Source organism: Capra hircus, chromosome 14, assembly GCF_001704415.2.
Source record: "Capra hircus breed San Clemente chromosome 14, ASM170441v1, whole genome shotgun sequence".
Taxonomy (NCBI): Eukaryota; Metazoa; Chordata; class Mammalia; order Artiodactyla; family Bovidae; genus Capra; species Capra hircus.
The window spans coordinates 58298691-58577745 of NC_030821.1; the positions used below are offsets into that span (position 1 = coordinate 58298691).

Here is a 279055-nt window from a genome sequence, read left to right on the forward strand (position 1 = left end):
GGTGACTGGCTTTTTTCACTTCAGCATTATATCTTCAAGGTTCATCTATGCTGTATCACACGTCAAAGTTTCATTTCTTTTTAAGCCTGAATGATATTCTGTTGTATGTATTTACCATATTTTGTTTATCCATTCATCCATCGATAGATAATTGGTTGTTTTCACTTTTTCGGCTATTGTGAGTAATGCTGCTTTTCTAACATTAAATTATCCTTCCACTTCTAGAATGAACTATATGATTTATATCACAAGCAGGGAGAGACTGGGACAGCAGGGAGAGATTCCTGACAGTCCCTTGGTCAGCAGGGAGATCAAACCAGTCAATTATAAAGGAAATCAACCCTGAATATTCATTGGAAAGATTGATGCTGAGGCTCCAATATTTTGGCCACCTGGTGCGAAGAGCCAACTCACTGGAAAAGATTGGAGATGAGGGTGACAGGATGAAATGGTTGGATGACATCACCGACTCAATGGAAATGAGTTTGAGCAAACTCCGGGAGATAGTATAGGACAGGGAAGCCTGGCATGTTACAGTTCATGGAATCACAAAGAGTCAGACATGACTGAGTGACTGAACAAAAACAAGGAGAGTCGAACAAACAAGAAGAAAAATGATTGACAGATCTTCACCTCTTTGAGATTTATTCTTAGTCCAGGCCTTTCTGTCTAGCACTGGTGAATACAGAGGTAATGCATGGTCAGCAGAGCACAAGATCTTCTGGCAGGTTGGCACATGAATGTGTGTGTCTTCCTGTTCAAAGACTCTGCTTTATTGCAAACCTAAAAGTTTTATCCTTGTCTTTCCCCATCTCAGCATGCACATGGAAAATAAAATTCTTGATTGCTACCAAGACTTGGAAAAGAAAGAAAGTGAAAGTGTTAGGGGAAGCACACTGGTTGAAACCGCCCACCCTGGCCAGGCACCATAGTAACCATTTGCATGAGTTGTTTTATGACAGGAGATCCTGATAAGGAATACAAAACTAATAAGCCACTACCAACCAGAAGAGTTTGGGAAAGGTCGAAAGGAGACACCATGTGTCCGTCCACTTCCCAGAATCCCTTTTGCTAGCATCCATCTTGGCTGAGCGATGCGTGTGCCACCAGGAAAGACTCTGAATTAGAGTGATTGGCCAAAGACCACCCAGAAACTAATCCCATCACCATAAAACCTGAGACTGCGAGGCACGTGGCAGAGCTGTTCTCCTGGGTTCCCTAACCCTACTGCTCTCCACCTGCGTGCCCTTTCCCCAAAAAATCTCTTGCTTTGTCAGCACATGTGTCTCCTCGGACAATTCATTTCCAAGTGTTAGACAAGAGCCCAGTTTCAGGCCCTGGAAGGGGTCCCACTTCCTGCAACAAAAGCGTTAGTTGCTCAGTTGTGTCCGACTCTCTGCTACCCCATGGACTGTAGCCCACCAGGCTCCTCTGTCCATGGAATTTTCCAGGCAAGACTACTGGAGTGAGTTGCCATTTCCTCCTGCAGGGGATCGTCTTGACCCAGGGATCAAACCCATGTCTCCTGCATTTCAGGTAGAGTCTTTACCATCTAAGCCACCAGGGAAAACTTGGAAACAGAATTGCAAATGTCAATAGTTTCTCCTGGCAAATTGGTTTTGCCAACTTCTAAAATGCAGTCAACTTAAATAAGTTGAAAAATTAATTTATTCTTTCCCAAAACTAGAAAGCTGGAACTGCACAATTTGTAAAAAAGACACAAAAGTCCTTTATGTTTTTATGAAAGAAGAAAGTATACTCATAAGCTTGCATTTAGTTACTTTAAAAATATCTGGGTGCTTAGCATGTTTCAGGAATTTTATCAGGCATCTGGCATATTCACCATGACACTTCCTAATGAGAGTTAATAAAGCAGGATAAATGAGTACCGATACTCTGTGTGAAGTCATTAACTTTGCTGACAGTGAATGCAATTCTGAAACTAGAAAACAAAGCGATGCCTTTCACTTTCATTTATATTCATGGAAGAACCAGTCTTTTTCAAATGACTATCACTTGAAATCACATAGAAAACAAAGGCAAGAATACCCAGAAGCATATTCAAATGATACAGTGATTTTGCAATTTCCATATGTTTGTACATAGGCATGAATATTTGTTAGTAATAGCTCCTGCGTCTGATTCAGAATTCCTGGGGTAGATTTTTAAAGTGCATTTTAATTAGTTTTCTTTTACTTTGCCCACACATCATATTCATCATTTATAATAAATTAGCTTTTATGGTTGTAAAATACTCTATTTTGTATAGTAATTTCCTCTGCATGCCTCTTATACACTCATATTTAGTAGTATTTATTTTAAATGACTCCAGGAAGCTAAAGTGCTTGAGAGTAAAATAATTATTTTGAAAATAAAGAACCAGGAAGTGTGATTTAAATTCATAAAATCCAATATTAATAAGCAATGCACGCAAGTAGTAAGAAAAATATTCAGTGCCCTTTTCAGCAAAGATGAATTTCACCCTTTAAAAATATTATTGTAAGAACACTGGGTTAGGAAATGCTTCCAGTGAAGCTTTAAAATGAAAAAGAATGCATCTAGGTTTTCACATGTCCTATTTGCATAAAGCATTTCTTCTGCTAACCTTGACTCACCAAAGCATGAATTCCTTCTAACATAGAAGATATTAGGTGGCCTCATCTTGTTCAATGTCGAAAGGCCAGATTTCTAGTTAATGTGAAAAACAGTAGGAGTAGAACAACAGAGCCATAAAACTGCTCTTGCAGCAAATGGGAGAGACTACATATGATCAGAGCAACTCAGACTGCCCCACATCTCTGGGGGCTGCATTACTTTGCTTGTTGCTGGAAGGATTTTAAGAGATTATTCACTGACATCTTGTTTTAACTATGACTCAGGCTTTCTCTTTTAATTTTTTTCCTACAAGATATCAGGATTCTGATTCTCTCTGAATTTATTATCCAGCTATGAGAGCCGATGGTTTTTCCAGTAGTCATGTATGGATGTGAGAGTTGGGATGAGCGCCGAAGAATTGATGCTTTTGAACTGCGGTGTTGGAGAAGACTTTTGAGAGCCCCTTGGACTGCAAGGAGGTCCAACCAGTCCATCCTGAGGGAAATCTGTCCTGAGTGTTCATTGGAAGGAATGATGTTGAAGCTGAAACGCCAATATTTTGGCCACCTAATGAGAAGGGCTGATTCATTTGAAAAGACCCTGATGCTGGGAAAGATTGAGGGTGAGAGGAGAAGGGGATGACAGAGGATGAGATGGTTGGATGGCATCACTGACTCAATGGACATGAGTTTGAGTGAATTCCGGGAGTTGGTGATGGACAGGGAGGCCGGGTGTGCTGAGGTTTATGGGGTCGCAAAGAGTCGGACATGACTGAGCGACTGAACTGACTGACTGATGAGAGTCTGGGGTAACGTGTGCAGTGTACTTCATTGCTCAATCGTGTCTGACTCTTTACAACCACATGTACTGTAGCCCACCAGGCTCCTCTGTCCATGGCATTCTCCAGGCAAGAGTATTGGAGTGGGTTGGCATGCCCTCCTCCAGGGTATCTTCTCAACCCAGGGATCAAACCCAGGTCTCCCACATCACAGGTGGATTCTTTACCATCTGAGCCACCAGGGAAGCCCAATGAATCCTAAGGTCTGAGAAAAGTAGCCTTATGTTTTCCTGGTACTCCATTCCTATGGAATCCTTCGTTTCTGAATAAGGCTTGACAAAGTGGGTGCTAGGATGCCCTTGATGGAATCTGTGATGATGGGTGCCTCCCGGGTGTCCCTTAGGGCCCAGAGAGTCCTACTGTGTCTCAAACTATGGTCATGGAAATGACTCTAAGAACTGTTTCCTAGTTTTCTTAAACAAAAGATAGTTTCACATTTTTCAGATTCAGCAGTGATTTTTTAAAAAGGCCTTATTGCCACAAATAGAAAGAAAAAAAAGCTACATCACCCCCCGAAGTTTCCTTATGCCTTTTATAATCCTACCCTATAATACCCTTTCTGCCTCTCCCAAGACACTCTGCTTTTTCCCCCCTTAGCATAATGGTTTTGAGACTCATTCATGTTGTTGCATCCATTAGTAGTTTATCACTTTGAATTACTAAATAATATTTCATTGTATTGATTTCTCCTACAAATGAAAAATTCTCCTATAAATGAAATATGTTTGCATTTCCCTTGGGTAAACACCTAGGAGTCAAATGCCTGGATCATACCATAGGTATATGATGGACTGCCGAACTGTTTTCCAAAATGCACGTCTTACATTCCCACCAGCATCCTATGAGAGTTCTTGTGCCTCGACAACCTCAACCGTAATTATTCATTTTAGTCATTCTAATCAAAGTGTGGTGTGTTTAATTGTGACTTTAATTTGCTTTTCCTTGATGACTAATACTGTTTAGCATCTTTTCAAGTTTTCATTTGCAGCCTTCTTTGTTGGATTATATCATCTCCATTAATGCATTTGTTCAAATATTTTGGCCCTTTTTTATTGGGCTGTTTGCTTTGAATTATGAAGTTTTAGAGTTCTTTATGTGCTGTACACAAACTTCTATCACATACATAACTTGCAAATGACGTCTCCCAGTCTGCGTCTGCTTTTCCATTATCTTAGCAGTATTTATTTTGAGGCATACAAGCTCTTAAATTTGATGATGTTCAGTTAATCAACTTACTCTTTCATGTTTCACACTTATAATATTATATCCATGAAATATTTTCTCAAAGTAACAAAAGATTTATTTTTATTTTGTTCTAGAATTTTATCGCTTTAGGTTTACACTTAGATTTATGGTCCATTTTTATAAATTTTTTAAGTGGTATGAGGTATGATTTCAAGTTTTTTCTTTTCTTCATGAAAATGTCTTTGTTAAAAACATTATCATTTCTTCACTCAATTGCATTGTCACTTTTGTCAAAAATCAGCCATCAACCTGTGTATAGATTTAGTTCTGGGCTCCCTATTTTATTCCACTGAGCTATCAAGCCATCGTCTACCTGAATGTTAGTACCCCATGGTCTTGATTACCATAGCTTATAGTATATCTTGAAAGTAGACAGTGTCAATCTTCCAAATTTGTTCTTTTTCAAAATTATTTTGTCTTAGGTCTTCTCATTTTCTTATCAATTTTAGATTCAGCTTATTTTCTACAAAACATTGGCTGTTATTTAACTGGGATTGAACTGAACCTCCAAATCAATTTAGGGAGTATTGACATCTTACAACTGCTGAGTCTTCAGGTACATGACCACAGTATGCATCGCCATTTATTTAGATTTTCTTTAGTTTCTCTCAGCAACATTTTGCATTTAAAAAGTACAGGTCTTGTCCATATTTTGTCAGATTTATCACTAAGCATTACATATTTCATGATATTGCAGTATTTTTTTTCAATGTCCAAATGGCCATTCTTAGTATAAAAATTGCAATTTACTATCCTTGTATCCTTCAACTTTACTAAACCTACTTATTAGTTCTAGAAGCTTCTTTGTAGATTCCATCATGTTTTCTACATACACAATCAATCTTCAAATAAAGATAATTTTACTTCTTCCTCTCTGATACGGATGCTCAATATAATACTGTCTTAAATATTCTTTCTGATTCCATTGTACCTCCTTTTCTGATTCATTAGTTACAAGGTCACATTGTTATCTTGGTGGTTGCATTTAGCATTTCTGTTACACAGCAAGGGTTGGCAGTACTTTTCTGAAAAGGCCCAAATAATAAATATTTTAGACTTGTGGGTTGCATATGGTCTTTGTTACATATTCAATTTTCTGTAATTAAAAAAAAAATGTAAAATCATTCCTAGCTTACACAGCATGCAAAAACAGGCTGTAAGCCAGGTTGATCTGTGAAATGTAGTTCACCAGCTGGTGGTACACATTTGATCGGTTTCCTTCAGGTAACAGTGTACCATTTCATTGTACAAGGTGCTTTTGAAAGTATACTTCCATTTCTTCCTTTCTGGCTTTTGTGCTATTGTAATCCTACATTTTACTGCCATGTGTATTATGAGCCCCACAATTCACGATTGCTTTTATTTAAATAATTATCTTTGAAATAGATTGAAAGTATAGGAAAACACGAACTTCCCTGGTGGCTCAGGGGTAAAGAACCTGCCTGCTGATACAGGAGATGCAGGTTCGATCTCTGAACTGGAAAGATCCCGTGGAGGAAGAAATAGTAACCCACTCCAGTATTCTTGCCTGGAAAATCCCATGGACAGAGGAGGCTGGCAGGCTACAGTCCATGGGGTTGCAAAGAGTCAGACAGGACTTAGCAACTAAAAACAAATAGGAGAAAACCTTTGATACTCAATGTAGTTGCCATTCCCTGTGCTGTTCATTCTTGTGTGAGCATCCAGATTGCTGTCTGGTATTACTAATATTTTCTTTCTACCTGAAAGATTTCTGTTAATATATTTTTAATTTATTTTTTATTGAAGGATAATTGCTTTACAGAATTTTGTTGTTTTCTGTCAAACCTCAACATGAATCAGCCATAGGTATACATATATCCCCTCCCTTTTGAACCTCCCTCCCGTCTCCCTCCCCATCCCACCCATCTAGGTTAATTCAGAGTTCTGTTTGAGTTTGCTGAGCCATATTGCAAATTCTTAATGGCTATCTATTTTACATATGGTAATGTAAGTTTCCATGTTACTCTTTCCATACATCTCACCCTCTCCTCCCCTCTCCATATGTCCATAAGTCTATTCTCTATGTCTGTTTCTCCATTGCTGCCTTGTAAATAAATTCTTCAGTACCATTTTTATAGATTCTATATATGCATGTTAGAATATTTATCTTTCCCTTTCCAATTCACTTTTCTCTGTATAATAGGTTCTAGGTTCATCCACCTCATCAGAACTAACTCAAATGTGTTCCCTTTTATGGCTGAGTAATATTCCTTTGTGTATATAAACCACAACTTCTTTATCCATTCATCGGTCAATGGACATCTAGGTTGCTTCCATGTTCTCAGTTCAGTTGCTCAGTCATGTCCGACTCTGTGACAAAACAACTGACAAAATAAACAACCCAATCATAAAGTGGGGGAAAGACCTAAACAGACACTTCTCCAAAGAAGACATACAGATGGCTAACAAACACATGAAAAGATGCTCAACAGCACTCATTATCAGAGAAATGCAAATCAAAACCACAATGAGATATCACCTCACACCGGTCAGAATGGCCAGCATCAAAAAGTCTATAAACAATAAATGCTGGAGAGGGTGTGGAGAAAAGAGAATGCTCTTGAACTGTTGGTGGGAATGTAAATTGATACAGCCACTATGGAAGACAATATGGAGATTCCTTTAAAAACTAGGAAGAAAATCACCATATGACCCAGCAATCCCACTCCTAGGCATATACCCTGAGGAAACCATGGTTGAAAAAGACACATGTATCCCATTGTTCATTGCAGCACTATGCATTCCATGTTCTAGCTATTGTAAATAGTGGTAGGCTACAGTCTATGGGGTCACAAAGAGTTAGACACGACCGAGTGACTTCACTTCTTCTTCTTGTCTGGTTTTGGTATCAGGGCGATGGTAGCCTTGTAAAATGAGTTTGAAACTGTTCCTTCCTCTGCAATTTTTTGAAAGAGTTTAGAAGGATAGGCATTAGCTCTTCTCTTAAATGTTTGACAGAATTCTCCTGTGAAGCCATCTGGTCCTAGGCTTTTGTTTTTTGGGAGACTTTTGATCACAGCTTCAATTTCAGTGCTTGTAATTGGGTTGTTCATTATTTCTATTTTTTCCTGGTTCAGTCTTGGAAGATTGAGCTTTTCTAAGAACCTGTCCATTTCTTCCAGGTTATCCATTTTATTGCTATATAGTTGTTCATAATAGTTTCTTCTAATCCTTTGTATTTCTGCATTGTCTGTTGTAACCTCTCCTTTTTCATTTCTAATTTTGTTGATCTGATTTTTCTGTTTTTTCTTGATGAGTCTGGCTAAAGGTTTGTCAATTTTGTTTATCTTCTCAAAGAACCAGCTTCTGGTTTTATTAATCTTTACTATTGTTTTTTTCATTTCTTTTTCATCTATTTCTGCTTGGATCTTTATGATTTCTTTCCTTCTACTAATTTTGGGGGGTTTTTTTGTTCTTCTTTTTCCAGTTGTTTTAGGTGTAAAGTTATGTTATCTATTCGATGTCTTTCTTGTTTCTTGAGGTAGGATTGTATTGCTATAAACTTCCCTCTTAGTACTGCTTTTGCTCCATCCCATAGGTTTTGGGTTGCTGTGTTTTCATTGTCATTTGTTTCTAGAAATTTTTTGATTTCCATTTTGATTTCTTCAGTAACCTATTGGTTATTTAGAACCAACTTTGTGTTGTTTAATTTCCATGTGCTTGTGTTTCTTACTGTTTTTATCTTGTAATTGATACACAGTCTCATAGTGTTGACTAGACAGACCTTAGTTGGCAAAGTAATGTCTCTGCTTTTGAATATGCTATTTAGGTTGATCATAACTTTTCTTCCAAGGAGTAAGCGTCTTTTAATTTCGTGGCTGCAGTCACCATCTGCAGTGATTCTGGAGCCCAAAAAATAAAGTCTGACACTGTTTCCACTGTTTTTCCATCTGTGAGTCTGGGTGAACTCCGGGAGATGGCGATGGACAGGGAGGCCTGGTGTGCTGCGATTCATGGGGTCGCAAAGAGTAGGACACGACTGAGCGACTGAACTGAACTGAACTGAACTCATAGTGTTGTGGTCAGAGAGGATGTTTGATATGATTGCAATTTTCTTAAATTTACTGAGGTTTGATTTGTGACCCAAGATGTGGTCTATCCTAGAGAATGTTCCATGTGCACTTGAGAAGAGGTGTATTCTTCTGCATTTGGATGTAATGTCCTGAAGATATCAATGAGATTCATCTCATCTAATGTGAGACTTGTAGTAAGGCTTGTGTTTCCTTATTAATTTTCTGTTTTGATGATCTGTCCATTGATGTGAGTGGGATGTTAAAATCTCCTACTATAATTGTGTTACTGTCAGTTTCTCCTTTTATGTCTTTTAGTGTCTGTCTTATGTATTGAGGTGCTCCTATGTTGGGTGCATAGATATTTACAACTGTTATGTCTTCCTCTTGGATAGATCCCTTGATCACTAAGTAGTGTCCTTCCTTATCTCTTGTTATCTTCTTTATTTTAAGGTCTGTTTTGTCTGATATGAGGATTGCTACTCCAGCTTTTTTTTTACTTCCCATTTCCATGGAATATATTTTTCCATCCTCTCATTTTCAGTCTATATGTGTCTGGAGGCCTGAAGTGGGTTTCTTGTAGACAGCATATATATGGGTCCTATTTTTGTATCCATTCAGTCTATGTCTTTTGGTTGGAGCATTTCATCCATTTACATTTAAAGTAATTATTGATATATATGCTCCTATTGCTATTTTCTTAATTGTTTGGGGTTGATTTTGTAGATCTTTTTTCTTCTCTTGTATTTCTTGACTATGTAAGTCCCTTTAACATTTGTTGTAAAGCTGGCTTGGTGGTGCTGAATTCTCTTAACTTTTGCTTGTCTGAAAAACTTTTTATTTCTCCATCAATTTTGAATGAGATCCTTGCCAGGTACAGTAATCCTGGTTGTAGATGTTTTCCTTTCAGTACTTTAAATATATCTTGCCATTCCCTTCTGACCTGCAGAGTTTCTGCTGAAAGATCTGCTGTTAAGTATATGGGGTTTCCCTTGTATGTTACTTGTTGCTTCTCCCTTGCTGCTTTTAATATTCTTTCTTTGTGTTTGGTCTTTGTTAGTTTGATTAGTATATGTCTACTTGGGTTTCTCCTGTATGGGAGGGACTCTTTGTGCCTCTTGGACTTGACTGACTTTCCTTTTCCTTGTTGCGGAAATTTTCAACTATAATCTCTTCAAAAATTTTCTCATAGCCTTTCTGTTTCTCTTCTCCTTCTGGGACCCCTATAATTTGAATGTTGATGCATTTGATATTGTCCGAGAGGTCTCTGAGACTATCCTCCATTCTTTTCATTCTTTTTATTTTATTCTGCTCTTCAGAAGTCATTTTCAATATTTTATCTTCCAGCTCACTGATTTGTTCTTCTGTTTCAGATATTCTGCTATTGATTCCTTCTAGCATATTTTTAATTTCAGTAATTGTGTTGTTTGTCACTGCATGTTTATTCTTTAATTTTTCTGGGTCTTTGTTAATTGATTCTTGCATCTTCTCCATTTTGATTTCAAGGTTTTTATCATCTTTGCTATTATTATTCTGAATTCTTTATCAGGTAGTTTGGCTATTTCCTCTTCATTTATTTGAACTTCTGTGTTTCTAGTTTGTTTCATTTGTGTATTATTTCTCTGCCATTTTGCTATTTTTTTTTAACTTATTGTGTTTGGGGTTTCCCTTTCCCAGGCTTCAAGGTTGAATTCTTTCTTCCTTTTGGTTTCTGCCTTCCTAAGGTTGGTCCAGCAGTTTGTGTAAGTTTCTTATAGGGTGAGATTTGTGCTGAGTTTTTGTTTGTTTGTTTGTTTTTCTTCTGATGAGCAAGGCTGAGTGAGGTGGTAACCCTGTATGCTAATGACTGAGTTTGTATTTTTGTTTTGTTTGTTATTTAGATTAGGCATCCTGCACAAGGTGCTATTGGTGGTTGGGTGATGCCAGATCTTGTATTACAGTGGTTTCCTTTGTGTGAGTTCTCACTGTTTGATACCTCCTAAGGTTAGTTCTCTGGTAGTCTAGGGTCTTGGAGTCAGTGCTCCCACTCCAAAGGCTCAGAGCTTGATTGCTAGTCAGGAATGAAGATTCCACAAGTGGTATTTTATGGCATTAAGTGAGATTAAAATAAATATCCAAAAAACTAGAAGCCAAAGATGAACTCCAGACAAATGGCAGTTACAAAATCAGGCAAATAATAATTAAAATAATGGAATATACACATTACATATACACCCATGAGCAAAGTCAAAACAGACCAACAAAAATAAAGTACAATAGATTGAACAGATGAACGAAGGAAATAAAAAATTGTATTTACCACCTAAGAACAAAACTAAGTAAAGCACAAACAGGAAAACAAAACTAAAGCAAGGTGCCAAGTGGGGAATAAAGCAATGGAAACAAAACTAACAAATATGTTGAGAGGAAAGGAAAGAAAGAATAGGTATGCAAAGTTAAACAGAGGTAGATGAATAAGATTTATATACATTAAAAATTAACTGCAAGGGGAAAAGAGCAGTAGGAAAGGAATAAATGTAGAAAAATATACTAGGTTTAAAAAAATTAAGTTAAAATTATAAAGAAGAGAAAAGGGAAAAAAATGGAAGAAGAAAGCAAAAAGAAAAAAAGGAAAACTCCACAGAACTGCAAAAGCCCAATGTAGATGCAGAGGTTTATAAGAAAAATAAAAAGTGTGGCTGAATATGCACATATATATATACACCCATAACCAAAATCAAAACAGTCCAACAAAAATACAGTACAATAGATTGACCTGGTGAACAAACAAAACCAAAAATTATATTTGCCAGAACAAAACTGACTAAAGCACAAACTGGAAACAAACTGAAGTAAGGTGCCAACTGGGTAATAAAGCAATGAAAACAAAACTAACAAATATATTGAGAGGAAAGGAAAGAAAGAATAGATATGCAAAGTTAAATACAGGTAGATGAAGAAGGTTTATATACACTGAAGATTAACTGCAAGGGGGGAAATACAGTAGGAAAAGCAAACAAAGGAATAAATGTAGAAAAAATATAATAGATTAAAAAAAATTAAAAGTTAAAATTATAAAAATGAGAAAAGGAATAAAAGAAGAAGAAGAAAGAGAAAAGGAGAAAAACAAAAACTCCTCAGAACTGCAAAGGCCCAATGTAGAGGCGGAGGTTTATAACAACAATAAAAAGTGTGACTGAACATATACATATACATATATACCCATAAGCAAAATCAAATCAATCCAACAAAAATAAAGTACAATAGATTGACCTGGCAAACAAAAAAAAAACAAAAAAAACAAAAATTATGTCTACGAGAATAAAACTAGCTAAAGCACAAAAACTGGAAAACAAAACTAATGCAAGGTGCCAATTGGAGAATAAAGCAATGAAAATAAAACTAACAAATATGTTGAGACTAAAGGAAAGAAAAGAATAGATAGCAAAGTTACACAGAGGTAGATAAAGAAGATTTATATACATTAAAGATTAACTGCAAGAAAAAAGAACAGTAGCAAAAGCAAAGGAAGGAATAAATGTAGAAAAGCTAATAATAGGTTTAAAAATTAAAATTAAAAAAAAGAGAGAGAGAAAATAAAAACAAGAACAACAAACTCCTCAGAACTGCAAAACCCCAACATAGAGGCAGAGGTTTATAACAACAAGAAAAAATGTGACTGAGAAAAAAACAGGAAAAAAAAAAAGCTCAAAAGCTTAATTAGATTTCATAGTGCCAATAAAATTGACAGCTACAACAAAGAGGGGGAAGGGGGGAGAAAAAGAAAAAAAATCCAAAGAATCTACAGAACAAGTCAAAACATAAGAATAATAAATGTTTTTCTTGAGTCACTGCTGTCAGAGTCCTTTCCCTTGCTGGGGAGCTACAGTCCACTTCACCTCCCTAGGAGGCCCTCCATCACTGTGCTGATCTCTGGACCTGCTGTGGGGGCAGCTCGGATTCTAATCTGGACCTACTCTGTGTTCTTGCCTCCAATGTCCACAGCTATCAGAACTAGCACATTTTCTTTTGTGGGAGCTCTCAATGACATTTTACATATTCCACACAGAGTCTGCCTTAGTTGATCATGTGGATTTAACCTGAAGCTTGTACAGCTGGTGGGAGGGTTTTGGGTCTTCTCCTTAATCACACTGTTCCTGGGTTTCAATTGTGGTTTTACTTCCACCTCTGCATGTGGCTCGTCGTCCACTGGGGTTTGCTCCTGAGGCTGCCCTGAACAACTTGGGTTTGCCCCTGTGAGGGCCAGGTGTGGAGGTGATGCAGCTTCTTGGGTCGCAGGGGTTCTGGCAGCACCAGGTACTCAGGGGAGTTGGCGGCTAGGGCAGCAGGAAATATAGTGCTCTAGAAGGATATGGCAACCAGTATTGGCCAATACGCTCCAGTATTCTTGCCTGGAGAACCCCCTCCCTGACAGAGTAGCAGTGACCTGGCAGGCCACAGTCTACAGGGTTGCATAGAGTCAGACACTACCGAAGTGACCCTGTGTGCATAGGCACAAGACTCTTTTTGCCTGTGGCAGCTCTGACCCAGTGAGCGCTGAGCATAAAGGTGATGCAACTGCTTGGCTTGTGGGGACCCTGGCTGCAACAAGTGTGCAGGGACACGGACTGCCTCTGCCCCAGGAGTTATGGCCCTATGGTCTTTTTATGAGCCTCTTGTAGCTGGTGATCAGAAGGCCTCTTTGGCTAGTCTTTCTCCGTAGGTCCCCCCATTCAGATACTTAGAGGACTTCCTTGCCTGGGGTCCTTCTCTGTTGTTCAGCGCATCAGGCACATAGAAGCCCCCGGCTGGGGTCCTACTCCATAGTTCAGTGTGTCAGGCATTTGATGGGCCAGACTCTCTATTGTTCAGCTGCCAATGCTGGCATGTGGAGGGGGAGAGGCTATGGTGATGGCTGCACCCCCTATCATGACTCAGCAGTATTGCCTTGCTTCTGTGGCTACCCAGCTTTCCTCCACAGGCATTTGCCACCACAATCTCCTCCCTCACACCCTCTTGATCTGTTTATCCACAGTCAACAGCAGCCCTCGCCCGGGGATTGCTCCACAATCCCTAAACTCCAGCTCCCAGCCACTGCGTCATCTGGGATATGTATGGCTGCTGCAAGGACTGGTTGATTCTTATTCCATTTAGACTGCCACAGATCAGCTATTTCCCTTTCAGCCTTAAATGTTTCCTCTGACTCAGACAATTGTCCCCAGTGTGGGGATCGGACCCCTGCTTCAGTTCCCCCACCCACCGAGGGCAGGTCCAGTCCTACTAACATTCCTATTTTCCCCGCTAGTTCCTTCCTCCTGCCGAGTTTTGCATGGGTCTGTATATTCTTTTCTGCTGGTCAGGTACTCCTTTCTGCTCTCAGCTGGTGTTCTGCATGCACTTCAGTGTCTGAAGGTGTATTCCTGATGTACCATGGAGAGAGATGTACTCCAGTCCACCTACTCCTCCACCATCTTGTTCCTCTTTTAATATCTTTTGTATTGCAGTTTGTATTATGTTGCTGGTGTTAAATTCTTTCTTGTATCACAATCATCCTGTTGATGATTTCTTTCGGTTTTTGTAGATCTGAAATGTCTCTATTTTGCCTTTTCTTTTTAAATATAATTCTGCCAAGTTCAGATTCTAGGTTGGCAGCTTTTAGTGTTTTCGTTTATGTTTTGTGGGCCCTTTACAGAATGCATATTCTGCTGCTGTTCTATAAATGTTCAGGTTCTGTTGTTGGAGGGTGTTGTTGAGTTCTGTCTCCCTGCTGCTTTTATGTCTGACTACTCCTTTTGTTGCTGAAAGAGGGGTGTTGGAGTTTCTGTAACTGTTTTCTTTTTCTTATTTCTCCTGTTGTTTTTTTTCAGCCTGCGCTTCACATATCTTGCAGCTCTGTTGTTGGAATGCACAGATCTGTGGGACTGCAAAGTCTCTGCGGTGGGTTGGCATTTTTATCGTTATATAATGTCCCCTCCGTCCCTGGCAGTTTTCTTGCTCTAATGTCTATAAATGGGATGTGATATTAATATAGCTCCTAGGATTTCTTTTTAAATTATTGCTTGCTTGATAAGCTTTTTTCCATCTTTTTACTTTCAGCCTAGAATTCTATTCGAAATGACTTTCTTGTAGACAGCGTTGAGTTGGGTCATGTTCTTTTTACCCACTTTGACAATATCTCTCTTTTAATTGGTCCATTTAGGCCGTTTTTTATTTCATGTAATTATTGAAATGTTAAGGGCTAAGTCTACCATTTTACTTTTTGCTTTCTGTTTCCTCTCTGTGTTTCTGCTTTCTCTGTTTTATTTCCATTTTTTTTCTTGAGTTGCATAAACAGTTTTTCTGCTTATGTATTCCATCTTATTTATAGTGCTTTTGAATATATCTCGTCCAAGAGATCTTTTGGCAGTTTCTCCAGGGCATCTTCCTGACCCAGGGATCTAACTAATGACTCCTGCATCTCCTGCATTGCAGGTGGAGTCTTTATCACTTCACTGCCTGGGAAACCCTTCCTTAGGTATACATGATAAATATTCATAACATCAAAACTTTTCGTTGTTGATATTTTACCCATTTGAATAAGGCATAGAAACCTTACCTTCATTTATGTCCCCTTCCCACTTATATTTCTTGTATATACATATATTGAGAGCTACATTAGTGTTACAATTTGGCTAAAACTGTCAAACACAATTAGAAAATTCAAAAGAACTCTATTTACTCTTATTTTTCTCTCTTTCCAGATTTTCATCCTTCTTGACTCAAAATTTCTTCTTTTATCATTTCATCTCTTTTTTTAGAGACATTCCTCAACCATTCTTTTAGTGTGAGAATACCAGCAATCACTTCCTCTGAAAATATCTTGAAAGTGGAAGTGTTAGTTGCTCAGTCCAGCCCAGCTCTTTGTGACCCACTGGACTGTAGCCTGCCAAGCTCCTCATTCCATGGAACTCTCCAGGCAAGAATACTGGAGCGGATTGCCATTTCCTTCTCCAGTGGATCTTCCCCACCCAGGGACTGAACCCAAGTCACAGGCAGACTCTTAACCATCTGAGCCATCAGGAACTTTCTATTTTTGATGACGGCAAATTATATTCTAGATCAGTTAATTACATCAGGGTCATATAGTCTATTAACTGTAAGATTTAACCCCTAAAGTCTCCAGAAACACAGTCTCAATACTTTCTGAGCAGGATTTTAGGCCTTTAGGGAAAAACAAAACAAAACATGAAATGAAGATTTGTCCATTCTCTCTGACCAGGAATTAGGATAAGAATTAGAAGAGGGGATAATAAACAAGGATAACAAATAGCTCTTAAAGAAAAAATCCTTGGAGTGGCATAGAGATGTATATCTGGAACTTAATCAACAATAAACTATTCTATTGAACAGGTTCAATCCCTGCTATAACCAAACCATTATTGTGGTTTAATTTATGGGTCCTGTTGCTGCTCCTAATGAAACTGTCTTAAAGTATACCCAAGTTATTTTGGGAGAATTATTTCACTAAAGATGCCTTCTTTTAAAGAAGAAAGTAAGTGGAAATCGTTGAAATAAATTTTCATTGAAATAAGATTTTAATTTGCTTCAACATTATAAGCAGACATTTTCCCCAACTGTGTTTATATAAAGTAGAATGATTTGACTTAAATCTATTATACTCACAAGGAGTCTCCAAGCCAATGATATGTAGGTAAATGGTTAGCCACTGACTCTTGGGATGGAGACTGATTTTTAGTTTTTACCTTTTGTGTGTGTGTGTGTGTGTGTGTAAATATTCCCACCATGGTCAATCTTCAAGCTACTGACCCAACACCAGTTGGTTCAAGAAATTCTTGAAAATTTAACAGTCAGCTCTCATAGAGCTATGAACCAGCCCCTTTCCTATCTATCCTAAAGGAAGGGAAAAGCTCCTCTGACTCAAGACACATTCTCTTTAAGAAAATTTCACTGGTCATTTTGCAGGCACCTGGACATAAACTAGTATAAGATGAGACTCATGTCCTACAAAGGCTTAAAATCTAACTGGGAAGCAAGACTGTCAATGTCTGATGCAGGATACAGCATGCTTGGAGCTGGTGCATGGGGATGACCCAGAGAGATGTTATGGGGAGGGAGGTGGGAGGGGGGTTCATGTTTGGGAATGCATGTAAGAATTAAAAAAAACAATATGTCCACAATTTTAAAAAAAAATACAAATCACATGAAGCAAACAATTTCCAAATTGCTTGTACTGGAAACAAAAGTTAAGAGATTCCAGCTAGATTCCACATAACCAACAATTTGTAAGTTAAAATGTGATTGCGTTCCCTAGACTTCTGGCATAATATCACCTTTGTTTGATTTTTAGAGTGTTGAACGTTTGGTCAAAAAAAAAAAAAATATTGAGAGAAGAGCCAGAATCAAAGACCCAGCACAGCAATAAATAAATACATACACAAATAAACATTTTTAAAAGGTCTAATTCCAATTAAAAAAATTGAAATGTGAGATTGAGAACATCGATGATCCTGTGTTCCTTGACTGGCCTGGCCTCAAGTTTAGGACAACACATACACATCTTTAGGGTCTCCTTTGCCATATTAATTAATCCACTAATTAATTTTTCTACTTTTATGTCACAAACATGTTTGTTGTTTTTCAACGTTCAGTCAGTAAGTTGTGTCTGACTCTGTGACCCAATGGACTGCACCCCACCAGGCTCCTGCACCCCACCAGTCCATGGGATTTCCCAGGCAAGAATACTGGAGTGGGTTGCCATTTCCTCCTTCAGGGGATCTTCCTGACTCAGGGGTAGAACTTAGTGGCTCAAAACAACAGGGATTTACTGTCTAACAGACCTTGAGGGCAGAAGCCTGAAACGTCTCACTGAGTTCAAGTTGAGGAGTCAGCAGGACTGCACTCCTTCTTAGAAGCTCTGGAGAGAAGCCCTTTCCTTGTCTTTTCCTTGCCTATTCTGTCTATCAAAAGTCCTTAACTTAGGGGAAGTCAAAGTGTAACTCTTTAAAAAATATATACTTTACTTATTTACTGGCTGTGTTGCAGCACTCAGGATCTTCAGTCTTTGTTGCAGCATGGGGGATCTTTAGTTGCGGCATTGTGGGGTCTAATTTCCTGACCCATGGATCAAAACTTGGACCCCCTGTATTGGGAGCTCCGAGTCTTAGCCACTGGACCACCAGGGAAGTCCCGGTAACTCCTTTTAAATACATATTGAGTTTTATGCTTCTCATAAACTCAATATTGCAGCACTGTTTATAACAGCCAGGACATGGAAGCAACCTAGATGTCCATCAGCAGATGAATGGATAAGAAAGCTGTGGTACATATACACAATGGAGTATTAATCAGCCATTAAAAAGGAATACATACATTTGAATCAGTTCTAATGAGGTGGATGAAACTGGAGCCTATTATACAGAGTGAAGTAAGCCAGAAAGAAAAACACCAATACAGTATACTAACAGATATATATGGAATTTAGAAAGATGGTAACGATAACCCTGTATGTGAGACAGCAAAAGAGACATAGATGTATAGAACAGTCTTTTGGACTCTGTGGGAGAGGGAGAGGGTGGGATGATTTGGGGGAGTGTCATGGAAACATGTATAATATTATATAAGAAACAAATCACCACTCCAGGCTCGATACAGGATGCTTGGGGCTGGTGCACTGGGATGACCCAGAGGGATGATACAGGGAGGGAAGTGGGAGGGGGTGTTCAGGATAGGGAACACGTGTACACCCGTGGTGGATTCATGTTGACGTATGGCAAAACCAATACAATATTGTAAAGTAATTAGCCTCCAATTTAAATAAATTTAAATTTTAAAAAATAAATAAATATCGAGTTTTATGCTTCTGAAGTCTTCTTATATGTCAGCAAAAGATTAATATCCTCTGATAAGCTATAGGGTAAAAAAATATGTATATTATCTGTAGGGGAAATTAAAGGGCAACTTTGATTTCTTGCAAAGATGATAACAGCTATTATCTTGGGACAAGAACATACATCAGAGAGCCTCCATACTCACATTTTGTAGCCACTGGACCATCAGGAATGTCCCAAAGTGTTACTTTTCTGAATCAGATACATAAACATCCTCCTCATCCCTAAGAGTTGGTGATCCCTTGAGATCCCCTCCACCCATCCACTCACCCATGAATGGTCTCAGCTGCTTTCTCTCTGTGAGCAGCTCCTAATTCTATGTAGACTTTTTCCCTATTGAACACAGCATCTCATAGATAATTACCCCACTCATATACCGTCTATATCATGAACACACTGACAGCATTTTCCTCCTAAGCCTGCTCCTTCCATGTTCTCTAGTTCAGTCATCACCACCTTTCCACGTGGTGCGATGGTAAAGAGTCCTCTTGCCAACTCAGGAGATGCAGGAGACATGGGTTTGATCTTTGGGTTGGGAAGATCCCCTGGAGGAGGAAATGGCTACTCTGTATTCTTGCCTGGAAATCCTATGGACAGAGGAGCCCGATGGGCTACAGTCCATGGGGCCACAAAGAGTCAGACATGACTGAGCAGGCATGAAAGCACCACCAGGCAAGTTGGGGGAGTTCAGGGGTGGGGATAGTCAGCCTCAGTTCCTCCTTTCTCATTGCCCATCCTAAATAAACCTCTAACCCAAACTCTTTTATCTCTACTACTTCTCAAATTAGCTGATTTTCTACAGCCTTCACAGTGCAATGTGTTAAGGGCAAGGTCAACCTCTTTGGCTTCCCTCCCAAGCATGGTGCAGCTTTATGCCCTGTGCCTTTGTTCGAGTAGCCTGTGGTATCAGAGTGCTTCTCCCACCTTGGCCTGACTGGCCCTGACTCATCCTCCAGACTGGGCTAGGTTTCTGCCTCAGAGCTCCCAAAATACTCCATGACTATGCCATTGCAAATATCTCCTTGTCCTATGGTGACTGCATTGATTACTCCCTCTTGCAAACCATGAGAAGTGCCTCAAAAAGAGGAACTGACTCAGTTATCACTTTTCCCCTTACTCCAGCACAAGATTAGGGTATAACAGACCCTCAACACACATCCATTCTAAAAATATTAAATAGATGAATAGCTGATGTCTGGGAGGCTTATAGAACTTAGAATTCTTTTGTATTTAGATGCTGCAAGTATTTAGTATTTCCAAACTCATAAAGCATTTGAACTCACTGGTAATAGTAGAGAACTTTAAAGTGCTAGTAATAATAAATGAAAGGTTAAAAAAAGGTTGAACACAAAAGAATTGATGCTTTCGAATTGTGATGCTGGAGAAGCCTCTTGGGATTCTCTTGGACTGCAAGATCAAGCCAATTGTAAGGAAGTCAGTCAATCTTAAAGGAAATCAACCCTGAATATTCACTGGAAGGACTGATGCAGAAGCTGAAGCTCCAAAACTTTGGCCACCTCCCCCCATCCCATTCCTAAAGGTCATCACAGAGCATTGTAGTTCTATCTTAAAATGTTATACACATGGACTATCATACGGTGCAAAAAAGCAAAATGGCTGTCTGGGAAAGCCTTACAAATAGCTGTGAAAAGAAGAGAAGTGAAAAGCCAAGGAGAAAAGGAAAGATATAAGCATCTGAATGCAGAGTTCCAAAGAATAGCAAGAAGAGATAAGAAAGCCTTCTTCAGTGATCCATGCAAAGAAATAGAGGAAAACAACAGAACAGGAAAGACTAGAGATCTCTTCAAGAAAATTAGAGATAACAAGAGAACATTTCATGCAAAGATGGGCTCGATAAAGGACAGAAATTGTATGGACCTAATAGAAGCAGAAGATATTAAGAAAAGATGGAAAGAATACACAGAAGAACTGTACAAAAAGGATCTTCACAAGCTGGATAATCACGATGGTGTGATCACTCATTTAGAGCCAGACATCTTGGAATGTGAAGTCAAGTGGGCCTTAGAAAGCATCACTACAAACAAAGCTAGTGGAGGTGATGGAATTCCAGTTGAGCTGTTTCAAATCCTGAAAGATGATGCTGTGAAAGTGCTGCACTCAATATGCCAGCAAATTTGGAAAACTGTGCAGTGGCCACAGGACTGGAAAAGGTCCGTCTTCATTCCAATCCCAAAGAAAGGCAATGCCAAAGAATGCTCAAACTACCACACAATTGCACTCATCTCACACGCTAGTAAAGTAATGCTCAAAATTCTCCAAGCCAAGCTTCAGCAATACGTGAACTGTGAACTTCCTGATATTCAAGCTGGTCTTAGAAAAGGCAGAGGAACCAGAGATCAAATTGCCAACATCCGCTGGATCATGGAAAAAGCAAGAGAGTTCCAGAAAAACATCTATTTCTGCTTTATTGACTATGCCAAAGCCTTTGACTGTGTGGATCACAATAAACTGTGGACAATTCTGAAAGAGATGGGAATACCAGACCAGCTAACCTGCCTCTTGAGAAATCTGTATGCAGGCCAGGAATGGAACAACAGAGTGGTTTCAAATATGAAAAGGAGTATGTGAAGGCTGTATATTGTCACCCTGCTTATTTAACTTCTATGCAGAGTACATCATGAGAAACGCTGGACTGGAAGAAACACAAGCTGGAATCAAGACTGCGAGGAGAAGTATCAATAACCTCAGATATGCAGATGACACCACCCTTATGGCAGAAAGTGAAGAGGAACTTAAGAGCCTCTTGAAGGAAGTGAAGAGGAGAGTGAAAAGTTGGCTTAAAGCTCAGCATTCAGAAAATGAAGATCATGGCATCCGGTCCCATCACTCCACGGGAAATAGATGGGGAAACAGTGGAAACTGTGTCAGACTTTATTTTTGGGGGCTCCAAAATCACTGCAGATGGTGATTGCAGCCATGAAATTAAAAGATGCTTACTCCTTGAAAGAAAAGTTATGAGAAACCTAGATAGCATATTGAAAAGCAGAGATATTACGTTGCCGACTAAGGTCTGTCTAGTCAAGGCTATGGTTTTTGCAGTGGTCATGTATGGATATGAGAGTTGGACTGTGAAGAAGGCTGAGCGCCAAAGAATTGATGCTTTTGAACTGTGGTGTTGGAGAAGACTCTTGAGAATCCCTTGGACTGCAAGGAGATCCAACCAGTCCATTCTGAAGGAAATCAGTCCTGGTTGTTCTTTGGAAGGAATAATGCTAAAGCTGAAACTCCAGTACTTTGGCCACCTCATGCAAAGAGTTGATCATCGGAAAAGACCCTGATGCTGGTAGGGATTGGGGGCAGGAGAAGAAGGGGACGACAGAGGATGAGATGGCTGCATGGCATCACTGACTCAATGAACGTGAGTCTGAGTGAACTCCGGGAGTTGGTGATGGACAGGGAGGCTTGGCGTGCTGCGATTCATGGGGTCGCAAAGAGTTGGACACGACTGAGCGACTAACTGAACTGACCACGTGGTGAGCAATTAGCTTTCCAATATCATTCATCAGACTCAGATTATTGTTAAATAGACAAAATAAGGTGTACTAGCTAAGCTAAGTGACACAACAGTTACTAAATAAATGCTCAAATAGATGACCAAATAAGTTATTTAAATATATAATTAATAATGTTTCTCAATGACATATCTTGTTCTTTAATATTTAGATAAAAGGCCAGATTACACTGAACATAAATCAAATTGCAAGTGTCTTTATGAGTTTGTTAACATTTTCTTAGAATGGCCAGATTTCTGCTGGAAAACAGTTGCTTGAGAAATAGTACTATTCTCAGATGAGGATTATGGCCATGACTCAGGATGCAGACTGTCCTGGGAAACAGCAAGAGTCAGCCTTTCATGCGAAGGTGCCAACTGAGAGAATTAGTAAGAACTTACTGTTAACCTGACATTGAACACGTGTGTAGTCACTGTTTCAACCAACTGGGGATTGACTAAGAAGCAGATGTGCTTTGAGTAGAGCTGAAAAATAGACTGCAATTTAAATTGCTCATTTTTATTTTATTTTCTCTGCTGTGTTGTGTTCAGTTCTCAAAGGCATATTTTATGAAGGTTATAGGCAAACAAAGATGTGCCCAAAGGCAGATGGCAGAAGCCTGAATCATGTCACAAAGAATGTGAGATCTCCCTGGGTTTGTCTAGCCTAAGGATGAGAAAAGAAGAGAAAACAAATCATCCATGTCCAAATATTTGAAGAATGTTTCATTCAGTTTTGAGTAACTCCAAGAAACAAATCAAGGTATAGGGAATGTGAGAAGTGTTAACAAATGTTGCCAGCAATTGAGCCATCCAAGGAAAATGGTAGTGAGTTTCCTGTCATTGAAAATGATGAAATTTTTGTCCTATTGCCAACTTTCAACAAATTACTTATTAATACCTAATCTGTAAAGTGAGGATCATGGCATTTATCCCTGCTCCAGTAGATCTTCCTGACCAGGAATCAAACCAGGGTCTCCTGCATTGCAGGCAGATTCTTTACCAGCTGAGCTACCAGGGAAGCCCCTATTTATTAATTCACACACAGTAATGATTGAATACTTCAGCCACCTGATGCGAAGAACTGACTCATTGGAAAAGACCCTGATGCTCGGAAATATTGAAGACAGGAGGAGAAGGGGACAACAGAGGATGAGATGGTTGGATGGCATCACCAACTCTATGGAAATGAGTTTGAGTAAGCTCTCGGAGTTGGTGATGGACAGGGAAGCCTGGTGTGCTGCAGTCCATGGGGTTACAAAGAGTTGGACACGACTGAGCGACTGAACTGAACTAATTGAATGATTGATTGGATAAAGTAAAAATTAGGGGAAGACACTGCATAAATTCAGGTGACATAACACTTTTCTCCACTCATTGTTTCGCTAAAATGTCCACACAGGTTAATCACCAATAGAACTTTGGCTCCTTATGATGTAACAACTATTTTGAAACACCACAAATAGCCAGTTAATAGGTATCAAATCATCCATCCAGCTCTCAAGGCCCTTGGCATGTCACTCTTTTCCCTTCTCCATGTCCTTGAGAACAAACACAGTAGGCTCAACGCCATGGTCAGTACAGGTTGTAACTGGTGTCTGGCTAGCTTCACAATGAACATTTTTTGAATAATCCTTTATATTTTTGAAATTAGAACATAAAGAGACTGCACTTGATAATCATAAAAACTCAATAGAGCCTGAAGTATTTGACTAAACAGTTGAGAGAAAAGTTAGTGATCACTTTCCTTTTGTAAACTTAGATATGTGCGATGGAATGAATCTGTAATCAGCCTGCTCAGCCTCTTTGTGGAAGTGAGTTTATCTAAGATGACACATCTAACTCGGATATCTTGTGTGATGGGTGATAACTGTCTTTATGTCCTTAATTTGGGGGCAATGAACATCAGATATGGAAGCAGAATCTTTAGATCTTGATACCTCAAAACAACGTTCTTTGTTTATGAATGTAACAAGGAGTTTTCCAATTTGGTAGACCTACAGGTGTCAAAAGTTGATATCAACATGGACTAGAGTGTGGTCTGGTCTGAGAGTCCATGAAAGCTGTTGTCCATTTGAAAACTTTGCAATCCTGCCCTCACTCAAGCCCCTCCTGAATCAGTACACAGTCTTGGACCTGCCTGCCTCCTTAGTCCTGCCCAAATCAGCTCCAGCCCTGGTGCATAAGTGACTATGTTACAACCACAAAAATATAACCATGTTATTTCTCAGCTTTAAACTAACATCTCACAGTGCTTTCTGGCTGAAGTCCTAATTTATTAGCACGGCATCAGCCCTTCATGTTTTAGTCCTTTCTTTGCCCTCCAATCTCACTTCTTACCACCCAACATGTCATATCTCCATATATCCAGCCCACCATGCACTAGACATGCTGATCTGCACCTATTGTTTCCTCTGCCTAAATCTCCACTCCCATCCTTTCTCTGCCTCAGCCAGACCAACTCCTAATCACTCTTCAGAGCATACTCTGCTATTCTCTTCCAGAAGACACCTTATTTGCTTTAAATCCTTAGTTGTGTAACTTTCCATGTGTCTGTACCCTTTAACTTTCCTCTTTCCAAAAAAGAGACCCTTAAAGATAAAACACACAAACCAAAAAACTTTACCCACTTACTATATAAAATTTAATGTGGTGTTGGAGAAGACTCTTGAGAGTCCTTTGGACTGCAAGGAGATCCAAACAGTCCATCCTAAAGGAGATCAGTCCTGGGTGTTCATTGGAAGGACTGATGCTGAAGCTAAAACTCCAATACTTTGGCCACCTCATGTGAAGAGTTGATCATTGGAAAAGACCCTGATGCTGGAGAGGGGTTGAGGGCAGGAGGAGAAGGGGATGACGGAGGATGAGATGGCTGGATGGCCTCACCGACTCAACGGACATGAGTTTGGGTATACTCCGGGAGTTGGTGATGGACAGGGAGGACTGGCATGCTGTGATTCATGGGGTCACAAAGAGTTGGACATGACTGAGACACTGAACTGAACTGAACTGAACTGAACTGAATGCTTTCACAGAGTGGGGCAACTATCATGAGCCCAAAAGAAGACCGCATACCCAATGACCATTACCCCTCTGCCCCTACCCTGCCTAGCCCTAAGCAACCACTTCCTGTCCCAATTTATTAGTTTATTCTGAACATTTTATAAAAATGGATTATAATGTACATGGCCACCGGTGAGAGGTTGAGGATGGAGTGAGAAGAAGACAGAGGAAAACTTGACTTTTCTATTTTTGATAGTTCTCTGTTATTTAGATCTTTTCAATGAGACACATTCACTTCCAGGAGTAGAAGTGAATAAGATAAAGTAGTAGTCAATAGTCTTCCTCAGATAAGACACAGTCAATATTCTTGAGTCTTCTCAGGGAAAATGGGTAAAGCAGAGTTTCCAAGCATTGATGAATAATAAAGAGGTTGGACGTTGTAGAATTTTCAGGTGGTAAAGCTTGACATTTCATGTATTGAGAAATGCTTGTCAAAAGTCAAACTACTAGCTGGTTTTCATTGTGTCCTACAATATACTGTTTTGATTTGGTATGCATATATTATAACTAATACTTCAAATGTAAGCAGCCATAATCAGTATATATGTCAACCCTCTGCAAGTAAATCCAGCCAGTTAATTGGAAGTGTTCATGAAATGAGAATCAGAACCACCACTCCCAAAGACATGTTCCTAAAGGATGTGATGATCTGTTGTTTTATTGGCTCTCAGTAGTCAGCATCTTCAAGTTTGTCGAGTAGAACCTCAAAGAAAATATATGCTTTGTTTAGTCCAGCACATTCTTGACTGAAACAAACTAAGTGTTCTCTCAGTGATCATAATTTTAAGGACAAAGATTAATTTGACATACAAGGAAGAAGATATACTACAGCTTGAAAAGGAGAAAATGGAATTCATTTTAGCTAAGGAAGAAAGTTCAGGCTGAACACTGGTCTCATAACTCATTTAAGGCAAGTCTTTTTCCTCAAGTGTTTTCTTATAAATTAGAAAAGAACACAATGTTTTCACTAAGTGCTTCTAAAAGAAAAATCGTGTTCCTTAAACCAGTGCTGAGAGACTTAAAAAATAGAGGATGGAAATTAGGAACAAGGAACATGGTGATTAAAATCCCTTCAAATCCAAGCCCAGACTGGAGTGAGAGAATGTTATCATCAAGCTCTTTCAAGTTTTAAGTTACAGTGCTTCTGTGCATTTCTCCCATGAGTTGAAGAAACTAAGGATTTGGTAAATAAAATACCTTGGCACAGCCATCTGGCTGTCTGGTGGTCAGCACTCATCATGAATGCTCAATCGTGTCCGACTATTTGTGACCACATGAACTGTAGCCCACCAGGCTCCTTTGTTCATGGGATTTCCCAGGCAAGAATACTGGAGTGGGTTGCCATTTCCTTCTCCAGGGTATCTTCCCAACCCAGGGATGGAACCTGCATCTCTTGCATCTCCTGCATTGTAGGTGGGTTCTTTACCACTAGCATCACCTGGGAAGCCCCAGTGGGCTGAGTGCTGGTCCCCGAAAGATATGTCCAACCAGACATGCAGCCTCAAGTGAAGGAACACCTGCATCCCCAGAAGCTGGAAGAGAAAAGGAAGGAGTCCCCTTGGAGCCCTCCTAGGGACCATGGCCCTACTCCATCTTGTTCCAGACCTATGGCTTCCATAATTGTGAGAGAATTAATTTTTGTTGCTTTAAGCCAAGTTTATAGCAATTTGTTATGTCAGTCCCAGAAGACTACTATACATGAGAATGTGTAATATACGAAATACAACTCCATGTAAAATATGGAAGTTATGAAAGAGTACCTAACGTTAAATACCATTTCTGTGGAAAGTACAATATCCACATAAACAAATCCTGCAGGGGGAAAAAAATCATACATTTTAAAAGTTAATGGAGAGAAGCGGAGTGTAGAGCCAGGCCTCACACTGTTAGTCAATGCAGTGTGGAGTCCACACGGTGGCAGGACCTAATCAGGCCTTGCGCATGGCTCAGGGCCTCTCCGGCTCTGCAGTCCAGAGGGCACCATGGACAACAAGGAGTTAATTGAATACTTTAAGTCTCAGATCAAAGAAGATCCTGACATGGCCTCAGCAGTAGCTGCCATCCAGACTTTGCTGGAGTACTTGAGAAGAGATACAGGGGAGACAACCCAGGGCCTGAGGGCGAATCTCACCAGGGCCACAGAAACCCAGTGGCATGGACTCTTCAGTGGCCATGTTGTCAGGTGGTGAGCTCTTCCTGTGCTTCATCAGCCGTACTTCCCTGGAATACTCTGATTACTCCAAATGTAAAAAGATCGTGATGAGCGGGGAGAGATTTTCCTCAGGAGAATATCACTGTCGAGAAATAAAATTGCAGATCTGTGCCATACTTTGATCAAAGATGGGGCAAGAGTATTAATGCGCACCTAGCCCAGAGTGGTGCTGAGAGTCTTGGAAGCTGCCCTGGCACCAAGAAGCATTTCACTGTGTACATTACAGAGTCACAGCCTGTCTTATCAGGTAAGAAGATGGTCAAAGCCCTCTGCTCACTCAGTGTCCCCTTCACTGTGGTCCCTGATGCTGCAGTTGGCTACATCATGGAGAAAGTGGATCTTGTCATAGTTGGTGCTGAAGGAGTTGTTGAAAACAGAGGAACCATTAACAAGGTAGGAGCATCAGTTTTCCACAGGTCCTTGCTCACAGTATGGAGCTCCACTGATGACCTCAGACACCCAACCATATTGTGTATTATGGTTCATTCCTCTAATCCTGTTTAGCTGCAGAACTCTACCATCACAACCAGTGGTTTCCCAGTTCCCCTGAGCCACTGCAGTGGGGTCAGTCAAATTCTGGTCAGATTTCTTTCTGCTTTGGAAACTGATCTGTGTAGACTCAGTTCAATTCAGTCGTTCAGTCATGTCCAACTCTTTGCGACTCCATGGACTGCCGCACACCAGGCCTCCCTGTCCATCACCAATTTTACAGTCCAATTCTCACATCCATACATGACTGTTGGAAAAACCACAGCCTTGACGAGACGGACCTTTGTTGATGAAGTGATGTCTCTGCTTTTTAATATGCTGTCTAGGTTGGTCATAACTTTCCTTCCAAGGAGTCAGTGTCTTTTTATTTCATGGCTGCAGTCACCATCTGCAGTGATTTTGGAGCCCCCAAAATAAAGTTAGCCATTGTTTCCACTGTTTCCCCATTTATTTGCCATGAAGTGATGAGACCAGATACCATGATGTTAGTTTTCTGAATGTTGAGCTTTAAGCCAACTTTCTCACTCTCCTCTTCACTTCCTTCAAGAGGCTCTTTAGTTCTTCTTCACTTTCTTCCATAAAGGTGGTGTCATTTTCATATCTAAGGTTATTGATATTTCTCCCACCAATCTTGATTCCAGCTTGTGCTTCTTCCAGCTCAGCATTTCTCATGATGTACTCTGCATAGAAGTTAAATAAGCAGGGTGACAATATACAGCCTTGACGTACTCCTTTTCCTATTTGGAACCAGTCTGTTGTTCCATGTCCAGTTCTAACTGTTGCTTCCTGACCTGCATACAGGTTTCTCAAGAGGCAGGTCAAGTGGTCTGGTATTCCTATCTCTTTCAGAATTTTCCACAGTTTATTGTGATCCACACAGTCAAAGGCTTTGGCATAGTCAATAAAGCAGAAATATATGTTTTTCTGGAACACTTTTGCTTTTTCGATGATCCAGCGGATATTGGCAATTTGATCTCTGGTTCCTCTGCCTTTTCTAAAACCAGCTTGAACATCTGGAAGTTCACAGTTCATGTATTGCTGAAGCCTGGCTTGGAGAATTTTGAGCATTACTTTACTAGCCTGTGAGATGAGTGCAATTGTGTGGTAGTTTGAGCATTCTTTGGCATCACCTTTCTTTGGGATTGGAATGAAAACGGACCTTTTCCAGTCCTGTGGCCACTGCTGAGTTTTCCAAATTTGCTGCCATATTGAGTGCAGCACTTTCACAGCATCATCTTTTAGGATTTGAAATAGCTCAGCTGGAATTCCATCACCTTGACTAGCTTTGTTCGTAGTGATTAAACTGTGTTTCCTAAGGCCCACTTGACTTCACATTCCAGGATGTGGCTCTAGGTTAGTGATCACACCATCATGATTATCCTGGTCATGAAGATCTTTCTTGTACAGTTCTCCTGTGTATTCTTGCCACCTCTTCTTAATATCTTCTGCTTCTGTTAGGTCCATGCCATTTCTGTCCTTTATCAAGCCCATCTTTGCATGAAATGTTCCCTTGATATCTCTAATTTTCTTGAAGAGGTCTTGTCTTTCTCATTTTGTTATTTTCCTTTATTTCTTTGCACTGATCACTGAGGAAGTCTTTCTTATCTCTCCTTGCTATTCTTTGGAACCCTGCATTCAAATGGGTATATCTTTCCTTTCCTCCTTTGCTTTTCACTTCCCTTCTTTTCACTGCTATTTGTAAGGCCTCCTCAAACAGCCATTTTGCTTTTTTGCATGTCTTTTTCTTAGGGATGGTCTTGCTCCCTGTACAATGTCATGAACCTCCATCCATAGTTCATCAGGCACTCTATCAGATCTAGTCCCTTAAATCTATTTTTCACTTCCACTGTATAATCATAAGGGATTTGATTTAGGTCATACCTGAATGGTCTAGTGGTTTTCCCTACTTTCTTCAGTTTAAGTCTAAATTTGGCAATAAGGAGTTCATGATCTGAGCAACAGTCAGCTCCCAATCTTGTTTTTGCTGACTACATAGGGATTCTCCATCTTTGGCTGCAAAGAATATAATCAGTCGGAGAACGTATTTATACTTACTCAAAACATGCTTTACTTGGAATTGGGTTTTTTTCTTTTTAATGGAGCATATTTGACATCAATATAGTGTTTAAAATTTATCTATTGTGTCACATGGAAAGATTTCATGATAGTTTATTGTGTTTGGTAAAATATGTATAATGTAAACTTTGCCATCATAATCATTTTTAAGTGTACAGTTCAGTGGCATTAATTCCGCTCTCACATTGTTGTGCAGCCATAAACACTGTCTGTCTTCAAAACTTTTCCATCACCCAAAGAACTGTCAACTTTAAGCAAAACTCCTTGCTTTTCTCTCCCCCATTCCCTAAGCTATTTTCTGTCTCCATGATTTTTTCCCATCCTAGGTACCTTATGTAAGTGGAATTACACAGTATCTGTTTCTTTTTTTGAGTCTGGCTTATTTAACTTGGCATGATGTTTTCAAAGCTCACCTGTACTGTACACATGTCAGTGCTTCATTCCTTTTTCTGGCTGCATAATATACCATTGTATGGTTGGACCACGTGTGTCTATTCATCTGTGAATGAGTACCTTTTGACTATTATGACTAATGCTGCTAATACCATAGGTGTACAATTAACTTATTTGAGTTTCTGTTTTTGATTCATTGGTGTATATACCTAAGAGTAGGGAAAAAACAAGGTAAATGGATACTACTTGCTCTTGAAAATTCTGGAAAACTCCCATGAGTTGTTGAAAGGAACTTTCATGGTTTAAGGGAGAAAAATAATTGCAAGTAAGTTTCAAAGAGAAAAAGAATCTGAGGACCATAATGTACCAAACGTTAAACTGTTGGTAAAATGCATGATCATTTTCTTGTTGACATAGAGACTAATAACTCAGGAATCAACTTTGATAGTTTATGGAAATTAAGTTGCTTTGTCCCTACATTAAACACTTCAATAGTTGTACCCACTGCTAAAACATTGCTTTCTTATCCAGACAGAATTAAATATGACTTTACCTCTTAAAATTCTAAAAAAGTGCTATAAATCCAAGAACTGCTCTGACCACTACTCATGTTTTGCTTTTCTATTTGAGACAGCATGCAGAGTTCCTCCAGTTTTAGTGCTAGGTACTGGTGGCTCAGTGGTAAAGAATAAGCCTGCCGTGCAGGAGACACGAGTTTGATCCCTGGATCAGAAAGATCCCCTGGAGGAGGGAATGGCTACCCACTCCAGTAATCTTGCCTGGAGAATCCCATGGACAGAGGAGCCTGGCGGGTCATAGTCCACAGGGTCGCACAAAGTCAGACACAACTGAAGCGACTCAGCATGCATGCACTATGTTCTAGGCTTTGTGCTAAGCATTTTGAACATATTGTTTCATTGAATCCTTACAACATCTCAGCAAAGTAGGTAAAAGATCTGTAGGAAAACTGTAAAAGTGTACATGTGCATAATGAGAATACCTTAAGAAAAAAAGAGAAAGAAATAAAAGTAATATTTGAAGCAATAATGACTGAGAATTTTCCAAAATAAACCTCAGACACCAAACTACAGAACAAGATAAGAGAATAGAAAAAAGGATAAATGCAAATAAAACTACAGTGGAAGCTATCGTATTCAAACTGCAGAGAATCAAAGATGAAGTACCAAATCTTGAAAGAAGCCTGAGGAAAAAAAATCACATTGCGTATAGAGGACCAAAGATAAAAATTATGGTATCAACAGCTTCTCTTTAGAAACCATCAAGCCAGAAAAGAGTGACTGAAATAAGTGTAGAGAAAAAAATCCCCACTAACCTAAAATTCTGTACTTTTGAAATTATCCTTCAGAAGTGAAGAAGAAATAAGATTTTTCAGGTAAACAAACATTGAAGAAATCCATAACCAAGAGACCTGCCTTGCAAGAAATGTTTTAAAAGATTCTTTAGAGAGAAAGAAAATGATGTAGGTCAGAAATTCAGATCCACCTAAAGGAAGAGAATCAAAGAAGGAATACGTTGAGGTAAATAAAAAGTTTTATTTTCCCTATTATAGATTGACCTGTTTGTTCAAAATAGTACTATGCATTTGATTATGTATACATACATCAGTTCAGTTCAGTTCAGTCGCTCAGTCGTGTCTAACTCTTTGCAACCCCATGAATCACAGCATACCAGGCCTCCCTGTCCATCAACAACTCTCGGAGTTCACTCAAATTCATGTCCATTAAGTCGGTGATGCCATCCAGTCATCTCATCATCCGTCGTCCCCTCTCCTTCTGCCCCCAATCCCTCTCAGCATCAGGGTCTTTTCCAATGAGTCAACTCTGCATGAGGTGGCCAAAGTATTAGAGTTTCAGCTTCAGCATCAGTCCCTCCAATGAACACCCAGGACTGATCTCCTTTAAGATAGACTGGTTGGATCTCCTTGCAGTCCAAGGGACTCTCAAGAATCTTCTCCAACACCACAGTTCAAAAGCATCAAGTCTTTGGTCCACAGCTTTCTTTATAGTCCAACTCTCACATCCATACATGACCACTGGAAAAACCATAGCCTTGACTAGATGGACCTTTGTTGGCAAAGTAATGTTTCTGCTTTTCAATATGCTATCTAGGTTGGTCAAAACTTTCCTTCCAAGGAGTAAGCATCTTTTAATTTCATGGCTGCAATCACCATCTGCAGTGATTTTGGAGCCCTCAAAAATAAAGTCTGACACTGTTTCCACTGTTTCCCCATCTATCTGCCATGAAGTGATGGGAGCAGATGCTATGATCTTAGTTTTCTGAATGTTGAGCTTTAAGCCAACTTATTCACTCTCCTCTTTTACTTTCATCAAGATGCTTTTGAGTTCCTCTTCACTTTCTGCCATAAGGGTGGTGTCATCTGCATATCAGAGGTTATTGATATTTCTCCTGGCAATCTTGATTCCAGCTTGTACTTCTTCCATCCCAGCATTTCTCATGATGTACTCTGCACAGAAGTTAAATAAGCAGGGTGACAATATATAGCCTTGACATACTCCTTTTCCTATTTGGAACATATATACATTAATATGTGTATATATATTGAATGGTTGGATGGCATCACTGACTCAATGGACATGAGTTTGAGCAAACTCCTAGAGATAGTAAAGGACAGAGGATTCGGCATGCTGCTGTTCATGGAGTTGCACAAAATCGGACACGACTTAGTGACAATAACAATATGTATACACACATATTTGTAAGTCCCTTATTGCAGTAACATGGCTTTAAATCACATATGACAAACATCCTCATGAAAGAGGGAAATTTGGACGCCGGCACACATGGAGAGCAGATTGCCACGTGCATCTACAGAGTGAGGCACATAGAAGCCAAGACACACAAGCACTGCCAGAGACGCTGGGAGGGAAGATGGAACAGCTTCTCCCAGAAGCCCCGGGAAGGTATCAACCCTGCCTTGTTTTCAGATTCCTGGCCTCCAGAACTGTGAGACAGTAACCTTGTTAAGCCACCCAGCTTGTTGTACTTTGTTACAGCAGTCCTAGGTAACTAATAAAATCTCTAACTTGAGTTTTACAAAAACACTCAAACCTGCCTGTGGAATTCTCCTTCTCATTCCGTTTAATTAAAATTGGAAGAACTCATGGCAAGGTGTGCCCACACACGGCTGCTCCTGGCGTGTGCATTCACCTTCCACCCTACTCTCCCATCTCCACCATTTAACTTGCTGGGGGCACAATTCCCTGGGATTTCAGACAGCCTGGTGGCTCAGACGGTAAAAAATCTTTCTGCAATGCAGGAGACCCGGTTTCGATCTCTGGAATGGGAAGATCCCTTGGAGAAGGGAATGGCAACCCACTCCAGTATTCTTGCTGGAGAATCTCATGGACAGAGGATCCTTGTGGGGAAAAAGCCCATGGGGTCGCAAGGAGTCAGACACGACTGAGCAACATTTAGAGCTTAGACTTCAGACAGCCAGGGATGTGTGTGTGTATGTGCACGCACGTGCGTGCACTAAAACTCTCATCCATCTCAAGGTGGGAGGTTAGAGCTTGTTCTGGAATTAAACTTGGACAAAGGAAGCTCCCTGGTAGTTCACAGAAAAAGGACTTGCATTATGTTGAAGCCACCTCTTTGCTAACATCTGAGAGACACTAATTTTTTGTTTGTTTTGTTTTCTCTTAACTGAACCAATTACCGAATGGTGATCTCACCAGCACAGGAGACCTACATGCAATGGCACTCTTTTTGCTGACCATGATCCTGAAGAACTTAAGCATTTAAAGCCCAGAGGCTCCGGACACTGCAGAACAGGAAGCTCTTGGCAGGAGCACAGGGCTGGTGCTCCATCTGTCCAGGAGGAGATTGCAGGAGAGTTGGTTCATGATGACACAACTCAGGGATCTTCTGCTCCCATCTGAGGGAAAGTGCTCCAGCATGTAGGTCAGAAGAAATGTTTTCAAGGAAATTTTGGAAAGAGCAGTTTATGAGTCAAGACACAATCTCAAAACAATCAAAACCATTTGTTTTGCATTTTTTCAACCTGAAAATATGTGACACTGACACTAGAAGAGCTGGAAAATCTCCCGCAAGCATCCTGCAGAACTTGGGAGAGCTGTACTTATGAAATGATGATTCTGGGAAATCAAGGAAAGATGTGCACTCTTACATTTAGAAGGTAGAATAATTACTCCATTAGTGTTATTCATATAACAATGCTCCAGGGAGAAATCTCAATTAACATAAATAGTAAATGCTATCGTATTTACTATTACTCATCAAATAATAAATATGATATCATTTACTATCAGATAATTAAGAGATTTTGGGAATGGATGGCACATTTTTCTTTGGGTATTTTCTCAACAACTTCACGTGGGAGAGAGGGAACAGGGAGAGACTCTTTGAGTATTTTTCATCATTACTTATAGATATTTCAAATCTGTGGTGAAATAAGGGCAAAGAAGGAAGGAAAGATGGGAAGGAGGAGGAATGGTAGGAGGGAGAGAAAGAGGGAAAAAAGAAATTACTCAGCAAATAAAAAGTGTGCATATATGCTAAGTAGCTTCAGTCATGTCTGACTTTGCAACTCCATGGCCTGTAGCCTTCCAGGCTCCTCTGTCCTTGGGATTCTCCAGGCAAGGGTACTGGAGTGGATTGTCATGCCCTCCTCCAGGAGATCTTCCTGACCCCAGATCGAACCTGCGTCTCTTACATCTCCTGCATTGGTAGGCATGTTCTTTACCACTAGTACCACCTGGGAAGCAAGTGAAAGGTACTAGAAACCAAACGTTGGTAGACTATGAAGCCCACATCAGAAGCAGTTGGTCTTCTACGAAAACAGAAAAACAAAGCCACTTGCTGTTTTGATTACTAAAAGATGGGCTCCCGGAGAAAATGAACACCTTTCATCATGACCACATTTTTTAAAGTAAAATTTTCAAATTATTTTTTGTCTGAAAGTAAATGAGCTAATGTTGATCAAGGAGATTAAAAAAAAATCAGCAAACTAAATAGAAATATCCGGTAAAGACTAATGATGTAAGTTACAAAAATAGTAGCAAGGAGTATAATGTAGAGATTAAGAATTGTTTTGTTTGTTTGTTGTTCTCTGATTCATAAGGTTGTGTGTGTTGGGGTGTGTAATACACACAAATGCATATGGGCAGAATCCACAGTAGATGCTGGAGGCTCAAGACTTATTTATTCAGGCTCACAAGAACACTGCTGGGGCTCTGCATGAGAACACTGGAGGAAAATCTTTCACTCACAGGGCAAGAGGAACTGACAGGTCCCTAATGGTGTTATTTTACGTGAAAAACATAATCAGAAGTAGCATTAGAACCACAGCTGATGACGGACGATGGATAACGTGATTCTAGTCCTTACTCAACACCTGTTCCCCACAGGCTACCCTGTCTCCTGGGGACCAGCAGTACCTACAGGTGCATCAACAACCACAGGAATTCTGTGAGAGATCTAAAATGTGAGGAACAAAATGTTCTTAATTTCTCAAGAACACAAATAAACAATAGAGTTTATTCACTCCCTTTAGGTGCCTGAAAGACATTCTGTTATTGTTAAATAACCTGACAAATTGTGTGTGTGTGTGTAATATTTATTGAATGTGATATGCAGTGGCTAAAAAAAAAAAAAAAAAAGGCAAACAAACCAAACAATGATTCCATTTAGCTTGTTTGCATTGCAGCTTTGTGAGAAATCCAGTGTTAAATAGAAAGCATAACATCCCTCTTTCATTCACGTTCTCCATTTAATTTTATTTGATTGAAAATGTTGAAGCAATCCATTTCTCTACTGTCTATGTTTTGAAAACACATAACAGACGCATTTAATTTTTTATTTTTTTTAGTTCTTAATTGGAGGGTAATACCTTTACAATGTTGTGTTAATTTCTGCAGTACAATACAGTGTACATGTATACGTATATCCCCTCCCTCTTGAACCTTCCTCCCAGCCCCCATCCCACCCCTTTAGGTCATCACAGAGCACCAGGCTGAGCTCCCTATGCTATCCAACAGCTTCTCAGTAGCTATCTATTTTCCACATGGTAACGTATATATTTCAATGCTACTCTCTCAGTTCGTCCCACCCTCTCTATTCCCAGCTGTGTCCACCAGGCTCTTCTCTATGTCTGTGTCTCTGTTCTTGCCCTGCACATAGGCTCATCTGTACCATTCTTCTAGGTTTCACATATATGCTTTGATATACGATATTTGTTTTTTCTTTTTCTGACTTATGTTACTCTGTATGACATAAGACCTCATTCTCTCTTTCTAGACCTAGAGTCTGCAAGATCTTTTTAAAAACTAATTAAATGTTTTCTACTCTCTGTCACGTTTCCATAAAGAAAAAGATGAGGCCTGGTGACACCTCTAATGTCACCACGAGTAGCCTAGAGGAAATGGACTCGCAATAAAAAAAAAAAAAATTATAAGAGAACAAACTATTGTGAGCATCTGCAGTGCCTCTGGATATTCTGTTGCTACATTTAAGAACATCCTTTACTTGTTCTTCCCTATTTGCCCCGTGTAGCTCACCAAGATTAGTCAAATGACTTCTCCTAGACATTATGGACCTTTCTTGCAAATCCATAAAGTTCAGAAAGCTGCACGTGTGACTCCTCAGGAATGTGGGAAACTGGGAGCCAAACAGGTCTAGTTATACATCCTCCAAGAAATGGAAAATACCCTCGACTATGACAAAAAAAATTTTCCGTTTAAGACTTTCCTCTTCATTTTGAGGGGTGATGTTGCTAAATTTCACATACCCATCACTATAATATGTGTGCAGCACTTATATTTAAATTTCCATTCCACTCCCTTATTTCCCTTTCAAATTAGCTCCAAATTATGAATAATGAGGATGGAAGGATTTCTGTGTTTAAAGTCCTAGAAGTAAAGGTTTCAATAGTCAATGTTCTAAAATGCAGTTGACTTCTCTACATTCTGAGCAAGATTCAGTGACAACTGGTTGGTAGCCAGGTGGGCTAAAAGAGATGTTTAAAATATCATGGGAATGGAATGAATGTGGTCTCTGTTAATCAGGTTTCTCCTTAGACAATTGGAAGATACTAGCTTGTCTTAGACACTGCTCTTGAGTGGGAAAAAAAACGTACTCCAATGGATAGCTTTCTAACAGGATCAGAAAGTCCCAACTTGACCCAGTAGCCTCTCGGAGACTGGTCACCTGACAGCCACCTGAATGGACCAATGCACAGGCAGCATTCTGAAGTCAAATGGTACCTAGCAAGTCCACCTAGGGTCCACTGAAGCTAACATCGTCAATACATTTTCCAAGAAGTTGTGAGTTCAGGGAAAAAAAGAACTGAAGAGAAAAAGAAATACAAACTATTTTGCAGATATGAAAGAGCAAAAATATAAATACATATATTTTGAATAATGCTTTCTAATAATATCCATGCAAGTCATCCCATCCTCCTTGTGTTTGGGGAAGACTCTGGTTCTAGTGACATAAAAACAGGAATGGAAGAATGTTTCAAATACAATTATAAAGTAATCTTCAGCTCTAGAATTAAATCACCTCTTTTAAACACTGCTATTGTTAGTCACTAAGTCATGTCTGACTCTTTTGTGACCCCAAGGGCTGTAACCTGCCAGGCTCCTCTATCCATGGGATCTCTCAGGCAAGAATACTGTAGTGGGTTGTCATGTCCTTCTCCAGGGGATCTTCCCAGCCCAGGAAATGAACTTACGTCTCCTGCATCGGCTGGAGGAGTCTAAGAAGCCCCTCCTAAAGGGCAAAACAGTTGCTAATCAAGAGAGGAGAATCCAGGAAACCACCCAAGTTAAGATTAAAGAGACAAGAGAGACTCATCAAAATTAGGAGACCAGACCACCTGAGATCCTGCACAAACCCTAATCCTTATCAGCAACCCCATACTTGAGCCATTGCTGTAAAACTCTTCACCAAGTCTTTCTGGGTTGGGACACACAATGTTGAGAGGCACAAGCCTGCCGTGGCCTCCTTTGTTAGGCAAAGCAGTAAAGTTATCCTTTCTACCTCACCCAAAGACAAATTCATTTTTACTGCAGCTGATATACAATAAGGAAAGAGGAGAAATCTGGATACCTAGCAAAATCAATCTCATATATCTTTGCAATATCAACTCACTTTGACTCTCACAGCCAAATTTATAATAGGCAACATTAAACACACTTTGCTTATATTCTCTGCTTTCATGTAACACCTTGAAAGCTGGGTTCATTGCCCCGATTCCCCTTTAGAACTATCTCCTGTAGTTTTTTCAAGAAAGTTGCAATCCTCTGTGTTTTTGACATGACATGTATTGATGTCCGTAGTGCTGGTGAATATCCAAAAGTGTTTCAATTTATGTTAAAAAAAAAAAAAAAAAAAAAAGGGCTTCCCTGGTGGCTTAGCCGGTAAAGAATCCGCTTGCAATGAGGGAGACCTGGGTTCGATCCCTGGGTTGGGAAGATCCCCTGGAGAAGGGAACAGCTACTCACTCCAGTATTCTGGCCATGGACTGTATAGTCCATGGGGTCACAAAAAAGTCGGACATGATTGAGTGACTTTCACTTTCATGTTAAAAACTCAGAGAAGGCAGACTCAGAATCAGTGAAGTGTTTTCAAACAAAATATGATTTAAAACTAACAAATTTATGAAAGTTATTATAAAACATAAACAGGAAGAAAAATAATTGATGTTGCTGGTATATGATACACTTGAAAGTTACCCCACAGTGCATATGCCTCTCTCAAAGCAATTTTTCCAATTGATTCTGTTCTTGTTTTGAAAAGGAAATACTACCCTTGAGTATAACACATTAGCTGTAGGGTGTTTTCCCCTTTTTACATAAAGTGAAAGAGTTAGTCACTCAGTTGTGTCTGACTCTTTGTGAACCCATGAACTGTAGCTCACCAGATTGTTGCTCACCAGGCTCCTCTGTCCATGGAATTTCCCAGGCAAGAATTCTGGAGTGGGTTACCATTCCCTTCTCCAAAGGATCTTTCTGACCCAGGGATTGAACCCAGGTCTTCCCTCATCACAGGCATATTCATTACTCTCTACCATCTGAGCCACCAGGGAAGCCCTTTCACATAACCCAAACCCTAACTACAACAAACAGTTTGTCTCTGATACTACAATTAATTCTAAAGTCACTAACATCTTTGTTTTCTTTTTGATTCAGATTTAATCCATCAGAAAGCTAAGACTCTCTCTAATCTCACGTCCATGGGCCAATGTATATTAAGTTCAGTTCAGTTTGGTCACTCCTCATGTCCGACTCTTTGCGATGCCATGGACTGCAGCACACCAGGCCTCCATGTCCATCACCAACTCCTAGAGCTTGCTCAAACTCATGTCAATCGAGTCGGTGATACCATCCAACCGTCTTATCCGCTGTCATCCCCTTCTCTTCCTGCCTTCAATCTTTCCCAGTATCAGGGTCTCTTCCAATGAGTCAGTTCTTCGCATCAGGTGGCAAAAGTATTGGAGTTTCCACTTCAGCATCAGTCTTTCCAATGAACACCCAAGACTGATCTCCTTTAGGATGGACTGTTTGGATCTCCTTGCAGTCCAAGGGACTCTCAGGTCTTTTCCAACACCACAGTTCAAAAGCATCAATTCCTTGGCACTCAGCTTCTTTATGATCCAATTCTCACATTCATACATGACTACTGGAAAAACCATGACTTTGAATAGATGGACCTTTGTTTCCAAAGTAATATCTCTGCTTTTTAATATGCTGTCTAGGTTGGTCATAACTTTTCTTCCAAGGAGTAAGCGTCCTTTAATTTCATGGCTGCAGTCACCATCTGCAGTGATTTTGGATCCCCCAAAACTAAAGTCTGTGCCTGTTTCCATTATTTCCCCATCTATTTCCCAATCTATGAAGTGATGGGACTGGATGCAATGTTCTTAGTTTTCTGAATGTTGAGTTTTAAGACAACTTTTTCACTCTCCTCTTTCACTTTCATCAAGAGACTCTTTAGTTCTTCTTAACTTTCTGCCATAAGGGTGGTGTCATCTGTGCATCTGAGGTTATTGATATTTCTCCTAGCAATCTTGATTCCAGCTTGTGCTTCATCCAGCCCAGCATTTCTCATGGTGTACTCTGCATATAAGTTAAATAAGCAGGGTGACAATATACAGCCTTGACGTACTCCTTTCCTGATTTGGAACCAGTCTGTTGTTTCATGTCCAGTTCTAACTATTGCTTCCTGACCTGCATACAGATTTCTCAAGAGGCAGGCCAGGTGCTCTGGTATTCCCATCTCTTGAAGAATAGTCTACACTTTATTGTGATCTGCACAGTCACAGGCTTTGGTGTAGTCAATAAAGCAAAAGTAAATGTTTTTTCTGAAACTCCCTAGCTTTTTTGATGATCCAACAGATGTTAGCAATTTGATCTCTTGTTCCTCTGCCTTTTCTATATCCAGCTTGAACTCCTGGAAGTTCATGGTTCATGTATTGTTAAAACCTGACTTGGAGAATTTTGAGCATTGCTTTGCTAGTGTATGAGATGAGTGCAATTGTGTGGTAGTTTGAACATTCTTTGGCGTTGCCTTTCTTTGGGATTGGAATGAAAACTGACCTTTTCCAGTCCTGTGGCCACTGCTGAGTTTTCCAAATTTGCTGGCATATTGAGTGCAGCACTTTCACAGCATCATCTTTTACGACTTTAAATAACTCAGCTGAAATTCCATCACCTCCACTAGCTTTGTTCACAGTGATGCTTCCTAAGGCCCACTTGACTTCTCATTTCAGGATGTCTGGCTCTAGGTGAGTGATCACACCATTATGGTTATCTGGGTCATGAAGATCTTTTTTGTATAGTTCTTCTGTGTATTCTTGCCACTTCTTCTTAATATCTTCGGCTTCTGTTAAGTCCATACCATTTCTGTCCTTTATTGTGCCCATCTTTGCATGAAATATTCCCTTGGGATCCCTAATTTTCTTGAAGAGATCTCTAGTCTTTCCCATTCTATTGTTTTCCTCTATTTCTTTTTTTTTTTTTTAATTTTTACTTTATTTTACTTTACAATACTGTATTGGTTTTGCCATACATTGACATGAATCCACCATGGGTGCATTGACCACTGAGGAAGGCTTTATCTCTCCTTGCTATTCTTTGGAACCCTGCATTCAAATGGGTATATCTTTCCTTTTCTCCTTTGCCTTTCATGTCTTTTCTTTTCTCAGCTATTTGTAAGGCCTCCTCAGACAACCATTTTGCCTTTTTTCATTTCTTTTTCCTGGGGATGGTCTTGATCCCTGCTTCTTGTACAATGTCAGGAACTTCTGTCCATAGTTCTTCAGGCACTCTAGCTATCAGATCTAATCCCTTAAATCTGTTTGTCACTTCCATTGTGTAATCTTAAGGGATTTGATTTAGGTCCTACCCAAATGGTCCAGTAGTTTTTCCTACTTTCTTCAATTCAAGCCTGAATTTGGCAATAAGGAGTTCATGATCTGAGCCACAGTCAGTTCCCAGTCTTGTTTTTGCTGACAGTATAGAGTTTCTCCATCTTTGGCTGCAAAGAATATAATCAATCTGATTTTGATATTGATCATCTAGTGATGTCCATGTTTAGGGTCTTCTCTTGTGTTGTTGGAAGAGGGTGTTTGCTATGACCAGTGCATTCTCTTGGCAAAACTCTATTAGCCTTTGACCTGCTTCATTCTGTACTCCAAGGCCAAATTTGCCTGTTACTCCATGTATCTCTTGACTTTCTACTTTTGCATTCCAGTCCCCTATGATGAAAAGGACATCTCTAGAAGGTTTTGTAGGTCTTCGCAGAACTGTTCAACTTCAGCTTCTTCAACATTACTGGTTGGGGCATAGACTTGGATTACTGTGATACTGAATGGTTTGCCTTGGAAACAAACAAACTTGTGCATGCCAGGACCCAGGAAAAAATGACCAATGACCCCATAGGAGACTAACCTAGACTTGTCCATGAATGTCCAGGAGTCTCTGGCAGAGGTGTGGGTTGGCGGTGGCCTACTTCAGGGTTGGGGGCACTGAGTGAAGCAGTACGTGCATGGGATCTTTTGAAAGAGGTCGCCATTATCTTCATTACCTCCACCATACTTGGCCTCAGGTTAAACAACAGGGAAGGGACACAGCCCCACCCATCAACAGAAAATTGGAATAAAGATTTACTGAGCATGGCCCCACCCATCAGAACAAGACCTGGTTTCCCCCTGAATCAGTCTCTCCCATCAGGAAGCTTCCATAAGCCTCTTGTCCTTCTCCATCAGAGGGCAGACAGAATGAAAACCACAGTCACAGAAAACTAACCAATCTGATCACATGGACCACAGCCTTGTCTAACTCAATGAAACCATGAGCCATGCCCATGTCGGGCCATCCAAGATGGACAGGTCATGGTGGAGAGTTCTGACAAAATGTGGTCCACTGGAGAAGGGAATGGCAAACCACTTCAATATTCTTGCCTTGAGAAACCCACAAATGGCATGAAAAGGCAAAAAGATAGGACACTGAAATAAGAACTCCCCAGGTTGGTAGGGGCCTGATATGCTACTGGAGAAGAGTAAAGAAATAACTCCAGAAAGAATGAAAGGACAGAGCCAAAGCAAAAACAGCACCTAGTTATGGATGTGACTGGTGATGAAAGTAAAGTCTGATGCTGTAAAGAACAATATCGCATAGGAACTGGAATGTTAGATCCATGAATCAAGGTGAATTGGAAGTGGTCAAACAGGAGATGGCAAGAGTGAACATCAACATTTTAGAATCAGTGAACTAAAATGGACTGCAGTGGGTGAATTTAACTCAGATAACCATTATATCCACTACTGTGGGCAAGAATCCCTTAGAAGAAATGGAGTAGCCCTCATAGTCAACAAAAGAGTCTGAAATGCAGTACTTGGATGCAATATCAAAAATGACAGAATGATCTCTGTTCATTTCCAAGGCAAACCATTCAATATCACAGTAATCCAGTGTATATTAATTACATGGAAACTTTGGACTTTTCTATCACACTGTTCTTATTTGTCCAGAGTCATTGTGACAGTCTTTGTGACAGACACAGATTGATACTAATGCCAAAAATGCATATCCTATCATCTGGGGGGATGTTAGAAAATTCCACCGATGAGAGCCAGATACACAAAGGTATATGCACAGTGACTCCTTCCTTCCACTGCCCGTAACTGCTGCCTGCTCAGGAGAGCTCTGAACAGAGGCAACCTTGCTCATGTGTTATTGCAGTGAGAAACAGAACACGTATTCAGGCCCTTTACAGGAATCTTTCTCTGGGGCTTAGTGCCAACAAACCACCACAAGCCAAAATTGTTTGGGTCTTTGAGTTCTTGGTTCTCAAAGAGGGGGTGCCCAGTATTTCCTGGCTCCTGCTCTCAGAGACTTGGCCCTCCACTTGTAGAAGAATCGGATTGCAGAGGGAAAGCAGCCTCTGGGGATGCCTGGAGAGTCAAGGCGGTTTCCATCCTGGTGGCCAGACAGGATACTGGGGGATTAGCTGTAGCAGACTTGCTGCTAGACCCAGTCTACTCAGGCTTTGTCCCCAGGCCTCCAGCCAGACAGGAAGGCTGCTTTGCTGAGGAAAGCATGGTCTTTTCAAGTAGGCCTCTCTTACTTCTATGTGACCTTGTGGAGTGAAATTAACAACCACACCCGTTCCAGCAGCTTCCAGAAAATGATATTCTGACTCTCCAAACATTCCCCTCACTCTCAGGAATCTCATATTGTACCAAACACCCACAACTCACAAACCTAAAGGCAGAAAAATCTTCCACATTTTTCATTATGTGATGACGCACATTGGCCTCTCCATGACGAGGGGGCTGATTCAAGTTCACAAAAAGTGCAGTCCATAGTCTTGCCAAAAATAAAACTCAAGATCTGAAGACCTGGAGGTGTAAGCTTGTCTTGCACGTATATTATTTCCTCATGCAGCGGAAGGTTCCGGTTGATTGAGTCACTAAATGATCTTAACTGGACCCCGTTTCCATGCTCCCCAGTTGCAAACCCAAGGCAGTCCACGTAGCTCCCAGAATAGCCCTCCCCAAATGGAAATCAGAGGATATTCACCTCCCTTTATACACACACACACATACACACACACGACACCCCAGAGGCTGCACATTACACTTAGAAGGAAACCCCAGTGCCTCAGCTTGACTCACCTGGCCTTCTGACCCTGACTGCCAGCCTTCTCTTTGGTGTCATCTTCTCACTCCCTCCCTAGCCCCTGCTCTCAGGTACCCCCTCCTTCCTCCTCTTCCTTGAGAGGTGGGCTCTGTCCTACCTGGGAACTTTTACTCTCTCCTCTTCTGCCTGGAGCACTGTCTGTCTCAGACCTCAGACCACGTTTCTCGCCCCTTCCCATACCCCTATCCTGCTTCACTTCTCTTTGGCACTCTCTGCAGAGAGAATTCAGTTCTCAGGTGCATTGCCCATCTGCTCCACAGGAACGAAGATGGGGCTGTGAGGGCAGGGGCGCCATCTTGTATGGATTTGTCCCTGCCAGTCTGACATAGCAGAGGAGGTGCCCAGCCAAGGCATGCGGGATAAACAAATAAGAAAGCCTGGATAAGGTTCTGCATGCTGCATGGGTTGCAGGCAGCTCTTGGTGGACCAAGACTTCATCAATCGGCAGTTAATGGTCACACACAGACTCCAAAATTGGTCACTTTGCACCAATTCAGTCCACCTTCTCAATGACCCTCCATGGCTATATTAAACTCTGTGAAAATATAAAGTCTGCTTCTCCTATTCGCTGTGTTTTTCCAGCCATTAAACAAGACCACAGGGTAGCGGAAATAGGATAAAGTACAGTCATGGTGGCTAATATAACTTTTGACTCCAACGAAGCTGTATGATTTTAGGGATGCTGTTAAACCTCTCTGGTCATTAATGCCTCTTCTACGGTGGATTGTGTTCCCTCAAAAAAGTCCAGATGTTGAAATCCTCATGGCCAGTACCTCAGAATGTAATCAATTGTGTAAACAGATCTGTTAAGAGATAACTGAATTTAAATAAGGTTATTCATGTGGTCCCTGATCCAACATAGGGCTTCCCTGGTGGCTCAGATGGTGAAGAACCTACCTGCAATGCAAGAGACGCGGGTTCAATCCCTGGGTGGAGCAGATACCCTGGAGAAGGGAATGGTACCCGACTATAGTATGCTTGCCTGGGAAATCCCATGGACAGAAGAGCCCAGCAGAGCCTGGCGGACTACAGTCCATGGGGTTGCAGATTTGTACACTACTGAATAAGGACACAAGTGTGTGGCTCTGTGGTCAGACTGTGGTGGCTCCATTCCCAGTCTTGTACATGTGACCCAAGTTCATGAATCTTCAGTTTCACACACTTGTTCCACATTTATACATCCACACCTAGCACACTGTGGAGCTCTAAGGGTTAAATACCAATGTAAGAAAAAAATAAAGGAAAAGAACTTGCCATGTCTTCACTATAGAAAACAAGTATCGAGCTTTACACACCACAATAAATTGAGTAATTTGGAATTTCAGAGTCACAGCCACTGTTCTCCCATTCCACAGTTTTAATATAAAGCTGGGAATTTTCTTAGCACTCTTCAGGGTTTTGGTGCATGTACTCACTCTCACAGTCATTGGTAACCACTTGGGGGTGACTCCACACCGCTTGCACACCCAGACAGCACAATTACAGTAACCGAGAGGAAAAGAGAACATTGACAATGTGCTCAGCATCCCCAACAACAGCCCACTACCTACACCTCCCAATGTGTGATGTGACTGGGAGACAGGGCAGGGTGTCTTAATTCATCTAAGGTACCCAGGATCCCCCTCTTCTAAATTTTTTTTTCCATTTTAACATGTATTAAAGAAGAAGGGCATGCCTACTGCAAAATAGAGAACTGTTGCAACCTGTAGATCAACTTGTGTGAATTTGATTAGTAAAATAACAGAAAAGAAAAATGTGTAAAGTTAAAAACACCTTTCTGGAAAGGAAAAAATTTATCCTAGTTCATCAGCTACCTGAGTCTGTGGAGTAACAAGACTTTGTTGCTGCAAAATAGGACCCTTATCTGCACATTTATCCATGCCCCTTGGGCACTAATTTGAGCAAGCTCTGAATTTAGAAACTCTCTTCCTGTGGTTTAATATATCAAACTTAATATGAAAGACATATATGATCCTTACTGCTAAATAATTGATGCTATTTATATACATGGTACATTTAGATTTAAGATCAACCACTATTCATATGTTGAAAAAGTGATTTTTAAATGTCACACTCTATTGATGTTCTTACTTTCATTTCATAGCTGTACTATAGTTCTTCCATAAAATGTAAATATGGAAGAATTATTTTCTCCCACAAAACTTAAATACCATCCTTTGTAATTATTACAAAATCCTATAAAGAATCTGGAGTCGTAAGATCACTTACTGAATTGAGAACTATGTAATGTGTGCTGAGGTCGGTGTGAACACACCTTTGTGTGGATAAGAGCACCCTGGAGTTTTGGCTCAGCTGTCTCCATGGTGATTCTCAGCACAGTCTCTACTTAGCTCCATTTTCTTTGCTGATGGCAGGTAGTTTACACTCTCAAAATGTCCCATGCCTGCACCTTAGTGACTCAGAAGATGACAGTTGTAAAGTACTAAGATTATCTTTATAGAGTACAAACTGTCCAGATATAAGAATCCAGCAGGAGTGAAAAGAGAGAGAGACTGTAGAAAGGAATAAAGAAATAGTCCATCATATGCCAGAAGGAGAACACCATGATAAAATGTGCCAAAGACACAGGCTGATGGATGGAGATTAAAACACAGAACGCTTCTCAGACACAAAAATGTAAATAAACCTGCAAGAGACTTTGTAATCATTGGTTAAATCACAATCCTTTTCTAAAAAATTTGGAGTACTATACTTGATTTCTGACATTTACTTACTGCCTTGATTAAATTTCCCCCATTAAAATTTATAGGCAAACTGATTTCTAGCCAGAGTGTTTACAAACATTCTTGCTCAAATTTCTCATCCTTTGACATACTGAAAACCATCATCACACTGGACACGAAGGCTAAGGCTCAGGATAAAACCATGTCTTTATTAGTAAACGTCTCCATATAACCTTGGGAATCTTTTGCTAATGAATTGTTGCAATAATCAAAATATTTTTATATAAACTTTTCTCATCCACCTCTCTCCTTTTAGTCCAATTTTCATCCATGTGAGATAATTAGAGACAGATACCAGTTTATATCTATCCTTTTATAAGAAGTATGGTAAGAAGCTGAGGTACAGAAGATGTTATTTCTTGCTCAGTCAGAAGATGATAGAAACAGGACTATACATCCAGCTTCTTGCTTCCTTGCTCCTTTTATGAGACCAAACTGCCTTCCTAGCTAATGCTTCTTCATAGAAGGATCCAAGCAGAGAAATAAAAGCATCTCGTTAGAGAATTCAATAGATAAAATTTAGATAAAGTTTAAATAATAATGATACAAGTCTTTATAACATTCTGATAAGTACAAAAAAAAGTAAAATGAGATGCCTTCTCAAAGAATTTGCTCATTTCTAAAAATGTACAACTGATCTCAACTCTGTCATAAAAACTAAGGTTGACATTTTGGAAGAAGAGTTCCAAATGTCTTCTGAAAAATGATGTTCTAAATTTGGCAAAGTCTTTTTTTTCTTCCCAACTCATTGATACTTTTTAACTAACCTCAGTGTTCTATTTGTGACAAGTGATTTGAAAGTTGAGCCAAACAATCAGTGTAGAGAATTTACTGTAATTGCAATAGTCTAAAAAGGAAAGAACCAACAGAATCCTTTGGTCAGAGACATAGCTCATGGAACAGATTTGCCCAGCTCTGTGGACTATGGGAACCTGAGGACAGAACTTGGGTGTTCCTGGGGCCTCAGAGCTGGGCTGTGGACCTAGTATGCTCCCATGAGTTATAAAGGAATACAAATGTTTCTCCACCTCAGGAAATATTACCTCTTTCTCTGGTTTCATTGTAATCTATCAGCCTGCTTGTGATAAACTTTGAATTCTGGAGTGCCTTAGTTAGTTTTTCCTACTAAAATCCTAGCTGTTCTTCTGTGCTATAATTCAGTATCACCTCCTTCACAAACCTTGTCATACAGTTGGATTTAATCTTGCCCACCACTCTGCTCCCTACAGTCTAGTTTCTTTCCCCACAAAGAGGTTCTGCCTCATCCACAGAAATAACTTTTGTAATGTACAGTGTTGAACAGTTTTATCAAGGGCACTTCAACGGAGAACTGACCAAGAAAATTCTCATCCATTCTGGGTGATGGAGAAATCGTGATTCATTTTCATCCGGGTGTAACAAGACAATCTTGGCAATCTTGATGAGAGAAGATACTCAGAATTTATGGCTAGCCAAGAGGCTCTGATTAAGAAGTTTCAGGCAGAGATGAAAGGACAAAACTTTTCTTTCCCATTTTTGCTTTAACCAGACCCAAGCAACTTCTGAAGTTTCTAAAAGTGAAAGAAAAAGTTTGGTGAGATGATCATTGGAAACCCCTCAAAAGCAAACGTTCACCTAAAGTCCTGAGGCAATTCCACCAGTTACACAGACTCTTTGTCAAGGAAGAAGGGAGAGTCCTATTTTTAATTTTAGCTCAAATGACTCTTTACCTAAATGAGCAGTCATAATTCCACCCCCAGACTATTAGACCACATGCCATTCCATTTAGAAATATCTGAACACTATGCCCATTTATCCTCTTTGCTTCATTTCTTAAAACTTTCTAATATAAATAAGTAATAAAGCCTGTTCTGCATCATTTACATACAGTTTTTCTCAGTTTCTGAGAACCAGAGTCACCCCATCTTTGTAGCCTTTTGTGTCCTTCTCAGCAAATTGACCCCCAAAGTCCAGTCACTGCATAAATGAGCAGCATGAGACTAGGACTGCACTGAGTTGTAAATTTGCTTGTCTGTTTCACCTCTAATGCATCCTTCCAATGTAGGCTGGCTGCAAAGGCAATTAAAATATCAACCTGCATCCACTTACGATGATAAAATTTGGCATCATATAGTGTAATACACTGTGCATGAGTTATTTAGGCAAAAAATCACTCCATATCGCTTCTCTTTCATTGTCCAGTGAGTAAAAGACAATTATGAAAATCCACTGGTGAGGTCTGCACAGAGCTAACCTGCCCAAAAGAAAACACACAGTGATTACAGCCGTTGAGTGGAGGCAGAGGATCAGTCATTATGGCTGCAGGAATGAAACAACTGAGCACACACACACAGTGTTTCACAGTTGCTATGTAAAACCCATCCAGAGTGGTTGTTTACATCACAGGTCACTGGACCTCAGTCCCCATCCCCAAGTCTCTGATTCTGGAGTTGTGATGTAAGCCCAATAATTTGCATTTCTAACAAGTTTCAGGTTGTGCTGATATGCTGGTTTAAAGTCCACACTTTGAGACTCTTGGTAGTAGAGAAAGAGAAAAGAAAGAAGCCATTCCCTTCTCCAGGAGATCTTCCTGACCCAGGGATCAAACCCCGGTCTCCTGCATTGCAGGTAGATTTTTTACCATCTGAGCTACAAAGGCTCCAGGGAAGATGCTATCTTATTTTCCAATCTTTAATTTTTTAGTTAAATTTTATTTCCTTTCACACCTCTTTCCTGGTGGAAGAGCGAGCTGCAGCGAGGGAGAGGGGACAGTAGTAGTTTTACACCGATGGATTTTTCTCCTCTGAAGGGAAACCTCAGGAGTAAGCAGTAAGAGTTCCCTTCCATAGCTTGTTCCTAAGCTTTCTGCCCATTGTCCTTCAGCCGTGGCACCACTAGGAGCCAGCCCCATGAAGAGGGCAGAAGCCACAGAGGGAACTGGTAGGATGAGGCACCAGCCTCAAATCAATAAAGAGACCAGAACCAAACACAGAAGAATATTTGCTGAACACATGTGATATGTGGGAGACCCTTGGAAATAAGAGTAAAAGGCAAGCCACACAATCCCAAAGAAATGTAGGTGAGAACCATGGCCCAGGAGAGCAGTACATAAATATGAATGCCCAATTTCTTTTGTTATTTACAAGATAACAATCTCTTTTTAGAACAGAGAATACATTTTAGAGTTCCGCAACTAGCTATCGAGCCCATGTCCCTGCACTGGGAGCACTGAAGCCTTAACCACTGGACCACCAAGGAAGCCCAGGTCATGGTATTTTGCAATGTAAACTTTCCTGTAGTTTTCTTTTGCTGTAGAATAATTTATAAGTCCCTTCAGATGCTTGCAAGGTATCACTTTATTTTGGACCCTAGACATTGTCTTACACAATTGTCTTGAACAACTATCAGCATCAACTTGCTAGAGAAGCAAATTCTTGAACCTATCTCCAAATCTAGTATGTCACAACTTACATTTTAACAAGATCCCTGCAGTTAATTTCTGTGCCCATGGCAGTTTGACAAGTAGAGGAACCAGAGATCAAATTGCCAGCATCTGCTGGATCATTGAAAAAAGAAGAGAGTTCCAGAAAAACAGTTATTTCTGCTTTATTGACTATGCCAAACCTTTGACTGGGTCACAATAAATTGTGGAAAATTCTGAAAGAGATGGGAATACCAGACTGCCGGGGTCCAGCCCTGGTGGATCCAGGGGATTCGAAGCAGGGACGGCGTTGGAGAGGGAAAAAACTTATTTATTTATTAATATAAGATTAGATTAGGAAGAAATAGTGTAGTAGGAAAATTTAGTGGAGAAAAGAGGCTGATTAACTTGGTTTACATGGAAAACCAATAAATTTCCAGACAAGGAACTTGCACCATCTACGTTGGGCCACAGGCGCCCGCTTGAATATCAGAGGGTGCCCCCACCTTGGGCTCCCTCTCGCGTGGGTCTCAGAAGCCCGGGCAAGTAAGTAGACTCGGTGAGCCTCCACGTTCCAAGGGATCAGCCTGAAAAGGAGAGGGAGAGAGAGGGAGAAAGAATCGACACGGGGAGGCCAGGTTTGTGCAAAAACCCCCCTCATAATGGAAGATACAGAGTCACAGAGGGGCAGCCGTCCTGACCCTTTCTGTATATCTTTTTGTATACAAAAGGTCTCAGGTGATTTACATTATCTTCTGGCCCAGAGGCTTGCTAACAATTTTTGGCTCTCTTTCTTAATGAATGTTAATCTTGTTTCCCCTGAAGTGTTTTTCTTTAATCTGCATCTCCTTAAAACACTAAAGTTACATCTCTACAGAACAAAGGCACAGTGGGTTATAACAAAGAAGGTACTTAACTCAAAGATCTAATGTTGCTAATACCAGGTCTACTACTTGTTTTTCTATATACCAACTATATCTAAAAATAAAGGATATGAAAATTTGGCAGCAAGTATTGGCTCAACAAATGAAACCTTTAATCAGTCCTATTCTAACGATTTTGACTCCTCGGAAGCCCCTACACTCCTAGGATGTTTTAAGCTTCCTGTGCCTCCTGCGGTCAGGAGGCCTCAAACAATCACATGTGCAGCTGTACGAGTCCTGCAGGCAGGCTAGAAAGCCATCAAAGGGGTTTTTGGATTGAAACACTCGTATTATGCCCGGGTGATTTATTATCTAAAAGCTCTAATTTTTTCCAGAAAAAGGTGGTGGGGGGACAGCCCCCTGTTAATGACAGAAGAGTAGGTGGAAAGCATAACACAGTAAAGCAGGCTGACTCTGGTCTTGGGGGGTGGATGCTCAGGAAATACCAGGGGGAAAACCTGAGATCTGACTCAACCTTGCACATCAGATCTCTACCGCATGACCTTGTCACAGGTGGGATTCCTCACGCTGGCTCCCAGCACCAGACTACCTGACCTGCCTCTTGAGAAACCTGTATGGAGGTCAGGAAGCAACCGTTAGAACAGGACATGGAACAACAGACTGGTTCCAAATAGGAAAAGGAGTACATCAAGGCTGTATATTGTCACCCTGCTTATTTAACTTATATGCTGAGTGAGTGAGTGAGTGAAGTTGCTCAGTCGTGTCTGACTCTTTGCAACCCCATGAACTATACAGTCCATGGAATTCTCCAGGCCAGAATACTGGAGTGGCTAGCCTTTCCCTTCTCCAGGGGGTCTTCTCAACCCAGGGATTGAACCCAGGTCTCCCGCATTGTAGGCAGTTTCTTTACTAGCTGAGCCCACCAGGGAATCCCAATGTACATCTCATGATGTACTCTGTATATGCAGAGTACATCATGAGAAATGCTGGGCTGGAGGAAACACAAGCTGGAATCAGGATTGCCGGGAGAAATATCAATAACCTCAGATATGAAGATGACACCACCCTAATGGCAGAAAGTGAAGAAGAACTAAAGAAACTCTTGATGAAAGTGAAAGAGGAGAGTGAAAAAAGTTCACTTAAAACTTAACATTTATAAAATGAAGATCATGGCATCCAGTCCCATCACTTCATGGCAAATAGATGGGGAAACAGTGGAAACGGTGGCAGACTTTATTTTTTTGGGCTTCAAAATCACTGCAGATGGTGACTGAAGCCATGAAATTAAAAGACGCTTACTTCTTGGAAGGAAAGTTATGACCAACCTAGACAGCATATTAAAAAGCAGAGACATTACTTTGCCAACAAAGGTCCGTCTCATCAAGGCTATGGTTTTTCCAGTAGTCATGTATGGATTTGAGAGTTGGACTATAAAGAAAGCTGAGCACCAAAGAATTGATGCTTTTGAACTGTGGTGTTGGAGAAGATTCTTGAGAGTCCCTTGGACTGCAAGGAGATCCAGCCAGTCCATCCTAAAGGAGATCAGTCTTGAGTGTTCATTGGAAGGACTGATGTTGAATCTGAAACTCCAAAACTTTTGCCACCTGATTCAAAGAGCTGACTCATTGGAAAAGACCCTGATGCTGGGAAAGATTGAAGGCGAGGAGAAGGGGACGGCAGAGGATGAGATGGTTAGATGGCATCACTGACTCAATGGGGATGAGTTTGAGTAAGCTCCAGGAGCTGGTGATGGACAAGGTGGTGTGGTCCCTGGTGTCATGAAGAGTTGGACACAACTGAGCAACTGAACTGAACTAAACTCTAAACTGCCGGGGGCCAGCGTGAGGCAAAGGTCATTAGGTCATTAGGAAGGAGGCTTGGCATACGCAAAGGCGTGGTCAAGCCTCAGGAAACCCCCTTTTCCTGAGCATCAACCCCAAAACCAGAGTCTGTTTTATGCTCTCCCCCATCACCATTTTTCTTGGAGAAGGAGTAAATGTGCAGCTCCAAGGCAATAAAAATTCTTGGGCGTGACAAGAGTGTTTCAGCTTACGGACTTCTCTGAAGGTTATCTAGCCCGCCTGTATAGGTTCGTCCGGCCACATGTGATTGTTTATAGCCTCCCAATCTGAGAGGCACGAGCTGTTTTAGGCTTACTAAAGGCAAATTCTTTTGGGGAGTTGGAAATTATTAGTATAGTGGATTGGTTAGGAATTATATTGGTGAAGGGTTTTTCATTTATTGTGCCAATAATTGCTGCTAATTCCCTGCCCTGGGTGTGACAAGGGTGTCTTAGGTCAAACCTCTCTGCTGACAGACTAGCTTGTGTGACAGGATTATCCATACTCCTGCCACTAGCACATGATTGTTTACTACCTCTCAACAGCACAGAGAGTTTTGGAGTAGTTTTGAGAGTCTTAATTAGCATAGGGCTTTTTCTTCTTGTTGAGTCAATGATTGCCACCAGGCCTCCATATCCTTAGGCACCTGGGAATATATTATTCAGTGTATTTGGAATATAGAATAGGAAATATAGTAGTTTTTAAGGTTAGCAATACTAGACTTTTTGAGTTAATGGATTTTCTCTTTTGTAATAGATCACTGTACTTTGTTGTAAATCACTGTGTCCTTGCTATGTAAAAATGTAACTTTATCACTATCTTAAGACTAAATAGATCTTAAGGGGAGCATTGGTGAAAGGATTTTCATTTGTTGGGCTGATATTTGCTGCTAAATCTCCATGTTCCCTGCCCTTATCATGAATATAACTAGCATATAGGAGAAATAAGCATTAACCTTTAAGCATATAGGAGAAATAAGTATTAACCTTTAAGATTAATCATGTTAACCTTGGGTTAAATAAATTCCTTTCTTGATTGTAACTCACTACACCCTCATCCTATAGGAATGCAACTTTATTTGGAGGGTGGTGCCTGGTTTAAGAAAAAACACCCTTGGAAAAAATAAGGTTTTTGGTTATCAGAAAGAAGAATCATAAAATCCCTAAGACCTTTTTATGTGAAGCACCTGATTTTGATAAAGGCCAAGACTGCTGACCCCCGTGTGACTCTGTATTCATCCCTATATGTAACAAAAGGTATATAAGCAAACCCAAAAATAAAGAAATCGGATCAGTTTCTGGAAAGACTGATTTCCCCATGTCGTTTCTTTCTTGCTCCCCGTTTTTCTGGCTGAATTCCCATCTGGAGCATGGATGCTATTCCACGTAAACCAAGTTATTCAGCATCTTTTTCTCCACTAATTTTCCTACTACACTATCCGTTTCTAATCTCTCTATATCTCTGTAATTAAATATGTATTTTTCCAAGGACGCCGACGCCGTCCCCACCTTTGAATCACCGTGGATCCACCAGGGCTGGACCCCGGCACTAAACTACTGGCCACATTCCTTTCTCCTTGGTGATCTTTTACCTACAATTAGTTGACACAATCCTATCCGGATCACAGACTCTGATGACAGATAAGATGGTGGATCTTGACTATTACACTTCAGAACAAAATGCAATTCTCAGAAATGTCTGTACCTTTTCTAAGTTATCAGCCCCTCTGGCCCTTTATGAAAGGCCCAGAGAGAAGCACTGTTGGAAGGCAGAATGAGAACATGGCTCTTGCTCAGTAATAATAACAGCAATAACCAGAGGTGCCATTCCCCAGTCCCTAGTTTGGACACCTGTGTCTCAGGTCCTCTGTTACTCCAAATAGCCATTCACTGAATATTGATTTCATCCAACTGCCAGCAATGGTTCTTTGCCTTTACATAAGACAGTGCTTAGAAGAAAGTACAGCTGTAAATTCTGCCACCTGCTGCTGAATGTAGTGATGATATTGAGTATGGAATAAAAACACTGTTATAAGTACATTAGACTCTGCTGTTGAATTATTTATACTCTGTTGCACTTGCAAAAGAAACACATTCTTCTAGTTGACTTACAATGGAGCATTGTGGTAAAGAGCATATATATCTGAACGACCATAGACTCCAGGGGGAAAAAGTGAATTGTTAGTCACGTGAACTCTTTGCAACTCCGTGGACTCTAGCCCACCATGTTCCCATGTCCAGGGAATTCTCTAGGCAAGCATACTGGAGTGGGCAGACATTCCCTTCTCCAAGGGATCTTCCTGACCCAGGGATCAGACCCTGGGTCTCCTATGTTGCAGGCAGATTTTTTACTATCTGAGCCACAGAGGTTCCTGGGAAGATATGATCTATTTTCCAATCTTTAATTTTTTAGTTAAGTGAATTAAATGATTATCAAGGAAAGTTTTAGAGATGAAAAAACTGCAGAAGTGTAATACATAGTCTGACAGAAGTGTGTGTGTGCACACATGTGTGTGTTTCTAAGCATATTATTCTTTTTCGTTGCTTTAGTGTATTGGTTAGATGATGTGGAATGTGAGTATCTCCTTGCTTCACCAGCCAGTGAGCACAGGTGGGGCCCCATAAAAGCAGTAAGTAACTGATTTTACCCTATCTGCTTAAGTGATCTCAGATGGATGCATAGTGACCCCTTGGGACTGTTGAAATTCACAGAGGGTTCACATGTATGTTTACAGCATATTTGCTCCCACTGGTGCTGATGCTGCTCCTTAGGACCCCAGGGTTCTGTTGGGTCCCAGCTCTTGCCACATGCATAAACTAGGATACTAGGATTCTCTCACAGCAGTGACTTTGATGGAGAAGGTGCCACTGTAGAGTTTTCACTGAGACTGCTGCCTTCCATTTGTGCTTGCTTGTTTCCCATAGAATCCAGTTTTCTGGGATTTGGGAGACAAATCCAGTAGACAGATACCATACAAACTCAGAAGTTCTCTCTCCCCTCCCTTTGTTGAAAACATTTTAATAGGCTTGGAGTTATTGCAGCTGACTCCTTCCTTCACTGTTCTCTCATGGGATGCTCTTTGGTCTCATGTGCAAAGACACATCTGGGTGGTCCACACAAACACGCCCAGATGCATCTTTCAACCTATCTGGCTTTGGACTAAAATGCCAGTTACATTAGTGTTGCCTTCGGGCATTCAATTCCTTTTTGGAAATGATAGGTGGTGGCCAGAACTAAGTTCACTCTACTATAAGGACGACTTGGAAATAGACCACTAATGAGGAGGTGGAAATCGCCAGTGTTGGATCAAGGCAAAATTTCTGTTATACTTTTCATAATAAACATAATTTTCAAGCCAGAAATCCAAATTGCTTTGAAAATCTTTTTGTTTATCATAAATTATTAAAAAGTCACAACATGCTATCTTGTCACAGACATTGTATATCTTTTTCTTATGAAGATAAAGATAGTAATAAAGAAGCAATGTGATGAAATTCCCAAAAGAACACAGCATCATTAATATCACCATGAAAATTTACTGTGTGGTTTGTTGTTCATAAAATTGCATTTACTGTGTGAACTTTAAGCCTGGTGAGTCTATTGACCAAAACACATGGAAAAGAATCATCAAGAACATCCAAATATGCTTGCTTAAAAATCAGACCTTTTAATAAAGGTGGTTTCAATTAGATGGGTGAAAATTAAAGCTGTCATACTAGAGTAAATTGATAACTAATGATTGGGGAAATGCCATCTTAAAAAAAAACAGAGAGAAAAAATGAAAATGAGCAATTAAGAAGGATTGAGGCAGATAGTGGTGACATTGAGAGTGGGTGCTGAGTACTGAAAGCATTTTCACTCATTGACTTATCAAGAAAACTGAAAGAAAATATGCTTGCAGATTTAATATTCGAGTTGGGTGGCCTATGTTCCATTTCCTTGGAGCACAAATGAAATAAAAAGTTAGAGGGTGAGAAAAAAAGCAAGGGATGAAGAGGAAGCAACATCTATCACATCATATTTTACAAAGGACACAAGTACTCCAGGGAGGAAAAGATTTAGGCTAGAATAGCATATCATGTGGGGCTTCCCTGGTGGCTCAGATGGTAAAGAATCTACCTACAATGCAGGAGACCTGGGTTTGATCCCCAGGTTGGGAAGATCCCCTGGGGGTGGGCATGGCAACCCACTCCAGTATTCTTGCCTGGAAACTCCACATGGACAGAGGAGCCTGGTGGGCTAAAGTCCATGGGGTCACAGAGAGACAACTAAGCACAGCATATCATGTGTTTTCCTAGATAAATAATGCTATTTTTAAAAGACATTTGTGGAGACAGGAGGTAGTGTCTTCCATGGATATATCCAGAATCTAACCAGTTTCTTTCTGTCATTAATCATTAGTGATCAACACCTTTTTAAAAGTTAGGTTACCTAAACTTCATTATAAATTTATGTCTACTAAAGCAGAAATAATAGCAGAAGTACTTCTGTTAAAGATAATTTTATTGCTATTGCTCTTTAGAGCTTCTTCCTAATGAATGGAGAAAAAAGCAAAGCACTGTTACCGTCTTTTAGATTTCACATAATAGTGATATCATATGATATTTGTCTTTCTCTGTCTGAGTTACTTCACTCAGTACGACAATCTCTAGGTCCGTTTGTGTTACTACAAATGACATTATTTCATTCTTTTTTAAAAATAGACAACTAATAAGAACCTACTGTGCAGCACAGGGACCTCTACTCAATACTCTGTAACCACCTATATGGAAAAAAAAAGGGGGGGGAATATATGTATATGTATAACTGGTTCACTTTCCTGTACAACGGAAACTAACACCACATTGTGGAATTAACTATATGACAATAAAAATGTAAAAAACATTTTATATGTAGTAAATTATTGCTTAGAACCACAAAAACATGAAAAGACTGCGCCATCACTTCCCCTCACTTCTAAGAGAAGTGGATTTTTTGAGCTTCTTGAAAATACGTTATTAAAGTCACAAAAGATCTTTTACTTTTAGCATTTGTTAGAAGGATAAAAAGAACTAAAAGCACCAGTGGGAAAAAGTTAAAGGAGGAGGGAGCTCCAGGAAGCCCTCACCCCTTCATTTCAGGAACAAGGAACTTTCATAATTTATAACAGCAGTTGGCTCTGAAATAGAGAAAAATGTCCCAAATCCATTCATTTTTCTTACAGCATTTATTGCTTTATTTTTCTCATATTTTTTGTCAATCCTTTTGTCTTGAGTGCAACAGGCAATTATAGGGTAGTTTAGGGCTTTTTCAAGAAGAGTTTGTCAGTGTCTCCAGATATGTGCCACCTGTTTCTCAGGCTGTAATAGCTCCATCGATTCTCAGTGTACCACTGAGCATGGCTTAGCCCAAAGGAGCTTCAAGTGAATTATGCTGATAACGAGGTCTGTTCGATTCAAATACTCTACCAGGGTTAGTTACTTCAACTTGAAAAATGATTTCCCATTTACTGATTCCAAGTACGTTAGTCATCTGTGCTTCTGAGTCAAATATTAAGAGAGAAAGCTTTTTTTGGTTGTTGAATTGCATTTCTTAGTCATATATATTTGCTCATGACTTTTGAAAGGATAAAGAGATAAATTGGCAAGGATAAGGTAAATGTAAGCTAGATAAGTAGTCATTCCAGATTCCACATACTGTTTTTTTTGTTTAATCATTGCTCTATTTTAAAGGGTGGGAAGGTGAGTGATTAAGGGTGCATATATAACTAGATTTTTATACCCCTCAGCCACCAAATTTTTACTTCACTTTGGTTCCTATAAACCTATATTGACATCAAAGGATCTGTGCTTATCAACAGATTTTAATAAAACATGCACCTGGAGTATTAATCACCACATACTGAAAGACAGCTGAGTCCATAGGAGTGACCGTTAGAGCCATTGAAAAGAAAAGTTGCTTTTCCTCCACATAAGGCTGTTATCTGGGTTCTTACAAGTCCCTTCCATGAGCATGGAGTCCACATCACATCCCCAAATGAAGTACAGTGGTGCTGTCAAGTTCAAGTGTGTGTTTCTGAATTTATTCCAAATCAACCATCACAAGCTTGAAGTTAAAGTGACAGTGTTAGTCACTTGTTGTGTTTGATTCCTTGTGACGCCATGGACAGTAGCATGCCAGGCTCCTCTGTCCATGGAATTCTCCAGGTAAGAATACTGGAGTGGGTAACTGTTCCCTTTTCCAGGGGAACTTTTTGATCCAGGGATCAAACCCAGGTCTCATCACAAGCTTCAGTTCAATTCAGTTCAGTCACTCAGTCATGTCTGACTGTTTGCAACCCCATGAATCGCAGCACGCCAGGCCTCCCTGTCCATCACCAACTCCCAGATTTGACTCAAACTCATGTCCATAGAGTCGGTGATGCCATCCAGCCATCTCATTCTCTGTCGTCCCCTTCTCCTCCTGCCCCTAATCCCTCCCAGCATCAGGATCTTTTCCAATGAGTCAACTCTTCGCATGAGGTGGCCAAAGTATTGGAGTTTCAACTTTAGCATCAGTCCTTCCAAGGAACACTAGGGCCTGACCTCATTTAATATGGACTGGTTGGATCTCCTTGGAGTCCAAGGGACTCTCAAGAGTCTTCTCCAACACCACAGTTCAAAAGCACCAATTCTTCCACACTCAGCTTTCTTCACAGTCCAACTCTCACATCCATACATGACCACTGGAAAAACCATAGCCTTGACTAGACAGACCTTTGTTGGCAAAGTAATATCTCTGCTTTTCAATATGCTATCTAAGGTGGTGATAACTTTCCTTCCAAGGAGTAAGTGTCTTTTAATTTCATGGCTGCAGTCACCATCTGCAGTGATTTTGGAGCCCCAAAAAATAAAGTCTGTCACTGTTTTTACTGTTTCCCCATCTATTTGCAGTGAAATAATGGGACCAGATGCCATGATCTTAGTTTTCTGAATGCTGAGCTTTAAGCCAACTTTTTCACTCTCCTCTTTCACTTTCATCAAGAGGCTTTTGAGTTCCTCTTCACTTTCTTCCATAAGGGTGGTGTCATCTGCATATCTGAGGTTATTGATTGATTATATTCTTTGCAGCCAAAGATGGAGAAGCTCTATACAGTCAGTAAAAACAAGACCAGGAGCTGACTGTGGCTCAGATCATGAACTCCTCATTGCCAAATTCAGACTTAAATTGGAGAAAGTAGGGAAAACTACTAGACCATTCAGGTATGACCTAAGTCAAATCCCTATGATTATACAGTGGAAATGAGAAATAGACTTAAAGGACTAGATCTGATAGACAGAGTGCCAGATGATCTATGGACGGAGGTTCATGACATTGTACAGGAGAGAGGGATCAAGACCATTCCCATGGAAAAGAAATGCAAAAAAGCAAAATGGCTGTCTGGGGAGGTCTTACAAATAGCTGTGAAAAGAAGAGAAATGAAAAACAAAGGAGAAAAGGAAAGATATAAGCATCTGAAGGCAGAGTTCCAAAGAATAGCAAGGAGAAATAAGAAAGCCTTCCTCAGTGATCAATGCAAAGAAATAGAGGAAAACAACAGAATGGGACTAGACTAGAATGGGAACAGACTAGAGATCTCTTCAAGAAAATTAGATATACCAAGGGAACATTTCATGCAAAGATGGGCTCGATAAATGAGAGAAATGGTATGGATCTAACAGAGGCAGAAGATATTAAGAAGAGGTAGCAGGAATACACAGAAGAACTGTACAAAAAAGATCTTCATGACTAGAGCCAGACATCCTGGAACGTGAAGTCAAGGGGGCCTTGGAAAGCATCACTACGAACAAAGCTAGCGGAGGTGGTGGAATTCCAGTAGAGCTATTTCAAATCCTGAAAGATGATGCTGTGAAAGTGCTGCACTCAATATGCCAGCAAATTTGGAAAACTCAGCAGTGGCCACAGGACTGGAAAAGGTCTGTTTTCATTCCAATCCCAAAGAAAAGCAATGCCAAAGAATGCTCAAACTACTGCACAATTGCACTCATCTCACACACTAGTAAAGTAATGCTCAAAATTCTCCAAACCAGGCTTTAGAAATACATGCACCATGAACTTCCAGATGTTCAAGTTGGTTTTAGAAAAGGCAGAGGAACCAGAGATCAAATTGCCAACATCATCTGGATCATCAAGAAAGCAAGAGAGCTCCAGAAAAACATCTATTTCTGCTTTATTGACTATGCCAAAGCCTTTGACTGTGTGGATCACAATAAACTGTGGACAGTTCTGAAAGAGATAAGAATACCAGACCACCTGACCTGCCTCTTGAGAAACATGTATGCAGGTCAGGAAGCAACAGTTAGAACTGGACATGGAACAACAGACTGGTTGCAAATAGGGAAAGGAGTACGTCAAGGTTGTGTATTGTCACCCTGCTTATTTAACTTCTATGCAGAGTACATCATGAGAAATGCTGCGCTGGAAGAAGCACAAGCTGGAATCAAGATTGCCAGGAGAAATATCAATAACCTCAGATATGCAGATGACATCACAAGCTTAGACATGATTAAATGGAAACATATAAAACCTTCCTCCTTTTAGCCTATTTAGAAAAGGGCTCACTTGTTTAAATTGAGCTGTACATTTTAAGAAAATATGAGCTTAGTTTCCTGTCTCATGTACTAAATTCATGGTTTTACATAAAATGCGTCTAATCAAACAGATATTTTTAATTTCTGAAGCAATTTTGTTAAAAATCACCATTACCAACTGAGCCACCATGGCTTCCTTGGTGGCCCAGTCGGTAAAGAACAGCAGTGCAGCAGACCTGGGTTCGATCCCTGAATTGGAAAGAACCTCTGGAGAAGGAAATGGCAACCCACTCCAGTTTTTTTGCCTGGGAAATCCCATGTACATAAAAGCCTGGTGGGCCACAGTCCATGGGATCACATTGGACAAGACTTAGTGACTAAACCACCAACCTCTGATTTTAAACAATCCCAATGAAGAAAGAAAATCTGTTTGAAAAATAAAGAAGTAAATGAATGTTCATTTGTTTGGAAATGAGGGAGAGTGGAAATTTGAGTAATTCCTTTTCTTTTCTTAATTTTGAATTTTGTACATGATTTATCTAATAAAAAGGCATTTATAGTAGCTGTTTGCTTTAGAGATAGCAATGGCAGAAAATCTTTCATTCATTACAATCCGAAACGATGACCTTTTGGTTCCAGTGTAATTAAAGTATACCCTAATAAAACGTTATATTGGAAAATGAAACCTTTTCTCAAAAATATGAGGTTTTGATTTATGTGAAATAATCTGTGTTCCAAGAACATGTTGAAAAAAATCTAGCACTGCCTAGTTAGGTGGCACTAACATGAAAGTTTTACTGAGTTGTCTCCTGGGCGCTGGGCCTGGAAGTTCAGTTCAGTTCAGTTGCTCAATCGTGTCCATTTCTTTGCGACCTCATTACAGCACACCAGGCTTCCTTGTCAGTCACCAACTCCCGGAGCTTGCTCAAACTCATGTCCATCAAGTCAGTGATGCCATCCAACCATCTCATCCTCTTTTATCCCCTTCTCTTCCCACCTTCAATCTTTCCCATTTTCAGGGTCTTTTCCAATGAGTCAGTGCCTCGTGTCAGGTGGCCTGGAAATATATTGTCATTATTCCAAACCTAAGGACAAAGAGAGGTGACCTAGAGGTAGTACTAAGACAAAAGAGAACTTAAAAAAAAAAATCATCACTCATGAAACTTTTGCACCACATACGTGAGAAATGATTCTATTTGAGGAAATCAGAATTGAAAGAGACACGTGTACCCCAATGTTCATTGCAGCACTGTTTATAATAGCCAGGACATGGAAGCAACCTAGATGTCTATCAGCAGATGAATGGATAAGAAAGCAGTGGTACATATACACCATGGAGTATTACTCAGCCATTAAAAAGAATACATTTGATTCAGTTCTAATGAGGTAGCCGATTATACAGAGTGAAGTAAGCCAGAAAGAAAAACACCAATAAAGTATACTAACGCATATACATGGAATTTAGAAAAATGCTAATGATAACCCTGTATGTGAGACAGCAAAAGAGACACAGATGTATAGAACAGTCTTTTGGACTCTGTGAGAGAGCGAGAGGGTGGGATGATTTGGGAGAATGGCATTGAAACATGTATATTATCATATGTGAAATGAATTGCCAGTCCAGGTTGGATGCATGATACAGGGTGCTTGGGACTGGTGCACTGGGATGACCCAGAGGGATGGGATAGGGAGGGAGGGGGGAGGTGGGTTCAGGATGGGGAACACATGTACACAAGTAGCAGATTCATGTCAATGCATGGCAAAACCAATACAATATTGTAAAGTTAAAAAAAAATAAAACTGAAAAATAAATAAATACAATTTAAAAAGAATATGAACAAAGAAGTAAAGGCTTTAACTCAATCTCCTCACTGTAAATGTGTCCACCCTATGACCTCTGAAAGATGCCCTCCTAGCAGCCCTTTCTACTTCTCTTGTTCACCTGTTACTTCAATGAGAATACCTCTGTGGGTGATAATCATGGAGAATATTTGCTTAACCTTCAATGAAAATGGATCTAACACCTAATTTTTTAAAACACATAGTTCCCTGGTGACTCACAAGTAAAGAACCTGCCTGCCAATGCACAAGATGCAGCTTGATCCCTGGGTCAAGAAGATCCTGGAGAAGAGAATGGCAAGCCACTCCAGCATTCGTGCCTGGGAAATCCCATGGACAGAGGATCCTGGTGGGACCATGCGTCAAAAAAAGAATCGGACATGACTTAGCAACTAAACAGCACCAACAACCTGTGCTAAAATTAAGTGGATGAAGGAGAAAGAGAGAGAGAGATAAAAGTAAAAGTAAAGCAGCCAGAGCAGGGTGGGTGTGTTTCTACTGTGGACTTTGAAGGGATAGAAAATAACAGTAATTTAACACCAATGAATTTATGTATGGTATACTTCTCTTTTTTTTTTGCTTAACACTGTTGAGCCTACATCAGAAATTCAGGGCATTTATAAAAGTGGCCTGGGGTGTTTAAAACAGTGATAAGTATTCAATGCAGAGAATTTAGAAGATACAAACATATAAAAAAGAAAATTAAAACCATTCATAATCCCCACTGAGCAGACGTAAAACTATGAACATTTGGGTCTGTCTGAATAGGTGTGTATTTAGAGCAAAGCAGGGAGATTGTGTGTGTGTGTGTGTGTGTGTGTGTGTGTGTGCACAAACTGTGCATGTGCTTATCCACTCATTCCTTCCCCCTTTTGTATCTGTAAATGCTTTTTGTATAAATGGTATAAACCCTAACCTTATTTTTAATGGTAATTTGTTATATTTATTTCATTTTCTCTATTTCACAAAGAAAGCACATTTGTTATAGAAAAGTTAGAAAATATACCCAAAAAACTTTTTAAAAAGCAAACCAAGTGATAACTGGTCACATCACTTTAATTTACAGGCCTTTAGTCTTTTTTTTTCTTTTCAACTATAGCAGATAGATATGAGTTTATTGTTCCTTTCTTTTTATTTTTCAAATATCCTGTCATACCCTATATTATAACATATAACTTTTTAAAACTTGATAACATACATAATGATTTATCGTATTAAATAGAACAAATTTCTCTAAGTTGCCTCAAGAAATATTGTAGCAATCTCAAGTCCCACCAAGAGTCTGCTTTTCCACATTAACAGGAACTCTGAGTATTACCATTCTTTCTAAAAATCTCTCAATCTAAGAGGTGAAAGATGTTTTCTCTGAAAGACGAATTTGCAATTATTTGGTTAGCAAAAGTTGACCATTTTGTATATTCCATGACCATTTTCATGTCTTAAATTTTCAAATCACTTTATAAATATATTTTACTCATTTTCTCTAGGGATTTATATAAACTACAGATACAGACATACACAAACATATACTATTAATTCATAGGGTTCATGTTGATTGCAAAACTCTTCTAGCTTGTTTTTTGTCTTTTAAGTTTGTTCTGATGTCTTCTGTCATACGGTAGTTTTTAACGTAGGAGTAATTATTAGTCTTTCCCCTGTTACTGTATCCTGTTTAAGAAATGTTCTCTATTTTTGACTTTGCCTTTACCATTTCCCTGATCTCAATTGCCTCCTCCAAACAGTACCCTGCTACAGATTTTTACTGATACTATTGTTGGACTCAAGGTTAAGGATGACTTGGATCCTATTAGGTTAATTTCATTTCCTGAGGGATTAGTCATTAAGAGGAAAAAATTAGACTGTCTGATAAGCCATGGCTAATATTTCTCACATCTGATTCGAATATAGAATTCAAAGTCTTCACTTGAAAAAGGCTAATGTATTCGACAACGATGCCCATGGATTGTGTAAGTATCAGCTTTCCTACCTTTGAAAAACTCCTTGCGAAGGTGAAGATACTGCAGATAAGATTCACCATGAAGATTAGAACTCAGCCCTAATTTCATAACTGATGAAGACATGGAGATTCAAGACAGTTAAATTATTGCTCAGCATCTTGTGGCTAGTCAGTACCAAGGTTGTCACAAAATTCAAATCAGTGTTCCCAGTCCAAAGTTGCTTTAGACACCCACGCAATACAGTACTTCGCTCTCTCCTAAAATTTAGCTAAGAGGCATAAGCCTGCCCTTAAATATTAAGAAGGCTGTTGCATCATTATGCAAATACTAGATCACAAAAATGATGGCCTTCTTGTCCCCAGTGACTCCTCTAAGAAGTTAAACTCAGAGTATAATAAAAGATAGAAGGACTGACTCCTTACTTAGCAGTACAGTCAGTTAGATTGAAATTTACTTTCTCAAAAGCAGATGTCCTTGGAGGCTTCAGCATTCATGCTGGCAATTCAATGTTAATTCTTTTGTTCTAAGACTTTCTACCTGTCAGAAGATGCAATTTTAAGTTTCCCTTTTTAATAAGAACAATCTGTTACACATATAAAAGTGGAATTTTTCCGAAGCTTAAGTCAAATAGGTAGTTTTAGAAATAAAAATTGGATCCTGTGAAAATATTGCAAGTGAATCAAAGCATTGCTAAGCCAAAACCTCCTAGCTAGTAAAAAGTATTAAGAGTAACAAGTATCTTTCATTAAGACTCAAGCCCAAGGTTGGTTCAAGTTTCTTTCTCCTGCACAACTATAGAAGTCAAATCTGCTCTTATTTTTAGACGTATTGCCTGACTCTGTATTAAAAGAAGAGGATGTTGGAATTTTTCTATTAAAACACTCCTTTCTCCTTTATGTTTCCCAGAAATAAAATAAGAGCCTTTCCAAACTAGTTTTTTTTTTTTTTCTAAATGAAGGAAATCAAAGTCCCAATATATTAATTACCTTCTCCAAATTCCTAACCCCCCAAAAAACAACAGAAACAAGAAACAATTTTTAAATAACTTTTTAAAAAATAGCCAAGTGTTTTCCCCTCTGTTAATGATTAAATTTATGTCAATTCAGGCTTACAATGATCACACTTTAAGTTCAGATTGAAATGCTAAATTTATAAAAATGAAATCAACCCTGCAGCTCAGATTTTATATCATTTAACCAAAGCACTGAGTTAGACAAGGCTGTGGTCCTAGTGTGATTAGATTGACTAGATTTCTGTGAGTATGGTTTCAGTGTGTCTGCCCTCTGATGCCCTCTTGCAACACCTACCATCTTACTTGGGTTTCTCTTACCTTGGGCGTGGGGTATCTCTTCACAGCTGCTCCAGCAAAGCCTAGCCGCTGCTCCTTACCTTGGATGAGAGGTATCTCCTCCCGCCGCCCTTCCTGACCTTCAACGTGGGATGGCTCCTCTAGGCCCTCCTGCGCCCGCACAGCCACCACTCCTTGGATGTGGGGTTGCTCCTCCCAGCCACCATCCCTGGCCTCAGATGCGGAGTATTTCCTCCCAGCCGTCCCCCCTGACCTGGGTCGCAGGGTAGCTCCTCTCAGCCACTGCCCTTGACCTCGGATGCAGGGTAGCTCCTCTTGGCTATTCCTGTGCCATCACAGCCTGGCACTCTAGGCTGCTGCCCCTGACCTCAGACATGGGGTAGCTTGCCACCGCTGCCACCGCCACCAGCAGGTCATGGTGGAGAGGCCTGACAGAATGTGGTCCACTGGAGAAGGGAATGGCAAACCACTTCAGTATTCTTGCCTTGAGAACCCCATGAACAGTATGAAAAGGCAAAATGGTAGGATACTGAAAGAGATACTCCCCAGGTCAGCAGGTGCCCAATATGCTACTGGAGGTCAGTGGAGAAATAACTCCAGAAAGGATGAAGGGATGGAGCCAAACCAAAAACAATACCCAGCTGTGGATGTGACTGGTGATAGAAGAAAGACCCAATTCTGTAAAGAGCAATATTGCATAAGAACCTGGAATGTCAGGTCCATGAATCAAGGCAAATTGGAAGTGGTCAAACAGGAAATGGCAAGAGTGAACGTCGACATTCTAGGAATCAGCGAACTAAAATGGACTGGAATGGGTGAATTTAACATAGATGACCATTATATCTATTACTGCGGGCAGGAATCCCTCAGAAGAAATGGAGTAGCCATCATGGTCAACAAAAGAGTCCGAAATGCAGTACTTGGATGCAGTCTCAAAAACAGCAGAATGATCTGTTCATTTCCAAGGCAAACCATTCAATATCACAATAATCCAAGTCTATGCCCCAACCAGTAATGTTGAAGAAGCTGAAGTGGAACGGTTCTATGAAGACCTACAAGACCTTTTAGAACTAACATCCAAAAAAGATGTCCTTTTCATTATAGGGGACTGGAATGCAAATTAGGAAGTCAAGAAACACCTGGAGTAACAGGCAAATTGGCCTTGGAATACGGAATGAAGCAGGGCAAAGACTAATAGAGTTTTGCCAAGATAATGCACTGGTCATAGCAAACACCCTCTTCCAACAACACAAGAGAAGACTCTACACATGGACATCACCAGATGGTCAACACCGAAATCAGATTGATTATGTTCTCTGCAGCCAAAGATGGAGAAGCTCTATACAGTCAACAAAAACAAGACCAGGAGCTGACTGTGGCTCAGATCATGAACTCCTTATTACCAAATTCAGACTCAAATTGAAGAAAGTAGAGGAAACCGCTAGACCATTCAAGTATGACCTCAATCAAATCCCTTATGATTATACAGTGGTAGTGAGAAATAGATTTAAGGGACTAGATCTGATAGATAGAGTGCCTGATGAACTATGGAATGAAGTTCGTGACATTGTACAGGAGACAGGGATGAAGACCATCCCCATGGAAAAGAAATGCAAAAAAGCAAAATAGCTGTCTGGGGAAGCCTTACAAATAGCTGTGAAAAGAAGAAACGCAAAAGGCCAAGGAGAAAAGGAAAGATACAAACATCTGAATGCAGAGTTCCAAAGAATAGCAAGAAGAGATAAGAAAGCCTTCTTCAGCGATCCATGCAAAGAAATAGAGGAAAACAACAGAATGGGAAAGACTAGAGATCTCTTCAAAAAAATTAGAGATACCAAGGGAACATTTCATGCAAAGATGGGCTCAATAAAGGACAGAAATGGTATGGAACTAACAGAAGCAGAAGATATTAAGAAGAAGTGACAAGAATACACAGAAGAACTGTACAAAAAGGATCTTCACGACCCAGATAATCATGATGGTGTGATCACTCATCTAGAGCCAGGCATCCTGGAATGTGAAGTCAAGTGGGCCATAGAAAGCATCACTATGAACAAAGCTAGCGGAGGTGATGGAATTCCAGTTGAGCTATTTCAAATCCTGAAAGATGATGCTGTGAAAGTGCTGTGCTCAATATGCCAGCAAATTTGGAAAGCTTAGCAGTGGCCACAGGACTGGAAAAGGTCAGTTTTCATTCCAATTCCAAAGAAAGGCAATGCCAAAAAATGCTCAAACTACAGCACAATTGCACTCATCTCACACACTAGTAAAGTAATGCTCAAAATTCTCGAAGCCAGGCTTCAGCAATACATGAACTATGAACTTCCTGATGTTCAAGCTGGTTTTAGAAAAGGCAGAGGAACCAGAGATCAAGTTGCCAACATCCACTGGATCATGGAAAAAGCAAGAGAGTTCCAGAAAAGCATCTATTTCTGCTTTATTGACTATGCCAAAGCCTTTGACTGTGTGGATCACAATAAACTGTGGACAATTCTGAAAGAGATGGGAATACCAGACCACCTAACCTGCCTTTTGAGAAATCTGTATGCAGGCTAGGAAGCAACAATTAGAACTGGACATGAAACAACAGACTGGTTCCAAATCAGATAAGGAGTATGGCAAAGCTGTATATTGTCACCCTGCTTATTGAACTTCTATGCAGAGTACATCATGAGAAATGCTGGACTGGAAAAAGCACAAGCTGGAATCAAGATTGCTGGGAGAAATATCAATAACCTCAGATATGCAGATATGCATACCACCCTTATGGCAGAAAGTGAAGAGAAACTCAAAAGCCTCTTGATGAAAGTAAAAGAGGAGAGTGAAAAAGTTGGCTTAAAGCTCAACATTCAGAAGACTAAGATCACGGCATCCAGTCCCATCACTCCATGGGAAATAAATGGGGAAACAGTGGAAACAGTGTCAGACTATTTTGGGGGGCTCCACAATCACTGCAGATGGTGATTGCAGCCATGAAATTAAAAAATGCTTACTCCTTGAAAGAAAAGATATGAGCAACCTAGATAGCATATTCAAAAGCAGAGACATTACTTTGCCGACTAAGGTCCGTCTAGTCAAGGCTATGGTTTTTCCAGTAGTCATGTATGGATGTGAGAGTTGGACTGTGAAGAAGGCTGAGCATCGAAGAATTGATGCTTTTGAACTGTGGTGTTGGAGAAGACTCTTGAGAGTCCCTTGGACTTCAAGGAGATCCAACCAGTCCATTCTGAAGGAGATCAGCCCTGGGATTTCTTTGGAAGGAATGATGCTAAAGCTGAAACTCCAGTACTTTGGCCACCTCATGTGAAGAGTTGACTCATTGGAAAAGACTTTGATGCTGGGAGGGATTGGGGGCAGGAGGAGAAGGGGATGACAGAGGATGAGATGGCTGGATGGCATCACGGACTTGATGGACACGAGTCTGAGTGAACTCCGGGAGTTGGTGATGGACAGGGGGGCCTGGCGTGCTGCGATTCTTGGGGTCGCAAAGAATCAGACACGACTGAGCGACTGAACTGAACTGAACTGAACCAAAACATATACAAGAGTTGAAAGAGAAGGTTTGCATTTTCCTCAAGGTTACTTCTAGGCACACCAAATTAATTTTAGAAATTAAATATCTGGAGACTTCCCAGGCAGCCCAACAGTTAAGACTTCACCTTCCAATGCAGGGGGTAAGGGTTTGATCCCTGGTAGGGGAGCTAAGATCCCACATGCCTCGTGGCCAAAAAACAAACAAACAGAAAAAGAGAAGCAATATTGTGACAAATTCAATAAATACTTAAGAAAAAAAATGGTCTATGCCAAAAAATAATCTTTAAAAAAGAGATTAATTATCTGAATCCAGAAAGTAATCATCTGGATTAATAAAACTAAAAGTAAGTGTTTGATCCACTTACCGGTGTCTGTCAGTGAAAATGTTTGAATCATGTGTATGCTTGTGCCAACTTGCAACATTGTCAGGATGGGTTGATATGAAAAACCAGCCAGGGCTAAAAAGTGACAATTGTGTTTTTTCATTCATTTCCACAAACACAGTCATTTGAAAATAAAGTGAGAGACCCTGCAGGAATCAACTGCTGAGAAATACAAAGTGGAACTACTCCTCATTTGATTATAATGCTAGATGCAAAGTAAGAGGCAAAAAGTACAGACATTTAGGTTACAAAATAAGTAAGTCCTGGGAATATAATGTATATCATGGTGACTGTAGTTAATAAGACTGTATCGCATATTTGAAAGTTGCTAAGGGAGGAGATCTTAAAAGCTCTTAACTCAGAAAAAAATTTTTTAACTATGCCTGTATGGTGACAAGTGCCTAGTCTTATTGTGGTGATCATTTAGTAGTAAAAATATACACATATTGAAGCATTAAGTTGTATACCTGAAACTAATATACTGTTATATATCAGTTATACCCACATTTTAAAAATCTTTTAAAAAATTATAAATACATAAATATTTTTACATTTAAAAAAATACAGATAGCCCCCAAGATCCACAAAAGATAAAGACAAATTTATCCTAGAAAGATTTCAACAGTTACAAGACTCCAGGCATAAGACAAGCTCTGCTTAATAAAGAGACTGATATTTAAGCTTTGCTCTTTTTTGAAGCAAATTTTACATTTACTTTCATGTTCCTTACAGTTTATAGTATGACTCCTCATTACAAAACCTGAAGGACAACTTAGATCAATCTAGGAATTTTAATATGCTGGAGGTTTAGGAATAAAACTTGTGTCCATCTTGGAAAAGTTGTCAACATTCTCTTCATTTATTTTCAGAGGTTTCTAAAGCTATTCAGAGTGTTTTATAAAAACTCAAAGTATTCAGTTGAGCTTTACACTCTTGTAAACATAGGGATAAGTCCCAGCATCATCTATGCACTAACATATATAGAAAGCAAGCAATATGCACTTCTAGCCTAGCTGTGCACTGAATTTTACCTCCTAACTGTTTAGGAAAGTATTGAGAATTTCATTGTAGATTTAACTCGAGGCTTCAGCATTAAGAATTGCAGACCTGATGAATTAGTCTTTTCAGTGAGATAACCGCTACACTTTATTCAGAGATGAAGAGTTTATCTTGGAGGAATTTTTCCTTTAATATCCTGCAGAGTGGGTCAGGAAGTCTTATGAGAATACACTTTCTTGTGAGATGACAGTCTTCACAGGCAATCTGAAATGAATCACCCAAGATTTGCTTTTTTTGCTAACCATTATTCATCTTTCCTCTCCAACTCCCACCTATCCACCCCCATCCCCATCTCTCCTAGAGGGCTGCTTTGGGAACAAAAGAGAAAAGTCATCACACAACCATCTAACAGAGTTTCCCAATTAGTGAGCTATTTCCAGGGATCATGTCAGTCACCTTTGGGTTACATTAATTTACTGATGTCCATGGACCAGAGCTGTAGTTTCCAAAGGTGAATGGCACATTTATATTTCCCACTGGAAAGAGCAAGAAAGAAATATACTACTGTTTTGGAGTTCTAACCTAGTAAGCCAATATAATGACAACAGGGAGAGTTAAATTAAAATTAGTAAAATTCTTTTTCCATAAACTTGACAGTAAAAGTCAAATGGCCTCACTATAGAATAATGTTTCACACATAAAGTCACTCAGCTAAAAAAAAAAAATTTTCTTTGGATCTCTGTGACTTTAGGCAAGTTATTTGTTTTTTGTTTGCTTTTGATATAATGTAAATAATCATTGCATGTACCACTAACCTCTAAGAATCAAATTAAATAATAAGTCTGAAGGCATGTAGGTAACCGCAAGCACCAACTAAACATGACAAAGTATTAGGAAATCTCATTAAAATATATGAATCAGTGCAATGTGGATCGTGTCTGTAATGAAATGTTTTCAAGGACTTTATCTACACTGATCATTGGTACAGTGACCTTCTCAACTTGGGTTCCCCAAAGATCACACCCTCATCAAAGGACTTGGAGACGAGTAGTTAGGAGGTGACCCTAGGGAGTACAAGGAAGGAAGTAGGGAAGGCATGAAAGAGCGATTTCAATGAAGGGTGTGTGCACAAGCTGGTTACCACTGTGGGCAACTAGTGTTCTGTCTACTGGGGACCATCCAGAGACCTTATGGAAAATCCCTCAAATTCAGCCCCTTAAGGATGGAAGGGGTCTCCCAGTGGGTGTTACTCCCTCCCTTGATCATTATCACTACCATTCAGATTGGTTGGTTGAGATGGTGCTGGAGGGAGGCTGTGTTCTAAGAAAACACCTTCCCAAATTGACATGGAAAGTGGTCAACAGGCTAGAACCAGCCTTGAAGCTTCAGGGAGCCTCAAGGGTGCAGGTGTGCAGCAAGGTGTCAAGAATTTTCTTTTTTCTGTTTTCCACATTCCTTTTTGACAAAATCTAACTTTCTTATTCTGTAAACCAGTGGCCCAGTTTCTACCGAATAGGAAGGTAACATGCAAGTACCTGGTTGACAGCCCTACCCTTCCCTTTAACAATTATTCCATACACGGGACAGTACATATTACTGGGGAAAAAAAAAAAAACAACATAGAAAGCACCCAATAGCTTTTATATGTGCTCCAAAATAAACAGCAAATTCAGGAAAGAAATAATTTTGAAATGAAGCTACCCTCCTATTTGCCTTCAGCACTGCTATTACTATGACATAATTATTTTGTTATAATTTGCCTTTTTGTCATGTTAATGGTGCCAACAGGTAATAAGTGAATTGAGTTCCTAATTATGTCTAACTACTAAAGACGAAGTGCCATGGAAAGAAAAGCAAGGTATGAGAAAGAATCTTGGGATGTCCCTAGAGGAGACTGCAGATCTAGCCATGATCATGAACACTATTACTAAGCAGACGTTTCAATATACTGCATGAATATTAAGAAAGATGGATTGGGACTTACCCAGTGGTCCAGTGGCTAAGACTCTGTGCTCCCAATGCTGGAGGCCCAGGGACTAGATCTCACATGCCATAACTGAGACCCAGGGCAGCCAAATAAACAAATATTAAAATTAATAAATAAATAAAAGCAAATCTTAAAAAGGATGGATTGACAAGGGGAAGCAAAATTATGTGAATTAGTCATATTTTACATTATTTTTATGTTTTTGTCATTGGTCCTCTTAAAAACAAAAATCGCATAAACTGGAGCTGTGGAACATATTTTGCTAAGGGGTGTCAGCAATGCCTTAATCACTTATTGCTCACTAAGTAGAACAACCAGATGTTCAGATCTTAAGGACATTCCACCCACTTCTAAAACTCCCAGTACAGTTCTAATTACCCACTTACGGCTACTTGCTTCTTTCCTTGTGGTTGAAAACATTGTAAAACTGGCACCAAAGTGCTATGTGAATAAAGCGTGTTAGCAAGTTTTGCACATAATTAGTAGCTCTCCTGAAGAAGCAACGTGGAAATTCTATAGCCCATACTGGACACAAAATCTTCCTCTATGATATCCAAAAAGATACCTTCTTAAAAATGAGGTTCACACATGGACCTTATCATGCTGAATGAAGTAAGTCAGACAGAGAAGGAGAAATATATGACATCCTTTATATACAATCTAAAAAGAAATGATACAAACTCGCTTACAAAACAGAAAGAGACTCCCAAACTTAGGGAATGAACTTATTGTTTCTAGGGGGAACAAGATAGTTAGGGAGTTTGGATGGTCACGTTCACACGGCTGTACTTAAAATGGATAACCAACAATGACCTACTGTATAGCACATGGAATAACACATGGAACTCTGCTTAATGTTATGTGGCAGCCTGGATGAGAGGGAAGTTTAGGGGAGAATGGATACATGTATATGTATGACTGAGTCTGTTTGCTGTTCAACTGAAACTATCACAACATTGTTAATAGGTTCTACCCCATTACAAAACAAAAAGTTTTTTTTTTTAATAGGAAAAGATGTATTCTAGGGACTTCACTGGTGATCCATTGGCTAAAGACCCCACACTCCCAATGCACGGGGCCCAGGTTTGATTGCTGGTCAGGAAACTACATCCCACATGCCTCAACTAAGAGTTCATCTACCTCTACCAAAGATTCTTCATGCTGTAAAGGAGAAGACTGAAGGTCCCACATGCCACAATTAAGACCCAATGCAGCCAAAATAGTATGTTAAAAAAAAGATCTTTTTTTAAAAAGTGAGATGCAGTTTAATAGGAAGAAGACTGTTCTTGTAATTAGAACAGCTATTCAAGCCCCAGTTCAGCCGCTTATTCATGAGAAACCCTGAGTCACCCACAGATTTCTCTGTAGAGAAGGAATGATGATACTTCCCCCAAAGCACTTTCACTCTGACTCGGGAGGCAGAAATGAATCGATACATACAGCAATGCTCACTAAACTGTCAACACCCACAGTATCATATAAATTGTATGTAGGAGCTATGAAAGCATTGTGTGTTTTGAATACAAAACAGAAGAATGTAATTGAATGATGCTTCAGATACAGATGATAAAGAAAATGACAGCGTGAGCTCAACAAACAACGCATGAAAACAACTTGTGTCTGACTACATAATTTATAAGCCTGGAGCAAAATGAAAATGTGAGGCCCCTCATTCTAAAAGCAGGAAAGAAGGGAAAAGAGGCTTCTAGGGTGAGATGTCTTCACTTGTCATGATGTTTTCTGTTTGTTGTTTAAGGTCATGCTGATTGGGCAGGAGGTACTCACAAGGTGTGTGGAACAGAGGGTATGACTCCATCCTCTGAGTGTCCAGTCCCCAGTCTGGTGGGAAGAGCAGCAGTCTTCAGTAGGCAGTGACAGGAAGTACACATCCCAAGGAGGCAAAGAGGTTCCAAGTCCCCAGAAAACACTGTTATCCATCATTTTGCACTTACAAAACACAAACCCAAAGATAAAATGATTAAGAATTCTGAGATGGAGATTGTTGAGCCATAAATCTCAAACACAGGCTCCCTTCAGAGCATGTGGTCCTCAATGACTGTACTGATCATATGACCATGAATGCCTCCCTGGCGTCTCCTGTGATTGTGTGCATGCTCAGTCATGTCTGACTGCAACAACATGAACTGTAGCCCACCAGGTGGCTCCTCTGTGCATGGGATTCTCCAAGCAAGAATACTGGAGTGAGTTGCTATTTCCCACTCTAGGGGATCTTCCTGACTCAGGGATTGAACCCTATGTCTTTTTCATCTCCTGCATTGGCAGGTGGGTTCTTTACCAGTAGCACTGCCTGGAAAACCCATTCAACTTATATGTTACACTGAAAAGTTTAATTAAAACAAAAAAAAAAGCTGAGGCCAGATGAGTTGCTAGAACTTTGATCTCTTTAAAAGATAATTACAAGCAAGCATGGCAAGTATTTTCAGTGTTTCTACGTTGTCTTTTAAATAGATATGAATTCTTAGTCTAAGAGTTATCTTTCTCCATCATGTATTCCTGTATCTGTTTTTCTCTACATACCCACGAGGCAGAGTCCTTATTCTATCAAGTTTGGTAGAAAGTTACCTCCTCCTATCACTTTTTTCTTGTTTTGCCTTTTTCCCTTTTTTTAATGCTGTTTTGTCTCTTCATTCAACCGTAATCAACATTTCTTCCAAGACTTCTCTTTTTCAAGAGAAATTTTTCTAATGTATTGGCTTACTCAGCTTTTGGTATCATATTTAAAATTTTTCATTTGTTGATAAATTGTAGGTGATGAATTGCAGACCTGTTACCATTTATGCAAAATGGCTTCAGTAATCCAAATAAAAGACAGAGATCTTTGGATAAATATTTTTAAAGTATAAGTATTTTGCTTGCAGAAAACACATTTAAAATTAAGTTTACAGATCAGGTAGAAATTTTAAAGACGAAAAATATATGCAGAGGAAAACACTAGCCAAAAGAAAGATTACGTAGCTATTTAAATATTAAACAAAAAGGAAATGGCAACCCACTCCCGTATTTCTGCCTGGAAAATCCCATGGACAGAGGAGGCTGGTGGGCTACAGTCCATGGGGTCACAAAGAGCTGGACACGGCTGAGCAACTGAGCACTCATGCACACACACAGACTTTACCTTTCTAAGAATGAAAATAAGGGTACAGAATGGGTGCATGGGGAAGTCATGTGCAATTTATATAATTAGCAAGGCTAATATCCAAAATATAACCATCAGAAATGACAAATTAATTAGAAAAAGACCAGAAACCTAATAAACAAAGTGAGCTAGACACTTGAACAGGCACTTTATAAAAGAGGATACTCAAATGCCAATAAACATATGAAAAGATACTCAACCTTATTAGTCATCATGGAAATTCCCATGAAAACCTCAGTGAGACGCTTCTACATACTCATCAGAAAACTTTAGATTAAAAGTCTGACAATGCCAAGGGTTAGCTAGGAAGGATATGGTACATGCTCTCCTTCTCAGCTCGTGGAATTATAAGTTCATATACTACCTTTGGAAATGCTTGGCACCATTTTCAAAATTTGAACACAAACATAACCTACAATCCAGCAATTCTGGCCACCTGCTTATGGATCCAACAAAAATTTCCTCGTGTGTACACCAAGAGACCTATATATAAAAGTTCATGGCATCGTAATTCACAACAGCTAACAACCAAAATGCCTATCAGCAGCATGATGTATATATAAATGTTTGAAAAAGACCCTGATGCTGGGAAGGATTGAAGGCAGGAGGAGAAGGGGATGACAGAAGATGAGGTGGTTGGATGGCATCATTGACTCAATGAACATGAATTTTGAGCAAACTCCGGGGGATAGTGAAGGACAGGGAAGCCTGGCTGCAGGTCCATGGGATCCCAAAGACTTAGACACAACTTAGCAACTGGGAAACAATGACAAAATGTTTGTATATTCATACACAGTCATACAGATGAATGAAATGGATGACTATCATAAATATAACATTGAGTGACAAAAACTAGACACAGATGTCTGCACATAATATAATTTCAGCTATTTACAGTTCAAAACAGGCAAAACTGTTGTCGTTTTCAGTTTGTGTCTGACTCTTTGCAATGCGATGGACTGCAGCACTCCAGGTTTCCCTGTCCTTCACTGTCTCCCGGAGCTGGTTCAAATTCATGTCTATTGAGTTGGTGATGCCATCCAACCATCTCATCCTCTGTTGTCCCCTTCTCCTCCTGCCTTTCAATCCAGGATAGTGTTTTTTCCTTTTATTTTTTTGAACAAAATTAACTGTATTAGGAATCAGGGAACCAAAGATGTACAAGATCTGATCTCTTTCTCAAGAATCTCACAGTCTAATGAGATCATGTAGGTAAAAAAGCATTATGAGCCAAAAACATAAACCATTATAATGTTATTATTTAGAATAGCAATATCTTGATAAACTGATACTTACATAACTACAGATAAATGAGCTAATATCTAAAGTACTTTTTTTCCTGATGTTTTATCAATCAGTTGACAAATAACATCTCATTAGCTGAAACTCACTAAGCAGGATAAGGGCTGTGTTTCTATGCAGACTCTTTGGCAGATGAAATGAAATGAATCTTTATTGCATTTCATATCTCCTCAGCCCATATGAATGCTGCCTAAACAAGGCTCCCATCAGCAGGCGAGGATTATACAGTCACTCAGATGATGTACCCTAGATGTGCTTACTTAATCATTGTTCATGCTCTTTGGGAAAGAATTCAAGCAGAATGCAGCCATCATTTTCTCCCTGGTTTTCTCCCAGGAAAACTCATGATTTGGCTTAAAAAAACAACAATAATAATAATAACTGCAGCAGCAAGAGCTTCAACAATAATAATGCCCTTAATAACAAGCTTTCCAGCTCATGTCCCATTAGTAAAATAAATATTCATACAAAATTATACTGCCACTAGTAAGAAATTATGCTTACCTACCACAAGTGAGAAAAGCAAAATTTGAAATTTGAAAATTGTAGCTTTAGCAAATACTCCATTTGTAGCACAAAAGTGATAAATTACCCATAAATGTAACATGATTTTACTTTGTTTTAATCTCCTTCAAAGTTATCTGATTTTTTAAATACACATCACTATATCTCTTTAAGAGTGTGCTGTCTGTATTATTTCTGCTACATTTATTCCAGGACCAGAAGGAGAAGGGGATGACAGAGGGTGAGACGGTTGGATGCCATCACTGACTCAATGGACATGAGTTTGAGCAAGCTCCAGGAGTTGGTGCTGAAGAGAGAAACCTGGCATGCTGCAGCCCATGGGTGGCAAAGAGTCAGACATGACTGAGTGACTGAACTGATACCAGGATCAGAAAGGAATGTATTCTCTTTCACACACAGTTGACCTAAAATTTTACTAAATTGGGTAACTGGGCTCAGGGGGTGAAGATGGGTGAAAAAATAGTGTTTCGTGTTTCTCTGTTCTTAAAGATGAATGTTGTTTGCCTAGAAACAAAAAGGAGAATCAATTAGTCTGGAATACATAGTAATTGACATCAAGGAAGAAACCCATTTAGTTTTCAGTTGTTTGGTATCTTCTGTATTTCATACTCTTTTTTATAAAAATCAACTAGCTGATCAACAATGCTGTGATACTTTCAGGTGAACAGTGAAGGGACTTAGCCATACATATACAGGTATCAATTTTCCCCCAAACTCTCCTCTCAAAGCTGTCACATAACATTGAGCAGAGTTCCCTGTGCTGTACAATAGGTCTTCATTGGTTATCCGTTTGAAATACAGCAGTGTGCACATGCCCATTCCAAACTTCCAAACTATCCCTTCCCCATATCCTACATCTTGGCAACCATAAGCTTGTTCTAAGTCTGCAAGTTTCTTTCTGTTTTGTAAGTAAGTTTATTTGTGTACTTCATATTCTTTTTAATCTTCAAGCACTTGAACTTCCAACTCTTCTGTTTAAATGTTCTTTTAATGATTTCATTTTCTTCCTCACAGAAAAGACCCAAGGATTCATCAGTTCAGTTCAGTTGCTCAGTCATGTCCGACTCTTTGCAACACCATGGACTGCAGCACACCAGGCTTGCCTGTCCGTCACCAGTTCCTAAGACTGCTCAAACTTATGTCCATCAAGTCGGTGATACCATACAACCATCACATCCTCTGTCGTCCCCTTCTCCTTCTGCCTTTGATCTTTCCCAGTATCAGGGTCTTTTCCAATGAAAGAGTTCTCAGAATCAAGTGGCCAAAATATTAGAGTTTCAGCTTCAACACCAGTCCTTTCAATGAATATTCAGGACTGATTTCCTTTAGGATGGGCTGGTTGGATCTCCTCGCAGTCCAAGTGACTCTTAAGAGTCTTCTCCAACACCACAGTTCAAAAGCATCAGTTCTTTGGCGCTCAGCCTTCTTTATAGTCCAACTCTCATATCCATACATGACTATTGGAAAAACCATAGCTTTGACTAGATGGACCTTTGTTGGCAAAGTAATATTTCTGCTTTTTAACATGCTATCTAGTTTGGTCATAACTTTTCTTCCAAGGGGTAAGCGTCTTTTAATTTCATGGCTGCAGTCACCATCTGCAGTGATATTGGAGCCCCCCAAAATAAAGTCTCTCCCTGTTCCATTGTTCCCCACCTATTTGCCATAAACTGATGGAACCAGATACCATGATTTTAGTTTTCTGAATGTTGAGTTTTAAGCCAACTTTTTCACTCTCCACTTTCATTTTTATCAAGAGGTTCTTTAGTTCTTCTTCACTTTCTGCCATAAGGGTGGTGTCATCTGCATATCTGAGATTATTGATATTTTTCCTGGCAGTCTTCAATCCAGTTTGTTCTTCATCCAGCCTGGCATTTCGTATGATGTACTCTGCATAGAAGTTAAATAAGCAGGGTGACAATATACAGCCTTGATGTACTCCTTTCCTGATTTGGAAATATTGTTGTTTCATGTCTGGTTCTAACTGTTGCTTCTTGACCTGCATACAGGTCTCTCAGGAGGCAGATCTGGTGGTCTGGTATTCCCATCTCTTTAAGAATTTTCCACAGTTTGTTGTGATCCACACAAAGGCTTTGGCATAGTCAATAAAGCAAAAGTAGATGTTTTTCTGGAACTCTCTTGCATTTTCTATGATCCAGAGGATGTTGGCAATTTGATGTCTGGTTCCTCTGCCTTTTCTATATTCAGCTTGAACATCTGTAAGTTCATGGTTCACGTACTATTGAAGCCTGGCTTGGAGAATTTTGAGCATTACTTTACTAGCATGCGAGATGAGTGTGTGCAGTAGTTTGAACATTCTTTGGCATTGCCTTTCTTTGGGATTGGAATGAAAACTGACCATTTCCAGTCCTGTGGCCACTGCTGAGTTTTCCAAATTTGCTGGCATATTGAGGGCAGCACTTTCACAGCATCATCTTTTACGACTTTAAATAACTCAGGTGAAATTCCATCATTCTTACTAGCTTTGTTCCTAGTGATACTTCCTAAGGCCCACTTGACTTCACATTCCAGGATATCTGGCTCTAGGGGAGTGATCACACAGTCATCATTATCTGGGTCATGAAGATCCTTTTTGTATAGTTCTTCTGTGTATTCTTGCCACTTCTTAATATCTTCTGCTTCTGTTGGGTCCATACCATTTCTGTCCTTTATTGTGCCTATCTTTGCATGAAATCTTCCTTTGGGATCCCTAATTTTCTTGAAGAGATCTCTCGTCTTTCCCATTCTATTGTTTTCCTCTATTTCTTTGCATTGACCACTGAGGAAGACTTTTTAATCTCTCCTTGCTCTTCTTTGAAACTCTGCATTCAAATGGGTATATCTTTCCTTTTCTCCCATTCTTTTAGCTTCTCTTCTGTTCACAGCTATTTGTAAGGCCTCCTCAGACAACCATTTTGCCTTTTTCCATTTCTTCTTCTTGGGGATGGTCTTGACCCCTACCTCCTGTTCAATGTCACAAATCTCCATCCATAGTTCTTTAGGTACTCTGTCTATCAGATCTAATCCCTTGAATCTATTTGTCACATCTATTGTATAATTGTAAGGGATTTGATTTAGGTCATACCTGAATGGTCTAGTGTTTTTTCCTACTTTTTTCAATTTAAGTCTGAATTTGGTAATAAAGAGTTCATGATTTGAGCCACAATCAGCTCTCAGTCTTGTTTTAGCTGACTGTATAGAGCTTCTCCATCTTTGGCTGCAAAGAATATAATCAATCTGATTTCAATATTGACCATCTGGTGATGTCCATGTTTAGAGTCTTCTCTTGTGTTGTTGGAAGAGGGTGTTTGCTATGACCAGTGTGTTCTGTTGGCAAAACTCTATTAGCCTTTGGACTGCTTCATTCTGTACTCCAAGACCAAATTTTCCTGTTACTCCAGGTATCTCTTGACTTCCTAATTTGCATTCCAGTCCCCTATGATGAAAAGGCCATCTTTTGGGGATGTTAGTTCTAGAAGGTCTTATAGATCTTCATAGAACCATTCAACTTCAGCTTCTTCAGCATTGCTGGTTGGGGCACAGACTTGGATTACTGTGATATTGAATGGCTTGCCTTGGAAATCAAAAGAGGTCATTCTGTCATTTTTGAGGTTGCACCCAAGTACTGCATTTTGGACTCTTTTGTTGACTATGATGGCTATTCTATTTCTTCTAAGGGATTCTTGCCCACAGTAGTAAATATAATGGTCATCTGAGTTAAACTCACCCATTCCAGTGCACTTTATTTCACTGATTCCTAAAATGTCAGTGTTCACTCTTGCCATCTTCTGTTTGACCACTTCTAATTTACCTTGAGTCAAAGACCTAACATTCCAGGTTCCTATGCACTATTGTTCTTTACAGCATCAGACTACCTCCATCACCAGTCTCATACACAATTAGGTGTTGTTTTTTCTTTGACTCCATCTCTTCATTCTTTCTGGAGTTATTTCTCCACTCTTCTCCAGAGCATATTAGGCCCCTACTGACCTGGAGAGTTCATCTTTAAGTGTCATACCTTTTTGCCTTTTCATGTTGTTCATGAGGTTCTCAAGTCAAGAATACTGAAGTGATTTGCCGTTCCTTTTTCCAGTGGACCCTGGTATAACCAAGGGTGGAGGGGGGTGGTGGTGGAGAAACCTTCTTTTGGAAGTTGCAAGTTTATTGGAAACAGTAATGTTAAGCATGTTCTTCTGTACATTTTAGTAGGGTATTTGCATAAGAGTAGAATTCCAGGTTTAAATACTTGGATGTTTTGTGAACTGTAGCAGGCAGCACCAAACTAATTCAGAGTGCCCAAATCAATTTACTCTCAACAGATCTATTTCAATTATTTTCATTTTGATGTTTTTGTAAATAGTATACATCAATAAAAGTTTATTTTATGTATTGCTAGTATACAGAAGAAGATATAACAATTATAAATACATATGCACTTAACATAGGAGCACCTCAATATGTAAGGGAAATGCTAACAAGTATGAAAGAGGAAATTAACAGTAACACAACAATAGTGGGATATCCCCACTCACATCTATGGGTAGATCAACCAAACACAAAGTTAGCAAGGAAACACAAACTTTAAATGATACAATCAACCAGTTAGACCTAATTAATATCTATAGGACATTTCATCCCAAAATGATAAACTTCACCTTTTTCTCAAGTGCACACAGAACATCCTCCAGGATAGATCACATCCTGGGTCATCTTGCCTTGGTAAATTCAAAAAAGTTGAAGTCATGTCAAGCATCTTTTCTGATCACAGTGTGGTAAGACTAGATGTCAGTCACAGGGGGAAAAAAACTTAAAAATTCAAACATATGGAGGCTAAACAACACACTTCTGAATAACCAACAAATCATGGAAGAAATAAAAAAGGAAATCAAAATATGCATAGAATCAAATGAAAATGAAAACATGACAACCCAAAATCTATGGGATTCAGTAAAAGCAGTGCTTAAGAGGAAGGTTCATAGCAATACAAGCTTACCTCAAGAAACAAGAGAAAAATCTAATAAATAACCTAACTTTACATCTAAAGCAACTAGAAAAAGAAGAAATTAAGAACCCCAGGGTTAGTAGTAGGAAAGAAATAATAAAAATTAGTGCAGAAAATAAACAAAGAAGACTAAATTAAAAATCAATAAAACTAAAAGTTAGCTCTTTGAGAAGATAAATAAGATAAATGAGCCATTAGCCAGACTCATCAAGAAAAAAAAGGAGAAGAATCAAATCAATAAAATCAGAAATGAAAATGGAGAAATCACAACAGAGAACATAGCAATAAAAGTGATCATAAAAGACTACTATCAGCAACTATATCCCAATGAAATGGACAACTTGGAAGGAATGGACAAATTCTTAGAAAATTATAACCTTCCAAAACTGAACCAGGAAGAAATAGAAAATTTTAACAGACCCATCACAAGCACAGAAATTGAAACTGTAGTCAAAAATGTCAAAAATCGTCCAACAAACAAAAGCCCAGGACCAGATGGCTTCACAGGTGAATTCTTCCAGAAATTTAGAGAAGAGCTAACACCTAACCTACTCAAACTCTTCCAGAACATTGCAGAGGAAGATGAACTGCCAAACTCATTCTATGAGGCCACCATCACCCTAATACCAAAACCAGACAAAGATGCCACAAAAGAAAAAAACTACAGGCCAATATCACTGATGAACATAGATGCAAAAGTCCTCAACAAAATTCTAGCAAACAGAATCCAACAACATATTTAAAAGGTCATACATCAGGAACAAGTGGGCTTTATCCCAAAAATGCAAGGATTCTTCAATATTTGCAAATCAATCAATGTGTTACACCATATTAACAAATTGAAAGATAAAAACCATATAATTATCTCAATAGATGCAGAGAAAGCCTTTGACAAAATTCAACACCCATTTATGACAAAAAAAACTCTCCAAAAAGCAGGCATAGAAAGAATATACAATATAATAAAAGCCATATATTATAAACCCACAGCAAACATTGTCCTCAATGGCAAAAAATTGAAAGCATTTCCCCTAAAGTCAGGAACAAGGATGCCCACTCTCACCACTACTATTCAACATAGTTTTAGAAGTTTTAGCCACAGTAATCAGAGAAGAAAAAGAAATAAAAGGAATCCAGATTGGAAAAGAAGTAAAACTCTCACTGTTTGCAGATGACATGATCCTCTACATAGAAAACCCTAAAGACTCCACCAGAAAATTACTAGAGCTAGTTGATGAATATAGTGAAGTGGCAGGATATAAAATTAACACACAGAAATCCCTTGCATTCCTATACACTAACAATGAGAAAATAGAAACAGAAATTAAGGAAACAATCCCATTCACCATTGTGACAAAAAGAATAAAATATTAGGAATAAATCTACCTAAAGAAACCAAAGACCTGTATCTAATAGAAAACTATAAAACCCTGATGGAAGAAATCAAAGATGACACAAATAGATGGAGAAATAGACCATGTTCATGGATCGGAAGAATCAATATAGTGAAAATGAGTATACTACCCAAAGCAATCTATAGATTCAATGCAATCCCTATAAAGCTACCAATGGCATTTTTCACAGAACTAGAACAAAAAAATTCACAATTTGTATGGAAATAAAAAAACCTTGACTAGCCAAATCTATCTTGAGAAAGAAGAATGGAACTGGAAGAATCAACCTGCTTGACTTCAGACTATGCTACAAAGCTACAGTCATCAAGACAGTATGGTCCTGGCATAAAGACAGAAATATAGATCAATGGAACAAAATAGAAAGCCCAGAGATAAATCCACACACCTGTCAAAGATTCATTATCTTTGACAAAAGAGACAAAAATATACAATGGAGAAAAGACAATCTCTTTAACAAGTGGTGCTAGGAAAACTGATCAGCCACCTGTAAAAGAATGAAACTAGAACACTTTCTAATAGCATATACAAAAATAAAGTCAAAATGGATTAAAGAGCTAAATGTAAGACTAGAAACTATAAAACTCCTAGAGGAAAACACTCTCTGACATAAATCACAGCAAGATCCTCTATGACCCACCTCCCAGAGTAATGGAAATAAAAGCAAAAATAAACAAATGGGACCTAATTAAATTTAAAAGCTTTTGCACAACCATGGAAAGTATAAGCAAGGTGAAAAGACAGCCTTCAGAATGGGAGAAAATAATAGCAAATGAAGAACCTGACAAAGAATTTATCTCAAAAATATACAAAGAGCTCATGCAGTTCAATACCAGAAAAATAAACGACCCAATCAAAAAATGGGCCAAAGAACTAAAGAGACATTTCTCCAAAGAAGACATACAGATGGCTAACAAACACATGAAAAGATGCTCAACATCACTCATTATCAGAGAAATGCAAATCAAAACCACAATGAGGTACCATCTCATGCTGGTCAGAATGGCTGCTATCAAAAAGTTTACAAACAATAAATGCTGGAGAGGGTGTGGAGAAAAAAGAACCCTCTTACACTGTTGGTGGAAATGCAAACTAGTACAACCGCTATGGAGAACAGTGTGGAGATTCCTTAAAACACTGGAAATAGAACTGTGATACAACCCAGCAATCCCACTGCTGGGCATACACACTGAGGAAACCAGAACTGAAAGAGACACATGTACCCCAATGTTCATCGAAGCACTGTTTACAATAGGTAGGACATGGAAGCAACCTAGATGTCCATCAGCAGATGAGTGGATAAGAAAGCTGTGGTACATATACACAATGGAATATTCAGTTCAGTTCAGTTCAGTTCAGCTCAGTCGCTCAGTCATGTCCGACTCTTTGTGATCCCATGATTTGCAGCATGCCAGGCCTCCCTGCCATCACCAACTCCTGGAGTTCACTCAAACTCACATCCAGAGTTGGTGATGCCATCCAGCCATCTCATCCTCTGTCATTCCCTTCTCCTCCTGCCCCCAATCCCTTCCAGCATCAGAGTCTTTTCCAATGAGTCAACTCTTCGCATGAGATGGCCAAAGTACTGGAGTTTCAGCTTTAGCATCATGCCTTCCAAAGAAATCCCAGGGTTGATCTCCTTCAGAATGGACTGGTTGGATCTCCTTGCAGTCCAAGGGACTCTCAAGAGTCTTCTCCAGCACCACAGTTCAAAAGCATCAATTCTTTGGCACTCAGCTTTCTTCACAGTCCAACTCTCACATCCATACATGACTACTGGAAAAACCAAAGCCTTGACTAGATGGACCTTTGTTGGCAAAATAATGTCTCTGCTTTTGAATATGCTATCTAGGTTGCTCATAACTTTTCTTCCAAGGAGTAAGCGTCTTTTAATTTTATGGCTACAATCACCATCTGCAGTGATTTTGGAACCCCCCAAAATTACTCAACTATTAAAAAGAACTCATTTTAATCAGTGCTAATGAGGTGTATGAAACCAGAGCCTATTATGCAGAGTGAAGTAAGTCAGAAAGAAAAACACCAATGCGGTATATTAACGCATATATATAGAATTTAGAAAGATGATCACAACGACCCTATACGTGAGACAGCAAAAGAGACACAGATATAAAAAACAGACTTTTGGACTCTGAGGAAGAAGGTGAGGGTGGGATGATTTGAGGGAATAGCATTGAAACATGTATATTACCATATGTGAACTAGATGACCAGTCCAAGTTTGATGCATGAAACAGGGCAATCAAAGCCAGTGCACTGGGACAACCCAGAGGAATGGGATGGGGAGAGAGGTGGGAGGGGGGTTTGGGATGAAGGGCACATGTACATCCATTGCTGATTCATATCAATGTATGGCAAAAACCACCACAATATTGTAAAGCAATTGCCTCCAATTAAAATAAATTAATTAACTTTAAAAAATGCTGTTGATTTTTGAGTATTCACCTTATACTTCTTGCCAAATTTGCTGATTAAGTCTATGTTATCTGTAAATTTTCAATGTATTTTCATATACATAATCATGTTGCTGTTACTCTTCAGGTGCAAAGTCATTCTGACTCTTGGTGACCCCATGGACTGTAGCTTGTCAGGCTCCTCTGTCCTCCGCTGTCTCCCAGAGTTTGCTCAAATTCATGTCCATTGAGTTGGTGTTACAATCTAACAACCTTATCCTCTGCTGCCCTCTTCTCCTTTTGCCTTCAGTCTTTCCCAGCATCACTGGCTTCCCTGGTGGCTCAGTGGTAAAGAATATGCCTATAATACAGGAGACATAGGAGATGTGAGTTAAGTCCTTGGGTTGGGAAGATTCTCCTGGAGGAAAAAACAGCAATCCATACCACTATTCTTGCTGAGAAAATCCCATGGACAGAGGAGCCTGGTGGGCTACAGTCAATGGGGTCACAAAGAATCAGACACAACTGAACATGCATGCCTTTCCCATTCTCAGGGTCCTTTCCAGTGAGCTGGTTCTTCACATCAGGTGGCCAAAGCATTGGAGCTTCAGCTTCAGCATCAGTCCTTCCAATGAATATTCAGGGTTGATTTCCTTTAGGATTGACAATACATGCTGCTTAGGAGTCAGTAATTTTCTCAAAGAGAAAAGTGAAGCAAAGTATCTTCTCGGTGCACTTCTCTGACTTAGTCCCACAAGGTTTGACTTTCTTGGTTGACACCAATGTCTTCAGACAACTGTGGAGTTTTCTTAACTTATATTTTACATAGCATTTATGGTTGTTCTTGATGACACAACTGGTAGGGTAGTTTGACAGGTTGATAGATAACAAGTTACTCTATCAAATTTGACAGTAGAAGTTCTGGTCATTCTCTTATAAAACATATTTCAAAAAGTGACCTTCAGAGGTGAATGATAGAGAAATAATGGCTGGCAGTCTGGTTATTTTTCTCTGTTAAGTAAAAACTTAACTAGAGTGATTCATAGCAGAAACCAAATGAAAAAGAAGAAAAACTCTCTATGTATGTCTGTGTTCTACAGGGGAGGAATGGGTCTTGTAAATTTTTACATTTTAATTGAATTCCTGATGTCTTCTGGCATTAGATTTAGTGGAGTCACTGAGGCTGAAATAAATATTTAGGCTAGATCAATAAGGTTGCCTTGACATGGGGAATTTCTGTATAGTGTTATTTTACATTCATGCTTCTCTTTCACTCAGATACATTGAGCTGTTATTTGCATTTAAACTGCATAGACCTCAGAAATGGAAGTTTTTTAATAACACAAAATGGTTCCTCAAGCTGCAGAGGTTTTTTTTGTTTTTTGGTTTTTTTTTTGCATTGAGAATGGGTGGAGGTAAATTAGTTGGATAAGGTTTATTGTTTTTACATTTTGAGGAAATGGAGGTCCAGGTATAGATACTGACAATTTTAGAGAAAGAAATCAGCAGAATGTGACATCTTTTCCTGAACATTGATCTTCTTATTTGAAATGAAAATAATTTCTCAAGAATTAGCTCTTAGTACACAATATCTCAACTGCTTCTTGGGCCATCTGAGGTCAAAATCTTTCCCTCCATCCACTTTATGTCCTTCATTGATCCCAGAGCCAGGCAATTTTCTCACTCAGTAACTGTGGATAACATCCACCCACAAGATTCCTCTTGGATGTTCCCTCAGTTCTTTGACTCCTTTGGTCACCATCTAAAAGAGGTAATCAACAGCGTGCACCCCAAATTCTCAGGGAAATGGAACAGAAATGGGAGTATGTAAGCCTTTCTTATAAAAGTCAAAGTCAAACCCTCTGACATTTGAGTGAAAAAGAAGAAAGACAAATCAGAAAAAGTACTCCAGAGTGAATAAACAGGTTTGAAGTAATTGCAGTGCTATTTATTCATTAAACACTTAGAGTAGAATGATACTAAAGATACTTTTGCAGCTGGTGTACAAAGCAGAGTGCTAAGTAGAAATAAAGAAGCTTTCTTCAAGAGTCTACTGATTACAAATTCAAAGCACTGGAACACTGCCACTGTGATCTGTAGCAGCTTTGGAGAATGCTAAAAAACAAGCACACATTAAAGAGCCATTGGCCTGGCCAAAATTTGAAATCCCCCAAATTTTAGCTAATGTGTTATGATTTAAGCAGCTGGATTTTTCTTGGACATAATTACTGAACCACATGATCAACTCAGTTCAGTTCAGTCACTCAGTCATGTCCAATTCTTTGTGACCCCATGAACTTCAACATGCCAGGCTTCCCTGTCCATCACTAACTCTTGGAGCTTACTCAAACTCATGTCCATCAAGTCAGTGATGCCATCCAACCATCTTATCCTCTGTCATCCCCTTCTCCTCCTGCTTTCAATCTTTCCCAGCATCAGGGTCTTTTCCAATGAGTCAGTTCTTTGCATCAGGTGGTCAAATTATTGGAGTTTCAGCTTCAGCATCGGTCCTTCCAATGAATATTCAAGGGACTGTCCAAGGGACTCTCAAGAGTCTTCTCCAACACCAAGTTCAAAAGCATCAATTCTTTGACACTCAGCTTTCTTTATGGTCCTACTCTCACATCCATACGTGACTATTGAAAAAAACATAGCTTTGATTAGGTGGACCTTTGTCGGCAAAGTAATGTCTCTGCTTTTTAACATGCTGTCTAGGTTGGTCAAAGCTTTTCCTCCAAGGAGCAAATGTCTTTTAATTTCATGGCTGCAATCACCATCTGTAGCAATTTTGGAGCCCCAAAATACAAAGTCTGTCACTGTTTCCATTGCTTCCCCATCTATTTGCCATGGAGGGATGGGACTGGATGTCACGATCTTAGTTTTCTGAATGTTTAAAACTTCCAGCAGAGGCTTGGGTTGGCTGTGGCCTGGTGCAGGATCAGGGGCACTGAGTGTGGCAGTGAGTACATGGGACCTTTTGAAGGAGGTCACCATTATCTTCATTACCTCCACCATACTTTGGTCTCAGATCAAACAGGGAGGGAACGCAGACCCACCCATCAACAGAAAATTGGATTAAAGATTTACTGAGCATGGCTCTGCCCATCAGAACAAGACCCAGTTTCCCCCTCAGTCAGTCTCTCCCATTGGGAAGCTTCCATGAGCTTCTTATCCTTATGTCAGAAGGCAGACAAAATGAAAACCACAATCACAGAAAACTAATCAAACTGATCACATAGACCACCACCTTGTCTAACTCAATGAAATCATGAGACAAGCCGTGTAGGGCCACCCAAGACAGACGGGTCATGGTGGAGAGTTCTGACAAAATGGTCCACTTGAGAAGGGAATGGAAAACCATTTCAGTATTCTTGCCTTGAGAACCCCATGAACAACATGAAAAGGCAAAAAGATAAGACATTTAAAGATGAATTCCCCAAGTCAGTAGGTGCCCAATATTACGCTACTGGAGAAGAGTGGAGAAATAACTCCAGAAAGAATGAAGAGATGGAGCGAAAGAAAAAACAACACCTAGTTGTGGATGTGACTGGTGATGGAAGTAAAGTCTGATGCTATAAAGAACAATAGTGCATAGGAACCTGAAACATTAGGTCCATGAATCAAGGCAAATTGGAAGTGGCCAAACAGGAATGGCAAGAATGAACATTGACATTTTAGGAATCAGTGAACTAAAATGGACTGGAATGGGTGAATTTAACTCAGATAACCATTATATCTGCTACTGTGGGCAAGAATCCCTTAGAAGAAATGGAGTAGCCCTCACAGTCCAAAAAAGAGTCTGAAATGCAGTACTTGGGTGCAATCTCAAAAATAACAGAATGATCTCTGTTCATTTCCAAGGCAAACCATTCAATATCACAATAATCCAACTCTATGCCCCAACCAGCAATGCTGAAGAAGCTGAAGTTGAACAGTTCTATGAAGATCTACAAGACCTTCTAGAACTAACACCCAAAAAAGATGTCCTTTTCATTATAAGGGACTAGAATGCAAAAGTAGGAACCACATAATAAGAAACATGAATTGAATATGATTCCCTCTTCTATGAAAGAATGTGGAGGAAATTTAGCCTGAGTTTCTGATTTTGCAGTTCACATAAGATCTTGTTGATAGAAACTGAAATATCTAACACCTCACTTCATTCTCATCTACTGAATCAAGTCTTTGGGGGAGGAACACAAGCATTTGAGGTTCAACAAATATCACAGGTAATTTTTATTCACAATACCATTTGAGAAGCACTGATATAGAGTAACCCTTAATTAAACTTTTAGTCCAATTTCCTTGGGAAGTCCAATTTTTCTAAGAAAACCAACTTAGGAAATAGCTTTAAAAATTCTACATGATATTCAGTTACATATTGACTGTTTTGAGTATGTTTTCACTCAGATTCTTGCTCTTTAAATAGTCAGAGTGTGTATGGAGTAATTAAAAACTGCTGTTGTTGTTCAATTGCTAAGTCATGTCTGACTCTTTGTGACCCCATAAACTGCAGCAGACCAGCCTTCCCTGTCCTTCATCATCTCCTGGAGTTTGCTCAGACTCATGTCCATTGAGTCAGTGTTGCCATCCAATCATCTCATCCTCTGTTCCCCCTTCTCCTTCTGCCCTCAATCTTGCCCAGTATCAAGGTCTTTTCCAATGATCTGGCTCTTCGAATTAGGTGGCCAAATCATGGGAACTTCAGCTTCAGCATCAATCATTTAAATGAATATTCAGAGTTGATTTCCTTTATGATTGACTGGTTTGATCTCCTTGCTGTCCAAGGGACTCTTAAGAGTATTCTCCAGCACCACCAATTTCATTCCTAGCAGGATTAAATTTCTATTTCTGTTTGCTGACCAACTCAAGTGTTTGTGGAGAAGTCATCATCAGATTGATGATGCTTTTTAAAAGCTTCTTTAACATATAAAGAGAAATATGTGGGCAGTTAAGCTTAGTCAGATTTAACAGCACACTACTGGAGACTGCTGTATTCCCTCCTTTAACATACCGAGGACACATGCAGGACACAGGGAGTAGGCGGCCATCTGTAAGCCAGAAAGAGTTCATCTCTGCTATTCAAGCCACCCAATCTAAGGTATTTTGTCATGGCAACCTGGTCACCCTAAGTTCCCCAATTCTCTAAGCCTCAGCCAGAAAGATGATCCATAATTGTACAGAAACTCTTTTGACCAGAAACAGGAAGTGAGAAGGTTTCCATCATGATGAGGTAAAAACTTCCTGGGCAGAACTGGTTGGAAGTTTAAGCACATTGGAGAGAGAAAGCGTCTGGGAAGACACACCTAGCCAGACAGGTCTAGCGAAGACTCGTAAACCACAATGCATCATGAAGAACCAGCAGAAATGTTCCCTCACCCGTGTTTCATTTCAGTTTTTTTTTTTTCCAGTCTACAAAAATATGTCCAACTCCCAGCTCTATTAAGTCATTCTCTGATTCTGCTTTATGAATATCTTTTCACATTTTTTTTCTCTTTATTTCTATCAACTCTGTATTAGGAATAGCAGTAAACTGATATGTCAGTTGCAAGCATTTTCTCTCCATTTTTTCTTAATATTATATATATTTATGGCTCTGCACTTTTTTTAAGGATGCATTCGGGAGCTGATAGTTGTTCCTCTATAGCTTTTAACTTTCTCAATGAATAGGATTATCTCTGTGCTAAAGCTCTACAAATACTTCCCTAAATTCGAGTCTAATGCTTTATAGTATTGTCTTTTATGTTGAGATCCTACTGGGATTTATTTACATGGTAAGAAGTAAGATTCTAACTTTATTTTCTTCCAAATGAAAATCCAGTTTTCTGAACATGAGTTATTGAAGAATTTTCTTTCTCCCATTGATTTGTGACATAACTTTTAACAACTATTGTTTCCATATACATTAGGATCTGTCTCTGAAGTGACCTATTAGTTTATTATTCTGTCGGTACCATACATTTTTTGTGCCCTAGAGCCTTGCTTAGCAATAAGAGAAGCTACCGCATTGAGAAGCCTGAGCACAACTAGAAAGTGGCCCCCACTCACAGCAACTAGGGAAAGCTCAAATGCAACAATAAAGACCCAGCACTGCCAAAAATAAATAATTAAAATTATTTTAATTTTTTTTTCTGTTTATCTATTTTACTTTCAATCTTTTTCATTGAGAAATTATGCTGAAATTTTATTAAAGGCCATTCTGATAAAATGTTTTAATAATTTCATATTTTCCAATAGTTTGCTCATATGAGGATGATACTGATAAAACAGTAACAGTTTACTATTTGAAATATTAACTTCATGGTCCATTATTAATATTCTTTTTTAGTTTGTTTGCAACTATTTATTTAGAAATTTCCCACATTTGTAAGTAAAATAGGCCTACAATTTCCATTTTTTAATATCCCACTTTTATTAGATTTTGCTATAGGAACTATTTGTACCTTGAGAAGTAAATAAAAGCTGGCTTAAAGCCATGTTTTAAAATCTTTTCAAATCTTTTTTTTTTAATTTATTTATTTGTCTGCTCCAAAATCAGATCTTAAGAGCCCATGGTGGCCATGTTCAAACTGTTTAAAGTCTAGGATTAGCAGAGGAATTAGATACCTAGAATCTCTTTTCTTCATCTCCTTTATACAGCACCATTCAAATGCAAGGCCTGCTTTGCCACTAATTCCTGATTACATTACCAAGTCTCCAAACTACCAACTCATATTATTCTTCTACTTTTTCCAGTATTACATTGCTAGATTGTACTACATTATTTTTCATATATGTGTATCATCTTCCCAAAGAGATTACTGTCAGTATAATTGTATTCGTGAGGCACGATTGCTTGCAAAATATTGCCACCATATGTTCTGTAAACGCTTTGCTGAATTGAAAAAAAAAATGTAATTATGCAGAAAAATGTTGTGCTTGCTATGCTATTTTATAAATATCAAACTATCTTTTTGAGCAGTATTTCATTTTAGTTCTTCCAATATCATTTTTCAAATGTATCTAGTGACATTTATTACATTGTTTTGTAATTGAAAGTATGTGTGTCTCTTTCTCAAATTCAAGTATGAAGCCCAAGATTTGTTTATCTTTCTGTCCTCCACACTCAGCACAGCCTCTGATACATAATGGGTGCACAATCAATGATAATTATGTGAATTAATAAATTATGTCTACATCTTGCTGTAGTCAGTTCATTCATCAAGCTATAATCAATTCATTAATCAGTTGAAAGAGCTGGTGTGTTTGAATACAGTGGAAATCATTTACTTGAAATAATGACTCTGCAACTGATGGTATGAGCCCTGTACCCAAGAATCGTCCAGAAACTGTTCAAGTTTAGCACCAAATCCCTCTCTCAGTAAAGCAAACATTATCCAACTTAAAATAGCATTCATGGAAACATTCTAGTAAGATTAAGTTTGTTGACTTCTTATGAAAATGTAATTAAATATAAAGGAATTAGGAATGTTTGATGTTATCTTAGAACCTCCTTGAAGAGTATCTCTGCGTTTATCAATAGATACGCCGACTAGCCGGGGCTTCCCTAGTGTCTCTGACGGTAAGAATCTGCCTGCAATACAGGAGACCTAGGTTGGATCCATAGGTAAGGAAGAGCCCCTGGAGATGAGAATGCTACCCACTCCAGTAGTCTTGCCTGGAAAATCCCATGGACAGAGAAGCCTGAAGAGCTACAGTCCATGGTGTCACAGAGAGTTGGACACGACTGAAGCGACTTAGCATGCATGCACTCGTGCAGACTATCACTTGAAGTATGCTTTATTGGCAAATTGAAACAAGTTTAAAAGACATAGCAATGCAAACACACTGACTGTTTACAACTGGAGAACTTATCAAATAATTAGTTTTCAAATATTAAGTGATAGAGTCCGCTATGATAGTTCTGTCATAACAAACGTTCATTCTAATGACAAATCTGAGGCCTCTTTTTTCAAAAGTGTAATTTAAAAAAAAAATAAAATTGTAGCTAATTTTAAGTTCAGTTCAGTTCAGTTCAGTCCCAGATTTGAGGTTCCGTATAGACTCCCTCACAAGATGTGAATAAAGCATTAGTAGGAGCTAAAGAAAAAAATTTAAAAACTTAGAAGCACAGTTTTTATCTTTCTTCTAAACAAGAGTTAAGCAAGCAGGGTAAAATTTGCAGATTTTTTTAAAATGACTGTTTTTCTGTCATTAATATACAAACAAGGACAAGTGACAAGTGGACACCCAATAAGGGGAATATTTTTTGAGAAAACACAAGAAGAAGGAGTGAAACAAGTAAGCAGGGGTGGCTTTACCCACTGCATACCTGAACATCACAGAGGGGCCTGGAAGAGTTGACCTTTGAGCACATGGTCTGGCGCTTTTAGCAGCATCACTAAGAAAGCTGTGATCTTCCCCACCCACTACATGACCAGGGACCAGGACACGCTGGAAATACAGAATGGTAGAACATTGGCTCCAGACCTGTCCTGCAAGCTCAGCATTTAAATCTGAAGGAGTGACCACCCCCCTTCAGTCTTGGCATGAATAGGGGCTTGGTCCAAGTCTTTGGAGCATGGCTGTGTGACACACAAAAATCGGTGCAACAGCACTCACAGTTTGGGGAACAACTGAAAAGGCTGATGCTGTTGTTCCGTTGCTGAGCCATGTCTGACTCTTTGTGACCCCATGAACTGCAGCATGCCAGCCTTCCCTGTCCTTCACTGTCTCCTGGAGTTTGCTCAAACTCATGTCCATTGAGTTGGTAATGCTCATCTTCTGTCACCCTCTTCTCCTTTTGCCTTCAAACCTTCCCATCATCAGGGGTCTTTCCAATGAGTCAGCACTTTGCATCAAGTGGCCAAAGTATTGGAGCTTCAGCTTCACCTTGAGGACAGAGGTCCAAACTTGAGATTGTCCAGGATTGATTGCCTAGGCACATAGCTAGCTTCAGTGATATTTGCAGAAAACCTCTTCTGAAGTGTTAGACCACAGACAAGCAGACTCAGATTATTCAACCTTGACTCTTAACTTTAAATTTGGTATCTGTAGTTCAAAATTCTTGCTTGCAATTTTTTTTTTCTTCTCTTTGTAATTTACTTAGATTCCTTTGGGGCCTGTGTGCATTTGCCTTGTTAAAATTAAATGGCATTTAAAAAAGAAATTGATTCTCCAGTTTCAGCATATAAACTGGATGGATGTATTGTGTGTGGTCATCCTTAATAATTATGCTATTATAATTCATAGCTTTATTTATTTTTTGACTGCTTAATCTTTATAAGATGAAAACTTAAATATTCTAACTACTACATTTTCTTGGCGAAGTCCTTTGTATACTTTCTACTTTTAAATGCTTTCTCATTTAATAAGAAGTGAACATTAGCTCTTCATTTGGGTTTGTTTGCACATATTATTTTAACCATTCTTGTTTCAAATTAGTAATTTGTATCTTTAAAAGCCATTCTAAGATTCTATTTTCTAGATGCTTTATTTACATTTTTAGTATAATAGTTTGACTTTAACTCTGTAAATTTATTATATAGTATAAATTCTTGATTGTGTTACTTCTATGTTCCTATTATAGTTGCAGTATCTTCAATGTGCTCTTTTGTTTTATTTTGTTTCATGTATTTCTGTGTGTGGTTTTTCATTATGATAATTTGGAAAGCATATAATTACTTTTACTCCTATTTGTATGTTTTTTTAAATAGTGGCACTGCATGAATTTTTTCTTTTCAGTAATTAAAAAGTAACTTTAAATAATTTACTTAAATCTCTCTGTGATGATTTATTAAACTTAGAAAGCATTTATGTCCTCCCAACTACAAAAATGAGGATGTGAGAGCATTTTGGGGGGCTTCTTATGTGGCTCAGTGGTAAAGAATCCGCCGGCCAAAGCAGAAGATGCAGGACATGCAGGTTTGAATGGCAACCCACTCCAATATTCTTGCCTGGAAAATCCCATGGACAGAGGAGCCTGGCGGACTACAGTCCCTGGGGTTGAAAAGACTTGGACATGACTGAGTGACTGAGCACACACACATGAGGGCACTTTTATTCCCTATCCTAAGCAAAAATACTGATTCTCCTAGAAGTTTTCTTCATATAACATGGGATATAATATCATCTTATATCATGTAATTATAGCTCCACAATTCCTTGGCCTTTTTCTATTAGTGCTCCATTCTCTTCTGGAAATGACCACTGCTGTGGAAAAGCCAGTGGTCCACAAGGTTTAGACCACTGAGATGGCTTTTTTCCAGTCATGACATCCACAGCAACCTGTGTTATGCTGATGTTGAAGTTCACTAATGTTCCAAGAAAACATTTTATTCTGTGCAGTTTTTCTAGGAATAGGTTTCAATGAACGGAGTTAGTTCTATATTTTAGAAACTTCTTCCTCAATTATATTTCTCAGTGTTTTTTAGTTATAGTCTCCTTTCTCATTTTCAGGAATACTATTCTTTTTATGGGAGCCTCTTTTCTGTGTTTCATCTTTTCTCTGAGCACTTTTTTCTTTTGCTCTTTTTCATCTTCTTTTATGTATCATTTTAAGTCTCTCTTCAGTGTTTCTCACTCTGCTTTCAGCAATGTCCTAGGTTTTCCTTTCCCTCTTTGATCATAGCTTTTGTTTCTGTGATAGTTTTACTGCTAAATTCCAATTCTTCCTTAAAGTCTGCCAGCTTACTTTTCAACTCCTGACATGGGCTTTTCTTATTTTACCCTTAGTTTATACCTTACCTTTAATGGATTGTTTTTACAGTTGTTTCTTTTAAAAATTTTTTTAATATAGAGAAAGTATTTTTCCTGAATGTATTTCTGTGTCCTGGAGCAATTCTTCTAATGTACATTTTCATAACTTTATGCTCCTTCCTAATTATTTTTTTCCCAGATTACATCTATGCAGAGCTTTCATATGGATCTTTTGTACTTCTCATTGAAAAAAAAATTTTTTTTAGATTTTTTAAAATGTGGACCATTTTTTAAGTCTGTATTGAATTTGTTACAACACTGCTTCTGTTTTATGTTTTGAGTCTTGGCCCCAAAGACTATGAGATCCCCAACCAGGGATCAAACATGCACTCCCTGCAGTAGAAGTCAAAGCCTTAACCACTGGACTGCCAGGGACGTCATCTTACTTCTCATTTTTAAACTAAGACCACCCCTTCTGGCCTTGTTATTTATTCAAGCCAGGGGTAGGGGGTTTGAATGGAGGGAAGATTTGACCTAAAATCTCAGAGAAGAGAATCTGAAATTTTTAAATTTTTTTTGTACCTGAAGAAACCTCATCTGCCACATCCTCTGGCTGCCTGCGTCTCTCTTCAAGGGCGTCACATGTCCCTTTTTGGGGTAAGCACGTCACTCAGGGAAGTCTAAGGGGCCCCAGTGATATAGAGACCTGAAAAGATGCTTACTCCTTGGAAGAAAATTTATGACCAACCTAGATAGCATATTCAAAAGCAGAGACATTACTTTGCCGACTAAGGTCCGTCTAGTCAAGGCTATGGTTTTTCCAGTAGGTTATGTATGGATGTGAGAGTTGGACTGTGAGGAAGGCTGAGCACCGAAGAATTGATGCTTTTGAACTGTGGTGTTGGAGAAGACTCAAGAGTCCCTTGGACTGCAAGGAGAGCCAACCAGTCCATTCTGAAGGAGATCAGCCCTGGGATTTCTTTGGAAGGAATGATGCTAAAGCTGAAACTCCAATACTTTGGCCACCTCATGCGAAGAGTTGACTCATTGGGAAAGACTCTGATGCTGGGAGGGATTGGGAGCAGGAGGAGAAGGGAATGACAGAGGATGAGATGGCTGGATGGCATCACTGACTCGATGGATGTGAGTCTGAGTGAACTCCAGGAGTTGGTGATGGACAGGGAGGCCTGGCGTGCTGCAATTCTTGGGGTCGCAAAGAGTTGGACACAACTGAGCGACTGAACTGAACTGAACTGAACTGAACCTGTAGCAAACATCAGCAGTTCTTTCTCCATCCCACGTCATCTCCGTGTTGCTTGTTACAGGGAGGTTGGTCTGCAGAAAATTGAGAATATATGCCCTTTCTCCCATTCCTCCTTCAGAACAGCCCCCTCTGCTTCTCTGCCCTCTGGAACTTTGCCTCCTCCAACCCCACCCACCAAGGATGCACCTAGCTTTTCCTGCAGCCTGTCTGCCTTCTCCAAATTGTAGTTAAAAACCTGAACTGTATGTACTGGGTCTCAGTGTTTCCTCTCCATTTGTCCAAGTTTCCCCACATTTGGCTCTATTCTTCTAAAGCTGTACTTTGGAGTTTCAGCCAATTCCTGATCTCATTGAAGATGTGAGTTTTGCAGTTCTTGTTCTCTTGTTGATAACTCTGAATTTCGGAAAAAGGAATAGAGGGGAAAACGTGCTATTTCTTACCAGAAGCATTACAGTTTCGTTTTGCTTTTTAGGTAATAAATCATTGTCATTATGATGGACTTCACTCCTAATCTCTGGGAGGGTATTTGAGAACTTGGTTGCTTAGCAACCAGAGCTTCTTTCTTCTTTCAACATCTTGCCCCAACCTGATCCCTATGTGCCTGGTTCACCCTGTGCGTTACTTGATTCAGTCACTTGGAAGTTACTGTAACTACCCATGGCTTCCAAAGGGCACAGATAGTCAAGAAGAAATCTAAGGGGGACTTACTGAATAGAAGGAGGAAAATGCATTGACATCAATGGTAGAAATAAAATGAATTCTTAATAAGTTAAGGAAATGTATACAGGTCAACAAGACCTTAGGACAAAGACAAAATAAGATGGAAACAGAATATACATAATTTTTTTCTGCCACAAAGATAAGCTGATCCACTTGAAAATATGTAAAATTATTTTCAAATATCTTTTGATATTGATTCCTAACATAATTCCACAGTGTTAAGAGAACAGGCTTTGTATGATTTCAATACCTTTAGGCCATGAAATTTTTGCACCTTGCTTTATGCCCTGGTGGCTCAGACAGTAAAGCATCTGCTTATAATGCAGGTAGACCCAGGTTCAATCCATGGGTTGGGAAGATCCTCTGGAGAAGGAAACCCACTCCAGTACTCTTGCCTGGAAAATCCCATGGATGGAAGAGCCTGGCAGACCACAGTCCATAGGGTTGCAAAGAGTCAGTCACGATTGAGCGACTTCACTTTCTTTATGCTCCTGGATATGTTCCAGTGTCTCCCAGTTTATAGTCTATGGGAACTTGAATAAAATTTGTACCTGGCTATTGTGTGAAAATTGTATAAATCTTAACTATGTTTAATTGGTTCATGGTGCTTTTCAGGTCTACTATAGCCTTCTACTTTTCTGTCTAATCATTCCATTAATTTTTGAGAGTTTGATATTGAAACTCCAACTAAAAATCTTAATTTATCTAATTAAAAATTGTAATATATAATGGAACTATATGTAACTTTGTTCTGTATTTTCCAAGTCTCCCATAATTGTGTTATCATACTTTCATAATTTAAAAAGACAGTAAGGTGACCCAAGGACAACTCTGGAGGTCTCACCAGATAAAGCAACATGTCCAGGTAAGAATGAATTACGTGCTCCCAAACAGACTTGGTTGTCTTAACAGCATGACTTCTAAAATGCTAAATATTAAAAAGAGAAAATTGACATGTACACTGGGTAGACAGTAAATTGGAGGTGAGACATCCACAGTCTAGCCAAGTCAAAGATGATGCCCTGGGAAGGATGAGCCGTGTTTAAATGGATGGAGTTGAGTCTGTACATGCAGGTACATCAGGACACTAAGACTGTGCAGCTACCTTGGGTTAGAGCAAAGATGAAAGCTTGTGGTCCAGAGGGTTCTCTGTCCTTTCCGAAAATACTAACCTGCTCCATGGAGAAAGGAAGAGTAGAACAGGACATCACAGAAAATGTTTATCCCCCCTATGTGGCTAATACTAGCCCAGAATGGCAATGAGTGCATTTGGAAGAGAAAATTATACTTAAAATGCAAAATCATTTTATATTTTATTGAATACAGTACATAACATGTTTTACAAATAAAAATGTTTGATTCTCAAAAATCAGATAATTTCTACACAAGACATGCCAAAACTGAGATGTCATTTTTTCCAAGTTAGTAAACTTTTTTGAGATCTAGAATCTGTAAAGTAAAACTCAACTAATAAGGCATATGAGAGGTAAGAGAACAATAAATAGTGATATTCAAATGAAAATATTTACTGAAAATAGGCAAATAAATACATCCTTAACCCCCTGGAGAAGGAAATGGCAACCCACTCCAGTATTCTTGCCTGGAGAATCCCATGGATGGAGGAGCCTGGTAGGCTACAGTCCATGGGGTCGCAAAGAGTTGGACACTACTGAGCGACTTCACTTAGCCTAACCCAATTATATGAAAAACTACTTTCCGCATGTGGGATTTTAATATTAGCAATTTTCTAAACAGCAATAATCCTGATGAATCATTAGGCATGAAGTATACACCTGACCTGCTTCTTGAGAAATCTGTATGCAGGCCAGGAAGCAACAGTTAGAACTGGACATGGAACAACAGACTGGTTCCAAATAGGAAAAGGAGTACGTCAAGGCTGCATATTGTCACCCTGCTTTTTTAACTTATATGCAGAGTATATCATGAGAAACGCTGGACTGGAAGAAGCACAAGCTGGAATCAAGATGGCTGGGAGAAATATCAATAACCTCAGATATGCAGATGACACCACCCTTATGGCAGAAAGTGAAGAGGAACTCAAAAGGATCCTGATGAAAGTGAAAGACGAGAGTGAAAAAGTTGGCTTAAAGCTCAACATTCAGAAAACAAAGATCATGGCATCTGGTCCCATCACTTCATTGGAAATAGATGGGGAAACAGTGGAAACTGTGTCAGACTTTATTTTTTTGGGCTCCAAAATCACTGCAGATGCTGATTGCAGCCATGAAATTAAAAGATGCTTACTCCTTGGAAGAAAAGTTATGACCAACCTAGATAGCGTATTCAAAAGCAGAGACATTACTTTGCCGACTAAGGTCCGTCTAGTCAAGGCTATGGTTTTTCCAGTAGTCATGTATAGATGTGAGAGTTGGACTGTGAAGAAGGCTGAGCACCAAAGAATTGATGCTTTTGAACTGTGGTGTTGGAGAAGACTGTTGAGAGTCCCTTGGACTGCAAGGAGATCCAACCAGTCCATTCTGAAGGAGATCAGCCCTGGGATTTCTTTGGAAGGAATGATGCTAAAGCTGAAACTCCAGTACTTTGGCCACCTCATGGGAAGAGTTGACTCATTGGAAAAGACTCTGATGCTGGGAGGGATTGGGAGCAGGAGGAGAAGGGGACAACAGAGGATGAGATGGCTGGATGGCATCACTGACTTGATGGACGTGAGTCTGAGTGAACTCCAGGAGTTGGTGATGGACAGGGAGGCCCGGCGTGCTGTGATTCATGGGGTCGCAAAGAGTTGGACACGACTGAGCAACTGAACTGAACTGAACTGGTACATTAAAACCTCAATATCTGATAGGGTAGGCATTATAAATCAAATTTCAATTGTTTATTGTTAATTTTTACAGAAATATAGGGTCTCCCTGGAGCTTCCCTGCTGGTTCAGCGATAATCTGCCTGCCAATGCAGGAGATACAGCAGGAGATACAAGGGATGCAGGTTCAATCGCTTCAGGAAGATCCCCTGAATAAGGAAGTGGCAACATACTCCAGTATTCTTGCCAGGAAATCCCATGAACAGAGGAGTCTGGCAGGCTACAGTCCATGGGGATGCAAAGACTCAAACACGACTGAGCACACACATACACAGGCTCTACTCATGAAAAGCTAGATTTTAGAATCAGAAAATTTAACATTTTGAAGGTTGTTTTCAAGATACTTTTTAAAAAGTATTTGTTTAAATTTATTTGGTGCCAGGTCTTAGTTGCAGCATATAGGATCTAGTTCCCTGACCAGGGATCCAACCCTGGCCCTTCTGCATTGGGAGCTTGAAGTCTCAGCTACTGGACCACCAGAAAAGTCCCAAGATACACTTTTAAAACAAACAAGAACACCACATGCAGAGTAGTTAAGTGGGAAAATATGTTGTTGGTGTTCAATCATTAAGTTGTGTCCAATTCTTTGGGACTCCATGGACTGTAGCACGCCAGGCTCTCCTGTCTTTCAATATCTCCAGGAGTTCGCTCAAATTCATGTCCATTGAATCAGTGATGCTATTTAACCATCTCATCCTCTGTCACCTACTTTCCTCCTGCCCTCAATCTTTCCCAGCATCAGGGTCCTTTCCAATGAGTTGGCTCTTCACATCAGGTGGTCAAAGTATTGGAGCTTCAGCATCAATCCTTCCAGTGAATATTCAGGGTTGATATCTCTTAGGATTGACTGGGAAGATATAGTGGTTCATAAACTGTGTCCATATGGGTATAAAACCACCACCACCACCAATGCAGACAAAGCCACGAGGGCTGAAAAATGAAGCAGAATAGACTACATTCTCCAACTAAGGCATCTGCAATGGCAGTTAAGTCCCACTCATATTCGAGAGAGATTTACATGCTATTTTTGCTCTGCCAAAAAAAAATCATAACAGGTCTTCTGTGCTAGATGGAAATGAAAGTGCTGGACCTCTGCCACAAGCAAGGGTAAATTACTTTGAAGCTGTACTCAGAGATGTTATCTGAAAACTAATGTCCCGATTAATGGAACTAGAAAATAATAACACCATTAAACATGGGTGTGCATGCTAAGTTGCTTCAGTCATAACCTACTCTTTGTGACCCCATGGACTGTAGCCAGCCAGGCTTCTCTGTCCATGGGATTCTTCAGGCAAGAATACTGGAGTGGGTTGCCATGCCCTCCTCCAGGGGATCTTCCAGACCCAGAGATCAAACTTGTGTCTCTTATGTCTCCTGCATTGGCCAGAGAGTTCTTTACCACTAGCGCCAACTGGGAAGCCTAAATAATAACACCATCAAACACAGTTGCTCACATTTTATGATATAATTGCCCCTATATTGTCTCAGATTACTATACATTACAATTTCTGTAGAAAAGAACATTAAAAAAAGTGGAAAAAATTTTCAAATCACATTGTATTCGATGCTAAGTTCTTTTAGATTTCTCTAGGAAACCTCTGAAACAATGATCTGTATTATCTTCAGAATCTGTACTGGGTCCAATACTAAGAGTCAAAACTGTAGACATGAAAAATAAATCCACAATTGTTCATGCCTTTAACAATTCTGAAATTATGCTGCCTTCTCTGAGAGTTTGGATATGGGATTTCTACAGGATTATTTTTTGTAGAAATAATCAAAATAATGATACCAGGCCCTATATTAGAGGGTGAGTGGAGCATCTACCTTATAAACTAAATCCATCCAAATGGTCTATTTCTGTTATTTTAAGGAATTTTCTTCATCTGGGGCCATTAGAGAAAAGTGAACTTATTTAGGGCATCATTGCTTCAGGTTTTTTTTTTTTTTTTTTCCAGGAGAAATACCCAAGTTACTGTAAAAATAAATTTGGAATCCTATAATACTAACAGAAGTCTGATTCCCAAACACTTCCTTTTTAAATTTTTTTTCAGGAATAATTCCATTCAAAAGACACAAGTGAATAATTGAATCTCAACTTTTGGTCTTTGTAAAGAAAAAAGATTTCTTCCTCATCCACTTTTAAAGGTAATCAACTGGAGTTATACAGAATAAACAAGTGGGAAGAAATACAGCCATTGTCTAATTTTAGAAAACAGCTGCAATTAATTTTATCTGTGACAAATGATAAAGTGGGAGTATTTCATTAAGGGGAAAAAATGGAATTGAGCTCACAATCAGAGAAAATTTATCAGTCAGATGACTGCAAATACTCCTAAGACAAAGACTGAAATGTCTTAGCGAAAGGTCAAGCATGAAGTGAAGGTTTCTTTAAGAGCTGTTTTAACTTCCATGCAGGCAGAGTTCTCAGATCCTGTGGACATGAGGCAAGAAGACACATACCCTGTGACCTGACCCGGGACACTGGACATGTTCTTCATAAAACAAGTGGGGTTCTAGCTCCACCCCCTCTGCCTGGTGGAGTTTTTGACAGTGTATTTATACCCTGGGTACCTTTAGCTCAGCCTGCAAAGGGAGGGCGAGGAGCACACAAAACCCCATATGTGCCAAGCACACCCCTGGGCTATCTCCAGCTTTCTAGACTGGACTTGAAGTTTTAAAAAGAACGGATGGAAATGTATGTTTATTGAGTGGATATCCAACATGGAGCCAAGCACTCTTCTGGTCATAGCTGACTTAATCTTCTCAAAAATCCAGTGTCCTGGAATCATCCTCAATCTTCTACTTCTGAGGCATAAACATTTCCCAAAGATCATACAATTATGGGTAAATAAAATCAAGCTCCAAAAGCTTGTTGTCTTTATCCAGAGAATGAAGTCAGAGAAAATGGCAAACAGACATGTGGAATCAATTTTATGTGTCCCAGCATCAAATGAAAAATAACAAAGCTTTCTATAAATCTGAGATCTTAGGAAGGAAATCCTGGGACAGAGGGACCAATATTCCATCCATTTGTCATTCACAAATTTTTTTTAACTTTTATTTATTTATTTGGTTGCTGGGTCTTGGTTGCAGCACACAGGATCTTTAGTTTTGGCATGTGAGACCGACCAGAGATTGAACCCAGGTCCCCTGCATTAGGAGCCCAGAGTCTTAGCCACTGGACTGCCAGGGAAGTCTCTGGAAATTTTACACAATTTAAAGCCTAGAAAAGCCATTTATCTCTCTTCCCCTCCTTCACTCACCCTCATCATCTCTTTCTCTCTCTCTCTCTTTCTCTCTCTCTCTCTCTCACACACACACACATGCACATAGTTCTCCACTCTTGCAGCCTGTGACCATCATCCTGAGTAAGAGACATTTATCTCAGTGGGGCTGGAAGCATTTTCCATTTCACAGGTGGGTGTAATGAAATGTCCCAAGTTGCATTTTTATAGAAAGACCGGGAAGCTTGCTCAATCATATATCTCTTCTGACTTCATTTTCTTTTCAATCAGTGTGCTATAGAAGCAGAATCAGTTTAATCTTCAAGTAAAAGCTCATTTATCTGCCAGAGACCTACTGGGAGTGTTGGCACTAAATAATATAAAAATCACTTAACAGATCTTCAAGTGATTGGTTGTGTAATATGCTTAGTAGGCTGCTAACCATTCAAACCACTGAAATTGGCTTTCTGGTAGGGAAAAGCAAAATCAGATCCCAGGACTTTCTTTAAAAATCATTAATTTCTTTTCACTTTCTTTCCAGATTAATTTCAGGATGGAGTTTTCATGACTTAAACAATATTGCACCAGCCACTGTGCATTTTCTCTGAAAAAGAGAGTCTTACTGGGTTTGCAAGTGAAAGAAAGAATCCCACGTTTCTCACTTTAAATCAAAAATTAGAAATTATTAAACAGTGAAGAAGGCATATTCAAACTGAGACAGACTGAACTTGGACTCTTGTGCCAAACAGTTAAACTAAAATATGAAGGCAAAGATAAAGTTCCTGAAGGAAATTTAAAGTACTATGCCAATAAACACAGGAATGATAAGAAAGTGAACCTGCCTTATTGTTGATATAAAGAAAATTTTAGTGGTCTGGATAGAAAATCAAACCAGACACAACATTCCCTTAAGCCAAAGCCTGGTCCAGAGCAAGGCTCTAACTCTAATCAAGTCTATAAAGGCCGAGAGAGGAGAGGAAGATGAAGAAAAAATAAAAAACTGAAGATAGCAAAGGTTGCCTTATGATGTTTAAGGAAAGAAACCATCTCCATAGCATAAAAGTGCCTTGTGAAGCAGCAAGTTCTGATGTAGAAACTTCAACAAGTGATCCAGAAGATCTAGCTCAGATAACCACGAGCATGGTTACACTACACAGCAGATTTTCGGTGTAGAAGAAACAGTCTTATATTGAAAGATGTCATCTCGGACTTTTCTAGCTGGAGGGGAAAACTCACTGTCTGGCTTCAAGGTTGATTCTCTTGTTAGAAGCTCATGTGACTTTAAGTTGAAGCCCATAGTCATTTACTATTTTTAAAATCTTTAAGTCCTTATGAATTATGCTAAATCTCCTCTGCCTGTTCTCTACAAACAGAACAACAAAGCCTGGATGACAGCACATGTGTTGACAATACGGCCAGTGAGTATCTTAAGCCCACTGTTAAGACCTACTGCTCAGAAAAAAAAAAAGAAAAAAGATATTTTTCAAAGTATTACTGTTTATTGATAATGTTCAGTTTCTTATTTTAAGAAATTGAAAAAAGAAAAAGAAATTGCCACAGCCACCCCAGCCTCAGCAACCACCACCCTGTTCCATCAGCTGCTACTGCTGCTGCTAAGTCGCTGCAGTCGTGTCCAACTCTGTGGGACCCCATAAACGGCAGCCCACCAGGCTCCCCCGTCCCTAGGATTCTCTAGGCAAGAACACTGGAGTGGGTTGCCATTTCTTTCACCAATGCATGAAAGTGAAAAGTGAAAGTGAAGTCGCTCAGTTGTGTCCGACTCCTAGCGACCCCATAGACTGCAGCCTACCAGGTTCCTCCATCCATGGGATTTGCCAGGCAAGAGTACTGGAGTGGGTTGCCATTGACTTCTCTGATATAAAATTCAAGTCTAGGGAATTCTCTAGTGTCCATTGGTTGGGACTTAGCACTACAAGGGGCTCAGGTTTGATCCCTGGGTGGGGAACCAAGAACTGCAAGCTGCAAGACACAGACAAAAAATAAAATAAATTTCCCTTTAAATATAAATTCTCTTCATTTTGCACCTTTATGAAGTATCATCTTTATGGTTCAGTTTGCAGTTTTTAACTTCATTTTTGGTTTCTTCTTTCAATTATAATTGTATAGATTTATGTCTTTGAATTTCAAAAGGACCTTTTGGTCCTTGATTAATAATTTAAATTTCTCCATAGTAAAACACCACAAGGTATGGCACTGATTTAAAAGCAAATCCATTGTGATTTGCTTCACAGACTCATTATATTGTCATTTTTATTAAATGTTTTTGTGCTTTTGACAGGGTGCATATTCTCATATTGTCAGGCTCATGGTACTATATGTGCAAAAAATTGTGTATTGTATTGTTCCAATAATCCATACCTCTAGCATATCGATAGCCATCAGTGAGCATTCTGGCCTATTATTTCCTGGAATAGCTATCTCAAAAATGAAACTCATTCCCTTCCACAGCGAAAAATGCAGTGAGGTGGGTAGAAAAAACAAAATCCCTAAACTTCAATCTTTTTCATAGCACTAAAGACACAAGATCTGGGGAAAAGGACGTCTATCACTATCATCATTATTAAATTATGTTTATAAATCCAAAGGCTAAGACAAACTGAAACAGAGCTAGAGTAGGAGGTTCGGGGGCAAAGAAAGGGTTCAGAACATTCAGGATGACTAGTGTTAATGATAAACGATGAGAAATGAAAAGAAAGGGTTCTCTGCTTCTTTGGGCTAAAGAATTCCTGAGATGTGAGCAGTAGCTGCTGGTATAGATATGAAACTATTAATTCAAGGTGTACAGTAACTTCTCCTCTAAAAAGGAAACAATTTGTTTTCCCTCTTCACTACTAGGTAAACAATAGCTTACGTGTGCATGCTCAGTTGTGTCCTACCCTTTGCAACACCATGGGCTGTAGCTCACCAGGCTCCTTTGTCCACGGGATTTCCCAGGCAAGAATACTGGAGTGGGTTGCCCCAACAATAGCTGATACTGACATATAAATGTCCCCAAAAGGGACCTTATGCCATTTAGGGCAAGGTCACTTTTATAGGCATGTCATTAAAAAAAAAAAAATCTGACCGAGAATCTTTGTCTTTCATTAAGTAAGTGAAATTCACTCAGTCATGTCCACCTCTTTGAGACCCCATGGACTACACACTCCTTGGAATTCTCCAGACCAGAATACTGGAGTAGGTAGCTGTTCCCTTCTTCAGGATCATTAAATAAAGCTCTGAATAAAAGTAAATCTCAGAGTTCATAGGCTACTTGGCTAACTCTGGGTTATATGATTTCCCCTCTTTTGGGCGTTTGTATATATTATCCCTTTTATGGGCTACAATCCGTAGCGTCTCAAAGAGTCGGACATGAATAAGTGACTGAGCACACACACAAAAATAATTGTAATTTTCTTAGAGTCTTAGCATCTAACAATAACTCAGACATGGATTAAATTTCAAGTTATACATTTCAAGGAAAAGTCATATTACTATCATAATTGTCTTCTAACACTTAAAATATTTTCCTTATTTGCTTTTTGTGTTTAAATAGATCAGTTGCAGGAGAAGTGTGCCTGAGAATTAGACTGGGAAACTTGGTCATTGTAATTTAAATGCCTAAAAGATAAACTGGGTGCTCTTACAAAGACTGTAGAAGAGAAATGGGAGCCTTTAAACTGAGTTCCTGTTTTCTGCCCTTATCACTCAGCCACAAGTTTCCTGAGATGCCCACAATTCATCACTAATGCAGATAAGTAAAGAATGACATGTGCAGAGCAGGAAGGTTAGTGTGAATGCAGCAGTTAATTAGAAATTTGGATCCAATTTAAGTAAGTGAACTACAGCTAAGAAAATAAAAGACAACAATAACAAAAGCAGCAGTGTTCTATTACGATGCATCCGGAGCACGTCATCAGGTTCACCATATGACTGCCTGATAAACGTTCCATGTTGTATTGGAAACACATAGAAAACAATATGTTAGTTTGAACTTAGGGGGAAAAAAGAATGCTGATGAAACAGAACCACTTTCCACCAAGGTGGAGAGTGACGCCTTGTTTATGTTTCTCTTCATAAGTTTTTGTTGACCATCTATACAGAAGCAAAAATCCCATCCAGGTTCTTCAAACTACAAAATGATAAGCTTATAGCCTTTGTAAAAATTTTATAAAAATATGCTTAGGTTTCTTTCATTATGGTATCCCACAGAGAAAATTTTGTGTTTTTCCCCTTTCTCCCTTTTCTAGGAATAAAATTTCATTTTCTTTTAATAACCAAACCATCTCCACCCTCCATACATGCAATCCTGTGAAAATTGACACCATACCCTAGGTCCACATATGGTTGAGGATCTAAACTTGGCTAATAGGAATTGAATTAGATAATATACACAGTAATTAAGTCTTTAGTAATTGAATCACGGGTGGTCACATGACTTAAACTGGGCTTATCAGAATCACCAGAATCTTGACTAGAGCCATCAGGAAACAGATGCAAACATTTATCTGGGGTTTCAGTTCAGTTCAGTTCAGTTCAGTCGCTCAGTTGAGTCCGACTCCTTGCGACCCCATGAATTGCAGCACGCCAGGCCTCCCTGTCCATCACCAACTCCCGGAGTTTACCCAAACTCCGTCCATCTAGTGGTGATGCCATCCAGCCATCTTATCCTCTGTTGTCCCCTTCTCCTCCTGCCCCTAATCCCTCCCAGCATCAGGGTCTTTTCCAATGAGTCAATTCTTCGCATGAGGTGGCCAAAGTATTGGAGTTTCAGCTTCAGCATCAGTCCTTCAAAAGAACACCCAGGACTGATCTCCTTTAGAATGGACTGGTTGGATCTCCTTGAAGTCCAAAGGACTCTCAGGAGTCTTCTCCAACACCACAGTTCAAAAGCATCAATTCTTCAGCGCTCAGCTTTCTTCACAGTCCAACTCTCACATCCATACGTGACCACTGGAAAAACCATGGCCTTGACTAGACAGACGTTTGTTGGCCAAGTAATGTCTCTGCTTTTCAATATGCTATCTAGGTTGCTCATAACTCCTTCCAAGGAGTAAGCGTCTTTTAATTTCATGGCTGCAATCACCATCTGCAGTGATTTTGGAGCCCAAAATATAAAGTCTGCCACTGTTTCCACTGTTTCCCCATCTGTTTCCCATGGAGTGTATCTGGGGTTTAACAGGCGACAAAGACTAATACCTTAGTTCCTGATGGTCCTCTCACCCACTACGTAGAAAGCTGACCTCATAGTGCACCCAACACTATGGATGTAAATAAGATAGAAAAATGGTCATCTTGACAAGATGCCATTTGAACTCTAATTCAAACCATGCTTGAGGACATCAGATCCACCTCTTTATTTTCAGTTATCTGAATCAGAAAGAATTCCTTCTTCTTAAAAAATTTTCAGGCAGAAATAGAGACACAGACGCAAAGAACAGATATGCGGACAGAGTTGGGGGAAGGGAAGAGGGGAATGAATTGGGAGAGTAGCATTGTGTTCTGAAATTATCCTGAAATTTGGCTTTATAACCATGCATAATTTAACACTTATTAAATTATAATAGAATCTCTTCTAATTATTATTTAGAAATTCACATCAGGAAAATAATCTTTTTCTTCAAAGATTAATGAATATAATTTGATAAACACAGTGTTCCACAGACTTATTTAGAAAACATTTACATTAATAGATTAAATCAAGGTTTCCTGAAGCAATTGATACACACTGACCTGACATTTATTAATTCAATAATGCACTGGGACAGTTTATATAAAGTTTATGTAAAAATGATAATCAAATGTTTAAAATTCACTCCATGTAGGCGTATAGTATACACAGATTGTTCAAAACCTGAAGTTCACTTTCGAAATCAATCACAACTTTAATTCCATTTAATAATTGCACAGTATCCAGTATTTTATTTTTAAATGTCTGTAATTCAGTTTGAATTAAATAAGATTCAATATTTAGGTACACATTTTATTTAAAAATCATCAGGAAATTAAGTATAAAAACTAACATACTTAATGATTGAGGTTTTCATAAATAAATGTGCTAAACATATATAGCATCGTACATTATTATAGATATGAGAGCTATATCTGCTCAAGGCATTGAATGAACAGAGTATCCATCCACGATCTTTAGTCTATCTTGGACTTTCAGATCATCAGGAGATAATGTCCTGTATTTGATGCACCAAAATTTCAGTTAGCCAGTAGGCTCAGGTTTTTCTAGTTAAGTGAAGACTTCAGCAATACGTGAACCGTGAACTCCCTGATGTGCAAGCTGGTTTTAGAAAAGGCAGAGGAACCAGAGATCAAATTGCCAACATCCGCTGGATCATGGAAAAAGCAAGAGAGTTCCAGAAAAACATCTATTTCTGCTTTATTGACTATGCCAAAGCCTTTGACTGTGTGGATCACAATAAACTGTGGACAATTCTGAAAGAGATGGGAATACCAGACCACCTAACCTGCATCTTGAGAAATCTGTATGCAGGCTAGGAAGCAACAGTTAGAACTGGACATGGAACAACAGACTGGTTCCAAATAGGAAAAGGAATACATCAAGGCTGTATATTGTCACCCTGCTTATTTAACTTCTATGCAGAGTACATCATGAGAAACACTGGACTGGAAGAAACACAAGCTGGAATCAAGATGGCTGGGAGAAATATCAATAACCTCAGATATGCAGATGACACCACCCTTATGGCAGAAAGTGAAGAGGAACTCAAAAGCCTCTTGATGAAAGTGAAAGAGGAGAGTGAAAAAGTTGGCTTAAAGCTCAACATTTAGAAAACAAAGATCATGGCATCCGGTCCCATCACTTCATGGGAAATAGATGGGGAAACAGTGGAAACAGTGTCAGACTTTATTTTTTGGGGCTCCAAAATCACTGCAGAAGGTGACTGCAGCCATGAAATTAAAAGACACTTACCCCTTGGAAGAAAAGTTATGACCAACCTAGATAGTATATTGAAAAGCAGAGACATTACTTTGCCGACAGGTCAGTCTAGTCAAGGCTATGGTTTTTCCTGTGGTCATGTATGGATGTGAGAGTTGGACTGTGAAAAAGGCTGAGTGCCGAAGAATTGATGCTTTTGAACTGTGGTGTTGGAGAAGACTCTTGAGGGTCCCTTGGACTGCAAGGAGATCCAACCAGTCCATTCTGAAGGAGATCAACCCTGGGATTTCTTTGGAAGGAATGATGCTAAAGCTGAAGCTCCAGTACTTTGGACACTTCATGCGAAGAGTTGACTCATTGGAAAAGACTCTGATGCTGGGAGAGACTGGGGGCAGGAGGAGAAGGGGATGACCCAGGATGAGATGGCTGGATGGCATCACGGACTCGATGGACGTGAGTCTGAGTGAACTCTGGGAGATGGTGATGGACAGGGAGGCCTGGCATGCTCCGATTCATGGGGTCGCGAAGAGTCGGACACAACTGAGCGACTGAACTGAACTGAATAGTCTGTTTTAACTCAGTTTAACAAGAAAATATTTATGTTTCAAATGTAGTCTCAAAATACTTTTACAACGTGTAGATTGATCTTGACTCTTGCACCTAATAGTAGCTCCTTGTTACCTTATGGAGTAACTAACATGGTGATACATAGCTACAGATATACATATATGTAGACAGAGATGGAGGTGGAAGTGGAGATGGAGACAGAACTGGAGAGTTCTCCTGAGTCCTAGTCTGATGATAGGTACCTTGTCTTTGTCCTCCATCCTTTGCTACTGTTCATCTTTGCCTCCCGTTTAATCTGACCTAGAAGAAAGAAAAGCACTCAGCCATACAAAGAGTCTAGGAAGGGATTCTATGGAAAGGAAGCAACATATGCAGAGCATCCAGGGTGAGAAACTCCTTTTGTTTGAGAAGGTGATCACAGGCCTGTGTAACCAAGGGATAAAGGATGTGAGAGACAATGGACAGGTAAGAGCCAAGCACTGTAGTCCAGGAAAATGTTTTGATTTTTTCCAAGAGCAATGGAAATCTACTAAAAGGTTTTAGGAGGAGGAACAACATGACCTAATTCATTTTGTTAAAGTGGTTCTGTGTGATGGTGGCTTTGGGGGAGTGAGAGGGAAGCAGAAAGAGTAAAGAGTAGCATCCAGGTAAATAGCCACCAACCTGAAGGAGGAGGTGGCCGTGCCACCACGAGAAGTGGACAGCGTGACATATTTGCTGCTACTTGGCTGCGATGGAGGAACGGCAAGGAGGGAAGGCTAACTTGGAGATTTCTGGCTGGAAAACCTGATAGATGGTGTTGTTTGTTGATATGCAGCAGCCAGCCCGAGAGGCACAGACAGGGTGATGGAGAGCTAAAATTACATTTAGTCTAATCCTACTGTGAGGCATTGAAGTATTATCATCTGTCTCTTGAGCACCTGGTCATGCCATGCATGCTCAGCCGTGTCTGACTCTTTGCAGTCCTGTGGACTGTAGCCTACCAGTCTCCTCTGTTCATGGGATTTCCCAGGCAAGAATACTGGAGTGGACTGTTTCCTTCTCCAGGAGATCTTCCCAACCCAGGGTTCGAACTCAGGCCCCCTGCACTGCAAGTGGATTCTTTACCACTGAGCCACCTGGGAAGCCCTAAAGTATTATATTAAATGTCAAATAGTCAATTGGACATGAGTATCTAAAACTGCTGTATATTGGGAAAGATATTAATGAAATTTAGAAACCTGTTTTAGTCTTAGAATATATATGTGTGTGTGTGTGTGTGCGTGTGTGTGTACTTTAGCTACTTACAGTTAAATGATGTGTTAGCTTTCTTTTAAAGAAATTTGAGTCCTCTGATAAATTGTCATGTATATTTCATATAAAAAATAAAGGCTTCAAAGTCACAAACCTTAATATAAGATTTCAAATTAATTTTTTCAAGCAAAATCCTTCATTTAATTTTAACCACATAGAAGAATCACTAACATAATCTAAGTTAATAGGAGCTTTTTAGATGGAGATTAAAAAGAAAGTATAGTTCATTGTAATTAACCAGCTAGAACAGGTTAGGAGTTTAATTGCAATCTTCATCATTTTGTCTGTTAAATATCATTCCTGGTATCTTGGAATAACCCAGGGAAGAAATGAGACAACATTCTTTGGTACTGTTATAAATAATATTATTTTGCAAGAAGCATTCATTCTTGACAGCTGCTAATTTTTCTGGAAGATTCTTGACTTCAAAAAAATCTACACAGTATGCACTTTTGTTTTGGGGAAAATTAAATATGACAATAAACAGAAACATTTTTGATGACTGGACTTTTGATTTGAACAATTAAGTGAAAAATTCATTCTGAAATATTAATTGGTAAGTCAGGAACCAAAGACAGATGAATTAGACTCAGTCATTTTTGTTCAGTGACAACTTCAAGATTGTCAATGTTCTTTGATTTCTTGACAGTTTAATTTTATGCTAACGTCAAATTATCAGAAAGTACAATGGTGAAAAAGTGTTCTACTGTGCTTGAAGAAGGTGGGGACAATCCATTAAAATCTTCAAGCTCATTCAAATAAGCATAGAGGTAAACGTTACAGAAAAACAGAAGTTAATTATTTTTCTCTTGAAAAATAATGCTATAAGAATAATTAGCTATGATAAATAAAACTCACACCTTTTCTAAAAGAAAAGCATGTATTGCATAAAAATAAAGCAGTTACACAAAAGAGACAGATAGTAGAATACAAATTACATATTTATTGTGTAATATGTGTTTGTGTGTATGCTCGATCATATCTGACTCTTTGTAACCCTATGAACTGTAGCCCACCAGGCTCCTCTGTCCATGGGATTCTTTAGGCAAGGATACTGGAGTGGGTTGCCATTTCTTTCTCCAGGGGATCTTCCCGAGCCAGGGTTCAACACACATCTCTTGCATCTCCTGCACTGGCAGGCCAATTCTTTACCACTGTGTCACCTGGGAAGCCTCAAATATATACATATATGTGTATATATACATACATACTTACACATGATTTGTTTTATATATGTCTATTCATTTAAGAAATTTATTCAAGGAAGGTATTGAGGGTTCCTATGTGTCAGGTCACAGGTAGACAATGTATATAGTGATTTACTTATTTATCTTTCATTTTTGTAATTTAATAACTTTTTTTTAATGATACAGACTGGTTCCAAATCAGAAAAGGAGTACATCAAGGCTGTATATTGTCACCCTGCTTATTTAACTTATATGCAGAGTACATCATGAGAAACGCTGGACTAGAAAAAGTACAAGCTGGAATCAAGATTGCCGGGAGAAATATCAATAACCTCAGATATGCAGATGACACCACCCTTATGGCAGAAAGTGAAGAGGAACTCAAAAGCCTCTTGATGAAAGTGAAAGAGGAGAGTGAAAAAGTTGGCTTAAAGCTCAGCATTCAGAAAACTAAGATCATGGCATCTGGCCCATCACCTCATGGGAAATACATGGGGGAACAGTGGAAACAGTGACAGACTTTATTTTTGGGGCTCCAAAATCACTGCAGATGGTGATTGCAGCCAAGAAATTAAAAGACACTTACTCCTTGGAAGAAAAGTTATGACCAACCTAGATAGCATATTGAAAAGCAGAGACATTACTTTGCCAACAAAGTTCCATCTAGTCAAGGCTATGGTTTTTCCTGTGGTCATCTATGGATGTGAGAGTTGGACTGTGAAGAAAGCTGAGTGCCAAAGAATTGATGCTTTTGAACTGTGGTGTTGGAGAAGACTCCTGAGAGTCCCTTGGACTGCAAGGAGATCCAACCAGTCCATCCTAAAGGAGATCAGTTCTGGGTATTCTTTGGAAGGACTGATGCTAAAGCTGAAACTCTGTTACTTTGGCCGCCTCATGCGAAGAATTGACTCATTGGAAAAGACCCTGATGCTGGGAGGGATTGGGGGCAGGAGGAGAAGGGGACGACAGAGGATGAGATGGCTGGATGGCATTACCGACTTGATGAACATGAGTTTGTGTGAACTCCGGGAGTTGGTGATGGACAGGGAGGCCTGGCGTGCTGCAATTCATGGGGTCGCAAAGAGTCAGACACGACTGAGAGACTGAACTGAGCTGAATGGAGTTATCTATTTTATGCATAGTAGTGTATAAATGTCAGTCCCAATCTCCCAATTCATCTCACTCCTCTTCCCCCCTTGGTATTCATACATTTCTTCTCTACATCTGTGTCTCTTTTCCTGTTTTGCAAATAAGTTCATCTGTACCATATATATGTGTGTTACATATATGTGTTAATACATATATGTGTTAATACTTGATATTTATCTGTTTCTGACTTACTTCACTCTGTATTAATTTTTTAAAAAAAGAAAGAAAAACCCAATCCCTGCCCTCAAGGAGATTAAACTCAGGTGGGTGAAGGCAGAACAAGCAAGCATCATTCAATATGATAAGAGAGTGAGTAGAGAAGAGGGAAGGGACCAGGAATGGCAAAGCTTGCTTATTTCAGTACCAAGACTGATCTGTAAACAGCTCTCGGATGGAAACCTGGAAAAAGTCTGATTTATGTCCTGGAATCACATCAGGTGGTCCCCTCTGGCCAGTCTTCCCCTGTAAGTCACCCCTCTGCAGTGTCTTTCATCCAACTACACTGGCCGTGGGCGAGGCTGAGAAGGAGGCTTGTCACCCACATTGTTCCAATCTCTTTGCCCTTTATCACTCTTCTTTTCCCTATCATTAGATAGAGGATGGAGTTTAGTCATTTCTGCTTCACTGAAAATGAGAGACTTGGGCACTTAACCAGTGCTGTATCTCTCTCTGTCTCGGACTGTATTTTTACAAATCACCTCCCTCTCTCTGCAGAGAATGGGCAGATTTTCCCAGGCTATGCACACCCACTTGTTAGACTTTCTCTGCCACATGAAAACTATCCTCCCACATGCCTGCTGAAAATGACAATAAACACAGACACACACACACACACCAGATTCTGACCTTACGAGATGCACACATAAGAAATATGGAAGAAAAACAAATTCCACAGGATGAAAAGCTTCAACTAAATGTGACAGTTTGGAGCCCACTTCAGACTGAGATGAACAGAGAGACAATGCAGTATGCTCAGTACATTGTTATTTTTTCCTCTGGGGCACAGGACAGCTAGGTCTACAAGGTACCAAATTTCAGTTGCACATGGGGACTTCCCTGGTGCTCCAGTGATTAAGACTCTGCACTTCTGCAGAGGGGCACAGTTTCCATCCCTGGTCAGGGAGCTAAGATTCCTGCATGCCATGGTACAGCCAGAAGAATCAAGCTTACCAGGTACACAATGAATCCAAAATGCTAACAATGAGCAGTGTTCCTTTAGAAATCTATTGGATTTTAGTAAACATGTGTGAATGGGTCCTTTTTTTACTAATCCTTTTCTTAAAAAGTCAACTTTTTGTGCTAAGTCTCCTCAGTTCAGTTCAGTCACTCAGCGGTGTCTGACTCTTTGCAACCCCATGAACCACAGCACACCAGGCCTCCCTGTCCAGTACCCTGGACTCTGACTCATGTCCATTGAGTTGGTGATGTCATCCAACCATCTCATCCTCTGTCGTCCCCTTCTCCTCCTGCCCTCAATCTTTCCCAGCATCATGATCTTTTCAAATGAGTCAGCTCTTCGCATCAGGTAGCCAAAGTATTGGAGTTTCAGCTTCAACATCAGTCCTTCCAATGAACACCCAGGACTGATCTCCTTTAGGATGGACTGGTTGGATCTCCTTGCTGTCCAAGGGACTCTCAAGAGTCTTCTCCACCACCACAGTTCAAAAGCATCAGTTCTTCGGTGTTCAGCTTTCTTTATAGTCCAACTCTCACATCCATACATGACTATTGGAAGAACCATAGACCTGATGAGATGGACATTTGTTGACAAAGTAATGTCTCTGCTTTTTAATATGCTGTCTAGGTTGGTCATAACTTTCCTTCCAAGGAGTAAGTGTCTTTTAATTTCATGGCTGCAATCACCATCTGCAGTGATTTTGGAGCCTCCCCCCCAAACAATAAAGTCTGTCACTGTTTCCACTGTTTCCCCATCTATTTGCCATGAAGTGATGGGACCAGATGCCATGATCTTAGTTTTCTGAATGTTGAGCTTTAAGCTAACTTTTTCACTCTCCTCTTTCACTTTCAGTCAAGTCCAACTCTTTGTGACCCCATGGACTGCAGTCCGCCAGGCTCCTCTGTCCATGGATTCTCCAGGCAAGAATCTTGGAGTGGGTCACCATGCCCCCTTCCAGGGGATCTTCTCAACCTAGGGATTGAATCTATGTCTCTTATGTCTCCTGCATTGGCAGGCATGTTCTTTACCACTAGCATCACCTGGGAAGCCCCAAATCAACTTTACTGAGGTATAATTTATGTACAGTAAACACACAAATTTTGAAAATGAGTGGATCCTGAAACCAGTGACAAAATCAGACACAGAACATTCCCATCACCCCAAATCTTACATCTGTGTCTTCATTTCTGCTTTGCAAATGAGATCATCTAGATTCTACATACATCAGGCCAGTGGACTTTGATATTGGATCATCTGAACTTGTCACTTGTGGATAAATGTCAATTGGTAAGGTAATATATTTAGCTGTAGAATTGCAAATCCTGAGACAGGGACCCACTGTTATGCCAAATCTTTTATCCTTCATGCCTAAATGAATTTCATGTTCCTGATTCTAAGGAGCACACCACACACAGATGCAAATCTGCACAAGGGAGTGTGTCTGGCCATATCACCTTCTCTTGGATGTATAGACACTTTGTGAACCCATTGCTAACCAATTGCCTCCACCCTATATAACTCAGACCACAGTGAAGAAACATTTATGGAGCTTTTAACACAACCAGTTAAAAACAAACTGGCATATTATTGATTGTGGACTTGGCAGGCCTTCTGTGGTGAGCAGCATGCTTCATGCTGCTTGTACTTCCCCTCACTAACTTTCTTCTGTGGTGATGAGAATAAAACACCAGCTGGAGTTAGAGGCAACAGGTCTGAACAAGTTTATTACCCAGATGCTGAGAGTCAGGATGCAGAGTCATCAGACAATGTCAAGTCTTTTTATTAAATCATCTTAGATATATTTCTTTTGTACCACAGGGGTGGTTTCAATGGGCTATACTTTAAAAAACTGCATTAGGACTTCCCTAAAGGTCTAGTGGTTAAGAATCCACCCGCTAAAGCTGGGGTCACAGGTTTGATCCCTGATCTGGGAAGATCCCACATGCTGTAAGGCAACTAAGCCTGTGCCACAACTGCTGAAGCCTGCATTTCCTAGAACCTGTGCTCCCCAACAAGAGAAGCCACTGCAATGAGAAACCTGTGCACTGCAGCTGGAGAGTAGCCCCTGCTCGCCGCAGCTAGAGAAAGCCCATGCTCAGCAATGAAGACCCAGCTCAGCCAAAACTAAATTTTTTTAAAAAGAACTGCATTGACTGATGCTGCTGTTATATAATGCATATTAAATAAACTGTATTAAAACAAATGTAAGGGGGGGTTCATGTTTGGGAACGCATGTAAGAATTAAAGATTTTTAAATTTAAAAAAAATAAAAAATAAAAATAAAAATAAAACAAATGTAAGACTTTCAAATGGGCATTTAGTTACCAAAAAAATAATCTTCTTGTCCGATCTCTCAGTCATATCTGACTCTCTAATCCCTTGGACTGCAGCATGCCAGGCTTCCCTGTCCTTCAGCACTTCTCAGAGCCTGCTCAAACTCCTGTTCATTGAGTCAGTGATGCCATCCAAGCATTTTATCCTCTGTCGTCCCCTTCTCCTCCTACCCTCAGTCTTTACCAGCATCAGGGAAAGATTTTTTCTTGAAAAGATTTTTTCTTGAAAAGATTTTTTCTTTTCTAATGAGTCAGCTCTTTGCATCGGGTGGCCAGAGTATAGAAGCTTCAGCTTCAGCATCAGTCCTTCCAGTGAAAAATAATCAAAGTGTTGTTATTTAATTGTGTAATTATATTGCTGTTAGTTATCTCTTTAAAGGTCATGAGTATGGGGTGATGTATATATAAGTTTTCAGTTTGAAAAAGTATAAATTCTTTTTTTTTTTTTTGGTCTTTCTCTGTCTGGTTTATTTCACTTAACATAATACCCTCCAGACTCATTCATGTTATCACAAAGGGAACAATTTCCTTTTTCATGGCTGAATAATATTCCACTGTGTATATATGCCACATTTTCTTTATCCATTCATCCATTTAAGGATATTTTTATTGTTTCCATACGTTTGCTACATAAATTCTGAGGATCTAATGTACAACATAGTGACTGTGATTATTAATAGGGTACTGAATACTTGAAAGTTGCTGAGAGGAAGACTTAAATATTCTCATCAACAACCAAAAAAAAAAAAGAATTGACTACATGAGGTGATGGATGTGTTAATTATTTTGATCTCAGGAATTATTCCACAGTGTACATGTACATCAGATCATTATGTTACTGAATATATTCTCCAAAGGAAAAGTAACAATTGGATATCACTATGTGAATAAGGAAAGGACATGAGCATATGCCATATTTTACCCACATAAATTGCTTTATATGTCTTTATGCAGATGAGTCAAGTTCAAGTGATCCCGATACACCTGCTATGGATGTGTCTTCAGAGCCAACAGTGTCCTCAATTCTACCGCCTCCATTCCATAGAAACTCCATCTGGCAAGGAGATTCTGAATCTCTCCATTCTTAACTTTTTATTATCTATCACAGCTTACTTCTCAGAGGAATTAAACCTTGAACTCCATGATGCAGAGTTACATGATTCACTTTCCTCTCTCTGCAATTTCATTTCATCTTGTGTTAAATGCTCACTGGCTCATCTCTCATTCCCCACCCAGGGCTCCAGGACTCACTTTGCTCAGACACTTCTTTTGAGAATAGACTCTATCTACCTCCAGAGGTCAACTACCATTGGCTTTCAAATAACACACTTTGTCATTCTTCCCCTAAATGTTTTTCCACGGACTCATTTAACATCAGTCAGTCCAGTCTCTCAGTCGTGTCCAGCTTTTTGCGACCCCATGGACTACAGCGCTCCAGGTTTCTCTGTCCTTCACTATCTTCTGGAGCTTGCTCAGACTCATGTCTGTTGAGTCAGTGATGCCATCCAATCATCTCATCCTCTGTTGTCCCCTTCTCCTCCTGCCCTCAATCTTTCCCAGCATCAGAGTCTTCTTTTCCAATGAGTCAGTTATTCGCATCAGGTGGCAAAAGTATTGGAGTATCAGCTTCAGCATCAGTCCTTCCAATGAATATTGAGAACTGATTTCCTTTAGGATTGACTGGTTGGATCTCCTTGCAGTTCAAGGGACTCTCAAGAGTCTTTTCCAACACCACAGTTCAAAAGCATCAATTCTTCAGCGCTCAACCTGTATGGTCCAACTCTCACATCCATATGTGACTACTGGAAAAATCATAGCTTTGGCTAGACACACCTTTGTTGGCAAATTAATGTCTCTGCTTTTTAATATTTTGCCTAGGTTTTTCACAGCTTTTCTTCCAAGGAGCAAACATCTTTTAACTTCATGGCTGCAGTCACCATCTGCAGTGATTTTGGAGCCCAAGAAAATAAAGTCTGTCACTGTTTCGATTGTTTCCCCATCTGTTTGCCCAGGGACTGGATGTGTGATGGGACCAGATGCCATGATCTTTTAACATACTACTCTGTTATTCAAAGAAAATATCAGCACCATCCAGATGCTTTCTTAAAATTTATTATTACATTTTTATTTTATGTTTTCTTTGGCCATGCCCAACCACGGATTGAACCTGTGCTCTCTGCATTGGAAGCTCAGAGTTGTAACCACTGGACCACTTGGAAAGTCCTCAAATGCTGTTTGGAAGACCTAGTATGAACAGTTTCTAGTTGCCTTCACATTTGAGATATATATGGTGTATCAAAAGGTTTACATATGTTCTCATGAAATAACATCCAAACTAACCAAAATCTAGTTTTAGATCTGTCCTCTATAAAGAATCATCTTATCCTGCCATGATGCAGGTCTCTTTTCTTCTTGGCCAATTCCTTCTATGCTTCTCACTTCATTCAAACCAAAACCAACTCATAATTCACAAATCATTTTTGCTCTCTAGGGGATTTTAGGTCCTAAGCTCTCTGAGTACTTATTTTATATTTTTGTTTTACTTGCATTTATCCATCCCCTTCCCTGGTGGCTCAGAGGGTAAAGCGTCTGCTGCAATGCAGGATACCCAGGTTCAATCCCTGGGTCAGGAAGATCCTCTGGAGAAGGAAATGGCAACCCACTCCAGTATTCTTACCTGGAGAATCCCATGGACAGAGTAGCCTGGTAGGCTATAGTCCATGGGTTCGCAAAGAGTCAAACTAAGCGACTTCACTTTCATTTTATAGACCCGCAAAATAATGCCACCCTCAATATAAAGTTGTGAGGTTAGAAGTCAAGACAGTGTATATGTTGTGTGGGTTAGTGGCTAGAAAGGGGCTGAGGGTGGGGTTCTGGGACATGGTTATGTTCAGTTTCCTGATACGGACACTAATTGGATATGTATTTTCTGTTTGGCTTCTCCTGATGGCTCAGATGGTAAGGAATCCACCTGCAATTTGGGAGACCCAGGTTCGATCCCTGAGTCAGGAAGATCCCCTGGAGAAGGAAATGGCAACCCACTCCAATATTCTTGCCTGGGAAATCCCATAAACAGAGGAGTCTGGCAGGCTACAGTCTGTGGGGTTGCAAAGAGTTGGACATGACTGAGTGACTAAAACTTTCACTTTTCATTTTCTGTTTGTGAAATTTGTCAAGATGTTTGACTGTATTGGCTAATGTTAAAACAGTTAAAATAGAAAATCAGTCCATTTACATTATCCCCAAATCTGGGTTTACTCTGCTTCTCCTCTCAGCCTGTTTCTCCATTCTACTCACAAATGTACCACCATGGTGAGTTCCTTTGTTATTCTACAAATAAGAAGCATAGTGAGTTCATTATGAGAGATCTAAGGCAATGATAACTTTTGACATCATTGATTTACTCTATTTCTACCATCACAGTTATGTTTCTATCCAGATAGATAATATTAATATTTTTTAGACAAAAGTAATTTATTCTCAAACTCTTCTCATTGATCAACTTGCTGACATACTACCCATGGTACAGGGTCTAATTAGGTGGCGGAAATCATCTGATGGGGCTACGCTTGAATTTGTGCTGTGGATGACAGAGAGCAGAGCCCCAGAGCACCGTAGAGCATGGTAATGACTCTGTAATTAATACAATTCAAAGAACTCACATGGGAAGACTCATGTCTTCCTGTCTATCATGATTAATAGACCTCAGCCTCTGAAGCCTGTTCATCCTGGTATTCTTCATATCAGATAGAAATGGAAACATAAGTAAAGATTTAATAAACCTATATGTGTTTACAGTGCCTCAGTGTATCTACAAAGACACACATGTCCAGGTGTATACATTTGCATAGTGTCTTCTTTGGAAAAAGACAGTATTTCAAGTAGCTGGAGTAATCCATGTGAAGAGCAGAGGAAAAATGGATAAAAGAATCAAAATGAGTTAAGTGTTATTAAGTCCTAAATAACTAATTTTAGTATGGCATATCCTCCTTCCACTTCAAATGTATTCATATTAAGAGGAAATATCCAGGGACTTCCCTGGTGGTCCAGTGGCTAACACTCTGTACTCCCATTGCAAGGGCCTGGGTTCAATCCTTGGTCAGGAAACTAGATCCCGCATGCTGCAACTGAGAGTTCACATACCGCAACTAAAGAACCCACATACAACTAAGACTTGGTTCAGTTCAGTTCAGCTCAGTCACTCAGTCGTGTCCGACTCTTTGCAACCCCATGAATCGCAGCACGCCAGGCCTCCCTGTCCATCGCCAACTCCCAGAGTTCACTCAGACTCATGTCCATCGAGTCCATGATGCCATCCAGCCATCTAATCCTCTGTTGTCCCCTTCTCCTCCTGCCCCCAATCCCTCCCAGCATCAGAGTCTTTTCCAATGAGTCAACTCTTCACATGAGGTGGCCAAAGTACTGGAGTTTCAGCTTTAGCATCATGCCTTCCAAAGAAATCCCAGGGTTGATCTCCTTCAGAATGGACTGGTTGGATCTCCTTGCAGTCCAAGGGACTCTCAAGAGTCTTCTCCAATACCACAGTCCAAAAGCATCAATTCTTCAGTGCTCAGCCTTCTTCACAGTCCAACTCTCACATCCATACATGACTACTGGAAAAACCATAGCCTTGACTAGACAGACCTTAGTCGGCAAAGTAATGTCTCTGCTTTTGAATATACTATCTAGGTTGGTCATAACTTTTCTTCCAAGGAGTAAGTGTCTTTTAATTTCATGGCTGCAATCACCATCTGCAGTGATTTTGGAGCCCAAAAAATAAAGTCTGACGCTATTTCCACTGTTTCCCCATCTATTTCCCATGAAATGATGGGACCAGATGCCATGATTTTCGTTTTCTGAATGTTGAGCTTTAGGCCAACTTTTTCACTCTCCACTTTCGCTTTCATCAAGAGGCTTTTTAGTTCCTCTTCACTTTCTGCCATAAGGGTGGTGTCATCTGCATATCTGAGGTTACTGATATTTCTCCCGGCAATCTTGATTCCAGTTTGTGTTTCTTCCAGTCCAGGGTTTCTCATGATGTGCTCTGCATGTAAGTTCAATAAGCAGGATGACAATATACAGCCTTGATGTACTCCTTTTCCTATTTGAAACCAGTCTGTTGTTCCATGTCCAGTTCTAACTGTTGCTTCCTGACCTGCATACACGTTTCTCAAGAGGCAGGTCAGGTGGTCTGGTATTCCCATCTCTTTCAGAATTGTCCACAGTTTATTGTGATCCACACAGTCAAAGGCTTTGGCATAGTCAATAAAGCAGAAATAGATGTTTTTCTGGAACTCTCTTGTTTTTTCCATGATCCAGCGGATATTGGTAGTTTGATCTCTGGTTCCTCTAGAGCTAAATAACATTTTTTTTAAAAAAAGAGGGAATATCCAGGCCACGTTTAACATCACTCAAAGGTAGCTCCACTGGTAAAGAATCTGCCCAAAGTTAGTTCCACTGGTAAAGAATCCGCCTGCAATGTAGGAGACCCCACTTAGAATGCTGGGTCTGGAAGATCCCTTGGAGAAGGGATAGGCTACCCACTCCAGTATTCTTGGGCTTCCCTAGTGGCTAAGACTGTAAAGAATCTGCCTGCAATGCAGGAGACCTGGGTTCAATCCCTGGATTGGGAAGATCCCCTGGAGAAGGGAAAGGCTGCCCACTCCAGTATTCTGGCCTGGATAATTCCATGGACTGTATAGTTCATGGGGTTGCAAAAAGCCATACATGACTGAGCAATTTTTACTTTCAAAGAATCAGTCAGAATAGAACAATGGAGCAATAAAAAAGGATCCATCATATTTTTCTCCCATAGTACAGATGGACTTGATTCACCAAAAATTAGCATTCATTGAGTACTTGCTGCAGGCCAGGCCCTGTGCTAGACCTACTCAAGAGAAACCAACACGAGTAAGATGCATTTCGTGTGTAGGACATGACAGAAGACGTGATTAAAACAAGGGTGTTGAGATGAGATTTTCCTGACTGTCCAGCTTGGCCCCAAATGCATCACGTGTATTTTAGAAGACAGACAGATGAAAGAGGAGACAGACTTCAGACTCAGGCTCCCAGAACTGTCAGAGGATAGATTTCTGCTTTTTAAGTCCACCCAGTTGTGGTCATTTGTTATAGTGACAAGGAACAATACTCCAGGTTAGGTTAAAATGTGAAAAGTAAAGGTCTAGTTACTTTGTTGAAATCCACTTGCATTTAAAGTTCCTCCACGTGTGCAATAGCAGAAAATAAATTAAATATAATTTTACATTATTATTGTGAAACGTGAAGCAAAGTTGCAACTAAGGATCATCACTGATAGAACTAATTTTTCTTTGCTCTTGGATAACTGTATATTATTAACATAAAGGTAAGGACACACAGTCTAATGTGTTGCATATAAGGAAACAAATAGGAATGAAAATCAGGTTTCTCTGAAGAAGGCTTTATATTGATGTAAATTAATATCTAATATCACTTAATCTGAAAATAATTAGGTATCACATTATCTTTTAAAATAATGCCACAATATTTTGTTAACATGCATCACTCAAGGATGTTTTAAATACTATAAATTACGGAGAAAAAGCAATTAAGATATATCCTCCATTTCCTTAACTAGTAGCTTATTGTTGAAGAGGATTTTGTCAAGCAGTAAAACTCTGTCATTCAACTAAATCATTCAATCCAATATATTAGTTGAGCTTATACTATAGAACCTTAACCCCAGAACTTTGGAGAACTCTTAGAATCTGGTCTTCTGTCTCTTCTTCTTTTTAATCTAAACTATCTGTCTCCAGAGTCAGTTTATTTCTGCCCAATTAGTGTGAGTTCCATGACATATTCACTTTTTTTCCCCAGGTCAACTATTAATAATAGTCACAATCATGATAACAGCAGCAGTTTTGATCACAATTTACTCAGCATATATTAAGAACATAAATGCCACCAAGGCAACCAAGAATTAATCAGACATTCTGCTACTTGTAGAGATCTGTAACTCTTGGTACTGGCTCATTTTATCTCTGTCAGCTATGTAACTAAAATTAAGAGAGCATGTCCACCCTGCTTGGGAGATGGGAGAATCTCTAAGTTGAAATTTCTACCTGACTGGGGTCTTTGATATACCCCTTCTCAATAAAACTTGTCTCTTCTTTCCTACAAGGCTACTCAAATGCCAAACACTATGATTCCATCTTGGAAAGTATGGCCTTCCATCAGGGCTGTGCCTTCTGGATTCTTATAGAGGAACAGAACAAGATTATTACAGACTCACCAGCTATGTGACCTTTGAAATCCTCCTCCTCTCATCCTCACTTTCCTCATCTTTAAAATGCAAATTATAATGCTTCCTGATTTCCTCTGAGACCTAGCAAACATGAAATGTGATGATAATGTATGTAAAAGATGTTTGAATATAAAAAGCTCTACCAACATAACCTACTGCCGTTTTCTCCCCTTATTAAGTATTCCCACTCAAGCATCATCTCTAGGTTTCAAAGACTTCAGCTATTATGTTCAATTCCATGTGTTTATTACCTGCACTTTGTATATTGATCTGCATGCTTGTGTGCTAAGTTGGTTCAGTTGTGTCCAATTCTGTGCAACCCTATGGAATATGGCCCGCCAGGCTTCTCTGTCCACGGGATTCTCCAGGCAAGAGTACTAGAGTGGGCTGCCACGCCCTCCTCCAGAAGATCTTCCCGACCCAAGGATGGAACCCACATCTCCTGCATTGCAGGCAGATTCTTTACCGCTAGCGCCACCTGGGAAGCCTCTGTATGTGTGTGTGCATGTGTGTGTGTGCATGTGTGTATGCACGTGTGTGTATGATAGTCGCTCAGTCCTAGTATATTGGTCTATAGATACAGTTCAATGAATAGTCTGTTAACTGTCTTGCTATTTTCACTTTAAATTTACTAGAACAACCTCTGCTATCATTGTTTTGTTTGCATCATTTGTTTTAATTCAAAGGATACAGATTTTCCAACGTAACAGCTGTCTTGTACCAATGCCAGTTCCTGCCAAACAGATTCTGTTGAGATGCAGAAGTCTAATATGCATATACTCTAAGTGTAAGGTGTGGTCTGTCCCTTTAAGAAACATTAAGCCAAATGAAAAGATAAGAATCATTCTCTGAAAAAGAATAATTTTTTAAAACACTTATTCCCAGCATTCTAAGGGACATCCTATTCCTTGCCATTCCCAAAATTGTGATCCTAGTTCCCCGACCAAGGATTGAACCCATGCCCTCTGCAGTCAGGGTACAGTTTCAACCACTGGACCACCCTGGGAGTCCCCTAGAGTTCACTCTTGATGTACATGCTACTGGTTTGGGCAAAGATATTTTAAAAAAGAACAGAGAAGAGAGAGATTCATGTATCAAGTCTCAACCTTTCTTCTTCCCTAGTTTAGAGTGCTTAGTTGCTCAATCATGTCTGACTCTTCACGACTCTGTGGTCTGTAGCCCACAGGCTCCCCTGTTCATAGGATTTCCCGGACAAGAAGACTGGAATGGGTTGCCATTTCCTTCTCTAGGGGATTTTTCCTTCCCAGGGATCCAACTCACATCTCCTGCATTGCTGGCAAATTCTTTACCACTGAGCCACTGGAGAAGCCCTTCGAATTCTACCTTCTCATTCAGAGCATTAGAAAACTTGGAAAATGAAAGTAAATGCACCGTTCCCATTTATTGTTACATAAAACTGTTCAGTTGATAGCACATAAAATTCTAAAAAAAAAAATTATGTTCAATCTCATATAGGTAGCTCATATAAAATTCTACAATTTCACTTTAAATTAAAGGAATGATTCTTGCACCAAAGGGATGATTTCCATGACAAACTAAAATAAATATGATAGTCATTTCACTATGCGGAAATGTAATTTTCATTTTGTTACTTTGTAAAAGTTTGAAGATAAGAATTAAATAATACAAATTGAAAGTCTGCCATTTATAATTTATTCAGATGCAATTCAGCTATGAAGTTATTTATCTATGCTATAGTAACTTCCAACTGGAGAAAAATATGGCAATTTCAGTCAATTGATTTCAGGTAATTACTATACTACTTCAAAAAATAGACTTTTCACTAATTTATATCAAATCATGTTTGCTGTTCAAATTTTACTGGTTTCTTGGGAGGATGTACCTCATGAAGTGTATTACTAGAGTGTCATTAACATAATTGTCACTACTGATAATTATTGTTCTAGAATGAATTAATTTTGAAGATGAATGCATGAAAAATGTGCATATGCCAAATTTCCAAATTTCCTATATTGGTAAATATATACTAAACATTTTACCAAGTTATAATTTTAACCAGTAAAGAAACTATGCTTGTTTGTCCAATGGAATAAGAGAGCCTGGTGGAGACGGTGACGGCACCCCATTCCAGTACTCTTGCCTGGAAAATCCCATGGATGGAGGAGCCTGGTGGGCTGCAGTCCATGGGGTCCCGAAGAGTCGGAGAGACTTCACTTTCACTGAACGACTTTACTTTCACTTTCATGCATTGGAGAAGGAAATGGAAACCCACTCCAGTGTTCTTGCCTGGAGAATCGCAGGGACGGGGGAGCCTGATGGGCTGCCGTCTATGGGGTCGCACAGAATAAGACACGATTGAAGCAACGCAGCAGCAGCAGCAGCAAGAAAGCCTGGGCCCTTGTGCTGAGAATTCAGATGCTTCTGAGGAATGACTAAGGAGTTTCTATTTCTTTTGCGAACAAAGCAGCACATGTGTTCTCTTCGTATTCTCTTAGCACACTGCTTCCTGATAGAGAAAATGCCCATAAACTCATTTACAATAATTGAAATTCTTATGACCCTCAAAATCTTCTAATTGATGTTAGGTTAGAAATGAGGAGAAATTATCCTAAGAATTAAAACAGTCAGTAGAGCTGAGATAATGTATTTTATTAATATTTATAGTCTCTCTACTCTCTTGTATCCTGCAAAATTATCTAATCTGTACCTGGGTTATTTCTGGATTCTGCATTAAACAAAATATTTATGGTTTATGCCATCATGAGGTGTTCGATCTTGATTCACTGGAACAGAGGAAGGTTTATGCAGGGATCAATAGTATAACCAGATACATATTTTGAAAGTATAGCTGGAAATACCTTGGAGAATAAGTTTAAGTAGAAATACAGAGGCAAGCCGCTTCATACTCTTTCCAAAAGAAAACTTTTAAAAGAATAATAGATTCATTCATTAACTCAAAAAAAAAAAAACATTTGCTGAGTAGCTATTCCAATATATCACCATGTGGTTTTCCTTGAAGAGAGTCTTGGTATTTAATGATGGTCATCTGTTTAGAAAGACTCAAGATAAACGTATTATTTTAGGTAACAAATCAGTACAAGCTTTACTGTGCTCTTGGCATGGAGCCACATAATGTAAAGGACTAAATTACATCCAACAATAGATGATGGGAGTTTAAAGTGAGAGCGGAGGCAGTGAAACCGAGAATAAAGGAAATGTGCATAAGTACCTCTCTTCCACATCCAGGGAGGACCCATGGCAGGAAGAGTAGGGGACTTCTGCTTCCTGAGATTTGAGTTTACTGGTCTTCCTGGGGTATCTCAGATGTGCCACCAACTTCAAATGTATATTCTTCAAAAGGAGAGGACCAGACCTCCCTGGTGGGCTAATGATTAAGAATCCACCTGCCAACGCAGAGGACACGGGTTCGATTCCTGGTCTGGGAAGATCCCACATGACTAGGGGCAACTAAGCCCATGGGCCATAACTACTGAGCCCATGTACCTAGGGCCTGTGCTCCTCAGCAAGAGAAGTCACCACAATGAGAAGCCTGAGCACCACAACGAAGGGTAGCCCCTGCTCCCCGCAACTAGAGAAAGCCCAAAGGCAGCAACAAAGACTCAGCTCAGCCAAAAATAAGTAAATAAATAAGGAGAAGACAGGACTAAACTCTAATTTTCCTATTATCTCTAAAGACTCAACTTTATCTTAGATAAGAACACACTGTTATCATATTTTAAAAAAAGTCAAAGAATCAGAGAATTAATCTCAATTCACATGGGAGGAAAATCTGTCATTTTTATAGCCATCAGCTTCAATGTTCAGATACCCTTGTGACCTTGTTTATAACAAGGAACTAAAGTAAGCTCATGGTATTGCATGCAGAATTTATGCAAAACTTCACTCACATTTTAAATAAATCAGAGGTAATTTTCCAACATAATTTGAAGTCTTAATGAGAAGACGCAATTTTGTTCATGAAATTTCCTTTAATTTTGGTTATAACCTACTAAGGATAGACACATAGCATTTGTTATGGGTACTTTTTTTTTAGACTGGCCTCTCATTGAAGGTCTTATTCTTTTCTCAAATCCAGATGGACAGTTCATAAGAAGAGTTATTGTTCTTGGATAATTACTCAGTGGCTCTCTGTATAGTATTACCTCTGTGTCATGTGGTTTAGCAATTTTTAAAAAGGAATTCTTTAAATAGGAATACCAAATAAGCCTAGGTGCGAAATTCCTACATATAAAATCTGCCGATTTGTAATTCAGGAGTGCAATTTATACAACATACTAATATTTCTACTGAACATGGATGAAAAATGAACACTAGTGATCTAAAGCATTCTTTTTTAGGGAACCCTCTTACACTGTTGGTGGGAATGCAAACTAGTACAGCCACTATGGAGAACAGTGTGGAGATTCCTTAAAAAAATTAGAAATAGAACTGCCTTATGACCCAGCAATCCCACTGCTGGACATACACACCGAGGAAACCAGAACTGAAAGAGACACGTGTACCCCAATATTCATAATGTTTATAATAGCCAGGACATGGAAGCAACCTAGATGTCCATCAGTAGATGAATGGATAAGAAAGCTGTGGTACATATACACAATGAAGTATTACTCAGCCATTAAAAAGAATACATTTGAATCAGTTCTAATGAGGTGAATGAAACTGGAGCCTATTATACAGAGTGACGTAAGCCAGAAAGAAAAACACCAATACAGTATACTAACACATATATATGGAATTTAGAAAGATGGTAACAATAACCCTGAAAGCAAGACAGCAAAAGGACAAAGATGTATAGAACAGTCTTTTGGACTCTGTGGGAGAGGGAGAAGGTGGGATGATTTGGGAGAATGACATTGAAACATGTATAATATCATATATGAAACGAACCGCCAGTCCAGGTTCGATGCATGATACTGGATGCTTGGGACTGGTGCACTGGGATGACCCAGAGGGATGGTACAGGGAGGGAGCGGGGAGGGAGGTTCAAGATGGGGAACACATGTATACCTGTGGTGGATTCATGTTGATGTATGGCAAAACCAACACAATATTGTAAAGTAATTAACTTCCAATTAAAATAAATAAATTTATTTAAAAGAAAAGAAAAAAAAAAAAGAAAACAGCATATTATTCTTCTCAAGAGCCAGGAGACCACCACCTCTCTGCAGCAAAATAAGTAATGCAGTAGTTAATGTTTCCCTATCTTGAGATTAGGTGACAGACCCAATAATTCAATACCCAAGAGGGAGGATTGAAAAGTGAAGAGAAAATTTCCTGGCAATCCAGTGGTTAGGACTCTGTGCTCCCGTTGAAAGGGGCATGGGTTCGATTGTGGTCCATAACTGAGATTCCCACAAGCCACAGAGCCAAAACAAATGTAGAGAAGGCAGTCAGGCAGTGCAGTAGGGACAAGAAGGGCTGAAATCAGAGTGAAAAGAGGAAAACTATCCCTTAATAATTTGTATGGGGCAGAAATCATGGTTTTGGTTTTTACCCTATAAAACTAACTTATGTTCCTTTTATGATGATCTGTAAGTTCATCTGGGCTTCCCTCGTGGCTCAGATGGTAAAGAATCTGCCTGCAATGCAAGAGATGTGGGTTCAATCCCAGGGTTAGGAAGTTCCCCTTGAGAAGGAAATGCCAACCCACTCCAGTATTCTTGTTTGGAAAATCCCATGGAGAGAGGAGCCTGGCAGGTTACTGTCCAAGAAGTTGGACATGACTGAGCGACTAACACTTCCACTTTCAAGCTCATTTGCCCAGGAACTTTGTTTCAGATGGAAAGAATGAAGAATGGCCTTTGTTTTCAATCACTTATAAGTTTACAGAACAAATAGGATAAGCTGTGGGGGGCAAGGGGATGTGGGTGGTGGAGAGGGCAGGGGGATTACCAGCACTTCCAATCTGGGCTCATAATCATTTAAACCCTGAGTAAATCTGATGATGTGCAGTGAAGAAAACTCTACCCTCTAAGTGCTCTCTGCCCATGAAAGTAACCAGATTCACAACGACTACAGGCTAAATTGCAATTTTTCATGTTCTCTTTTTCTCAGATATGGTTTTGAAAGAGTTCAGGATGGTCAGCTCTGGATCTTTAAGTTCAAATCCTTTGTGAAAGAACAAAGATAACGTGAAAGGACCGGTCATTGGTCAGGCTCTGCGTGGCTGCAGAAGCCAACCCCGCAGAAATTCATAAACCATGGAAACAAGAGAGAAGCTTAGCAGTCAAACAAAATTAATGCCCAAGGAGACTCACCGAAGCACTACGAAAAGGTCAGAAGTCTCTATCAAATACCGCAGAGGAGAGAATTGCATTTGGTTTTTTCCATTTCACTCCACAAGAATAAAAGGATGGTCCTAATCAGCTGTAGGTGCCAGTTAGTACTCACAGCCATGGAAAGACAAGCCCCCTGTCAGGCCTGAAGCAAACCTGACCCCAGGCAAATTACCTGTGTGGAGCACAAATGCGACCTATATACCTGCAGACCCAGACATCGCCGAGAGAATGGACAGGAGTCGTTATGTCCCATCGACTTATGCAGCTTTGTCTGAGAGTTAGGAGAGGTAGTGGGTCTTCCCATGGAGACCCTTAATCATGTAAAAAAAATCCAGCAAGCCTGCATGGAGCATAAACTTGAAGCAAAGAGTTAGAAAGCAAACCACACACAGAGAGAAGCACGGGCAATCCGGGCAGTTCCGCTGCCCTTACTGGCTGCCAGCCTCCCCTCATTTTCACTTTCTGTGCTGGACTTTGGTGCCAAATGGATCTTGGTTTCAATCCAGCTACAATATTTATGAGGCATGGAGTTCAAGATAAGTCAACCTCAGATCTTGATTTTCCTCCTCTGTTACACTCGTGTCATCTGGAACTCTATTAGCTTTTTAATTATTGAAGAGTATAAGTGTACACTATTGAGAAGTATAGAACAAATTACAATTATTGGAGGACACCTGCTCTACAGCATCGTGTTGGCCTCTGCCACACATCAGCATGAATCAGCCACAAGTATATGTATGTCCCCCCCTCCGACGACCCTCCCCATCGCACCCCTCTAGGCTGTCACAGAACCTGGGTTGAGCTCCCTATTTCACACAGCCAGTTCTCACTTGCTATCTGTTTTACATACGGTAGTGTGTATGTTTCAATGCTCCTCTCTCGGTTCGTCCCATTCTGTGCTTCCCCCACTGTGTCCACAAGTCTGCTGTCTATGTCTGCGTCTCCACTGCTGCCCAGCAAACAGGTTCATCAGTACCTTCTTTCTAGATTCCATATTCATGTGTTAAATATACAGTTTTTGTCTTTCTCTTTCTGACTTACTTTACTTGGTATAATAGGCTCTACGTTCATTCACCCCATTAGGATTGACTCTATTAGTTTAATTTATTAAATAACCTACCACAGAGCCCAACCTACAGAAACAGGAACCATGGTGTTGGGTACCTACTTCAGACTGTGAAATTCCTGTCTTAACCATTTGTCACTGGTCTCAGGGTTTTGTTGTTTAGATATGCTCTCTTCTATATTTATAACTCAGCTTTCTTGAGGGAAGTTTGATTTCATACAAATCTCTTCTGTACTTCAAATTTGGTTTCTCCCCAATGAAATTTAGGTCACCAAGGCTTGTTTTTGTTTATTTGGTAAGTAATCTTTGCTGGGAGGGATTGGGGGCAGGAGGAGAAGGGGATGACAGAGGAGGAGAAGGGGACGACAGAGGATGCGATGGCTGGATGGCATCACTGACTCGATGGACGTGAGTCTGAGTGAACTCTGGGAGCTGGTGATGGACAGGGAGGCCTGGCATGCTGCAATTCATGGGGTCGCAAAGAGTCAGACACGACTGAGCGACTGAACTGAACCGAATCTTTGCTATCGTCTGAAGGAACCAAACCTTGACCTAACCACACGGCTGATAAAAAGTAACTTTGATCAAAATTACAGAGCTCAAACAAGAATTAACATTTTAAGTAATGCAAAAATCCACCCAAGGTAGCTCAGCTTTCACTGAAATTCCAAATCCCTGGTTGCATTGGACAGGACTTCTCTCAGGTCAATGCAACTTCTGGGAAATTCAACCCAAAATGAGAAAATTTCATCTATTTTGATTCTGCCTTTTAACTGAGACTCTGTTGCATTTACTGTCTTTCTCTTGTGGCTTCATTCTCATTTTACGGGATTAACTTTACACTTCACAGCCCTCAGGGGTTCTTCCCTCTTGAACACTCACCCTGGGAGATGAGTGTCTTAGTTAAGGTTCTCTGAGACTCAGATGAGTCGGTGTTCATTAAAATAATTAAGTGCATTGTAAACCCTACTATTAATATGATTCAGAAAAGATAATACCTGGCATTCTTTTCACTAATACTTAACACTTGCTCTAATTTTTATTCCAATCCTGTATTTATGTAAAGAAGTTACTAGGCCTTTAAGTATATATATATATATGTGTGTGTGTGTGTGTGTGTGTTTATATACATATGTATTTACATATATATGTATATATACATATATATGTGTATTTACTTATATATGTGTATTTATAAACATATAAAATTACCCGTGAGAGGGAAAAGAGAAATAAAAACACAAAAACTAAAAATTAGAGCAGTAAGTGTGGTGTCTCTCATCAAGCTAGCTTGTCTGGTGCTTCCGAGTATATCAGTCTAGCAAGGAAGTAGCCAAGGTGCAAGAGAAGAGGATCATCATATGATATCACTTACATGTGGAATCTAAAACTATGGTACAAATGGACCTATTTACAAAACAGAAAATGAGTTTCAGAGGTAGAAAATAAACTCAAGGTTACCAAGGGGAAAAGAGGGGAGGGATAAATTGGGAGACTGGAATTGATGTACATACACTACTATATGTAAAATAGATAACTAATAAGGACCCACTGTAGGGCTCAGAAGGTAAAGAATTGGCCTGCAATGCAGGAGACCTGGGTTTAACCCCTGTGTTGGGAAGATCCCCAGGAGGAGGGAATGGCAAAGCCACTCCCTCCCTGGGCTGAGTTCCTGCAGCTTTGAGGGGAAGAGTGAGGAGATGCTGGGCACCCAGAGGTGCCCCGAGCCCAGAGCATCTGCTTCAGTCAGGCCACATCTCGGTTCCCTGGATCCAGGTTCCTGCAGCAATGACACCCCTCAGCATCCTTCCCTGATGCCTGTTCACCCTCTCTCTCAGGGCCCTCCCTCTGCTATAGTATTTACCTCCTGGACACGGTGTTATGGGATTTTTTTTGTTTGATGTCAGTTCTCCCAACTCAAAGGGTCCAGCTTCTCCAGCATGTTCCTGCCACCTCTCCAGGACCCCCACGGCAGCGCCCGACCCACAGAGGGCATTCTATCCATATCGGTTAATGGATTCATCTCAAGGTGTCCCATGGAATCATAACACCCTTGATTTCTATTTCTACTTCTAGGCGAAGATGTGGTGTTTTCACAAGAAATATCAGAACCCTTTGAACTAAAAGAGCAAATGATTCTTTTCTTAAAAAAAAAAAAACTATTATTATACTACATGGATATATAATTATTCTACAGATTATGTTATGCTCTTGTTTAGTCTCTCAGTCATGTCTGACTCTTTGTGACCTCATGGACTGTAGTCTGCCAGGAAGTCCATGGGATTTCCCAGGCAAGAATATCTGAGTGGGTTGCCATTTCCTTCTCCAGATTACATTACACAGATCCATAAATCTGTCTCTTCAGCAAAGCGTACTGTCAGTCAATAAGGACTAGAGGACAGAGCGGGAGCGTGTGTGCATGCTCAGTCACTTCAGTCGTGTCTGGCTCTGTGCGATCCCATGGACTGTAGCTGGTCAGGCTCCTCTGTCCATGGGATTCTCTAGGAAAGAATACTGGAGTGGATTGCCATGCGCTTCTCCAGGGGATCTTCTCAACTCACGGCTTGAACGCATGTCTCATATGTCTCCTGCGTTGACAGGCGAGTTCTTTACCACTGGTGCCACCTGAGAAGTCCAGAGTGGGAGAGCCCAGCGTGAAAAATGTCCCTGCAGGAGCTGTGTGATGGCTCATGCTGTCCTACTACACAGCTTACTGGAGAAAAAGCAAGTTTTTCATGTTAATCAGTTGATAAAGAACCAGCCTGTAGAAAAGTCTAAAACAAAAGGAGTTTCCTGGAGCCCAAAGCCCTGAAAGATCAGAGTGTAGGAGCTCATTCAATGGAGCAGAGGATATGGGGACTCAGAGAAGAATCCAGACTGCCTGGAGCCAACAGAAATCCAACTGGAGCTCTTATATATTCTCTCAAGAGCTAAAAAAAAAAAAAAAAAAAAATCTCATTTTAAACAACGGAAGCAGAAAAATCCGTCAATCAATACCTGAAAAGTGACTGGGGAGATCAGACCGAAGCAGGTGAGGAAGAGAGGAATTAAGTCCCTAACACAACACCCTGTAACTACAGCTCATCTCTGCTTCTTACCTCTGAGCCCCATCTGCCCACTGTGGTACTCATCCCAGGGCAAGGAACCTATTTTTAGCTTCCTATTTCCCAGAAAAAAAAAAAAAAAAAAACTTTTAAAAAAATTGGGGGGGAAATTTAGCAAGAGGAGTGAAGAGAAAACATTTTTAAACGTAAAATTAAATGAGAAGGAATCCAGGCATTAGGGAAAATATGCAAATTACCTGAGGTCCTATAATTAATATTGCTCTGGATAACTTCCCTGGTGGCTCAGATGGTAAAGAATCTGCCTGCAATGCAGAAGACATGAGTTCGATCCCTGGGTTGGGAAGATCCCCTGTAGAAGAAAATGGCAAACCCACTCCATTATTCTTGCCTGGAGAATCCTATGGACAGCGGAACCTGAGAGGTTCCAGACCATGGGCTTGCAAAGAGCTGGATACAACTGACTGACTAACCCTTCACTTCTGGATGGCCTAACCCTTTGAGAAACTCCATATATTAGATATTGTCCCCTAAAGATGCACTATTCTCAGTGTCTTCCGAACATGTTATTATTGAAAGCCAAATGACTCCACACAACACCCCAGTTGTTATTACCCATTTGAGTTGCACATTTGAGTGGACAGAAAGTCATCCTACTCACCCACTGTGAAATAATTTCCTTGCTTATTGTCCTTACATGGCTTCATTTCCAGAAGATGTACCAACAACATTGCACCTCTGAGAATATTAATCATAAAATTCTCAGTAGAGATTGTTTAGAACAAAGCAATATCTTGTGTCTTAAAGAAAATGAGAAGTGGTAACCATCTTTTCCCCACAGTGAGTGGTAAATAAATGGGGAGATAGAAGGACTAAATCTTCAAAGATTTAGAATATATTCATGCAGCCAGCACTTGGGAAGCAGAGTTGGGAACTGAGGGTTGGAAAATGAACAAAATATAGTCTCTGTTCCTTAAGGAAAAAGACTTTAAAAAAATTTCTACCTGTTTTCTCTCTGTCAGACTCAGAAACATAAGTCTGCCCTGCAGATAAATGAAAACCAACTGGTGGAAAGTGAAGACTCAGCCCTGACTCCCACTGTGCCTCACGGTAATTGGAGAAAGTACAATATTTCAGAGACATCTCAGTGTATCCAGCCATCAAATGACCCCTGGAAAAAACTCTTTATTTGGTCATATCACTTCAGATATTTCTAAACATTTCCCCTGAAGAACAAGACTTGAACCCCAGATCTTTTGAAAGATAAGTAACACCACAGTGGCCCCTTCTATTCTGTGGGGAGAAACTATTACAATGGCCAGAGAAGAGTTCTGAGCTCCAAGCACCTCTCTGTTATGACCATCATCAGTGACTTAATGAGGCCTGGACACATGGATAGCAAGGTCCCAGGTGCTGAGGCATAGTGGGAGCAGTCAGACACAGATGGGTAGCACTTGTAGCAACTTCTCTAAGACCCACGTGTTGTCAACCCAGGGGGAATCAGCAGACAATTGAATGTGAATCCAGAAGGCTGAGGAGTCCTTTTTGGAACTGGAATATAAAGTGGAGACACCAGCCAGAAAAGTCAGGGGACCAGGAAAAATGTGAGACAAGATTTTTTGATGCAATGGTAGCAACTAAGAGAAATCATTGGTGTAAAGCATGTTTTGGAAGCTGGAATCTCATAGATTTGAGCTTTAATCTCACTATGCTGGGTACGTGTTGAATGACCTCAAGTAAAGGAATTAAACTCGCTGAGCCTTGATCCTCTCACCTTTGGCATGTCAGTAGTAGCAGTATTTGTCTCAAATAGTTTGGAGACAATTAAGACAGTGTCTGTGTAATAGGGAAGAATAGATCTGATGCCATATTGGATCTGTCTCTCTAACTTTAATTTTTGTGTTCTATTGCTTTTGCTACAAGTTAATTACAAAAAAAGATGTTGCCTGTAAGCTTAAATTATACATATTGGTAATCTCGTCTCCCATGTAATGAACGTTAAGTGAAAATACCTTTGTTTAGCTCACAGGAAACATCCAGACCAGGCCCACCTGTGAAAGTAAAAGTGTATTTGCTCAGTCCTGTCTGACTCTGCACCTCCATGGACGGCAGCTTGCCAGGTTTCTCTGTCCATGGACTTCTGTAGGCAGGAATACTGGAGTGGATTGCCATTTGCTTCTACAAGGGATCTTCCCAACCCAGGGATCAAACCTGGGTCTCCCACATTTCAGGCAGATTCTTTACTGTCTGAGCCACAAGGGAAGCCTGTGAAAGGCTGTAGGAAAGAAGAAAATGAACACGTCCCCTCTGGACTCTGACTAGAACCAAGACTTTACTCCCTCCCTCTTTAGTGTAAAAGAAGCTTAAATTCTAACTCAGAGAAGACAACTCTTTGGGACATCAGTCCACCATCTTCTCCATCTGCTAGCTTTCCAAATAAAGTTGCTACTTTTTGCCTCAACAACTCATTTCTCAATTTATTGGCCTATCTTGTGGCAAACAGTACAAGTTTGTACTCAGTAACACTTGTAAAGCTCTTATTTCAATGTCAAGCCAGAAGTACACTCATAAACATTTTATAACCTGAGTCTAGATTGATTTTTAAAAAACTCTGCTTATGGAAGTTTAGGATTAGCAGATGTAAACTTTGTCTGTGGGGAGACAAACTTTGTTTGTCCATTAGCAGAATGGACAAACAGCACGATCCTGCTGCGGAACACAGGGAACTGTATTCAGTATCCTGTGATAAACCGTAACGGAAAAGAATATTCTTTTTTTTTTTTTAATTTATTTATTTTTTTATTTTTTTAATTTTTTTTAAATTTTAAAATCTTTAATTCTTACATGCATTCCCAAACATGAACCCCCCTCCCACCTCCCTCCCCACAACATCTCTCTGGGTCATCCCCATGCACCAGCCCCAAGCAAGCTGCACCCTACGTCAGACATGGACTGGCGATTCAATTCTTACATGACAGTATACATGTTAGAATTCCCATTCTCCCAAATCATCCCACCCTCTCCCTCTCCCTCTGAGTCCAAAAGAAAGCTGTGGTACATATACACAATGGAGTATTACTCAGCCATTAAAAAGAATTCATTTGAATCAGTTCTGATGAGATGGATGAAACTGGAGCCAATTATACAGAGTGAAGTAAGCCAGAAAGAAAAACACCAATACAGTATACTAACACATATATATGGAAAAGAATATTCTAAAAGAATGGATGCATATGTATAACTGAATCACTTTAATTTCTGTACAGCAGAAATTAACACAACATTGTAAAACAACTATGAAAGTGAAAGTGTTAGTCACTCAGTCATGTCCGACTCTTCGTGATCCGATGGACTGTAGCCCGCTATGCTCCTCTGTCCATGGAATTTCCCAGACAAGACTACTGGAGTGGGTAGCCATTCCTTTCTCCAGGGGATCTTCCCAACCCAGAGGTCAAACCCGGGTCTCCTGCATTGTGGGCAGATTCTTTATTGTCCGAGCCACCAGGGAAGCCCCACTATACTTCAATTAAAAAAAAAAAAAAACCTGCTCAATATTTAACCAATTTTTTCATCCTGAAAAGACATTTTGTTCTCTTTTTTCTTAACCCCTGGTACTACAGAAGAAAACATACAAAATATTGGCTAAGGTAACCTAGTTTTGATTACAAATTGAATATAGAAGTTTAACTTTCAAAGGGAATTTTTTTTCCAGTACAACAAAATATGTTCTTTTTTAAGCGTATAGGAAACATCCTTTTTGTAATTAACTTGTAGCGAAAGCAATAGAACACAAATGTTAAAGTTAGAGAGACAGATCCAATATGGCATCTGATTTATTCTTCCCTATTACACAGACACTGTCTTAATTGTCTCCAAACTATTTGAGACAAATACTACGACTGCTTTGTTCTGGTGTTCCATCAGTCACCTTTTTTATTCCTTTCTTCTCTTTTCCACCCCTCTCTGAACTTCCTGATGTTCAAGCTGGTTTGCGAAAAGGCAGAGGAACCAGAGATCAAATTGCCAACATCCGCTGGATCATGGATAAAGCAAGAGAGTTCCAGAAAAACATCTATTTTTGCTTTATTGACTATGCCAAAGCCTTTGACTGTGTGGATCACAATAAACTGTGGAAAATTCTGAAAGAGATGGGAATACCACCAGGCTACCTGACCTGCCTCTTGAGAAACCTGTATGGAGGCCAGGAAGCAAAAGTTAGAACTGGACATGGAACAACAGACTGGTTCCAAATCAGAAAAGGAGTACGTGAAGGCTGTATGTTGTCACCCTGCTTATTTAACTTATATGCAGAGCACATCATGAGAAACGCTGGACTGGAAGAAACACAAACTGGAATCAAGACTGCCAGGAGAAATATCAATAACCTCAGATATGCAAATGACACCACCCTTATGGCAGAAAGTGAAGAGGAACTCAAAAGCCTCTTGATGAAAGTGAAAGTGGAGAGTGAAAAGTTGGCTTAAAGCTCAGCATTCAGAAAATGAAGATCATGGCATCCGGTCCCATCACTTCATGGGAAATAGATGGGGAAACAGTGGAAACAGTGTCAGACTTTATTTTGTGGGGCTCCAAAATCACTGCAGATGGTGACTGCAGCCATGAAATTAAAAGACGCTTACTCCTTGGAAGAAAAGTTATGAACAACCTAGATAGCATATTGAAAAGCAGAGACATTACTTTGCCGAGTAAGGTCCGTCTAGTCAAGGCTATGGTTTTTCCTGTGGTCATGTATGGATGTGAGAGTTGGACTGTGAAGAAGGCTGAGCACCAAAGAATTGATGCTTTTGAACTGTGGTGTTGGAGAAGACTCTTGAGAGTCCCTTGGACTGCAAGGAGATCCAACCAGTCCATTCTGAAGGACATCAGCCCTAGGATTTCTTTGGAAGGAATGATGCTAAAGCTGAAACTCCAATACTTTGGCCACCTCATGCGGAGAGTTGACTCATTGGAAAGGACTCTGATGCTGGGAAGGATTGGGGGCAGGAGGAGAAGGGGACGACAGAGGATGAGATAGCTGGATGGCATCACTGACTTGATGGATGTGAGTCTGAGTGAACTCCAGGAGTTGGTGATGGACAGGGCGGCCTGGTGTGCTGCGATTCATGGGGTCACAAAGAGTCGGACACGACTGAGTGACTGAACTGAACTGAACTGGAAAGTCAGGCTCTCACTAAATCATTTACTGTCCACGGGGCTCTCATTCTTATTGGAGCTATTTATAATTGCCCTCCTCTCTTCCTCAGTAGCATATTGGACACCTTCCTACCTGGTGTGTTCATATTTTGGCCACCTGATGTAAAGAGCTGACTGATAGGCTTCCTTGGTGGCTCAGACAGTAAAGAATCTGCCTGCAATATGGGAAACCCATGTTCAAATCCTGGGTGGGGAAGATCCCCTGGAGAAGGGAATGGCTACCCACTCCAGTATTCTTGCCTAGAGAATTCCATAGACAGAGAAGCCGGGCGGGCTACAGTCCATGGGGTTGCAAAGAATCAGACACAACTGAGCAACTAACACATACTAATTGGAAAATCCTGGGAGAGTGAAGGCAAAAGAATAGGGCAGCAGAGGATGAGATGGTTAGATAGCATCACCAACTCAATGAACCTGAATCTGAGCAAACTCTGAGATAGTGGAGGACAGAGGAGCCTGGCGCGCTGCAGTCCATGGGGTCACTGAGTCAGATAAGACTTAGCAACTGAACAACAACAGCAAAGTCATGTCCATCAGAGCACTAGGGCACACAAAGAGATGTTAATGTGCACATTAGCCTCCCCACTCTAATACAAAATTTCGTTATTTTATTTTAATACGCTGTAATATAATTCTTGAATACAAGAATGAAATATACATGCTCAATGACAATCCCCTTTGTTCTCTCAATTTTAGTTAGAGACACTAACAGCATTTTCTCATTCATTCCTGCTACAGTAACCTCCTTTTAAGTATTCTCTCTTCAAAATGCTTAGTTTGTTTACCTCCCTGGAGCAGCAGCTCTTGTGATTGTGTGGCATCTAAATTGCTTCCATGAGGAGAACATCAATTTTGTTGTTATTATTCAGTCACTAATGCTATCTAGCCATCTCATCCTCTGCTGCCCCCTTCTTTTGCCTTCAATCTCTCCCCAGCATCAGGGTCTTTTCCAATCAGTCAGCTCTTTGCATCAAATGGCCAAAGTATTGGAGCTTCAGCTTCAGCATCAGTCCTTCCAATGAATATTCAGGACTGATTTCCTTTAAGGTTGACTGGTTTGATCTCCTTGCTGTCCAAGGGACTCTCAAGAGTCTTCTCAAACACCACAACTCTAAAGTATCAATTCTTCTTTTGATGTTCAGCCTTCTCTATAGTCCAATTCTCACATTCATACATGATTACTGGAAAAACTATAGCTTTAACTATACAGAACTTTGTCAGCAAAATAATGTTTCTTTTTTTTAATATGCTGTCTAGGTTTGTCATCTCTTCTCCAGGGGGACCTTCCCAACCCAGGGATCGAACCCTGGTCTCCTGCATTGCAGGCAGATAGTTTACCATCTGAGCCACCAAGAAAGTCCAAAAATACTGGAGTGGGTAGCCTATCCCTTCTCCAGGGGATCTTCCCAACCCAGGGATTGAACCCTGGTCTCCTGCATTGCAGGCAGATTCTTTACCAGTTGAGCTTACCAAGGAAACCCCAGGTTTGTCATAGCTTTCCTTCCAACGAGTCTTTTAATTTCACAGAACATCAATGAGGGGCTTAAATAGTTGAGAGATGCTTAGTTGTAACAACCAGTTCAGGACTAATCCTCTACTCAAATAAGGATCAGGGACAGCCAGAATGAGATTATTTTTCCTTAAGGAAAAGATAATCTACATTAAACAACTCAATGACACATTTGAAAATAAACTGGGAAACAACCAAACAAGTAAATTTAAACATGTATAATGTGCAAACAAAAAGGTCTTTCTACAGCATAAATAAGGCCAAGGGTCAAAAACATAATTGATGCTTTGGAGCTGTGGTGCTGGAGAAGACTCTTAAGAGTCCCTTGGACTGCAAGGAGTCAATCCTAATGGAAATTAACCCTGAATATTCATTGAAAGTACTAATGCTGAATCTTCCCTGGTGGCTCAGACGGCAAAGAATCCACCTGCATTGTGGGAGATCTGGGTTCAACCCCTGGGTAGGGAAGATCCCCTGGAGAAGGGAATGGCTACCCGCTCCAGTATTTTAGCATGGAGAATTCTATGGACAGAGGAACCTAGCAGGCTACAGTCCATGTGATTGCAAAGAGTTGGACAGGACTGAGCGACTTTCACTTCACAGCATTAAAATTAAGAGTTGTACTTCTAAGAAGCTGTTTACATCCTAAGTGTGGGTTTCCATTACAAATTTTGGTGTAGGAAATAACAGTACTGTGGACCTGATCCTCCAGGGAAGCTGCTGTCTCAGCCACAGTCAAACTCGGGGAATCAGGTGCTGTTGGTGCATCCCAGGAAGCTTCCCATGGGTTGGTAGCACAAGAACTCCAGGACGGTAGTGATAGACCAGAACAAGAAACTGGAGGGTACATATAAGTCTCACATCATCTATGGAACTGTACCTGACCCTGGGGATGCCCGCTCACATGAAAGTTACCAATACCTCCAGGACCTACTTGCCAGCAGCAAGAGAGGATGGAGTATATACACAGTCGGGCTTTATTCCAGCCTCCCAACATTGAAGGAAGTTGTGTGATTATTGAATACTGGGAGCCTCAGCTGCAGGAGAATCTGAAAGAATTGGGTGTAGTACAGGAAGACAGACAAAGACAGGCACAGTAGACTGATGTGGGCTAGTCCCCCGTATCCTCCACACTTAGCATTCTGTCCCCTGTAGGGCTAACCAGTACCTCTCCTCTCATGTAAATAGTGTCCAGATTGTTGGTGGAATAAACACAGGATGACTGAAGGAGGTCTTCCCAGGGTCCTTCCAAAGGAATCAAGAATGGAACTTGTCAGAACATAACACCATTTGAAATACTTTCATTATCCATTTTTTGTCCGTAAAATTACTGAGAATCAAGTTAGTTCTTTCACTGAACAGAACCAATTCATAGGGACTTCTCTGGACCCAGTGGTTAAGAATCCTCCTGCCAGTACAGGGGAGACAGGTTTGATCCCTGACCCAGGAAGATCCCACTGCCAGGGGCAACTAAGCCACGACTAGTGAGCCTGCAGTCTAGAGCCAGGCAGCTGCAATGACTGAGCCCACGTGGGCTGTTATTGAAGCCTGTGTGTCCTGGAACCTGAGCTCTGCAACGAGAGAAGCCACTGCAAAGAAAAACCCATGCACTACAATGAGGAGTAGCCTGGGCTCGCCACAGCTAGAGAAAGCCCGTGTACAGCAATGAAGACCCAGTGCAGCCAAAAATAAATAAATATTTTTAAAAACCAATTACTAAATACAGTGCTTATTACTCTGTTTATATAACAAGGGGACAGATGTCAGTGGCCCAGCTGGAATCCATGGTGACCCCAAGATGACAGAGAAGGAGGTGCATGAAACAACCCAACCCGATGCAGGAAACAGCAGCGTTCTGGTCAGCGTGATGCTCTCAGCTTGTGCTCTGCTTCCCTTTGATCGGGGGCAGCCAGGACTAATATCCTATAGGCCTTCCCCAAGGACAGACTGTGCAAGGATCCCACATCAGTCAGGGCTGCCCTCGGGTAAGAAACCAGATTGCTCTTTTGTTGGGAAGCTCAGCGGTGAAGGAGTGAATCAATCACCACGAGACACATGGCACCTCCTCTGGCTCACGGAGGTCTTCTGGGAAAGCAATTTCACACCCTCCACTGATAACCTGTTCTATTCTTAACCTCCTGCTGTGGGAGTGGAGCCCTGGTTACAGTGGGGCTGGTTACAGCCAGCTAAACAGATTTATCGTCCGGTGATAAAATGGAAACTTTCCTGTTAATCCTAAACATGCTAAATCCACTGGCTTTAAAAATCCTAAATTTGAGAAGAAAAGCTCACAAAATAATTTTTCTCTAGGTAAAGCACTTAGACTAAATGGCTTGATTCCTAAAAATCTGAGATAGAAACAGGCCAAAATAACCCACAAAGATCCACTAGTAGCCTTTATTTTTTTATGAGATAATTGAAATACTCCTTAAAGTTATCTTTCTTGTTGTATGTTTTAGTTTAGTTTTGTTTTGTTTTGTTTTTTTTGTATTGGAATATAGCCCATTAACAATGTTGTGATAGTTTCAGGTGGAAAGCAAAGGGACTCAGTCATACATATACATATATCCATTCTCCCCTAAATTCCCCTCCCATCCAGGTTGTATGGTTTTTAACAACCATTTTATTTATTTATTTATTTGAAGTATAGGTGATTTACAATGTTATATTAGTTTCTGCTGTACAGCAGCGAATTAGCGATACATATACATATATCCACTCTTTGTCAGATTCTTTTCCCATATAGGCTATAATAGAGTACTGAGTAGAGTTCCCTGTGCTATGCAGTAGGCCCTTATTAGTGATGTTTTATATATAGCAGTGTGTATGTCAATCCCAGTCTCCCAATTTATCCCTCCCCCACCTCTTATCCCTGGTAACCATAGTTTGTATTCCACATCTGTAACTCTATTTCTGTTAACAAACATTTTAAAACCTGTTGTGAGGTTTAATGAAAAGGTTAAAAGCCAATGAACAAAAAATGTATCTAGCAGTTGTCTGGAATAGAAACCAACAGAGACCCAATGCCTACCTTAACTTCAAGGTCCTGGATCCCCTCGTGCCAGTCATGACCCTCACTGGATCTAGGGAGATGGAGGTGGGTCCCAGGTAAGGGACAGGAGACCAGACAGTGAGGGATCACTTGGGGGATCGAGACTGAGGTCGATTTCCAGCAGATAGACTACTATCTGGATGTTCTAACAGCCTGTGTGTCTGTACCAGCTGCTATGTATACACATACATAGCAGCAGGCAGCTCAGCATTCTTCCTATACTTGCAAAGAGAGGTATTAACTACAAAGACAGTCTCAGACAGACCCAACTTAACCTTCCCTAAAGGGTGAACCCACCACAGAATTCGACCAGATATATCCCCATTGCCCTGTGGGTCAACTTGTTCTTTTTCTACATAGGTACATCACTATAAAAATTTATTAGATCTAGAAAATGGACCTATAGACAGAGGGCTTCCCAGGTGGTGCTAATGGTAAAGAACCTGTCTACCAAAGGAGGACACATAAGAGATGCAGATTGGATCCCTGGGTCAGGAAGATTCCCCTGGAGAATCCCATGGACAGAGGAGCCTGGTGGGCTACAGTCCCTACTGTCTCAAAGAGTCAGACATGACTGAAGCAACTTACACACACACACACACACACACACACACACACACACAGAGAGAGAGAGAGAAAATGGGCCAGGGCTCTACCTCAAGGGTTTCCTAATTCTGTATGCACTTTTAAGGGAATATATTTAAAGATTCTTTGGTAGGAGACATTGTAGGGCCATGAGTTGTCCTAAATGGATACTGTCACTTTCCCTGAAGCCAGTGGTATCTCTCAGCCATCTGACACTTGGGAAAGGATGGCTATTTCCACAGAGGTGACCACATGAGGGGTAGTTGGTGGCTTACACACAGTTGACACTAATTCAGGGACTGGAGGAGACAACTAAAAAGAACGGGAGAGCTTTTAGACAACTAAAAAGAATGGGAGAGCTTTTTAGACAACTAAAAAGAATGGGTGCCTGTATGGGAGAGCTGAGGATTTCCATAAAAGGAGATGAGCTGAGGACCTATAAATCAGAGGGACCAGCTAGCAAAATTTAGATGATGAATACTATTGTGACTTCACTGGCACCTGTGGGCTGGTGGGGCCTAGGGAAGTTCTAATGTATACACGGGCTGTCCAACAGGCACACGTCCCGCGCTTTCCCTCAGTGCTGGAGGTGCCTTCTCTCGTTCTCTCCACCTAAATAAGTACTGCACAGCTGCTCAGATCCAGTCCAGATCTCACCTCCTCCATGAAGCCTTCCCTGATGCCCTGAAACAGCATAGAAGGCTCCTATGACTCTTCACCCATAGCAATGATCCTTGGTCAGCACAGTTTAGCCCTCGATTCTGTACTGAGCTGTTGTTCATTCTCATATGTGGCGCCTGGCAGGAGCGGAGGGAGGGCAGAGACCATGCCACATGCCTTCACCATCCTGTCTGCCTGAGACTGAGCACACAGGAGATGCTTAGAAACATCTAGGGCTTCCCTTGGTGGCTCAGTGGTAAAGAATCCGCCTGCAAATGCAGGGGACATGGGTTCAGCCCTGGTCCTGGAAGATCCCACTTGCCTCAGAACAACTAAGCCCACGCACTACAACTATTGAGCCTGTGCTTTAGAGCTTGGGAACCACAACTATTGAGCCCACAAGCTGCAGCTACTGAATCCCGGGCGCCCTAGAACCTGTACTCTGTGAGAAAAGAAGCTACTACAATGAGGAAGGCATGCGTACCACAGCTACAGCGCAGCCCCCCATCGCCACAACTGGCAAAAAGCCCATGCAGCATAGAAGACCCAGCACAGCCAAAAATTATAAACAAAATTATTTTTTTAAGTACCATATAGTCTGGAATGATATGTAACAGCCTCAAAGTGTCAACATCATCACTGTCTTAAAAATGACAGTATCATTATAAACCCAAAAGGGAAATAATTTTCTGAAGAATGACTATCGAATACTACTGCAAAAGCCACTTGCAAGATATTGTTTCTTGCCTTCAGAGAACAGCAAAGGCAAGTCACCAAATTATGGCAAATAATAGGCATATCATATCGATAGCTATTGTTATGCCCAGAGTCTGAGTCCCCACAACAGAGAATAAGACGTCCACAGCAATGCAAAAGCATAAAGGGGTTTATTACTAGCTTGAGCCAGGGCCCAGGTTTCATCCAGCACAGTGGAATCTGACAAGGGCCCCAAGTTCTGAATCACCTATACTTTTATACAGACGGTTCTTTGTTTCTGTAACAGCATAACTGATTGGTTAAACCTTTCACGCGCGCAGGACTTTTAAACCTCGCATCCCTATCTGGATTGTCTCGGGTCTGGCACGGGCGGGGGGCTTCGGGATTTTTTCTGATTGGTCTAGCTACGCTGCCTGTGGGCCTGCCCCTTAGAGCCTGTCCTGGCTTCAGTTTGGTCCTAACACTATAAAACACCCTCCCATCATATGATCAGAAAATCTCTAAAAGATCTATATGGTGAAAGAAACTCTATGGAGAATTTTTACAAACTAATTCTTCTTGTTGTGTCTAGATTTACCCAAGGAAATGACTTTAAATTCAACTGTTTAAAAATTCTGTGAGTATTGTGTAAACAAATTCACAGTAATGTTTTAATAATTTCTAATAATTAAATGCTAAATGCACTAAACAACAAATCCTTTAGTTAGCATTCACATACATTCTTGGGTATGCTAAATTTAAAAAGCCATAGATAGTATAGCTTAGAATAACCAATGAGCATTAATAATGATACACTGTCATAGTCCAAGCTCTGCTCACTTCATGACAAGCTAATGAATCCAAGAGACAAAGTTTTGAGGCAAAGAAAACAACTATTCGTAAAGCCAGCTGACTGAGATGATGACAGGTTAGCAACTCAAAACAACCACCTTATGAGGTCTGGCCTGCAGGCTCTTTTGTAGATCAGAGATGGGGGGCAGTGAGAAGAAAAGCAAAAGGGCCATTAATCTTGCAAACACCTCCCAGAATGGCTAGCCTCAGGCAGGGGACGAGTTAATTTCTTCCTTCCTGCTATCCACAGGTGGACAGGGTTCTGAAGCAAGGCAGTTTAGTTTAAACAGTCAGGGAGAGGGGCAGGCTTCTCTGAGGCAGGCCATTCTATATGACCACAAGAACAAAAGCAATGAAAAGCAAGTCAAAGAAACAGTTTCAACATGGAGTCAGAATGGGCTTCTTCTCTGCAGCAATAGCATATTCTCCAGCAGTCATCAGAGGCTACTTAATTTTATCCCTTGCTTCCAAGGTGACAGATTTTTCTTTGTACTATCTGATAAAGCCATCTTCAATCTGGGGATAGATTATTCCTAGGGATTGAAATAAATACAAGTGATCCAAGTCAAATCAGGACTCAGAGATCTAGGGTTTTACACATCCATGAGCCAGGGTCCTTGATTCCAAATGAAATGAGAATTGCTGCAATTTTTATTTCTACAAATTTCGTTTACTGACTTTTTTCACAAAGATGTAACAACACTCTGGCCCTAACTAGCAGTCTGGGGATGATTCTGAGGTATCTATTTAGATGAACAGAGTCTTCCAGCATTTTGAAATGAGTAAGATTCTCCTAAGTAAAGAACATCAAGCATCTAATGGTTACAACCCACGAAGGAGCCTGAAATAGGGATTCTTTGTGAATATTAGGATGGCAGATTGTTTCCTCCTTGTAACAAACACAGTATACATTTTATCACTGACTTCATGCTGGAAGATTTTTTGTTACTGATAGTCTCAAAGATATACAAAAGTAAACAGAAGAATATAATAACCCCCCTCTGTGTAACTACCACCAACTGCAACAATTATCAGTTCATAGCCCATCTTGATTCAACTTCATCCCCATTTACTTTCTCCCTCCCATACTATTTTGAAGCAAATTCCATCCATGCTATAATTCTATCTGTAATTTTTTCAGTATGCATTTTGTCTGTTAAATATTCAGCTATATTTTTCTTAAAATAAGACAACTCATTTGAAATGACCACAATATCACAGGCATAATGAAAAATCAAAGTGGCTATTATTCTTTAATATCATCAAATATCCATTGTTCAAATTTCTAATTGTCTCAAAAAAAAGCTATTTCTGGAGTTTATTTAAAGTTAGAATCTAAATAATATCTTCAATTTACAATTGGTTATGCTCCTCAAATCTCTTATCTAAAATTCCTCCCTTCATTTCTCTTTGTTCCTTGCTATTTGTCTGTTGGAGAAACCAGACTATTGGTCTTTTGAATGTCCCACTGTCTGGATTTTGCTGATTGTACCCCAAAGTATTATTTAATATGCTCCTTCTCCACTCTACTTTCTATAAATTGGAAGTTGGACTGACAGCCTTTACTGAAATTCAATCATTGGTTTGTTGTTTCCCAAGAACGCACCTTACGTAGTGGAGTTTTCTCACAACAGGAAGGACATAATATCTGATTGTTTCTCTTTTTATGAACTTAGCAGCGGGGTTGCTGGTCAGTGTCTAGATCTATTAATACATTCAGTTCAGTTCAGTTCATTTGCTCAGTCATGTCCGGCTCTTTGTGACCCCATGAATCACAGCACACCAGGCCTTCCTGTCCATCACCAACTCCCAGAGTTCACTCAGACTCATGTCCATTGAGTCAGTGATGCCATCCAGCCATCTCATCCTCGGTCGTCCCCTTCTCCTCCTGCCCCCAATCCCTCCCAACATCAGAGTCTTTCCCAATGAGTCAACTCTTCGCATGAGGTGGCCAAAGTACTGGAGTTTCAGCTTCAGCATCGGTCCTTCCAATGAATACCCAGGACTGATCTCTTTTAGAATGGACTGGCTGGATCTCCTTGCAGTCCAAGGGACTCTCAAGAGTCTTCTCCAACACCACAGTTCAAAAGCATCAATTCTTCGGCACTCAGCTTTCTTCACAGTCCAACTCTCACATCCATACATGACCACTGGAAAAACCATAGCCTTGACTAGACGGACCTTTGTGGGCAAAGTAATGTTTCTGCTTTTTAACATGCTATCTAGATTGGTCATAACTTTCCTTCCAAGGAGTAAGTGTCTTTTAATTTCATGGCTGCAGTCACCATCTGCAGTGATTTTGGAGCCCCCTAAAATAAAGTCTGACACTGTTTCCACTCTTTCCCCATCTATTTCCCATGAAGTGATAGGGCCAGATGCCATGATCTTAGTTTTTTGAATGTTGAGCTTTAAGCCAACTTTTTCACTCTCCTCTTTCACTTTCAAAACAAGAGGAGAGTTCCTCTTCACTTTCTGCCATAAGCGTGGTGTCATCTGCATATCTGAGGTTATTGATATTTCTCCCGGCAATCTTGATTCCAGCTTGTGCTTCTTCCAGCCCAGTGTTTCCCATGATGTACTCTGCATAGAAGTTAAATAAGCAGGGTGACAATATACAGCCTTGACGTACTCCTTTTCCTATTTGGAACCAGTCTGTTGTTCCATGCCCAGTTCTAGTTGTTGCTTCCTGACCTGCATATAGGTTTCTCAAGAGGCAGGTAGGCATGCAAAATCATGCTATCCTGATCCTAGCATTTCTTAATTTCTCAGATGGACTACTTTTATGACTCTTCGTTATAATGCAGTTTTGGGAGTTCTGAAAAATGAAAATCTTTTCATTTACTTAAATGAGCACTATTATCTCATGATGGAATTTTTAAAGTCTAATTTGAAATTCAAGAGCTGAAATTAAAATGCAGAACTCATCACCTGCCCTTCCTTTCCCTTTAACCCCAAGGTCTAGCCTTCACAGAGCAGACAAGCTTCCAGAAGAAAACAGAATCACAGGTGACTGCAGAGGGGAAAACATATTGCATGAAATTCTAAAACTTTGTCCCACACACTTATATTCAGTTGAGGAGACTGGAACATTTCTTTGGGCCTTATAAGTAACTTAGCATCCCGGATAGGCGGCTTCCCTGGTGGCTCAGTGGCAAAGAATGTGCCTGCCAATGCAGAAGATGTGGGTTCGATCCCTGAGTCAGGAAGACCCCCTGGGCAACCCACTCCGGTATTCTCACCTGGAAAATCCCATGGACCAAGAACCTGGTGGCTACAGTCCACGGGGCTACAGAGAGTCGGACACGACTTAGCGACTAGAGAGCAAACAATCCTGGATAAGAGATGCATGCTGTGGGTCTGGGAAGCTCAGTATCCACAGCAGAGCTGGCTCTGCTACAGGAGAAAGTCACAATGATTCGTTTATCATTTATTAGGATGAGACACAGGTACTCAGTCCAGCAAAGCATCTTTTTATTTTCTGAAATATAAAAAGGACTTTTATTTTGTCCCCATCTCTCCCTCTAGCTGGGGTCTGACTGGAAACACATGATTCGGGGTCCGTTTCAAGGGGAAGCTTGTTTCAGTGGGCTGAGCTGTGAGCAGCCCTGACGTGGTGTGGGTGTCTGTGGGGCTCACCCGTCATCCCTCCAGCACATCCACCCACCCTCCTCAGGCTGGGGTCCCACCTCCCAGTGCCCCGTATTCAGCATACTGAGTCAGCAGGAGGTTCCTAAGGGAGGGCTGGGAGTTAATTGCTGGCAGCTGGATGGCCCCACCACCCCTGGGGAAAATAAGGAGCTTTTCAGAAAGGAAACATGACATGTTTGGGAAGAAAGCTAAGGGCTACCCATGCACTTGGCTTAAACACGTTAGATTCAACTCCATCCCCTCAGGTCTTGGCCAGAGTCCCAGGGAACTGCACTGATATGACCAAGAAGGGCTCATAGCCACCCTGCTCCCTGGGCAGATGACCACACGGCACTGAGGTGCCCACATTTTATGCACTTTGGAACACAAGGTCTGATAAAGAGCATTTTTTCCAACATGCGAAAAAGAACACAAGTATTTTATCTATTCCTTTATCTATTTCCTTTTATCTTGATCGATAAAAGCAGAATTAATGAAGGCAGAACCATGACAGAAATGTTGGAGGCAGGCAAAGCTGAACAGCACTGAAGTCCTGCCAGGACCTCTGATATCACTGCTCTGTGAGCAGCAGCTCTAGGTCAGGAAGACCCAGCTGCCACCATCAGATCTCACCCCTCACTTATTCACAGACCCCCCCATGGAGGATAAGTCAAGCAGCAAGCAGCTTGCCCACAGGCATGGTCTTATTTGTAGTCATTCTTCCCGCCACTCCCTCTGGTCCCCAACAGCCTCCCTGGACGCTGCCAGTCCCGGAGCAGACAGGAGTGCTCCAGGACTGGCAGAGCCTCCCCTGCACACCCCCATCACAGCCCCTGGCATCACCAGCTCACAGACCAGTCACTAGCAGCCAGAAGAGCTTTCGCATCCTTCATCTGCACTCATTTCAAAAGACCTAAGAATTCTGCCCTCTTCAAAGACTAGATTTGGAGAGCCAAAGACGTGCTGAGAGATATAGAATGCCCTGCCCAGAGGCATAAAAGCACAGGCATGATTGTTACATTAGCTGGAAGAGTAGAGCTCACCTGGTTGACATCCCCTCATTTTAGGGGGAGGACTCTGTGGTGTGGTATAATTACCATTTACCTGGACAGTGAAAGCTACAGGCTTTCAGTCTACACTTCAATATAATTTAAAAAAAACTGAAGTATGTGGCGGGCTTCCTTGGTGGCTCAGATGATAAAAAAAATCCGCCTGCCAATGCAGGACACACGGGTTCAATTCCTGGGTTGGGAAGATCCCTGGGAGAAGGAAATGGCAAGGGTAGTCCCTCTCCTTCACCACTCCCTTTCTCTCCCCTTCTTTCATTTTGCCTTCCACTCCCATTCCTCTGTCCCCCCCCAAAAAGCAGTTATAGAAACATCATACCTTCTATGGAAAAGAACACCCAGGAATCACACAATAAATACATACTATAGAGGGGCTTCGGAGAAGGCCATGGCACCCCACTCCAGTACTCTTGCCTGGAGAATCCCATGGACAGAGGAGCCTGGTGGGCTGCAGTCCATGGGGTCGCTGAGGGTCGGACACGACTGAGTGACTTCTCTTTCATTTTTCACTTTCACGCACTGGAGAAGGAAATGGCAACCCACTCCAGTGTTCTTGTCTGGAGAACCCCAGGGACAGGGGAGCCTGGTGTGCTGCCGTCCATGGGGCTGCACAGAGTCGGACACGACTGAAGTGACTTAGTAGTATAGAGGGGCTTGCCAGGTAGCTCAGTGGTAAAGAATCTGCCTGCCAATGCAGGAGACTTGAGTTTAATCCCTCAGTCAAGAAGATTCCCTGAAGAAGGAAATGGAAACCCACTCCGATATTCTTGCCTGGGAAATCCCACGGACAGAAGAGCCTATAGGGCTGCAGTCTACAGAGTTGCAAAAAAAATTAGACGCAACTGAGTTACTGAGTACACACACACTGTGGAGCTAAATTGTATGTAAACAATCAGAACTCACAATTGGCCATCATTTCTTCTTATTACATCCTAAGTATGTGTGACCCATTCAGTTATTCAAAATGACCAGGTTTTCACTATTTTAAAACCATGGAAAGAGTTTTGCAATTTGCTACATCCTGGATGGATTCCAAATGAAAATTGTACCTTCTTTGTAAAGGGTCCAAATGACATCAAGTTATTTCTTTCTTTTTCTCTTTTATGCTCATCATTATATCTGGGGAACATATCTATAGAGCTACTGCCTTTCACAGTGGACTTATTTGAAAGAAAAAAAATGCCACTTGCTTTTAAGTGGAGCAAATAATTCAGTCATTTCATTCATCCTTAGACTTGGCATTTGGGAGAACTACTTGATTCTGAGTAACAGACGAGGGCTAAATCCTGGAACATCTTGAATACTAAGCTGAGGAGCTCTTCAGGCTGAATTAACATACAGAAATTTGTGGAGCTTATAAACCACTTAAGAAACACTTCTGAGCGCCCCAGGCACAGTCCTCTGTTTTAGGAATATAGCCACAAACACAAAGATAACAGCCCCTGCCTTTGTGGGGCTTCTGGTCTAGTGGTCATGCCTTTGAAAGATGTAAATGTACGAGATGGATTGAAGGTTTAAAATGAGGAAACAAGTAAGAGGGACTTCACAAACTGCAGGCTGTATGGAGGCACAATAATGAACAAAGATGTGGCCAGCATGACAGAGGTTGAATCTGAAGAACCAGATAACTTGTACTATTATTAACAGAAAGATGGAGTCTTGAAAAAAAAATGGCAGAGAAAATTGATGACAGGGATTTTGGATATGCTCAACTTGAAGGAATATGTAAAAGTCCACCTGGATATGTCCAACCTGCAATGAAACTCCTGGACCTGAAGATCATGGGAGAATCCACTGAACAAAGATGCAGCAGGAACTGTGGAAGCATCTGGGATGTACCGAAGGATGGACGAAAGAAGGAGACCGTGGCATTACCCTTGTTTCTGTGCTCCAACAGGGAACAAAAGGATTCTGTACGACTTAGGAGTTCCTATCATGTGTGTTTACACCCACAGCTATGATGCCCGTGAAATGTCATGATGAGGGCAGAAAGGAAATCTATAACTCAGTGTGCCCTGTCCTCTTCATATGAAGGGATATCAGATGCATGCACATCCCAGAAGGGAAAACACTGGTGAGCATTTATTCTTGGGTCAGCTATTCTCCAGAGCCCTTGATGGTCTGGAATCTTCCAGAACAGCAGGTCCCAAGCTCCCTGCGCCTTTCATTAACAAGAGAGAGCACAATGTTCCAGCCTAGGTAGTCTGTGAGAGAGATGAGATTAGACAGCCACTGAGTGTATTCCAGGGAAGGAATTCATGAGAGCAGATGCCCTATCCAGACATTCAATTACCACTGCAAATCTCATGGAAGGGGGAGCTTTGCTGAAGTGGAGAGCAGTATTTATCAGGACCATGGAAACAGTTAACGGCAGCTGTCCTCCAGAACACCATCCAAAAGAGGGAACGGATCAGAAACAGCAGATCGATAAACATTTAGAATCCAAATTAGATCATCGGGGAGCCCCAGGAGAATATACTATGCAAAGATCAGCTTCTAACCAGGCGGAGTGCTGTGTTATGGTTAGAGTGAGGCAGGGAAGACTTCAGTCACCTGCTTTAAGATTGTTGCATGATGACTGCTGCTGCTGCCAAGTCACTTCAGTCGTGTCCGACTCTGCACGACCCGTAGACGGCAGCCCACCAGGCTCCACCATCCCTGGGATTCTCCAGGCAAGAACACTGGAGGGGATTGCCATTTCCTTCTCCAATGCATGAAAGTGAAAAGTGAAAGTGAAGTCGCTCAGTCATGTCCAACTCTTAGCGACCCCCTGGACTGTAGCCCACCAGGTTTTGTAATGTGCTAATGTTTAGTTGTGCTCCTTGGCTATCACACATCATAGGCTTTTGATTGAAAAAATATAGGAAGGAGGACATTTATTCGAACCAATATCATGAGTGGGGAAATGGAGAACTGAGTGAATTTGAATAAGTCACACACTTTGACTGTGTCAATTGCCGACAGATTTAGTAAACACTGGGAAATGTGAAACTAAAGAGACAAAGACATTTGAATGCATCATGGGAATCAATATTATGCAATGTTGTTATAAGTCATTGATGGTGGGTTCAGTCTCCACGACAAACTGTGGCAGTTCTATCCCAGCCCTAACCTGGTCAGACTGCTGCTGGACTCCCAGGCAGTTTTGAGTGCCCCACCGGAACATTTTCAGAAGAAAACAAACACAATAACAAACAAATCAAAAGTTATGCAATGGCAGAACTTATCAAGGAGGTTTAGATGTTTACCCTAGGGCAAAAAGTAAGATTTAAGGGGAGAATGGCATTTTATTTCAATTTTTGTTTTTATTGGAGTGTTGCTGATTTACAGTGCTGTGCTTTCTTGCTTTCTGCTGTACAGTAAAGTGAACCAGCCATATATACACACACATCCCCCATTTTTTGGATTTCTTTCCAATTTAGGTCACCACACAGCACTGAGTAGAGTTCCCTGTGCTATACAGTAGGTTCTTGTTAGTTATCTAGAGAATGGTACAGGAGGCACCATGGTAAAGAAGTCACCGGCAATGCAGGAGACGTAAGAGACGCAAGTTCAGTCACTGAATTGGAAGGATCCCTTGGAGTAGGAAATGGCAACACACTCCAGTATTCTTGCCTGGGAAATCCCGGGCTATAGTCCCTGGGGCTGCAAAGTGTTGGATATGACTTAGCACACATGCACATGGTAATTGCAGCAGAGATTTTATGGCCTCTTAAGCCTAAGACATTTACTCTCTGGTAAAAACAGAAAACAAGAAAACGATAGATTCTGAGATTGTATCAAAAGCACCCACTGGCCATAAATAAGTTGATATGAGAATCAATACAGATAGTAATTACAATGAATTAAAATTTACTAAATATAATTGAAGTGAACCTATAGGTTCATAGTTATACTTGAAAATGCAGTGGTTGTCTTTGAACAATTAAAAGGAACCACTCATTATTTTGAAAACTGGTTAAGGAAAAGTTTCTCTTTATAGAAGATTTGTAGCTCATAAATGAAGAGTGAATTAAAAAATCAGAATTTTTTGTTGTTTTTGCTTGAAAAATGACAACTTTACCATTCTGCAATTTTAAGTAATAAATCAAGGCAATACTTATCAACAGCTGGTAACCTGACAAGAAGATAGACAACTCTGACCTTACATACCTCCTAATGAGGGTAGACACAACCACCTGGGAGGAAATCTTGTTAAGAAAAAAATCAAATCAAATCTGATCAAGCTTCTAGAAATAATTACCAATGTACAGAAAATACCAAAAGCTAAAGAATATACCTAACACCACCATAGGTATGTAATCCATAAACATACAGACCTTGGAGAAACTCCACAACACAGATAACCTCAGTACTTCCCGTTTAAAAAATTGCAAGTAAACAGATGAGGGGAGAACCTACAGATTATTGAAAAAACTTAAGAAATATCTCACCACATCAGTATATGGATCTTATTTCAATCCTATCCAAATATATCTGTAAAAACTAATTTAAAGTTTATTAGAGACATGTGACGGAGAAGGCAATGGCACCCCACTCTAGTACTCTTGCCTGGAAAATCCCATGGGCGATGGAGCTTGGTAGGCTGCAGTCCATGGGGTAGTGAAGAGTCAGACACGACTGAGTGACTTCACTTTCACTTTTCACTTTCATGCATTGGAGAAGGAAATGGCAACCCACTCCAGTGTTCTTGCCTGGAGAATCCCAGGGACGGGGGAGCCTGGTGGGCTGCCATCTCTGGGGTTGCACAGAGTCGGACACGACTGATGCAACTTAGCAGCAGCAACAGCAGAGACATGTGAATATTAAGTAGATGATTGACTATATTAATAAATTATTATTAAAGTTCTAGATGTAATAATGGTATCAAAGCTTTTTTTGGATGTAATAATGGTATCAAAGCCTTTTTTAAAAGTCCTCATCTTTTAGGCACCCCACTCCAGTACTCTTGCCTGGAAAATCCCATGGACGGAGGAGCCTGGTAGGCTGCAGTCCGTGGGATCGCGAAGAGTCGGACACGACTGAGCGACTTCACTTTCACTTTTCACTTTCATGCACTGGAGAAGGAAATGGCAACCCACTCCAGTGTTCTTGCCTGGAGAATCCCAGGGACGGGGGAGCCTGGTGGGCTGCCGTCTATGGGGTCGCACAGAGTCAGACACGACTGAAGTGACTTAGCAGCATCTTTTAGGAATATATAATGAAATGTGTAGAAATGAAACATTATGATGTATGGGTTTTATTTCAAAGCAAACCTTGTCAAGGAGTTGTGGGCAGAGGTACAGATGAAAAAGAAGACATACGTGGACAGCCACGGAAAGTGAACACTGGCTTACCCAGTTCATTGTACCACTGTATTTATTTTTGTATATGATGGAAATTTTTCAAAAAGTTATCTTTTTCCTTTTCATCTAGATCATATAGAAGTATAGTGATTAGAATTACAATTAGAAGGGAATTTCAGAATTTTACCAATGGAAATGTATTTGGAAGTCAATTCTCTAGCTTGGGAAGAAGCAACGAAGTGTCTATTCTATAGAATACAAAGTGCATGATGAAAGCAAACCGAGGCTTTGTTCTTTGTGCTGGACCCAGAAGGGCTCATGCAACTTCATCGTGAGTTCTTTTCTCCACAATTATTTGACGTGGGGCTGAGGAGGTAGGAAGAGGAGGGCTGACTGATGTTATTAACATCAAAGAGGCTTGTTCCTCCTGGTCGTTGCTCAGGTGACTTCTGGATATCCTCAGCCAGTTTAAAGAGAAAGGAACCAAAAGGGAAGGGAATAAATAGTGTTTCTGTTTTGTTTCTTATAGAGAGAAAGTTGTTTCAGTTTCTAGAAGTTCATAATTCTGATGTCACTGACATTTTAAAGAACAGGAGAGTTTTTGTTTTGTTTTGTTTTACTCTATATCACTCAGTGAAGTGTCTGGTATTACAGGAACCTGGTACTTATTCATCCAGCCAGCATCTATCAATCACCCAGTAAGTGTCAGAACCCGTGCTGGGAGCAGGAAGCATTTACTGAATGAAAACAAGGAATGGGTCTGTGTGAACCTGTCTCTCTGAATGCCAGCAGTTTCCAATTATTCATGCCCAGGCAGAGGAGTGAGTGGCCCAGGGACAGGCATCTAAGATTTTATTCACCAAGTGTCTGTTCACATCATGCTCCTTGGAGGCAAATGGTGAAGAATTCCTTTCAGCAGAATCCACGGGACCAGAGCATTACTCTCCCGTCATCCATGTGAAGGACAGGTTCCCTGTCCTTCACTATCTCCCAGAGTTTGCTCAAATTCATGTCCATTGAGTCGGTGATGCTATTTAACCATCTCATTCTCTGCCACCGCCTTCTCCTTCTGCCTTCCATCTTTTCCAGAATCAGGGTCTTTTCCAGTGAGTCAGCTCTTTGCATCAAGTGGTCAAAGTATTGGAGCTTCAGCTTTAGCATCAGTCTTTCCAATGAATATTCAGGGCTGATTTCCTTTAAGATTGACTGATTTGATCTCCTTGCTGTCCAAGGGACTCTGAAGTCTTCTCCAGCACCACAGTTCAAAAGCATCAAATGTCTCTGGGTGTGTTCCAGTGTCCCCTAGTTTATAGCTTATGGGAACTAGGATAGAATCTATATTCTGCTGTTGTGTGAAAATTGTATGCATCTTAGTTATGTTGAAATGGTTCATAGTGTTTTTCAGGTCTACTATATCCTTTTACTTTTCTGTTTATTCATCCTATTAATGTTTGAGAGTTTGATATGGAAACTCCAACTAAGGATCTTAATTTATTTAGTAAAAAAATGACTGCACTATATAGTGGAACTATAGGTAACTTTGTGCTGTATTTTATGTGTTATCATACCTTCATAATTTAAAAATAATTTTTAAAAGCAAAAGAAAGAAAATTGATTCCAAAAATCAATTTTTTCTCCTATTTTTTTAATAACAAGGTAAAAATAACTTTCAAAGAATTAAAATTCCTACAAAAAAGAATTGTGTACATGATTTCAAATTTTATCAAGATGGACATTATTTTTAAAGAATTTGGTTTGGAAAATTCTAGGTCTCAGCTTGTTTTCATTCTCAATGTTCAAATGAAGCTAAATGCATGATTTCTATAACACAGGAACCAAATATGCTTTATTTAACCATCATCCCATGTGCCTTCCCCTTGTTAGAAATAGATCATTTTTATAGGATCCTGTTCTAAGTCAACTTCATTCTATTCATCAAGTTGACAATCTTAAATAAAAGTCAGTATTCTATTTGATTTCCCACCATCACAATATGCCTTCAGCCACAACCTTCAAATTGCTTTTTCCTAGGGAAGATGGCAATATGATAAGCTCACAGCTGAAATGCCATAATAAATCACTGGCATGGAGAATAAAAGTGAAAAATGCACTCAAAGAGAATGTCAGATCTCATTTATTTTTAATACTACCCCATTCAGTCCACATATATCTTTTTAATGTTTTAGACATTATCTCCAAATCATCCATCTAAAAGGGGACTTTCAAATTAATTTAATTTCCATAGCACGTGCAAGCCAACACAGTACACAAATCATCAAAACAAGCTCTCAATAGCCAAATGGTGTTTTTCTCTCTCAATGGAACCCCTGGCGGCTGCTTTAACTTCTGGCAGGAGCTGATATGGTTTTTCATAACTTGCAGATTTTTCATCTTGTATCAGAAAAGCTGGAAGACCTTATTTAGGAACATCACGTCATCCGTTAGGATCCGCTGAGCCAGAAGTGATGGCAAGAGCAGGCAACAGCAGCATCATTGACTGGGTACCAGCTGGGAAGCAGGCAGCCACCAGGGGTGGCTGGGCTCTCCAATGATGCCATCAGGCACTCAGTGCTCCTCACCCTTGACCTTGTGATCCTCAGCATTTGAGTTTGTGTCCTTGAGTTTATTGCCCTACAGACATCACATGTTCACACAACTGTGCCCAGTGGGAGGAACTGAAGAAGCCAATGGGCTTATTTCCCTGCCCCTGTCCCTGCCCCTATCAAAGAGAGAGATCTTTCCCAGATGTCCCAGCAAAATTCCCACTTGAGCTCACAGGCCAGAACTGGGTCTCATCCACTTTCCTGGATCAACTCTTGGCAAAAGAAATGCAGTTCCTCTAATTAGCCTGGACCAATTACAAGTCAATCCCTGAAGCCTCAGCTACCCAAACAAAAGGAGATTTTAGCATTTACTAAATGAATGAAGATGCAAAGAGCTGACTCACGGAAAAGACCCTGATGCTGGGAAAGATTGAAGGCAAAAAGATAAAGGGGCAGCAGAGGATAAGATGGTTGGATGGCACCATCGACTCAATGGACATGAATCTGAGCAGATTCTAAGAGACAGTGGAGGACAGAGGAGCCTGGCGTACTGCTGTCCATGGGGTAGCAAAGACTCAGACACAACTTAGCAACTAAACAACAACAATAAAATAAATAGAGGACCACAATCAACAAAAAAGGATGTGTTTACCCCTCAAAGCCACTCATAATTTCATTTTTAGCAACTTATTTCATTAAACAGGGGCGTGAAATGAAAGAAGATGAGAGCAAAGTAGAAAAGATGCATAAAAGACTAGCCCTGAAGAGCTGAAGCTTTAACAAAAGGATGAGTTTCATTCTTACTTTTAAGATAATCCTAAGTGTCATAATTACAATAAAGCCTTCATAACCGAAGATGAGAGATTCACCATTTTCCTTTCATGTAGTGAACTGTAACATTTACAAAGTGACATTTGTTAAATTAAGACAAGTCCTCCAGAAAGAAACGTGGGACTGAGGAGAAGTGTCTACGTGTTAATGTTGAAATCCTACCAATACTGTGCATGTCATCTCAGCAGAGCTATCCCATAATTAAATATGACCTGCTCATCACTGCTGAGCTGGGACATCCCAGATCACACTCTTGCGATGCTGTCAGCAACCATTATTCAGCATTCCATACGAACGTTTCTCAACCACCTTCTTATCAGTCTATCATCAGCATCATCTATACCTAGATTTATCATCTTATCCACAAAGATATCAAAAGGGACTTATCAAGTCTTCACCTAAACACAGGTAGAATATTTCCCTGGATTTGTTGCTGATTTTGTTTAGTTGCCAAGTTGTGATTGACTCCATGGACCGTGACCTACCAGGTTCCCCTGACCATGGGATTTCGCAGGCAAGAATACTAGAGTGGGTTGCCATTTCCTCCTCCAGGGGATCTTTCCCACCTAGGGCTCAAACCAATGTCTCCTACATTGGCAGGCAAATTCTTTACCACTGAGCTGCCTGGGAAGCCCACATTTACCCAGAGTATTTCCCTGGAGCACCATTTCACAATTAGGATCCAAAGTTTGTTCCAGGAAGATTCTTCCTGAGCAAACTTTGCTGACTCCTAGGAATCAACCATTCCTCTCTTAGGTTTTTGCTAACCATTTGTTTGACAATTAACCCACAGTATTGTGATGGGGCTTGGGGAAGGCGGCCCCTAAATATGCCAAGGTGGCATATTGATATTTTGAATTAAAGTTACTTGAGAAACAGCCACTCTAAGAAGAACACTCTGACTTCCTTCATTGCCCTAAAGGCAGGAACCCAAGCTCCCATGAAAGGTAGCCACCCTCTGCTGGGAAGATGGAGAGCACCCTTGTCCCCAGAGACTAGGAATTTGAGACCGAGAAAGATGTAAAAGCAAGCTTTCATTACGTCTTCATTAATTTGCTATCCCGAACAAAAGCCCCTTTAATTTGTCAAATCTTCACAAAGAATTGATTCTTTTTCTGAAAAAAAGGCATAACAACCATCTGCTTTAGTCACTTCTTAGGTCCTAATACCTAAGGGGCTTCCATACACATGAAATTAAGTTTGTTTTGCTCCTATTAATCTGCCTTGGGTCAATTTCATCACCTGCGCAGCCAACAGAGCTTGGAGGGAAGAGGACAATGTTTCCTCCCCTACGACTACCTGAGCTCTCTTGTCATCAGTTCACGCACGGGTGGTTCTCCACGGAACCATGTCCATCTGCTCCGGAGAGTCAGCCTCTCTAGTGTTCCTCAAGTACCACAGGCACACAGATATCCTGAGGGCATCCCAGTCTGTTCCTGTCCCCAGAGGAAACCTCGTGTGATCTCCCGCACTCTCAGCAATGATGACCAGTCACAAGTCCAACCAACTCCTGCTCTGCGGCTCCAGCTCTGACACTCTGCAACCCCCTGCTTCCTGCTCCAGCTCCAGACTCTTCCTCATTTTCCAGACTCAGAACTCTCTCATCTCCTCTGTGCTACAAACCAAACCAAAGAAGAAACATCCTTTCAAATGAGTCGTCTTCCCATCTTTCCTGTGATTGCTGTGGACAGTGACATCACAAGCGTTTCTTGAACATTTTTTCCAGAATTCTTAAATTCTTCAATCTCCATCTGATTAAGCCTAAAACTCCCTTCCTTGGCAGTATCAGACTCCAAGATGATGCAATGAGGGCTGTTAAGAGCCCAGAGGCTAGAGCCAGATTCCTTGGCTGGGAATCCTGCTTTTTCCAATGACCAAATGTGGAATTTGGGGGCAGCCTCTGGCCTCTCTCTAACCAGATTTCTGTTTCATTTAAAATTAGATAAAATGTAGATTCCACTCATAGAGATGTTATCATGAGTTAGTACTTATTAAATACTCAGGGAAGTCTCTGATGATTCAGAAGTACTCCTTAGTGCGTGTCAAATAGGTTTCTAAAAGAAAAACAAGTTTAAATTATTACAGAACCAAAAGAATCTGAGTTAGTAATACCAGATTTGGAGGTTGTTAAGCATCTGAATGCAGAGTTCCAAAGAATAGCAAGCAGAGATAAGAAAGCCTTGCTCAGCGATCAATGCAAAGAAATAGAGGAAAACAACAGAATGGGAAAGACTAGAGATCTCTTAAAGAAAATTAGAGATCCCAAGGGAACATTTCATGCAAAGATGGGCTCAATAAAGGACAGAAATGGTATGGACCTAACAGAAGCAGAAGATATTAAGAAGAGGTGGCAAGAATACACAGAAGAACTGTGCAGAAAAGAGCTTCATTACCAAAATAATCACAATGGTATGATCACTCACCTAGAGCCAGACATCCTGGAATGTGAAGTCAAGTGGGCCTTAGGAAGCATCACTATGAACAAAGCTAGTGGAGGTGATGGAATTCCAGTTGAGCTGTTTCAAATCCTGAAAGATGATGCTGTGACAGTGTGGCACTCAATATGCCAGCAAATTTGGAAAACTGTGCAGTGGCCACAGGACTGGAAAAGGTCAGTTTTCATTCCAATCCCAAAGAAACACTATGCCAAAAAATGCTCAAACTACCACACAACTGCACTCATCTCACACGCTAGTAAAGTAATGCTCAAAATCCTCCAAGCCAGGCTTCAACAATACGTGAACCGTGAACTTTCAGATGTTCAAGCTGGTTTTAGAAAAGGCAGAGGAACCAGAGATCAAATTGCCAACATCTGCTGGATCATCGAAAAAGAAAGGGAGTTCCAGAAAAACATCTACTTCTGCTTTATTGAGTAGGCCAAAGCCTTTGACTGTGTGGATCACAATAAACTGTGGAGAATTGTGAAAGAGATGAGAATACCAGACCACCTGACCTGCCTCTTGAGAAACCTATATGCAGGTCAGGAAGCAACAGTTAGAACTGGACATGGAACAACAGACTGGTTCCAAATAGGAAAAGGAGTACGTCAAGGCTGTATATTGTCACCCTGCTTATTTAACTTCTATGCAGAGTGCATCATGAGAAACGCTGGGCTGGAAGAAGCACAAGCTGGAATCAAGATTGCTGGGAGAAATATCAATAACCTCAGATATGTAGATGACACCATCCTTATGGCAGAAAGTGAAGAGGAACTCAAAAGCCTCTTGATGAAAGTGAAAAGAGGAGAGTGAAAAAGTTGGCTTAAAGCTCAACATTCAGAAAACAAAGATCATGGCATCCAGTCCTGCCGGGGTCCAGCCCCGGTGGATCCAGGGAATTCGAAGGGTGGACGGCGTTGGCGTGGAAAGACTTGTTTATTGATTGATATAAGATTAGATTAAGAAACTATAGCGTAGTAGAAAGATTAAGTGGAGGAAAAGGGCTGGATAGCTTGGTTTACACGGAAGACCAATAAAATTCCAGACAAGGAATTTGCACCATCTACGTAGGGCCACCGGCGCCCGCTTGAATATCTAAGGGAGCCTCTCCTTAAGCTCCCTTTCGCGCGGGTCTTAACAGCCAGGGCAAGTAAGTAGACCTGGCGAGCCTCCACGCCCCAGGTGGAGGTTCAGCCTGAAATTAAGGTAAAGAGCAGAGAGAGGGAAAGGGAGAGAAGAAGAGAGAGAGAGAGAGACACGGGGGGAGCCGGAGTCCCAAGAAACCAGGCCGAGAGACTAGTTCGTGAAACTGGTCCGAGAAACTGGCCCCCTCCTTTATTGTTCAGAAGGCTTTTTATACTTTTGATAAAACATGGAGATCAATGGATAACACAAAATTATGTAGCGTTCGCAGCCCAGACTCTTTCTGTACATCATTTTGTATACAAAAGGTCTCAGGTGATTTACATTATCTTCTGGCCAAGAGGCTTGTTAACACTTTTTGGCTCTCTTCCTTAATGAATGTTAATTTTGTTTCCCCTGAAGTGTTTTTCTTTAATCTGCATCTCCTTAAAGCGCTAAAGTTACATCTCTATAGAACAAAGGTGCAGAGGGATATAACAAAGAAGGTACTTAACTCAAAGATCTAATGTTGCTAATACCAGGTCTACTACTTGCATTTCTATATACCAACTATATCTAAAAATAAAGGATATGAAAATTTGGCAGCAAGCATTGACCCAACAAATGAAACTTTTAATCAGTCCTATTCTAAAGATTTTGACTCCTCAGAAGCCCCTACATTCCTAGGATGTTTTAAGCTTCCTGTGCCTCCTGCGGTCAGGAGGCCTCAAACAATCACATGCGCAGCTGTACGAGTCCTGCAGGCAGGCTAGAAAGCCATCAGAGGGGTTTTTGGATTGAAACACTCTTTCAAATGCAGAAGACTAAAGCCCTGAATTGACTTTTTCTGGAAAATGTCAGAAGAGTGGAAAAGCAGAGCACAAAAGCCGGCAGATTTTTGTTGGGGTACATGCTTAGGAATTTCCAGAGGGGCCCCTGAAGTCTGAGCACGCCTTGCGTGTGTCAGCTTCCTTCCTCATGAACTTGTCGCGGGCGGGATTCCTCACACTGGCTCCCGGCACGGTCCCATCACTTCATGGGATATAGATGGGGAAACAGTGGAAGCAGTGGCTGACTTTATTTTTCTGGGCTCCAAAATCACTGCAGATGGTGACTGCAGCCATGAAATTAAAAGACGCTTACTCCTTGGAAGAAAAGTTATGACCAACCTAGATAGCATATTCAAAAGCAGAGACATTACTTTGCCAACAAAGGTCCGTTTAGTCAAGGCTATGGTTTTTCCAGTGGTCGTGTATGGATGCGAGAGTTGGACTGTGAAGAAGGCTGAGCGCTGAACTGACTGAGGATGTTGCTGTTGTTTAGTTGCTAAGTCACGTCCAACACTTTCGTAACCCCATGGTCTGCAGCCCACCACTCTCCTCTGTCCATGGGATTCTCCAGGCAAGGACATTAGTTCAGTTCAGTTCAGTCATTCAGTCGTGTCCGACTCTTTGCAACCTCATGGACTGCAGCACACCAGGCCTCCCTGTCTATTACCAACTCCCAGAGCTTACTCAAACTCAAGTCCGTAGAGTCGGTGATGCCATCCAATCATCTCATCCTCTGCCATCCCCTTCTCCCGCCTTCAATCTTTCCCAGCATCAGGGTCTTTTCCAATGAGTCAGTTCTTCACATCAAGTGGTCAAAGTATTGGAGTTTCAGCTTCAGCATCAGTCCTTCCAATGAATATTCAGGACTGATCTCCTTCAGAATGGATTGGTTGCATCTCCTTGCAGTCCAAGGGACTCTCAAGAGTCTTCTCCAACACCACAGTTCAAAAGCATCAATTCTTCGGCACTCAGCTTTCTTTATAGTCCAACTCTCACATCCATACATGACCACTGGAAAAACCATAGCTTTGACTAGATGGACCTTTGTTGGCAAAGTAATATCTCTGCTTTTCAATATGCTGAACACTGGAGAACACTGGAGTGGGTTGCCGTTTCCTTCTCCATGGGATCTTCTTCACCCAGGGATGGTCTCCTGGATTGGCAGGCAGATTCTTCACCACTGAGCCACAAGAGAAGCCCTGTTAGGATGTTCCTTTCTGTTATGTGTGGAAGGGAGAATTTGATGTATTTAAAATAAGGTCAGGCCCTGTGGAGAAGTGAAAGTAGTTACAGGTGGGCAAAGTGAAGACAAGATTCAGGAACAAAGCCCCAGACAGCTCAGGCGGCTTCAAGGCAGCCACATAAGAAAGAACGGATACAGAGCAGCTAGAATTCAAAACAGAATAAAAGTAAGAAGGGACAGATGGGTTACTCTGATGATAGTACAGTTAGGAAGCATGTCTTCCCAAGGGTTTATATAACCCTTGTGTGCAGTTTCAGCTCTTGTAAGATCCATACTTTTTATGGAGACTGGGTACACACGCAGCTTAATGAGAGGTCATGTTAGCACTTCAGCAGGCCCGGTGAATTCATGATCTCATTAGGCTTGCCAGCACAGCGAGAGAGGTGCTGAGACCTGCGTTCTGCAAGGAAGCAACAAGTCTGTGCTCCAACCAGCTCAGCTCTGGCTCTTGCTTTGCTGTAAGTCACTCGAATTGCATTTTAATCAGAGCAAGAAAATACAGAAACCAAGGGCTTCCCTGGTGATCCAGAGGCTAAGACTCCACACTCCCAATACAAGCGGCCTGGGTTCCATCCCTGAACAGGGGACTAAGATCTCACATGCCACAACCAAGAGTTCGCATGCCATAATTAAAAATCCCAAAGGCTGTCATGAAGATCAAAGATACTGAGTGCCACAACTAATAAATATATTTAAAAGAATAAAGAATACGGGGGTGATACCATAGTCTCCCAAAATTTAGGAGTATGTGTATTTAAACTTTTTTTTTTTAATTTAGACATTAAAAAAAGTAAAATACAGTAAAAAAGTAAAATGTCATATTACATTTATACACACACACATACACACATGAAAACTCTGGTTAAAATGAGCAAAAGAATTTTAACTTATGTTTTTCATATTTTATTTACTATCTTGCCTTATCTTATTTTAACTTATTTTGGCTAAGTAAAAATGAGTTTTACCTGGGAACCAGAGAATTTTCGTTTGAAGGGAATAAGGAATCCATGCAATCGAACTAAGAGAGCAGCTTATAGTGCAAAAATAAACTCCCATTTCCTGTGGACCACACTGAGCATTGCTCAGAGTCAATCAGAATGAAAATTGAACTGGAACATACACAGTCCGGCGGGGTTGCCACCGGTACGGGGCGGGGGGGGGGGGGGGGGGGCGTCCGCTAGGGGGCGACACAGGCCGCCTCCGCCCGTCTTCGAGAGATGCCGGGAGCACTTGCTCCCAGCCGACAGCCCCCCTCCAGGGACTCAGAGGATGGACAGTCCGAAGCGTTCGGACCTTGAAAGAGGAGGACGGGAGGGCGAGTAATATTGGACACGGAATCTGTTCAGAGAGAAGGAAAGAGCGCAAGCCCCCCTTCTCCCATCCGGCTTTGATAAGCCAGAAAGGTGGAATTTTGACCTCTCCTTTTCTGGTTCCTATGTCTTTTATTCGGGTCTGACTCCTGGCTGTTAGGGCTTCCCTAGAGGCTCAGACGGTAAACAGTCGGCCTACAAAGCAGGAGACATGGTTCGATCCCTGGGCGGGGAAGATCCCCTGGAGGAGGAATGGCAACCCCCTCCAGTATTCTTGCCTGGAGAATTCCATGGACGGAGGAACCCGGCAGGTTACAGTCCATTCGGTCGCAAAGAGTGGGACACGGCTGATTGACTAACACTTTCCTGGCTGTTAAGGATGGCAGCAGCAACCACTGACAAGTAACGTATGTTAAATCGTGCCCTTTGATTCGGCCTTTTAAAACATGCAGATGGACTTAGGCATATTTTAGCAAAATGCATTGTATCGCCCATTAGAAATACAAAAGGAACTATGAAATGTGGCACTTTCTGACTCTGAATAATTCCAAGAACATTCTGGAACTGCACAAAACTTACCCGAACTCCTAAGTTTGTCGGCATTAACAGTCATCTCACCACTCAGTACTAATGAGGGTCTAGCCCTCCGTGCTGACTTCTATTTCGGTGAATTTTAGAAGTCATTGTGCCTTTTCTTCTCTCCAGGAATGCTGTGGTAGTCTTCAGTTAGTCAGTCGCTCGCTCAGTGGTATCCGACTCTTTGCGACCCCAGGAATCGCAGCGCGCCAGGCCTCCCTGTCCATCACCATCTCCCGGAGTTCACTCAGACTCACGTCCATCGAGTCGGTGATGCCATCCAGCCATCTCATCCTCTGTTGTCCCCTTCTCCTCCTGCCCCCAGTCCCTCCCAGCATCAGAGTCTTTTTCCAATGAGTCAGCTCTTCGCATGAGGTGGCCAGAGTACTGGAGTTTCAGCTTTAGCGTCATCCCTTCCGTTATCTAATTATCTTTTCAGCCTCCTTGGAGAGGAGCAAAGCTGCTTTAGCTTTTCTAACAGACCATTTGAATGATAATCTCTTTTAGAATCAATTGACTTTTTTGTATTAATCTCTTCAGTACAAGTATCTGAATATACATTCAGAAAGCATCACCCCAGACTCCGAGGGGTTTTGTGCCCTCTGGTCTTGATCATAAATGCCAGAGTAAGATCCCCCAGTAACCTCAGACCACTTTGGGAATGGTTGTGATGATGAAATATTCTGGGGGATTTCATTCTGCCTAAGTAGCAATTTATTTGACAGACACTGATTCCAATCGCTCTCCATCTCACCCATGAAACACAAACTCTTTTAATAGGGAAATGTTATCCAGACTCAGGGAGTAAGGGGATGAGGTCATGAGTCACTGAAAGGCACCTAAAAATGATTTCTCTTTTTTTAATATTTGGCTGCATCACGTGTCTTGTGGGATTTTTAGTCCCTTGACCAGGGATGGAACTCAGGCCCCCTGAAGTGGAAGCATGGAATCTTAATCACTGGACCACCAGGAAGGTTCTAAAAAAAAGATTTCTTGGCTTCTGTTGTGAGTTTGCTTCTTTTTAAAAAAGGAGTTAATTTGCTTAATAACTAACACAGTAAAAGTCGCTCAGTCGTGTCCGACTGTTTTCCACCCCATGGACTGTGGAAGTCTCCAGACCAGAATACTGGAATGGGTAGACTTTCCCTTCTCCAGGGCATCTTCCCAACCCAGGGATTGAACAATTATCAGTAATCAATAGAACAGGAAGCACAAATGTCGCTGGCAAATGAGACAAACCCTGCAACCCTAAATTATTTATGGCAGTAAAGGAGTAAGCAGCTGCTGAAGCATACATTTTTGTTAATTGTTCTGTGAGCTTCTTTGATAGGCATAAGATTCTGCCACACTGAACTCTCTTGTTAGTATTCCCTGCTATCTATACCGCTCAGTGGTAAAGAATCTACCTGCCAATGCAGGAGACCTGGGTTCAATCTCTGAGTCAGAACAAATGCCTGGAGAAGGACGTGACAGCGCCCTCCAGAATTCTTGCCTGGAGAATTCCATGAACAGAGGAGCCTGGCAGGCTACAGTCTGTGGGGTCACAAAGAGACAGACATGACTGAGTGACTGAGCACACACGTGTATACATATGGCTGATTCCTTTAGCTGGGCAGCAGAAACCAATACAACAGCGCAAAGCAATTATCAGTTCAGTTCAGTTCAGTCGCACAGTTGTGTCCGACTCTTTGCGACCCCATGAAAAGCAATTATACTCCAACAATAATTTTTTTTAAATACTAAAGTCCAATCTCACTGATACCCCATAAAGTTCACCAGAGCTAACCAAAGGCTAGTGCTCACCTGTTATTTTGTTGTTGTTGTTAATCTCACTATTGGTTTTTTTTTGTTTCGCTGCTGCGGCTGCTGCTAAGTCACTTCAGTCGTGTCCACCTCTGTGTGATCCCACAGATGGCAGCCCACCAGGCTCCCCCGTCCCTGGGATTCTCCAGGCAAGAACACTGGAGTGGGTTGCCATTTCCTTCTCCAATGCATGAAAGTGAAAAGCAAAAGGGAAGTCGCTCGGTCGTGTTTTACCAACAAGATAATTTAAGATTTTGGAATATTTCAATTATATATCTCAAATATCAGTTATAAATAACTATTAGATTGAGTAATGTAAAGAAAGTTTTAAAACTTAGGGATGTTTGGTTTTGGAGGTGAGGGGACACTTTTCCTCTGGCAGCACCAAGGGTCAGGGTTGGTGTCAGGGTTTGCTTCTCAGGAGCTGGTGTGGTTGTACGATGACCATCCCTGATGGCTGTGAGCCCGATGGGTGTCAGGAACCGAGGTGTGGGTGTCATAGACACTGAGTGTGTGCTGTGCTCTGTGACTTTATTCATGTCTGACTCTTTGCCACCCTATGGGCCATAGTCTGCCAGGCTCCTCTGTCCATGGGATTCTCCAGACAAGAATATTGGAATGGGTTTCCATGTCTTCCTCCAGGGAATCTTCCTGACCCAGGGATCAAACCCACGTCTCTTACATCTTCTGCCTTGGCAGGCAGGTTCTTTAACACCAGTGCCACCTGGAAAGCCCATCACAAATGGGCTTTATTAATACTTAATTTATTTTGTTTATTATTAATAAATTAATAATAAATTAATAAATTAATTAATAAATAAGTATTTATTAATACTTAATTTGATTCTCCAAAAATTCACAAAAATCTTGTGCCCAGTTCATAGATGAAGTAACTGAGTCTCCAAAGAAGTAACTTGCTCAAATTTATATAATTCACAAATAGCAGCGCCCACATTCAAAGCCAGGTTTTCTGAGACTCCAAAGCAGTTTTCTCTTCTCTTAATCTAGTCCAAGGAGTTCAGCACCTTCTGTTGGGATCTGCCGGAACTCACTGCCGGACTGCAGCTGTGGTCACCATTCCGATCCACTTCCTCTGTCTGCTTTCCTCATTGTATAAATTCCATCTGCTTCCCTGGATTTGTGTGCAAAACAATAGAAATCAAGTGTGAGATGATCTTGGATGACTCATCTCTTTTTTGTTGGGTAAGTAGTAACTTTTCTAACTAGAAATCATTCTCCTTTACATTTTTCTTTCTCAAATACACATCTCTATACCAGCGGATACCTCATTATTCGTTCCAAGTTTATACTCCAAAAAAGATTTGATAATCTATTCATACCTCCCCGTGATAATAGGCAGTCTCCTTTGATTACTTATAAATAAAACAGCCCTATAAAAAATAAGAGGTGAGAAGTATAGTCTCCTGGATTGCTGAAACATTTCATGTGCTTTATCATCTCTTACCAGGAGATGGGTATTGAGATGGAAAATAGCTATGACTTGAATTTCACATAACAATTCTGTCTTGTTGAGTTTGAATCTTAGTTCTTGATCACTGTTTAACACTTACTAACTTACGTAATAGCACTGTCACTTAAGGCTCAATACAAAACACAAAATTACAACAAAATGCCAATTTAGAATGGAGAAAATGTTTAGGGTACCTATTATCTATGAACTTTCTCTCTCCTAACAAAGACAACAATCCCAAAACAGAATGATTCAAAGACTATAAAAATCTTTACCCAGAGGGGAGAAAAGAAACAAACAAAAACCTATTTGCCAAGCCAACCTCATAAAAATAATCGAAGACATTTAAAAGTATAAATCCATTCAAATAACATCTTCCCAAAGACTCAGGCAGCTGTGAGGAGGCAGAAACCTGCTGACTTAATCTGCCCTCCTCCACAGCACCCAGTCAATATCACAGAATCTTCATCATTTTGGACTTGGAAGTCACACTGTTCTTATGGGTGATGACTGTACTTTCTGACATGCAGGCTTCAAAATACCAGCCTAATGGCTTGGCCAATTGAACTGGTAACTGAAATTAAGCCCAACTTCCACTTGCAACTCAACCACTAACATGCAACCATCACTTCATGGGAAATAGATGGGGAAACAGTGGAAACAGTGGCTGACTTTATTTTTCTGGGCTCCAAAATCACTGCAGATGGTGACTGCAGCCATGAAATTAAAAGACAATTACTCCTTGGAAGGAAAGTTATGACCAACCTAGATAGCATATTGAAAAGCAGAGACATTACTTTGCCCACAAAGGTCCATCTAGTCAAGGCTATGGTTTTTCTAGTGGTCATGTATGGATGTGAGAGTTGGACTGTGAAGAAGGCTGAGTGCCGAAGAATTGATGCTTTTGAACTGTGGTGTTGGAGAAGACTCTTGAGAGTCCCTTGGACTGCAAGGAGATCCAACCAGTCCATTCTAAAGGAGATCAGTCCTGGGTGTTCATTGGAAGGACTGATGCTAACGCTGAAACTCCAAAACTTTGACCACCCTTTGTGAAGAGTCGACTCATTGGAAAGGACTCTGATGCTGGGAGGGATTGGGGGCAGGAGGAGAAGGGGACAACAGAGGATGAGATGGCTGGATGGCATCACTGACTACATGGACATGAGTCTGAGTGAACTCCGGGAGTTGGTGATGGACAAGGAGGCCTGGCTGTGCTGCGATTCATGGTGTTGCAGAGTCAGACATGACTGAGAGACTGAAATGAACTGAACTGAACTGAACCAGATGAAGCCAAGATAAAGGCAAAAATAGTTTCTTTTTAACAAGTGATTTATCTCTTGTGCTCACCTGCTTCTTAATGACTGTGAGCCATGCCATCTGAACTATAAACTTAGCAATGGCTTATTTTTAAGGCAGAAAATCCTTTATGCTCTTGAATAACAATGATAATAATTAGTCATTTGGAATCAACCAAGTATTCTAATCATTTAGGGAGAATTTTATTACAGTGACAGCTTACATAGAGTTAGAGACTCAACTACAATGACGAAGAAGTAGAAAATAGTTTAATTCAAGCCTCTTATTAGGCTTTTAAAACGTCATGTCCAAAATCTATTCAGAGAATTGCTATCAGTTATCTGATCACTCAAAGTGCCTTACAGTTTTTGATTAAAAGTATCTGTCTCCACAAAATGGATTCCACGTTCTTGGTGATCTACGGGAAAAAAAAAGAAAATGTTTTTACAGAGAATGTTAGGATGAAACCAATTTCCAAGGATAATTGAGTGACATGTGAGAGCAGATTCCAAGGTTTAGTACTTTAATTTGGTCTTTTGCTTCTCAGACTTTATTCTGAGAGCCTAAGGGTAGAGTCTGAAGTAATCTCAAAATTGTTAATTCTGCATGTTTTATATTTAGCTCTCATAAAAATGTTCATGCCACGACTTACAAATAACAAAGAAAAGCTAGACTTTGTGGAGTTCACTCCAGGGGAAGGTTAGCTCTTGGGTTCCTCTAGCTGAGAAGGTCTAGTAGAGGACTTTGAACCACAGAGCGGATCTGTGGTCCTCACTCTGTGGAGCTCTGAAGCAACAGAAGTCAGAGAAACAATATGAAACTTGCTCAGGAAACAACTGGCTGTGATTCAGTCCTTGGAGTTATCTCCTGAGGTGTCTGGGCTCAGAGAACAGGAGTCTGAGATGGGTAAAGGTTTGTGAAACTTAGCCTTGGCCTCAGTTAATAAGAAGAAGATTTTTGATGGGAGTTCAGGCAATCCCGGAGAAGGCAATGGCACTCTACTCCAATACTCTTGCCTGGAAAATTCCATGGATGGAGGAGCCTGGTAGGCTGCAGTCCATGGGGTCGCAAAGTCAGACACGACTAAATGATTTCACTTTCACTTTTCACTTTCGTGCATTGGAGAAAGAAACGGCAACCCACTCCAGTGTTCTTGCCTGGAGAATCCCAGGGATGGGGGAGCCTGGTGGGCTGCCATCTATGGGGTCGCACAGAGTCGGACACGACTGAAGAATTCACATGAAGAACTCACAACTCACATGAAGAAACTTGGCAACAGCAGCAGCAGGCAATCCATCTGTTTTCACTACTGTTTATTTAAAAAAAAAAAAAAAAATTCCGGGGGCAGAGCCCTTTCATGTGCAGAAACCAGACAGCTTATCTGCAGCCACCACTGGGAGATGCTACAGTGATTTCTATTCTTCTCATAAAAATTTGATAAAAAACTGCAATTTGAAGTCAGCCCACAGCCATCCCCACCACCCTCCTGCCTTTCAGAAAACGTGGACCATCTTTTCTGGCTTCTCTTTCACTCCTAGTGTGTCACACTAAGAAGATTACTTACCTTCTCGGATCCCAGCCACTTTACTCATTTGAAAAGCATCTGTATTATGGTTGCCAGGAGGAAGGGATAGTTGGGAGTTTGGGATGGACATGTACACACCACTGTATTTAGAATGGATAACCAACAAGGACCTATTGTACAACTCAGGGAACTCTGCTCAGTGTTATGTGGCAGCCTGGGTGAGAAGGGACTTTTGGGGAGAGTGGAGACACATATAGGTATGGCTGAGTCCCTTCACTGTCCACCTGAAACCATCACAACATTTTCTCTTCATTGGATATACAATTAATTTAATTTACCCCAATACAAAATAAATTTTTTAAAATTAAATTAAAAAAAAATCCACATAACTACCTTGGTGAGTATCACCTTGAATTCACGAGCATAAACCTCACTCTCCTAATGCTCTCTCGCTACCATGCTACACGTCAGTAGCCTTTTGTTTTCTACTCTTCTAAAAGTTCATTTTACTTGTTTTCATTTCTCCTCAAACTTCCATCATCTCCTCCTGCATCCTCACTCTTGATTATGATTTTGCTTCCAACTGCAACAATGAAAATTGAAGCAATCAGAGGACAACATAAAAGAAGTGTCCTTCTTCACGCAGGAGTCGGGAGAAAGCTGACGGAACTAGCCCATAGGAAGCCCTGGCAGCCATGCTTGGTGTGAGTCAAGTGCCCAGCGAGGAGCTGTGTTGGTTCCTCCATTCTCAGCTTTCTTTCTGGGTCAGGAACTCTGCACTGTTCCAAAGCTCAGGTTTTTACCATTGTTCAGGCATAGCAAATCAAATAGACATGACTGCCATCAGGAAGACAGTGCGTTCCTTTGTAAAATAGGAGGTGGTGTTTGTTTCCTAATTTATCTGTGAGGTAATATGAGGTACGGACTAAGAGACGTTAGATCAAGAAAACACTGCAAGTTATCATCTTGTTTGAAAAACTAATTTTCTTTTTTTAACCTCACAATCACCAAGTCTGTGTTTCCAGATGTGACTAAGTTTCTTGACTAGGGATACATGAGTGTGCATTCCATCAGTCTTGAAAGAGTCCTGATATGGGGGCCAGGGAGGGGAGTCTGTAGAAAAGTACCAAGGAAAGTAAGAAGTTCATCTGTCATTTTGCAATGGTGATAAGATCATTTTTGTCTCCCTTTCTTCACCATTAAGCAAACTACTTTTAATAAATGCAAAAAAAGAGAAGATAGTGTGTTATACTCACATATCCCAAGAGGAGGGATCACCATGCTATGGGGGGGGGGGTCACCCAGAGAGGTAGGAGGCAGCGAGACGGAGAGGGAAATTGGACCAACGCCTTTATCATGGTTTCCACAGGGAGAAACAGATGAGGCAGAATAAGCAGGCTCTGGATTGGCTATTTTAAATCATTTCAGTAGGCTGTAGAACCTAGAGGTCTCCCTGATTTTCTGAGACCTGGTCTTGGGGTGATTAGAGCAGGAGAAAGGCCATTTTACAAAACAGCCAACACTGAGCCCCTTCCATATGCTGCTCTGGTCCAGGAGCATCTAAGAAAGGGTACAGCACAGTACTTGCATCCTACATGAAAGATGTAAGACGAGAGAAATGTGATTTCTGATAACCCCGATAAAGGCAGGTTTGTGGTAAACGTGCACAGAACGAGCAGGCCGTCAGAAGGAGGAAGTCATCCTAGACTGGCGTGGTTCACAAAGCCTTCCTGGGGAATCTGGCCTCTGCCTGGACGTGAGGAATGTGTCTAGACAGAGGAGAAGAAATTGTGCAGAGGAGAGGAGCGCTCCTTGGAGCCCCAGGAGTACAGGAGGTGTGAGGCTCATAGGGCAGGGGGAGGCCAAGGGCGGGGCGGATGTGTCCTCAGAGCAGAGGGCCCACAGCTCTGTCACTGCTCCACAGCTGACAGCAATTCACCTGCTGGGTAAGGCAGGAGGTCAATTCCAAGTGACCGGCTCTTCCTCTTAACCCACAGGACAGGCAGGGCTTCAGCAGGTAGAGAATCCGCCTGCAATGCAGGAGACACAGCAGATGTTTGATCCCTGGGTGGGGAAGCTCGCCTGAAGGACGAAAATGGCAACTCACTCCAGTATTCTTGCCTGGGAAATCCCATGAACAGAGGAGCCTGGTGGGCTACAGTCCATGGGGTTGAAAAGAGTCGGACACAATTGAGCAACTGAGCGTATGCGCATGCCCGCGCACACACACACACACACACACACACACACACACACACACACACACACACACACACACACACACACACACAGGATGGGCAGCCTGGGAGCAACACTTAGCCTATCTGAGGCCAAAGTGGGGAAATGTGCAGAATAATCCCTACACGAATCAATCAAGCAAACCCTTAGTCAGTTGGTTGCCTTGCTCCCAGCAGCTGCCAAGGTCACCGAGCCCCGCAGGGTATAGGGACAGCCCCACTGTGGGCCCCTGCTTATCTTTGAGGACAAGAAGGGAAACAACCCAGGTCATGCCAGCACTCTCGAAGCAACTTTCTACAGGATTCCCTGCACTGCCACTTCCCCAGAAACCCAGAGACTTAATGGGTCACCTTTCCTGAGCTCCTCACGGTCACCTAGTCACCCTCTCACATCTGGGCCACACCTGAGCTCTTTCTTTGCAGAGATGCTCCTCTGTCTCCTGTGTATTCTCATCTCTCAGCTGAAATGTTATCTTAAAGGTTGAACATGTGCGTGTGCCTAGTTGCTTCAGTCATGCCCAACTCTTTGCCATCCCATGACTGTAGCCTGCCAGGCTTCTCTGTCCATGGGATTCTCTAGGTAAGAATACTGGAATGGGTAGCCTTGCCCTCCTCCAGGGGATCTTCCCAACCCAGGGATCAAACTTGCATCTGCCTTCATCTCCTGCATTGCAAACAGATTCTTTACCCACTGGGAAGGCCTAAAGGTTGAACAGTCTGAAGTTAACCCCATGAGTAATAAACCACTCCATGAAGACCTCACGGTATGCAGATTCATTTCTGTGACGGGTGTGAGGTTAATTTCCTTGCACTTGGAGGCGCCTTGCACCCAGTGTCAAAGGCTTGGCACCTCCATCTGCATGTCTCAGGGCCTCTCAGTGTGACAGCCTTGCTCAGGAAAAGAACAAACCTCGGAGATGAGTCATCACAACAATGGAAACCTGTGCTCCGTTCAGAGCGCATGACTATTCACATTCCATTAAAAAAGTTTTCTCCAGAATTGACACATTCTCTATCACATGATATGACCTCTAATTAAGTTTCCTGGAGCATTTCTTTCCTCTTTTTCTTTTGAGTAGAGGTTTTGCCTGGCGATCTAGAAACTGAGCGTTTCCTGGCCCTGGCGGTGGTGCTATTTGAGGCACACGTCACTGTCGGGATGTGAAGGGGGAAGGCGTGGATTCGGCGCCCTGGTCCTCAGAAAACACTCCTGGACTTTGTGAAGCCCATGGACCTCGAGCCCAGGGATTCCCTATTTCCCTTCTCCAGGGTCACAAGTGAAACTGCCCCAGCAGACAGAGACAGCAGTGTCTGAAATCCTCACGCTGCCCCCGTGGGTCCCAGCGAAACTTCACTGAGCACCCTGCGTGCCTGGCGCCAACGCTAAGCCTGCGGTGTGTTCTGTGAGCCTCATGCAGTCCTGCGATGCCCAGATGGGGAAACCGAGCACCTAAGAGGTTAAGGACTGAGCTGTTTGAGTCGTCGTGTGACTCCAGCAGTGTTCTCAGCCAGGGGGACATTTGGCAACATTGGGGGCGGGACTGGTTGAAGGCAAACACCGTATCTAGTGGGTAGAGATCTGTGGTTTTGTTGCTGTTCACTCAGTCATGTCCGATTCTCTGCGACCCCATGGACCGCAGCACACCAGGCTTCCATCCCGCACTATCTCCTGGAGCTTGCTCAAACTCATGTCCATTGAGTTGGTGATGCCATCCAACCATCTCATCCTCTGTCGTCCCCTTCTCCTCCTGCCCTCAATCTTCAGCTTCAGCATCAATCCTTCCAATGAATATTCAGGGTTGATTCCCTTTAGGACTGATGGATCTGATCTCCTTGCAGTCCAAGAGACTCTTGAGAATCTTCTCCAGCACCACAGTCTGACAGCCCCAATTCTTCGGCGCTCAGCCTTCTTTATGGTCCAACTCTCATATCCATATGTGACTACTGGAAAAACCATAGCTTTGGCTATATGGACCTTTGTCGGCAAAGTGATGTCTCTCCTTTTTGTTAATAATTCACTGTCCAGGTTTGTCATAGCTTTTCTTCCAAGGAGCAAGCATCTTTTAATTTCATGACTACAGTCACCGTCCACAGTACAGGCCTGGGGAACTTCTAAACATCGTGTGTTGCACAGGGCAGCCAACAATGAAGAAGCATCCCAGCCCAAATGTGAGTAGTGTGGAGGTGCAGGAATCTGACTCTGGAGGTTATGCGGGTGACCTGCCTACGGGGAGACAGTGGCATTTTCTGCACAAGGTCTCCTGTCATGATTCTGGTTTCTGTGGAAAAGCGAAGAAGGAACATATTCCTCATTGTTTACAGTTTGGTGCAGATTCACCTTCTCGGACGTGTTAGAGGCCCTGGGAGCCACATGACCCCACTCCCTATGTACCTTCCACCCCTCTTAGACCATTCCAGACTGTAGCAAGGGTGATCCTCAGAGATGGGGTCTCCTCCAGTCCAACCCACCCTGATTGCAAATCACAGGGACTGCACAGACCTGTCCCCTGTCCCCAAGCCCAGGACCCATGCCCTGGGGCTATGGCTGCTCTCCTGAGAATCCTCCAATTGAACCAAAATATCCTCGATATCTAATCTGTCAAACCAGCTCTTCAATTTCTCAGTATGTATTCCTTTTTCTTTAATTGCAGGATAATTGCTTTACAATGTTGTGATATTTTTCTGCCATCCAACAACTCGAATCAGCCGTAAGTGTAGACATATATCCCCTCCCTCTTGAGCCTCCTTCGCCTCTCATTTCCCGCCCCTCTAGGTCAGCATGAGCACTGAGCTGAGCTCCCTGTGCTATACAGCAGCTTCCCACTCGTGATCTGTTTCACACATGGGAGTGTTTAGATGTCAACGCTACTTAGCATGGATTCCTAATGCAGAGAAGTCTTCAACACTGGGGTGTAGGGAGCAGAAGATTCAAGGAGGTGACTGCTGGGAGGAGAGGTGACAGAATTAAGATACCTTTATGCACTTCATGCCTGGAGCGATCCTGCTCAACCTCTGAGCCGTCAAAGGAGAAGGATGGATTCCCCAGGATGAGCTAGACTCAGCTGCACACTTGTGCCCTTCTGGCTTTTCCTTTTCCCTCTGAGAACCCCACTCCAAACGCCGTGTCCCCGTGTCCAGTTTTATTACATGGGGTCAGGTGGGGAGGGAGGAGGATGAACCAGCGTCTCTCTCCCTCCATCCCCCTCTCCACCCCACCCCCAGGCACTCCAAGGCCAGCCAGCTGCCTTGGGGTGCACTGTCCCCATCTCGCAGGATGTCTGGCCTGGGAAGAGATTGCTGCTGGGCTCAAGAGTGAGCATCTCGTCACTGAGACGGCATCTGTTTTGCCTCAGGGGAAAAAGAGGAGGACGGTTATTCTTTTTATTGTGAGAACACTAGGCTGTGCCAAGGACATATTCCAGCACTGGGGAATTTCAAAAGCTGCTTTCTTTCCCCTCCTTGCGTCTCTCCCCCTACGTGAGATCTCCAAGGCCAGTTCCTGGCATAGTAGTTGTGACAAGGATCAAAGTGACCCTTTCTGTTTCATTAATTATGTTTTAGAATTTTTTTTTTAATAAAGATTCTTACTGGTTGTGGATCTGTCACCCTCTTCCATTTCCATGCAGGGAAATCTGCATGAACGTTAGTATCTGACCATCTGCTGCATATCCAAAACAGAAAACAGTAAGCCCAAGGGCAGCCTTTTTCTCTTATTTTGTGCAACTTTACAGAAAACAACTTCTCAAATGGGGGGGCCTTACTGGACACGTGACGGGAATACAGAAGCCTGTTTTCACACACAGCCCCCACCGGCTCTGTGCACTGCTGGCCCCAGAAGCACGGTGACTTATGCCCTTCCCGGCTTGGATGGGGGCTGGGCCAGAGGAAGACACTGCCCAGACTCTGGGTGGGACAGGGAAGGGTGAGCTGGCTGCCCCTCGGTGCCCTTCTGTGCTTGGACTGAACTGAGCTCCCTTCCACTGAGGTGAGCAACCAGCATCTGTCATGTTCATTTTCTGTTGTTGATCTTTCTTACTCTCCATCCGCTCCATTAACCCACTCAATGGCGAGCAGGGGAAAGGCCTGGTAAACCTGCCGTTTCACACAATAGCGGTGCCTTAAGACATCCCAGGTGGCTCAGCAGTAGAGAATCCACCTGCCAATGCAGAAGACCCAGGTTCAATCCCTGGGCCCAGAAGATTCCCTGGAGGAGGGCATGGCAACCCTCTCCAGTGTTCTTGCCTGGAGAATCCCATGGACAGAGAAGCCTGGCAAACTGCAGAATAGGGTTGCAAAGAGTCAGACACAATTGAGTGACGAAACAACAACAAATACAAGGTTTCCCAGGACCTCCTTCCTTCTCCAGTTTGTCCTGCCCCAAGGACACCTGGCTGGGGAGAAGTATGCGCTTCTGGGCAATGGTGGCCATGGGCTTAGGTCTGGGGATCAGTAGGCCTGGCTGTGCTGTCTGGGCCCTTGCTGACCTCCATAGGAGTGGAGAGAGGATACAGATTCTGATAAACGCTCACACTCCTCACATCTGCTCCTGCACCCCCTCCCCCAGCCCCCACCCCTGGGTATATCAAGGTTGGGCTCTCTTTGTCAGTCTGACATCCTTCTGGTGCTGACACTGCCCTGCATTGGTTCTCATGGGCACTGGGCATCCCATTCCATGTGCCCTGCAGCCCTTGATAGTGGGTCATGACACTCTCTATGCAAGCCTCTTGGGTACTCACCTAGAGCTTCAACATCAGCCACCCTGTTGGTCTTCTGGGTACATGAGAACTCCGAGACCCCTCCAGGCCACCCAAGGTCAAAACACTAAAATTAGATGCCTTTGTCTATGTATGCCGAGCTGCCACTCTCTTTATTCTGATGTGGCTACGGGATGCTCCCAGGACACCCCCAGTTCCCAGCGGATAAATGGGCTAAGAGCCTGGCTTTCAGCTACACTTTCATCCACCCAGCACCCTCTTGTTTCTACAGTGTGGGCTCAGCATGGGATTAATGCCGCACTCAGGGGCTTCCAGCTGCCTGCCTCCCCTCCCACAAGCACAAGCCAGAAGGAGGCTATTGAGAAGATTCTTTGTCACAATGTCCCCCGTGCTCCTAAATGAGCGTCTGCCTGTCACCTTTCCTAGAATCTCAATGACTGATGACGTAGAGTGAGAAAACCAGCTTTCGAGTAAGAGAAAACCCCAAATATTATCCCCATGGTATTTCTTTCGGGCTTTCAGAAAGTATCACAGAGTTGTTGTTGTTGTTATTGTTGTTGTTGTTTTGTTGCTGGTCAGTGACTCAGCCGTGTCCAACTCTTTCCAACCCCATGGACTATAGCCTGCCAAGCTTCTCTGTCCATGGGATTCTCCAGGCAAGTATGCTGAAGCTAGTTGCCATTTCCTTCTCCAGGAGATCTTCCCAACCCAGGGATTGAACCTGTGTCTCCTGCATTGGCAAGTGGCTTCTTTACCACTGAACCACCTAGGAAGTCCCAAAGAGTCATTAGTTATTGTTAAAGCAAAAAAGAAACATGGTCTTTCATTTCCATGTCATTGAACTTAAGTAATCAAACACTGTGATGGGACAGGAATGATTTAGGGGAATTTCTCACAGTGGCAAGATATAAGAGCTAGAAGTTCTGAGTGCAAAGACCATTTAGCACATTTCCATTGTTAAGATGAGAAAGTTGCATTGCTGCCAGGTTAAATGATTTATCCTTGGTCCCAGGTCCAGTGAGAGAGTTAAGAACAGAAACCACATGTGCTTGACCACCTATAAAATCAAATAAAAGCCTTCCCATAACTTCCAGTAGTAACCTGTAGATAAAAGGAAAGACAACACAAAAAGCATGTCTGGCCAAGGCAAGGTACAGGCTCAGAAAACCCAATGTCCTAGAACAAGTGCAAACTGGGGGGATCTGGAGGGGCCTGGGGTCCCCAGATGATCAAACACATCACAGAAAACATCATGCCATATTGGTCCACTTGTTGAACAGATCCTTACTAACACTGCTCTAGGTACCAGGCACCACAGCAAGTCCAGGCAGGGTCATAGGGAAGAATGAAATAGCCGTTTGTAGCATCCAGGTGCCCAGACCCTCAGCCTCCCAGAGGGAGTTCACTTCCTTCTAAAGATGCTCACTCCACATTCATGACTTTGTCCGTCAGAGACCTCTTGTCCACATTTCACCCTACAACAAAGCACTGTCCACTGTATAAGAATTAAAAGACTGATATTATGAGTTGTGTAAAAATACACATATTTGATCCCAACCTGCACCATTTTTAAAAACAGTCACATGCCACCCATTCTGAAACATTATTCACTGAAACAGACCACTGTGGTCTTTAAGGACAAAACAAATAAGGCTTAAACAATGCCAACTGATACCCAAAATCCCTCAACAGATGAGCAACAGGGCTGAAACTAGAACTCACATCTTCTGTTTCCTAGTAACTCTATTCAGTAACATCTCACTGTCAACCAATAGGCCTCCAACTCCCTCCTAAGACCATCTAGACGTCAAATGATGAGACATCACACAACCAGTGTGCTTCATTCCCCATCGATTTGACTGGAAATGTTGACTGCAAGCAAAGCCTAGATTTCAGCATCTTTTCTCTGGGAAAAATCAAATTTAAAAATTCAACAGTCATTTTGACAAAACAATACAATATCCTCAGCCTGATTCAAAATTAATATGTTGCCAGATTTTTTTCTCCAAGGAAAATTACAGAAATGTCATAGAATTGATACCTGCATTGGAGGGCAATGAGGGAAAAGGAGAAATCTTGCCAACTCTTAGAGTTTCTGATCTCATCAGTACATTTTTACCTGAATGGTTGTCACGGAGATATAAGCTACCTTGGTCCTCCAAATGAAGCTAGTAAAATAGGTGTTGTGACCTTAAGTATTGCAATCTTCCCAGGTGGTACTAGTGGTAAAGAATCTGCCTGCCAATGCAAGAGACATAAGAGACATGGGTTCAGTCCCTGGGTCGTGAAGATCCCCTGGGGAAGGAAATGGCCACGCACTCCAGTATTCTTGCGTGGGAAATCCCATGGACAGAGGAGCCTGGCAGGCTACAATCCATAGGTTGCAAAGAGTCGGATACAACTAAAATGACTTAGCACATAGTTCTTACACTTTAATGGGGCATCCCTGGTAGCTCAGATGGTAAAGAATCCACCTGCAATACAGGACACCTTGATTTGATCCCTGGGTTGGGAAGATCCCCTGGAGAAGGGAATGGCTACCCACTCCAGTATTCTTGCCTGGAGAATGCCATGGACAGAGGACTGTGGTAGGCTACAGCCTATGGGGTTGCAAAGAATCAGACACAACTGAGTGACTAACATATATACACACACACACACATACACTTTAATTTATATTTACCAGCATTATCATGAATTAGCTTGAGTTGTGAACCTCCTTCCAAAAAACACTGTGAACAGAAGTTTAACAGTTGTGAGTTGTACTTAGTTTTGCCCACAATGGTTCCAGAAATTTTCTTCCTAGGCACTTGCTTTCATTTACCACTGATTATCAAATTATTTCAAATTGAAAGTATTTTTAAAGACACTATGTATTCTGTGTCTCATATATCAGCAGGTGCTTACATTACTCAGAGTTTTTGAGTCATGAGAAAGTTAATTACAACAGCCTTCATTATTTCTCTGCAACAATAAAAATGGACCCTTAAAAATACCATTGGGGGGGATTAACATTTGATGCATGGATAACAATAAGCAGTGATTTTTTTTTAAGTCTGCTGTACTAAATCATATAATTGGACACAAAAGATTCAGGTGCAATTTGTTTTTGTAATTGGTTTCTAAGCAGTATAATTTTTAATTATGCACAGAGAGTTCAATGTTCATTTGCTGAATTTTTAAGCTGCAATTTTTTGTTTCTACCTGCAGCTCCTTTGTTCAGGTTTACCTCTCTTTGACATGAAACTTGAAAGTCATGCAGTCATGTCAACTCTTTGCAACACCATGGACTATACAGTCCATGGAATTTTCTAGGCCAGAATACTGGAGTGGGTAGCCTTTCCCTTCTCCAGGGAATCTTCCCAACCCAGGGATCGAACCAGGGTCTCCTGCATTGCAGGTGGATTCTTTACCAACTGAGCTGTCAGGAAAGTCCATTATTTGTATTCCTAACTCAATAATAGATCCACAGCTTACTCTTTTTTTTTTTTTTTTTTTTTTTTGGTGCAATGGTAGGATGAAAATATGTGGCTTTGGAAATACAGCATCCCCCTGGAGATGAAAGTAGGAATAGTTTTCTCTAATGAGAACATTATCTCTAGAACAGTTTATGATGGTCCCTTTCTTTCTTCAGGCCAGGAGCAGCTGCCTTCTGTGCCTGATGGAATTATCTGTGTGCATTGTGTGATGGTCACCAGTGATGCTCTTTCTCTAAGGGCATTCACACTGCGTTGCCTTCTCCAGCTCTAACTCGGTAGGAAGCCCACGGCCCAGCTGGTGGTGGCTGACTTGACAGCATCATCTCTCTTGTCCCCAGTGTTGGTTTCCCAGATTGAGTCACCTAGAAATATGTCAGCTCATTTACAGAACCCAACTCAACTTGCAACTGGCTGATTTGAGTGAAAAACCAACTTACAGTGGGAAATAATACTTCCTAGTATAAATTTTTCTGGGACATGAACATTATGATCTGAAGATGTCTTGAGGAAAAGAGAGATTATTGATAATAATAACACGCGTGGGTGTTCAGGCATTGATTTGTGTCCAGCTCTTTGTGACCCCATGGTCTCCCACACACTAGGCTCCTCTGTCCTCCATTATCACCCAGAGTTTGCTCAAACTCATGTCCATTGAATTGGTAATGCCATCCAACCATCTCATCCTCTGTTGTCCCCTTCTCCTCCTGCCCTTAATCTTTCCCAGCATCAGGGTCTTTTCCAGTGAGTCAACTCTTTGCATCAGGTGGCCAACGTATTGGAGCTTCAGTATCAGTCCTTCCAATGAATATTCAGAGTTGATTTCCTTTAGGATTGAGTGGTTTGATCTCCTTGCTGTCCAAGGGACTCTCAATAATAGCATAGCGATAGCTGATAACTGACGTGAGAGAAAGGAAGAATGGTATCTGACACATGTTAGAACTGTGAACCTAAGAAAGCACTGACCACCAGTTTCCTCCACATCCTCCGTTTTCAGACCTTGAGGGTCCTCTCCCTTTCCTCTGATTGTAATAATTATGTTGTTTCCAAAAGACCTGCCAAAACTGCCCTTAGAAAAGAAAAAGTCATGTTATAAAAACAGTTAATGCAAATGTGTATGTCACCTTGCTAGTTATAGCCGTGAAACCTAGAACAACCTGGTACAATGGGAAGATGACAAGCTTCAGTACCAGACCACTTCTGCTCAGGACGAGACCCTGTTCAGCCCTGGCACTGCCAAGCATAAACTGTGCAACCTCAAGACCCTTTCTAAACTGGAGAGTGTAGCACAAACGTCCAGGATTGTTGAAAGAGTTGTGAAAAAGTCCATAAAACACCTAGAGCCTGATACTCAAATGGTACTCAGGTTATGATAGTTATTATTATTGTTACAGATAAACTATGCTTCAGTTTACTCAGTGGAACAACATGTGGCCACGGTAATAAGGCTGATAGAGTATAATAAAATAGAAAGTTTAATGTTCCATTGATCCATGAGAAATCATAAAACAAAATTATTTTGTGTGTTAGAAAATAATTGCATAGAAACAAAGAGCAAAAAAATATGCCTAATCATTAAACTTGTGTATTTTGGAAGGTGGACTTTAGCTTTTCTTTTCCTAATCAGTTATTTTTTAATTACCAGATTTTCTCTGTTGATTACAGGTATGTATTTTCATAGGAGGAGATGTAGGTTTATTGCATTTTAAGAGCCTCCTCACCAGGTTAGCATCATATGCTCACTGGTGGCTCTTTATGGCAGAGATTATCTTGCTGAGTCTTTCTGTGGCACTATAATGGGTATATTATTATTATTCCCATTTTACAGAAAGGTTAAGAAGATCGTGAAGCTTGGAAGCAGCAAAGCCAAGATTGAAGCCGGAGAGTATGACCTGGTGTCCATGTGCTCTGGCCCACCTGGCTGCCACAGGTCAGCTCTGAAAGGGCCGAGGGGACCCATAATCATCCATAATCTAAGCAGGAGTTCCTGAATAATCGCGGATTATCATGACGAGTTACTAAGAGAAGGAGACTTGAGGAACTGGAGACAGTCATGAAGAAGCTTGTGGTACCCCAGGGTCCGCAGGATATGCTGCAAAAGCATGCTGATCCTCACTATCTACCGTCCTGAGCTGCTTCCTCTATGCTCCTAAATTTCCTGTCTTCTGCTTCCTCCCACAAGCAAAGGCTTTGAAGCAGAATCACAAAAGAAATTATTCCAGTTCCCAGTACAGATTGCCAAGGAAAGTCACATCTCCTGGAGAGAAGAATGAGAAGAGGAACTCCATCAGCTCTCTGCATCAGCTGTTCCTGCACCGGATTCTACTTTTCAGAGGCTCCGATATCTGTCACCCTGAGTGAAAACAGATGTATTCCAGGCACATTTCTTTCTGTGCATTTCCTTTCGTTTACGGAGTGTATAGCTTAGATCCTTTGAGCCCAAGAAAATAAGCCACTCCTGACAGAGGAGAGTTTCGAAGACAGATTACCTGGCCCACCATCCACATTTTACAACCACATATCTGTGTCCTCTGCCTCTTTGCTATTTAGTATAACAGCCAAAAACAACAGTGTTGTGAAAAGTGGATTCCACCATATCTCCAAAATCGCAATAGCCATGTATCTTAAAAAAGATCCTGCAATAAGATTAGCACAGATTCATTGTTCTAATTTAGATACAAATTTCCTTTTAACATGTTTGGTAATATTTTCTAAAATTTAAAAATTTTTAACTGTGTTATTGTCAAAGTAACTCTGTGTTTGAAATATAACTGTTTAGGAAAAAGAAAAAGAAATTTTTTCCAGAAAAGAATGAAATCATGTGAGTAATAATACTGTCACACTTTGAAACTCAAAGCTCTGCATTTTCTGTCTTTTAACAAAGAAGAAAATGCCACCTTATTTTGAAATGTTCTGAACTTATCAAAAAACAGGCAAAGAAATGGCTTCTCTGATGTAAAATGAATTCGATTGACAGGCTTTTTCTAGGGAAGGATTATAGCCCTTCAAAATCGCGTGATTTCCAGTGACATATGCACTTTTATTTCACACCTACTTTTGAAATAAGCTGATGCTCATACTCTTGGGTAGAACAAAGGGGAAAGAAGGAAAAATATGTACGTGTATTTTATTATTAGTTAGATGTTAACATTAAAGCCATATTTGGTTCCTGGCTGAAAAACAGCTCCCTGAGATAAAAATCAACCTACCACAATGAAACAGAAACAGTGCCCTTTTTATCCAGTCCAGGGTATAATCTCTGATGGTCAGCTCCTCTACTTGTGAAAGTGTTAGTCACTCAGTCATATGCGACCCTTTGCAACCCCATGGACTGTAGCCTCCCAGGCTTCTCTGTCCATGGAATTCTCCAGGCAGGAATACTGAAGTGGGTTGCCATTTCCTTCTCCAGGGGATCTTTCCAACCCAGGGATTATACCCAGTCTCCCAAATTGCAGGCACATTCTTTACGGTCTGAGCCACCAGGGAAGCCCCAGCTTCCCTACTTATCCACCTAATGTCAGAATCAAGAGCAGATGTGCCCAATTATTCCACACAAGAAAGAGCCTCTTAGAACAGTAGTCCCCAGCCTATTTTGGCACCAGGGACCAGTTTTGTGGAAGATAGTTTTTTAACCACCAGGATGGGGAGGGTGGTGGTTTCAGGATGATTCAAGCTCGTTACATGTATTGGGCACTTTTTTTCTGTTCTTATTACATCGGCTCCACCTCAGATCATCAGGCATTAGATCTTGGAGGCTGAGAACCCCTCTCTTAGAGAAAGGTAAATAGCTAAAAGATAAAGCGCTCTCTTCCGCTGTCACTGAAATCAGTTCATTTCCAGGTGGAAACACTTCAGCACCTTTGTCGCTGCTGCTCCCTCCGCCGGAAATGCTTGTCCTCTGGTTGTCCCCACTTCATGGCCCTTCTCAGGCTTCAGAGAGGAGTCCACCTCCTCGGAGAGGCCCTTCCCCGTCACTTCACCTAAAATAAGCCTGAAACAAGGTTCTCTCTCCCAGAACCCCATGCCTTGTCTCCAATGCTCTCATCACATCTGTAATTACTTTGTTATCCCATTGATCCTTTGCATGTTATCACCACCCTCAAGAAATTGTAGTCGTCCAGAACCTGAAGGGCCTGGCACACCTGGGCAAGTACTCAGCAACCTTCTGCACTCCACCAAAAGGCTATAGTCTTTTCCCAAGAAGGGTGGTCTCAGATGCTCCATTTAAGACTCCATATGTTCGTGTGCCCACACTTGGGCCCTTTGCTATAGGCAGAACACACGAGGCAGCAAATGTTTCTCCAGGAGCTGAAAAAAAAAAAAAAAGCCTGGCAAAGGCTTCTGATACAGCAGTCAGTCAGGGACCAAGAAGGGGGCAATCCCAAGAAGAGGAGGGGAAGGCTTCCCTAGTGGCTCAGTGGTAAAGAATCTGCCTGCCAATATAAGAGATGCGAGTTTGATCCCTGGTCCAGGAAGATCCGACATGCGGGAGCAACAAAGCCTGTGCCCCACAACTACGGAGCCTGTGCTCAATAGAACTGGGAGCCGCCACTGCTGAAGCCTGTGCTCCACAAGAGAAGCCCCCGCGACGGAAGACTGCACACCGCAGCTAGAGAGAAGCCCACCCCCTCTGAAACTAGAGAGAAGCCTGCACAGCCACAAAAGACCAGCACAGCCAAAAGCAAACAAATCTAAAAAATGTTTTCAGGAGAAGGGGAACCTTAACCCAGGTCTGCTGTGCATTCCCACTGCTCCACTGGGAGCCAGAGAGAGCTCCCTGAAGAAGGGGTTCCCTGGGAACCCTGCTTCTCCCTCACAGCCTTGAAGGTTTTAAATTCTCATGAACTGCAGGTCCAAGGAGGAAACACAAGAGAGTAAACACTACTTTTAGCTTCTGCAAGTGGGTTTATCATTCCCTCCCCAGCCTATTTGGATATCAATACATAATACATCTGGAGAAGGAAATGGCAACCCACCCCAGTATCCTTGCCTAGAGAATCCCATGGATAGAGGAGCCTGCGGGGCTGCAGTCCACAGAGTAGCAAGAGTCAGACACGACTGAGTGGCTGAGCACGCATGCACTTGAAATATTAATACAAGGCTCCCTCACCGGAGCCCTCCTGGGCTCAGGCCTCTGGAACTGGGCTTGCTCTTAGGGGACTGATCCCATCACCAGCACCCACTAGCTGACGATTTTCCCCAGGGAAGTTTCATGCTATTTCAGATGTCTTGCACTTTGAGTGAAAAAGTCCTTAAAGGAAAAGAGACAAAATTACACCATAAATTCAGTAGGCATGTCATCCTTTCCCTCCAGAAAAAGGAAAAATTATCCAAGGAAAAGGGTGAAAGAGGAGCCCTTCTAAACACCCTGCCTTCACATGGAAAAAAATAGGAATACAAAAACTGATAACAGCAGAGCCTGCAACTTGACAAGGGTGTGTAGGAGAGGTGGTGAGCAATGCTGAAATTCCTTCAGGTATTTGCAGAACTTCTGAGCTAAAGTCAAAAGCTAAAATTATCAAGAAAAATACAAAGTATTTTTAACTCCACATAAATTAACAATGTGCCTATTTCGATTCTATTGCTTTTGGGATGACTAGGTCCGTTGGAGATTTTTTTAAGTAACTTGAGATTTCCAACATGAATTTACTATTTCAGGAATTGTGGGGTTTGGGTTTTTCTTTTTTCCACTGCAAGATATCTTTTTATGTCACCAAGGGTATTGTTACTGGCCACTGCCAAAGCTTAGTGGAAGTTTCCTATCTTATATTCTAAACGGTTGCATTATTTGTTGGTAATCGTACGTATTACCTGCCATTTGTATGGGCAAGATTTCAAAATGCCTCGTTAAGAAATAATGTGGTTGCCCCAACCATGAGGAACTCCCATTAGCATGATTCACAGAAGTTGGCTTTAAAGTCCTGTAAAATATTGCCGCATGGGGTGGGGAGGGTAATGGGAGGGGGGGTAGGATGGGGGGGACATGTGTATATCTACAGCCGATTCATGTTGACAGTATGCAAAAGCCATCACAGTATCGTAAAGTAATTATCCTCCAATTACAATAAATAAATAAAAATATATTGGTGGCTTTTTACTACAACTCCTTGAAAAGAGTCTTTTTCCATAGATAAATTTTTAAAAAGTAAGACATAAAAACACAAGCCATTTCAAGAAATTTCCTATTGCTTTAAGTGAAGAGGAATTGAAAAGAAAAGGAGGAGAAGGTTTCAGGCTGGAAGAACATGCGTAGGGGTATGTTGTGGACTGAACTGCATGCCCCCCCACCAAAATTCGTATATTAAAGACCTAATTCTCTGGGAGGTTATTGGATTTAGATGAGGCCATGAGGATCTGAAGAATGATAAGATCAGTGTCCTTATGAGAAGAACAAGAGATAGGACTTCCCTGGTGGTCCAGTAGTTAAGAGATCAACTTCCAGTGCAGGGGATGGGGTTTGATCCCTGGGCGGGGAACTGGGGAACCAGGGCTTCCCTAGATGGCAATGCCTGCCAATGTAGGAAACTCAGGAGGTTTGGGTTCGATCCCTGGGTCAGGAAGATCCCCTGGAGGAGGAAATGGTAACCCACTCCAGGATTCTTGTCTGGAAAAGCCCATGAACAGAGGGGCCTGGTAGGCTACAGTCCCTGGGATCACAAAGAGTCGGACACGACTTAGCACACACTCTTAGGGAACTAAGATCTCACAGGCTAAGGGTAACTAAGCCCACATGCCGCAGCTACTGAGACTGAACTCTCTAAAGCCTATGAACCACAATTAGAAAAACCCAGGACTCACAACAAGAGAAAGCCCCTGGGCACCACAACAAAGGCCCAGCACAGGCAAAAAAAAAAGAGAGAGACACCAGAGATCTTTCCCCAGGGCACAAAGAGGTCACAGCACGTGACAAGGTTGTAGCTTTCCATAAACCAGGAAGGGACCTCAGCAAGAACAGAATGTGCTGGTACCTTGGTCCAGGGCTTCCTGCCTCCAGAACGGTGAGAACTAAGCATCTGTTGCTTCAGCCCGTGGTATTCTGTTACAGCAGCTTGAGCTATAAGACAGGATATCTGCTGGGAGAGCAGCAACAGCATTTGAAGGGAATTTTAAACACCCCTCAGAAAGCAACAGATAGCTTCAGCCTTGTCACAGAAACAGAATCATCACAATGAAGATTGTCCAGTATCATGCCTCCTGGACCCTTCGTGTCTCTTCAGGTAAAGCCAGGAGAGGCTGTGGTGTAAAGTGCTGCCTCACCCCAAGGCTACAGAGGAGCCTGGAAAAAGCAGTACTCTCTCACAGCTGACTTCAGAGAGGACTCGTTCTAGACATTGTTGTTGCTTAGTTGATTAGTCTTATCCGACTCTGTGACTCTGTGGGCTACCCATGGACTATAGCCCACTGTCCATAGGATTACCCAGACAATAGTACTAGAGTGGGTTGCCATTTCCTTCTCCAAGGAATCCTCCAGGCCAGGGATCAAACCCTCATTTCTTGCATTGGCAGGTGGATTCTTTACCACTGAGCCACCAGGTTCCACATAGTAAGTTAAAACATCTAGAGTTAAACAGAACTTAACTGTGGCAGAGGGCATGGCAACCGACTCCAGTATTCTTGCCTGGAGAATCCCATGGACAGAGGAACCAGGCAGGCTATAGTTCATGGGTCACAAAGAGTCGGATATGACTAAAGTGACTTAGCATGCACATAGTTTAGACATACAACATACAGATACTCTGATAGTTCTAGATCTTAAGTAACCGATGAAAAACCTAAGTAAAATATTTTATTAATGTACCATAAAGGGAAATAAACTGATACAAATCTCAGCCTAGATTATATCTTAATCTATTGATGATGCCTTATATATGACCCCATGGTCCACTGTCTAAACTTAACAGACAATATATTTGCAGAAAAAGAAAATGAGTAACAGTTTTCACAGTCAGGAAAGGTAGAATGATTGAGCAGATAGTTACTAGTATCTGTATGTAAAATTTTGTTATATTTAATTGCATCGACTTTAGTTCCAGTTTGGCCTTCTGGTCTCGGTAGCCTCCTTCTATAACTGTTGTTGGTATTGTTTAGTCACTTAGTCATGTCCAACTCTTTGAGACCCCATGGACTGTAACCCACCTGGCTCTTCTGTCCATGGGATTTCCCTGGCAAGAACACTGAAATTGGTTGCCATTTCTTTCTCCAGGGTCTTCTATAGTTAAATTGTCACAAATGCTGTGGAGTTGCTGACAAAACCTCAGAAATATGCTGTGGTATATTCTAATTATATAAATCTCTTAAACTAAAAAAAAATAAATATTAAAAAATGAAATCAAGCTGTCTATTTTATTAAAGCCATATTGAGCTGTTAACATCTTACCACTTTGTTAAGAGGGTTATGACTATACCAGAAAGAGGCTGTATCTAAATACCAAGGCTAATGTCATCAGCTTAGCATTATCAAATCTCCCAGACAACTGAGCTTAATCTTCTGTTATTTTGTGTCGTGTACAATTTCAAAGTATCCAAGGTTTTTCTAATGCTCTCCTCTTCTCCTAGATGCAATAAGCTTTCCTCCCTTTCATCAAATCTTGAGAAATAGTAGCACTAGCAATGCAAACTTGCTGGACTTCCCTGGAGGCCCAGTGGTTAAGACTGTGTTTCCACTGCATGGGGCACAGGTTCAATCCCTGGTCAGGGACTTAAGATCCCATATTCCCTGAGTGAGGCCAAAAAAAAAAAAAAGAATGCAAAGTTGCTCAAAGAGCACTGAGGCAAAATGCTTATTCCTCTTCCATTTATTCCACAAACACCTGCTCTGTGTCCTTACCTGTCTGAAGTTTCTAGCATATCTATCAAACAAGGACAGTTTGTGTCTGTCCCTTGTGCTTGAGGGATAATCCAATAATGCGCATGTTGGCAAAAGCAGGCCCCTAAAAAATCATCCAATCTGGTCTTGATGACTATTTCCTCTTCTATTTATTGTGGAATCCAGTGCCAGTTAATACTTCCAAGAGCACCGTATCACTTCCGTTCCAGAGAATGTGCAGTTGCTTCCTACTAACCAGTAGCTCCAGCCACTGGACTGAGATTCCTGACTCTCCAGAATGCACGGCCCTCCAGTCTCTGCTTCTGCTCTGCCAGCATGCATCTCCCCGTACTTCTCCAAATGAACTCTAAACCCCAGCCAGGCCAAGCTTCTTACTGTTTCCCTGCTTGTGCTTTTTCTCATTGACAAGGACCTTACCTCAAATGCTCCTTGGTCCTCCCCACCCCCACACACGGCCCAGCTTGGAGGCCATGGACACCTTGAACTTGAACTCAACACCTTGAATTTCAGCTCCCCATTTGGTGCCATGGGAACAAAACCGACTCTGATTTCATTGACCTCATTAAAGGAAACAGGATGCAAGGAGTGCCTGGCCCAAAGGAGACCCCCACCCCCAGGAAACATCGCCCTCACCTATCCTCCATTTGCCAAAGCCCTGAACATCCTTAGGACTTCCTAGGTAGCTCAGGGGTAGAGAACCCAGATGCCAGTGCAGGAGACACAGGAGACATGGGTTCAATCCCCGAGTCAGGAAGATCCCCTGGAGGAGGAAATGGAAACCCACTCCAGGACTCTTGCCTGAAAAATCCCATGGACAAAGGAGCCTGGCAGGCTAGTCCATGGCATTGCAAGGGTTGGACACAACTGAGCAGCTGAGCACACACAGCCATCCTAACCCTGGCAAGTAATATGCCTTCAGTAATCATGCTATGACTTGAGATACAGTGAGAATTCTTCTTATGGAATTGTCTTCACGACTCTGTTAGAAATCCATTCCTCCTGCCAGTCACAGAAAACCAGATGAAAGATGCTTAGCAAGCCACAAGAATATGTTGTTCATGTAACAGGACGTCCAGAGGCACCCAGTCCAAGGCTGCGGTGGTCATTCTGTGACGCTGGCAGGATCCCGCCTCCTCTTACTGTTCTGCCCAAATATCCTTAGGATGTGGTTTCTTACCTCAAGCTACCCTCTTGCTCGTAAACTGTTTGATCCTGCCTCCAGAATTCTGGGGCTGTGGGTGGGGAGAGGGATACACAGGCATGGAAGAAGGCAAAAGGGCCAAAAACTTTCTCTACCCAAGGCTTTGCCTTTAGAACAGAGAAAAGAACACTTCCCGAGGATGTCCTCCTACACAGCATCAGAGGACGGTATTGCCTGATCACCCAAGCTGCACGAGAAAGCCAGGAGATTGACTATTTCAGCTTGCCGGGCTCTGTAATAAAGGAAGGCAGGGTCCCAGGGTGAATGGATATTGAATGTCAACCTCCTGCAACATCTATCACATCTTCAAAAAGAGTTTATAAACCAAAGTTTACCAAAGAATTAGCCCTAACTCTACCGTCAAAACAAATGTGTTGACTGTGGATATTCACAGGGATGTGTCTTGGATTCTGCAGCAATTCCTAAAGCAGAAAATGAAAACACACCCTGGACAATAGCAGCAGCATTGAAACAATTAGACCGTTTCCCAAAGACACTGGGCCTCCCTAGGGGCTCAGACAGTAAAGAATCTGCCTGCAATGTGGGAGACCTGGGTTCAATCCCTGGGTTGGGAAGATCCCCTGGAGGAGGGCATGGTAACCCTCCCTGGAGAATCCCCATGGACAGAGGAGCCTGGTGGGCTGCAGTCCATGGGCTCACAAAGAGTGGGACATGATTTAGCAACTGAACAACAACAAAGCGCACAATAAAATACACAAAGCTGGGAATTCCCTGGTGGTCCAGTGGTTAGGACTCTGCACTTTCACTGCAAAGGGTACAGGCTCAGTCCCAAGTCAGGGATCTAAGATCCTGAAAGCCATGTGGTATGCCCAGATAAAAAATAAATACAAAAATAAAATACACTGAAGTGAATGATGCAGCGAACAGAAGGCAAACAGTGTTACTTCATAAGAGAGACTTTTAAGGCATGGTGACTGGCAGCTGCAAATTTGTGCTGGGCACATTGGAGCACTATAACGTTATCATTGCACTTCACTGACTCCTCCTATGTGATAAGCACCCAATAAGCCTTTGCTAAGTTGGATACAGGCCATTTACCTACCATGGGATAGACAGGTTGACCACTTTTCTATGAATCTGAGTTGGAAACTACTGTATTAGGCCTTCTGACAGCTTTTTTAGGATTTCTTTTTATGTGGACAATTTCTTTTGTCTTTATTGAATTTGTTACAATATTGCTTCTGTTTTATGATTTGGCATTTTGGTCACGAGGCATATAAGATCTCAGCTTCCTGACCAGGGACCAAACTCGCACCCTCTGCATTGGAAGGTAAAGTTCCAACCACTGGACTGCCAGGGAAGTCCCCCTGACCTTTCTTATTCTGTAGCTATTTGGTCATCAATTTCTTCCATGAACACAGCAGAGAAGGCATGTAAGTAGAAAGTGCAGAAGGATCATACCATTCCAGGGGACATCGTTCACATGGTAACCAATGGAGCTGAGCAGTGTGACAGCCCGGTGGGGACCCTCCAAAGTCATAGCTTCTGCAGACACTGTCCTTGCAGAAGAAATGGTTGTTGAGAGTAGACCATAATTCCAAGGACTCTGTTGGGATCGCTAATTAAATCTGTCTCACATGCCATATGGTGCTTCCCTGGTGGCTCAGTGGCCAAGAATCCGCCTGCCAATGCAGGAGACTCGGGTTCAACCTCTGGGTCGGGAGGACCCCCTGGAGAAGGAAACAGCAACCCACTCTAGTATTCTTGCCTGGAAAATCCCAGGGACAGAGGAGCCTGATAGGCTACGGTCCATGGATACAAAGAGTTGAACACGACTTAGCAACTAAAACAACACATACCATGTGAAAAGCAAGTGTTCTTCTGATAACATGATTAGTATGTGAAGCAGGTAAAATTTGACCTTTCTCACTGTGATATCCAGGGTGCTGGGGAGGCCAGACAACAGAGCCCAAGGTGATGCCCTGTGATTCAGAGGATGGACTTCAAGTGTAGTTTTGGATTTCACTCAGGGTCTTAGGAAAGTTCAATGACATGGGAAACCCCAGCCCATCCCTGGGGAATTCTGACACACCACCAAAGACCTAGTTTCAGAGAAGCTGAACCTAGTGCCAAGAAGCTTTGGGGAGTCAACTGCAAAATTCTCAGGGCCCTTGCAGGCAAATCTATGTCACAACAGAAGTTTGAAACTGGCCACGTTGGAACTACTCAGGCTGCAGAAACCCACAAATGCTTCAGATCAGGCCTGTGTTTTAGAGCTGGTTGATCACCACTGTTGAACATACCACTGATCACATATGAAATAGGAAACAGGCTACAGCCTCCAAGGTAGGTAACCAGACGCCACACAGGTCACCATCAGGAAGCCAAGGGTCTCCCGGATGGCTGTAGAGAAAGAGGTTCAGGAAAGAGGTTCTAGGAACCTTTAGGAAAGAGATTCAGGTAACAAGTTAGTATTGAGTGTTGACAGCTGTTCTACCCAGTGGTACATCCAGAAGGTTAAAGTCAATCCTCTGACATTGGAAGAGTTCCCAAGACTGACCCTTGAATCCTAATAATATCAGTAACAGTAGAAACTCAATCATCACGGTGTGTCAGCTGTCCACACCTCACCTATGACATTGGTCTTACCTCATTTTGTAGATGAAGAGACAGAGGCTCAAAGGGGTGGAGCATCCCTCTGCAGCCAAAAGCGGGGAAAGAAAAGACCAGCCCCCAGCAGGCAGACCCCTGGTGACAACACCCACAAAACAAGAGCATGGTGGAGTGAGGGCCAGCAGTGGACAGAGACATGCACACCAGGACAACCAGCCTGGAGGATCCCTGAGGACAGACAAGCTAGGACTCCAGGGAAGGGTGAGAGACATGGGTGGAGGAGGGGGCAGCAATGGCAGCAGAAGAAAGCCCAGAGCTGGTATGTGCTTAGGGTGTCCCAGGCCTGTGATCCGGGGTTGGCCAAAGCAAAAAGTGTCTGTAACTCAATGACATCACAAAGGTGATGCCTTCTGAGGCATGCATTGAACCTATCTCTCCAAGATAAGCTGCCAGGAGATGGCCTGAGGAACTAGCTCACCAGCACTGGACAAAGAGGTGTGCACATCCCATCATTGTTCAGTTACTAAATCATGTCTGACTCTTCGAGACCCCATGGACTGCAGACTGCCAGGCTTCCCTGTCCTCCAGTATCCCCTGGAGCTTGCTCAAACTCATGTCCATTGAGTCAGTGATGCCATCCAACCATCTCATCCTCTCTCATCCCCTTCTTCTCTTGCCTTGAAAAAGACCCAGAATCAGGGTCTTTTTCAATGACTTGGCTCTCCCTATCAGGTGGCCAAAGTATTGGAGCTTCAGCTTCAGCATGAGTCCTTCCAAAGAATATTCAGGGTTGATTTCCTTTAGGATTGACTGGTTTGATCTCCTTACAGTTCCTTACAGCTTACAGCTCCTTACAGCTTTGCTTCTTACAGCTCCTCTCAAGGAACTCTCAAGTCTTCTCCAGCACCACAGTTCTAAAGCCCATCATATCACTGAAGAATTTACTCTTTCTCAGAAACTCTAAGCCATTCCTCCAAGTCCTCATTCCCCACCATGAACATTGAACTAGACTTCTGTTTTCTCACTGTGCCAAACACATTTTATTGGGCTAATTACTCCATCTCTGATGGTGGCAATTACACTTTGGATTCATGTCATGGTTTAACAGATGCTGACAGTGCTGGGACTGTAAACTCGAGGCTGCAGTATTGAACAACAGATTAAGTACTAATAAATGGTTTTGTCTCTTCAGTGACTCTGCTGGCATCTCATTCATCACTGATGACCCTACCTGACATGATCCTACCTGCTGAGGTCCTGAGGGTTGTTTCCTGAGCACTATGGGGTGTTTGCTACCTGGGCTCCATCGCGGCAAAGTCTACTGCGTGGAACTATCCGTGAGCCAAGTTATGTCCTTTGAGATCATCATGAGAGTACACAGAAAAGCTTTATTGATGTAGCCATTAAGGTGGCTATCATGCTGTCCCCACCCGATGCCCAGTGCTAACAAGGGGTGCCCCCTGAGTCTGTAGGGCTCAATGGACCAGAGAGTAGTTAGTTGTGAGCCTGTGAGGGGTTGGGGGAGGTGGACAGGAAGGGTGTTCTCAGGCTACTTTCCTTCCTCTGAGAACAGGGGACTTGGAGAATTATTCAATGAGCTCATTTTTGGAAGTGTTTCTGGGCTCAGCTCCACTGAGATGCTGAATTAGGACACAGTATTCCCAGGTTTTGACTTATTAAAAGAGCCACGGGTTAATATGGTGGAAGATACTGACAAAAATGGAAGTTCAAGAGTTCTCATTTGAGCATTTTTTTAATAATAATGAACACTTAGAAACAATATTCATGGCCAAAAATAAAGTAATAATTTATTTTGATCACAGCAAGTTTTGGAAGATGTCATAATGTGTTAGATGTGAAAAGCAAAATGAAAACTTTCTTTTTCTGAATTTTTAAAATAATTTAAATTTGCATGTTTCTATGTATATCTGTTCACATGTACGTATATACAATATCATATATTAATGAAATATATGAATAGTGTAACATACTGTAAAGACACATTTTTATATTATGTTTCACATTAGAAGGGTATATGCAAAATGTTGCTGAAGTTATTTCTGAGTTGTAGGTTTACAAAGGATTTTGCTTTTATTCTTCATATTTTTCATATTTTTAAGTCTCTATAATAAGCATGTATAATGTTATAGTGAAATAGTTAAGAAGCCTCCAGTTACTATGATAACCAGAAACACACTGTGTCAAGACATGAATATCTCTTAACTCTTCACTCATTGCTCCTCTAACCAGCTGACTGTGCCTCTTGCACACGTTAGTGATCATGGAAGCAGGTCTACCAGTGCAGACCAACATGTGGTCATCCCAGGGCACAAAATCCAAGGCTCCCACATGCAGAGGTGCCCATGTGCTGTGCTCTGTACCACCCAGGGCTGTAGTAGAAACAGAGGTATATGACCGGCTGGGAAGAAGCTGAAATGTCTTTGAATATAAGAACAAAAATGTGTTTGCCCTTTGCTGCTGCTGCTGCTGCTAAGTCCCTTCAGTCGTGTCCGACTCTGTGCGACCCCATAGATGGCAGCCCACCAGGCTCCCCTGTCCCTGGGATTCTCCAGGCAAGAGGGAACAGGAACTCTTTCATCTCCAAAACACAGAGCAAAGATAGAAAATGCCTGCAGAGAAACACCAGCAACAGAGCCAAGAGTTCCTACAAAACATGGAAATAGGCACGGACATCACTGGATCTTTCCATGTGACTCTTCCTTCAGCTAAGAAGGAAAATTATGTTCTAGGTTTCCCTGGGGAATTCCCTGGTGGCTCAGTGGTAAAAAATCTGCCTGCAGTGCAGGAAGATGTGGGTTCAATCCCTGAGTTGAGAAGATCCCCTGGAGGAGAGCATGGCAACCCACTCCTGTATTCTTGCCTGGGAAATCCCATGGACAGAGAAGCCAGGCAGGCTACAGTCTATGGGGGTCACAAACTTAGCAGCTAAACAAACAAAAAAATGCCATCAGAAGTTTTTGAATATTAAGTAATATGTATCGTCAAAAATAGCCTATAGTCAAAATAATCTTTAAATGGTAATATGCATCTTCCATATTTAAATTTTTGTGGCAGGGACATTTCATCCACCAGAGGAGGGCAGGCCCCTGCAGCATCTAACCAAGACACCAGCGTTGCCCAGTTTTCACCCATCAGTCCCCTCCAGTGCAGCTGCCGATCCCTGGGGATGGCTCACTGGCAAAATGCTCTGAGTGCTGGCACTGCCTCTTCTAGAAGTGTGTAAAGCTTTGCTTACAAGCATCTGTATCTGAATCACCAGTAGGCCTTTAAAAAAGCTAAGTTTCTGGGCCTTAGCCGGTCCTACTGAACCAGTCCTTGGTCCCTCCTGGGTCCCCACCCTGAGGTCTACCTCTCACCTGTTTCTCAGGTGAACCGCATGCATGTTCCAGGTTGAGAAACTGCCTGGCTGCCTTAAATGTTGTCAGATTTTGCCTTAGGAGAAATTCTTCCTCAACTTACTGACTCATCTTTTCTTTCTCCTGTCCCTTCTCACAGAAAACAAGTTTTTGCACATTAGGAACCTTGTCTCTTCATGTAGTTTAAACCTCGGATGACGTATTTTGTTGGGTCAGAGCAGTTTTCTCACCCTGTCAATTAGAGTGGAGCCTTTGAAAATGTGCTTAAACTGAAAGCATCAAAATGAAGCCTGTCACAGAGTTACCTTGAGTCCCTCTGGGGACATGAAAGGTGGGTCGCCTGGGAGCAGAGGGCGCGATGAGGGAGAGAGCTGAATATCAAGACCCAGAGGAGACCAGGAGGGCACACGGCTGCCTGCCCCAGGAAATCACAGACTTAACAAGCAGACGCTTATTAAGCTCCTGCTCACCAGAGGCGTGGTGACCTTTCAAAGATGAGCCACAGCCCAGAAGAGGAGAGGGAGCAAGGAAGGGCTAATGGAGCCAAGACTAAGAGAGATGGCTGCAGCATCACAGGCTCCTACCCGCAGAGGCTCACTGCCAGCCCTGCGCTCTGTGCAGACACCACGTCAGCCACACCCCAGTGGGGACCAGGGGACCTCTGATGAGGAGAAGGTCCACAGAGAAGTCTTGCTCACCATCAGTCCCCCAGGCTTTTCCAGAATTTTGATCTCTTAAATGGCTCATGTTTCAAATCCTCAAAAGAATTCTAAACTACCCATATCTGCTTCATTTATTAAATCCTTAGAGTTAGATTTAGCAATGAGATGCCTGGAAATAATGAGACCTTGTGGGTACATCCCATATAAGACTGATATTAAACAATCTTGAATCGATACATAAAAAAGCATAGATTTATAATGTGAGGATTTTTTTAAATTACCTTATAGTTTGCACAGCTAGTTTCACAAATAAGTTTGGATACTTTGTCAAAGTTGCTGGAAAGGCTGACTGATAACAGAGCATCCAATTGCAGGGCTGATTGGTGATGAGGATGAAGAGGAAAGAGAAGAACAGAAGCTGAGGGTAGAGCCGTGACACTGTGCTGCTGCTGCTGCTGCTGCTGCTGCTGCTGCTGCTGCTGCTGCTGCTGCTAAGTCGCTTCAGTCGTGTCCGACTCTGTGCGATCCCATAGATGGCAGCCCACCAGGCTCCCCCGTCCCTGGGATTCTCCAGGCAAGAACACTGGAGTGGGTTGCCATTTCCTTCTCCGATGCATTAAAGTGAAAAGTGAAAGTGAAGTCGCTCAGTCGTGTCTGACTCTTAGCGACCCCATGGACTGCAACCCACCAGGCTCCTCCATCCATGGGATTTTCCAGGCAAGAGTACTGGAGTGGGGTGTCATCGCCTTCTCCATGAGTGGAAGCTTGTGATGCTGAAACTTCAAGACCCCTTCTCAGATCCTGGAAATGTGTTCATATGTTCCTATCTTTTGTAAAATAAGAAAAAGTAAAAATTGTTCGTGCTGTTTTACTGAAAGAAGTACCATCAAGTTGTATAAGCAACAGAGTTCATTCAGGGTTTCTGAGCACAAGCCACTCGTTCTCCTTGCATGGCCTTGCAATAAACCTTTCTTCAAAAAATCAAACAAACAAACAAACAAACAAAAATTATATGAGCATCAGAGCCACAGCCCCTAGACCTGCAAAGCAGATTCTCCTGCACAGCCAGCTCCAGGCTCCCAGACGTCAATGCCAGGCTGAGCCCCTGAAGAAACAAAAGGCTTTTTCAAAATGTCAGTGTCACTCCTCTGAATTCCTAATTTTTCTCGGCTACAATTATCAGGAGAAGTGGGAGCAGGGTGCGCATCCCCTTCCCAAAGTGATGGGACCCAAAGTAGATGGTAAATGAGAGAGTCCACTAGCTGGGTTGTACTAAACTAGCCATTTGAACATCACTAAACTGCCCATGGAGAAAGTTATATGCTGAGCTGCAAAGTGAGGGCTGCTGGAGCTTTAGACACATGTGGATCTTGGCCCAGTACGGAAGTGACTTTGCAGGTCTGCTCTGTGGATGAAGCCAGATCATATCTGTTTTGCAAACTCTGAGAAAGTATGCATTAGAACAGATGCCCCCCGCCCCCCGCCCAAGTAGCTAAGAGTCATTTCATGGACTCCGTCCCCTTGGGACATAGCAATCACCCTGTCCCCACCATCCTCGCCATGTACCCACACACACAGAAGCTACAAAGGCTGAAGAGCGAGGGAGCTGACTTTCTAGAACAGGACTCAGGACACTCCAGAACCCAACGCCAGCCTATGCTGAAGCACGTATAAAAGATGCATAATCTGCCTCACTTTCTTGAACTGAACCCTTAGAGGGGAGGTGACAGTTTCTTCCTCAGAACAATGGAAGTATGAGAGCTGAGTGGGAGAAATTAGTGATGATAACAAGGTGTCTGTCAACTTTTGAAAAATTAGAGTCAGGAAACCCAAAAGGAAAGTTGAAAGAAGACAATTTAGGTTATATCAAGATTTGACACGTCACTGAATACCTGCTAATGAAAAAGACTTTATTTTAGCTCTCTTATTGTCTTTATGAATAATACTTGTTAAAATCACATAACATTTTCATAAAAGCATCAAGAGCATTAAAAAATAACCTTGTTTTCAAGACGGAAGAGACTGTGACAGGCAGGTTCATTCTCTACAAGAGGCAGAAGCTCCTGCGTGCATCTATTTTCTTTTAATTTTCTAAAGCTTTACTGTACATAATTCAGGTGGAAGCAGAGAGAGAAGCTTTAAAATGTGCCAATTGTTGCTATTCTGCCAGAAGTTTTAAGAAATGGGGTGCAGTAGAGCCAGAGAGATACCTTGGGAGCAAAAGTGAGAACGATTTTCTGATTTGAGTATCTTCCTCAAGGGACTGAAATGCAATTTGTCAGGATAATAGACCACATTATTTTCTGTGGTCAGCAGATGTGACAAAGCTACATGGAAAAATGGCTTTTTAAACTTGATTGGATATTTAATAATGCTAAAGTTGGTGATCATTTGGAAATAATTGGTGATTATTTTATGGATAGCCATGAAACCTCCCTGGAGGAGGTATGGCAACCCACTCCAGTATTTTTACCTAGAGAATCCCTCGGACTGAGGTGCCTGACCCTTACAGTCCATAGGGTCACAGAGTCAAACACAACTGAAGTAACTAAGCACACACATGAAACCTCCACATCCTGGAAGACTTGCTCAAAAATCTTCATTGTTAGTACATGTTTATATCCAAACCAGGGGCCAGAGCTCAGAGTACTGGCCACCAGGAGGCAGCCTAGGGTCCAGAGGCCCTGGGTTTCAATTCCATCTCCACCTCTTGTGAGTTGCTATTACTTGGAGCAATTACATAGCAATTACACGACTTCTCCAGACCTCAGTCTAGTGTGTGATGCTTAATAAAGAAACAAAACACTTGGTGCTGTTGGACTTAGCATCTTATAAATCAACTGAGGGAGAATTTCCATATTTACAACTTTGAGTTTTCCTATCAAGACATACAGCTAGTCTTGCCATTTTTCGCTTAAACTGAAACCTTCAATTAAATGTTAAGAGAACTTTAGGGTAATGGCTTCTGGCTTTGGCAGAAAATGTGAGAAGAAGGCTTTCTCATCCAAGTTAAGTCCTTTACTCATCCTTTGTGCTATGCTGGCAAAATAAATCACTCAAGTTAAATATCTCCATAAACATGTGAGTTCTTGATGCTTAATGGGCCAATTATCTCAGCAACTCCCAAATAAGTGAAGCATTGAAATGCTGGCAATTAAATGATATGTTTCATGGGAACCATAGATACTCCCAGGTCTGAATGCCTGATTGCAAATTATCCAGGTTCCTAGTTTTCCTTTGTCTCCCTCCTGTTCAATGCTGGGAAATCAGCTATCTCCACACCTCTACTAGGAGGAGAGCAAATTGAAACTGGAAGAAAGTGTCACCCAACCGACTTCATTCTCTGTGAAGTGCTTTTTAAATAGCAATGGAGCTACTCTTGAATGCTGTATTGCTGATTTGGGCCAAAGTAATAAAATATAAGAAAACAAATTGTGGCATAAGAATTAAAAAGTAAGACATACATGTATGTGATAACATTATATGCATGTGATAGAGTTATACATCTGTAATACTCTCCCCACAAGAGAAACCAGTGGAAAACTACTGTTAACAATAAGACAGTTGAGTGCAATTGATTTTTTTTTTAAATAGCCTTCACATACAAAACAAAACTCAGCCACGATATATAACAGAAAAGAAGGTCTAATTTACACTTAGAAAAAAAATTTGAGCATAAACTTAAGATTGAGAAACATAAAATCTATGTAAGGAAAATCATAAAATATTCCTAAACACTAATAAAGTTAACTGAAAAATGGAAAGACCAGCAGTATGCCTCAAAAGGAAAACTCAGGGCTGTAAACATTTCAGTTCTCCCTCTGCTGATTTATCGCTTAATGCCATCTCCGTAAAATATCAACAGACATTTTTCCTGGAACTAGACAAGGTGGGCATCAAGTTCATATAGAAGAAAAAACAAGCAAGAATAAACTACAAACACCCTGGGAAAGGAGCCCAATAGGTCAGGTGGAGTGGAGAAACTATTCTTACCATACATCAGACGACATTATAAAGTGTCGCTGTGGTGTGAACGCTAAAGTCTAACTAAAGGCAGCATGACGTGGGGTCACGAACGTGCAGGCAAGACTGACTGAGCAAAGCAGAAAGTCCCCAAATAGACCCGGTAGCAGGTAGAAATGCAGGATGTACGTGGGAAGTGCAGAATCTCAGATCGGTGGGGAAAGAATATATTTCTTAATAAAGTAATATTGGACTAGCTGCATAATAATATGGAAAATGATAAAATAGTATCTATTTCTTTTACTTTGGACACCAGGAAAATTCCAAACAGTTTAGATATTTAAATGTAGGAAGTAAAACCACAGAAGAAAAGACGAAAAAGGGTGAATTTCTTCATTGCCTGAAAATGTGCAAAGCTTTCCTAATTGTGATTCAAAACACAGAAGCAGCAAGGGAAACTATTGATCAATTTAGCTACTTAAAATTAACATATTTGCAGAACCAAAGTATAAGACAAATGACAAAGTAGGGAAGTAGATTTACAACACCTATCACAGACACAGCCAGAGCTAATAGTCCTAATGCATAAAGAGATTCTAAAAGTAGAGAAGATGAAGAACCTGATAGACAAATGGGTAAGAGGTAACAACAAAAAGAACTTAGAAAAAGAAATGCAGATGGTCCTTAAACATAGAACAAGATGCTCAATCTTGCGTATAGAAAATAAATGTAAATTAAAATCTACTCTTCTGGTGAAAAAAAAAGTGAAAGTGAAAGTCCAAATATGGGACAGTATACCCACCACTACCTTGCCAATGTTGCATCAGTAGTTATGGCAGGTACAAGGAGAAATAAACAAGTACAAAGACCTAAGGAAATGTTTTAAATTTTTTTTTTTTTTACATGCCAGATGAATGCTTAATTCAAATGAATTCAGAACTGGCCAATTTCAAGCCTGCATTGGTTTCATGAAGTCCTACCCCTGGACTGCTCAATCTTCCCAAACATGTTTTGAAAGCTTAGAGAATCCCTGATTAAAATTCTTTCATGGTTGTTTCTTTTTCTTAGCCTTTTCATAACTGAGATTGTTACTGTACACTTCTTGCTTATTCTGGACCTACAACTAGACTTTTCTAGGCTCCCTGTGATGGTGTCTCTACCAGTAACCACAAAGTTGAGGGCTCCATCAACCCTGCCCCTCAAATGGCTCTCTGGAGCAGAAACAATTTTGACCTAGGTCTTGTCTACATTCCAGTGGCACTATAAAATCACACAGCTAGCAACAGATGTTATGTCCACGTGTCTTGCATCAGACAAGTCAGGTAAGGCTGTGGAGGGATATTGCTGACTCTGGTAGAAGGTCTTCCCAGGATGCCTCCCACTCCATTGCCAAAGGTGAGAGGCATTGTCAACAAAGCACTCAGAAATGGGATAGTACAAAAAGGCAAGAGGAAATGTTTACACTAAAAACACCCTACCTCAACTGGACAAATCGGGAATGCAAGGGCCATTTCCTGAAATACCCACTTCTGTCATTCCATCTGGCACAACTAATTGGAGATTTTCAGGATAAATTGGCTCTTTGGGACATTTAAAAGCAAAAATAGCCAGTTCTGTTAATGGAAGATCAGGTGTTGGGCCTTTCAAAACTATTTTTCACAGTCGTTAAGACAGTTCCAGGAAAAGTACCACGGGACAATGTGGTGCCCGTTAGCCCCAGCTGCAAGATTGAACTGACAGCCATAGCACCTCAGGGTCCCCCAGCTGCTGCCACCAGAACTGAGGCTCCCAGAGTTTCTACAGGGCTCTGTACAGAACCCCTGTCCAGGGCTCAGTCTTGGGACCAAGAAAGAGAAAGTGTTAGTCATTCAGTTGTGACTCTTTGTGACTCCATGGACTGTAGCCCACCAAGCTCCTCCGTTCAGGGATTTTCCTGGCAAGTATATTGGAGTGGGTTGCCATTTCTGTCTCCAGGGGATCTTCCCAACCCAGGGATGGAACTTGGGTCTCCTGCATTGCAGGCAGATTCTTTACCATCTGAGCTACCAGGGAAGCCCCAGAAAGACAAAGAGGAAGTAAGATTTTATGTGAACTAAGGGATAGTCTGATGGTCCCCAGCTGATGCTGGGAAAGACTGAGGAGCAAGGGGGTGACAGAAGATGAGATGACTGAATGGCATCACTGACTCAATGGACATGAGTCTGAGCAAACTCTGGAAGATAGTGAAGGACCCGGAAGCCTGGCATGTTGCAGTCTTTGTGGTCGCAAAGAGTCGGACACAACTGAGCAACTGGACAACACCAGCTAGATGTGTTTGTCGCTTGAGAATTTGTTCTCTTCCCGAGTACAGGAGTCTTTCAACTGTGTTATCCCCTGGGGTGGAAGGAGGCAGACTTAAACCCACCTGAACAAAGAGATGTAAGAACAGATTGCCGGATGGCCTCCTGCTTGGCAGCTGAGAACAAAGGCTTTATTGTATTCTCCACTGATCATTATCCACATTTGCTCTTGATTGATCCCAGAGTTTGCCATCTTGACTTATCGCTGGGATATTTATTCTCTTCCAAACACTTCAGCCCCATGGCAGTAAGTGAGCAATTGTGACTGGAATCCAGGCATCTTGCAGACCTGGAGGCTGACAGCCGCAGAAGTAACAGAGATAGCAGCCTCGCTCTTCCTCTGGGGAGCAAACACCAGACCGACCCGCGGTGAGAAAAGCCCAAACAAACCTTTCTTCTGAAACACATTTTATTTATTTAAAGAAGTAGTTTCAGAACTGTTTATAACATATTTTGACAATTGTTCCTGACTTTCCTTATAGGGCTTGTTCTAAATCTTCAGAAATTCCTTTCCAGGGCTTTTGTACAGCAAGAGGCAAAACATTTCACATGAAGAATGTTGTCAGTCTGGGGGTGGAAGGGGAGGAATGCAGGAAAGTCACTCACAGGGCTACAGACCACAGGTAGTACAGGAAGTAAAGAATCCCCCTGCCAAGCAGGAGAGGTAGGTTCAATCCCTGGGTAGAAATGGCAACTCACTCCAGTATTCTTGCTTGGGAAATCCATGGACAAGAAGAACCTGGCGGGCTACAGTCCATGGGTTGCAAAGAGTCAGACATGACTGAGCGTGCGCACACACACACACACACATATACATCCTCCATGGAAATTCTCAAGTCTTGTCACTTTCACTGACACCACATCCTTCCTGCCCCACCAGACAGTGTGAAGGGAGGCACACTTCCTTCTGAGCCATAATTATAGCTGTCAGGAATCCAAAGCAATCACTTTGCCTCTAAGGAGCTAGATTCATTTTCTTAAAGGTGCAATGGAGCTCTTCTTTCCGTTCATGTACGATATTTTCCAGCAATGTCTATGATCTTTAATTCCTATTCTTACCTACTTACCATCCCTGGTTTAACTGGGGTGTCCACTGGGGCACTGCTATACAGAAGTTGACTAGGTCTGAACAGAGACTGCAATGTGTGTGATACAACAGTTCTATAAAGATGTGCCTGGATTTGCGTTTGTAACTGATATGAGGAGCAGGAGGCACCAACTGGGTGGAAATTCCACCACATTTAATAATGTGAGAAGCAGATTTAGATGAAAGATAATTCAAGTGGCATTGGGAATATTTCTAGCTTTATCTCCAATTTGTTTTCTAGCAATCTTCATATAATCTTATTTGGAGATGCAATATCTATTCCTCTGTCTAGATGCCTGAGTAAGTTTCCTTCTAGAGATATGTTCTTATTTAAAAAGTCAGTGTTTTATCTTTTTATTGAAAGATACACAGTACAAAGAAAAACTGGCACTAACTCTAGACATATTCATCAGAAACACAATCAGGCTATTATTTCAAAGACAAAGCTGAAATCCAAATGGATGTTCTACAGACCAGCACTTGCCAAGACGTGTTGAAAGTCCGCTGAACATTACTCTGGACTGAAGTAGCAATGCCTGTGCTTGTCAAAAAGATAAAAAGTATGTCAAGGTGCATTTTTATTGGATTATTTCTTAAGCACAGGTAGTAAAATGATTGTGCTGTGTGCTCAGTCATGTCAGTTGTGTCCAGCTCTATGCAGCCTCATGGACTGTAGCCTGCTAGGCTCCTCAGCCCATGGGATTCTCCCAGCAAGAATGCTGGAGTGGGTTGCCATGCCCTCCTCCAGGGTATCTTCCCAACCCAGGAAACGAACCTGCACCTCTTGTGTCTCCTGCACTGAGCGGGCAAATTCTTATACCAAGTGTGTCACCTGGGAAGCCCATTACTTACATGAGGCACTGGATATGAGCGCATGAAAGAGGCTTTTAAATCCACCACCACTCCATGAGCTAGTGCTTCAGTCTCATTTTCAGAACTTCTGAGTCATTCATTTCAAGGGAAACAAGCTATGCCATTTAAAAATTCAATTCACTTTCCTACCATTGCTTTCCTCTGCTGCTTACACATTTTAAATGTTTTATTTGTACCAAACACAAACTCTTAAAAACAGAGTTTACGCATCACTTAAGAGAGAGAACCTCAATCATAAAACTACACTTTCTCACTCATTTTGGCAGCTTGATTTCTGGGAAGCGATCTCATCTAGGCTGGCTAATTACATGTCCTTAAGTATCTGGCATAAGATAATTGCTTTTTTCTGGTGTGTGGAAGAAAATCTAATCTTTAGGACAGCAGCCTCTCACACTTGCTCTAAGTCTGAATGCCAAGTTTGCTACCAATTCATCTACTCACTCAGCACATGCTTACTGAGAGCCTACTGGCTCCCAGGCACAAAAACGGAATTGAGTACCAAGTACTATGACCGAAATACTATGAAGGAAGCTTGACGTGGAGGATACAGTGGCTCTAATCTAAGGCTTCTCCTATCCTGGCTGGCTCTGAACCCCTCCAGCATGTGAGTGCTTCAAAGACAAAGTGAGGGACTTCTCTGGTGGTCCAGTGGTTAAGACTCCACGCTTTTCATGCCCGGGAAACGGGTTCTGTCTCTGGTCTAGGAAGGTCCCACATGCTGCTCAGAGCAGCTAAGCCCGGGCTCCGCAACTGCTGAGCCTGCATGCTAGACTCTGTGCTCCCCAACAAGAGAAGCACTGCAATGAGAAGCCTGAGCACCACCACTAGGCAGTATACCCCACTTGCCACAACTAGAGAAAGCCCACGCGGCAACGAAGACCTAGCATAAACAAAAAAAGACGAAGTGGGATCCTAGTTAAAGCAGCAAAGTAAAAGTCTTAGTCGCTCAGTCAGGCCCGATCCCTGACTGCAACCCCATGGACTGTAGCACGCCAGGTCCCTCTGTTCATGGAATTCTCCAGGCAAGAATACTGGAGTGGCTTCTCCAGGGGATCTTCCTGACTCAGGGGTCAAATCTAGGTCTCCCACATTGCAGGCAGATTCTTTACAGTCTGAGCACTTATATCTATTCTTTTTCAAATTCTTTGATTGAGGTTAGTACAGAATATTGAGTAGAGTTCTCCATGATACACACTAGGACCCTGTTGGTTACCTATTTTATATATAGTAATGTATACATGTCGGTCTGTGGGGCTTTTTATTAAAAAATATATATATATTTTAAAGGAAGATTCGGAATCTGCCTCCTCTCTTCATTATAATAACAGGGTCTGCCCTTCAGTGAGAGTAGTTTCTGTGAAGGGTGGGGGATGGGTCCCTCCAATGACCAACACTTTCTTTTTCAGGATTTTAAGAAACTTGGGAAACTACCTTTGTTCTCTAATACTTGATAGTGTTGTCCTTGGGCTTTAAATGAAAAAGCAAAATCCATATGTATATGGTGTGTGGGGTGTGTGTGAGTGTCTGTGTTTGACTTTCTAGGTGTCACTCAGAGCAAACCCCACAACCACACACTCTAAGATCCCAAGGTGAGATAATTAGCCAGGCTGCATCCGTGTGCGTGATGTTCCTGCAGACACCGATTCTCTATAATTTGCTACACCAGCTGGGGACCTTGCAACTGCACACTCAGACCGTATACCATCAGACTGTCTGGACAGGGGCTTCGGGAGCTGCGCATTTCTTTAACAGGTGTTCCCATTGAGGTTAACACCCTTCTGTGAGAGAGTCACTGCTCTAAGCTATCGTTATACATATGCATATTCAGTTCAGGTATTTCAATTTTAGATACTGAGGATAAGAAAGGATATAGGCACAGTCCAATTTTCTCCTATGATTCTTGCATTAACTAAGTAACTGGGGCAAAAAGTCTTATCTTTCACTCCCAGTACACACACACACACACACACTCACACACACAAGTCATCTTTATGCTCTCAACTTCTAAATTTGTTTCCAAGTTGACAAGCACATAAAGACTTACCTGAGGGAGGCTCTGATTCTTTAGTTGAGGTTTGCAATGACATAGCATCCAAAAGCTAAATCAAAAACAAACTTTCTTTTCAAATATTGGGAACAGTTAACACGTTTCTTTGTAGGCTTCCTTGGCTCAGAAACTCTGAAAATAATTATCACCAGTGTTGCAAATGAAGACTGTCTGAGTATGTGCTTTTGACCAACCAGTTCCTTCAGTGGGCAGTAGTTAGAGGTCTCCAACTGACACCCATCTCTTGAATATATTTATTTTAAAATTATATGGTCCTTTATTTGAAAGTTATTGATTTGAAATTTTATACTATCTTACATTTATGGTAAACTGCATGCACACTTATGGGAATAAACTAGTGAAAGAGAATCAAGATTAAAATCAAGAAAGAATAAAAATGAAGTGTACATCTCACTCCAGTTCAGTTCATCTCAGTTCAGTCGCTCAGTCGTGTCTTTGCGACCCCATGAATTGCAGCACGCCAGGCCTCCCTGTCCATCATCAACTCCCGGAGTTCACTCAGACTCACGTCCATCGAGTCAGTGATGCCATCCAGCCATCTCATCCTCTGTCGTCCCCTTCTCCTCTTGCCCTCAATCTTTCCCAGCATCAGAGTCTTTTCCAATGAGTCAATTCTTCTCATGAGGTGGCCTAAGTACTGGAGTTTCAGCTTTAGCATCATTCCCTCCAAAGAAATCCCAGGGCTGATCTCCTTCAGAATGGACTGGTTGGATCTCCTTGCAGTCCAAGGGACTCTCAAGAGTTCTCCAAAACCACAGTTCAAAAGCATCAATTCTTTAGCACTCAGCTTTCTTCACAGTCCAACACTTACATCCATACACGACCACTGGAAAAACCATAGCTTTGACTAGACAGACCTTTGTTGGCAAAGTAATGTCTCTGATTTCCAATATGCTATCTAGGTTGGTCGTAACTTTCCTTCCAAGGAGTTGTCTTTTAATTTCATGGCTGCAGTCACCATCTGCAGTAATTTTGGAGCCCAAAAATTAAAGTCTGACACTGTTTCCACTGTTTCCCCATCTATTTCCCATGAAGTGATGGGACCAGATGCCTTAGGATCTTCATTTTCTTTTCCTTCCACTAATGATCCACTTCCTATGTCCACATGTAACAATGATGCTCAGGAAAGTGCCCTTTATAACTCTGAAAATATTGCTACTGCCGTTTGGACAGAACAGGGCTTTCCTGGGTGGCTCCAATGGTAAAGAATTCACCTGCAATGCAGGAGACCCAGGTTCAATCCCTGGGTCAAGATCCCCCTGGAGAAAAGCATGGCTACCCACTCCAGTATTCTTGCCTGGAAAATTCCATGGACAGAGGAGCCTGGCAGGTTACAGTCCATGGGGTCACAAAGATTCAGACACAATTGAGCACTAACTAACTAACTAACTAAAACTTTGGACAGAAGATCTCTTCCTCCCCACATTTCCTACCCTCCACCGCTTCTCTCTTCCCATAAATGTTACCATCACATGGAATGCAGTGAATCCATGGCAGTAATCCATCTGAGAAATAGCAAGGGACTGAATAAAGGCAGTGAAGATGGGGAGAGAAGGAGGTGACAAAGTCAGGAAACAGCAGAAAGGTGGAACCCCTAGGGTGTAGTGATGAATGGGAATTAAGAGATTCAGGAAGATGGAGGGGGTCACAGATAACACATAAGCTTCTGATTTGAATTCCAAGACAACAGAGCTGCAAAGTCATCTGGGATGACTTCCAAAGTCCAGGGATCAAGGAGGTAAAACATATTAGTAAAACTTTTGAGTAGGGATGGGGTGGCCTTACTGGTGGTCCTATGGTTGAGACTCCCAGAGATTTGATCTCTGGTCAGGGAACTAGATCCTGTGTGCTGCAACTAAGATCCAGGACAGCTAAAAAAATTAATAAATAAAAAGGTGAGAGGCCAGAATGGTGAAAATGATGGGAGAGAAGAGAAGGTACATAAAGGGAGCAGCCCCACCTTGTTCCAACCAGTTGCTGCCGTTGTAGAACAAAAACCAGTGCCTTCTATACCTTCCAGTTTTCAAGACAACCCCCAAAATCTTAGTTTTCCTACAAAAAGTCTGAACTTAAAATCAGGAAAATTAATTTTTAATAAGTTGTTCATTTTTATTTTAAAATGTGGATTTTTAAAAAATTTAGAAATACCATACCAATAAAATAAAATCTAGGTGAGGAGGTGTCTAGATATACCTCAGAGTTTCCAGTTTTGAGCCTCCACAATAGATGGTGCTGCAACCTACCAAGACAAGAAAGCTTTCTCTCTCTAAATGATGGATCCCAGATACCTCTAATTCTTCTCTTCTGCCTCTAAGACTGCTTGCAAGCTTGAGATCTTACTACTCTGTGATTGTTGTCATGGTCCCGAGCAGCACCAGCTCCCTACACTCTTCATCTGTGTGCAATTCTGTTGCTTTAGGATGAGCCATTCCCTCTCCTTTTTCTCTTCTTATTAGACTTCTCTCCTGAGATAACATAATCTAGGATGTGATTTGACATTTATCTTGTTAAGATGAACAATGAATAATTTGGATGCCAATCAAGTGTAGAAAAAGTCCACATTTTTCAAATTAGTCAAGTAACTGTCAAATCACTTCATTTTACTTTTCAGATATAGTTCAAGCTATGAGAATCCCCCGAGTTTTAAATTCTGAGTGCTTTTTAACGGTCTTTTGAAAACTAAACCAAAATGAACTTGATCTTGAAAGTGATACTCTTGTTCGAAAAACTTTTATTGAGGCCTATTAAATGTAAGTCCCTGTGCCTACACATAGGAATTGAACAGTGTGAAATCACCTACAAGCTAGGAGCCGAGAAATGCACTCTCAGTTATAATCTAAGGTAGAATAAAATCAGGTTAGAACCTATAAGGGGCTTCCCAGGTGGCTCAGCGGTAAGGAATCTGCCTGCCAGTGCAGAAGACACAGGTTCGATCCCCTGGAGTAGGAAGTAGCAATCACTCCAGTATTCTTGCCTGAAAAATTTCATGGACAGAGGAGCCTAGGGGGCTACAGTCCACGGTGTTGCAAAGAGTCAGACACTACCGAGCAACTAAGAAGCACAGAACCCGAAAAGGTTTGTTCCTCTATGGGAAAAGGATCTTAAAAAGAGTGGATATAGAACAGATTCACTACGCTGTACACTTAAAATTAGCACATTTTAAATCAACTATACTCCAATAAAAGTAGAAAATAAAAAGTTTGTTCCTTTTTAAGAAAAATCAAATGACTGGAAAAGAGACTATAAAATAACACCATTCGAAAGAGATCAAAATGTATGAAATAAATGGAAAGATTTGCCAAGCTCATGGACTGACTGGGAGACAGAGTTGTTAAGATGTCACTTCTCCCAAAACTAATCTGCAGATTTAATCAGTCCAATCAAAATCCCAACACGCTTTTCTGTAGAAATTGATGAACTGATTCTAAAATGTACATGGAAATGAGAAGAACTGTAATGGATAAAACAATTAGGAAAAAAGCTAAAGAAAAGTTGGAGAATTTGTTTTATTTCAAGATTTAATATAAAGCTACAGTAGTCAAGGCAGTGTGGAATGTTAACACCATACTCATTGGTGGAACAAAGAATAGAACACAGAATTCAGAAATAGAGCCACAATTTTATGTCAATTGGTTTTTAACTAAGTTTCCAGAATAATTCAATGGGAAAATAATAGTCTTTTCAATAAATAGTGCTGGAACACTGGGTATATAGTTTGAAAAACATTTTACTTTAAACCTTATCATCAATTCAGTTCAGTTCAGTTGCTCAGTCGTGTCTGACTCTTTGCAGCCCTATGGACTGCAGCATGCCAGGCCTCCCTGTCCATCACCAGCTCCCAGAGTTTACCCAAAGTCATGTCAATTGAGTTGGTGATGCCATCCAATCATCTCATCCTCTGTCATCCCCTTCTCCTCCCACCTTCAATCTTCCCCAGCTTCAGGGTCTTTTCAAATGAGTCAGCTCTTTGCATCAGGTGGCCAAAGGACTGGAGTTTCAGCTCCAACAGCAGTCTTTCCAGTGAATACCCAGGACTGATCTCCTTTAGAATGGACTGGTTGGATCTCCTTGCAGTCCAAGGGACTCTCAAGAGTCTTCTCCAACACCACAGTTCAATATCCATTAGAATGGATAAATTTCAATAAATGGATAAATTTTAAAATAAAAAAAGAATGATTTTAACTGTTTGCCAGTCACTGAGAGTGAACACAGACTTTTTTAAAAATTAAACTCAAAGTTTCATTTTTTTAATTTAAAATAAAACATTTTTTAAAATCTGCAATGGCAGATTTTTAAAAGAAGAAATAACTAAAGCAACTGATCACATGGTAAGTTTGACACGCCTGGAGCACACAAACATTGAGGTACTCACATGCAGACAGAGAAGGCGTCAGAACTGCAGACAGAAACTCAGCAATAACTGATACCCAGATGAGAGACAAAGTCCTGCAATTGGATAAGTTTTCCGAAGCAGAGCATGTGTCTTGAAAACAGATGAGATGAAACCCAGAACAAAACCATAGGGAACATCACCACAGAAGGGACAGATGGAGAAAGAAAAGTCCAGGAGATAGAGTACAAACGCTTGAGCGAAACAGGCAGAGGAAAAGTTTTTGGGGGAAATCTTAGAGGGAACGGACAACAGAATCTAATACTGTAGACACAACACGTAATATGAGAGCTGAAGAGTTTCTTGGATTTGCATCTAAAAGTTAGTACTGACCTTAACAGATATGATTTCATGGGAGTGGTAAGAGCAACCGTAAAATAGCTGTGAAATAAGAAATTCATGGAGACGAGGAAGGGTCATAAAGGAGTCGGACCATTCTCCAACAATCTTCACTGCCAAGATAGTTAGATAGAAACTGAGCAGGGAGGAAAATGACTACAGATTTAAGAAAGTGCTCTTTTTAGCGCTTCTTTAATATGGTAAAAGTCACATAATATAAAACATACTATTTTAACGATATTCAACTATACAGTTTAGTGGCACTAAGTACATTCTCATGACTGTGCCACTCTCACCACGTCCATCTCCCAAATTTTTCACCTTCCTAAACTGAAAGTCTGTCCCTGTTAAACACTAACTTCTCGTTCACCCCCACCCCCGCACCTCCTCCCCCTGCCAGTCCTTGGCACCTACCAATGTACTAAGAAAGTGCTTATTTAAAAAACAAGAAAAATAAGCAAGTTTTTATGCTTTATGAGAGTATATGAGGACTAAGAAGTAACAACTAAAACTAACAATACAAGAGAGAAAGCAGTGAAGACACAGGCTTCCTGAGGGTTAGGGGGATGCTCCATGCAAAATCAGAGACAATCTACATAAAAGAGGCAAGTGCATTTGGAAGACACATGGCAAGAAGCTAAAGGAGAACTGTCTTGGAGAACGCCTATCAGTGAAGCCTGTGTGGTCCTCTAGGGGGATGATGGACTGGGCTAAGGATATGAGATGATCCCAGCAGCTCCCATTCTGTCTTATTCCCACATCTTCTCTAGGGAGTATGAAGCTAAAAACACAAACATATTCTACATGAGGGACAAAATAATTTCTTCTTACCCCATCTCTAAGCAGATCTCCTGGGATGATCTAACTCCTTAGGGAGCTCACTGTGGGAGTGGGCATGGCAGAGAACGTGGTGGGCTCACGGGAGCCAATGCTCGAGCCATCAGGTGCATCTGGGTGACCAGCTGCTTCCCCCAGTCCCCTCCAAGAGTGCTTCCCCCTTCCTTCCTGCTTCGCTCCCACTATCCCTCAGCCTCCTCCATCAAGGCTTCCAAAGCAAGTCAGTTCCCCATTCACAGTGCTCGGCGCTCTGACAGCTGTCTCCATCCACAGGCTCCTTTCTCCCTCTCTGCCTTGTCCTCTGACTCTCTCTCCAGCCTTTTCCACTTGTTCGAGGAACCCTACCCTCCTGGGTAGCCTGTGAGTGTCCCAATCCAAACACATCTACATCTTACCTCCTCTAATTGGCTCTGCCACACACAGAAGGGTTGAAGATTAATCTACAAAATCTACCCCAAATAAAACAACAATCGATGGCTGTGCACGTCATGCCCAAGTCCTCTTTTCTAGCAATATCTTATAACATTATGAAGCACCTTGCTATCTGCAGTTATTATAAATTACCTCTGTGATTTTTAATTTGGAGCACTAGATCCAGGTAGATAAATAGCCCATTTCCTTCAACCATTATCAAAATGTTCCCTTATTTTCTTTATCTGAACACTCCACTAAGGCAGCCAAATTATAGCTCCAAAAATAAGAAGCCAAGTACATGACAATCCAGAAACTGAGAAGAAAAATAAATTCTACCTCAGAAATGCAATTTAACACAGCCCAACAACAACACACAAAAAGAAGACCATTAATAAAAACTGAATCCCTACACAGTATGTGTGTACACACATATTCGTTTCTCATTTAATCCATGCAACAAGCTAGTGTGGTTCGTTTTGTTTTCCCCATTGTGCAGATGAGAAAAATAAGGTTTAGAGACTGACTTTCCCAAGTTTACACACTCGATAACAAAATGGAAATTAAAATTAGTATTTTGTGACCCTAAACTCTTAACAGCACAATAATTGTTCTCCTGCATGAAACTGTGTGTCTTGTTAGGTTCTAGGATTTCCACTGAGGTATTTCTTGGCATTCCTCTTCCACTAAATGTATAATCAGATAACAATCCTAGAGTAGAAAAAAGAAAACATATAATTTGACCTTACTGTTCTCCTTCAATTCCATTTTGTGCCACACAAGATCACTTCTCCTAGATTGATTTTTACGAGGTTCACACACATAAAAATAACATTTTTGTCTAAGCTCTAATATCTGAGAAATGGAGTATTTCCTGCCATATCTGTAAATAAGAATGTCACAGTCATCAGCAATTCCAGCCTTTCAGGGCACTCAGGAAGGAGAAAAATACCAGCGATCTAACAGCCACCAGGTTACAGCCACGTCCTACGGTGAACCCAAGGGAGCTCAGGATGTGAAAATACACAGGATACTGGCTCCAGAGAGTTGAGATGCATATGACAGGAATGATTTCAGTGACCCACACTCTTGCATCTTCCTATACATAGAAAATTGTTCAATTCCTTAACTTGGAGTATCTGGTTTCCTTTAATTCACAATAATCTCTTGATGTTCAGGCTCCCTGCCCTTTGTTGTAAAACATCTCTGTAACCTGACTCTTCCCATTGCCTCCTCGGAGCAGTTCTCTCAGGGTCACAGGAGATGCTGTCTCTCGGACCTAAAGTCTTAAAAACTCCCAGTGAATAGAACGTAACTCTCAACTTTCAGCTTGTGACTATTTTTTAAGTTGACATGTCTATATACAACAAAGTAGATACCAAGAGAGTAATGTGTGAGAAGTGAGCATCTGCAGGGTTTAGCTCTTTCTCTATAAAATTTTATGACAACAGTTTTGACTTCTGATGTCCACCCCACGATCACATGAGCTATGGGTGATGTAGCCACAAGAGGAACATGTTTTACAAAAACAACTTTCCTGAGGACCTATCATGTGTAAAGCTTGTGCTGTGGGTCGTGTGCAGAGGGTCCCCTCCAGAAGTAGGGTACCTGGAGCCATAGATTTCATGTCAGTGATTTCTTGTTACCCAAAACCCATTTTGATTTCCTCTTCTAGCATTGCCTCAATGGTGGAAACTGCCTCCTTGGTGGATGTCTTCATTCGTTCAGTTAATACTTTTGATCGCCTTTTCTTCAGGTCCTGCAGGTGGGATCTAGAATTTGATTTTAGAAACCACCCAAAACAAATCAAAGTCAAGTGATTAAATACAGTTTAGGTTCAAAGAGGCAATACAACTTTTTAATATGACTGGTTCTCTGGAGTGGCTGTTAAATTCCTCCAATGTTAATCCCATTCCAAAGTCATTTCAAAAGTCAAACAGCCAAAGGATCTGTTTGGCTGATCTCTATCTTCTTTCAATCTGAGTCGCAATGTGACTTGCTTTATTCATGGTCTAATTACCTGTGCTTAACACTAAAATGTGGCTTCCCCAATGGCTCAGTAGGTAAAGCATCCGCCTGGAATGCAAGAGACTCAGAAGACCATGGTTATCCCTTGGAGGAGGAAACAGCAACCCATTTCAGTATTCTTGCCTGGAAAATCCCAATACTAAAATGTGTATTTCCCTTCCTGGCTCTTTTAATATTTCCTCATTGTCTTTCTCTCTTGCTTGCTTTCTCTCTGTCTCTGTGATACATTTTCTATTATTTAAACTCAGTTTCCGGCAACTCTGTACCCGGTTCCTTTTTCTTCCAAGGGGTTTATTTTGCTTCCTGACTGTTTGAGGATGACAATGTGCCAGAATTCATGCTCCTTAGAATGTGGATTTATTACATCACAAGTCATCTTCCCGGGAACTTTGCTTACTGCCTCTCTGCCAGGATGCTTTTTCTGCTCCAGTCTGAAGAAAATGCTTTAGTAGTGGTCCTTCACAGCAACATGCCCAGCTCACAGAGTCCTATCTCGCAAAGCCCGCGCTTTACACTGTAACCGAAGAGGGGCAGGTCTGCCGTGCTCTGCTGTGACTCCAAACATCAGAAGTGTGAGAATATGGTGCTTTTACTCTGAAGCATTACACAATCCCAAGAACGAGGAACTTCCTTCTACCCCCTACTGCTATTTTATCGCTACAGAAGAGAAGAGCAGAGAAAACAGTTTCCATAATAAAGTATGTGTGTTTGGGTGGTGGGAAGGGGAAGCAAGAAAAAGAACGGGCACCTGAATGATATGGTTGAATTTAAGCATCTTCCATCCTGGAAATGATAGGACACTGAGAAGACATTTTAAAATCCCTCCTTTGGGCTCCCAGAATACATAAGAACTGAGTAAAATACTACTCATCATCAGGGTTTTACAAGCCACATTTGTTGGTCTCTAGAATGAATCTCTTCTGTCTGATGTCAAGGACCTTAGGATTAGAAGGCAAGGTCTTGATACTAACCTGGGAACCCGAATTCTCTGGGTTAGCTGCTTTAAGAGAAGGTTCTCTTCTCTTTTTTTGAATCTGATTACAAGGGCAGCTTTTCTCCAGAAGATAACTGTAAAAATCTACTAGTTCCTGAAATATTTAAAGGATCATGAAAAGATGAATCCTTTGCAACCCGCTAGCAACTGTTCAAATACAAAGAAATGAACACAAAAATGTATGACCTGTAGCCCCAGGGTAGACAAGGAAAAGGTGGTAGGAAGAGATTCTGGCTGATTGGGGCACAAAAATAGACCCACCTGTCCCCGCCTCATTCCATCAGTCAATCGATCAACACACATTTCATTCAGCACCATGTACACCCCAAGTACCCAGGCAGGTGCTAGGGAATGGCCTCGGTTTCCTTTCCTCTCTCTCCTGACATTTAAAAAGCCTCAGAGAGGACTTCCCTGGTTGCACAGTGGTTAAGAATCCACCTGCCAGTTTGGGAGGTTCAGTCCCTGGTTCCAGAAGATCCCACATGCCTCGCAACAACTACTGAGCCACAATACTATAGCACCTATAGCCCTTGCTCTGCAACAAAAGAAGTCCCGGCTTGCTGCAACTAGAGAAAGCCAGTGCAACCAAAAGTGTATAAAACTATACATAAATATGCAGATGCAACAAGAGAAACTAACTCAGAGCAAACAGTAATTGTTCCAACTGAAACAAACCGAGCCTGATAGGGTAGCGGGATTCTCCTTAGAGACGTGTGAGATGATCTGGTTCTGCCTGGTTATGTCTGGGTGGTCATTTGGACGCTCTGAGCCTCGGTTTCCCATCTTCAGAATAAAGATTGAAATAACTTATCCCCAAGTCCCCATTCAGTCTTCAGCTGCTACTTTTGCAAGATTCCAAGGGGCCTTTGGGGGAATGCACCCCATGGTGCAGTCATTCACACCAGGGTCTCAGCCTCCAGTCTCCCGTTACGAGTTTCAAGTCTGTTCCAGAGTGATCCCAGGTATGCCTGTGCTAAGATACAGCAAGTATTCTCTCCCCTTAAGCCCGGAGTGTCCGTGCAATCCTTTCGCGCTGAGCGCTACTGTGTAGTTGCTGCCTTTCCAAACCCCAGGCAGCAGGGGGAACCCTCGTTCCTATTGGGTGAGTGGTTGGAGGCATCACCAGCTCTCCAGCAGCGTCCCTGTGAAAAGCCTAAAACGTCAACGGGGAAGCGTCCTGCTTTTCTGGCTAGATGTCAGTCTAGCTCCTTCGGGCTGTCTGGGGCGTTCTGTCGCCGCAGCCCCGCGCTCCGCTTCCCCGCCGGATGCGGGGCTGCCCCTGCCCGGGAGGCAGGCGGAGCGCAATGCTGCTCCGCGGGCACTCGTGTGCGTGTCCGCTGCTGGCGCGCTACTCTTCCCCGGTGCCCAGACCTACGCAGGAGAGCGCTGCCCTCTAGTGACCAGAGTGGAAGACGCAATGCCGCCCGAGCTCAGAGGAGCCCTGTGGCGGTGGTCCACGCAAAGGTCTAAGGGCAGAAGGCGGTTTGGCTGGGAAAGCACTGGGATTCTTTCTCCGTCTGCCAGCTTTGGTACTCTGTGACTTCCCTCTAGGACCAGGATTGATAGATAGGTACATGGATGGATGGAAGGATGTATGGATGGATAAGTAAACAATAAACGAAAGATACGTTAATGATAGACAACCTAAAGGTATATGGATTAGAAGCACGTTCTTAAGGCTTGCTAAGGCTAAGTGCTTTGGTCCATTATTTCATTTGTGTCTCTCCGGAACCCTATGGATAGCCTTCGGCCCTATTTTGTCCCATTACCTCCGTACCAATTTTCCAAATGGGGACACTGACAAGGTAAATGGTTGCATCTTGGTAATCCTCCGCAGAGCCAAGGTGGCTAGCGGGCCTCAGTTGAGAGACAGCCCGCGCCTCCGCCATCGGCGCTCCGCCCCCTCTCAGCCAAGCCGAGGTACGCGCCCCAAGCGCGGGACGCCCTGGGCACCGAGTCCTCCCACCTCGCTCTCTCGCCATCACAGTCTCAGGTTTTCCCCAGAAGATAACTGCAAAAATCTACTAGTTCCTGAAATGGATGGTCCTGAGACCATCCCAACCCCGTACCCCCTCTCACTAGCCTAAATCCCCCAGGACACTCTGGTCGGACAGAAAGTCGTTCCCGAAGCTTGGGAACTTGGCAACCGCGTGCGCGCTTGGCAAGGGGGTCTCAGTAATACAAAAAGGGAAAGGGCCCTCCGGAGATGTTAAGATCCCCGGAAAGTTTCAGTCATTCCCTTAACCATTAACTGAGCGCCTACTACGCGCCTTGCTGTCAGCAAGAAGTCTAGTGCGTTGGGGACAGATGGGTGGACAAGTGACGACATTCCGGACGGCTGTGCCCGATGCCCACCCGGACGGCGGGGGCGTTCCAGGAGGAGGCGGGGCGGGGTAGTCTCAACACTTACTCCTAGGGTCTCCAGCACATTCGAGAATCTAAATCAATCTATCTACCCGCTAACTCCCACCTGGGCTCTGATGCTAAGCGCGCTCCCCGCGGAGGGCAATTGCGGTGACTTTACGCGGGGGGACTTGATTTCATCGCACCCTCTCCCCAACTTTCCTAACTGCCTCGGTGTGTCACCCGGCCGAGGGGTGCGCCGCCACGCTGGTCCCCCGCCCGGGCCCGGACCCTCTTCCGGCGGGGGCGGTGCGCGGCCGGCGTAGGGCCTGCGTCAGCGGCAGCCCGCCGGCGATTGGGGCGCGCTCCCCTCCTGCGCTCCGGGACGAATTATAAAGTGGCTCCTGCCGCCGCAGCCTGGACGGCGAGGGAGGCTGGCGAGGCCGGAGACCCGTCTCTGCGCTACAGCCGCGGCGACGCCGAGGACCGCGAGGGTGAGGCCCGCCCGCTTTCGTGGCTCTACCCCCACCGAGTCGCCCCGGACCCGGTTTCCCCGACCGACCTGCGTGCCCCGAACAGCGGCAACGTGAGTGAACTCAGCCGAAGCCCACCTTGCTGCGTGGGTTTGGGGCGCTCAGCCAGCTGCGTTTTATTCCTCGTTGCATTGCATGGGGGCCTCCAACTTTCTTCCGCTCCTTGTATGTGACCCGGGTCAATGTCGCCAGGCCCCGGGCTCCCGGGCTCTCGAATTTGGTCTCCGTAGTCCCCTCCAGAATCCTGCCCTGCAGAGAGCCAGTGCCTGGGGCCGACCCGGGCTCCGGGCCACGGGGACCACTCCGGGCCACGGGGACCACTCGGGAAAGGAGATCGGAGCGGTCCCCCGGGCGGGCGGGGGAGGGCAGGAAAGAGGGTCCCGTGAGCTCTGGTTCGATGAAGCACCCTCATCCCAGTTGCGGCTGCCCGGCTCGGAGTCCTTCCCAGGGCCCCGCTGGGCGCGCGGACAGGCTCGGAGCTCTGTGCGCTCTCCCCGCAGCCCATGGCGCGGTTCCTGGGACTCTGCACTTGGCTGCTGGCGCTCGGCCCCGGGCTCCTGGCGACCGTGAGGGCAGAATGCAGCCAGGACTGCGCCACGTGCAGCTACCGCCTGGCGCGCCCGACCGACCTCAACCCGCTGGTGAGTGTTCCGCGCGGTGCGGGCGCAGCTAACCCGGACCCTGCGCGCACAGCCCGGGTGACCCAGGTATCCCGACTGCTCCCCGAACGCTGACCAAGGTCCTGCTTTGGTTCTGAGTTTCGGGTCCCCGCGACTAGCTAGGGACCGAAAGGGCGGCGGTGTCGCCGCACAAACCTTGTTCGTTTTCACCCCGGGGAGGTGGGCGCCCCGCTGGTGCGCGCTCTCTCTCTTCAGGACCTTGGAGAGCTCCGGCTGTCCCCTCACCTGCCCCAGGGAAGATGCTCAGTCACCCACCTGCTCACATAGCCCACCTAGGGCCCCTTCCGCACACAAGCATCTACCCATCCTTCCCGCAAATAACAGTGATTTATAATCTCGCCATCTTTCTTTGAATTTAATTTCTCTAGCCCTTTTAACCTCAGGTCTCTCAGACCATGGCCCTCACTTGTGGGGAGGGGTGGCGGGGGGAGGCGCGGGGACGGGACGGTGTGGATAAAGGGAGAGGAGGCAGGGAGAATGCAGTGGACAGGAGAGATGGGTCGGCGACTGTTCTGCAGGTGAGTTCCCCTGGAATTCAACTTCTGTCCTGCCTAGAAGGTACTATCGTTAATAGTGAATTTTATTATTTAAACTAGTAAGACAACAGTTTAATCTGGCTGTGAAAGGGGCACAGGAAAGGTGGCCGAGTCCAAAGAGGTGGCCTATGATCCAAAGATAAATTATACAGGGGCTTGGTGTGGTTGGGGGAAAGGAATCTAAGTGCAAAAGAACCGTCATTCTAATGGTAATGCTCCTAAATCACTCTTGCTGCCCCCACTGACTCAGAATCGCTGAAGTGGGAGCCCAGGAAGCTTCATTTTAACTAGCTCCCCCAAGGGTTCATTTGCACTGTCTTCTCAATTTGTTGAGATTCTGTGATGACTTAAAAAGTTGGGTAGAGCATATGTATTAATCCAAAGAGACAAGTACCTCTCCAGACCTTCTGAAGCAATTCTCTTACCTAGAGACACAAAACAGGGACAATCACTAAGGGAAGGATTCTACGGAACCCAAGACAGTATGTTTCAGGTTAAATGTTTGTTCCATTTGGATTGCGCCATCCTCTCCACTTGACAAATAGGTCTTTATATTTAAAGTCTGAGAAAAAATGTTGCATCTTTAGTAGAGGTGACAATCCCCTGCATCCATATTTTTCTTTCTTATTTGTGTTTTACTGATTGGTTTTCTCTTGGGACTTGCATATAGAATAGTTACTTTGTCTGTGACAAATGGCTTGTTAACCACTATATTGTTAGAATTACGGCAGCTCTGGAATTTTAGCTTGGATGAAAAAGACAAATTAAAAAAAAAAAAGAAAAAGAAAAGATACATGAGAAATAAGCTTGCCTAGCTAGAACTATGTAGTAAAATCAAGTAACAAATAATTGTGGAATTTGCACCATGTGAAAGACACTTGCACTTCATTCTATGATGGATTAAAAATATGAGCAGCCATGCCATGACTGATGTCCAAACTGAATTTACTCTCCAACACAAAGTATGAAAAATAATATAAGAAAATGTATAGATGGCTGTAGGAATATCAGTTTCCCAGGTGGATATTACCTTCCCAGTGGCAGGTAAATCGCCTGCCAATGCAGGAGATGCAGGTTCAATCCCTAGGTCAGGAAGATGCCCTGGAGGAGGAAATGGCAGCCTGCTCCAGTATTCTTGCCTGGGAAATCTCATGGACAGAAGAGCCTGGTGGGCTACAGTTCATGGGGTTGCGAAGAGTCTGACATTACTGAGCATGAGAGAGAGAGGCTGTAAGATATAAATTAATATCACTTCTGTACTAATGACTGTTATTCTAGTTATTTGACATTATTTAAGAAATGCCAATATTAAAATAGCCTTTGGTAATAGTATACAAAATATTCAACATAAATTTTTGGCAAATGGAGTGTTTAAATTTCACTTTAGGATGGAAATAGTCTTGAAATCTGAACATCTTAAATTTTTAATAATGATTAGGTTTCTTAATCAGAGATAAAAATAAAACAGGACCATTATTTTTATTAGATCTATAGATTTTTATTTTTGTATTTATTTAATTTTCTTAGACACAAAACTTAAATAATTAGTAAGAGCTGATTAACTATATACCAGAATTTTGTTGCACTAATAAAATGCTTCTTTTCTTTGTGAAAAATAATATGTATATATTTCATATTAAGTAATATACCAATATATTTTAAATCTCAAGAAAGGGCCTAGTTTTTATGTCTAAATCAAGAGTTAGTAACTGAGTTCCATAAGTAGAACCATAAAAAAACTGAAATGCTAAGAAAAATATAGGTTAAAATTGAGTGGGAAAATATCTTTACAATATCACAATAGTACAGCATAGTACAGTCCGTTAAAACTCAAAGACAAATTCTAATTTGATTCAGTTAGTTCTCCACAATCTCCCCTTCTGATTTTCCTTCGATCTGCCTATTCAGTACAAATAAAATTTGTAAGAAAAATGAGATTATTAAGTGGGAGTTTCTTCATCAAAGCAAGCACAGAGTGGCCCAGTGGGGCGGGCGGTGGGGAGTGAAAATGTGTTTACTGAGTGAAATCAGAAAAGCCTCTTCTGTCATTAAATCAGATTATTTTCCCCAGGCTTGCACTCTGGAATGTGAGGGGAAACTGCCTTCTCTCAAGACCTGGGAAACCTGCAAGGAGCTTCTGCAGCTGACCAAACTAGAGCTTCCTCCGGATGCCACCAGTGCCCTCAGCAAACAGGAGGAGAGCCACCTGCTTGCCAAGAAGTACGGGGGCTTCATGAAGCGGTATGGGGGCTTCATGAAGAAAATGGATGAGCTGTACCCCCTGGAAGCGGAGGAAGAGGCAAATGGAGGTGAGGTCCTCGGCAAGAGATATGGGGGCTTCATGAAGAAGGATGCAGAGGAAGATGACGGCCTGGGCAACTCCTCCAACCTGCTCAAGGAGCTGCTGGGAGCTGGGGACCAGCGAGAGGGGAGCCTCCACCAGGAGGGCAGTGATGCTGAAGATGTGAGCAAGAGATACGGTGGCTTCATGAGAGGCTTAAAGAGAAGCCCGCACCTGGAAGATGAAAAAGAGCTGCAGAAGCGATACGGGGGTTTCATGAGAAGAGTGGGTCGTCCGGAGTGGTGGATGGACTACCAGAAAAGGTACGGTGGCTTCCTCAAGCGCTTTGCTGAGCCCCTACCCTCCGAGGAAGAAGGCGAAAGTTACTCCAAGGAAGTTCCTGAAATGGAGAAAAGATACGGAGGATTTATGAGATTTTAAGCCCCTTTCCCATCAGTGACCTGAAGCCCCACCAAGCCTTCCCCCACCCCCAGTGAGAGACTGCTGCGCTGGTGTGTTGTATCGTCTCGTGTCGCTTGCATTATATAGTTGACTTGAGAGTCCAGGTAATTAACTATACAAGCTGAAAGCTGTGATTCCAGGTTCTGTGTTCTGAGAATCTTTAAGCTTTTAAATATTGGTCTGTTGCAGCTGTCTTGTTTTCATGCTCAGTTTTTGTTATCACTTTGTCCTTTCTTTTTGACACAATGCCAATAAATGCCTACTTGTATGCAGATATAATAAACCCATTACCCCAACTGCATAACATTCTTAAGTTTCTTCTCCTTCAGAGGTCTCATTTGCCCTTCAGTTTCTGCAGCAAATCACAAACTCACAGACAGTGAAACCATCTGATTTTGACAGAAGCATTACTGGTCCCCTCCTCTTCCTACAGCTAAACCTGTAAAAACATTTTCCATTTGATTCCTTATATATGAAATGTTGGGCTTACCTGGTGGCTCAGCAGTAAAGACTCCACCTTCCAGTGCAGGAGATGTGGGTTCAATCCCTGGGTTGGGAAGATCCCTGCAAGAGGAAATGGCAACCCACTCAGTATTCTTGCCTGGGAAATCCAATGAATAGAGGGGCCTGGTGGGCTATAGTCCTTGGGGTCACAAAGAGTCGGACACAACTTAGCAACTGAAACAACAACAGCAATATGAAATCAAAGATGAGTGAACACATTGAAGCAAAACACAATGTATTGCGACTCTCATTTCGAATTCACATCCATAAAGAAAACAAAAGCCTAACCAACTATGCCCTTACGTATAAGAAAATCTACATTTTACATTCAGATGTGTATGTCTCTTTTCTTCAGCAAAGTATTTTTAGAAGTTAATTAAAAAAAATAGATAATTTAGCCCCATTTTACAAATAAGAAAAGTGGAGCCCAGAAAGATCTAGTCGTTGGCCCAATATTACCCAGGAGTTGAAGGACAGAAATGGAATCAAGACCCCAAATTTCTTGCTCCCAAGCAATGTCCTCTCCACTCCAGCTCCAGATCTCTCATCCAGATAGCCACAAGACTCGGAAGAACTGGAGATGCTATCTTGCTCAATGTCCACTCTACATCACAACTATCGTGGGTCTTCCGATATCTGATGAATGGATAGATGAGTGAATGGAGGGAGTGATTTGGTGACCACATCCCTGGGCAAGGTACTATGAATGTTTTGGAAAGCAAATTCGCATCACATAAGGGGTTTATGACTACTTCATTAATTAAGCCATTTGGAACAACATTCAGGTACCAAAAAATGTAACACGTCTGTGTGTTTCTAATTGAAACCACCTGCAGCTAAAGTCCTGTCCACTGAGTCATTTTCCCAGGACCCTCACTCATCCATTCCTTTGAGTTCTTCCCCCCAAGATCAGAGGTGAGCCACAGAGGAGCAGCCTCTGCTCTGCAGCGCAGTGCTGTGCAAGACCACAGGCTCCAATCCAGCAGGGCCATCGCACTCTGCATCCAGCCCCACCGGCTTCCCGGGACATCCCCACAGCCATGCATTGTCCTCCCAGCCAGTGCAAAGGGTCACAGGTCCCTGCTGCTCACTGAGCGCCCCCACCCCTGCCCGCTATCTATCTCCCTCATCCTTGACAGACTAAATTCTTCCAGGCCAGCGGCCCCCTCCTTCTGAGCTAGAGATGCAGATAATATAAGTGTGTGAAGCAGACTGGGAAGGAGCTGATAAACTGCAGCAGGCCTCTGGAAATCCACGCCTGGAGCAGTCAGACATGATGGGGCCGAAGCACATCAGAGATCCTGTGTCTCTATTCAGCCTGAGTCAATTTCTTCCCTGGGAACTGCCAGCCAGTATTGCCAGATTTTTCCAAAGAAATCTGAAACCTCCATCTTCACGACAACATCTCAAGTTTTTCATTTCAGCCATTGATTCCATTTAAACCCATGTGGCCCAAATAAAACCCACCTGTAGGTCAGATTTGAGAGACATGGGGCTAGTGCTTTGAGGAATAAAGAAGTCATTTAATTCTCTCCCCAGGAAGTAAGGATTGCCAAATCTGAGAAACAGAAATCCGGCCTACACCCAAGGATAAAAGTAGCATGTCTCTTCCCTTCCTGATAATAACCTAATTATTATGTTACAATAAAGCAATATGTGTACATACGTATCTCACCCAAGATGTTTGAGAAAATGTAATCAAATAGATACACTTTTTTCAAACCAGCCACCATTCTTTATGAGGAGCCCTTTTATTTCTGCTTGGGGTAGCTGTGTAGTCAGAGCTCAAACATTCAGAGTGGTTAACAAACCAATACATTCAGAGTGGTTAATAAACCAATGCCTGGCCTCTGCTTCACCATTTGGTGTCTCTGCCAAGGACCCAGTAATAGTGTAGCCAGCTTTCTTATTTGCTCACCCCTCACACCCGCTGGTGAGTTGAGGACCTAGAGGGCACGCCACAAACATTTAGCGGGGAAGGAACTGAGGCGAGAGAATAGAAGGGAAAGATCATGGGAAGAGATAACTCCTTCCCTTTAAGTGAATGTGGGGCCGCCAGCTCCTCTCAGAACATCACAGAAAGCAAGAAACCCACCCAGGCTGACCTTAACCAGTGAACAAGGGTGACTTTACACAAAATGGGACTCATGTGCCCCGGGGGCTCCCATGTCCCCAGATACCCCTGAGCTGTCCTACCTTCAGGCTGAGCTTCTGTCATCAGAATTTTGCAGCTTTATCTCTTAAAAGTTTGAATTTTCAAGACTCCTATTTAAATGCGCTGGGGTGCTTGCCTAAGAGACCCCTGGGATGCTCTTTTAAAACAGATCACTGTGCCCTGGCCATGGTGCCCAGCTTGCACTCAGCACAGGTGCTCTGGGTCCCCTAACCTCAACCTAGGGCGAGGGCAAGCCCAGACAAGGACTTAGGGTTGATGGGCTAGAGTCCAGGGTAAGATGAGCTCAAACTCACGGCTCACTGAGAGTCTCCGGGAAAGCTCTGTGCCTCTGAGAATGACCCCCACGTACTGCAGAGGGTGCTGCTGCTCCACCCCGTCCCTGTCCTGGCCCTCTTTTCCTCCTTCACCTCCCTTCCCTTCCCCAGTTCCACCTCCAAGCCTGAGTCCTGATCTGGGTTCCTCCTGGGTTTCCCAGGTGGCCCAGATGATAAAGAATCCACCTGCCAACGCACAAGACACGAGAGAGGCAGGTTCGATCCCTCCGTCAGGAAGATCCCCTGGAGAAGGGAATGGAAACCCACTCCAGTATTCTCGCCTGGAGAATCCCAGGGACAGAGGAGCCTGGTGGGCTGCATACAGTCCATGGGGTCACAGAGAGTCGGACACGACTGAGTGACTAAGCATGCATGCCGCTGGGTTCCTCCTAGGAGGTGATAAACTGTGACCTCCGGGGCCAGACTGCCTGAGTAGAAATCCCAGCTAGTGGTGTAAGGGGAAGCTCTCCTGCCACACTCTCCTTGTCTGAGCCTCATTAGGTGGTGGGAACAGGTTAACATAAGCTGCTTCAGCCTCGCCACCACAGAGGCAGCCTGGGCAGGATCAGCTACTGCCTTCTAAAGCCCCTCAGCTCTTACTAGTGGGTCTTGGCTTTTCTCTACCTCTTTCTGCCTCACCTAGTCCTCTCAGGGACAAGGTACACCTCACCTCATCCTCTCAGGAACCAGGTGTCCCTCACCTGGGCCTCTCAGGAACTGCAAACATCACATCAACAAAGGGAGCGATGCAATAGCTTAGACATACCATGCCATGTGGGCTTCCTGGGGGCACTAGCGGTAAGGAACCTGCCTGCTGATGCAGGAGACTAAGATGCAGGTTCAGTCCCTGGATGGGGAAGATCCTCCTGGAAGAGGGCATGACGACTCATTCCCGCATTCTTGCCTGGAGAATCCCATGGACTGAGGAGCCTGGCGGGCTACAGTCCATGGGGTGGAAGAATCAGACATGACTAAACAAGCATGCACACACCTGCTCCCCAACGGTAGACACTCTCCTGACTTGTATAACCACAGATTAATTTGCATATTTTTAAACTTTCCATCTATGTGGCTAGAGTTATATTTATGGAATTCAGTCATCCTGTTGCATAGAACCATCATTGGTACATTATTTTTATTGCCATATGGTATTCCATTGCATGAAAATACAACCAGACCCATTGTATTATTAATGGGGGCTCGGGTTGGTTCCAGTTTGGGGTTATTGCAAATACTGCTCTGACCATGTCGCTCATCACAGTGAGATAGTTCTCTTGGGAATATAATCAAGAGTAGATTTTCCAGATATTAGAATGTGCATATGTTCAAATGTAGCTTGTCACACCAGTTTTTAAAGAGTTTGTATAATTTGGAATCCTAACAGCAGTGTATGTCCCACCAATTCTTCATATTGTCTTTTTGTAAATTTTGTTTTAATTTACATTTTCCTAACCACTAATGAGATCAAACATCATTTTATGTGCCTATTGACCACTCGGGTATTCTAAGTTACGCTTTTACTTTTCAAATGGATTTATTTTTCAAGTGAAGCATCCTAACTATTTTCTGCTCTGTGGTGAATGGCCTTACACCACGAAATAAATGCAGGAATTTTTTTTAAACTATAAAATGCCTTTAGGAGACTTCCCTGGTGGTCCAGTGGCTAAGACTCCAGGCTTCCAATGCAGAGGCCCTGAGTTCCATCCCTGGTCTGGGAACTGGATCCCACATGTCACAATTAAGACCAGGAACAGCCAAATAAATAAATAGATTTTTTTTTTAACGTAAAGGACTCCTCAAGGGACAGTTTTTATCTCCCTGTTTCAATCTCGACTGTATGCTCATAACCCTGCCTGTAGACAGACTCCAGGGCATCACTGGCAGTATACTTGATGTCTCAAGCTGAACCCAACGTGTTCTTCCCTGTTTGGAACACAAGGTGGAGTGTCTGCTACAACAGTGCCCTCCCCACTGGGTGCCTGCCGGTCTCTGCTGTTCCCCCACAGGCTCCCTGCCATTAGTAGAAGGTCCTCAGCCAGATGAGGAGGACAGACCACTTTGTAGGGGAGTCACCGGTTTTGATGGGAGAGCTGTTTCAAGGAGCCCCCTCATTGAAGGGACAGGCACACCCTCCTCCAACAACACAAAAGAGGGCTCTACACATGGACATCACTCAATGGTCAGTCAGTACCAAAATGAGATTGATATAATTTTTTGCAGCTGAACATGGAGAAACTCTATATAGTCAGCAAAAACTAGACTGGGAGCTGACTGTGACTCAGCTTATGAGCCTCCTTATTGCAAGATTTCAGACTTAAATGGAAGAAAGTAGAGAAAACCACTAGGCAATTCAAGTATCAGTTCAGTTCAGTCGCTCAGTCATGTCCGACTCTTTGCGACTCCATGAATCACAGCACTCCAGGCCTCTCTGTCTATCACCAACTCCCGGAGTTCACTCAAACTCATGTCCATCGAGTCGGTGATGCCATACAACCATCTCAACCTCTGTCGTCCCCTTCTCCTCCTGCCTCCAATCCCTCCCAGCATCAGAGTCTTTTCCAATGAGGCAACTCTTCGCATGAGGTGGCCTAAGTACTGGAGTTTCAGCTTCAGCATCATTCCCTCCAAAGAAATCCCAGGGCTGATCTCCTTCAGAATGGACTGGTTGGATCTCCTTGCAGTCCAAGGGACTCTCAAGAGTCTTCTCCAACACCACAGTTCAAAAGCATCAATTCTTCCACACTCAGCTTTCTTCACAGTCCAACTCTCACAACCATACATGACCACTGGAAAAACCATAGCCTTGACGAGACGGACCTTTGTTGGCAAAGTAATGTCTGCTTTTTATTTTTTTTTATTTTTATTTTTTTTAGTTTTTTATTTTTTAAATTTTAAAATCTTTAATTCTTACATGCGTTCCCAAACATGAACCCCCCTCCCACTTCCCTCCCCATAACATCTCTCTGGGTCATCCCCATGCACCAGCCCCAAGCATGCTGTATCCTGCTTTTTAATATGCTATCTAGGCTGGTCATAGCTTTCCTTCCAAGGAGTAAGTGTCTTTTAATTTCATAGCTGCAATCACCATCTACAGTGATTTTGGAGCCCAGAAAAATAAAGTCTGACACTGTTTCCACTGTTTCCCCATCTATTTCCCATGAAGTGATGGGACCAGATGCCATGATCTTAGTTTTCTGAATGTTGAAATTTAAGCCAACTTTTTCACTCTCCTCTTTCACTTTCATCAAGAGGCTTTTTAGTTCCTCTTCACTTTCTGCCATAAGGATGGTGTCATCTGCATATCTGAGGTTATTGATATTTCTCCCAGCTATGGCCTAAATAAAATCTCTTATGATTATACAGTGGAGGTGACAGATTACAGAGGCATCATCTCCCATCATCACTGGGTGCTCGCCTCGCACCCAGGCTGAGTGACATGAGACTCCACTGCTGTCTTCCCTGGAAAACCCCAGACAATTCAAGGATCTCTGTCTCCCCATGTCGGGGGACTGATCTACAAAAGAAATCGGAACGAGGGGTTGCAGACAGGAACCAAAAGAGCCAACCTTCTCTAAGTCCCTTTTCAATTTCTCATTCTTGTAAAAGGCTAGATCTTCTATGGACAGAAAAAGTGCTAAGACTAGGGGAGACGCCATGAAGAAATTCACACTTTGAAATCAGCATTTAAGGACTTACCTGCTAGTCCACTAGTTAGGACTCCATGCAGGGGGCACAGGTTCAATACTTGGTTGAGAAAGTAGGATCCCACATGCCTGTGTGGGCACAGCCAAAAAAAAAAAAAAGAAAAAGAAAAAAAATCAGCATTAAGATGATAGAGATTCAACTCTGGCTGAAGAATTGCTGGATGGCAGGACCTTAGGTGAATTTGGGTGGGAAATAGAGAATCTACACAGCAAGACATTTTTTTTTTCCTTTTCATTGCTCAAATTATTCATTCATTAAGCATTTATGGAGCATATTCTACAGTGTATACAGTATTCTAGGCCCAGGAGCTATAGAAAGTAAGAGGTCATCTATTTCTCTGCTTTCTCAAAACTTACATTCTAATGTGTAAAGAGAGACAATCAACCACACAAAAAGAAAAGGGGAAATTTCAGGTAGTTGTAAATGTGACACGTCCTTTGTAAGAAAATTCAAGCAAATGCAGAACTGCACAATATTAAAAGTGAAATTTTTCTTTCACCTCCTATAACTTGCATAACTTTTAAGTGTTATTAAAAGTCCTATGTTTACTCTAAGTAAACATTTTTTTCATTAATGAGTATACACACACACATGCATGGACATACACAGTTGTGCAGCTTTTTTTTTTAATTTTTATTTTTTTAATTTTTATTTTTACTTTACATTACTTTACAATACTGTATCGGTTTTGCCATACATTGAGATGAATCCACCACGGGTGTACATGAGTTCCCGAACATGAACCCCCCTCCCACCTCCCTCCCCACAACATCCCTCTGGGTCATCACCGTGCACCAGCCCCAAGCATGCTGTATCCTGCATCGGACATAGACTGGCAATTCGGTTCCTACATGATAGTATACATGTTACAATGCCATTCTCCCAAATCATCCCACCCTCTCCCTCTCCCTCTGAGTCAAAAAGTCCGTTATACACATCTGTGTCTTTTTTGCTGTCTTGTATACAGGGTCGTCATTGCCATCTTTCTAAATTCCATTTATATGTGTTAGTATACTGTATTGGTGTTTTTCTTTCTGGCTTACTTCACTCTGTATAATCGGCTCCAGTCTCATCCATCTCATCAGAACTGATTCAAGTGTATTCTTTTTAACGGCTGAGTAATACTCCATTGTGTATATGTACCACAGCTTTCTTATCCATTCATCTGCTGATGGACATCTAGATTGTTTCCATGTCCTGGCTATTATAAACAGTGCTGTGATGAACATTGGGGTACATGTGTCTCTTTCAATTCTGCTTTCCTTAGTGTGTATGCCCAGAAGTGGGATTGCTGGGTCATAAGGCAGATCTATTTTCAATTTTTTAAGGAATCTCCACACTGTTCTCCATAGTGGCTGTACTAGTTTGCATTCCCACCAACAGTGTAGGAGGGTTCCCTTTTCTCCACACCCTCTCCAGCATTTATTGCTTGCAGATTTTTGGATCACAGACACTCTGACTGGTGTGAAGTGGTACCTCATTGTGGTTTTGATTTGCATTTCTCTAATAATGAGTGATGTTGAGCATCTTTTCATGTGTTTGTTGGCCATCCGTATGTCTTCTTTGGAGAAATGTCTATTTAGTTCTTTGGCCCAGTTTTTGATTGGGTCATTTATTTTTCTGGAATTGAGCTGCATAAGTTGCTTGTATATTTTTGAGATTAGTTGTTTGTCAGTTGCTTCATGTGCTATTATTTTCTCCCATTCTGAAGGCTGTCTTTTCACCTTGCTTATATTTTCCTTTGTTGTGCAGAAACTTTTAATTTTAATTAGATCCCATTTGTTTATTTTTGCTTTTATTTCCAGAATTCTGGGAGGTGGATCATAGAGGATACTGCAGTGATTTATGTCAGAGAGTGTTTTGCCTATGTTCTCCTCTAGGAGTTTTATAGTTTCTGGTCTTACATTTAGATATTTAATCCATTTTGAGTTTATTTTTGTGTGCAGTGTTAGAAGTGATCTAGTTTCATTCTTTTACAAGTGGTTGACCAGTTATCCCAGCACCACTTGTTAAAGAGATTGTCTTTACTCCATTGTATATTCTTGCCTCCTTTGTCAAAGATAAGGTGTCCATATGTGTGTGGATTTATCTCTGGGATTTCTATTTTGTTCCATTGACCTATATTTCTGTCTTTGTGCCAGTACCATACTGTCTTGATGACTGTGCTTTGTAGTAGAGCCTGAAGTCAGGCAAGTTGATTCCTCCAGTTCCATTCTTCTTTCTCAAGATTGCTTTGGCTATTCGAGGTTTTTTGTATTTCCATACAAATCTTGAAATTATTTGTCCTAGTTCTGTGAAAAATATCGCTGGTAGCTTGATAGGGATTGCATTGAATTTGTAAATTGCTTTGGGTAGTATACTCATTTAGGAACTGGTTACTGGCAGGATTTGTCTCTCTCCTTCTCATTCCTCTCTCTTATCCTCCTGGCCACCTCTGTCTACTTCCTCCCTCTCCTCTTCCCTGTATAACTCCATAAATACCTCTGAGCGGTCCAGACTATGGAGCACACATAAGGAAGTGACTACTGGCTAGCTTGCTCTCTCCTCTTTTGATCTCACCGCATCTCATTTCAGTCACCTCTAACTACCCCTTCCCTCTTCTCTTCTCCTTGTAACTCAGTGAACCTCTCTGGGTATCCCTCAATGTGGAGAAACTTTTCATCTTTAACCTAGATGTTTTATCATCGGTGCTGTATAGATGGAGAAGTCTAGAGGCTACTGCAAAAATAAAACTGAAAACCAGAAGCAGGAGGCTTAAGTCCAAAGCCTGAAAACATCAGAGAACTCCTGAATTCAGGGAACATTAAGCAATAGGAGCTCATCAAATGCCTGCATACCTACATTGAAACCAAGCTCCACCCAAGGGCCAACAAGTTCCAGAACAAGACATACCACGCAAATTCTCCAGCAACACAGGAACACACACCCGAGCTTCAATATACCGGCATCTCAAAGTTACTCCAAAACCTTTGACGTCTCATAACCCATTACTGGTCACTCCACTGCACTCCAGAGAGAAGAAACCCAGCTCCACCCGCCAGAACTCCAACACAAGCCTCCCTAACCAGGAAACCTAGACAAGCCACTGATAGAACCCCACCCACAGTGAGGAAGCTTCATAATAAAGAGAACTCCACAAATTACCAGAATATAAAAAGGCCACCCCAAACACAGCAATATAACCAAGATGAAGAGACAGAGGAATACTCAGCAGGTAAAGGAACAGGAGAGTTGCCCACCAAACCAAACAAAAGAGGAAGAGGTAGGGAATCTATCTGAGAAAGAATTCCGAATATTGATAGTGAAAATGATCCAAAATCTTCAAATCAAAATGGAATCACAGATAAATAGCCTAGAGACAAGGACTGAGAAGATGCAAGAAAGGTTTAACAAGGACCTAGAAGAAATAAAAAAGAGTCAATATATAATGAATAACGCAATAAATGAAATCAGAAACACTCTGGAGGCAACAAATAGCAGAATAACGGAGGCAGAAGATAGGATTAGTGAAATAGAAGATAGAATGGTAGAAATAAATGAATCAGAGAGGAAACAAGAAAAACGAATCAAAAGAAACGAGGACAATCTCAGAGACCTCCAGGACAATATGAAACGCTCCAACATTCGAATTATAGGAGTCCCAGAAGAAGAAGACAAAAAGAAAGACCATGAGAAAATCCTTGAGGAGATAATAGTTGAAAACTTCCCTAAAATGGGGAAGGAAATAATCACCCAAGTCCAGGAAATGCAGAGAGTCCCAAACAGGATAAACCCAAGGCGAAACACCCCAAGACACATATTAATCAAATTAACAAAGATCAAACACAAAGAACAAATATTAAAAGCAGCAAGGAAAAAACAACAAGTAACACACAAGGGGATTCCCATAAGGATAACAGCTGATCTTTCAACAGAAACTCTTCAGGCCAGGAGGGAATGGCAAGACATACTTAAAGTGATGAAAGACAATAACCTACAGCCCAGATTACTGTACCCAGCAAGGATCTCATTCAAATACGAAGGAGAAATCAAAAGCTTTACAGACAAGCAAAAGCTGAGAGAATTCAGCACCACCAAACCAGCTCTCCAACAAATTCTAAAGGATATTCTCTAGACAGTTGTGCTTCTTTTTAACTGTTAGTATTAACAAAATAATATATCTTTATATATTCCACCACCTTTTTTTCACTTACTATATTTGACAGTATTTCTACATCAACATGTAAATCTTTCTTTACTATATAATATTATATAACATGTACATTTTGCTCTCTTTTAACAGCTCTACTAGAAATTTAATTTTTCACATTGGAACAAATGGTGCAGTTAACACTCTTATATCCATGCACTGTCTGTCCTATACTATATAAAAAACATGTATATATGTGTGCAAGTAATAGTAACTGTCTAATATAGCACGCTACTGCTCCAGGGTAAGGTTTGAAACTTCTGCCTGCTTTGTCTTGAATCCACCTGCAGTGCAGGAGACATGGGTTCAACCCCTAGGTTGTTCCATTTTTTGACTATTTGTTAATTTGTGTGGTTGATTTTTGTCTCAACAAGTAGACAGTTATCCCTAGGAACGTGGAAACTGTTTCTGTTTTTCTTGTCAGAGGCATTCACAAAAAATAATATGAGTCTATGCTCCCATCTAAACACATTGAGTGTAAGCTTGCATGCTAAGTCGCTGCAGTAGTGTCTGGCTGTTTTCAATCCCATGGACCGTAGCCCACCAGGCTCCTTTTTCCCTGGGATTCTCCAGGCAAGAATACTGGAGTGGGTTGCTGTGCTCTCCTGCAGGAGATCTTCCCAACCTAGGGATCAATCCCATATCTCTTAAGTCTCCTGTGTTGGCAGGTGAGTTTTTACTAGTAGCGCCATCCAGGAAGCCCAAACTCATTGCAAAGATGCATAAATCATTTTAATTTAAATACATAATTATGCTCAGAAAATTACGAGCCTGTATGTAACTTAGCACCATATTAGAGACACTGCATGAAGTGGGAGCTGCAAACTGAGCTCCCAGGCTCTGAGTCTGGAGTCTGGTGGAGGCAGTCTCCTCTTTATCTCATGATAACTGGGGCTAGGAGGGGAGTGTGAGAGCCGGGCCCATTGCAAGGACCTCAGTAGGGGCAGGTCTCGCCCATCTATTGAAGATGGCCAAAAAAAAAAAAAAAAAGCCAAGACTGCTGACCAGGACTCCTGGATAGTTGAGGTGGGAAGGGCAAGTAGATGCAGTGGAAGAACCAGTATCTGGGCAAAGTGAAGTGAAGTCGCTTGGTCGTGTCCGACTCTTTGCAACCCGGTGGAGTGTAGCCTACCAGGCTACTTCGCCTCCATTGATGAGATTCTCCAGGCAAGAATACTGGAGTGGGTTGCCATTTCCTTCTCCAGGGAATCTTCCTGACCCAGGGATCGAACCTGGGTCTCCCACATTGGAGGCAGATGCTTTAACCTCTGAGCCACCAGGGAAGCCACCTATTTATTGAAATAAGATTGACTTTATGGTGGAGAAGTGGTTCAAACCTCCGATGTAAATTCTCTTTCTGAACCAAAACTGTTAAACAAGTAAGAATAAGGAAAGAGAGTGAAACAAATACTTTGGTTTGACATGAGTAGCACTACAGAATTCTACAATATATAAAGAAAATATCATTAATAAAGCCAACATGCATATACCAAGAGCTGATTCATGTTGGTATATAGCAGAAACCAACACAATATTATAAAGCAATTATCCTCCAATTAAAAATAAATATTTTTTAAGAAGAAAAAGAAAGCCAAGAAATGCAACTACTATCACTTCACTCTCAATGAAAAGCAAATATTAAGACCACCTAAAAAGGAATTTTACAAGCATTTCAAGATTTGCAAGGAGATAAAGACAGGAAGGTCTTCCATAAAAAAAAAGAGCAAGAAATTTTGAAATTAAAATATGTTAGCAACAAATGAGGCATATTGTTATTAGGAAAAAACTAATTAAACAGGATAGATACTAGACCAGATACAATTAAAGATTGCTTTATCTAACAGAAAGTTAACAATGAGGAATTCATCCACAACAAAACACAGAAATTTTTTTTAAAAATTGAAAATGAAATTAACTGACAAGAATCGAGTAAATGCATATAGCTGATTCACTTTACTATACAGTAGAAACCAACACAACATTGTAAAGTAACTATATTCCAATAAAATTAATTTTTATAAAAAGATGATACTGCAAAGAATGACAGAGAAGAAATAGTAGCCTTTTATTCTCACTGGAATGGCTATAATAATTTTTTTTTAAAAAAAGATGGTCAACAACAAGTGTTCTTAAGGATAAGGAAAAGTTGGAACCTTCACACATCGATGGAAAACAGTTGGGAAATTCCTCAAAAAGTAAAACATACAGTTACCATCAATTCAGTTCAGTCACTCAGTCGTGTCTGACTCTTTGCGACCCCATGAACACCAGGCCTCGCTGTCCATCACCAACTCCCAGAGTCCACCCAAACCCATGTCCACTGAGTCAGTGATGCCATCCAACCATCTCATCCTTTGTCATCCCCCTCTCCTCCTGCCCTCAATCTTTCCCAGCATCAGGGTCTTTTTCACATCAGGTGGCCAAAGTATTGGAGTTTCAGCTTCAACATCAGTCCTACCAATGAGCAACCAGGACTGATCTCCTTTAGGATGGACTGGTTGCATCTCCTTGCAGTCCAAAGGACTCTCAAGAGTCTTCTCCAACATCACAGCCCCAAAGCATCAATTCTTCTGTGTTCAGCTTTCTTTATAGTCCAACTCTCACATCCATACATGACCACTGGAAAAACCATAGCCTTAACTAGACAGACCTTTGTTGACAAAGTAATGTCTCTGCTTTTCAATATGCTGTCTAGGTTGGTCATAACTTTCCTTCCAAGGAGTAAGTGTCTTTTAATTTCATGGCTGCAATCACCATCTGCAGTGATTTTGAAGTCCCCCAAAATAAAGTCAGCCGCTGTTTCCCTATCTATTTGCCATGAAGTAATGGGACTGTTTTAGCCACACGTTCTGGGAAACAAACTCACTCAGAAGGACAATGTAGATAGTGGAGTGCAGCTTATTACACCGGCAGGCCCAATGCAGAGTCTCCTCTTAGCCAAGGACCCCAACCAGTTTTTGTGAAAACCTTATATACTCTAAGTGTAAGTGCCCAAACCCACCTCTCCAAATTCCCTGAAACTAGCCTGAACAAAGGAAAAGAAAGACACAGTCGAAGATAACCCATGATTCATACGCCTTAGGCCTAGGTAGTTAACAGTGGACAATTATCAATAGGCCTATGATCATACCCCAATAAGCATAATAGAATTTACGATTCTATTCAGTTACACCGATAATTGGGGTATTCTTTTAGGAGTCTAGGTATGAGCCTTGGGGCTCTTCCATCTGGGGGATCTGGTTTTCCAATTGGTATGTCATTTCCATAGGTACTGGGCATATAGATCAAAGTCCATAGTCCAGCCCAAGATGGAGTCCTGCTTTCAAGATGGAGCCTGTTCTGTCTGTTTCCTCCTTCAGGACCAGATGCCATGATCTTAGTTTTCTGAATGTTGAGCTTTAAACCAACTTTTTCACTCTCCACTTTCACTTTCATCAAGAGATTCTTTAGTTCTTATTCACTTTCTACCATAAGGGTCATGTCATCTGTATATCTGAGGTTATTGATATTTCTCCTGGCAATCTTGATTCCAGCTTGTGTTTCTTCCAGCCTAACGTTTCTCATGATGTACTCTGCATAGAAGTTAAATAAGCAGGGTGACAATATACAGCCTTGATGTACTCCTTTTCCTATTTGGAACCAGTCTGTTGTTCCATGTCCAGTTCTAACTATTGCTTCCTGACCTGCATATAGGTTTCTCAAGAGGCAGGTCAGGTGGTAAGGCTTTGGCATAGTCAATAAAGCAGAAACAGATGTTTTTCCTGGAACTCTCTTGCTTTTTTGATGATCCAGAGGATGTTGGCAATTTGATCTCTGGTTCCTCTGCCTTTTCTAAAACCAGCTTGAACATCTGGAAGTTCACGGTTCATGTTCTGTTGAAGCCTGGCTTGGAGAATTTTGAGCATTACTTTACTAGCATGTGAGATGAGTGCAATTGGACGGTAGTCTGAGCATTCTTTGGCATTGCCTTTCTTTAGGATTGGAATGAAAATTGACCTTTTCCAGTCCTGTGGCCACTGCTGAGTTTTCCAAATTTGCTGGCATATTGATGACCCAACATTTCTACTCATAGGTACATGCACAAGAGAACTGAAAATATATGACTGCGCAAAAAACAGGAACACAAATGTTTATACCAACATTATCCATAATAGCCAAAAAAATGAAAACAACCCAAATACCATCAGCTGATGAATAGATTAAATAAAATGTGGTCTCTATACAATGGAATATTATTCAGCCTTAAAAATGAATGACACATAGATGCATGCTACAACATGGATAAACCTTGAAAACATTAGGTTAAGTGACAGGAGCAAAACGCAAAAGGTCCCATATTGTATAATTCCATTTGTATTAAATATCCAGAATAGATGCGTCCATAGAGACAGCAAGCAGATTAGTGTTTGCTAAGGTCTGAGCTTCATTTTCCAGTTGATGAAAGTGTCCCAGAATTAAATAGCAAGGTGGCTGCACAACTTGGTGACATACAGAAAATGACTGAACTATACACTTAAAAATGAATTTTATGGCTTGTCAATTATATATCAATAAAGATGTTATTTAAAAATACAATGGCTGCAGATTTCATGGGATTGAAGAAAGATTTTAATCCAAAAATAGAAAACATGAAGGTGGTGCCAACAAGGTTACATAAAAGTAAATCCATATCTAACTACACCGTGGTGAAATGTACATCATCAGGAGAAAGAAATCTTAAAAAACTACCACAGGAAAAGGAAAATTATCTACAAAGGAATAACAGGCAGATTGAAGGTTCCATGTAAGACATAATGTACGCTAGGAGACATCAGAAAATAACTTTTAAAAACTACTGGCAGTGTTGGGGAAGGACTGAAGAAATTCAAACCAAAGCCCTATATTTAATTAAATTAATATTACGAGTATGAAACTGAGACATTTTGACTAACAGAAATATTAATAAAAATAGTGAAAGCTTTTTTGGCATATAATTGATAACAATAAACTGAACATATTTAAGGAGTTTTAAAGATATCGCTTCACAGTGCTCAGGACACATGTTATTACAGGAAGGAGCTGCTGCTGCTGCTCAGTCATGTCCGATCTGGGGTGAGGACTGAGAGTGGCAACAGGGAAGGTTTGGAGCCCGTAGATGATGCTGTTAGCATTGAAAGTGAAAGTGTTAGTCAGTCACTCAGTCGTGGCCAACTCTGACCCCATATCAGAGGGGTCACCCCATACCAGGGGTGACCCCATACCTGGTCACCCCACACCAGGCTCCTCTGTCCATGGATTTCTCCAGGCAAGAATACTGGAGTGGGTTGCCATTCCCTTTCCCGCGGTATCTTCCCCACCCAGGGATCCGATCCAGGATTCAAACCCTGTTCCCCTGCATTGTAGGTGGATTCTTTACCATCTGAGCCACCAGAGAAGCCAAGACACCGTGAATGTTTCAGGAAGAACAGGACAGAGCCTCGGAAAGCATGCTTATGCATTATGGTCACACTTCCCTTCCAAGGTATGTTGAAAGATAAACACACCCAAGGCAAAGAAGAGAAGCAGGGAGCAGTTGATTTCCACATCTATACGAGATGTAATCTGTGTTCTATTTTGCTATGAATAAAAGAAATCACAAGCCTTGGAAGTGGACCACCTAGGTTAGAGTGATCATATTCCAATGACTAAATCTGTGTCATCTTGACAAGTTACCTACCATTACGTGCTGTAAAGGGGGTGATAATATTGCCTAACCTGAATGCCTGTTACGAGAGAAATCAAGATAATATAGGTTCAGTGCCTAACAGGGATAAAATCCCGAAAAAAGACCCCAGTGAACTGTGGGACAACTTCAAGGAGACAGATGTATGTTTGTTTGGAGTTTCCAAAGGAAGATGGGTGGCAGGGGGTGGCGGGGGGCAGGTGGCGGTCATAATAAAATATTTGAAGATACATTGGCCAAAAATGGTCCTGCTCTGGTGAGAACTATAAACCCATAGTTTCACTGAATGCAACAAATGCCAATCACAAGAAAAATGAAGAAAAACACCAAAATATATGGAGGTCAAATGAAAGGTAAGCAGAGGAAAAAAGACATATTCATAAGAAAGATAAGGGTGCCAGCATGCTTATTGTATGGAGGAAGAAATGGCAACCCATAGCAGTATCCTTGCCTGGAGTATCCTGTGAACAGAGGAGCCTGGTGGGCTACCAGGAAGAGCTGAAAGAAGAGCAGGAGTCTGACTCAGCCCATACCAGGCTCCTCTGTCCCCTCTGACCTCCCCCCGAACCGAGCCAACTCTAGACTTTTCCTTCAGTTCATTAGCATGAACAAACTAAATCCTGTATCAGAAAATGTGAGGGATCCGTGTTACAATCCATATCCACCTCCTTCTTTCTTAAGACATATTTCAACATTTGTCCCACTTTAAAAGTTCAAAAAGGAGATTCTGTCTGGAACAAGAAAGTGTATGAGAAAAGGTCTCAAAATGTATAGGAAAACGTTCAATATCAGCCGCAGCAGCATCTTCCATACAAAGATATTAACATAATTGTTACACTGAAAATGGGCTTCCAAAAGTAGGAATCTGGGGAAGTGGGCAAACAATCTTAAAAGAATAGAGGGGGAAAAAAAAAGAGTAGAAAAGCCAATGTTTCTAGGACTTCGGTCTTCTCAAGTGCATCCTACCCAGAGTGATCGCTTGACACCCAATCAAGATAGGGACAGAATAAAAACATAGAACCCAAAGAAAGCAGCAAGGACTGCCAACAACGAAGGAAGAAACAGTTACAAGAACCAAGAGTGCTGATCATAGTGACAGGCTGAGCAGAGAATTAGTCAAGACAAGACTAAGCTGGTTATGCCCACTCATTTCCTTAACAAATGCTTATTAGGTCCTCTTCTAAGTTGTGCCTACTTGGAGAGGAATTCAAAGCAATAGCACAAGGGTGCAAAACTAAAACCATGCTTGCTCAACAGATATGGGGATGGTAGGGCAAAGGGAGATCCAGAAGCTGGAGCTGAGGCAGAGCAAAGTGTCTCAGAGTTCAGAAGCCATTCTGTTGAAACATCAACCTTTGCCCAGTCTGATGGCCACAACTTGCATCTCTTCAAATTCCCAGGTTTTGCTGCGCATATGTGGCTGACTGCGTTACTAAGTCACTGAATGAGAGATGAGGTTTTGAGGCAAGGAATACGACTATATTCAGGGAGCCTGCACATCAAAAAGATGGAAGGCTAACATCTCAAAATGGCCATCTTCTGGGGTCTTTTATTGATCAGAGATGCAGCGGGCGGTGGGGGGGGGGGAGGGTCGGGAGGGGCTGAGTGGTGCAGGAGTTGGGTGGGGGTTGGGGGGTTGGTGAGGAAACAAAGTAAAAAGCCCATTTAATCTTGCAAGTCTCTCCTAGAATGGCAAGCCTCAGGCAGGGGGATGTGTTAATTTCTTCCTTCCTGCCATATACAGGTGGACAGGGTTCTGAACAATGGCACTTTAGTTCAATAGTCAGGCAGAGTTCTCTGAAACAGGCCATTATATGCAATTATAATGACAAAAGCAACAGAAAGCAAGTCAAAGAAACAGTTCCAGCAGAGTCAGAATTGACTTCTCCCTGCAACCACTGTCTGATAAACCTCCTCCTTGCTAGCTATTTCCCCTTTCCCTCCACCTTCTCCACTCTGGAGGCCAGCTGAAAGGATTCCTTCCTTCCCTGGGAGGCATTGCTCCCTGGCTTCCTGCTGGGCTTCACCCTCAGGAGCACCTGATGATGAGAGTAAGTGGTGGATGATTCGCACCTCCAGCTTCCTCCTTTCCTGAGGCTAAGATCTCGGATGGCAAAACTCAGCCCTCTCCCATGGTCTCTGCCTCCTGCCCTGGTAACCTCCCTCCCTTGCTCCTTCAGATCTCAGGGTACAAAGTGCCTGCTGCTTTCAACCACTGAACACAGCACTCTGCCACATGGTTTTCTCAAGCCCTGCCCATGTCTCTGTAAATAGGCTTTTTATTCAACTCCCCTTAAAGTATCCTAATTTTGAGCCTTTCCTGCTGGGACTTTAACCATGCAGTTGCTGGTACCCAGGCTGCAAAGGTGTGAAAATAGAAATCCCTGATATACAAAAATAAATGTGACAAAAAAGAAAAATGAAGTAATATTTTTAAAAAAGAAGAAGGAAGAATTGGGGAAAGGGAAGACTGGAGGAGGTGGGGGAGGGAAGGGGAGGAAGGAAGAAATCCAGAGACTGCAGAGAAAAGACAACACAGAAGCAGCTTTCATGACAGGGCTGGCGCTGCTGCTGCTGCTGCTGCTAAGTCGCTTCAGTCATGTCCGACTCTGTGCAACCCCATGGACTGCAGCCCACCAGACCCCTCCATCCATGGGATTTTCCAGGCAAGAAAAAATCAATCTGTATGCCTTCTCCAAGGCACTGCAGTAAGAACAAATCAATCTGTATGACTCTATGGTTCGCCATCTCCATAACTGTCCTCATCAGGAACTTGGGGAAAATGTGACTGTGAGATGACTGTGGGGTCAGAGGAGATATGAAATTCATCTGACACTCAATCTTCTGGTGGCTCAGCAGTAAAGAATCCACCTGCCAGTGTAGGAGACAAGGGTTCAATCCTTCGGTGGGAAAGATTCCCTGAAGAAGGAAATGGCAACTCACTCCAGTACTCACTCCAGTATTCTCGCCTGGGAAATTCCATGGACAGAGGAGCCTGGTAGGCTTTAGTCCACGGGGCTGCAAAGAGTTGAACACGACTGAGTGACTCTGAAACCCACTCTGAGTCAATTCTCAGGTTCTTAGAAGGCATCAAAATGAACGACAGGGAGGAATACTCAACTCTAGGAAAGAGATCCTATTTTCTGAATAAAAACACACATGCGGTCATTTTAGTAGATTATTTTAATGAAACAACTCTCGAATGCCCTAAAGCTCCAGGTTTCTTATGGCCCATTAGGGATGGATGGCAGCAATCAGACTCATTTTGAACATTCTTACACTAAAGTCTTCATTTTGGTTCCACTCGCTCCTCCTCGTACTCTGCATAAAATGGGATCCTGTGTAAATGTAAAACCTAGTATTCTGTTAAGGGAGAATTCCTTTGTAAATTGTTTAAAGTGGGTCAGATGTATATTTCTATTGTCAGCTAAAAAATGCTTCTTGAAAATGAGTTGTTGGAACTGTTTGCTGTCACTATCAGTTTATACTAACTTGAGCAAAATACATTTGTTATAACTAACTTTAGACCTATTAGTTGTAAGAATTTCAGAAATGACTTGTACAATCATGAAAATACACAGCTTCCTCAAATGCTGAGTGTTCAGCCAAGACTTCTATGTTTTTCTTCATGTGACTATTGAACTTTATCTGACTTATCTTTTCTTATTTGACTATTGAACTTTAACCTGATTTTTCACATTTGTGGCACAAAATCAGCTTATCTTCAAAAGACCAACCTCTGTCCTGTAATTCCAGGTAGAATCACAGGACATACTTCAGTAAATTCCTGAAAACAAAAGCAAATCACACACCCACATATACTAAACTTTCAAGTATAAGAAATACTCAAAGGGTTTATCTTCAAATCTATCATCATTTTTTTTCTCTATTTATCAACCAGAATTAGGTTTTCCATGCTTTATGGATGAAACAAACTCTGATTCACTCATTAATCAATTATAAAGAGCTATTAATACTATCATGTGAAAGATGCTACAGGATAACAAAGTACATAAATATTACCAGAGAAGATCTGTTTTAGAGTTTCTGAATATCATGCCTCTTTCCTCTGTCGCATTTAATTGTATTTGCTCAATTCACGTTGTTTTCTATTTGACTTCCACTCAATATAACTGTATCTGAGAGCCTACACGCAGGTCTCAAACAAACAAGTGTTTGAAAATACTTGTTGAATAAATGAATGACTTACAAATTAGTTGGGAGGATGTTAACCACTTATATTTAGAGTTAATTATCAATACAAAGGGGGAAATGACGGGCTCAAACAACAGTTCAGAAAAAGAGGCATCTCCTATGGGCTGAATGAGGGAGATGGAATCTGAGTCGTGATTGGACAGAGGACCTACCCATCCTGGGATGTGGGTTGAGGGGCTGGCAGGGTGGGTGCTGGCAAGAGAATCTGGCCTGGGTCTCATGTAACTAAGTCTTAAGTATTTTCATTCATAGAGGTCCATCCTAACTTCTGGAAGTAGATTATGCTTATTACTGTTAGGATCAAACAGACGCCATGACAGGCTTCAGGGGGCCAAGGTAGGCCTAAGTCTCCTTCACAGAGGGGCTGAGTTATTGCCAAGGAGGAGCTGAGATTATCCTCTGCCAGCACCAGGACTCGACCAGTCAGTGTACTCCCTGTAGCCTGGTTCAGGCTTATCAGGACGAGGATGAAAACCCCCTGAGAAAGCCCACGTGCACGAAAATCTAGCCAATTAGTAGATGCTAAGGAAACCTTGCAACCAATCCGCCCCTGCCAATTCCCTGTCTTTGTCTTAACCCTATAAATACTGCTGTAATTCAGGGCTCGGGGCCCTTGTCCCATTCCACTGTGTTGGATGACACTTGGGCCCTGGCTCGAGCTAGCAATAAATTCCCTTTTTGCGTTTGCATTGCTGTGGATGTCTTGTTCTCTCAGTTCTGGGGATTGGGACCTTGGGCATAACAATTACAGGACACATTGCCCAACCAGCATCGAGAATTGGTATTTTTTAATACGTTCAGTATTGTGTCATTATCAAAATGGTACTTCAGTGTGTCTTCTGGGTTATAAAGATGACCCTTTAAGTGCAACAGCTTGGGTTTAAGTGTGGGATGGCACATAGATGTCAGCCCAGGTGTCAAGTGTGGTTAATATCTAATGAGGGTTGGGACTTCACCTTCCAGTGCAGGGGCTGAGGATTTGATCCTTGGTCAAGGAACTATAATAAGCTCCCACAAAAGCCTCTCATCAAAAAACCAAAGCATATTATAACAAACTCAATAAAGACTTTTTAAAAAGTAGTCCACATTAAAAAAAAAAAAAAAGAAAGAAAAGAAAAACTAGTAAGCGTTGAAAAGATCTAGTCCATACCAGGGTTCAGTAGCTACTGGACAGTGATACATGTCATGGTGTGGGTTGGGGGAATGGCTACCAGGCACCCCTTATTTATTTATTTCAAATCTCAGATTTCTCTTATTTATTTTTTAGTTGCGGCATGTAGGATCTAGTTCCTGAACAGAGATTGAACCTGAGCCCCCTGCATTGGGAGTATGGAATCTTAGGCAATGGACCCCCAGGAGGTCCTAGGACCTCTAATTTAGATCAGAGGCAAGCTTGCACAGGTGAGGAATGTTGGCAAATCACCCAATGGAATGGGAAGACACAGACAGCAAGAACAAGACAAGAATGCCTACTAGCATCACCACCATTTACCAGTGTCCTGGCAGCAGCAGTCAGTGCATTTTACAAGAGAAATCACAAGCGTGAGAACTGGAAAGAGATGAAACTACACCTATCTACAGATGACAGAAATGCAAGGGACTTTCCTGGTGGTCCAGTGGTTGGGAATTCACCTTGCAATGCAAGGGACACGGGTCTGATCCCTGGTTGGGGAACTAATATCCCACATTCATTGGGTTAACTAAGAGGGAAGCTCACATGTCTCCATGAAGATCCTGTGTGTCAAAATCAAGACCCGACATAGCCAAATAAACAAATATTTTTAAAAAAGAGGGAAAGAAATGCACGGATGTCAACCGAAAAGCGACAGGAAAGTCACTAAGAAAAAAAGCATATAAAGTTAATGTAGAGGAATTTATACTATAAAATCTGTTAGAAAATATCACTAAGAGAATACAGGCCTCACATAGGAAAACTAGACACCCCAGCTGTTCCACAGCAGGGCAAGGCCAGGGGACTAATTCCAGTGCAAGGTCAACTGTGCATGACTTTATTGATGGTGGCACCATCGCAAAGAATCAGCCTGGCCCGCTGAGTCGCCAGACCCACCTAGGTCTTTGCAAGAGTGATAGACAGGTCTTAACTGTATTTTTGTGACTAAGCTGTATGGCTTACTTTTTTTCATAGTACAGCCTAACTTTTTATATTTAGTAAGTTCAGTTCAGTCACTCAGTCATGTCCGACTCTTTGCGACCCTGTGGACTACAGCACACCAGGCTTCCCTGTCATCAGGTCCTAGCGCTTGCTCAAACTCATGTCCATTGAGTTGGTGATGCCATCCAACAGTCTCATCCTCTGTTGCTCCCTTCTCCTCCTGCTCTCAATCTTCCCCAGAATCAAGGTCTTTTCAAATGAGTCAGTTCTTCGCATCAGGTGGCCAAAGTATTGGAGCTTCAGGTTCAGTATCAGTCTTTCCAATGAATATTTAGGGTTTCAATCAATATTCAGGATTTCAACTGAATATTCAGGAATATTCAATCATTCATTCAGGATTTCCTTTAGGACTGATTGGTTTGATCTCCTTGAAGTCCAAGGGACTTTCAAGAGTCTTCTCTAACACCACAGTTCAAAAGCATCAATTCTTCAGTGCTCAGCTTTCTTTATGATGCAACTCTCACATCCATACAGGACTACTGGAAAAACCATAGCTTTGACTAGATGGCCCTTTGTTGGCAAAGTAATATCTCTGCTTTCTAATATGCTGTCTAGGTTGGTCATAGCTTTTCTTCCAAGGAGCAAGGGTCTTTTAATTTCATGGCTGCAATCACCATCTGCAGTGATTTGAGAGCCCCCCAAAATAAAGCCTGTCACTGTTTCCATTGTTTTCCCATCTATTCACCACAAAGTGATGGGACCAGATGCCATGATCTTTGTTCTTTGAACGTTGAGTTTTAAGCCAACTTTTTCACTCTCTTCTTTCACTTTCATCAAGAGGCTCTTTGGTTCTTCTTCACTTTCTGTCATAAGGGTGGTGTCATCTACATATCTGAGGTTATTGATATTTCTCCTGCTAATCTTGATTCCAACTTGTGTTTCATCCAGCCCAGCATTTCACATGATGTACTTTGCATAGAATTTAAATAAGCAGGGTGACAATATACAGCCTTGACATACACTTTTCCCAATTTGGAACTAGTCTGTTGTTTCATGTCTGGTTCTAACTGTTGCTTCTTGACCTTCATACAGATTTCTCAGGAGGCAGGTAGGGTGGTCTGGTATTCCCATCTCTTGAAGAATTTTCCAGTTTGTTGTGATCCACACAGTCAAAGGCTTTGGCATAGTCAATAAAGCAGTATATGTTTTTCTGGAATTCTCTTGCTTTTTCTGTGATCCAACGGATTTTAGCAATTTGATCTCTGCTTCCTCTGCCTTCTCTAAATCCAGCTTGAACATCTGGAAGTCCTCGATTCACACAATGTTGAAGCTTTACTTGGAGAATTTTGAGCATTACTTTGCTAGCATGTGAAATGACTGCAATTGTGTGGTAGTTTGAACATTCTTAGGCATTGCCTCTCTTTAGAATTGCAATAAAAACTGACCTTTTCCAGTCCTGTGGCCACTGCTAAGTTTTCCAAATTTGCTAGCATATTGAGTGCAACACATTAACAGCATCATATTTTAGGATTTGAAATGGCTCAACTGGAATTCCATCACTTCCACTATCTTTGTAGTGATGCTTCCTAAGGCCCACTTGACTTTACATTCCAGGATATCTGGCTCTAGGTGAGTGATCACAGCATCGTGGTTATCTGGGTCATTAAGATCTTTTTTGTATAGTTCTTCTGTATATTCTAGGCACCTCTTCTTAATATATTCTGCTTCTGTTATGTCTGTACCATTTCTGTCCTTTATTGTGCTCATCTTTGCATGAAATGTTCCCTTGGTATCTCTAATTTTCTTGAAGAGATCCCTAGTCTTTCCCATTCTATTGTTTTCCTATATTTGTTTGCACTAATTCTTATCTTTCCTTGGTATTCTTTGAACTCTGCATTCAAATGGGTATATCTTTCCTTTTCTCCTTTGTCTTTGCTTCTCTTCTTTTCTCAGCTATTTGTAAGGCCTCCTCAGACAACCATTTTGTTTTTCTTTTTCTTGGGGATGGTTTTGATCACGGCCTTCTGTACAATGTCACAAACCTCCATCCATAATTTTTCAGGCACTTTGTCATTCAGATCTAATCCCTTGAATCTATTTGTCACTTCCACTGTGTAATCATAAGGGATTTGATTTAAGTCATACTTGAATGGTCTAGTGATTTTTCCCTACTTTCTTCAATTTAAGTCTGAATTTTGCAATAAGGAGTTCATGATCTGAGCCACAGTCAGCTTCTGGTCTTGTTTTAGCTGACTGTATAGAGCTTCTCCATCTTTAGAGACATCCTTCAAAAGGACTTATGCCAGCACTGTTGTATTCTTGGAGGGCAGAAACAAGTCCTTGTGCACACCAGGACCCAGGAGAAAAGAGCAGTGACCCCACAATAAGAGACTGAGCCAGAGTTGCCTGTGAGTGTCTAGAAGTCTTTGGAGGAGGTGTGGGTCGACAGTGGCCTGCAGTGGGGTCAGGGGCACTGAATAAAACAGTGCTGGCATAAAGTAAGTATACTCTGATGAAAAAAAAAGAAGAGGAAAAAACAGTGACAGAGAGGTGTGCCCGCCATGTAAGGTATAGTCTGGGCTGAGGCAGAAAAAGGAAAGACGACCTCAACAGAAGTCCGTTACCTTTATTCAGGCAAGGAGGGGCGACAGTTGGCCTAACAACCAGACTGAGCATGGAGAGGGATCAGGGAGGCTCCATATTTATAGGGAGGTTTGTGGAAGCGATAAGGGAAACATTAATCAGGCGGGATGTTTTGGGTATTCTTTAGTTGAGACGGCATTTGTAGTTGTGCAAGGGGTGATAAGTCTTCTGGGCAGGTGTAGTGGGTGGAAGGTTTCTGGACAGGGGGTGATAAGTCCCAGATAGATGCAACCGGCCTGGAGCATCAGGGAAGGACCTAAAGTTCTGTTTTGTTTTCTCCAAAGTTAAATGATTCAGCAAGGGCCTTTGAGACTGTTGTTTTCTTTCCCAGGCCCAAAAGACTCCTTCATTCCAGACCCTGAAATCATAAAAAAATGGGAAAAGGGGCGCCGTATCTCTCTGGTTACTTTCTGCTGTATGGGGCAACAGTTTTGGGTCTGGAATGGAGGATCGTCCTAGGGCCCAGGGTCTCCTTTTTTCTGAGCCTGGGATGAGGCTCTTGAGAAGAAGAATGGTCTTGACCTAATCTCAAGAGATGGCCTGAATCCGTTCTTGGAGAAACCTTTGAAAGAGATTGAAGAGACAGTGTTCAAATAAGAGGAATAGAACAGTAAGTACCAGTGGTCCCAGGGAAGGGAGCAACCAAGGGAGGGCCTGTTGGAACAGGTTTTCAGGACTGTAAAGGTTTTGTAACTCTTTTCTGCGGCATTCAATTCTGTCTCTAAGTTCTTTGACTCTGCCCTGGATTATGCCCGTTTCATTAACAAAATAGCAGCAGTCCTCTCCTAGGAAAAGGCAGATCCCTCCCTTTTCTGCGTTGAGAAGGTCCAGGGCTCGCCTATTTTGTAGGGCCACAGAAGCTAATGAGTTAATTTGTCTTTGATTGAAATGAAGGACTCCACTACCTGCTCCATGTCTTCATTAAGTCCTTGGGACAGCTTGTAGTAGAAATGGGCAGAGGTCGAGATGCCTCCAATCCCAGTGCCTAGGGCTGCTGCTATGCCAGTCCCAATCAGGACGGGGGCTATGACGGCTCATCTCTTCCTGTGGGAAATTTCCCCTTGGGGGTAGACTATTTGTTCTACCTCTTCTTCTTAGAAGAATGTTAGGCCCGGGGTCAGGAAGACCAAGATGCAAGGTCCGGGGGGTCCAAGGGGAGACATGAATATGCATAGGTCCCGCAGAGAAGAAGATTCCTGGATTGATGCAATTATTGGTGCTGTTCCAGAGAACCCAAGTGGAACAGAAGGAGGGAGCGGAGTTTGTAAGAAGAGTGTAGTTGGGACCAGAGTAGTTAATACAGGTTAGGTTTGAAGGGGTTGAGAGTAGGACATTGTCAGAGACTGGCCCAATGAGTTGTATAGATTTTGTTGGGAAGGGGAGGTATAGTTGCCCTGTAACAGCCAGGTTGAAGGTAAAGGAATTGCTGCGTGCGGTGAGGGAGACAGTGACATGCATGTCCAGCACTGGGATGTGAGTTGTGTGTACTGGAAGAATTGGAAGGAAGAGTTGAGAAGGTGGGTAAGGTGTTGGTTGCCAGAGGAAGGTTTTAGGAGAGGCCGTAATTGGGAAAGGAGGTCAGGCATTTATAAGGCTCAGGGGTCGCCTGTAACCAGGAAATTATGTTCTTTATGACTTGTTCTTGTTTCTTTTCCCGATTTTGATCTAGTACGCCACCCTTGTCTGTGTACCCCCAGTGGGTAATGGGATAGAAACATATGTTTCTTCCATTTGGCTTATGCCAGGTATTCACGAAACTCCTTCTCTTTCGTACTTTAACAGGGAGTAAGGATTTGGACTGCCCGCCCCCGAGGTTCATGGTGCATGGTTTTGGAGCTGTATTATAACATGAGGAATGTACATAGGAATAAATGTCAGAGCAGGGGCAGGGAGCAGCCAGAAGGCTGCGGAGTGCAGCAGGGATAAGGAACAGAGGAGTCATGGGGCTGTTAGATGGGCAGCACAGAGGAAATAGCACCCTAGGAGTAGAACACAGCTAGCAACGTAGGCGATACCCACAGAAAGACGAAGGATAGGTGGCCAGTCCTGAGGGGAGACAGTTACTAGGCCTATGGCAAGGATTAAGATTAAGCATGCAGTTATAGTTAGAGAGACAGGGAGAGGTCAGTTAGGGCGAGGAGCAAAAGGCCCCAAGTTGGTGGTTGTTTGAATCTGAGGAGGAACAGTGTTCATTAGGATGTAGAATGAGGTAGAGAATGAGAGTAAAAAAATCAATTTCATCTGGAGCCACAGTTGAGACTTCAGTGTAGTGAGGTCTTTGAAGGAGGTTCCTGTCGGGGTGCTGGTCCAGAGGTCTTATAGTAGTTCGGTCGGGAACAGTTGTAGTTAAGGAGTGTCCAGGTAATTCAGTGTCCTCTCGGATGGTTGACAGAGGTTGTCACCAGGTGAATTTTAAGATAGGTCCTGTGAGGGAGACCTGTCATTTAAGGCAGGCAGTGCAGGATTGGAGGTGACCTGTTTCAGGGGAGAGAGGTATACCCTGGAGGTGACCTTCTCGAGTTTAGCTGCAGTTGGGGCAAGGAGGATGATTTTTAATGGTCCCTGCCACTTTGGGGTTAGGTCACCCTGGGGATTATCAGACAGACAGACCATGTCCCCAGTTTGTAAAGGAGGCAGGGAGGCTTGGGGGTCAGGGGCAGGCAAGTTGTGGTTGACATATTCCCAGAGGGCATTGCAGAGTTCCACCAGCAGAGGGGGGAGTAGGAAGCTTGGTATGGGAGGAGGTTTGGGGTGGGGGGAGTCCAGGAGGGAGCGTGGGCTTTCCATACATCACCTCAAAGGGGCTCAGCCCCAGGGGCTTTCTGGGCAAAGCCCATATTCTGAGGAAAACAACTGGCAAAAGTTTAGTCTAATCAAGATGTACTTCGAGGGTTAGTTTGCTAAGGGTTTCTTTGATTATTCTATTCATCCTTTCTACCTTTCCTGAGGACTGGGGACAGCACGGAATGTGTATTTTCCAGGGGATCTGTAAGAACTGGACAAGTTGTTGGGTGACCTTGGATGTAAATTCCAGGCCATTATCAGACTGTAGGGATGAAGGCAGGCCAAACTTGGGGATAATTTCTTTGAGGAGGATTTGGGCCACAGTGTGGGCTTTTTTGTTTGTAGTGGGAAATGCTTCCACCCATCCCGAAAAGGTGTCTACAAGGACCAGGAGGTATCTGACTCTCCAGACCGGGGGCATATAAGTAAAGTCTATCTGCCAATCCTGTGCTAGGAGGCTGCCTTGCATTTGATGGGTTGGAAAGGATGTCGGTTTAAGGTTGGAACTGGGGTTAGTACATTGACATGTTTGACAAGGGCGAGTTCAGTTCAGTTCAGTTCAGTCCCTCAGTCGTGTCCAGTTCTTTGCAACTCCATGAATTGCAGCACGCCAGGCCTCCCTGTCCATCACCAACTCCCGGAGTTCATCCAAATCCACATCCATCGAGTCGGTGATGCCATACAACCATCTCATCGCTGTCGTCCCCTTCTCCTCCTGCCCCCAATACCTCCCAGCATCAGAGTCTTTTCCAGTGAGGTGAGTCTTTTTCAACTCTTCACATGAGGTGGCCAAAGTATTGGAGTTTCAGCTTTAGCATCAGTCCTTCCAAAGAACAACCAGGACTGATCTCCTTTAGAATGGACTGGTTGAATTTCCTTGCAGTCCAAGGGACTCTCAAGAGTCTTCTCCAACACCACAGTTTAAACGCATAAATTCTTCAGTGCTCAGCCTTCTTCACAGTCCAACTCTCACATCCATACATGACCACTGGAAAAACCATAGCCTTGACTAGACGGACCTTTGTTGGCAAAGTAATGTCTCTGCTTTTCAATATGCTATCTAGGTTGGTCATAACTTTTCTTCCAAGGAGTAAGCGTCTTTTAATTTCATGGCTGCAACCATCATCTGCAATGATTTTGGAGCCCCCCAAAATAAAGTCTGGCACTGTTTCCACTATTTCCCCATCTATTTCCCATGAAGTGATGGGACCAGATGCCATTATCTTCGTTTTCTGAATGTTGAGCTTTAAGCCAACTTTTTCACTCTCCTCTTTCACTTTCATCAAGAGGCTTTTGAGTTCCTCTTCACTTTCTGCCATAAGGGTGGTGTCATCTGCATATCTGAAGTTATTAATATTTCTCCCGGCAATCTTGATTCCAGCTTGTGCTTCTTCCAGCCCAGCGTTTCTCATGATGTACTCTGCATAGAAGTTAAATAAGCAGGGTGACAATATACAGCCTTGACGCACTCCTTTTCCTATTTGGAACCAGTCTGTTGTTCCATGTCCAGTTCTAACTGTTGCTTCCTGACCTGCATATAGGTTTCTCAAGAAGCAGGTCAAGTGGTCTGGTATTCCCATCTCTTTCAGAATTGTCCACACTTTATTGTGATCCACACAGTCAAAGGCTTTGGCATAGTCAATAAAGCAGAAATAGATGTTTTTCTGGAACACTCTTACTTTTTCGATGATCCAGCGGATGTTGGCAACTTGATCTCTGGTTCCTCTGCCTTTTCTAAAACCAGCTTGAACATCTGGAAGTTCACAGTTCTCATATTGCTGAAGCCTGGACTGGAGAATTTTGAGCATTTCTTTACTAGCATGTGAGATGAGTGCAATTGTGCGGTAGTTTGAGCATTCTTTGGCATTGCCTTTCTTTGGGATTGGAATGAAAACTGACATTTTCCAGTCCTGTGGCCACTGTAGAGTTTCCCAAATTTGTTGGCAGGTTGAGTGCAGCACTTTCACAGCATCATCTTCCAGGATTTGAAACAGCTCAACTCGAATTCCATCACCTCCACTAGTTTTGTTCGTAGTGATGCTTTCTAAGGCCCACTCGACTTCACAATCCAGGATGTCTGGCTCTAGATTAATGGTCACACCATCATGATTATCTTGGTTGTGAAGCTCTTTTTTGTACAGTTCTTCTGTGTATTTTTGCCACCTCTTCTTAATATCTTCTGCTTCTGTTAGGTCCATGCCATTTCTGTCCTTTATCGAGCCCATCTTTGCATGAAATGTTCCCTTGCGATCTCTGATTTTCTTGCAGAGATCTCTAGTCTTGCAGAGATTTCTAGTCTTTCCCATTCTGATGGTCCCCTCTATTTCTTTGCATTGATCACTGAAGAAGGCTTTCTTATCTCTCTTTGCTATTCTTTGGAACTCTGCATTCAGATGCTTATATCTTTCCTTTTCTCCTTTGCTTTTCACTTATCTTCTTTTCACAGCTATTTGTAAGGCCTCCCCAGACAGCCATTTTGCTTTTTTGCATTTCTTTTCCATGGGGTGGTCTTGATCCCTGTCTCCTGTACAATGTCATGAACCTCCGTCCATAGTTCATCAGGCACTCTATCTATCAGATCTAGTCCCTTAAATCTATTTCTCACTTCCACTGTATAATCATAAGGGATTTGATTTGACCACCTGAATGGTCTAGTGGTTTTCCCTACTTTCTTCAATTTAAATCTGAATTTTGCAATAAGGAGTTCATGATCTGAGTCACAGTCAGCTCCCAGTCTTATTTTTGCTAACTGTATAGAGCTTCTCCATCTTTGGCTACAAAGAATATAATCAATCTGGTTTCGGTGTTGACCATCTGAGTAAGGTTATCTAAATATTGCTGGTCAGCATTTGATATGGGTAAGTGGTTACGGAGGAACTGTTGGAGTGTCTTGAATGAGGGATGAAAAAGTGAGTGTAGATAAGACCCTCCCCTCGGTAGAGGGAGGGTCAGGTGGAGTCAGAGCTAAGATGACAGGGACTGGAGGGAAGGATGCCTTCTGGTCTGCAGCATTGTTGGAGGATGATATGAGTCTTCCTTTTTGATGTCCCCTATAACAGAGGATGGCGGCTTTGTTTGGCAAGAGTGCTGCCTCTAGAAGTTTGTGGATCAGGTCTGAATTAATAATGGAGGATCCTTGTTAGATTAGGAAACCTCTTTCTCTCCATATAAGGATGTTTGAGTGAAGTATGTTATCGGCATATTTGGAGTGTGTGTGGATGTTAACCCTTAGATTTTTAGCCAGAGTTAAAGCTCTGGTGAGAGCTATTAGTTCTGCCTGTAGGGAGGTGGTGGGAGGTGGTGTGAGGTGGCAGAGGTGAAGCTTCAATTGTCTGGATTCCGTGGTTGTGATGAAGGTCCCCCTGGATGATGGCATATCCTTCCGCAAAGGGTGGGGATTTTTGAGAGCTGCCATCAACAAACCAGTGTAGGGTATCTGCGTCTAGGATGGGCTGATCTGTTACATGTTGGAAGGGGTTTTGGGTAAGACCTACTGTTAGGCTGCAGCTATGTAGGAGGGAGTCTATTGCAGAGGACATGGGTAATAAGCTGGTGGGGTTAAGGGGAGATCGGGAGAGAAAGAGAGCTGAGGGTCGAGGAGAAAGGCATGTAGGACCTGTACCCTGGAAGGGGGAAGGGAGAGGAAAGCCTGATGTGATAGCAACTCTCAGAAGGTGTGTAGAGAACAGACTGTTAAAGGAGCATGTCTAGAGAGTTTATTTGCTTCGGGTACAAGGGCTGCGATAGCAGCCATGGCCTGTATACACGGAGGCCAACCCTTGGTCACCATGTCAAGCTGTTTTGATAGATAGGCTATGAAAGCCCAGGTGTCTCCAGCCCCCTGACATAGAAGTCCCAGGCAGGGCCTGTCTTTGGTTGAAATGGGCAAAGAGAAAGAATGGTCTGGTGTGATCTGGCAGGTGGAGAGTTGGCACTCACGGGAGACTCTGGGTGAGCTGGCAAAGAGGATTGGCCGGCAAGGAGGGATTAAAGAGGGGCTCATCCAGATATCCTTTTGTTGCTTCATAGAACGGCTTTGCAATGAAGGAGCAGTTAGGGATCCAGATATGGAAAAAGTTTAGGAGGCCGAGGATAGACAGGAGTTCCCTTTTTGTTTTTGGAAGTGGACAGTTAATCAAGGCCTGGATTCTATCTGGGGGAATAGTTCTTTGTTGATGGGATATGGAGAGCCCCAAGTGGATGACTTTGTCTGGGCTATTTGGGCCTTAGATTGGGATACCCAGTAACCCCAGCATCCCAGGGCCCCAAGGAGTTTGGCAGTATGTCGGAGGCAGAGTTTTCGGAGGAGGTCATCTACATATTGGAGGAGATGACTCGGGGCTAGGTCGAGTGTCTGTAGGTCCTTTTGTAAAGCCTGTCCAAAAAAGTGGGGACTGAACCCCTGGGGGAGAACTGTCCATGTTAGTTGTTGGGAAACGTGAGCCTCGGGGTCTTGCCAGGTGAAGACGAAAAGGGGTTGGGAGAGAGGTGGAAGGGGATGGTGAAAAAGGCGTCTTTGAGATCTAATACTGTGAAGTGGGTTGCAGTCGGCGGTAAGGTAGAAAGAAGGGTGTAAGGGTTAGGGACTACTGGGAATGTCGATGTGATGGCCTCATTGACTTTTCACAGATCCTGAACCAGTCTCCAAGAGTTTGATCCCTTCGTTACTGCCAGAATAGGGGTGTTATGTGCTGAATGGTTAAGAATTAGGATAGAGGCTTGAAGAAGTCTATAATAGACTTAAGTCTCTTGTGGGCCTCTGGGGTGAGCGAGTACTGTTGTTGGGTGATTATAGTCGATGGGTCTTTTAGCGTAATGTGGACTGGGGGATGATGTTTGGCTATGGATGGGTGATCACTGTCCCAGACTTGGGGGTCTAAGGTGGGTAGATCCAAGGCAAGGTCAGGGAGGAGGGATAGGGACCGTCCAGGTGCCATCTTCACGCAGAATATAGAGACTGTATCGACGAGGGGGGATATGTAATAAAGACCCCCAATTTGGATAACAAATGTCTCCCTAGGAGTGCCATCAGGCACTGAGGCATTATGAGGAATGAGTGTATAAGAGTTGATTTTACAAATTGACAGAGTAACGGAGGGCTGATTTTTGGCCTTAGGGAAACTCCAGAGACTCCCTTGATTGTGAGTTCTGAGTCTTGAGTTGGGCCAGAGTAGGAAGTTAAGAGAGAGAAAGTGGTTCCAGTGTCTACTATAAGAGGTCTTTTTTCCGGCCACTACCCCATCTACCCTAAGTTCTGAGCTCATGTTCAGGACACAGGCCAGGGGGCTGGGACCCAGGCCCCTTCATTGGAACAACTCTCATACGGTTGGGCTGGGGTTCTGGGGAGAAGTGGGGATCTCCCCAGAGGCGCCAGGGCGTCCCTGTGGACATTCCACTCTCCAGGTCTGGGAGGTGGGGACTACTCAGGGGTGCCAGGGCATCCCTGGGGACAGTCCATCTTCCAGTGTCCCCACTGGCCACAGGTTGGGCATGCCTTTGTGGGGGGCCATGGGTCTGGGCATGCCTTTGCCCACTGTCCTAACTGGTTGCATCGGAAGCAGGGTCCTGGCGGGGGGGTCTTAAGCCCCGTTCTGGGATGACTTGGGCCAGCCTGATCTCTTCCCTTAATTGCTGCCACCAAAAAAGCATATTTAGCTTTTCTCTCACGTTCTTTTTCTTTCTTAGCCTCCTCCTCTCTATTATTGAACACCTTGAAAGCTACTTCTAGAAGGTCTCTTTGGGGGGTTTCAGGGCCCTTTTCTAGTTGTTGAAGCTTGTGTCTGATGTCAGGGGTGGGCTGGCTGATGAACTGAACATGAAGGTCGAGTAACCCAGCAGGGGTGGTGATATACTTCTGGACTGCCTCTGTGAGGCGTGCTAAGAATAAGGCTGGATTTTTCTCTGCTCCTTGGGTGATTACTCTGACTTTATCATAATTGACATGGATATGAGTATTTTTCTGCATTCCTTCTAGAAGGCAGGTAATCATATGATTGAATCTCCTGATACCTGGGTCACTGGGCTGGTAAGTCCAGTAGGGATCTAACTGAGGCACCGCCTCATCAGCAACTGGGCTATCCCAGTCTTGGTTATGTAAATGACCAGCATGGGCTTTTGCTGCTAGCCAGATACAGTCTTTTTCATCTGGGGTGAGAGTAGCATTTAGGATATAATATACATCACTCCATGTGAGGTTATAGGCCTGGGAGAGTCTCAGGAATTCTTTTCTGTATCTGGTAGGATTTTCAGAAAATCATCTTAACTTTTCTTCTATCTGGCTCATATCTGACAATGAAAATGGCACATGGACCCGGGTGGGGCCCTCTGGTCCTGCCACCTCTCTCAGGGGAAACATGTGTTGGGTACATGACTGTGTGGCAGGAGGGGAAGGAAGTGGGGAGGAGGACTCGGGGAGATGGGGTAGTGGGGTCAAGGAGGAGTCAGGAGAGGTTTCCAGGCCAGTAGGATGAAGGGGAAGGAGAGGGGTTGGCTGAGTGCGAGTAGGGAGGGGACTCCTCCTTGGGGTTGAACTCCAGGGGTGTGGAAGGTCACTGCCTGCGGTTAGTTGAGGAAGAAGAGCCCTTTTGCTTGGGAGGCAAGGTGCATAGCAGGACCTCGTGGGTGGAGCAGGCCTTGCATAGGGAGGGCCTGCTCCGAAGGACCCAAAAGGCTTGGGCATATGGGACCTCTGACCACTTGTCATTCCATTTAAGGAAATTGATGAGATTTTGAAGAATGTTAAAGTCAAATGTGCTGACTTCAGGCCAGTGGTCTTGATTGTCTAATTGGTATTGAGGCCAAATCTGTGAACAGAGTTGTTTTAAACGGTTAGCTTTGAGTTCAGTGAGTGAGAGTGGTTTGAGATTTTTGAGAACACAGGTCAGAGGGGAATCTTTTGGAACAGACTGGCCAGACCCCATAATTGAAAGGCAAGCAGAGGCTCCTATTGAGAGCTCGAGTAGTCACCCGTAGTCGCAATAGGAGTTATGAGAAGAGAGCTCTGTGTCGAGGTGGAGCGTCCCCCACCATCACCTACAGAGTGGCCCTGGGCCAGGGGTCCCCGGGACCCGGAGAGGACTGAGTTCTAGGGCGCCTCTAGAACACCATCCGGATCTTACCTTAATCTAGGGGCCGGCCTGGGTGGAGTGTTGCATGTAGAGCAGTCGAATGGCAAGTGTTCCCTATTCCGGAGGTTGTCAGAGAGAGAAAGAGGGAAAGGGGGTAGAGCCGAGGCCTGGGGGTATGCAAAGCATCAGTAAAGCCTTAGCACGAGGCTTGCACTGCTCAGGAAGGCACTGGGCATCCCTGAGGGGAACTTGAGCCCTGGCAGAAAAGTGAGCTCGGAGGATGTTCACGCTCCCAGACTCCAGGAAAAGGGAAAACAATGAGAGGGAGGGAGAGTGAGAGAGAAACGAGTGCCTCGCCCCTTCCCTGGTTTCGGCACAAAGAATGTAAGGTACAGTTCAGGCCGAGGCAGAAAGAGGAAAGACGACCTCATCAGAAGCCGGTTACCTTTATTCAGGCAAGGAGGGGCAACAGTTGGCCTAACAACCAGACTGAGCATGGAGAGGGATCAGGGAGGCTCCATATTTATAGGAAGTTTTGTGGAAGCGATAAGGGAAATGTTAATCAGGCGGGATGTTTTGGGTATTCTTTAGTTGAGACGGCATTTGTAGTTGTGCAAGGGGTGATAAGTCTTCTGGGCAGGTGTAGTGGATGGAAGGTTTCTGGACAGGGGGTGATAAGTCCCAGATAGATGCAACCGGCCTGGAGCATCAGGGCGGGACCTAAAGTTCTGTTTTGTTTTCTCCAAAGTTAAATGATTCAGCAAGGGCCTTTGAGACTGTTGTTTTCTTTTCTAGGCCCAAAAGACTACTTCATACCAGACATGGAGCGGGGTGGGTGCTGGGTAAGTGGAGTCTGTACTATGGCCGGCAGAGGCTAGGGCAGGCCACACACACATACACACATGGACACCAGTACTGGTTGCAGCACCAATATGAGGGCAGATATTGGGAGGACCTCAGAGAACACCGCCTGGCCCAGCCCTGCTCCCTAGCTCCCTCCCCACCGCCTACAGTGTCACCGCTGAGCTTCCTGGCTCAGAGCCCTGTCCTCCCCAGTAAAAAAGACAGAGAAAGAGAACTAGGTACAGCATAGGAGCTTTCTGTCTATGCCTCAGCTGTGGCAAGATTTTAACCTGCTGCCTGAAAGAATCCCTGAAAACCACCCTGTGAGAATCAAGGAAGGGATGACTACTGGTCTATACAACCACCATTGCATATATCCTGAAAATAATACTTTTCATTGAAAAAAAGAAAAAACAAGAAGAGCTTGAACACTTTCTCTGCTCCAGGAGCTCAAATTTACCTGCCAAAAATAAAAAATAAACTCTAGATTGGGGGGTGGGGAAAGGAAAGGAAAGAAAACAGTGGAAAAGGAGAGTGAATACAGAAGAGTGGCCTTTATGTTGCTGTTCAGTTGCCAAGTCCTGTCCAACTCTTTGCAACCCCATGGCCTTACCAGATAGTAAATCGGAGTTAGAAAGTATCAAGGCCCAGAAGCAAACAAGCAAACCAAGAAACAAAGTTAAACGTTAGAAACACACAAATATACTTGAGAATTTAGAATATGATAAGGCATCATTTCAACTGAGTCCATTAAAATGGATTTCAGAAAGAAACGCTATGGGTATGACAAGTGTGTGCGTTAGTTGCTCAGTCATGTCCAGCTCTTTGTGACTGTCACATGGACTGTAGCCCGCCAGGCTCCTCTGCCCACGGAATTCTCCAGGCAAGAATACTGGAGTGGGTTGTCATTTCCTTCGCTGGTGGGTTTGACTGGTAATCATTTTAAAAGGTAAAACTGAACCCACACTGCGCACCATGAATATAAACTAGAGACTGTGGAGCCGAAGCAACTTTTCGAGTGGCACTAGTGGTAAAGAACCTGTCTGCCTGGTAAAGAACCTGCAGGAGATGTAAGAGACATGGATCCAATCCCTGGGTGGGGAAGATCCCCTGGAGGAGGGCGCAGCAACCCACTCCAGTATTCTTGCCAGGAGAATCCCATGGACGGAGGAGCCTGGCGGGCTACAGTCCATGGAGTCACACAGAGTCAGACACGACTGAAGCGACAAGCACGCTGTATGCAGGCATGCTAAGCATGGTTAGATACTGCTGGAGGGGTCCTGTCACTTGATCCAAATAATCAAAGCTCTAAAAGTAAACAATAAAACTACACACCATCAGAAAAAAACATGTGTGAATTCGTTCACTTTTAAAGTTGGACTGTGACAGGCCTTTCTAACTATGACTCAAATTCAGAAACCATGAAAGGAAACATGGATAAATTCAACTATTTTTTTTAAAGTATATATGACCAAAAAAAATCACAATCATAAAGCAAAAAGAGAACTGAGAGAAAATATTGAGTACACTTGTCACATTTAAAAGGTGAATCTGACTAGTATCTATATGCATACATATATATGCATATATGCTAGTAGAAATCAGGAAGAAAAAATCAATATTCTAGAAAAATAGGCAAAAAGCATAAATTACAATTCACAAAAAAAGAATTATAAATGATGCTTGAACAAATGATAAAATACCCGACTGATTATTAGAAAAAGGAAAATTAAAACTACTCCTGAAACCTGGTTTTCATTCATCATATTTTTTAAAATCCCTAAAGTTAACAACAGAGACTGTTGGCCACCCCGAGATCTGCACCTTTATACACAGAACAGAAACAGCAAATGTAGTGGCAAGAGCTTGGCATTAGCTCAAGTTATTCAGTCCATTTCTTCTTTGACCCATTAAACGCATATCTAGTCATCTCTCCTCCAGGTAGCCTGGAAGGGTATACACTGAAATTCATTCCATTCATTTCATCATTGTTTGTAATAACAAAAGGCTGCAAACCATCCACACCACTGAACACTATGAAGCATGAAAAACAAAGAAGAACAAGGTCTCTATGTGCTAATATAAAAGTATCATCAGGATATATTTCTAAAGGAAAAAAAAATCAAAGTACCAAACATTATATACAGTGCTATTTCTGTGTGTGGAACAAGTGAGAATTCAGAATATGAATATATATAAACAAAGACAATACAAATATTAGTATTTATAAAAATGAACATCAGTTCAGTTCAGTTGCTCAGTCATGTCCGACTCTTTGAGACCCCATGAACCACAGCACACCAGGTCTCCCTGTCCATCACCAATTCCCGGAGTTCACCCAAACCCATGTCCATCAAGTCGGTGATGCCATCCAACCATCTCATCCTCTGTCATCCCCTTCTCCTCCTGCCCTCAATCTTTCCCAGCATCAGAGTCTTTTCAAATGAGTCAGCTCTTCACATCAGGCGGCCAAAGTATTGGAGTCTCAGCTTCAACATCAGTCCTTCCAATGAACACTCAGGACTGATCTCCTTTAGGATGGACTGGTTGGATCTCCTTGCAGTCGAAGGGACTCTCAAGAGCATAAGATCGAGATAAAAGAAAATACTAAAAAATTACATGTATAGGTATATGTGTGTGTGTGTGTACAACATATGTATGTGTGTGTGTTGTGTTTGTGTAAAGAGAAAGCAGAAAAAATGGAGGAGAAGTAGGCAGAGCTTCAGTGGACAGGGGACACAAAGAGGATTTTGGAGGACTGGTAATTTCTTTTTCCTGACCTTAACTTTGAATCCTTTGGAAGACCCATTGAACTATATGTTTATGATGTGCACTTTTTGGTAATAACAGCTTGTGTGTGTGTGTGCTCAGTCGCTCACTCATGTCCAACTCTTTGCAACTCTATGGACTGTAGACTGCCAGGCTCCTCTGTCCATGGGATTTCCCAGGCAAGAATACTGGAGTGGGTTGCCATTTTCTCCTCCAGGGGATCTTCCTAACCCAGGGATAGAACTCACGTCTCCTGCATTGAAAGTAGATCTTTTTACCACTTAGCTATTCGGGAAGCCCCAATAACAGCATATTTTAATAAATAAAATTATTGTTTTAAAATGGTGGGGCCATAGAAAAAGTTTTTAGGCATCAGTTGGAAGGTGACCCCACACATCAAAGTTGTGACAATGTCAACCTTAAAAATATTAATGGATTTAATTGATTCAAGCACGTTAATCAAAGAAAATTTAAGACTTAATAATAAGTCCCCCAAAATAAGAGAATGTGAACTATTGATGCATGTTACAAGTCGGATGAATTACACTAAGCAAAAAAAAGTCCCCAAATGTTCCCTGCTGTATGACTTTCTTGATAAGATGTGTTTGAAATGCTAGCATTCTAGAAATGGAGACCAGAGGAGTGGTTGTCATGGGTGGACGAGCAGGAGGAGGGGGCGAGGTATGGGACTGTGGAAGGTGTGGTTACAAAAAGGCAATTTCAAGGGATCCTGGACTGTGGTGTAAATATATGTGAGGAAACCATATAAAACAAAACAGCACAGCAACTTCCCTGGTGGTCCAGTGGCCAAAGCTCTGTGCTCCCAAAGCAGGAGGCCTGGGTTCAGTCCCTGCTCAGGGTACTAGATCCCACATGCTACAACTAAAATCCAGCATAGCCGAAATTAATTAATTTAAAAAAATAGATACACACACACTCACAACTGAATACAAGCAGAATTCACAGAATCTGATAGGAGGTTGACTGTATTAATGTCAATATCTCAACTACAATATTGTACTATAGTTTTTATGGTTGTAAATTCAGTAAAGGATACTCAGGATTCTCGCTGTATTATTTATTATAACTGAATATGAACCTACCATTGTCTCAATCAAAAATAAATTTCAAAAAATTGGTAACTAAAGAGAAATAATTATCTTTAATGCTTCATTTTTTAAGCATTTCCAGCAGGCTCTGTATTTCAGGGAAAACAAATGAAGACAGATCTTTGCAGAAAAAGCTACCTAACAATTTAGAAGGCGTGATTAAATTAGAAAATCATCATTTGGTAACACCTAACAAGGTTACTGACTCATACCAAAATGATGCCAATATTAAACGTATTAGGTGTGTTTTAACTACTCGTAAGTGGGAAAATGTAACCATCTAATGAAGTAACCAGAGGTTTATTTCACTAAGGAGCAGACCATCACAGATATTTACATTTCCTGATATGATACAATACAAATTGCACACTTCCTATGATTTGTCTAGATAAAAATGTTTGTGCATATGTCCTGTGAGATAATAGAAAACATATATTGGTCGCTGCCCCCAGTGCTTGGCACAGAGCTCCTGAAACTCTTGTAATTTCCCAAACAATAAGAGCAGGAAGTGCACTTTGGTTCTGTGGTGGTGACTCTGGGTGGGCTCCTGGATGACAGTTGATCACCAGAAAGACTGAGCCAGGATTAGAAGGGTGGGATTTTCAGCCCCACCCCTATTCTCCAGAGAGGGGAGAGGGGCTGAAAATGGGGTTATTAATAATCATTGTTTATACCTATGTCAGGAAAGGAAAGGAAAGTCGCTCAGTCGTGTCCAACTCTTTGCGACCCCATGGACTATAGCCTACCAGGCTCCTCTGTCCATGGGATTTTCCAGGCAAGAACACTGGAGTAGATTGTCATTCCTTCTCCAGGGGATCTTCCTGACCCAGGGATCAAACTCAGGTCTCCCGCACTGTAGACAGACACTGTACCATCTGAGCCACCAGGGAGGCCTCCATAAAATCCCAAAATATCAAGTTCAGGGAAATTTAGGTGGATTTTTAACACATCCCAGGTGGGTACTTAGTCATGTCCCAGGTAGGTACTTACTAAGTCCCAGTCTCAGTCATGTCCTACTCTTTGCCACCCCAAGAACTGTAGCCTGCCAGGCTCCTCTGCCCATGGGATTCTCCAGGCAAGAGTAGTGGAGTGGGTTGCCATGCCCTTTTCCAGGGAGAGTGACACACCACAATGCCTGAACTCAGGACCCTCCCAGACCTCACTCTATCTCTTCATCTTCTGCATCCTTTTTCACACCCTTTCTCTTAAAAACATCATAGTCTAGTGGAAGACAGGAACGTGTTCATCAGCAATTATGGCAGGATAAACAGTCTGAAAGACAGGACAAATGCTGAGCTTCTATAGTTATCAGATCTCAAAATATATCTCTTCTGCCATAATACCTTTCTTTCATGTCATTTTCTATTTTCCAAGACCTTGACAATACACTGAGAGCTTATTGCCTACAGTCATAGTAACATTTGAAGCACACTATTCAATTCAATTCAACAAATAATTACTGAGTACTTGTTCTATGCCAGGCATTGATCTAGGTTTTATGGGGAAAACAAAAAAATGAAGGGATAACAATTAATCTTCATGCAGTTTTCTGAGCCCAAAAGGGCATAAAGCGTGCTAAAGTTAGATGAGCAAGAGAGTCATTCTTTCCTTTAGATTCCCCACTGTGAAAGAGAGATTTTATTTTTTTTAAATAGCAAAACTTTTCCTGTTATAGAAAAAGACTATTTAATAAATGTGGTAAGGATGCTAAATTAGGAATTTACCATTTTTCAAGCTCCAGTATAATTACTGATTCAGGCAAGGGTCATGGGCGGATGTTAAACTTACCGAATGCACCCACACCTACTTGAGTGGCTAAGATGCAGACACCGACAGCACTCAGTACTGACAAACATGAGGAGCAACAAGGATTCTCATTCATTGCTGATGAGGATGCAAAATGGTATGGTCCTGCAGTTTCTCACAAAACTGAACCTACTTTTACCATACAATCCAGCAACCACACTGCTTGGTATTTACCCACAGGAGCTGAAAGTTTTTGTCCACAGAAAAATTTTCACACAGATGTTTTTAGCAGCACACCTCATATTTGCCAACTAAGGTGCAACTCAGGTGTCCTTCAGTGGGTAAATGGATAAATAAACTGTGGTATACCCAGACAACGGAATATTACTCTGCAATAAAAAGAAATGGGGAAAGAATTTGAAAAAGAATAGATACATGTCTATGTATAACTGAATCACTTTGCTGTACACCTGAAACTGACACAATATCATTAATCAACTATGCTCCAATATAAAATTTAAAATTTTAAATAAAATAATCATAAAAAAGAAATGATCTCTCAAGCCACACACACACACACACACACACACACACACACACACACACACAAAGAGAAAACTCAAATGCAAACTACTAAGTAAAAGAAGTTAATCTGAAAAGACTACGGACTGTATGATTCCAACTATATGACATTTTGGAAAAGGCAAAACTATGAATACAATGAAAAGATCAGGGGTTGGAGAAGGGAGGGTTGAATACAGAGGATTTTTAGGACAGTGAAACTACTCCGAATGGTACTGTAATAGTGGATACATGTCGTTATACATCCGTCAAAACGTAAGAATAGAATGAACCCTAAGGTAAATTATGGACTTGAGATGATGACATGTCGATGTAAGCTCATCACTTGTAACCAACGCGCTACCTAGTGCAGGTGTTGAGAGTGACAGGGAAAGGAGTGTATGGAAACTTCCTGTGTTTTCTGCTCAATTTTTCTATTATCCAAAAACTGCTCTAAAAGTATAAAATCTACATATTTTTAAAATCATTAAGTGAAAGATTGTTGGGAGCAATATAGTCCTGGGGTGACCAGGTGCCCCACCTACACCACTAGCAATTGTAAAGGGGAAAGGTGCCTTTTCCGTGGAAAAAGCTTGTGGGTCCACCATCTCCAAGGGACCAAATTTAGCATCTCTGGTGATGAAACAGTCTGACACTAGACATTATGCCAGTTGAAGTAGGACATGCTCAACAGTAGGTATGATATTTCCTTACCCAAAATACTTAAACTGTATATGATCAAGGCTCTAAATCTAACTGGATGGCATCACATAAATGAGTTTAAGCTCCAGGAGTTGGTGATGGACAGGGAAGCCTGGTGTGCTGCAGTCCATGGGGTCACAAAGAGTCAGACACAACTGAGTGACTGAACTGAACCGAAATCTAACTTAAAATCTGCAAAGGGACGTCCCTGGCAGTCTGTGGTTAAGACTTCAGCTTTCAACACAGGGGATATGGGTTCGATCCCCAGTCAGGGAGCTCAGATCCCGCATGACTCACAGCCAAATAAACCAAAACATAAAGCAGAAGCAACATTGCAATGAATTCAATAAACACTTTGAAATGGTCCACATCAGAAATCTTAAAAAATAAAATAAAAATTGAAAAAAAAAAAAACCACCAAAAAACAGGGAATGGAAGTCAAGTTAAATGACACCAAGAGAAAAGACAGACAAATAAGGAATTACAGGACCTTCTAGAAAACATGACAATGCATGACATTTAATTGGCTCTCTGGGAGGAGGAAATGTCAACCCACTCCAGCATTCTTGCCTGGAGAATTCCATGGACAGAGGAGCTTGGTGGGCTATGGGGTTGTAAAGATTCAGACATGACTGAGCAACTAAGCATTGGGGAAAATGGGGAAATTTAAATATAGATCAGTGCTAGATAATGCTTAGAATTAACATTAATCTCATGCGGTATGATAATTTCACTGTGGTTTCGCATGATAACTTCCTCTTCAAGAGATGAGTGTAAGATACTTGTAGTGAAGGCTCATGTCTACAATGTACCTTGAAAGAGATCACCTACAGAGTGAAAGAAATAACAAGTAAATATGGTAAAATGTTTAAATTTTTTACATATAAGTTCTTGGAACACTTATGTACTATTCAAGATTTATGTGTGTTGAAAAACTGTTCATTATAAAAATTGAGGGAAGACTTCCTTGGTGGTCCTGAGGTTGGGAATCCACCTGCCAATGCAGGGGTCATGGGTTCAATTCCTGATCTGAGAAGACCCCATGTGCTTCAGGCCAACTAAGCCTCTTCACCACAACTACTGTGCCCTTGAGCCCTAAAGCCTGTGCTCCGCAAGAGAAGCCACTACAATGAGAAACCCAGACACCACAACGAACAGTAGTCCCTGCTCACCGCAACTAGAAAAAGCCTGAGCATAGCAACAAAGATCCAGTGAAACCAAAAATGAATAAATTTTCATTTGTGACTGATCTGTGTAGATATATGGAAAAAAACCACCATAATATTGTAAAGCAATTAGCCTCCAATTAAAATAAACAAATTAATTTTAAACAAACAAACAAACAAAATTGGGGAAATGATATAACCTGATCATCAACATGCTGAGATGGGTCAACCACTGTTTCCTAGTTTTTCCTAACTGACCTAGAAGTAAAATTTCAGGACACCCCTCATAAGGGCTTATGCCTGCAAGTCACCTTAAATGTGTGCCTTCACAGGACTTACACCTTGACTCCAGCCCACTGTGGGATTTGAAAGTTTAGGATGCAGGTTGCCCACTGTCAGTAATGTACACACGGGTAAAGCACAGGCTCTATTATCTGACACTCATAGAGACCACAGAAGGTGTGGGAAGACTTGAAAATACCAAGAACAGCTTGTAGCTGTTGATCTGAGCTCTGTTGCTTCATCCTGTGTAAGGAGGACTCCCCTGGAATGCAGTATTTCTGCAGAAATGACCCAGGAGCAAATGTTCATACCTGTTGCTCAGAGCCAGCTTCTCTGGGCATAATTTATTCCGCATCCCCCACCCACCTTCAATTAGGGGCTGGAGTGCCGGGAGCCAGCACGGGAGATCCCACCCATGGCAAAGGTCATGAGGAAGAGCCCTGACAGGCAAAGGAAGGTCAGGACTCAAGGGACTCCCCACTCCACCCATGACAAGGTCATGCAGGCAAGGACTCAAGGGGTCCCTTAGATCTGCTCGAGCATCTACCCCCGAAACCAAAATCTGTCTGTTATACTACACTCTTCTGACATTAACAGAGGATATCCCTGATGACCTTTCTCTGGAAAATTAACTTAGAGCTCCAGTTAATAGACTCCTGCATATAAAAGGAGTGTCTCAGGTCAAACCTCTCTGCTGGCAGACTAGCTTCTGTGACAGGATTATCCACACTCTTGCTACTATGTACATGATTGTTTACAACCTCTCAACCATAAACAGCACAGAGAATTTGGAGTATTTTGAAAGTCTTAGTTAGCATAGAGTTTTTCTAAAAATAAAAATCATGTTGGTGAAGGGTTTCATTGCTGAGTTAATGATTGCCACCAGGCCTCCATATCCTTAGGCACCTGGGAATATGTTAATCAATGTAATTGGAATGTAGAAAAAGAAATATAGTAGTTTTGATGTTAGCAATACTAGACTTTTGAGTTAATGAATTGTCTCTTTGTTATAAATCACTGTAGTCTCTTTGTTATAAATCACTGTACTCCTCTTTCTTTGTTATAAATCATTGTGTCCTTGCTATGTAAGGATGTAACTTTATCACTATCTTAAGACTAAGTAGATCTTAAGGGAAAACAAGTTTTCTGATTGACTAACCTTTATCAATAGAAAGAAAGATGGGGCCATAAAATGTTAATCGGTCTCCAGACCAGAAGATATTGTAAACAAACGTAAGACCCTTGTAAGAACAAAGATATGCAAAGAACACTGTCTTTAGATAAGGGTCAGAGCAGCTGACCCTGCGTGACTCTGTTTCTTACATTTATCTCTATGTACAACTAAAAGTATAAAAGCGGACCTGGAAAATAAAGAAACGGACCAGTTCCTGGAAAGACTGGTTTCCCCCGTGTCTTTTCTCCTTTTCTGGCTGAATTCCTATCTGGAGCATGGAGGTTTGCCAGGCCTACTAATTTTGCCTAGGCTTCTAAGATCTGAACGGGGAGGCACTTTGTGTCTCCACTCCTTCAGGAGACCGGGAAGACGCCTGTGGCCTACATAGGTGGTGCAAACCCCTTGTCTCAGGGTTTTATTGGTTCTCCGCGTAAACCAAGTTATTCAGCCTCTTTTCTCCACTAATTTTCCTACTATACTATTCTTTCCTAATCTCTCTTTATATCTCTAATTAAATAATTCTTTCCTAATCGCTGACTCTGTCCCTGCTTCGAATTACCCTGGATCCACCGGGGCTGGACCCCGGCACTGGAAGTTGTGTCATCTCCAGTGTCTGCTTGATATTTTCTGGTTTTGCTTACTTTGGATGGCATAAGGGAAGAGGTGGTGAAAGGACGTGGGAGAAAGCCAAGAAGGAGCCTAAGAAACGTGCTTGGGGCACTACTGTGCACACCTGTGAGTGCATGGATTTGACCTCTCGACAGGATGCCCCATTTAGCAACAGCTGACACCAAGATTGCAACTTAGCTTAATCCCTGCACAAACCTGGCTCCCACGCCCCCCTCAGCAGTGTCACAATGGAGGCACAGTCTCAACAGCACAGAAAATCTTTCCATTCTGCCTTAGTGGGCCTCCTTATGGATGCCCAGCTGCAGACTTACTGTCATCACCTAAGAGTTGCGGGTGCAAGTGATCAAAATCAGTATTTGCATGACACTTTTACAGTTTATAGAATGCTTTGTTATATGCGCTCCTTCAATATTTTTAACATTTTGAGAGTCAGCTATTTCTACAAATACATCTTTCATGCTCTCAGCCAACACTCTAATGCAAAGGGCTCAGGAGGGTCTGAAAAATGAAAGAAGATCCTTGTGATTCCAAGTCCAGTTTACTGAACAAGAAACTATATGCATGTAGTCAAAGGAGCACATACCCTGCACTCAAATCCAACTCCAACTCATACACTGGGTGCCCCCGAGTGCTGTCACTACCTGAGTCACATACTCACTCCACAGGACCATTTTGGGACTTAGAAAAAACAAGGTAATAGAAAGATGTGATGTGGTTTAAACTTGATAAGTGTTTGCTCACTATAATGCTTCATGATTTTTTCTAACTACCTGGTTACCATGACTGCCCAAGTACCACCTGGGAGTAATCATTTTTCTCACCAGTCCTTCCTACATCCAGAAGGAAGAATATACTTTACTTGTACTTATTCCCTTTGTTGCATATTCGAATGCTTTCTGCAGCCGGAGAGTGCAGTCTGTTAGTCAGTTCAAGGAACATTTAAACAATGAGTGATTGGAAAAAGTCAAAACTCCTGTCCTCAGGATGGTCCTCAAGCATAACAATCTGCGGCTGAGTTTTAATAATTTTCAGAGAAAGCTACTTGAACTTCAAGATAAATCATCTACTTTGAGGATAAACTTCCTTCCACAGAAA

The 279055-nt window shown here is 41.8% G+C and overlaps 1 protein-coding gene and 1 pseudogene across 3 annotated transcripts; both read left to right on the plus strand.

Annotated features, from left to right (window-relative positions):
- On the plus strand, positions 27126-198268 carry LOC102187607 (annotated as a pseudogene).
- On the plus strand, positions 227227-231868 carry PENK (proenkephalin). 3 transcript variants are annotated; one of them, XM_018058487.1, is made up of 3 exons: positions 227227-227661; positions 228109-228249; positions 230896-231868. In XM_018058487.1, the coding sequence occupies exons 2-3, from the start codon at positions 228112-228114 to the stop codon at positions 231544-231546; spliced, it is 789 nt and encodes a 262-aa protein (XP_017913976.1). In that variant the 5' UTR covers positions 227227-227661; positions 228109-228111; the 3' UTR covers positions 231547-231868. The 3 variants fall into 3 exon arrangements, with proteins under 3 accessions (XP_017913976.1, XP_017913977.1, XP_017913978.1); XM_018058488.1 differs by having other exon boundaries at positions 227371-227661; positions 228026-228249; XM_018058489.1 differs by having other exon boundaries at positions 227372-227569.

Coding starts and splice junctions, on each gene's coding strand:
- PENK (XM_018058487.1), top strand. CDS start 228,112: ATGGCGCGGTTCCTGGGACTCTGCACTTGGCTGCTGGCGCTCGGCCCC. Junction 228,250..230,895: donor CGACCGACCTCAACCCGCTG/GTGAGTGTTCCG, acceptor TATTTTCCCCAG/GCTTGCACTCTGGAATGTGA.